At 48.6% G+C, this 249,836-nt stretch overlaps 7 protein-coding genes across 9 annotated transcripts; 1 reads left to right on the forward strand and 6 right to left on the reverse strand.

Annotated features, from left to right (window-relative positions):
- Positions 1–9,434: 9,434 nt before the first annotated feature.
- Positions 9,435–17,542, forward strand: RNPEP (arginyl aminopeptidase). Its single transcript, XM_053998438.1, has 11 exons — positions 9,435–9,857; positions 10,194–10,334; positions 11,979–12,127; positions 12,658–12,774; positions 12,891–13,126; positions 13,920–14,033; positions 14,273–14,385; positions 14,726–14,834; positions 15,404–15,628; positions 16,228–16,370; positions 17,285–17,542. The coding sequence occupies exons 1-11, from the start codon at positions 9,435–9,437 to the stop codon at positions 17,447–17,449; spliced, it is 1,935 nt and encodes a 644-aa protein (XP_053854413.1). The 3' UTR covers positions 17,450–17,542.
- A 1,877-nt stretch (positions 17,543–19,419) lies between these two features.
- On the reverse strand, positions 19,420–59,354 carry LZTR1 (leucine zipper like transcription regulator 1). Its single transcript, XM_053998437.1, has 20 exons — positions 59,172–59,354; positions 59,037–59,099; positions 58,838–58,894; positions 58,155–58,234; positions 57,694–57,802; positions 55,963–56,046; positions 54,463–54,520; positions 53,757–53,896; positions 53,378–53,579; positions 34,802–34,912; positions 33,529–33,621; positions 32,535–32,630; positions 31,294–31,477; positions 29,301–29,470; positions 27,347–27,503; positions 25,271–25,397; positions 24,027–24,176; positions 23,714–23,819; positions 22,952–23,032; positions 19,420–20,221 (listed from the first exon to the last, which is right to left on the reverse strand). The coding sequence occupies exons 1-20, from the start codon at positions 59,345–59,347 to the stop codon at positions 20,105–20,107; spliced, it is 2,361 nt and encodes a 786-aa protein (XP_053854412.1). The 5' UTR covers positions 59,348–59,354; the 3' UTR covers positions 19,420–20,104.
- Positions 59,355–61,789: 2,435 nt separating this feature from the next.
- Positions 61,790–101,263, reverse strand: IPO9 (importin 9). Its single transcript, XM_053998081.1, has 24 exons — positions 101,110–101,263; positions 90,878–90,939; positions 90,212–90,298; positions 89,059–89,260; positions 88,529–88,617; positions 88,166–88,252; positions 86,371–86,490; positions 81,817–81,917; positions 80,476–80,534; positions 79,833–79,984; positions 78,715–78,813; positions 78,472–78,578; positions 77,136–77,275; positions 75,344–75,503; positions 74,164–74,390; positions 73,820–73,968; positions 72,835–72,963; positions 71,293–71,568; positions 69,523–69,689; positions 67,428–67,561; positions 65,781–65,900; positions 64,817–64,918; positions 63,508–63,584; positions 61,790–62,893 (listed from the first exon to the last, which is right to left on the reverse strand). The coding sequence occupies exons 1-24, from the start codon at positions 101,258–101,260 to the stop codon at positions 62,783–62,785; spliced, it is 3,108 nt and encodes a 1,035-aa protein (XP_053854056.1). The 5' UTR covers positions 101,261–101,263; the 3' UTR covers positions 61,790–62,782.
- Positions 101,264–109,114: 7,851 nt separating this feature from the next.
- KDM5B (lysine demethylase 5B) lies at positions 109,115–165,125 on the reverse strand. 2 transcript variants are annotated; one of them, XM_053998136.1, is made up of 27 exons: positions 164,633–165,125; positions 152,043–152,120; positions 150,630–150,752; positions 149,575–149,745; positions 143,928–144,062; positions 140,709–140,799; positions 139,435–139,538; positions 137,856–138,014; positions 137,119–137,238; positions 136,545–136,703; positions 135,912–136,093; positions 132,885–133,047; positions 131,778–131,897; positions 129,886–130,080; positions 129,158–129,339; positions 128,297–128,421; positions 127,822–127,972; positions 123,768–123,882; positions 121,431–121,786; positions 120,214–120,352; positions 118,231–118,410; positions 117,206–117,364; positions 114,952–115,437; positions 112,948–113,059; positions 111,499–111,653; positions 110,513–110,839; positions 109,115–109,966 (listed from the first exon to the last, which is right to left on the reverse strand). In XM_053998136.1, the coding sequence occupies exons 1-27, from the start codon at positions 164,768–164,770 to the stop codon at positions 109,829–109,831; spliced, it is 4,563 nt and encodes a 1,520-aa protein (XP_053854111.1). In that variant the 5' UTR covers positions 164,771–165,125; the 3' UTR covers positions 109,115–109,828. The 2 variants fall into 2 exon arrangements, with proteins under 2 accessions (XP_053854111.1, XP_053854110.1); XM_053998135.1 differs by having other exon boundaries at positions 140,706–140,799; positions 164,633–165,066.
- Positions 165,126–179,555: 14,430 nt separating this feature from the next.
- On the reverse strand, positions 179,556–190,841 carry LOC128818607 (tubulin alpha-8 chain). Its single transcript, XM_053998085.1, has 5 exons — positions 190,745–190,841; positions 185,784–186,006; positions 182,671–182,819; positions 180,677–181,357; positions 179,556–179,944 (listed from the first exon to the last, which is right to left on the reverse strand). The coding sequence occupies exons 1-5, from the start codon at positions 190,745–190,747 to the stop codon at positions 179,651–179,653; spliced, it is 1,350 nt and encodes a 449-aa protein (XP_053854060.1). The 5' UTR covers positions 190,748–190,841; the 3' UTR covers positions 179,556–179,650.
- A 12,278-nt stretch (positions 190,842–203,119) lies between these two features.
- RABIF (RAB interacting factor) lies at positions 203,120–204,647 on the reverse strand. Its single transcript, XM_053998418.1, has 2 exons — positions 204,457–204,647; positions 203,120–204,389 (listed from the first exon to the last, which is right to left on the reverse strand). Exons 1-2 carry the CDS (start codon positions 204,640–204,642, stop codon positions 204,147–204,149), a joined length of 429 nt encoding a protein of 142 aa, XP_053854393.1. The 5' UTR covers positions 204,643–204,647; the 3' UTR covers positions 203,120–204,146.
- A 6,094-nt stretch (positions 204,648–210,741) lies between these two features.
- Positions 210,742–233,720, reverse strand: KLHL12 (kelch like family member 12). Of its 2 annotated transcripts, none has more exons than XM_053998274.1 (12): positions 233,622–233,720; positions 233,144–233,341; positions 226,357–226,510; positions 225,363–225,580; positions 222,192–222,341; positions 220,165–220,279; positions 219,086–219,192; positions 218,002–218,197; positions 217,153–217,311; positions 215,844–215,942; positions 212,599–212,785; positions 210,742–212,304 (listed from the first exon to the last, which is right to left on the reverse strand). In XM_053998274.1, the coding sequence occupies exons 1-12, from the start codon at positions 233,703–233,705 to the stop codon at positions 212,178–212,180; spliced, it is 1,794 nt and encodes a 597-aa protein (XP_053854249.1). In that variant the 5' UTR covers positions 233,706–233,720; the 3' UTR covers positions 210,742–212,177. The 2 variants fall into 2 exon arrangements, 1 of the variants encoding a protein (XP_053854249.1); XR_008440539.1 differs by lacking the exon at positions 210,742–212,304 and adding an exon at positions 213,036–213,243 and having other exon boundaries at positions 212,700–212,785.
- Positions 233,721–249,836: the final 16,116 nt, after the last annotated feature.

Below are 249,836 nucleotides of genomic sequence, written 5' to 3' on the forward strand. Positions count from 1 at the left end.
CTTTCCAAAGAGAAACACAGGGAGCCGGGGCAGAAAGGGGCCTTCAGAGGAGAACAAGCTGCCAATTCAGGCGCCAGGCTCAGCCCTCCAGCCCCCGTGCCCCGGCCAGGACCCGGCCTGCCCACCAGCCAGTGTCATCACCTGGAACATTGCCACCACCCACGTTGCCAGGGCACCGGGCTGGGTCCTTTCCCAGGGAGGTCTCACTGCTCCCCTCTCCCACCCCTCCGGAGGGCAATGTCGGGCTGGGTGCAGGCAGGTGCTTCTCCTGGGTGCAGGCAGTGGATGGGCAGGCAGGTAGAAGTGGAGGGCAGCCAGACCCAGCTCTGCCTGTCCTGGATGTCTGCTCCCCCCAGCACGATGCTGGGAGCTCTGGGAGCTGCTGGGAGATGGGCAGGGACAGGCACTGAAGAAGAGAAATCAGCTGTTGTCCAAGCAGAGATCATAGAGAAATGACAGAATTGTCAGGTTGGAAAGACCCTCCAAGATCATCAAGTCCAACTGCTAACCCAGCACTGCCATACCCATCTCTAAACCATGTCCCCAAGCGCCACACCCACACATTTTTGGAACACTTTCAGAGATGCTCAGCCCGTAGCTACAGCACTAATCCCTGCCTTAACCCCTCCGCAGCAATCCCATTAGCCACTTAACCCACTTCAATAAAACCGGCTCTGAGCAAAGCTGAGCTCTGGGCTGGACCTGCGGAAGCAGCCACTGTCAGCGACCCGCGGGTACAGCCAGGAGACCGAGCTCTGCTCGGACTGAGCTCGGACTGAGCTGTGCCCGGCACAAATTCTGCTGCAGGATGAGGCTGCATGGTCTGGGGCTGGGACAGAGCCTGGGCTCTGTGCAAGGGGCTGTGCGAGGATCTGGGGGTGGGCCGGCGTGAAGGGCTGGGCAAGGGTCGTCGATGCCCAAGGCTTCTCCCGGGGGTATCCCAGCCACACGGTGCCCGGCTCGCCACGGCCCCTGCGTGTTCCCCCAGCCCGTGCCCACCCTGGTTTCTCACAGCCCTGATTCCTGCCGGCGGATGCGACACGTCCTAGGCCGGGGCCTCGGGGGCCGGGGCAGGTGTGTCCCCTCCGCCAGGCAGCACCCTGGGCGGGCGGGTATGGGGAGAGCCCGGCAGAGGCGGGGGGCAGCGGGATCGTCCCCGGGCCCCGGCGCTGCGGACATTCAGGAGACGCCGGTGCTGGACAGCTCCGCCTGCGGCACCGCCCCCCCGGTACCGCCCCCGGGCCGGTGTCACCCCCCGCCCCGACCGCTGTCACCTCCACCCGGTATCGCATCCCGATCCGGTGTCACCCTCCCCTCCGCCGGGTACCACCCCCTGAGCAGATGTCACCCTTTCCCCCCGAACCGGCGTTACTCTCCTCGGCCCGGTACCGGCTCCCCCAGCCGGTGCAGCCCCCCAGGATGCGCATCAGGTCCTGGAGCCCGTGTCCGTCCCCTTCCCAACCCGGTGCCCACCGGGCCGGCAGTGCCCGCACCGCCTATGGCCGGTGGTGCCTGTCCCCCTCGGGCCACAGCCGCCAGCCGGGGGCCGGCAGAGGGAGTTCCCAGGGACCAGCCCAGCGCCTCGGCTGCCTGTCTGGGACGGAGCCATCTGTCCGGTGCCTGGTGCCATCTGTCCCCCAGCAGCGCTGCCTGTTATGTCCCGGTGTGCCCAACACCCATACGGAAAAGGGCTGGGCTGTCCCTCCATGGGGTGGCACCCCACCGAACCCTCTCCAGATGTCCCTCCAGGGAAGGGTCACCTGGGAAGGTTTGGGTTGTGCCTGAGGCTCTCCCACTCTCCTCGGCCCCCTGCTCTTCCTGTGCTGTGTGGCAAGAAGAGCCATAAGCCGTCAGTAGCCCTGTGAACACCTCCTCCAGCACACGAGCCACCACTGGACACCACAGAGCCTGGGGTCCCTCTGGCATCCAGCACCGTAGCCAAAATACAACATCTCCTATTGCACATCCTGAGGGCTTCAAAATCTTCCCAACACCACCCCACAACCTTCCCAGAACCTCAGTGCTGCCATGGGGCCAAGGACCTCCCCATGACGGATCAAGCCCTGGGCCAGAAGCTGTCCCACAGCTCTGGTAACATTCAGCTGAACACTTGTCTGGGCCAAAATTCCATGGAACCAGTTGCATAATTTATTTAGCCCTGTGTTCCTGCAGCATCACACACCTGGCCCTTTCCTCCGGAGAATTTTGAGCGAGTCCAGATGTCGCGGTGTCTGTGTCTGCCGCCGCTGTGCGGAAACGACCCCCCTGGTCCTCGACCCATGAAACCTGGAAGCCCCTGATGGATTTTGGCTTGACTGCTGGGGTGGCGGGGGAGAGGCAGCTGCACAGCAGGGCTGCAAAACACATTAACTCAGCAGATGCTGTTGCCTTTGCAGGCGTACGTGAGTTCTGGGTGGTCGGGATGGTCGAGGGGGCAGCTGGGCTTGTCCCCCCATCCTAGCAGTGGCAACGCATCCCCAGCACCCCCAGTACTCCCTGTCGAGACCCTCAATGCCTGTCTGCTCCTTTCAACACTCGGCTTTCTCAACACACAACAGGCAGAGCGGAGTCATGGGGGAACCCAAAAAGGCAATTTTTCTCCCCTAAAGCAGGTTAAGGATTTAAAAATGCCACTGGGAACATGGGACGGTTATCACTAGGGTCACAGCAACAGGGTGTGCCAGCCAAGTGGGAAATTAAGCTGCAAGAGCAGACACACAGAGCTGAGGACATGCCACCATCACAGCTGAGCTCCAGATTGGGGTGGTTTTAGATGCTGAACCTACTTTTGGTGAAGAACCGAGTGAATGAAAGTCAATCCATGGATCTGATTCCAAATGGAACCCCTCAATCCCTGCCCCAGTATGGGCCATTCCCATCACAGACCATTCCCACCATGAGCTGAACTGCCCTGTCTGGTCTTACCTGGCCAAGCGAGACAGGTCTCCCCTAATCCATCCTGTAATAAACGAAGCCGCTCTTGCAGCCTGGACTCTTCCGTGGGGTTTGCCCCGAGAGCCTCACACACCCACTGGCACCCAAAGGGGGTTTCCCTTGGGATAACCAGGTATTTGCAATGGAAAGCAAAAGCCACAGAGAGCTCTTAATGGGATGAGTGGATTTTCCAGTAAGCTGTAAATCAACAATGGCTGCTGGCAAACACCTCCCTGCTCACTCCGGAGGTGGGTGTGCATGTGTGGGGTGTGTGGGGGTGTGTGTGGGTGTGGGGTGTGTGTGTGGGGTGGGGGTGGGTGTGGGAGTGTGTGTGCATGTGTGTGTGTGTTGCATCAGTTGCCACTCCAGAGGGATCCACGTGCCCAGGGTTTATCAGAACAACTCCAAGCGTGTTCATGATGCCAACATCCCAAGGGAGTTGAGTACTGTCACTTACTTAATATATGAGGCTGGAAAGATTGTCAGGGGCTGGCAATGCTCTCTCTGGCCCCAATACCCCTCACCAGCCCAGCACAGGCGGCAGCTCTAGTTCCACGACCCTCTTACACCTAAAATTAAACCTCCTCCTTCCAAAGGAGGCGGCCAACAGAGCCATCATGAGGTCATCACATCTGAAGGTTGCCTGACTTTTCTACAGGGGAGCCCAAGAATCCCTCAAACATCCCTTCAGTATCGCTCAGTCATCCCTTTGGCATCCTGCCTGCCCGCAGCGAGGATGGCTGCACTCCCGCCTTCCCTCCCCAACCCCACACTGCACATCCCCTGCTACGGACGATCCGGCAGGGAGCGAGGAAGAGTTGCAGAGCCCAGAGGGGCGAGGAGAGAAGGCGGGGGAGAAGGGGTGGAGGAGAAGTCGTGACTTAACGCCCTGCCCGGCTCAGGGGGAGCTTCCGCTGCCGGAGGCGGCGCCGCCCGGCCGCATCCGCACGGGCCCCGAATGCGATCTGAGGATGAGAACGGAGACCGAGCGCAAACCCAGCTCCCCCAGCTTCCACCCCCGCTCCTCCATGGGAGCAGGGGATCCAGGGAATTCAGGCAAACAGGGGGAGGCGTTAACTCGAGCGCTGGCTCCCGCTCCAAACCCGCTTCCCGCAGCACAGCTGAGACCTTCGGAGCCCGATTCCCCACTCTGGCGGTAAGAGGATGCCAGGACACGAGTCCCGCTGCCCCAGGTGGGACGGGTGGCTTGTCCCCGACTGTTCCCTCCGCAGGCGATGCCTTGGGGCACTCCAATCCCCAGTGCCGCCAGGGTGGCAGCAGGGCAGGGGGCAGAGTGGCACCAACACCTGCTGATGAGCCCTCGTGGAAGGGAACTTGCAGGATGTGATACCACAATGAAACTCATGGCAGCCCGGCACCGAGATGGGGTGACCCGGAGCCCCCCATAAAAGTCCCGAGGGCAGCGATGGTGCCGCAGGTGATTTAGGGCCGGGATGGGGCAGTGACCAGACAAGCTCAGAGAAGTGCAAGGGGACCAAATCCCACAGCCAGAGGGAGCCTCACCCCAGCTCCTACCCCACCACGACCCCCTGTGACAGAGCAGAGCTTCAAACACTCCCTGAGCCGCTCATCCAGGACCTCCCCCCACCCTGGTTAATGAAAATCTTGCTGCCCCCAATTATTGTCACTTCCTGCGATGGTGGTTGTGGGTGCCACATGCCAGGGGACCCTTCCAGCCCTTCTCCCAACAAGCGTCTCCTGATCCAGGCACTCAATCCACAGCAGTGCCCAATGTCCACAGCACCACCCAGACCCTGCAGCAAGCTCAGCAAAGCTCATTACAAGTCACTTGCTAATGAGCAAAACTCAGGCTGTGCCAGCAAATGCACCAGGGAAGCCACCAGAGCCTGCTGGGACAGGTTGGTGGCTGATCTGTCACCTGGAACATTCAAAGAGTTCCCACAGGGGTTGGCAATGTGCCACCTGCCTGCCGCCTGTGCCTCAGTTTCCCCATGCACTGCCACCAGCCTCATCACCACCAGTGCCATTGACTGCTCCCTGCAGAGCACTCCTGGGACTGGCACTCCTCTGGGCTGGGTTAGGGCTTGGGGACCGATCCTGCCCAGCCAGGACAGGCCAGGAACAAGAGATGGTTCTCTCTGGGGACACACAGGGCAGTGGGCAGGGTGTGGTCCCAGCTGCTCCCTCCCTGTCACTGCTGTTTTTCCCACAGCACAGGGCACAAAGGGCTGTGGGAGGACAGAGGGTGCTGTCCCTGTCCTGACTGCCACTAAATGGATGCCCCAGACAGGTGAGGGGGGGACTGTCACTCATTTGCCAGCAGCAAGGCAAAGGGGGGGGGGTGTCACAGGGTGGTGGGAACAAATGCTGAAGACTTTCATCCAATACTGATGTCCCAGTCCCATACTGGTGTCCCCATTCCAGACTGATGTCCCCAGCTCAGGCTGGTGACCAGACACTTTGATGGTGGTGGAGCATTCCACACCTCCCCAGGGAGTGCATGCAGGTGAGGGGACACCCTGCTTGGTCAGAGAGCAGCACTGGTTCTGCAAGGGTCATGGGCAAGGAGAGACTCTCCTCCCACAGTGCCCACTCCAGCTCCACACGGATCCTGCTCCAGCCAGAAAGGAGGAACACGTCCCCAGGGTTCTCACCTGGTGGCTGCCCCAGCTGGTGGCACTGGGGACAGGACAGGGCACCCCAGGCTGGTGGCACTGTGTCCTGTCCCCACAGCAGTGCCAGCCTGCACCGAGGGCTCCTGCCACCAGCCCAGCCAGGGCCCAGGGGGCTGCAGTGGCCCCACTGAGGTCAGGGGTCCCACCAGCCATGGGATCAGTGGCTGCACCCCAAGATCCAGCCCGAGGGGGTCACCTGATCCCCCTGTCGGTGGCCCAGGCCCCACATCCCGCTCCAGGCCTGGGGCCCCGCTCCCATCCGCAGCCGGAAACACCTTTTTCCTGTCCGTGGGGCTGCATGGGGGGGGGGGGCAGCAGGAAAAAACCTCGTGTCCTGGCAGTTTATTTACATCCTGCTGCCAGTGGGGCCAGCCTGATTCCCTCCACGTCCCCACATGCACCCCAAGCTCTGCTCCAGCCCTGTCAGCCTCATCCCTGTCCCCATCCTATTCCCATCCTCACCCCCATCTCATCCCATCCTGTCCCTATCCCCACCCCATCCCTTTCCTCATCCCAGCCCCAACACATGTCATCTCACCTCACCTCATTCCCAGCCCTTCCCTATCCCTGTCCCTGTCCCCATTCTAATCTTATTTCCCATCTCAGTTCTCATCCCCATCCTTTCTTCACCCCCATTCCTCTCCTCAATGCCAACCCTCTCTCAACACACCAAGACTGGAGACCTTTACTAGAAGGAGGATCTCAAATCCTGCCTTGGGGATACCATTCTCCTCCCAGTGAGCCTCAGAGCTCACCCAGTCCCACAGTCCCCGTCCCAGCCTGTCTCCCCTTTCCCCGGCCTCTCAGAGCCAGCTCCCGTGCCGGGATGTGTGACATGTCCACGTCCCAGGAGCTTTCTGTCTCATCCAGTCCTAGGAAAATGTCGGGGGGAAACTGAGGCACGGGGCTGGCAGGGACCCGAGGCCAGGGCCAGGGGCATGTGCGGGCAGCCCCTGCCCCCCCGAGGCGCGGGAGCCCCGCACCCCCGGCGCAGGCACTTACTCAGCGCCGCGAAATGACTCAGCCAGGATCCGGCCGGGCCAGCCGGGATTTCCTGACTCAGCTCCCCCGGCTGTGAAACTGGGGGGGTTCAGCCCCTCCTTCCAACAACACAGACACCAACACACGCTGCTGCGGGGTGCAGGGAGCTCCCCCATCCCTGTCACCCCCTTGGGAGCACATGGACCCTCTCTGGCACCAGGGATAATGGCACGGCAGCTATGGCAAAGCCTCGGGGAACACAGACAGCTCCCCAAAAACCCATGGGCAAGCCCTGCCTGCACGGGGTCTCGCCCGCTCTGGGCAGTCACGGGTATCCAGCAGGGCTGGCTGTGGGCCTGGCATCCCGGCACACCCAGACTCCCTGGCTCCCCTCCCAGTTGTTTTTTTCCTAGGTGAAATCCAGGAAAAGAGTTGTCCTGGCACTCGGCGGGTCTTCACTGCTTCCCTCGATCAGGGTGAACAGGCACCTCCGTGTCTCAAGGGACACAGCCTGAGATGAAGTCATCTCAAAGTTTTCCCTCTGTCCTGTACCATCCCGGTTTGGCTGCAACATTCCCAGCTCCAAGGAGTGTGGGGATGGCTCCTTCACCCCAGCTGGTGGAGGATCCCTATGGGCAGCACCCATGGATGCCTACAGCCCAGAAGCACCTTCCTATGTCAAGAATGAGGGCAGACACCATGATCTGCCAGCACGTACCTGCTCTGCCTGTGGAAAGATGCGGGGCAGCAGGACACACATTTGCGACAGTCCCCCTGCTTCAGTTTCCCCCGTCACCCTTTGCTGGCCATTTTCTGCTCCCCAGGACTGAAGTGGGGAGGCACCACAGCGTCTCCTGCAGTTCCCCTCTGCCAGGGACAGGAATTGGGGGTGTCCAGGGGACACCGAAGGCACTGGGACACAGGAATTTGCCAGCCCGTTCACGCTGCAGCTCCCACTGCTGAAACAGGGTCTCTGCGGAGAAGTGGGGACATTGTGGGGCACAGGAGAGGGGACACGGGGGCTGCCCCGAGTGTCAGGCTGTGCCAGCCCCTACAGCTGCTGCCTGTGCTCCCCGATCCCTGCCAGCACCTCTCGTGTCACCGCTGTTCCCCGCAGCATGACCCCATCACCTCGGTCCTCAACAGGGTGTTCCCCATCATCTGCCGCCCTCACCGTGGCCAGCCACACTCCGATGGGGTGTCCCCCATCACCACCCGTTGTCCCCTCTGTCAACGCCGATCCCCGCAGGATGACCCAACTGTTCTGTCCCCGAGCGTCACCGCCAGTGCCTGTCGGGGTGTTCCGTATCAGAGCCGCTCTCCACCGGGGTGTCCCTGCCTTCCAGGGCCACGCAGGACGTGCCCATCACCCCCGCTCCCACCGGCGTGTCTCCCGAGTCTCGCCGCTCCCTCGGGGAAGTGCCCCACGTCCCGCCCCCGGTGCCCCGCTCACCGCTCGCTGCGCCCCGTCCCGCGCGGTCCCGCCGGCAGCGCCCGGAGCCGCCGCCGGTCGCGGAGTGACAGCGCGGCCGGGGACCCGCGCGGGCCGGGCCGGCGGCCGGGGGAGGAGTCGCGCAGGCCCGCGCCCGGCCCCGCCGCTCCGGCCGCCCGGGGTGCCCGCCCCGGCCTCCGGCCCCCCCGTCCCCAGTCCCCCGACCCCCGGCCCGGAGAGGCAGGTGCGGGACTGCCCCTGCCCCGCTCGGTCCCTGGGGGCGGTCACGCCCCGTCCCCGCTGTCCCCGGTGCCGCTCGGCTGCCGAGACGCGGCGCCTGGAACCGGCAACAGAGACTGAGTCGGGAAAACTCCATGGACACCCCCCCCCCCCCCCCCCACTCCCCCCGGAACATCCCTTCCGCGGATTTCTCATGGATCCCACATGGCTGCCCTGACCCCGTGGATCCCCCATGGATCCCTCTCGATATCCCCCCTCGACTCTACGCGGATGTCCCCAGGAGCCCCCTCGTGAGTCATCCCCTCGATCCCCTCCCCGTGGATCCTGACATTGTCCCCCCCAAGCACCCTCCGGACACCCCCCCATGGACTCCCCCCCAGCGAATTTCTTATGGATCCCGGCTCCATTCACCCCCACCCTCCTCTTCCCCAGATCCCTCACCATGGATTTTCCCTCTGTCCCTCCCTGATTCCCTTGCTGGATCTTGTCCCCTCCTATCCTCTCTCCGTGGAGCCCTGCAATGGATCCCATTTTGGATGTTTATAGACCCTCCTGTCCAAGGGTGCCCCACCATGAATTCCCTTGATCCATGGATTCCCAACCTCTGGATTCTGCTGCACACCCCCCCACCCCACATGGATCCCCACCTATAGATCCTCCTAGATTCCTTGCCCCAATGAATTCCTCCCATCCCGATTTCCCCCAGCCATCTCTTGATTCTGCCCAACCCATGGATTCCCCCTTCTCCTAAATTCTCTCTGGAACCCCCATAGGTCCCTCATAGATCCCCCTACATCCCCGTAACATGGCTCCCACCCCATGTCCCGTCCCTCCCCCCCCCCATGGATCCCCCACCCATGGGTCCACCCTATAGATGCCCCTCCATTCCCCACCCATGGATCCCCGATGGATCTCACCCATAGATTTCTCTCCATCCCCCACCAGTGGAACCCCGAGGGATCTCCCCATGAGTCCCCTCCATTTCCCACCCATGGGTCCCCTATGGATCGCCCCATGGGTCGGCTCCATCCCGCACCCGTGGATCCCCCCGTGGGTCCCCTCCATCCCCCATCCGTGGATTCCCCGCCTCTCCATTCCCCGCTGCCGGCACCGCCCCGTGCCCGCCCCTGCTCGGGACCCGCCCCCGCGCCCGCCGGGCGGCCCCGCCCCGGCCCGGCCCCGGCGTGGCGATGGCGGCCCCGGTGGAGGACGTGTCCGCGGTGCGGGCCCGGGCCCCGGTGCGGGACGCGGCCTCGGCCAGCAGCGCGGGCCCGTGGTCGCTGCGGCACCTGCACCTGGAGCTGCGCGTGTCCTTCGCGGCCGCGGGCGCGGGGCGGCTGCGCGGGCGGGCGCGGCTGGAGCTGCGCTGCGAGCGGGACGGCGCGGACGGCGCGGAGCTGCGGCTGGACGCGCACCCCGCGCTGGCCGTGAGCCGCGCCGCGCTCCTGCCGCCGCCGGGCGGGCCCGGGGACGCGGCCGGGCAGGCGCTGCCCGTGGAGAGCCGGCCCTTCGCCAGCTATGGCAGCGCCCTGCACATCACCCTGCCCCAGGCCCCCCGTGCCGGGCAGCTGCTCACCCTCCTCATCGACTACGAGGCGGGCGAGGGGCCCGGGGTGAGCGCTGGGACACCGGGGGACCCCGGGCCCGGGGGGGTGGGAAAACACCAGGGACACCACACCCGGCATGAGCAGGGTGGGGCGAGGAAATACCGAGCCCGACGGGTGACCGGGTGGATGGAAAAGACGCCGAGCCCGGTGGGACACCCAGGCCCACAAGGACCCTGTGTGAACTGGGGGCCGCCAGACCTGGGAGGAGCAGGGGGGTGGTCCAGGGAACAAGAGGCCTGGGGTGCACAGAGCACCCCTGGGTGAGGAGCCCCTTCCCAGCTCCTTCCACAAAGAGCAGCTGTGGTCAAGCTGCCCCTCACTGGGGTCTTGGTTTCTCCCCAGGTGTGCTGGCTGTCCCCCGAGCAGACAGCAGGGAAGCAGAAGCCCTACATGTACACACAGGGCCAGGCTGTCCTCAACAGGTCCTTCTTCCCCTGCTTCGACACCCCCTCAGTCAAGTTCACCTATTCAGCCACTGTGAAGGTAAGCGGAGCCCCAGGAGCTGCCCTGGCCATTCCCTGACACCCAGCAGCAGCAAAACCCTCCATGAGTGCAAAGTTTGCTGGGGAAGAAAGTCCAAAGGAGGCCATGGAGATGATCCAAGGGCTGGAGCCAGGCTGGGAGAGCTGGGATTTCAGCCTCCTGCCAGCCAGGCTGTTCACCTGGAGAAGAGAAGGCTCCAGGGAAACCTTAGAGCCCCTTTCAGTGCCTAAAGGGACTCCAAGAAAGCTGGAGAGGGACTTGGGACAAGGGTCTAAGTGCCAGGACAAGGGGGGATGGCTTCCCACTGGTAGAGGGCAGGGTTAGATGGGATATTGGGAAGGAATTCTTGGCTATGAGGGTGGTGAGGCCCTGGCACAGGTTGCCCAGGGCAGCTGTGGCTGCTCCTGGATCCCTGGAAGTGTCCAAGGCCAGGTTGGACGGGGCTTGGAGCAACCTGGGCTAGTGGAAGGTGTCCCTGCCCATGGCAGGGGGTGGGACTGGGTGATCTTTAATGTCCCTTCCAGCTTAAACTGCTCTGAGCTGTTGGATCCCTTGCAAGGAATATACCAAAGCACTGGGGCATCACAGCAGGGACACTGCTTCAAACCCTTCTCCTCGGGCCCCAGCTGAGAAATCACTCATCTGTACTTGAGCTATTTTTCTCTTATATGCCCTTTTGGATGAAGACAACAGCCCCAGGGTGCTCCTGCCTCTCCCCAGTTGCAGTGCTGCTGCCCAGGAGCGGGCGCATGCGCCAGCCTGGCTGTCCTGCCCGGAGCTCCTGGCATTTGTAGCAGGAGGAGCTGAGTTTGGGGGAAAACAGCTGGAGGAAGGTGGTGGTGCTGGGCAATGCTGGGTCCTGGTGGCAGTTCTGGAGCTGCCAGACTTCCAGGAAGGAGCAGCTGCTGTTCCCCAAAGATGGCACTAAATCCAGATTCCCCCCTTGTCTGTATGTGGGCATGTGGTGACACTGGCACGGGGCTGCCACGGCGTGGCAGGGGACTGCTTAATGGTGTGACACCAAGCCGGTGCCAATGGCACGTGGTGGCATCAGCTGGTGATGCCAGGATTGATTTATTTTGCTCTCCCAGGGCAGAGCCACTCTAATGCCACAGGATGAGCGTGGGATGGGGCTGTTGCTGAGCTCTGGTGTGATGCTCTGTACCAAGGAAACCCTATTCCCTGTACACCATGGGGCTCACCCCTGTTTGGGATAGGGGACACTGGATCAGTCTCCCTGGGCTCAGCCCAGGCTGGTGGATTTGCCATGAGTTCTACGCTGGCTTGGGAACAGGAAAATTGAGTTGTTGTGCAAGAAGTGGGAGGGGAGTCAGCGGCTGAGGGATCTGCATCCTCTGCCCTTTCACACCTGCAGCTCCAGCATTTCCTTACCTCCTGGTAGCTCCAGGAGCACCTGGGGCAGCTCCAGGTACCCTAGTATTGCAGGGATGCAGCTGGCATCCCGAGTGGGAGCTCGGGGTGTTCCTGCTCTGCTCTGCTCCCCAAAGCCTGCAGTGCCCCTGGCCCTGGCACCTTCAGGCTGGGACACATTTGCCATCAGACATTGTGGCATCCCAGCTGGCTTAGCTGGCCTGCCATTGTGTGTGCTGTGACTGTAATGGATGGTTTTATCCACATGTTCAGGTCCCCGAGGGCTTCACGGCTGTGATGAGTGCCACGAGCTGGGAGAAGCAGAAGGATAACACCTTTGTATTCAAGATGTCCCAGCCAATCCCCTCCTACCTGATCGCTCTGGTTGTTGGGGACATTGTGTCTGCTGATGTTGGCCCAAGGTAAGGGGCTCAGGAGGGCTCCAGAGCTGTGGGAGCTGCAGTGAAGCTCCTGTGGAGCCACCTTCTGCCTCTCCCTGCTCCATGGGGCTCTGGAGAGCAGAGACACTGGCCATGAACATCAGTCCCTGTCTGTGTCACCACATTGTGGGGTCATGGGATGAGGGTCCTTCTCAAACTGGAGAGTGAAAAGGAGCCTTGATGCTGTGTCCTCTCACCTTCAGGAGGGTCCCTGGCTCTGCTTATGTCACCCTGCACGTGAATAAGGGCAGTGGGTCCCCATGCATGGGGGATCCCACATTTCCTCACAGGCTGGTGCTTTCTTGAGTTCTTGGCTGCCACTGCAGCCATATAAAAGCCCTTTGATATTCAGACAAGGAAAGAAATCACAGCAATTTGCACTATTGGCCTCTTTAGATGCCTTTATCAGCAGGATTTTATTTTTCTTTGGAATAAACCTGTGCAATTTCTGTCTGATGAAGCAACAAGGTGGAAGTTAATGGTTAAACTTCCTCTTCTCTGCACTTGGCCAGGAGCCGTGTCTGGGCTGAGCCCTGCCTGATCGAGGCTGCCAAGAAGGAGTACGACGGAGTGATTGAGGAGTTCCTGGTGGTTGGAGAGAAACTCTTTGGACCTTATGTTTGGGGCAGGTATGGCTGGAAGGTTCCTGAAGGACCTGGTTCCTCAGGAACAGGGAGAGAGTTTCCTTCTGTCCCCAGCCCTGTCTTCAGGAGGAGTGTGGTCTGAGCCCAGCCTTCCCTGACAGGTACGACATCCTGTTCATGCCGCCCTCCTTCCCCTTTGGTGGCATGGAGAACCCCTGCCTCACCTTCGTCACGCCGTGCCTGCTGGCCGGGGACCGCTCCTTGGTGGACGTCATCATCCACGAGATCTCCCACAGCTGGTTTGGCAACTTGGTCACCAACGCCACGTGGGGCGAGTTCTGGCTGAACGAGGGCTTCACCATGTACGCCCAGAGGCGCATCTCCACCGAGGTCTACGGTGCGTGGCCGTGCCTGGCTGTGGGGTGCTGGGCCCTGTGTGGGTCTGGGGTCTGTTCCACGGCTCAGCGCATCCCTCCGGGTGCCAGTGGGGATGGAGCCTGCGCTGCATCTCGGAAGAGGTGATGGGCAGCAGCTGCAAGGCCCTGTGGGGTTCTGTAAACTGGAAAAGAGTAGGTTTAGATTAGATATTGTGAGTTTGGTGAGGCATTGGCACAGGTGGCTCAGAGAAGCTTTGGCTGCCCCATCCCTGGAAGTGTCCAAGGCCAGGTTGGAAGGGGCTTGGAGCCACCTGGTCTAGTGGAAGGTGTCCCTGCCCATGGCAGAGGATGGAACAAGATGATCTTTAATGTCCCTTCCAGCCCAAACCAGTCTGTGATTTCTGGTAGCCTTTGCTCTGAGATGGACAGTTCCCTGCAACTCCTGCCAGGAATGTGGGCACTGTGTCCTTGCCTCACCTTCCTCATCCTCCTGCAGCTCCCATGTGGAACTGATACCAGCTGTCCTGAGCTCCCCACTGGACACACAGTCCTGTCCAGAAGCTCGTGTTCTCCCAGCACAATTTGCTCTATCCACATGAATTTAAAGTGGCTCGAAAAATCTCTCACTGCCTGGGGCTGGGTTGCCCCACATGGCTCCCTGCAGCTCTGCCATCCCAGCTCCACACGGATGGGTTTCCTGCTCTCCCAGCTCGTGCACTGATGCTGTTCCTCTCCCGTCGCAGCGCCCGCTGTGCCCGCAGTGCGCAGGGGTCTGGCCGGGCTCCCCGAATGCCTCCGCTTGTCTCTGCCCAGGTTTGCCCTACACCTGCCTGGAGGCTGCCACGGGAAGGGCCCTCCTGCGCCAGCACATGGATGCCACGGGGGAGGAGCATCCCCTCAACAAGCTGCGGGTGGTGATCGAGCCAGGTCTGTGGGGTGTCCCTGGGCTCTGGGGCAGTGGGACAGTGACAGCTGGGCTGGGGGGGCCGGGCTGTTCCGTGGCTGCCAGTAACACCAGCACGGGTGATGGGACCTGGGAGAGACGATGGCTGCAGGAGGGGTGGGATAGGCTGCACCCAGCACAGATGGGGGAATTTTGGTGCATGTGAGGGCTGTGTTGCTTTGCAGGTGGGCAGAAGATACCTGATGGTTTTGCCTTTTTCTAGGTGTCAATCCAGATGACACATACAATGAAACACCCTATGAGAAGGGGTACTGCTTCGTTAGCTACTTGGCGCATCTTGTGGGCAACCAGAGCAAGTTTGATGCCTTCCTCCAGGTGGGTGTGAGCTGCAAAGTCAAAATGCCATGGCAGGAGGCCAGGGTACAGCAGGACCCTGGGAAGGACAGGCTGACAAGGCAGCTGGGGAGAGGAAGAAGAGATGGGAAACAGGAATGTGAATAGGGGAGTAAGATGAAGGCAGAGCCTAGCCTTGTGCTTGCAGCAGGTGCTGGGAATGTTGAGGAGTATCCCTGGGGATGCAGGGGGTTGGGCAGCCCCTGGAGGGAACAGGGGCTGGAATGGGTTCCCCCATGAGGTGGAGCACACAGAGGACTGGGCAGCAGTCTGGGGCAGCAGTCACTGCTGGGGTGAGAGTGTCTGGCACCTGTCCCCACAGGCCTACGTGAACCGGTTCAAGTTCCAGAGCATCACTGCAGACGACACCCTCGAGTTCTTCCTGGAGTACTTCCCAGAGCTGAAGGAGAAAGGCGTGGACTCCATCCCAGGTCAGCACAGAGCCATCCTGGCCAGGGAACAGGGGCTGCCACTTTCCAGCCCCGCTCCTGCAGGTGCCAGAGCAGCCCCTGTCCCCTGGAGCCTTTGGTTTGTGTTTTACTGGAGATGCTGCTGCCAGCCCAGCTCTGTCGGAGCAGGCACGGACAGCACTGGCCAGCTGGGATCAGGCCCAGGCTTGGGCATGTGCCAGCTCAGCCCAATCAGTCCCTGCTCTACACTTGGGTGCTGTTTCATGGAGTGTCCGTGACTCAGCCTGGTGAGTCTGGTGAGCACTGGGATCAGGCCCAGCCAGCACTCTGGGCTTGGCCCAGCCTTGCTGGAGATCCAGGCTTGGCAGGAGCTTTCCATGCTGGAGCTCATCCCGCTGGTGGCGCTGGGGCTGATACCCACAAGCACAGCCTGAGCCCATGTGTCTGATGGCCCCACCCCATTAGTTTGTGGTGATCACCATCCTCGGGCAGGTTTGGTGGCACTGGGAGGAGGTGGGGAGCTTTGGGCAGCAGCAGCTGCTGTGGGGCTCAGGACTCTGTTCCCAGCTCTCCCTCCTGCCTCGCTGCAGGGTTTGAATTTGACCGCTGGCTGAACACGCCAGGCTGGCCGCCCTACCTGCCTGACCTGTCACCGGGGCAGCAGCTGATGAGGCCGGCGGAGGAGCTGGCAGAGCTCTGGGCAGCTGACAGCTTGAACATGGAAGCGATTGAAGCCGTGGACATCATGGGCTGGAGGACGTACCAGCTGGTCTATTTCCTGGATCAGGTCCTGCAGAAATCCCCCCTGCCTGAAGGTGAGTGCCAGGGCACTCCCAGGGCTCTGGTGGCCAGAGGAGACACAGGGTGATGTGCCCAAGTCCAGCCAGTTGGCCGGGGATGTGAGGGCACATCGGGGGGACACTCGGGTGTGTGGCCATCAGCCCCTCTCCAACTGCTCTGTGGGTCCTGGTTCCAGGGAAGCCTCAGTTGGTGTGGTGGAGGATGGAGAGCCAGGAGAAGCATGTCCCCAGATTTATGGAGACATGTGCAGTGCTGTTGTCCCCAGGCTGGCTCTGCTGGGCTGTTGTGTCCCCATGTCACTGCAACTCTCCTTGCCCTCTTTGCTGAGGAAACTCCCCCCACTTTGTGCTGGCACCCTGAGCCACCAGCACACGGCCCTGCAGGGCTGCCCAGCCTGGGCAAGGGACTGTCCTGCCCAGAGCCAGCAAGTGCCTGGGGTGCTCCAGAGCTGGGGGTGGGGGGCACTTGGGCAGGGGCCAGGGCTGAGCCGAGGCCAGGAGGATCCCAGAGAATTTGCAGCACAGCTGGGATGGACTCACAGGGTTCCCTGGGAGCAGGGGCTGGGAGCTGGGTCAGAGCCCTGTGGGGGATGGTGACTGCTCCCCTCTCACAGGAAATGTGAAAAGGCTGAGCAAGATGTACCCCAAGATCTCCAAGGCCCAGAACGCTGAGCTGCGACTGCGCTGGTGCCAGATTGTCCTCAAGAACAACCTGGAGGCTGAGTACAGCAAAGTCAAGGACTTCCTGCACAGCCAGGTTTGTCCCTGGGCACTGGTGGCAGGGGTTGGCTCTTGCTTTTGATAATCCCACAGGATGGTTTGGTTTGGAAAGGGACATTAAAGCTTATTTTATTCCACCGCATGCCATGGGCAGGGACACCTTCCACTAGACCAGGTGGCTCCAAGCCCCATCCAATCTGGCCTTGGACACTTCCAGGGCTGTGCCAGGGCCTCACCACCCTCACAGGGAAGAATTTCTTGTCAATATCCCATCTAACCCTGCCCTCTGGCAGTGGGAAGCCATTCCCCCTTGTCCTGTCACTCCAAAGTCCCTCTCCAGCTCTCTTGGCACTGGAAGGGGTTCTGAGGTCTCCCTGGAGCCTTCTCTTCTCCAGGTGAACACCCTAACTCTCCCAGCCTGGCCCCAGAGCAGAGGTGCTCCAGCCCTCAGAGCAGCTCCATGGACTCCCCTGGACCTGCTCTGTCCATGTGTCTTGTGCTGGAGACTCCAGAGCTGGATACAGTGCTCCAGTGTTGGGGTCTTATGAGAGGGCAGAATTTCCCCCTCACCTGCTGCCTACACTGCTGGGGATGAGCCTAGGCCACAGCTGGCTTTCCAGGCTGGGAGAGCCCATGGCCAGGTCACACCTAATTTGTCACCCAAGTCCTTCTCTGAAGGGCTGCTCTGACCCAGGTGCAGGATCCTGCATTTGGCCTTGCTGAACTTCATGAGCTTCTCAGGGTCTGCTCCTTCTCCAGGGTTCAGGTGCTCTCCCCTCCCCAGGTGCTGCGGTGCCAACGGCTGCCCACGGCAACATTCCCCAGCCTGTCCCATTTGCCATGTGCTCAGTGCCTCGCTAAGGGCAGGGCGATGCCGGGGACAGGGGGAATGGGGCCGTCACCGCTGGGGCCGGGGCGGGGTCGGGCCCTCACTGCGCCGTGTCTCCGCAGGGCAAGCAGAAGTACACGCTGCCCCTGTACCGCGCCATGTGGGGCGGCTCCGAGGCCACGCGGGCCCTGGCCATGGAGACCTTCTCTGCCACGGCCCCCCAGCTCCACGTCAACGTGCAGAACTACGTCAAGAAGATCCTGGGCTTGGGGGGGGCTGAGGCCTGAGGCAGCCTGGGCTCTGCCCCCTCCGCCAGTGTTCCTGCTGGCAGGACCTCAGTGCCTCCCTCTCACATTTCCTTATTAAAATGTGTAATTTTTTCTCTGTGTTCTTCCTGTTCCCAGTGAGCCATTGGCCACCTTAGAGTGACTCCCTGCCCCACTGCCAGCCCTGCTCTGGGGACTTGGGATGCTGCTGGCTTCTCCTGATGCTGGCACTGGAGGGATGGGCTTGGCCTTAGTGCCTGCAGGGCTGCAGCAGGTCCTGGCCCTGATCCGTACTGCTCCTTGCTAGGCTCCTGCCCAGCTGCCACAGGTGTGACAGTGGGGACATGGGGAGCTGGTGCAGTGTGGCAAAGCTGGGACCTCCTGGCTCCAGTGCCCTGACATGCTGCTCCAGAGCTAGGGATTGCTTCTCCACCTTGCTTTTTGCCACCATGCTGGGGCTCACACTGGGTTGGAGGAAAGGGGTGCTCATGCTCTCCCACCAGCAAGTCCCAAGAACTTTAATGAGCCAGTGGGGCCTGCATGTGGCAGAGACTGTAGGAATAAGACAAAGTTGGACAGCCACAATGTTCTTTATTCTTTACCAAATGCAGGGATATGACTGCACAAATTCCAGTACAGTACTGCCCAAGGCTGCAGGAGCATCAGTAACCTGAGAGCCTGCTGGCCATATTGATAACAAGGTGGTGATAACAAGAGCATCTAACTGCCCTGGGAAGCTCATGTGTACCCCACAGTCTCCCATCCTGCAATCTCCTAGGAAACTGGGGGGTGTGCTGTCAGAGAGGTGCACGGTCCCGGCACTTGCACAACAGCAGCCCAGAGGCAAATCTCAATGGGCTACAAGTGTTCACAGTAAATCTCTGACCCAGCACTGTGGTCCCTACAGCCATGACTGAGCCCAACCCCCCGCAAAGCCAAGACCCTGCAGTGCCCGCTGCTCAGGGGGTGCAGAGGTTGTGCATTTCCTCACAAGTGGGTTCAAGATTTAAAGAGGGCTGGTTATGGCATGTTCAGCCTGAGAGAATGAGGCTTCCCTGGGCAATGGGTGTCCTCTAGTGGATCAGCATTACTGGAAATAGACTGTAGTGTTGTTACAAGCTGCAGGGCAGAACCTTTCTCCAACTGCCAACCTGGTTTTCCAGGGAACACAGAGCAGCTGTCAGTACAATTATCATGACCTCTGGTAAGAGACTCCACTGTCTATGAGGAGACTCATCTGGAAACAATCCCTCTGGTTTAAAAGGTGCCCGTGGCTCTCAGAAGCACCTGTCACATCTGGTCTGACTCACCTGAGCAGGCCAAGGGAGACAGACAGGGTGGTCCCTGGAGCACTTCCCTTGGATTGAATCTGTGATGCATTCTCCATTGCCCAGACTGAAGTCCTCGTGGCACATGCAGGTGTGTCAGGCTGTGGGATGCTGACGAGGAGCTCACAACTGCTAATCCAGGAACACTTCACTGAATGAAAATCATGGCTGCACAGGTGGGAGTGTGAGGGCTGGGAGCTGCATGTCTCGACAGAGATCCTGCACCAGTCAGCTTCAGACAAGCAGAGAGCAGCCCCTGCAGCTGGAGAGGACAAGGTTTTGATTCCCACCTTGTCACTCCCTCCCAGGGCAACCCCAAGGACTCTGGGCAGGGCTGGGACAGTTCCACCACCAGACACTCTACCAACACCACAGTTTTGGTGCTCTCCAACCAACACCATCCAGCTGTGAGGAGAGGTGGGAAGCATCCAGCACAGAGCTGGGGGCTGCAAGGGAAGGGAACAGCAGCTGCCTCTGCACGGGCTGGGAATGGCATTCTGCCTTCATTCACCTTCCTGCAAAGGCAAGGGCTCACAGAGACACTTCAGTATAAAATTAGTAACAAGATGTAACACACTTATTTTTAACAATGTGACCTTCATCAAGCGCAGAACGTTTTTTGCTTAATTTTCTTCCAGAATGAAATCCAAGTCAATCATAAAATGCCAGGAGAATATGTTAATTCTTTATTAATAAATAGATTTAGAAAGGCTTAGCAAGACAGGATTAATGGATTTGATGGTCAGAGAGGACTGCTATAATCTTCCAGTCTGACCTGCTGCAGAGCATAGGTCTGGATTCCTGCAGCCCACCAATCCAGGCAGCTGCACAGGGGCTTATCTGTTAATCCACACCATGGAGTCTCTGAAAAGTCACTACATTCTGGTCCAAGGGCCAGTTCCCTGTGATCACCACGCGCTCTTGTTCCCAGTTTCATTCTGACTTCCCCTTACAGCCCTCGGGCTGGGTCAGCTGAAGCTCTTTAAATAGTATTCTTTAAATATTGTGTTTCAAAGGATTAGTGACTCTTACTCATGACTGCTTGATTTTACAGTATGAAAGTAATAATGGGCTTGATTATGAACTTAGTAACTCCCCAAACCATGTGGAATTCACCCCTGCAATGATTTCAAGTCTACATTTGGGTAACAAATGTAACGAAGTCCAACTGTTGCACAAAGGTACAAACCCAGCAAATCCAGAGAGAGCACCTCAGCTGTCCCTGCTCCTCCAGGGCTGCTGTAGTGTGCAGACACTGAGCTACTCCATATGCAACAGTAAACCAGAGCCAGCCCTAAAGTGCCAGTGTTTTTCAGGAACAAATGAGAAGGTGGTTTTCCAAGGCATGTCATATGTCTGCGCTCAGCTCTGCACACTGCTTGTCTGAGATGTGGGTAGCTAAGGAATCTATGATGTCAAGGAGGAGGAGCTGACTGAGCGAGCGGAGATTTGGCAACTTGGAGACCTTCAAGGAAAACAAAACAGAAAAAACAGGAAGAAATTAAAACCCTCCCCAAATCACAGCTCATGTATTACCCTTTTACCCTTGGCACCCCATAGCAAGTCTGTCTGGGCACAGATGGTGTGAGATCCTAGCTGTGGGGCTGGGCTGCAGGGAACAGACCACGGGCTCCAGTCAGGGCTTAGAACCAAATTCAGACTGCTGGGAGTGGAGAGCAGCAGGAACCTGCCCCCAGAGCTGCTCCTCTGTTGGCACTGACAGCCCCACTGCTACAAGACACTGACTGAGCACTCTCTTAAGAGCCGTGCTGATCAGCCTGAGCTCAGATCTGTGGTTTTGCACTGAAAATGTGACTCAGGGCCTGATCCCTTTGCTGCTGTGCTCCTGAGAAAAAGCTCTTCTCAGTATCCATGCTGGTTCTGCTGGCATTCTTCCTGCAGTCAAAGCAGGTCACTGGAGCACTTGCCAACAAAAACCTCCACCACATCAGATAGACGAGAATCTACAACAAACTTTATGCTTTTGGACTGTTCAGAAGCTCAACTGTTAGCAAAAAGGAGCTCTACACATTCCTTCCTTCTCCTCAACCTCATGGTAAAGAGCCAGTAATCCCTCTGTCTAGAGGCACTAACACGCACCCAGCCTCCAGGCAGACTGTGCCCAAGCCCTCACTCACCCTCCTTACCTGAACTGACACTATCCCCTTGCTCTAGGGAGCTGCACTGGGATAAAGAATAAAGATGTCCTGAGCAACCTTTGAAGGCCAGGAGGGAAATGGCTGAGGAGGCTTTCAGGAAGAGCTCAGGATGTGCTTGTAGCAATATCCCCAGTCTAAGGATCTGCCAGGACTGGGAGAGAGACCCCTTTGCACTGGTGGGATCCTGCCCCCACCCAAGGCACACACTGCAGAACAGATGAAGGTGTCATTGCAAACATGTCACAACAGCAGGTTTATTAGGGCTTTTGCACAACACTGACACACAAGAGCCTGAAAACACATTGCCCAAAGCAGTGAACCTCTGGGAAACAGCTCTTCAGTAATGCTCCTGCTGTGGGGAAAACTCCTTAACAGTCCAAATCCAGAACAGCATTAAGTAACTGGAAAAACAGGAGATCCCACAGCCAGGGACCCAGCCTGCCTGAGCTCTGGTGACCCACCAGGCTTGTGCCCAAGAACAAATCCTCCTCAGAGCCCGTGGCTGGCCCAGAGCAGAGCAGAGAGTGTCTGTGCCCAGCCACACTGAGTCACCCAGCCCAGGCCAAGAATCACACACTGAGGCCTCTCAGGCCAAGGGAAAACATTGCATAATTGAGATTTCTCCGTGCACATCTGCTTGACAGTCTTCCAGCCACGTTTTGATGAACACTGTTCTACCAGTCAACAGTTTAAATATAAAACATTTCCCCACATCCTGGTGAGGAAGTACAGCTGAGGAACGCCCTCCAGCTCCCATCGCTGCCTCCCAGTGTTGTAATGTCCATTTCCCCCTGCACGTTCTGGGGAGAATCACACCTCTTTGTCTTCCTGTGGCCTCCACAGGGAAGCGATACTGCGATATTTCAGCCCCCAGCGGCTGCAAGGCACTGACCCCAACCCCAGGGATGTGCTGTACATGTCCTGTCCAGTGGGACCAGTCCCCATCCCTGCTGAACTGGGCTGCTCCACAGGACTCATGGGGCCAGAAGAAAACAGACAGGATGAATGAAGGCAGGGGCTGCAAACTCCTGCTGTGGACTCTCCTCTGGGAGTGATTTCTGGATGCTGGCTCCACTCTCAATGCTTTTCATGCAATTTCAGTTATTTCTGAATGCAAAATGCGTCATGCTCCAGCAACTTTGGCATTTAACGAAGAGCCTGAACACCATCCTGTCTCCTCTCCAGACACTAATGGGACATAGCAGTGCTCTTCTTCCCCAGGAGGATTATGAGCTTAAATATACAAAGGAGAGAGAGCTACTTGAATATTAACTAGGGAATTATTATCAGTATGTGTGTAGCATCCAGAAATCCCAATTCCTATGATTTAGCTACCTATTTCAGCAATGCTAATAAGAAGAGCAATGAACTGATGACATGCTGGGGAACTCTCATGGAGGGATCACATCTCATAGGAACAATTAAATGACAATATCCTTATTCTCTCAAGTGAGGACAGGAGTATCAGCACATTGGGCTCTTGACCTTTCCTGCCATGAATGCATAATCCCATCAAAACAGAACCATACAATTTTTAAGATTGGAAAGGACCTCTAAGACCATAGAGTCCAACTGTTGAGTATGGAAATCACAGAGAGCCCAGCCAGGACATGGTAATTTGTTTTAGAGCACATGATAATAAAACATGTATGACAGAGAATACTTCAAGTGGAGTATGAGGAGCACACTGATAACTGCTAGTGAGGGAGAGATTTGTGCCCTCAATACACAACAAACTTACCCTGCTTTGCATGGCACAAAATTAACAGTTGGAAAAACAGGAAATGAAAGCAATTTTGGGTAACTTCTGCTTGGAAGGGCTTCACATTTCTAGACTAGCTTGTTCTAGTCTTTAATGTACTTTGGTGTGAGAAATGTGCCTAGCAGTCCCGTCAGTGAGTGTCAGTAACATGCAGCCAGCTCTCAGCTGTCTCACATGAGGAAGAATTAAACTGATTTCTATATGAACATGTCTTTAACCAAGGCAGTGACAGAGGACAGCAGCTCTCAAAAGCCACAGAAAAGATGCAACCAACCTTGGTGAACTGGTGAACGATGATGTGCAGGCAGTGCCTCTTCATGTCCAGGGCCTGGGTCTTGTCAGCTGCCTCTAAAATCTAGAGGAGCAAAAAAGTGATTTCCTTTCTGCACGGCTCAGATGCACCTGACCCAGAGCAGGTAACTCCTCTTAGCTAGGGAACATCTCCACTTTGCCTTACAAACTGAATATTTTCTGAACTATTGAAAAATAAGCCTTGGATTTAAAATGCATGGAGTCTTCAAGAGCTAATCAGCAGGACTTGCTTCTGCTTGTGCTGCAGAGGTGCAGGCTGCCTACCTGGGAGCCAGCACTGGCTTTCTTACCACAAAATATCTTTTGTTAGCTCAAACTCCACTGCAAGATCCTGGCAGCATCACTGATAAAACAAGACTAAAGTCTGTCACCTGCACACCACCATTTGCCCTGGAACAAATGTCTGCCAAAAAGGGTTTACAGTTAAGTGCTGAGCACATGGTCATCTTAAAAAGACCTTTAGAAACACAGTTCTGCAATGGGGATGAGAGCTCAGGAGGAGCCAGGTGAGCAGTACCTTCCTACAGCACAGGAACAGAAGTGACACAGTATCAGGTAAGGAACAATGCTGCTGAAGGCTGGGCTCCCACACATGTCATCACATAGGGCCACTGCCACTGGAAGGGTCTGGGCAGTCTTAGTGAGCTGGCACTGGGGGTACCCACTTAACCAGACCCCTTGGCTTTCCTCTAAGTGACTACCTGAAGTGCTTGGGGACAATTACCTGGAGCACATTCTCCACTGTGACATTCATTTCCAGGTTCTGCTTACAGTAGGCCTGGAGCCTGTTGTTGGAGAAGCCGTAATAGTAAGGTGCTGCAAAGAGGTATCTGTTCATTCCATTGAGGAAAAAACCAGAAAGCGAAGGTGAGAGCGCTGAGAGCAAACAAATCCCTGTGAGGAGTGGGAGTGCAGAGCCTGCTGGTGCCCCCGACAGACCACCCCCCAGGCTGTGCCAGCAACCCAAAGCAAAAGGAAGGTGACCTGCTGGACATGCACTCAGACAGATCCTCCAATTCCTTGGAATCTAAGGATACAGGGAGTCCTCAGGAGGCATGTTCACTTCTCCATAATAGATGTATCTGAGCATGGACTCGAACGCTTGCTTGCTGGGAACCATTTCACCTATAGAAATGTTCACTTGCCCATCCTCTGGCATGAAGGAACGGAACATGGCTTCAAAGTAACTGGAAAGGGAAATAAAACTGATATAACACATTGTGCAGACAAATGGTTTAACCCAGTATTGTTCAGAGGCTGCTATTCAGAATTGCAGCTTCCAAAGCAACAAATTCAGGTGACAACCTGGGCAAAAACACTGCTCATTTATTTTTTCATGTATGTCTGCCAGTGAAAACTCCAAATATAATCCCCCCAATTACCATCAGAACTACCTGAAATTTGTCTGTTTCTTGAAAATTAGGACACATGGTGCTTTGATTTTTTCTCTAATTTGCATAAGACCCAGCAGAAAGCTTAAAGCATTATGAATTTCCTTGGTATCTACAGGCTGCCAATCATCAGGGCTGTTTTAAGAGCTGTGAAATGCTTCTGGTAAAATACCACAGTAACTAATACTGAATACTGTTAGGGTTTTTTCTGGGAAAAAATTGTGACCGTATTTGAAATAGAGATTTTATGTGAACACTTAATGCTTGGTGGAACATAAGGTGCAGGTCCACAGAACACACAAGTGCAGGACAAATCCACTTCACCCACGCCCTGAGGAGGGAGAACAGTCCCACCATTAGCAGGGTGGGCTCCTTTCTCTGCATAAAGCATGAGAATACTCTAGTCTCTGTCATGCACCATTTTTGTTATGTTTATTCATAACCAGTCTTAAATACCAGAAAGTGAGAAAGAAATTCAAGTTCCACATGATAAAATACGAATTGTTCACTGTCAGAAGGCTCCTTCTGACCTCAGTGGACATCTGTTGCTTTCCACTTCACTGAAACCACCTTATGTTTTCCACCCTTTTTCCCTTCCCATGATTTTACAGATGCTTTGTCTTGCAGTGCAGCTTCTCACACACCCTCTGCAGAATCCCTGCAGTTCTAATTTCTTCCTATCTTTCCCTGCTGGGTATCAAATGGAAAAAAAAATGTAATCACTGCTGCTTAAAGGCTTATTACACTCATTGAGCAAAGCTCTGTCTTAACACTTCATGCAGATTTAAGTTCCTCCCTGTCTTCTAAACCAAGCCAGCTGAGCACAGACTGCCCAGCCCTGCACTGTCCTTCATACACACTCTTGGCAGAGTGTTAGGAGCAGGGCTCACCTGGAGCGAGCTGCCAGGATGGCTTTGTGGGCTGGCCGTGGGTGCCCATCTAGGAGCAGGATGATATCACAGAATTCAGTCCCAGCTCCTTCCAGGTAAGCCTTCATGTCCTGAATTAAAGATGTTCCTGAAATTAAACATAATGAAATAAAGACATGATAGTTCCAGGTGATCAGGTACTATCAAACTAATACATGGCCAAGCTGGAGCTCCAGCCCCTCTTTCCTTTGGGACTCTCACTGTGAATTTGAGTCAAATCCTTCCTCATAATCTTGGAGCAAAATGAGCTTCATCCTTCCCCACTACAGCTGATTCCCTACTGCCCCTCCCAGAACCAAACCTGTCAGCTCTGCTTTCTGCCACTGACAGCAAACTCCAGCTGTGGCCAACTGACATGTGCTCTCTACAGATAAGAAAGCTGTTTTTTCCCCTCCCTTTGCACTATTTCCAAGTAATTTTGTGTCCCAGATTGAAAGGCAAGATGTATTCTATTTGCCATCTGTATGGCAGTTGTCTTCTGTTAAGTGGGCAGTTTCCCTAACTTCCACAACCAATCCTCTCTCAGGGGAGACATCTGCTGATAATGGGCTACTGAATGTCACTGCGTGACTCATAAGAACTGTAATATCCCACTGGGAGATGCTCCGTCCAGAGGGAGGAGCCAAGCATTCCTACCGGGATATAATCTTGAGTTTCTGGAACACCAGCACGGCTTTTCCTGCATTGGATTTTCCTAGAGGAACAGCTGCCTCTTCCACTGCCTCTTCAGAGGAAGACTACACCTTTTTCTATAGGATCACTGCCCCAGCAGAACAACACCTGACACTCCAAGAAGACTGCAGTCATAATTCCCAGTTGGACTGCAGCCAACACCCTGACTAACAGGGTGTCAGGTCGTATTCTGACTCTGTCAGTGTTGTTTTGGTTTACTGCATTGTTTATTTAATCTTTTTATTTTCTTCCCTAATAAAGAACTGTTATTCCTGCTCCCATATTTTTGCCTGAGAGCCCCTTAATTTCAAATTTATAACAATTTGGAGGGAAGGGGTCTACATTTTTCCCTTTCAGGGGAGGCTCCTGCCTTCCTTAGCAGACACCTGTCTTTCCAAACCAAGACATTTTGCATCTTAATGAAAAATCTTTCCCAAATCAGCAACAAAGGCTTTTTTTTATCCAATATTGTAATCAACCTTTGTAAATACACAACTAAGAAATAGAGCACATCCAAGTCTGCTCCAAACTCACTCATATTTTCAAAGTTCATCTTTCAGTTTTTAATGTTTGGGTCTCTCACACCATTCTAGCTCTAGATACAGAACTGGCTGTGCCACCTTCCAGCCAGTGCACCTCACCTCCCTGGGACAAATGCCAGCCAAAGCCTTTCTACTTGACTTTCCAGGACTAGCTTCCTTCTCTTTCTCTTCAGTTCCCAATTATTTTTGTGCAGCATTCCACACCAACACTGCCAATGCCTCTGAACTTTGTGGCCTTAGAAAATTTCATTATTACATTCCTTGTGTTGCGTGTCAGGACGTTAAAATGTTGAGGAAGACTAGTCCCAGATCAGCCTCTGATGAATTTCACAATAAAACTGTAAATCACATCTTTCTCTTCTCCTCCCTATCTCCTGTTCCTTTCACACAGGCACCCAGAGCAGTGCCTCATTCACAAGATCCTCTTCCTTCCTCCTGCTCCTCCTTGGTGAACACCTTCAAGCAGACTGTTTCCCTGCTCAGCTCTGTCACCCTTCAGCCACTTATAGTGACTGTCCACTGCCTTTTTTTGGATAATTCTTTATACCCTTCTGCTCCTTCTCTCATGTCTCTGAACAGGATCAGGATGGTTTATTGCAAGAACACAATCCCATGTACTTTGATAGGACACTGTTCTGATTGAACCTCACTGGGAAAAGAACTGTTGTGCTTCGTCTCAGTCCAGGAGAGAGCATGAGCAGTTATCCCAACTGGGAACTGGTGGGCTGCAGAGGGCTGATTCCCACACATCTCCCCAGGCTAAACAAACCATTAGCAAAGCCAATCCAGCAGATGGAATGACTCCATAAGGCAGGAAGGTTACCGATGTCGAGCGGCTGGTCAGAGTGTGTTCGGACAGGAGGCTGCTGCTTTCTCCGCACAATCTCCACAATGAGGGATGAAGAAAGATGCTCAAACTCCTTCATCATTATGACTTGATTAAAATGGGATTCCTTCACCACAAAGTTCAGGCAATGTTCCTTAAAAATGTACCAATATTAATTACGAAATGTATGGTTTATTGTTTGAAGTCATCTTAACAGCATCCCATAAATCTTCCATGTTACATATGCTATCAACCATCCTTTCCTTTGAACCTCCACATGGATCCTGCAGCTGGAACTATCCAACAGTGATATCCTTATCCATTCTAAATGACCATTTAGGCTCCTCCTTGAACAGGAAATTCAGGACAATTCTAAGCATCTAGAAAAATTTGACTAGAAATATTAACAAGGAAGAGATTAACTGCCCATTGAGCTGCTCCAAAGCTTTCTAAAACAGGAATCTCAGGAGATACTGAAAATTTAACGGAGATAATGAAGATTGCTGCTACCTCATAATAACTTTTAACATAATTAGAAAACAAAAGTTAATTTAAAGGGTCAAGAGATCTTAACTCTTGACACTCTCCATCAAGGGTCCAAAGAGCTTACAGGATTCCTTGTCTGGGTTTTGCCCGAATCTTTTCCATAAACGCAGCAAACAGTTCAAGAGCTCTGGAAGGCTCTTGTGTAATAAACTTACAAAAATCAGTGTGGTGAAATGGTAACAAATGAACCAGACCTAATGCTAAAGAGTTAGAGACAAAAAAAGGGCATTTTATTTCCCAGTATGAACTAAGGCTTCCCCTCATTCCACTTTTATAAGCCAAAAATCAGCTCACCATAAGGTGGGTACAAGTTCACCCAAAGAATCATTACTACTGTCTGTTTCTGCCAGTTTATTCCACCTGGGATCCAAAGGTATCTGTCAGGAATCACCCCTGAAACATTTTAAATCATGACTGGGATGGCAGAAAGAACAGCTTTCTACAGAGGACCCACCCATGAGGACTGATGAGTACCTGAGCAGACAGGATGCCAGCTCAGGGTGATCCTGCCTGACTGGAGCCATGTGCAAGAGCCCCTGTCACTCCAGAGGTAGCCAGAGCAGGTGGGGACACCAGATCCACCAATGCTTGAGCTCCTGGGCAGATGATGGCACCATGATGCCATGCACCAAAGGCTGTGCTGGCATTTACACACTTGCTGCTGGCCCTGCTGCTTCCTCCTGGAGGTATTTCCTCTCCCAAATCCAGAGCACACAGTGCCTGAGGAAGTGCTGGTGCATACTGGTTTCTCCAGCCTCACTGTGCTTGCAGCCACCAGCAATATGGTCACTGGTGTGCACGGGCTGAACATCATGAGCAGGTATTGCACGGTCCTGCTCTGGCTCTGGGACTGGGGACAGGAGTTGCTTCCCTGCAGGTTCAGCAGAACTGGCTCTGGGCACTGCTCTGGGATCAGCACAGCCAGCACCTCTTGGGCTGCAGCCAGAGGTCAACTCTACCCTGACTGTCACACCCAAAAGCCTCTCACCCACCACAGAGACAGAGAATCACTGGCACATTTTGTTTTTCAGTGCAAAGGCCTGACAACAGTTTCGTTTTTCCATCTAGAAAATGAAAGAACCTATCTGCAGTGCCAGTATATATAACACAGCAAGACCAGGAAATGCACTGCTTCCATCTTGCTGCAGCAAGAGTGAACTGATGAAGAGCCAAAGTCACTCTGCCCTTGACATTCTACAAAGCAGATATGCAAAAATATTGAGCATGTATTGAAAAAGCCTACATAATATCACAAGCCACTGTAGGACAACCCATGCTAAATATACTAAAGCAACTGTAATTAAAGGAATGATGAATCTGCAAAAGCAGATACCTTTGTCCAAATGTTAATTACATCATTAAAAAAAAAATCTTATTAGTTACTTTGTATGCAGAATGTGATTACCTTTAGCTGATCCAGCTGAAGCTTGTTAGCATTCTCACACACAATAAGCACATTCTGCAGATCTACAGATGCTTCGATATACTGAAGGCAGAGCTGTTCCAGCCGAGAGAGCTTGAAGTTTAAGGCCAGCTTGTACACATCCATAATGAGTAACACATCCTGCACATGACCTGAAATTGCAAGAGGGGAAACTGCTGGAGAGCTCAGAGAACAAAGAGAGGAACCCTTCTGAAAGTATTTTTTATATCAGCTGGAGAAATCAGAATAATAGAACAGGCAGTGGCTGCAGTATTTTTATAGAGAAAATAATTCTATTCCTGGTTAGATAAAATATTAATCAATACTAGAAGAGGAGGTTCAGAATTGAAGCATACAAAAGACAAAGATTTTGTGACAATCTGGATCACAGTTTTTTGAAACCCTCCAAAGAAAGTGAAGTGATTCTCTAAAATCCCTGATAAGGCCCAGAGCTTGCAGTCCAATTTCTCACAGTGCCCAGCTGCCAACAGCCCTGCCAGAGTCCTTGGGTTTTACACAGTATTAACAATCAGCTCCCTGATTCTGACAGACCCTGATGAAGGTACTCTGTGCTTTCACTCTGTGCTTCAGCCTGCACAGACCCACAGCTGGTCTGCAAGGGCCAAAGTGAGAGGGCAGAGGAGACCCTTGTAGGCCACTGCAATGGCACTACTGGGACACCAACTCAAGGAATAATCCCCCATGGCCTTTGCTTTCCTCACAGAAGATCTCTGCCCATCTGCTCTAACTACTTTTTGATAGAGAAAAGCCCTCTCACATGTCATGTGCCTTCCCTGTGTCTAATTGGAAAATCCTATTTGATGAGCATGCCCAATTCCATTAGCTCAGCCTCTGGATGGCTCCCCAGGGTGCTGCTCTCTGAGCTGAGAGGAGCAACTAGGAATACAAATGAGCAGGGTAGGGCCCATGGAGGATCCCAGCAGAAGGGGGAGCACCAGGGAGAACCCTCATGGGTTGGGGAACAAGGGCAGGCTGCCTGGGAAGCCTGTAACAATGGGAAGAGCTCAGGGGTCCAAGCCTTCCCTTGGCCTCAAGCTGTCCCAAGGTTAGGGTACCGAGGATCACTGAATGGCTGGGAGCAGGATCTGGCAATGTCAGCAGAATCCAGGGAGCACATCCCTCACCCCAGTCAGTGGGATCTTTCTCAGACAGGGAAAGCCTTGGCATAAATGGATACGTGTCACTTTTTTCCTGAGAATTATCTTTGCAGAAAGCGAAGCTCTTGGAGTGAAGCTGAAGCAAAGTTCAGTGCTAGGACAGCTGTACCTCACTGTGCTTCACATGCCATGGCTGCAGCTTCCCCAGCCCCAGCAGCTGGAGCTCCTCGCTGTATTCAGCTGTATCCAGCCTCCCTCCCTCCCACTGCCCCACAGCCCTCACCACTCACACAGCCAGGAGCTGGAGTCCCTGTGTGGAAGCTGCAAGAACTCTGGCTGTTACTTCCCCACCCACAAGAGTTTTTAACTCGGAGAACTCCAATAAACGCACCAAACGGATTTTTCCTTCCTTGAGGTATTCCTTCAGATTGGATTTTTAACACGTGATAAATATTAGCTTACACACCTTTCTGTGTGGGCTCAGTTTAAAATGGATCAGAACAATATCAGAAAAAGGAAATAAGCCAAGCCAGGATAAGATACACGATCCTTCCAAGCAGGATGCTGTGATGTTCAAAATACTACAACATTTTTGTTTGTTTGGGACTTTTTACACCTTTTGGAATGATCAAGAACTTATTCTTCCTTGATATTTGAAAATAATTAGGGAATTAGGGGAAAAAAAAAAGCATAGTTAGTACGCTCTGATAAAAATCTGCTTTTTGGTTAATCTCAGGTTAGTAATTAAGTGCTCAGAACAGGACTGATCACCTGCAAATGCTGGATCCTGCTGCTTCTGAACACGTTTGCCCCCCTCCCCTCCCTAGTGCCAGTGTTACTTCACCCTGCTGCCCTACCTTTGCGGGGATACTTTATCTTATCTGTGTACAGGAACTGCATGAGCACCTCAAAGGGCTGGGCCTCGGCCTCTCGAATGGGCACTTCCAGCAGTGGCTGCAGTCGGCAAAGCTTGACATTCCCACCAATCCCATCCTTCTGGCATGTGGTGTGTCCCTCCTCTTCAATGTCTTGCTTTGATTTCTAATGAAACAGAAAAACCACCCAAACATGGCACAAGCCTGTGCCAGTTCACACAAGTTACCACCAAACCAGAGGATCCTTCTCCTTACTCCACATTCTTCAAGACCCAGGATCTCTTTAGCTTCATGATTTTCTTGAAGATAACAAGGAATTCATGTCTTAGACTTACTGTTCCATATCCTGGGATACACATGGATGAGAACACAACTAAGCTCCTGGATGCAGGTCAGAAGCAGGACATCAGAGCAAGGAATGAACAAACTGCGCTGAACTCACATTTCTGCCTACAGCAGGAACAGCCTCACTCTGTGAAGGAGGGACAAGTGGGAGTAGATTCCACAAACCCTGCCTTGCAAAGGCAGAGCAAAAAGTGCTGCACAGAAGTATTTTAAAGCACTCTGTTACTTCAAATTTCACTTTGACAGCATTTTTCCACAGCCTTTCCAGTGGCAAAACAATTAACTGGGGGGCAGTGAGACATCCACATCTTATTGCAGATTGTGTGTTACTACCTCCCCAAAGGTCATTAAATGTTTGCTGCTGAAAAGCTAGAAGTAGTCAAAATTAATAGACAGTGATTAGAGGCACCAGACTTTCACATCTGGAAAAAGTAAAAAAAATACAAAGGTTAAGGGAACAGAGGCAGCTGAAACCCTTAGCATTGTCTTTCTTCCCTCTAATCTGTCTGATCTTGTGAGCCATCCCCATGACACAGCTCTTACCTCCCCCACAGGGAAGGGTACACAAACCTCTCTGGGGCATTCCACAAGATTAGACCTCAGACAGCTACGAGAGCTTCCAAGAACCACACTGTCAAATCCAGATAACTGGATTAACTCTGGCTCCTCCATGTTACACTCCTGATACACATCCAGTAGTCTTACTTAATACTAATGATCTTTTTTATTTTACTTGCTCAAGAGCACCTTAGCATCAGACACTGCTCCTGTCCTCCAGCTGTCTCAACAGGTATTACTTTTCTCCTGACAACTTTATTCCCAAACCTGGGTACAATAAGCCTTACCTTGCTACAAGGCTACTTTTCCAAAATACTCACCTGTTTCACCCTCTCCCTGGCCTGCATGATTTTCTTTTTCAGCCACTTGCAGCGAGCGGTGACGATCGCAGTGTGCCCTCGGACTCGCTCCTCCTTCTGCCAAAGGCAAAGGTAGAAGTGACATTCAACTTTTATCCCCAAATCACATGGTCATGGCAGATGGCAGAAGCCATAGAAACCTGGGCTGAACCCCAGGTTACAATACATTTCAAGTTAAAGGCAACATTACATCTGCTCTGCACACACAGATGAAATTCAACACCAATTTCCCCAAAGGCTAATGGCAAACGCCATTTGGGAAAGAGCCTGTGTCACATTCGCTGAGTGGAAGCTGCTGTGTCACATATAGTGCTTTTTATTCTTGCATCTGATTTTCTGTTTAATTTTGCCTTTTCAAAATAACAGTATGGTTTTTGCTATTGTTTGCCATAATTTATTTCACCTAATTTATTGTTGAGGATCTGTTCTCTGAGCTTTGCAAAGCTTTTTCTGACTTTTTCTTTTGGCAAAAGGAATGCAGGTAAGTTCAAATTTCTCATGTTTATCTTCAGAAAACCTGTTCTCTGTTAAATTTTTAAACTGTTTGCATTACTAGAGAACCATTCCGCTGTACTGCTTTTTCTCATTCTCTTTTATTTCAGTAATTAAAAATGGCTCTTGAAATGATAATGGGTTTGAAAAACATTGACCTGCCTTCCTAGGAGGCAACTGGGACCTGGGAGTACAGAGTCATTGGTAAATTTTCATATTGCAACTCTATATAATATGCTTTGATAAATTCAGGTTAAGTCTTCTCAGTTTAAAAGTTTCTTCTCCATTGCAGCTTTAAAAAATTATCTGGATCAGTGAAACTTACTAAACCAGGCAGACAGTTCACCAGTGATTCATTCCCAGGGTTTTTGGCACAACCACTGCACAATTTGCTTTTTCCCAGCAAACACACCACACACACAGTAACACCCCCATTGGCACCTCTCCAATAAATTCTACTCACCTCTCCCAAAACAAACTCCAAGTCACTGAACTGTCTGTTTTCCCACAGCCTTCCATAGTCTTCATGGAGAGTGCATTTAGGGTAACAAGAAAACTAAAAAAATAAAACCCCACAGAAGACAGAATTAATTTCAGTGGCTATATAAACTTCAAATCTCACATCACTCTGAAGCAGAGGAGCCTGAGGTCAGATCTCCTCAGGGTCTGCAGCTTCCTCCTGAGGGGCAGTGGAGGGACAGCTCTGATCTCTGCTCTCTGACCAGGGACAAGACCCAAGGGAATGGCTGGGGCTGTGTCAGGGGAGGGTTAGGCTGGACATCAGGGAAAGGTTCTTCCCCCAGAGGGTGCTGGCACTGCCCAGGCTCCCCAGGGAATGGGCACGGCCCCGAGGCTGCCAGAGCTGCAGGAGTGTTTAGACAGCGCTGGCAGGGGTGCACAGGGTGGGATTGTTGGGGTGTCTGTGCAGGGGCAGGGGCTGACTGGATGGTCCTTGTGGGTTCCTTCCAGCTCAGGATATTCCTGATCCTATGATTCTATAACCAAAAGTGCCAAGGTTACACCTACTATCACTGGATTTTGTTATTAACTCAGCCTCAGTGCAGCACATGAAGTAGAATGTCACAAGCAAACCAAACACATGCAAGGGCTTCCCCCATGGTGAGGTTAAGGACAGATAATACAGTGTAACACGGAAGAACTGTGCTTCATCACAACTTCTAGATATGAGGACTCGGAGGCTGGGAGTCTCACCTGCTCTCAGGACTTGTCTGAGGGTGCCATGCAATAAAAATAGACTTGACTGTACGTGGGCTTTAATCTAGTGTGAGTATCCTGAATTAAAAAATTTCAAATCCCACAGCTCTGTCAGATGGGAGTGGGAGAGCTGCATGGAGATAAAACTGCAATACAAAACACTCTGCCCCAGAGCCCTGAACAGGACAGCACATGAAGAGGAACAGCTGATTTTAATGAAATAATATAGCAAATCTCATCTGCTACACTTTCCAATGATTTGTCAAAGTTGTCCTGATCTCTGTAGGACTTCAGAAGGCACTAGAGGGCTTGACCTTACCAAAATGTCTGTCCAAACAACATTTCTCAAAAGATTTTAACGACACACATTGACCTTTGAAAGCTGAATCTGAAATACAGAGGCTGCCTGTAAGAAGGCCATGGACTAAACACCATGGAGCTCACGGTGAGCTAAAACAGACACACCACAGGCAGGAGTCATGGAATTGGTGTGGAAGTGAGTATGTTTATCAGCAAATTACCTGGAACCTGTACATCTCTCCACTTCTGATGTTATTGTCCACTGTACCACCAAAGATGTACATAGCATCTGAGATAACCGCTGCCGCATGGAAGAGTCTCCCACTGGGTAACTGGGGAAAGAAAATAGGGAATAAACAGAGAGAAAAGGACAAAAAAGGCAAGGTAATAAATAAAAGCCTGTTCTTCTGCCAAGAAAAAGGATCTGCTATGAACAGATCAACAGTGAAAAGGGAAAATCACAGAATATCTGAATTGGAAGGAACACACAGGGATCGTTGAGTCCAATGTTAAGTGACTGGGGATCGAACCCGCAACCTTGGCATTACGAGGATGGAGCTCTGACCAAACCAACACAGCCCGGGGTCACTCACACACACACTCACATAGACACTCACAGACACTCATGCACTTGCACAGACACTCACACACACACTTGTGCACACACACACTCACACTCTCTCACACACACACACTCACACCCTCACACAAACACACACTCAGGCACATTCACACATTCAGACACACACACTCACACACACACACATGCAGACACACACACACTGACACAAACACTCACACACACTTGCATCCTGTGACTGACATTTGCTGCACCTCAGGACTCTTTCCTAGCGTGTCCAGAACGTATTGTCCAGTCACATTCACTGCACCTTCTAATCACAGTGGTACCTACACAGGTCTACATATCAAGGCAGTTACAAAATGTATCATTTACAAAATTAAAGCCAATGTCATTTTCCACATAAACTCCACACATACTTCTAGAAATAAGCAGATCCTGCAAAAGTGATCACTGTGCTAATTCCAAATGCTGTCAGCTTATTCCATATGCTGTCAGGAACTTGAAAGGTGAATGATCATCTACCTCAGCAGGACTGAGCCCCGGGCCTGTGAGCGCCCACCTCCCCCACAGCTTGAAGGGCTGAACCATCTGGCGAAGTCCCCAGGAAGGTCCAGTGCTGAAAAGGAGCCCAAGGCGGGAGCTGTTGGCAGAGCTGGCACCTCAGAGCCACAGCTCTGGTCTCCATCCTGCCAGCTCCTCAGAAAGAAAAGCCCCCCACACTGCAGCTATTTATAGGGCTGAGGGATCACCTCACCTCGGAGCTGCAGCGTCGGGTGATTTTTGAAGAGTTACTACAAGCCAAAGCCACCATGACCCTCCTGCAGAGGACAGACTACAGCATTTTTACTCATTTCTTCTGAGGCTAAATGATGTGTGAACACATCAGCATATCTCACTGAGAGCTCACAGAAAGCCTTCAAGTGGTGAGAGAAACTTCTTTTTTTTTCCTCTAGTTTCATCAGACTTTTCATCTTCCAGGCAGTAAATCTCATTAAATCTTTGCCTACAAAATAAAAAGCCCTCTGGTATAAGAAATCTTGGCTTCTTGTACATATTTATAGACACCACTCAAGTAAAGTCAAACATGAAACAAGATTATGTTTATCTGGAGAGGCAGATTTTCCAGGAAAGCATGCTGACTGGCAGTTCTCATTCCCACCAACTCACCCCTCTCACCACAGTATCACACAACAGCCTCATTTAGCCTGTTACTCACCACACTTTCCATGACTTGTTCTTCTCCTCAAACTACGGCTTTTAAGGAGACAATCTCCCAGTCAGTAACTAGGACATGGGTATTTTTCTTAGATGTACAAACCACAGACTTGCTCACCTGAAAAGGCACATTTGCCTGTGCCAGTTTAACAAACCCTCTGGATAAACAAGATGCCTTCTGTATCCAGCATGTTTCATGGATACTTTATCAAGGAAACTTCAGAGTTAGCTCTAATAAATACTGTGATGGGTTATGGAATAACACTGATCTGTTAGTACATTCCTGCCTGGACCCAGTTCCATACCTCTCTGAAAGAGGATGAGATTACTGTCAAATATAATCTATTTCTATGGCCTCTGCTTGTTCTTAGCAGTAATCTCATTAACTAAATTAGATGTACTGATTGAAATAATCAACCATAATATAATGGGTTAAAAATACATCTGTCACCTTCATCAACTGGAGCTCCAACCTCATCCCAAAGTAAGAAGTTTGCTTGCCAAGACCCATTCCCACACAGCCAGGCAGGCTGGTGTTAGCTGTACTGTAACATCTTTCTCACAACTAATTGCAACCAAAACCAAACAAAAAGAACTGTTCTAGCAGAGCTCAAATGCAGCACACCTGCTTTAGACTTATTCAGGTAATTTTCCACTTTTTTTAAATAAATAATATTTTAGTTTTGCTTTTAATTAAAACAATTCTAAAAATTCTCTAGTATTTAGTTTTTAAAAGCTGCCATTGAATTTAACAACCAATTTTTTTTTTCAATCAGAAAGCCTTACAGCTTTGAAACAACTGGTGCTGGAAAGCAAACATGAACCACCTGAATATTTAACCAAGTAAGATGTACTTGCCAGTCACATCATATTCAACTCCAACAATCTCTATGGAATGCTGTAATGATGGTTTTTCTTTTGTAATGGTTGGTACTAGCCAAGGAACCAGAGCTCTGTAGTTACTAATAACTTAAGTAATCAAACAACTTTACTTTCTAAATACACAGACTACATTTTTAAAGAGAGAAATGTAAAACATGGAATGACAGCCTGGAACAGAAAAGGCCATGTCCAGTTCTCAAAACATTGTGCAGCTGAGAGTTTCAGGGTGTTTGTTTTACTGAATCAGAACAGCAGAATTCAGGGCAGCACAAAGCCCCACATGGAGATGACAATGCTGCAAGTGGTGACATTTTGGTGCCACCCGCATGGGGAACAATGCTCGGCCCTCCCAGGACCAAGGAATTGGCCACAGGAGCTTTGTTCCAGTGCAAGGAAGGGAAGCTGGGTCCTCAAGAAAATATTCAGGAGGAAAGAAAGGTTAATAGAGCTCAGGAGCACAAACAGCTGTTGACACATTCTGGCCCCCACGTTCCTCACCCACCAATACCAGATACCCAGAACCTGCCCCATCTTAAATTTTTCACTGGGAGATCTCCCAGGCTGCCAAATCCAGCTGCTGAATACACTCACCCCAGGTAGAGTTTAAAAGAAACAGCTACAAAATACCACCGACTTTGCTAGCCAGGATGGTCAGAAAGGATGAGAGGAAATGGCTCAAATTGCAGCAGGGGAGGTTTAGATTGGATATTAAGAAACATTTTCTCATTAAAGGGGTCGTAAGCATTGGCACAGGCTGCTCAGGGCAGTGATAGAGTTACCATCCCTGAAGTGTTCAAAAGGTGCATGGCACTTGGGGATATGGATTAGAGGTGAATGTGGCAGTGCTGGAAGGATGACTGGACTTGATGATCTTGAAGGTCTTTTCCAGCCCTAATGGCTCTGTAATTCTATGACTCTAATTTCATCTGTTGGCACAACTCCAGATGGTCCTGTGTGAATCCGAAGGGATTTGTCTTTCTCATTCCTGTTACATACAGGAATGCTAAAAAGACAGAGGCACTGTGAATCTGAATGTATTTGTCAGCTCTAGATCCCGTACTCACCTCTCCATCAATGTGATCTCCTTACTTTATTAACAGTGCCTGACAGAAGAAATTCTGGAGTCAATCCTAACACCTCCAGTGATGGGGGCTGGCACCCCTCTCTGAGCTACATCACCCTGTTTCATTTGTTTGAATGGTTTCTCTATTTAAGGTTAATGAGATTTGCATCTGAGGATCTTTACAAGATTCCCCCTGGAATCTTTGCTTTCAAAAGCAGAGCTCATTGGTCACCTTTGCTTCCCTTTCAGTACAACCTTCCACACTGCTGGTATGACTCAAGCCATCATTTTCAAAATAAAAGTATTTCACAAGTCTTTTTTTTCTCTCATTTCTTGTGCTCAGACTCATACTGTAGCCTGTCCAGACAGCACAAATGGAGTTTGTTCTGTGCTGCTCATCAGGCTTCCAATTTGACTCCCAAAGCTTTACATTAAAGTTGCCTCTCCCTGTACCAGAGGACCCAGCAATCATTCAAATAGGTGAGATTACAGCCCTGAGCATCACCTATGGGCCTGAGCACATACACTTTAAAATAAACTCAGTAATACCTGTGCAAACCCCTTCATAAACTCATTGATTTAAATTTTGATCTCACCAGGAATATATTCAGCTTAGCTTGAAGTCCTTAATAAATTAAGTTGAAGCAATGTAAAGTAAAATTAAATAGTGAAAGAAGTAAAATGAATCATTTCCACTCAGGGGTCAATAGTAGCCTGCTCTGTGCAATTTAGGACTTGCACATGCAGAGCCAATGCTTAAATGGTTCTTGGATTACAGCTTAAGTTAAATAGCTCATGATAAATTGCAAGGGGGAATAAAAAGGAGCAGAGAAGAAAAGGCATATATGAAAGTGGAATTTCTCTCTCTCTCCTATAATGAGTTTAATTTCCATTTTTAAAGTCCTTTTCACTTTCAAATGTTTTTTTACCTCTGAGTCTGCTGTAGGTCCTTGTTTAACTGTTGCTATGCTGAAATCTAAACCAAATACTGTTGCATCCCGGAGTTTGGGTTTAGATTAGGGTTTTTAATTTATGTTAAAATAAGTCAAGTTCTGTAATCCCGCGTTTCCCCCGCGTTGTTCCCCCCCGCGGTTTCTGCCCCCATGTTGCCCGCTGCCGGCTCTTACCCCTGTGCCGCTCCTGTAACCACCCTGCCGTCCGGCCCCGGGAAACCCCGTGCTGGCCACACGGTCCCGCTCAGCCCGCTCTGGCTCGGTGCCCGCCCCTGCGGGGTTCTCTGGTTGGTCGCGGTTGCTGGCGTCACCGCCACGGCAGCCGCCCCTATTGGGCGGCAGGCCGTGGATCCTCTCGCCCCGCCCCTCTATAAAGCCCTATCCCGCCGGCAGTCAGACGCCATTTTCTCCCATGCGAGTGCCGGGAGCGGTCGCGTCTTTCCATCGAACCGCGCCACGTGACCAATAAACCGTTCCTGCCAAGCACGGAGTAAATGGACAAATTCCTTCCTCTTTGCCGAGTCCCTAGCGCACGGTAACAGCGGTTGGCCAGCCCACGCACCCGAGACACGGAGCCGTGTCCGGGAACCCGCGGCAGCAAACCCCGGTAGCACGTGGAAGCTACGCCACAGCCGGGCTCCCAAGAGCCGCGTGCAGCCGGGGAGAGCAAAAACCCACGCCGCAATTGGCGCCCGAACGTGGTGCCGAGGCCAGCGCTGAGCTGATTGCGTGGACGGAGGTTCACCGCGGAGCTCCAGGAACAGCGCCGGGAGCCGCCGCCGCCGGCCAGGGGCCGCGCTGCCGCCAAGGGGGGAGCGCCGCCGCCAAGCCAGAGCGGGCAGCGGTCCGCGCCGGATCACAGCTCCGTGCCAGACGGAAACCGAGAGCAGGGGCTCTCCAAAGTACGTCAGTGAAGTCTCCGTCGCCCACGAGGGACCAGACAGTGTGTCCCGCGTGGGACAGGAAGTGCAAACTTTCGCAGCCAGGAGGGCAGAAGAAAGAACACTTCCCGGGACTCCCGGACCCTGGTAGCAGCTTTTCTTTGCAGAGACTTCAGTCTGGTAAGTATTAGTCGTGGAAACGTGTCCAGCTAATACGGGGAGGGCTGGCCGTGTTCCCGAGGTTGGGACGTGCAGCGCGCAGCACGAACGGCAGCCGCTGGAGTCGCCTGCGTTTTCTTGCTTTTCTTTTTCTCTTTTTTACTGCCCCAGGGGTGAGGTGGTTTGGGTGGAAGAAGCATGGGGACCGTGCTATCTGCCCAACAAAAGGAATTTTATTCCCAAGTTAAAGAAATCCTTTTGGTGAAGGGCCCCTACCCAAAAAAATTTAGTTAAGAAATTTGTCCGGTGGTTGTTCTTTGCTTTCCCCCGTCTGTCTACCGAGGACGCGCGCAAAACAGAATTTTGGGAGCAAGTGGGAAAAAGGCTAGCAGAGGGGATCGGTAGGGATCCCTCTATAGGTGACTGCTTCCCTAAATTCCATTTGTTGATCACAGATGTAGTAAAATCAGACCCCGCGCGAAACTCGGTTGGGGAAAGGAAAGAACCATCCGGAAAATCTGTTACTCCCTCTGAATCTGTTTCCCCATCCCCTTCTCCTACCCCTTCTTCCCCTAACCCGGGTGGGCGAGGGGGAGCACCCCGTCGATCTGAGACGCAGGGCAGCTCCACAAATGTGGACCGTGCGCCTGGCTCCCCCAAGCCACCCCGGCGTCCCCGCCTTAGCGAGATCGGTCGATTCGCTGAGGCCACGACCCTAAACCCCTTTTCCAATCCCTTGTTCCCAGTTGAAAATCCCAGTTTCGGCGCTACCCCGCGCAGTTCTGTTTCTTTAAACCCTTTTCTTTGTTCCTCTGAGGAGGCCAAGGCCACGTGGTCGATCCCTTTGTCTTCCCAAGATGGAGGGCGGCCACGTGGCAGGGTCTCTTCTTCCCACAACCCCTTTCTGTTCTTTGTTCCCGGTGTCCCCGCCTTTGACCCAACCCCCACCTGCCTCCCTGTGGGCGTGGGCGCCGCCCCCTCGGGAGGTCAGGTTGCTCCCTCACCCGTTGTTCTCCCTCGAATGGGTGTTCCCTCCAGTCCTTTGCATGTCGTCCCTGCTGAGTCATCGACTCCGCCCTCCTCCACCGGGGAAAGCTCTGCCATCTCCACCCCGCTGCCTGAGGGAGGCAGCCCCCGTCCTATTGCCCGTACCCTGTCCCCATCTTCCCATGGGTCCCGGAGATCCGGGCGGGAGGGAAGAGGGGGGAGGGAGGAGCGGGAACCCCTACCCCCATCTTCCCATGGGCCCCGGAGAGCCGGGCGGGAGGGAAGAGGAGAGGGGCGGGGACGGGAACCCCTACCTCCAAGTTCCCATGGGCCCCAGACGTCTGGGTGGGAGGGAAAAGGAGAGGGGGGGGGAATCGGAGCCCCTGCTTCTGCAGTCCCAGGGTTCCCGGAGACCCGGGAGGGAGGGAAGCAGGGGGATGTGGGTTTCTGAGCATTTTCCAGATTCCGTGGAACGGGTCGAGCCGACAGATGAGAGGCATGTAGAGGGATCAGAGGTTCAGGACAAGTTTGTCCTGGAAGCGGCATCCATGAACACTGCTGCCTTGGATGCCGTGCCTCCAAAGAACGCTGGTCCGAAGCAGCCTCCAGCAAGACGCCAGTGCTTCCACTGCAATCAAAGAGGACATTTTGTGGTTCAATGTCCGTTTCTGGGCAGGGCACCCCCAGGGACAGTGGGAGGGGGGAGAGGGGGGGAGGGAGATCCCATTCCCCCAAAAAACTGAAGAAACAACGCGCACCTGCCTCGCGTGAAGATAAAAGTAAGGCAGGCCACAGCACCTTAAGGAGAGCTGTGAGTTACCAAGTAACTGTGCAGGTGGTAGTTCAGAACATCAGGGTGCCTTTGAGCGTGGCAGATGACCCCACCAATCGGGGGGTTGCATCAAGCCGCAGGCGACGCAAAAGAAAAAGGACCCTACAATCTCCTTAAAAAAAAAATATGTTTTTCCCCAAAGCCCCAGTCTGTGTATGTCCCAAATCCCCATGTTTGTAATAAAGTTGTCCCAGTTTCCCTATCCCTAAACACCCTGAGAAGAACCAGCCCCAGCACCATCTCCAGGCCCTCTCCACCTGCATAGCAGTCACCGCAGTTGCAGCAGCAGAAGAAGCTGGGAGAAGAGGCCACCGCTTGAGAGACTGAATCAACACCACTGCTTTTTATATTTTATTAAGCGGGGAGATGTTGCATCCCGGAGTTTGGGTTTAGATTAGGGTTTTTAATTTATGTTAAAATAAGTCAAGTTCTGTAATCCCGTGTTTCCCCCGCGTTGTTCCCCCCCGCGGTTTCCGCCCCCATGTTGCCCGCTGCCGGCTCTTACCCCTGTGCCGCTCCTGTAACCACCCTGCCGTCCGGCCCCGGGAAACCCCGTGCTGGCCACACGATCCCGCTCAGCCCGCTCTGGCTCGGCGCCCGCCCCTGCGGGGTTCTCTGGTTGGTCGCGGTTGCTGGCGTCACTGCCACGGCAGCCGCCCCTATTGGGCGGCCGGCCGTGGATCCTCTCGCCCCGCCCCTCTATAAAGCCCTATCCCGCCGGCAGTCAGACGCCATTTTCTCCCATGCGAGTGCCGGGAGCGGTCGCGTCTTTCCATCGAACCGCGCCACGTGACCAATAAACCGTTCCTGCCAAGCACGGAGTAAATGGACAAATTCCTTCCTCTTTGCCGGGTCCCTAGCGCACGGTAACAGCGGTTGGCCAGCCCACGCACCCGAGACACGGAGCCGTGTCCGGGAACCCGCGGCAGCAAACCCCGGTAGCACGTGGAAGCTACGCCACAGCCAGGCTCCCAAGAGCCGCGTGCAGCCGGGGAGAGCAAAAACCCACGCTGCAAAATACATCCCAAGATTTTTTTAAACCCCATTCTCTCGAGGGCACAGTGTGAGCTTCCTCTGGGGCAGATACCCTCTCAAGCCACTGCTGGGTAGGACACCTGGTTACAAGGTTTAAAAAACAATATGTGTAAAAGTATAGATGGGAAGCATGAGAGACTGGACACTGAGCAGCAGTCCCCTGCAGCTGAAGCTCCAGAAGATTGTCCCTGTGTATCCAGAACATTCAGGGTCAGTCCAGAGAAAGGTCTGTGGTCTTGTATGGAGCCCATCACTGTGATTGAACCATTAACATGTGGTGGTTTTCTCCAGGTTTGTGCAATGACAGAGACACACAGCAATGAAATCTTTTCACTAGCTGCTTTTTGTCTGTCCTCTTCCTCCCAATGGCTCTTCACAAATCACAGAATCTGAGACTGGTTCAGGTTGGGAGGGACCTTAAAGCTCACCTTGTTCCACCCTCTGCCATGGACAGAGACACTTTCCACTAGCCCAGGCTGCTCCAAGCCCTGTCCAGCATGGCCACGAACGCTTCCAGGGATGAGGATGAGAAGCTGAGGAATTTACTCACTGCAAGCAGGCAAAATGCAGATCACAAGCTAAGATGGTGGAGAGGGAATATCCACCAGCTATTCCCAAGTCTGAGATGGCCTTCTCACATTTTGTCTTAATGAAAAAACAGGGCAGATGGATCACCCCAAAGTGACAACCTGTGTATTATGTCAAAGCTGACTGACACACTGGAAGATGATGAAGTAAAGCCCTTTCTCAGCTGGCAGGTCAGCAGCACACATAGAGCCATGGCTTGCCCAGCTCTTCTGGATGGCCGGCAGAACTGGGTCAGGGACAAAAATTCAACCTCCTTGTAGTGAGATTCACTCTCTTGGCTGTGAAGAATGCATTAACTATGCTCTTATTGCAGCCTGTGACTACTCGTGCTGTTGCAGTGCTTATCTTCCCTCTTTGACTCCTTTCTCAGAACGTTTTAATATGTTTCAGTGCTTTTGGCGATAGAAATTTCAACATTATGAGCAATACTAGGACATTGCTAAAATAAAATCCTCTGCAGTTGTTTCAAGGTTCTCCTTTCTTACTCTCAGCTCCTCAGAAGCTTTCCTACATTTACAGAATAGATTTTTAATGGTGTAAATGTTAATTTTCCTCACACTCAGCTATGAATGAGCGGGTATTATGGAAGGAAATTTCTGCACTGAACTCAAAAGCCAGTAATGATGTGCTCAGATTTCTTTCACAACCCAGGAACATCAATGAGCCTCTCTATCCTTCAGTATCATTAAAAGCTCAAAGCTAAAATGAAATTAGACCTAAAGCCATCAACAAACCAACCTGGTGAACCAACATAAACTAAGAGGTAAAAAAAGTATCTATTTTTCTCTGAAACTGGAAGAAAACAATAAACTACAAAAGGTCCAAATGAGTTGTCACTTCTGGGAGGTTGGGAGCTGTTGATACCTGAGGTGTTTTCACGCTGTTACACCAGGCAACAGCATCAAACTCAAACAGATGGACAGACAGAGCTTTGGGTAGTCTTTAGGTTCAAGGAGGTTTAAGGATTTAGAATGCTTTCCCATGCTGGGTGCAGACAATCTCTGCTTTCAGACAAAATTGGAACAGACACATGTTAGAGTGAACTTCAAGACATGCAGCTCTACAAATGAAGAGAAGCAGGCAAATGCTGGAAGATTTTACTGAGCCTTTCCATAGGCTGTTGTTCCTTTATTGGGCCTTTCCTTAGGCTGTCATTCCTTTCAGATTCTGGCAATGGAGTCATCCAGTTTATCACTGCAGGTATCCAAGAGTAATCAAATAACCCAAAATGTACCTATTAATTTTAAAAATCTGGCCTGGTATGAACTTTGGGAATACAGTTAACCATGAGCCAGGCAACTGCACTGCTGTCCCAAGAAAGTTATAGAGAAAATCTTCCTGGAAGCGACTTCTACCACATGAAAGAGGTGACTGGCACCAGTCAGCAAGGATTTACCAAGGGCAAATTTTTCCTGACTAACCTGATCATCCCCTTCAAAATGCTTCATGGGTTATAAGAAGGCACTGCATTCTCAGCAAGTCTATGCTTGATAGCAAATTGTCTGGAGCAGCTGAAATGCTGATATTCCAAAGGACTTAGCCAGGCTGGAAAATGGGCTGATGGGCGCCTCAGGAAGTTCTGCCAAATCCTGTCCCCAGGACAGCCATTCCTTGCAATGATACAGGCTGGGGACTGGCTGTCCAGAACACAGCTCTGCAGAACACAGATGTGGTGGACAGGGAGCTGCAGAGGGTTCAGCAGCATCCTCTGGCAGCATGGCCAGCAGCCCCTCAGCTGCTGCAGTGGGCTCAGGGATGGGACTTGTCCTCCTCACTATTTTTAAATCCCCAGCTGAAGCACTCTGGGATCCCCAGTACAGAAAGGCATTGACCTACGTAAGTCCAGTGGAGGGACACAAACGTCAAGGCTGTGATCAAGGGCTGGAGCACAGGATGCATGAGAGGAGAGAAGGTAAAGGAGGCACCTTCCTGCAGGGAAGTCAGAGCTGCTCTTCAGAGAGTTGCCCGGTGGGAAAAGAAGAGCCAGTAAAGTCAGCACAGAAAGTTCTTTCTTAATGTGAGATGAAAATGTCTTTGATCGTGATAGTGGACAAACACTAGATGGAAGCCAGGAGAAGCTGCTGGATGTCTAACCCTGGAGATACACTGGAATGCAATGGAATGGAATGGACAATGACCTGAGCAGCCTGCCTCAACCAGACCTGCTCTTAAGCATGTGCTTGGATTCAAAACCTTGGAAGTCCTTCCAATGAACCTGCTTTTGTGATTCTAAGACTGCCTCCTGTTCTTTAATATATTTGCAGGGCTGGGAGCTCAGCTGTGCTCTTGTTACAACAGGTATTTTACATCCAAGATGGAAATTTAGCTTTTACTTTTTCCCTCTGATGGTACAGACAAGAAAACAGGGAATAAAAGCTCTATCACAGACACACAGAATGAACCTCTTCAAAGGCCATTTCCATTCCTTTGCCCCACACAGGGTCAACAATACTTATTTTGCTCCTGAGAGAAAAACCCAGCCTGTTCTTAGAGATTTCTACTAGAAGGTAGACTTCTCAAGACATCTCATGAAACCTTCAACACCACACTAATGTCAGAAAGCCAAAATATTTTGTCTGCAGTTTATTTATGGAGATTTCCATAACTACACTGTCAACATAAATGTATCTATTGCAGCTTAACAACGATGAAAGGCAGAGGATCACCTCTGTAAGCACCACTTCCTCTACGGAGCCATTAATACAGAAAGGAACTGTCATGGATTGAAGCAGAAGATAGAAAGTTGAAAACCATGACGTAGAAACCTACAACATAGGATAAAGCACAGGATCACAGGATGATTTGGGTGGGAAGGGACCTTAAAGCTCATCTTGTTCCAATCCCTGCATGGCAGGGACACCATTCACTAGACCAGCTTGCTCCAAGCCCCATCCAACCTGGCCTTGGACACTTCCAAGGATCCAGGAGCAGCCACAGATGCTCTGGGCAACCTGTGCCAGTGTTTTACCACCTCACAGCCAAGAATTCCTTCCCAATATCCCATCTAACCCTGCCCTCTGGCAATGGGAAGCCATTCCCTCCTTTGTCCAAAGGCCTTTGTTTAAAGTCCTTCTCCAGCTCTCTTGGAGCCCCTTTAGGCTCTGGAAGGGGTTCTAAGTTCTCCCCAGAGCCTTCTCTTCTTCAGGTGAACACCCCCAGTTCTCCCAGCCTGGCTCCAGAGCAGAGGGGCTCCAGCCCTTGGAGCAGCTCCATGGCCTCCTCTGGGCTCACTCCAGCAGCTCCACATCCTTGCTGTGCTGGAACCCCGGGGCTGGAGGCAGCTCTGCAGGTGGGGTCTCACCTGAGCACAGGGGCAGAATCCCCCCTGCCCTGCTGCCCACGCTGGGGGATCAGCCCAGCACAGGGGGGAGCTCTGGGTTAAATCACCACACACAGAAGAAAAGTCATAATAGCAGAAGCTTGTTGCAATACCAACTCTGGTTGTGGTAAGTGACAGGGGATGCAAGAGACATCCTTTGCAATTGTGCTCTACACTGAGGATGGGATTTTTCTATTTGGCATTTACTGGGGAACACAGAAAGGAAACAGGAAAGCAAATCTATTAACAACGACATCCAAACACGTGGCAGCATAACCACAAAGGTCAGAGTATGAGGCTGTCTGCAATTTATTTACAGCTGTAATAATAGTAAATGTTATTTCCTTTAAAATTGCTTTAGTATATATCAATTGCAAATTTAAAGAGTAATGTTAATGCATAATTCATCAGAGAGGATGAGGCAGTTTGAAGAACAAGCCAAACTCCAATGAACATGTCACAAAAGATCATATATTGAAGTCTGACAACAGCTGACAGAAATCCAGTGACCAAGCATTTGCTTCTCTTTGGCATGTGGCGTGCATTCAAAAATCCAATAACCGTAATAGTACTTTTGGGATCTTAATCTGACTTCCTGAACACACCAACCCACTAAACTTCTGTGAAGAGGTACTGAAATTTAGCCTTGCTTTGAGGAAAACTTTCTTTTTAGAAAATATCAAATCCTGGTTTAAGTGTAATGAAGACTTTACAAAAAAAAAAAAAAAAAACAAAAACAAAAAGAAAAAAAAACAAACAAACAAAAAAACCACAAAACAAAACAAAAAAAAAAACCAAAAAAACCCCAAAAAACCAAAAAAAAAACAAAACAAAACAAACCAAACCAAAACCACAAAAAAAAACCCAGATAAAATGTTCCAGTAAATAATTACTCTCATTCTTCATAATTTGTAAACATTTGTTTTCCTTTCTTTTTCAGTCTGGATATTTCTAGTTTCAACTTGAAGTGGCTGGCTCTTGTTTCATCTTTCACTGATGGATTAAAAACCTTCTATTCCCCAGTAAGCTAGGGAAGATTTCATTTCCTACACCTAAAAGAGACTTCACTTCATAGTTGGTCACTGGGCTTCCCATCTTCAATCATTCTTCTCTGAACAATCTCGCTGGTTTGCAAACACGACATGGGGAGATATTATACTGGAAGATCTATCTAATAAACACAAAGACCATGTATTTATGTTACTTACCACCAGGAGCTCTCTCAGCTCCCCACAAGAACTGGGAATTTAAGTCATTGTTTCCAGGGATGCTGTAAGGGAAACCATGAAGCCCAGACCACACACTCTGTTCATAAATGTATCCTACAGCCAAAGTGAAACATGGACTGCTTGCACCCACCTTAAGATGAAATCAAAATCCCTGAGTGGACTGCTATTGTAATCAGTAATTGGCAAAACTCTGAACAATTGGTAAATATTGGAGGAAAGGTGTGATTTTCTGTTGTCTTTCAAGGTTGGTGGTATAAGTTTATCCAGAGTAACTGCTCCTCAACCAAAAAGCATATTTCAAGATCTTTTGTTACTCAATTTTATATCGCCTTAATGTGGGTCATGTTAAATCTGTGTCGTTCCAATTCCTTACCAGTGAGTAGTTACAGAAATATTCCTTCTGTCTGTCATCCACATCATTTGCATTTTGCTTTCTCTGGGAGAATACTGTAAAAGGATGTAATAATGAACATCCCTCAGAAAGGATACGAACACAGAATTGACAAACAGAAGTGGAGCTGTACAATAGTGTTAGCTACAGGTACTCTGATGTGCAGATACAAACATTTTCAAGATGTCTCTCTCCAGTTCACTGAGCACAGACCTGCAAAGGGCACTGGTATGAAGCTCCTACATTTTTAAAAAAGGATGCAAGCCTGAACACTGTACATAATTTATAAACATCAAAAGTATCAGTCTTCCCTCTGGATTGTGAAATGCTCAGTTTTATCTCTCCCAGAACACGATACCTATCCTGCCCATGTGTGAGGCAGATCTTGCTAGGGGGCTCACTGCAGGAATCTGGGGCATTGTGCACACAGTAACGTGTTTCTTGTGCCTGAAGATACCTCAAGGGGTGTAACTAATCTCTGCACAAGGAGACTGGGGCAGACTCATCCCCAGGAGGATGACTAAGTCCTTTTAATCTTCCTCAGCTGCCCACAAACCATGTCACTGTAATCTGTCTGAAAAAAACTCCAAAACTGAGCCTCCAAGTAAGCCCAAGAAGGTTACCAGTACATTAACCTCCCTTTTGGCTTATTAAAAGAAAAAATAAGAGCTTTGAAAATTGGAGATTTTTATTGCTCTTGGCTTTGAAAGCTCTAACTGTGAGACCGAAATGTCTCCCAGAACAAGTTTTAGAGTTTTCCCTCATAACTTCAGGAGGGATGGATAACTCACCAGTCCCTGCAGCCACAGGGAGATGATGGGAACTGTGAGGAGGGAGAATTTTCTTCTTCCTGACATAACACCCTGCTTCTATGAGGCAGTGGCTGCTCCAAACATCACCTTGGATTCTGTGGCTCTGTGTCCACAACTGGCTGTGCTCCCTGCCAGACCCAGAGCTCCTGTCATTCCCTGCAGAACACTCCTCTCTGCAGCACAAGCCACGACTGCCACGTGCACACGTGTCTGTGCAACACAGGCCATTTCCCCTCTTACTGCCTGCTGATTTCTTATGCTGCTCCAGCCTTCTTCAGAAAGTAAAGGGTAATTTGAGTTCAATAGAAAAACTCGAGGCAAACAAAAAAGTCTATTTTTTGTTTTTGAAATTCTTCAGTAGCCCTTGTATAAAGAAAATCCAGCAAGCCAGGAAGCTTTGGCAGTGTTATGCAGGCAGGCAAGGACTCAGACAAGATATTCCTGTGGCTGACTTAGAAAAGGAGAACCCACAGCTGTGAAGATCATCTCACAACAAAGATGGGGAATAGCTCTGTGTGCTCTGTACAATATATATGTACATGTATTCTATATAGGTTTGAGGAGTTGCAATTGACTGCAATTGTGTAGCTCAGCAAGCATGTCATGTTATTCATTCTGGAGACATCCTAAAGCATAAAATGGCAGATCCTGGTTTATTTTTGAAGTACTGACCTGTTCTATCTCAGTTTGCCCTCTTCTACTCAATAAGTCATTTCCCATCTTCCATCCCACAGCAAGGCACTACCAAGAATTCTGAGTGCCCTGGGCAGAGAACTACAACAATAGCATTGCCAGATTTATTCCCAGGTTTGTTCTACCTGAGTAGAACAAGTAGAACAGTACAGTCTGGCATTTTGTTTACTCAAAACGCAGAAAACGCCAGACTGTCTCAGGGCACCTGCAGCACCTGACACACGATTGCTGTCTGTGCTCAAGAAGTGCCTCTAGGATCTTGCTAGATCCTACTCACTCCACTTTGCTGTAATTAATGCCCAAACTGTGCCACCTTTTCCAGGTAACAACCTCGAGATTCTTAGCCTTGTGTGACTTGTCACCTTCTGTGCTGGCCGTAACAGGGTAGCAGAGGACATACAATTTCCACCTGACACCTATCCCTGCTACTGGCACGAATGGGTATGAAAAGTCCAAATCACCCCCTGATCACCCTGAGAAGCTCCTCAGGGCAGCCTAAGTTCAGAGAACAAGACTGGAATGGCAGTAATGACTCTCCTTCAGCATAAGCTATCTCTTCTGTAATCTCTTTTGCAAAGCACTTTAAAAATCACCACTGAATTAATAGCTTAATCAGCACCAAACCTTATTGTGGACTCCAGAGGCTTTACCCATTCCATGCTAAGCATCCAAAAGAAGAAAGAATTAAGGATATGCATCACATGACCATAAGTAAGAAAGTAACCTTGCCATAGTGCAGTCAAGCAAAGTTGTAATGCAGCATTTCTAAGATCATAATACAGAGCAAGCAGAAGGCAAACTCTACTATCCACCCATTGGAAAGGAAAAAACCCAACTCTAAAAGTCAAGGTAGGTCATTCTGCTGCAGAATAACAAAGGTCACTATCACTTCACACACAGCAGAAACCCTGAAGTGCTGAGACAGCATTGCACTTATCAACTTCTATTTTGTTTCAAATTAACATGAGTAATTTTGTTCACAGAGATGGATAAAAAAGGAAAATCCAAGTTCAGAATGTCCAGATTCATTGCTACCTTTAGAAGTCTTTGCCAAAAGCTCATGGAAACTTTAGGAAAAAGATTCTGAGAAATTACCTAGTTATGACTCCAGAAGACACAAAATAATTTAAAAGTTACTTGAAACGCCAAAAGTCTGCAGTTAATCAGTCTTTTAGGAAAATTTATTATCACGTGCTTCAACAGCACCAGTTTCACTTCCCATTTCTACCAAATCAGTTTCTAGATGCTGTACCAGAGGAAAAAACTGCCAAATACAACACGAGCAACTAACCTGGGATTACAGACAGATGAAGAAGAGAGCTTTGAAATCTGAAATTAAAATTAGCAGGGGATAACTCAGGGAATATGCTGGTTTACAACACTGCCAGGAGCAGTTCTGCTCCTGGAAGCAATAAGCAACTGTGTCCCAAAGAACCAAAGCCTGCTGAAGCCTCACACGTCAAACGGTAACAATGGCAGGAACAGAACAGGATCTACAGTCCTGAAGGCAACTGTGGCTTTAAAAAGTTGAAGAAGCAGCTTTATTAATTTCACGTGACAATAAATCAGCTTTGTAAAGCATTAAATAGGCTGCTGAGAGATACTTTGGTCAAATAACAGCTCCCAGCGAGGCCCATGTGCATGATTAATTTTGAGCAGTGTGTGTGTGGGATTCTCCAGCTTATCCAGTGCTGTCTGCAAACACATAAACACACCAAACACCCCCCACACAGCTCTGGGGGCATGAGCCCTGTCACACCTGTGCAGGCTAAATCAGTACCTCTGCACCTGATCCCAATTCTTGCAACGCTCAGCTGTCTGAGGTGTAACCTCAGGCTGTGCAGTTGTGTGCACAGCACACACACGCAGAGCATCTCCTCCTGCAGAGCAGCTCACACCCTAGACCCACTGTGACATCAGCTGCAGTACCTTAACATGGTTTAGGGCAAAATCCATTCACGTTAATAAACACAATGAATGCTGCTGTTCCAAAGCCAGGAATTACACACACTGCTATGGGTTTAAGGGAACAACTGCTTGTGCATTCTGGGTTGAAATGATCCTTCCTTCCATGGCCTGAAATATACACTGAAACCAGGTGAGCCCTTGGCACTTCCACCTGGAACAGAAGCTGATCCCAGACAGGATCTGTGAGTGTGCTATGAGAAAAAAACCCAGACATTTTATCACACAATTGTTGCCTTGCATGAGTAGCAAGTAGCAAAAGAAACAGATTGATATGTTCATCTTTCTTTTCTTTTTAAATATTGTCTCATTTGTGTGGAGACTCTGGGGGGCCATCCCCTGGGTTGGGAAAACACAAGAAGCTTCCCTCAAAAAGCCGATAAAACCCCATTGGCTCCTTCCCCTGTTCCTGTGTCGGTTCCTGTGTCCCTGAGCCACTCCCTCCCTATTCCCTGATTGGCCCTTAACATTGCACTGCCCCGAGAGCAGGGTCCTCTGACCCCTTGGAGGCAGAGAAAGCTGGACCCTCCATCTATGTGTGCCTGGGGACTCTGAACATCTCACATCACAGTGGAATTAAACATCTGTGGATACCATGCAAAGGCCCTTTCTGCTTCTTACCCTGGACTTTACTAGCAGCAATTGCTACACATTTGGAGTGTTTCCTTGGCACCTGGTAGTCCACAGCCTTTTGATGTCCATGTAAAAACAGACATTTTTAAATTTGTATATCTTATTAATGAAAGTATATTAAAACAGCCCTTTCTGAGCCTCCATGTTACTATTTGCCAGCCAAACCTCTATGTATAATCAGAATTTATAAGATTTTATGCACATGAGCATTACAGTGACAAATCAAACCTTGTCTAATTTTGAATTCTGCTTCAAAAGGATCAATCACACAGCCAACCAAAGAACTAGTGGTACACACTGAATTAATTGTTCAGCTTTTGACTGAACAAATTATTGAAATGCATATCAAAGTGTTTCATGGTATTTCTTTAAAATGTGTTAAGCAAAGTTTCAGATGTGTCAACACTGACTAATTTTTAAGGACTGCTACCCACAATATTTGAGCTGATTAAGGTCAGTGGGAAGGAGTTGCTACTATTTAGCTAAAAGCCAATGCTCTTGTCAAAAAGTGTCAACGGCAAAAATGAGTCAAAGAAGAAGGAGCATAAAGGAATAAAACACAAGCTGAAGGTTTTACCTCACTGTCTGGGCTGGGCTGGATGACCTCCCAGGTCTGGGAGTCCACGTCGTAGCAGTGGAGCTCGTTGGGCAGCGTGTTGTCCGCAGCCCCGCCGAACACGTAGAGGTGCCGGTCGAAGGCCACCATCGTGTGCCCGTATCGCCGCTGGGGAGGGGGCGGCGAGCCCCGCAGCAGGTGCTCCGTGGGGATCCGTGTCCAGCTGGGACAGGAAACAGGAAACACGGTCCTTTTTTACGAGTCTTTTACATTTTCTGACTCTATCCTTTGTCACCAGGAGACACGGCGTTCTCCCCCAGTGCCCTTAAGTATTACATTTCGCAACTCAGGCAGTCAAGGATTTATGTGGATTTTGCACGACTTAACTGTCTACACTTACATCTTTTCCTTGAATTCAAACTGGAAGAGATTATTGGTAATCTTTGCTCCACTCTGGCCAGAGAAAACAAACATCTTGTCTTTGCAAACTGCCACGGGAAAATTACAGCAGGAAGGAGGAATTTCACCACTTTGTTCAATCTGAAAGGTAATTAAGTTCAGAATCAGAAATGTATTGTTATAGTGCTGAGGATGCTGCAGGGCCACGGGACACAGGTGCAGCCAGGGAGAGCACATGACATAGGCCCTGTAAAGCTGGTGACAGGAAATCAACTCCTGCTGTGCTTACATGTCTGATTTTCCCTGGATAAAAAGGCTGGGAGGCCACATTTTTAAAGCTCCCAGTACTGCAAGGATCAGGACTTTGGTCAGCTGGCCAGCCAAGTTCCCAGTCTGTGTCAGTGGTCTGAGTGGGAATGCAGCAGTCGGAATGGGAATGCAGTCCCTTCCACAGCGGGCACAGCAAATCCCCCATGGGAAGTCCAAGTCCACTTCACAGATTCACAAGCAAAAAAATCACCCTTTCATACACACTTCGTTTTCCAAACACCCAAACTAAATCAAATTTGAACTTTTTCTTTTCACTGTGGATCAAAAACACATTCTGCAGAAAGAGCAGTGAAGTCTAGCATGGGAAATTTTAAATAATTCTGCATTAAAACAAAAAAAGAGAATTCTATGTGTTAGTTGAAATTAAAGCTTCTTACCTCTTCCCAGCAGGTCAGCTCTCTGTCCTGCAGGCCTATTGTCCACATGTCATTTAATCTGTGCCATAACACAAAAAATGCTTGATTTGAAACAATTCATTTTTTGTAGCAGTTTTGAAAGGGCAGAAATCCTATTTCATTAACACTCCTTCTGCATAGGAAGAATCTCCTACTTCCACTGACAGAAGAACAATTATTAGAATCCCTTTGTCCTATACCTAAATTTTACAGCCCCATTCTAGCTTGCTTCAGCATCTTTCTAGTTATAAGTACACTGCAGTTAACAGCTACATACAGCAACTCAGTCTGGAGCTTAAGGATTTGAGCTATTTAATCTTCAGGATTTTTACAAAATACCCCTTTTTACCCTGCTCCTTCTGCTCATCCCTGTTAACTACTGAGACTGACCACAACAATTATTTACATGGCTGAATCCTTCCTTAAAAACAGAAAGGAGGACGAAGCAGGTAAACTGAAACATCTCTGACTGTGCTGTTCCCAGAACAAGTTATTCACAGTAACTACAGATGTTTCCTTTGTTCAAATCTGCTCAAGTTCCATAAAAAGACATTTTTTTAAAGTGATTTGACATACTTAACATAAATTAGACAGCTGCTCTCACCCACTCCTTCCTTACAGCTACCCAAGACCCTGGGGGACTCCCTAAGCTGGCACTGAGCAATCCCACAGAGTCATGCATCTTATACTAATTTCTCCTCCAGAATTAACAAAGACATCCCATCTGTATTCCCGATTGTCAGCAGTTCTCCTGGAGACTTTGTGGAGCTGGACACATTTCTGAAGATTCTTCTCAAAGAGTAGGCAACCCGACTCCTCGTGTGTGACAATCTCTGTGTGCTCTCATGATGCAAATACTGTACATCATAAATTACTCCTTAAGTTCATCACGACAGAAAAAAAATGACATGTCCAGAATTGACTGTTCCCTGACAGACCAAGAGCAAATGCAAGGAGCTACTGTGAGACAAAGCACTCTTTCTAACATCTTAGCACCACTCCTTTACAGTCTTTCCCCATACAAAATCCCACCTCCCTTCAACCTAAATATTACATATTTCCAGAGATTTCTGAGAAAAAACTGACACGTTGCTCTTAGTTCTCTCAGACGATTTCAAAGCAAATCCAGGCTTTGCTCTCTAAGTGTTCAGCAACACCAAGCCAGCTTGTGCTGGGGATCGTTTAAGAAATGTACATTTGCCAAATTCCAAATATCATTTTGCAGCCTTACAACCAAGCACACTGTCAAATTATACATCCACAGCCACTCTGAGCAACCAGATCTTTAGGCTTTAAGCACACGCTTGTTTGAACATGAACCAGTGAACTGCAAAAGTGCAATGCTCAACAACAGACTGGGTTTGCAAAGCTCTAGTTGAGTGTTTACATCTCTTAGAACATGGAAATGTCTCTACAGTGGTGGAAACTGAGGGGCTGGGATTTCACAAAAGCAGCCAAGGAGAGGGTGACAGTGCCCCATACCGTGCGTTGCCATCGTATCCAGCAAAGATCCACAGCTTGTCACTGTACACTGTTGCACCATGAGCCGACCTGGCCACTGGCAACCTGCAAGGAAGAACATGCAGACAACAATCTTTCCTCTGCAGCTGCAGAGGGGCTGCAGAAGAATCTAAGAGCTAAAATGCACAGGTGAGAAAAAGAAGAAAGTCCCCTACACAAAATTGTTTCTGCCATGTGCCCTCCAAACACTGAGTGAGCCTCTGAAGGCATGTATTAGTTTTGTACTCTGCTGCTTTCAATGGAGAGAAACTACCTTAATGCAGATAGGAAAAAAAAAAAGAAAGAAATCCCAAGTAATTCCTTGCCATGACTCAAATACTCTTAGAGTATTTTGCATAAAGTAGTTAAATAATGGGAAAATTCATAGCACCACTGCTAGAGCAAGGTGGCAATCAACTCTGCCTATGAACATCCCACACATGTTCCCACAGACTAAGCAGAAGAAACACAGAAACGAGACCAGGACAGAGCTCAGGATACTCATTTGGGATCATTCAGGGTCGTTCCCAGGATGTAGTGCCCACAATGAAAGATCAAACCTATGATTTTTCTTCCACAATCTTTGCTGTTTCAACTAAATCAGCCAGGTTGAACAAACCTGTGATGCCGCAAGGCATCTGTTGGCTTATCTGAGGTCATTGTGAAGCATGAACACTAACTCTGGGGAACAACAAGCAGAATGTGAGTAAACTAAGTAAGAATTACTCTCCAAAATGTCCCAAGTTACCAGAAATAACCAGAAAGAGAAATTACTAATACATCTCCATTCTTATAGCGTGCTCATCAGAGGTGAGCAACAGTAACACAAGAATGGATGGAACATTCCACATCCCTCTCCACAAATCACAATAACAAATGTTCCCTTCCCTCTCCCCACTGAAACCAGCATTCTAGAAGCTTCAGCTGTGTATAGGACTGCAGGTAAAGACACCACATGACTCTTACTGGGGAGTGATAAACACAGAAATGTTTGGGGTAGAAAGAGACCTTAAAGCCCATACAGTTCCACCCCTTGCCATGGGCAGGGACACCTTCCACTATCCCAGGTTGCTCCAAGTCCCATCTAACCTGGCCTTGGACACTTCCAGGGATCCAGGGGCAGCCACAACTGCTCCAGGCAACCTATGCCAGGGCCTCACCAACCTCACAGCCAAGATTTCCCTCCCAGTATTCCATCTAACCCTGCTTTGCCAGTGTAAGGCCATTCCCCCTTATCCTGTTCAGGCCCTTGTGAAAAACACTAAGAGTTGGATCACAATCACTGTAAGAAATGGCATTCTGAAATGTGCACAGAGTCAACTTTAGGAAGCAATGTGTCAGTGATTTTGATTTTCCTTGGAACACTGAATCTCAGGACCCCTTTTCTTCATGAGGAATCAACAATTTCCAAACTATCCTTGAAACTGAAACAATTCAGAAAAAAAACCCAACTCCCTTTGCTCCCATTCCTTCTGTCATGGACCTGAAACAAGAAGAGTAGATTTTGGACAAATTTCCATTATGGTGCATTCTGGAATGGAGACCTTCCAAAAAAACTGCTGTAGAACCAAAAAATGCTAATTGAGAAAGCAGAGCAGCAATCATGCTGCAGCCCTAACATGAGCTCTGTAACTAGGTCTGACTGTGCCATGTGAAATGATGCCAAGCTACCCTCAGTCCCCTAAAGCAGGAGGCAATGATACCAGCTCTTACCTTCCCTCAGTCTTCCACTCTGTCCACTGCCCGGTTGCAAACTTATACTCAAAGAGGTCGTTTTTATTCTTCAGGTTAGAATTGGAATAGATATCTCCAGTATAACCACCTGGACAACAAGAATTCTATTAGCCTCCCAAGCAATGGAGCACACACACGCTGGTATTGCATTAGGAGAAATTTCAGATTGCATGAAACGTTTGTCTAACAGACCACTACAGAAGGAGACTTCTCTTCCACTCCTTCTCCTAAAGAATCATTATGGTAATGAGCTTCAAGTCGTCTTTACTTTAAACAAAACAGCGCCATCTTTCCAAACTAAAGTTGAAATCACAGCCATGAAAAGTACTGGATTTGCTACTGAATGAGATCTTTGACACCTCCTAAAGATCTCTCATTCTTTTTCCAAACCAGTACAGCAGCACATCTACCACTTCTAGTACAACCTGCTGCCGCCTTACCAAAAACGAACATGCTGCTCCCGTAGACCACGGCGGAGTGGTGGTACCGCGGTGCCGGCGGCGTCCCGGTCGTGAAAGCCCTGCACGGGTTACAACAGCAGCAGTCAAACACTCTGCTTGTGCTTTCCGCACTCAGAGCTACTGTGTAGACTCAGAAAAGAAACAACTGTTAGAAGTTATTATTTTGTTCCTGAGTGTTTCACGGGTTTTGGATAGTTGATTGCACTAAGATTTTATGGAACAGAAATAAATGGTTACAAACATGCTGCTTCTGAAATCTATTTGGTACAGCTGGAAAGAGACACAGGTGAGATAAGACAGGCTGCCTACCGCAGAGCAAAGGAGCCAAGAAAGGTGTGAGGACCCCTGGCACCTTCCCTGGCCCCAGAGGTGCAGCACACCCAGTCCCTCTGCCCTCCCACAAGCTGCAGGAACAGAAGAGACCCTGGTCCTCCCTCGCTGTGCTGCCCGGCCTCCCCTGGGGCAGGATCGATAAACCCGATGGCCCAGCACACAGCAGGCTGGCAGGGAGCAGCTGTGACAGCGCTGGGCGGAGGTGACACTTCCTTCGGGTACTCGGGTAGTGCCACAAACTTGTACACCCAGCCCGAGGTGCTGAGGGAAGCCGCGGCGTGTCCCGGCCCTGCCAGCGACCAGGGATGGCGAGGGGCCGCGCTACCCACCTGCACCACGAGCAGTCCTTCACGTCGAAGCGCAGCAGATCGTTCAGCATCGTCTTCCTGCGGGGAGGGACGGGAGAAGCGGCTGAGCCAGGCCGGGGGTCGGACAGGGGCGGCCACGGACCCTCAGCCCTGCTCCCCTCACACCCCGTTCCCCTCACACCCATCTCCCCTCAACCCCGGCGCTGCCGGCTCCCCTTACCCGTTGTCCCCGCCGAACACGTAGATCGCATCCCGATAAGCCACCACAGTGTGTTTGCTGCGCCTGCGGGCGGCACGGACAGGTCAGAGGCGCCGGGAGCCCCCCTCCAACCATCCCGTCCGCTCCCTAGCTCACCGGGCCCCCACGAACTCGTCGCAGGGTGGGAGGCGGCGCCAGCGGTGCACGGTCTCGAAGGGCCCGAAGTTGAGGGTGAGGTACTCGACGCTGTCCGAGCAGCTGTGGTCGAAGTCCACGCTCGGGGCCACCTTCGAGCGCCCCGCGCCGCCCGCCGGGGCCGCGGCCGCCGCCATGGCCCACTCCTGCCCCCCTGGACTACAGCTCCCGGCGTGCCCCGCCCCGCGCGTCCGCCTTCCGGCGCGCCTGCGGTCCAGCAGTCAGACCACAACTCCCGGCGTGCATCGCGCCCGGCGCGCTGGCCTGGCAGCTGCCAACCCCTGGACTACAGCCCCCAGCATGCACCGCGAGAGGGGAGGGGGGCCCGACCGCCCCTGAGGAGCTCCAAGTGGCGCCTTCGAGGCCGGGGCGGGGCCGAGCCCGCCGGGCCCAGCCGGTACCGGCGCTGCCCGGTAAAGACGGGGGAGCCAGGCGGGATGCTGCATTACTAGAGTTTATTTGTTAATTCAAAAAACTCCACTCCCAGAAAAGAACAATACTATGAATATGCATGAAGTCTCATTCCAGGGTCCGAGCTGGCGGTTCGCTGGTTTAACACGGTCCGTGGGGTCGGAGCTTCGTGCTACTCTCCGGAGTAAACAGGGAGCAAACGTGGCCAGTTCATACCCGCAGAGGAGTCCTGAGCGGGATATGCGTGCCAGGCACCAAGGCAGCAGTGGCATGTGCTCCCGGCTGTGCAGTTGCCCACAGCCCATCCTTTGCTTTTCCTTAGTTTATGTTTCTTAAATGGTGGCAGTCACCTCTTTGACTATTAGTTTAGTTTCTTTGCAACAGCAGACAACACAAGTGGTGCCGCACCTCAAAACCAGAGCTCAGACACTGCTTCGCAAAGTCCAGCAGTTTCCACCCTGAGCAATCACGTGTTACTGGTCAGAGTTTTTTTGGCACAATTCCTGCAGCAAACATAATCCTTGTATAAAGACACATCACAGAGCGAGCCTTCAGAATTTTATTAGGAAAGATGACAGTGATTAAGCAGAAAAGCAACGAAGTCATGAGCACCAGCAAGACTTTGCTGAGGTCCCTCACACCATCTCCCTCGTGCACTCTCTCAGATCCTATCCAGCCTCGTCCTAGGGATTGCTTGAGTCACAGTATTTCTTGCCAAGGCCACCCTGCACACGGTGAGGGTGCTGGCAATAGTTGCTGCACAACCACACCATCCCTGTGCCAGTCCTGCCCCTCGGGCTGGTCCCAGGCTTCAGCTGCCATGCAGCAGCACCATGCCCGCCAGCTCAGGCTGCATCCGAGCAGAGGATGGAGGAGGGAGAGCGCAGAGCCAAGAGGAACAACCTTCCCACTTCTCAAGCAATCTGTAAGGGACACAGTGCCTTTTTTTCTGTCCATCTGTGCTGTGGGAAACTCAGGTAAGTGAATCTTTACACATAGAGACAATACCACTTATCCCCCCCATCCTTCCCTTCTCACACTCCTTGAAAAAACACTGATAACTGCAAATCAAAGCTGTTTTTACCCAAAACGCAGATGAGCTCCAGCAGGAACATGGCACTGACCCATCCATCTTTTGGAACTTACAATGACACAGACACCTTTAGATTTATTTCAGTGTCAGTACTAATGTCAGCCTCATTTTTCATGGACTTGTTTAAATCCACCCTCTGACCTGGCTAAAGCCCCCCCTTGAGGCACAAGATTGCAGCTCCAGCTCCCACTGGAGTGCACATGAACCCCCAGCAGCAGCTCTGTGAGCCCAGCCTAACCAGCCTTCAGTGTGCTGTTCACTCCTGACACCCTGAACACACCTTGATGCTTCCAGACGTCTGACATCCACTTTTGTCCAAGTATGGATGGCTGGGTTTGTGCCTTTGCTGCTGATGCACACGCAAAAAAAGCTGGTCCTGCCTCTTCCCAGAACTGGGACAAACTCCTCTGAGGACACTCCTGATCCTTCTGGAACAGCCATGTGGACACAGCCATCAGCTTCTTGGTAGGTTTTCAAAACTGCACTGTTTGGTTTAACTTGTTGGGCCTTTCAGTGGAAGCTGAGAGGCAAAGGCCTCAGAACAAAACTCCTACTGGACTGTATGACAGGAGGGTCAGGGCACCCTGTTTGTTACATATTCTTACAGACCAGAGAATCCTCAGGGAAGAAAGACACTGAGACTCAAAGGCATGGGAAGAGCTTGTACCTTATCAGACACATAAAAATCAGGCTTCAAACTCTGCTTCTCATATAGTTAGGCACTCAAAAAAATTGAGATTGGCTCAGAGGAGTCTGCAGGGGATGGGGGTTCCCCCCTGGCTCTGCTCACTGTCAGGCACAAGGTGAGACCAGTGAGAGACAGAAGGACTCCAGGTTATGGAGGTTTTGATACAATGTCGAAGCAAATGATTCCACAAAGGAACAGCAAGTGCCTTTCTTAAAAGGAAACTGTAATGGCTCAGCCCATTTTAAGCAGCAGATACATACAGCACAGGACTCCCTTTCTGTCCAGGTGACTCCCATGAAACACCCCAATATCCTCTGGCAGCACATACAGAACGTGTCCTAAGGAGAAATATGTCTTTAAAAAGTGACTTCAGGAAACAAGCACAAGTTCCTTTTAAATCTGTTTTATAAGAAAGATACCAATGTACATTTTAATAGTTTTATTTCATTTTCCCCGAAAGGGAACCAAAGGCAGAGAGGTGTTGTGAGATACATCACACTGTTCTCATGGGGAAATCAATTTGCAAATGTTATTTTACCACTCTATAAAAATACACACAGGAGTGTGAAAAAAGCAAAGTAGTTCAGAGTGGCTGTCATGGAATAAATCTGTTAAATACAATCAGTTTGTTTTTTTCCCCTAAAAACTGTGGCTCTTTGTGTTCCAGAAAACCAGTCTTTCATAGCCACATGCCACAGGAACAGAAATTTAAGTGATGGCTTCCTCTGAGCATGTGCACACACAAGTGTTAGTGAAGAACTGCTCCCATGGGAGACGTGAGCGACAGAGCCCCATCCACACCAGGAAAGAAGATACACACTCAGGCTCCTTGTCTCAGCTTCCCCTCCAAACTCCTGTGAACAGGCTCCATCCCATCCAGGCAGCTCTGAAAAGAGTCTGTGGTTCTATAAAAGAAGTCACGTTGTAGGATCAAGATATTTACCCTGTGTTACGTGAGGAGGAACAGCAGCCAAGAGGAACAACCTTCCCACTTCTCAAGCAATCCATAAGTGAGCCAGTTCCTTTTCCTGTTGAACTGTGCTGTGGGAAACTGAAAGTGCCTCTTCACAGGTAGAGACAGTTTCCTTTTAAAAATATTAAGGACACATTATTTTTATCTTTAAGAACTTCTTGGAAAGTTACTGTGGAAAATGAAAGTGCTCCTGTGGTGAGACCAATGTGCAATGATCCTTTCTCAGGATTCCTTTCCTTAGCAACCTTAGATGTGCGTTAAGATGAGGCTCAAAACAATGAGGCCATTGTCGACCTGGAACAAGGCAGGCAGACACTGGAAAATGTTTTATGTCCTATCATAAAACGTGGAATTAGCCGAAAAGAACCTATTGTTCAGATCTGGCAGGTGTGGTCTCTGGAGTGGGTCTATATCCCGATGGCCTGCAGCACTCGCTTCTCGTTGTCGTTGAGGTGGTCAGAGAACATGGCATAGCAGGGCTGCTGTGCAAACTGGCACAGGAAGTCGGTGAGATAGGCCTGGGAGGGACAGAAACACCCTGTCAGCACCACCCTCCTGGGAAATCCTGCTGCTCCCACGTGTCAGGAGACACATCCCAACATGCACCAAGTAACACCCCGGGACTGAAGGGAACGGAAAGGAGCGGTGCAGGAGGAGGAGTGGAACCAGAGGGAAGGGTTGGAGCAGAGGAAAAAGGATGGGAGCAGAGGGAAGGGCCCATCAACAGCTGCAGATGGTGGGAAAAGCAGGAGCAAAGGGTAACACAGGGGCTGACTGGGTGGAAGCATCTCCAAGTGGAATACGAAATTCTGTCATGTTCACTCTCCAACCTACTCCTGACTTCTACCAGTAGCAGTGAAGCTCACAGGTAGAAAAGTCTCATCTCCCTCTGTTCAAAGAGTTTGTTCATTCACATTTCCATGTTATAGATATTAATGATAAGGAAAAATAGCTCCAGAAATTCTTGGGACATTGGCCCTTTCCAAAGTAAATTCAATTAACAGAGTGCCTTCTGGATGACAATAACTGGTGTTTCCAGTGCTTACGTATTTGTTAAAGTACAACACTTAAAAAATTAAAGTTTATAGAGAATGATTGGAATCTGATAAAACCCTTCATTCTAGAGCATCACCTGGAGATCTATTTGGTAAAGAGGATCCTTTAATGCATCTGGATCATCCTCTTCATCATCTTCATAGTAATCTTCATCTGTCAGAGGCAAATCAGCAGGTTTTAACATCAAAAAGAGCAGACTATCTCAGGAAATTTTCTATTAAGCTACTGAAACCCAAGGATCCAAAAGTAAATAGTTTCAGCACTGCTGGGAAAAAAGAAAATTGTATCCAGAATATTCACTCCTTTAGGTCGTGTGATAGACACCACTGAAGCCCAGAACCAGGGTCAGTGGAGGCTTGAGGAACACGCAGGTGAGCCAAGCACACATGGGACACTCACAGGCAGGTTTGGGACTTCCATGCACCAGGATCTTCTGCCTTAATCCCGTGTGAGGGTGACACTGCCAGTTCTGAGCTAATGTGAGCAGTGTCCTTCGCTGTTTCCCTGTAAAGTTCTCCCTTCTGAGGCTACATGAACCTGAGAGATGATGCACCCGCTCATCTCTTTAGGCAGCACTTGTTCCTCAAGGTCTCTCCACGAACGCGCTCACCCATCCCTAGGACACCGTCACGCTGAGGTCACACCTACACCTTGAGCAGCTAATGCTTTTTCTCTTCAAGCCAAGTCTTATAAGCTCTCAGAAATAAGCATTATACCTTTGCTAGCTCAGCTACCTCAAGTGGCATAAAAGAAGTAGGATGGCTCTTGTGACAGTGTTGGAAACAAAAAGTTTTTATAAAAGGCAAAATAAAAAAGCTCTTTACAGAGAAAAACCGAGCCAAGGCAAGAGGTTCTTTCTCCTGCTAAAACACTTCACAAAAGCCATTTACTTTTTTGTTCTCTTCTTTTTCTAGTGAACTGCTTAAGCGAGACTTTTTAGCTTCTGTCCAATTAGCTATCCTTAAGTTTGAGGTGAAGTCTCCATGGTCCTATGAGGTGTCTTTTAACCAAACTGAAGAGAGAAACTTCTGAGCTTTTTTCCTTTTTAAGGAGACAAAGAGTAACTTCTTTACTCCGTCAACAAGGGGCACATTCCCACAAGCAGCAATTTTCTCTTTAGAAGAAATACCTGCAGGAACCTCCCAAGTGTGAAGCCTGTGCAAGTATGTGGACTCCCAGGTGATGTTATTTATAATGCAGCAATTTAATCACATGTTGCTCAAAGCCATGGCTTCTCCAGAAAGTCCTTATTGACAATCCCAGAGCAGAATCCCTTCCCCATGCCTGCAGCCTTTGTTTTGCTGCTGGCAAGGGAAGGAAACTTTGACTAGGATGTCACCTACTTGATTATTGCTTTGAAGAAGGACTTTCAAGCTGTTACTCACCATACTTGTTTGTGGAAAGAATATCTGACAAGAACTGTCCTGCTAAGCCTTCATCTTCATCCTCATCTTCTTCCTGATCCTCCCACATATCATTTGAATCATCTGTTTAGAAAAAAAAAAAAAAATCTAGAAATTATCCAAATCCAAGAGGTCCCAGAGGTCTGTGATCACTCTATGGGGGACTGGAGTTTGTAGGCATGTGTGGGTGGATGAAGAGAAACACCTACAATCCTCCTTATCCTTTTGGAATGATTCCAGAACTGGAGCCAAGCAAAAGGCAACAGCAAGAATGGATACTTGAAGTAGGAAGAAAGGCAAACCAGATAGACCATGAAAGGGTAATTTTATTTGTACATGGCCAGATCCCATCTTCCAAACTAGCCCAAAAGAATTTTTAGGTCTAAGGATACACAACACTGACTGATCTTATTCTCCCATTTTATTTATTTTTACCTGGAAGAGATTGGTAGCACTTAATACAGCACAGGGAAGGCAGAGATCTTGTCCTAATGATGAACTGTACAACAAAACAAGAGATCTGGAGAGGGACTTTGACAAAGAGGAATGGTTTCCCACTGCCAGAGGGAAGGGTTAGGTGGGACATTGGGAAAGAATTCTTCCCTGTGAGGGTGGGGAGGCCCTGGCACAGGGTGCCCAGAGCAGCTGTGGCTGCCCCTGGATCCCTGGAAGTGTCCAAGGCCAGGCTGGACAGAGCTTGGAGCAACCTGGGCTAGTGGAAGATGTCCCTCTCCATAGCAGGGGGTGGAACAGAATGAGCTTTAAGGTCCTTTCAAACCCAAACCAGCCTGGGATTCTGTGATTCTATGATCCTCTGGATCACCAGTCAAGACTTTGTAGGATACATGATTTATTGTCACAAAGTTCCTATACCAGAAATTCTTCTCAAGAGAAGATCAAGTAGATTTAAGCCATGCAAAGGGAAAAAGCAAACCCAGTATTTTACCTTGGCTCCAATCTGCAGTTGACTGTCTAGATGCATTTGCTTCCATGGCATTAGAGAGTTCATTTATTATTAATTTTAAGATTTTTACTAACAAAGGAATGTTTGTCCAGCGCTCAGGATCTGTAAGAGAAAAAAATACACATATTCATGTTGCTTCTAATTAAAAGTTATAAAACAGGCCCTTTTTTGTAGAGATGGGATTTTTCTCTCCCAACCTCCCTAACAAAAAACCAACTGACATAAAACCCCCAAAGCTTCTTTCCATATACCCTCAGAGCTACTTTCCCAAAGATCTCAATGCAGTATCAATGTTGCATATGCTGAGTAAAGAGGAGGCAGGGGGAAAATCTTCAGCTGAATGGATGTGTGACTCTACTCCTGCAGGCTGCTTAATAGAGTCATCTGGAGTCAACCTTTCTTTCCTGAAGTCCATTTACACATCCTCCAATGCTTTCAGGTAAATAAGCAGTGCATGCTCCCAGGCATGGCTCTTGGCCCTTCTGAGGCACTGTAAGCTCCAACTCTTCCTTACTGGTGTTCCTGCAGGGCTTAACTATTCCATAGGGACAGCTAGACAGTGTATTTGCCCTTAATTACAAAAGTAAAGATCCTATCAAATAAAAAATCTGGGGGCATTAGTTTTAATTCTTACTAATGCTAGTATTAATCTTTGTTTAACTCAAATGCTGGCAGTTGCCATTTTTCTGCCTGACCTTCATTGATATGGGTTTTTTTAAGCCAAGAATAATCAGGTAGCAAGTGACTTGTGACCACCACTCACCTCTTAAAATCCCTAGTGCTTGCCCCTATTCATCTCCTTAGCTGTCGCCTTAGTCCTTCACTGCATCACTGCAGATCCCAAGCCCATGGCAGCTGAAGGCTCAAGGAGCACCGACGGTCTGGAGAGGCTCCCAGTTTGGATCTGTACAGCCTCCACATCCCATCCCACCACTGGTCACACGAGCTCTAGCACAGCAAGTGGCACAACCAAGGTCTGACTGATGGCTGAGGACAGCAGTCCCCGAGTGTCCTGCCCCTGGAGCTCAGTCCTCAGGAAAAACTGCCAGGGCTCTGCTCTCTCTAATTTAAAAGATTAATCTCTCTAATTTAAAAGATTAATCTCAACAGCAACCTCCAGTCAAAGACCTTGGGTTCAACTTATTAAAAGTAAGACAAGTCTTATGCAGGATATTGGCCAAGCTTTCCTTAAAAGAAAACTCTAGCTGGTCGAATCACTGCTTTTTGTGAAGGTGTCTCATTGAAAAAGACACCCCTTTTTTTAAATCTCTGCATGCACTAAAGACATTTTCCTCTCAGAGAAGCTACCAGGCATCCAGAAATATCAATTCAGTCTCATGATGCAAAACAGCAGTGAAGAACTCCCCATCCCATAATAACTTCATCCAGTTATATTAAATCAGACATCAGGAGTCCTCCAAATCAGTCTTTGGCAGAATTAAGGTAAATAGATACAGGTAAAGAGATCTATTAAGTACATGATATATGAATTAGCTCTATAAACCAACACGTGCCTTCTGCAGGAACTATCTCCCACAGCTCTGTGTGATCTGCCAGACCTATTTAAGGCCTTTCAAGGCATCTACTTACAGAAAAAACCCTGCTAAACACAGCAAAATGATTACTTACTTTTGGCTGACTTGGATCGTGTCCGAATTCCCTCATCCATATTAAATATTTCTTCTCCCTTCACCCTAATGTCCTGAAGTCTCTTGTCATCTGTGTTGATGCCATACTGCAGGAGTTTGCACAGTGCTACAGAGCTGGGAACAGAGAATAGGAAAATTAGAGATCAGAATTTCCCTGAACTGCCTGGTTTTCACAGCCCCTTTCTAACAGGGAACACACCCCAGAGCAGACACCCAGATGCCCTTTCTTCTACATCTTTGCCAAGAACAAGCATGACAGAATTTTCCCATGTCTCCTGCTTTATGTCAGCATCCAAAACTGGACTCAGCTCCTGACCTGCACAGCAAGCTGGGCACTTGTCAAGCTTTGGATTTAGCACCACCAACAGTACAGATATCCACCCATACATATATTAAAGATTTCTCCAGGTCAGAAGGGCCACCAGGTTAAATGTGCCCCTGCAGCACCATGCGCACACGAAGATGGAATTAAGAGAAAAGCAGTGGCAACAAAGCAGTAATTTGGCTGATCTGTAGCAATTATCTGCCCCCTTTCTCCAGTCTCAATGCTCATTTTCACTTCTGGTCCTTCATGGCCACACTCAGACCTTCCAGCTTGCTCCTCTCCTTTACATGTTCTTTCCATCTCTGATGCTCACATTTCAAACTTTCTCCAGCTCCATGCTGTTTTCAAGCACATTGAGGATGATGCTGACTACAGGTCAAGGCTGACAATCTATGCTTGGCACCCCCAAATCTCTCTCTTTCTTGGCTCCACAAATCTCAAACTGAAGTTTTGGAGTCCTGTGAAACTGAACTCTTTTGTGCTTTCACTTCTCACCCTCTCTCCCACACTACGGCTCTGACTTCTGCTGGTTTGGACCCAGGTCTTACCTGCTGCCCCAAGCTGCCCAAAGTTTTGCCATCATTTCACCAAGACCCCACGGCTAGTATTCAACATGCCCCCAGTGGATGGGGACTGTGTACACAGGAGGTGTCAGCTGCCTTCAGGGTCCTTCTACTAACCCTGAACAAGAGGCTCCTTAGAGCAGGCCCTGCTTTTCCTCAGGACACAGAAATACCAAGCATTTACTAATGCATGCTAAATGTTACCACAACCAAGCAAATCCAAGTGTTTAATACAGTGTGGAGCCCTGTTACATCACCTGTACCCAAACAGCTCTAAGCAATCACCTTTAACTTTGTTCTCCTGGTCAGCCTTGGCTATTACCTGTGCCATAAGCCTCAAGAGATCCTGCTGGCAGGCCTGCATTGTCAAAATGGGGATAAACCATCAGGCTTAGGGATGAAACCAACAAAATATGACCAAAAAGAGCACTGGATCCCCAAATCTGCTGCTTGCCCTTCAGGATTATTCACTAACTTCCATTTTGAACCTGCTTTTTCTCATTATTTATTTCACAGGCTATTTGACAGCCTGTAACAATGACATAACACCACACACTAATAAGTGAGTTAACAGCTGGTGAGAACCCTAAGAGTGGTCTATGAGGCTTCCCAATTCCAGAAAAATCTAATACAGTGGCTGTGAGAAAATTTAAATGAATACAGAGCATCCCATGCTTTGGAATACAGCATTCAGCCTCCAACAGAAAAAAACCATGCTCCTACAGCAAATGGGAGGGAACACTGTTGCAATTGATTTCTTGACCGACTTTTAATAGATCAACAAATCCACAAGAAATCACCAGATTCTCTTAGGAAATCCTCTACAACACCCCAGAACTCTACAGAAGTCTACAAAGGCAATTCCATGTGTGGAAACTCTTCTCATCTGATCTCATTCACAGAAATTCAATCCCAAAAGCAGCCCCGTATTTGCAGGAAACACCCCCTTCCCCCTCGTGTCTCTGTTCCAGCACAGGAGCACAAGGCAGCAGGAGCACTGATGAGGAAGATCAGAGCTTGCTCCAGTTACCACAGCTTTCCTGAGCAGAACTGACAGTGCAGGGAGCAGCAATTCTGCCCAGCACTGGCACACACTGCTCCCATCTGAGCCAGCTCCCCTTCCCTCCGCCCAGCACCCAAAGGCAGTGGGATGGGGGCAGCTGACAGGGAGTGTCTGTGGGTCCCACCTGACTTTGCCTTCATACTGCCCATAGAAGAGGTGCTGCCTGCTCATCCACTCGGCCATCACGAACTCCAAGGCAGGCTTGCCAGTGGGGCCAGGCAGGCTGCACAGGAATTCCAGAAGTGGCTCCAGTTGTGAGTGAACCAAGTGAGCAAACACCATGATCAGGGACTGCAGGAGGAGAAAGGCAATGTTAGCTGTACATAATTTAATAGCTGGAAATGTTTTATCAAATATTTAAGGAGCTGAAGTGAAGCTGTGCTTACTGAAGGAAGCTGAAGCTCCCTGCAGGAGTGAAGGCTGTGCTTACCAATCCCGGGAGGAAGGGAAAGTACAACCAGCTGCAAAACACTGTGCTACAAATGCAGGAAATAAACACCACATCATCACTCAGCCGCATCTTCCCAATTCTGAATGCATTTTGAACATGATTTTAGGGAAAGAACTACAACTTTTGAAAAGGTTTTGTTATAGCATGCAGTTTTACAGTCTGACTCCTAAAGACCAGGGGCAGAACTCATTTGGTGTGTATGTCTAAATGTCAGTCTCCCAGTCTGAGGGCATCTCTGTAGCCCTCCTCAGGAAAAAGCTGCCCATCTCCAGAGGACCATCTTCCAGGCTAACACAGGGAAGAAATCCAGCACTGCAAAATGCTTGGCTACAAGGGCTGCGTGGGACTGCTTCAGATTTAAACTTCCATATCTTTTAAATCCAAAACCAAGCAAAGTGAGAGCCATTCCAAACAATTATCATCAGTATATCCAGGGGTAAAAAATCCTAAAGCTGCTGAGATTTGCTGGCATTGAAATGGCCATTGTGGTACCACATGCCGGCTTGAAAAATGCACATCCAAAAATCAGAGAAATAAGATAAAATGGTTAGAGCAGAGTGAAGCTCAGCTGAGTGCTGCACTGGGGGCAGAGATGGGATCTTGCTCAGCAGTGCCAGAAAAATGTCTTCCCCCAGCTGCTACTGAGGAACCAGGGCAGTCAGCATGAGCTGTTTTACATTGAGGGCACAGACAAAAAAAAAAAGACAGGAGAGAGAATGAAGACCACTGGGAAAAAAACTCCAGAAAACTGTGTCACTACAAGTAGGTCAAGGCTAGAAGAGATGGTGATGCTCTTAGTCTGGTCTCTCACCTCACTCAGGCCAACTATGCCTCCCATCCACCAAAAGCTCATCTTGTCTCAAGTCCCAGGCATTTATCATTGGAATATAGAACAAATCCACTCAAAAACACATGCTGCCTTTGCAATAACATTCCTACTGAGGCAACTGCTATCCCTCCAAAGAAGGCTTGAAAGTACAAGGGCATGAGGGACTACTGAAGGTACATTACAGCTTATCCAGGAGAATCTTGCTTACCCTGTAACCTGACAAAAAATCTTGGACCTGAGGAACAGCATGGAGCTATGTCACTGGAGGGTTAGGTTGGGTATCTCCCAGAGGGTGGTCAGGCACTGAACAGGCTCCCCAGGGAATGATCACGCCCCCAAGGCTGCCAGAGCTCAAGGAGCGTTAGGACAGAGTGAAATTGTTGGAGTGTCCTGTGCAGGGCCAAGGAGTTGGACTTAATGACTCTTTTGGGTCCCTTCTAACTCAGGAGATTCCATGATTCCCTGATCAGAGGAGGCATTTTCCTGACTACTTCAACAGGACACACAGACCCTCCAATTGCACGAGCCATAAACAGGCACAAAATGAAAGAAAATTATGACAGTTTCTTCTCCTTGTGCTTCTCCTCACTCTCCTGGGTGCTAAGCCTGCTCACCTGCATCACACTAAGTGTCTCTGCTTGCTGCATTTTACTCAGGATGGCTCTCAGGATCTGGTCCAGATTCTCTCCCAGCTCACTCCCGGCTTTTGAAATTAAAGTGGAGACCAATCTGCCCACAAAGGCAGCGGTGAACTCCGAGGTCCGTGGGTCCAGGAGCTGGCTCACCACCTGCATCACGTACCAGAGCCCGTTGTGGCCCTGCTCATCGTGCCACTGCGCGATCTGCTCCAGCGCCACCGACACGTACGCGCGCAGGCACTCGCCGCCGTTCTACAGAGACAAGCAGTGGGTAAGGGAACGGGCAGGCACGGGGAGACATCCCCTACACCATCCCAGAACCTCCCTGAACCACGATGAAAACAGGGGGAAAACTGGTGGCACCTGTGAAAGATTTACAAATAAGTTCTACAGACTCCAGCTCTTTAACACATACACTACTTCTCACTGCCCAATGAGCAGCAATCAAGATAACTAATAAATACAACAATAATTACAACAATAATCTCAAGTAGCTGCAGTTTTGTGCCAATCTTGGTACCTAAAGAAATTCAAAGAGTTTTTAACAAGTGAGAGATAAAGACAGAGAAATGTGACATGAACAAAATACAGCTCAGCAGCTAAGCTGCAGTCCTTTTGAATTCTTCTTAGCACAAAGATCCAGCAAAGCAACGGATGTGCAGTTCTACAATTTCTCCCTGCTGGTCTCTCGCCTATTCTTACTGGTCTGTTGTTTAGGCAAAGACCATATTCCCATGGTCTGTATTCACATGGCAAAGAGTAGCTGCCACTATGGAACTCCTTACATAAGGAATGAAACCACCCTTGTTATTCACATATGCCAGTTAGGAGCTGGAATGAAAAGGCTCCCTGAACTTCTAGCCTCTGATGCTTTTTCCTTCTTGCTAGATACTCCAAAGACATCAGGCCATGGCCAAGCCTGCCTGCAAGCACAGCTCAGGCAGTGCTCATGCTGGAGATGATTCCCTGCTTTCCCTCCATCCCACACCTGGCTCAGTCAAAAAGAAGTTTGCCTTCCCCTTCCCTAATAAATGAGTACAGCAGAAAGCTCCTAGAGCAGGAGGGCTAGGAGGGTTTTTGCTGTCCTGTGCTTGTGAAAGTTCCTGAAGATAGCCCCTGCCATTACCTAGTGTGATAAATGTTATGGGGGCAGAAAAGCATTACAGGTTTGCTTAATTGCTTGGGTTTTTTTTTTTTTTTTTTTTTGTGTTCTTGGGCTTTGGTTGGTAGGTTCTTTTAACATGCTCCAGTGCACTAAAATAGAAAAAACATCCAGGCTGTTGCCTTTCTCACTGTAGTTCTCCACATTCAGGAATGATCAGGAAAAGTCACTGCAGGCCCTGAACAACAGTACTTTCATGGTAAACTGGAGGTGGCAGAAGCTGTGGGGGGCTGCTGGTACAGCAGCTGGCAAGAACAGCCTGGGCTTCCTCAAAGGCTGTGTCACCTCTCTCGGACTGGTACAGCCCTGCCATCCTCCCCACAGTGTCACCTGCCTCCCCCTCCCCACAGGGGTACCTGCATAGTAGCATTGTCATCTGTGTTCAGGCTGCACTGTGCCACTGCAGGGAATGCCTGGCAGATGAGGAGCTGAGACAGAGGGGGTTTTGTATTCCTCACAACTGTAGTCAGTATATCAATAGAAGTCTGAAAGGAAAGCACAAACTGTCACAGCAGCAGCCACATTACTTGAAGTCACCACTACCCACCCCTGCTGCAAACATCAAAGGTGTGAACTGCAAGGATGTGGCCACTGCTGCAACCACACCCTGAACTCACAGTCTAGAATAATTTTTAAATGTGAGGACCCTGGAGTCACACACCCCAAGCATCACTGGTGTGAGCTGTAGAAGTTCCCATGATAGTTCCCACATTAAGAGCAGTGTCACCACTCAAACATGGCAAACAGATGCATGCTAATCAGAACAGCCAGAGAACTGTTCAAGCTGACTTGTTCCATTTTGGTTATATTGATTTAAATTTATTTTAATTACCCATAAGCAATTGCTACAGTCATGCCAATTAACAGATTATATGCATATTGATCTGGATGTTTATGAATTTAATTCCATACAACCATTCTACCCAGTCAGTGCTCCATCTTTTATTAGGGCGCCTGCATAATTTATCTCCAATTCATACATATGTGATGCATAAATCAGAAAAAGCCTTAGGAAGAAATGCAAGGAAAAGCTGTGTAGTCTGCTGGGAGAAGAGACTATTCCTGCTGAAAGATGGCAATGTCACAGCAAAATGACTGGGGATGACTGATACTGTGGAGACTGGAAGAAGGCCAGAGAAGCAGTTTAAAGCAAACTTTTGGAAACATCTTCCTGCACCTGCAGTTTGCCTCTTCTCCACAGAGAAATCTCCCTCAGTGACTGAAGCCATTGCTCCAAAGCATGTCCACTGCAGCCCTTCTGCCCTTTGCAGAGCAGCCACCCCAGGTGTTACTGAACAGGGAACATCTCCAGCCCAGGCCATGTCCCACTGAAGCACTTACTGCACACAGCCCCGCCGGGATCTTGTCAGCTGGGGCCTGCATGATGCTGACAAGGGTTGGGATCAGCCTCATCTGCATTGGACCCTGGCAGGCTTCTATTTGAGCTAGCTCCTTAAAAATATCCTGGGCAAGAGAAGCAACAACAGGATCTGGAGAGAGAAAGCACTGTTTACTAAAACACACACATCTCAATCTTTGCCACCACTATTTTGGCTGGGCAAGGCAGCAAGTTTCCCCTCTACCACAGGAATCAATGTTCATTCAATGACCATTGATTAAGCTTTCAGCAGCAGGATTCAACAGCAAAACCAACTGTGCTTTGGGAATGGAAGTGGAATGCATACCGTTACTGTACTTGAGGAATATTGCAATGGTGAAGGGGCAGATCTTGTTCTCCATGCTGGCTGTAAACGCCGCGTCCACCGTGCACACAATGCACAGTGTCTCCATCACCAGGTTCAGCACCTCGGAGCTGAACTGAGTTGCCAAGTGGATCAGGCCATCCAGAATGCTGGGAAGGAAAGGCTGCAACACGTGGGTGCTCTCAGAGATCTTCAGCTGGTCACAGTAGCTAGATGAGAAATTTGTGATACAAAAATACATTCCTAATATATTGAAGTAACTTAAATATATTCCATTCTGGATAATACATGAGGGGCTGATCCATCCTGTCCATTCTTATTCCTTAAGTTCACGCCTCTAGGACTTCTCCTTCAGTCCACTACTGCTTGACCTCCCAGCAGCTCAGCAGGAAGGAGGAGGAAAGCTCTCACCAGAAATCTTCCCTCTGCATTCCACACAAAGCAGAGTTGAGCCGAGTGATGTTAGAAGCTTCTACTGCCCCTCAGTGACAGATCTCTCCTAAGAGCTGCCCATCGATGGAGAAAAGGAAAAAGTCCAGGACAGACACTGCTTACAAAGTGTTTCGTTACCATGTTCTACAAGTGACCTGGGGTGTGATAAAGCAATTTCAGGAATAACTAAGTCATAAATCTCCAACTTCATTTATTCATTAACATTTCAGTGCAAATAAGACAAAGTGCTCTGTTTGGAAGTGGTGAACAGTTAGGTTTTAGCAGATTTTTTGTGACTTTTTTTTTGATTTTACACTAATGTTCATCAAGTACAGCAGAGCTTCCTTCTGACAAAAATGGGATAAGGAAATCAAACCCCAAACACTCTTTATTGCTGTGATTGGCTCCACAGGCCTGTATGATGTCAGTCACCTTTATGACCAAACAGGAATAATCTGGGTTTCATCCAACACTACCTAGTGTTGCTCCTCCCTGTGACCATATCCATCACAACACTTTACTGTAGCCAACCTTGAATCTCAATTCCATATTCCTCATTAGAGTTATTCTATTTTGAACTTGTTTGCCTATGCTTTTTAAGCTGATGTCTATTTCATTCAAAGCAAAACCTCCCACAGCCCAAACAGAAATGCTATTTTTACAAACCAGTTTATCAGTGCGATCTATAGCCCCGTCCCTGGGGCTGTGGAATAGCCCAGGGTTTGCTTACCCCCAGATGGCTCTGACTGCAGAGATCCGGACAGAGGGGGGCTGGGTTTCGTGCAATCCACTGACAGTGGCTTGCAGGAATTGCTGGATGAGCTCTGGAGACATGGCCACAGTGAAACGGCTGGCAGCCCACAGGGCCCGGCCCAGGAGGAAAGGAGACACTGCAGCAAAACAAAAAACCTCAGTTGTTTCAGAGTAAGCTTTATGAGTTTAAAATCACAGCTGCTTCCATCCATTATTTAAAATCTTGTCATCTCAATAGGAAAACACTGAATGTGACACACAAGACAAGTGTGCCAGCATACAAAGAATTTTTGTTCATGGGCAGAATCTGGTTTATTTTCTTAGTTATTTCAAAGAGTAATTTCTCATTTATTAAAAAACCTCCTCAAGTATTCACACTTGAACTTTTTAATCACTGAACAAAAGCAAAGGAAGAGAACAGAGGCGTTTCCACTAATTCCCATTTATCCAGCTCAATATTCTGTCCCCAGCTGAAGAAAAGAGCAGCATCTTAGGGAGAAGCATTAGAACAACAGAGCCATACCCAGGGACCTTTCACAGATTACATTACTAGTTTGCAGCCATCACCCTGCAGTTACAGAATGGAATTCTGTGGTTCACCAGCACCACAGAAACAGTGGACATTCATTATCCACTCACTTGCTTCCACTCACCAAGGTATGATATATCTTTATCACACTTAATCCTGCTGCCTTTTCAGACTATGAATCTCCTTACCTATCTAGGCTCGCCTCAAAGTGATGATGCTCTCTGTTCCTCAGCATCTTTACTGCCATTATTTATGCTCCTGCAAGTACTAATTTTAAGATGAGGACATAAAACACTCTGTGCAAGATGTACAGCAAGAGAAGAGCTTTGTTCTTTAAGTCAGTATCATAAAACACTACATTTCTTTGTAGGTACCATTACTGACCATTAAATGGATATCCTTGGAGAGCCATCAACACACTGACTCCAGAGCCCTTCCAGAGCACAGCAGCTCATTTACAACCCAATGCCACACATGTAAATGAATGTAAATATATGGAAATTGCTGTGGTTGGTTTCTTACATGCATTGCACACTAGTTCTTCACTCAACATTAACACAAAGAAAAGAAAAACCCCTTCTTTGTAATGGGATAAATAAGTGTTTCTTTGATGAAAAAGGATCCCAGGAACCAGTTTCTTCTACACTGACAACTCAATGTGGACTCATCAATGATACTCACATTAATGCCTTAAATGTCTAAAATTTTAATTTGCAAGGACTTTTGAGGTCTGACTTTCAACAATTCCTCTGATTTTCTTGCACACTGATGTAAGATAACACAGAGAGCAAAATCCTGCTGAGTTCCCAATAACAGAATCCCATTTAGCCGAGAGCATTATTTGAATTCATGTGCTACAACTCATGTCAGCCTCAGCATAAAACAAATGGGATGACATGGTGCAGCAGGAATTCTGAAGGCGGTTAAACACTGCTGGTGACTTTCCCAGGAACAGACACAAGACATCAGAACAGCTATTTTCCACCCAGCTCCTCAAACCCTACAAGCTCATGCATCCAGCCAACAATGAGATCCAGCTGAAAGCACAGTCCCACATATAAAGGACTTACACTAGAACTGGGAGCACGTGGGAACTCACAAGATTTATTTTTTTCACATGAGCAAGGTGCACAAGTGCATTTCCCAATACCTCATGCACACATCAACCTGACTGATTCATCAGAGACTCCCAGTGTCTGGCACCCAGCAGTTATTCCCAGGGATGCAGGGTCCCACATACCTGAAAGGTTGAGGTCTGCTAGGACCACGTTTGTCAGGAAGCCATGCATATCAAAGTGTATTCTCCCATTCTTCACACTGTCTGTGATTATAGACTTGACTGAGCCCAGGGCCAGCATACAGGCTTCATGTATTTTCCACCTGCAAAATAGTTCAGATGCCTTAAGACTTTTCCTCTGTGATCACTCAAGAAATAAATACATATTGTGAAGTGAAGTCACAAGTAATTTTCTGGTCTAAGCTACGACAACTATTTCCTTGATCCCAAAAGAGAATATAGAAAAGCCCTTAAAGGGATTAACATTCACAAACTGCAAGACGCGGGCTTGGAAACTCCCTCAGGATGGGCAGCATTCTCAGTCACTTCCTAAAATACTGGTGGAATAGTTGCTACTTGTACCAATTTTGTTCCCATAATAAAAAAGCATCTCTTCCATGAAAGCTTGTGTTTTAGCCATGCCTTCATAATTTATATGCAGAAGCACTGGGATACCCAGTACATTAAAGGTTTAAGAACATCTAATTTTGCATTAACATTTTGTTAATTATGATGATATAGAGCTATGTGCAAATACACTTCTCCTTGGTTTTATTTGTGAAGCCAAGAACCTACTTTACAACTTCTCACAACTGAGGCAGATGGGGACCTAATGTCTGATTTTGCAGCCATTCCACTGCTGCTCATTATCAGAGGGGCTCCTCTGACACTAATATTCAAAATAAACACAAACACTGAACCAATGCACTGTAAAAACCAGGAGAGAATCTGTGGACCAACAACCAGGTACTCCTGCAGTGGAGTTTTCTTCTATCCCCAAACAGCATTAAAAACTGCATCTCTGAAGTTCTAAAATTGAACACATACATCTGCATACAGCACCACTCTTCTTGACATCAAGTAAAAAAAAATTTTTTTTTTTACACACACACACACACACACACATATATATATATTCCTGAAAACTTTATCCCAATTAACTGAACATGAAGTATTGCAAATTTCTCTTCTGATTTTCTATAAGTAATTGTCATTTCCCATGAGATGTTTTAAGGAACATCAAGCTCTGAAGGGAGGGAGCCTTGGCACAGATAACTTGTGCTAGGAACTGCCCAAAGTACTCCACATGGAGATTTCACCATCTGGCTCAAGAATTGCTGTACTTTCTTTTGCTTCTTCTAATGAGAGCTCTCCAGCTCAATCCTCGCTCTTCAGTAGCATTGTCACAAATGAAATGTGATTAAATCATGGTGCACCCAGTGCTGCAGATGAGCTCGACACCCATCCCAGCGCCGTCCCCTCCGCCCCAGCGCCGTCCCCCCCTGCCCCAGCCCCTCACCAGTGCTCAGCACCGCTGTTTTTAGCCTGCTCAGCTTCCTGCAAATGCCTCGTAGCTGCTGCAGCCAGAGCAGTTGCACTCTCATTCTGGAAATCAGCAGCCACAGCCTGTGCACAAGGAAATGGTAACACTCATTTGTATGGACTGTTAAAAGTTGGCCTTTTGTCTAAATGCCCTTCCTGAGGGCAGGTTTGATACTTGTTATTACTACTTCAGTATCTAAATGTGGAATATATTTCATACCAGCAGGAGATCCTGAGCAGCAATTCTCACTGTGTAGGAAAATGTATCATCATCTTCATCCTCCACAAACTGCTGCGGATTTGCAGTCCAAACTTTAATCTAGAGGAGACAAAAAGGACAGGGCAGCTGAGAATTCAGGACACCATCGGTAAAAGGCAGCTTTTCTGTTCCCTGCAACCTGTGTTGGAAAACTACTTTCAGAATTTTTCTCTTCCACAGGAAGTCTTCATCCTCAACTGATTTTTCTTCTATTCCATTGGAGAAACCTTTGAAAAGAAGAAACTCTCTTTGTTCCAAGCTCATCTTGCTCTTCTGCCCCTCATTTGAGATCAGAGTTTGACAGAACTAATGACTGACGTGGAATCAATGCTACACAGCTTTATTTTTAGATGAGGAATGGGAGAAGCAGACAAATCTTCTAACAGAGTGCTTGTTTTTATGCATGTCTACCTAAAGTAAAAGATGATGGTTGTCACACTTGAGAGGCCAGGAGCTATGCAGAATTTCAGTACAAATTATTTCACCTTACTAGCACAACATTTTTGCTCTCACAGAAAGCTGTTTATTCCCTTCAGCATGAAAATCCTCATTTTCACAGCACATGGAAGAATGAATGAAGAAAGCCTGAAGGAGCTGAGGTTGTTCAGCCTGGAGAAGATCCCAGGAGGACCTTATAATTGCCTTAAAATTAAAGCCCTTTGACCAGGGCCCCAGGACAAGGGGCAAGATGGGAGGTTTAGATTACAGAATAAATTCCTTACTAAGGGGGTGCTGAGACACTGGATATGTTGCCCAGAGAAGTTGTGAATGTCCCATCACTGAAAGTGTTCAAGGCCAGGCTGGATGGGGCTTGGAGGAACCTGGGATAGTGGAAGGTTGCACCCAGGGCAGGGGGTGGAACAGGATGGGCTTTAAAGTCCCTTCTGACCCAAACCCTTCTGTGATCTCTGATTTACTGTTCACCTTGTACCATTCTGGAACCTCTAAGTGCTGCCACGGCAAAGTGATGGGACAGACTGTAAGATTACAGCAGCTTCCACGCACTGAAACTCTTCCCAGGACACTTGCGGTTTAAATCTCGCATTTCCTTTTTTCATACACAACACAAACATGCTCACCTGCTCTTCTGTGATCTGCATGTAAAGCAGGATGTAATAGATCAGGTCTGGCAGAGCCTTCTTCACTGTGCTCTTAAATTTGTTGTTTTCCAACAAGGCATGAACAAATTCAAATATGCTGAACACCAGATTTTCAAAGCCCAGAACTTCACCTGAACAAAGTGGAAAAAACAAAAAAGAACATGACTGAATATGCCAACATACAAAAAGGTACAAATGGATGTGAAAATAATTACAAACTGTTAGCTTCTCTGAGCAGATATTTATTCATTCTCCTGGACTAGCAAGTGCAGCAGCAGCCCCAGGAGGATTTCAGACCTCACCACTTTCTGCTCTCTTCCCACCACACATCCCTAATTAAAATTTATCAAGCTCAACCTAAAACCTATTTGATTTTCTTTTGTCCCACTACTTTTACCTCAATATTGTTGCCAAATTCACTCCTTGGGCCATTAGAAAACTTAAATTGTGTGCCTTCATTGATCACAATCACAAGTAATTTGCAAAGAAGTGATGGACACCATTCTAATATGGTAAATGCACCTTCAGCACCATCTCCCACGGTGTTTCAGTCAGTTTTGGCAGCAATATTGAGGTAACTCCATTCCTCTTCAAACTGCAGAAGTGAAGTGCAAGTTCTTACCATCAGAATCCACAGGATCCTCCACCTCTTCCGTGTAATTTACTTCTGTTCTCACATAAGTGGATGGAGTTAAGGAAATGCTTTTTTTTAAACAACATCTATTTTGGAATTAATCTGTTCCTGTCTTAAAATTCCTGATAACTTGGGAAGGTTTCGTTCTTTAAAAGGCCTTTGATTTTGTGTAGAGTCCTGTGCTTCAGGACACAGAGACAACAACCCCAGGAGCTCCTGGCTTTGTGCATTGCCCAAGTTCAAAGACCACTTTCTACAGAACACTCACACATCACTTCAGCACATCTTTGATTATTTGATTAACTTAGATCAAACTCATCAAGGTAACCCAAAAATTCATTTATGTTTGCAAGAACAGAACCCCCCAGACTCGTTCTTTCCAGGGGATGTGAGCCAATTCAACATCTCATTGCTGCTCAAGGGTGAGGAACCACCCCATGCTCCCACATCCTACCTTAGGTTGGCTCTGCTCCTTACCAAACTTCTCCATAAGCACCAGCCCTGGGAAATGACAAAAAACTAACCTGGGGGTAAGAAGGAAGGAGTTTTCTTTGCGGATGGTGAACTGAAGATCCAACAAGCACCAGAGCAAACACAAAGAAAGGAAGAACAAGCCTCTCCCCTTTTGCAAACAAAAGCCCATTTTGTTTGTCCATACCAACAGGACTGTAGTAGGAGTAAGGACAGGAGAGGGAGAAATACACCATCAAAAATCCAACAAACAGCTCCTTGTATTTTCATAGATTCACAATACATTTTGGGTTGGAAGGGATCTTAAAGACCATGTAGTTCCAATCTCCCTGCCATGGGCAGGGACACCTTCCACTGTATTTTAACAGAGGTCTGAAAAAACAATATGGAGAGATTTGAGTTGTCAGTTTTCAAGTACAGGGCAATGCAAACACAGACCACTCTGACACAGCTGGGTGTGCAGTGGAGCACTGACTGAAAATTCAAATGGCAAATCAGCTTCTGCAGCAAGTGCAATCAGCCATTAGTTCTGCTGCAGCAAAAGGTACTGCTGGTTCTCCTTCTCCTAAAGTCCTTACACTGTGAACAGCATCTTTTTAAGAAGACAATTTTTACCAAAAAGGACCAGAAACAATGCAGAGCTTGTGGCAATTCTACAGGGCACAGGCATCAATCAGCATACATTTTAAGCTAAAAGAAACTTAATGGAGCCTCCAGAAGTAACAGAAAGATCCTGTTTTGTCTGGCAGGGCAGAACACTCTGTGCATTGTGCTTCTCCAGCAGTCAGGTCATTACTGGGTACGAGACTGAGTTTGTCTTGTTCGATTCCAGTTAAACACGTTCACTACCAAGGATATAAAGCAGCACTTTCCGTAAGGGTGTTCCAGACAATGGGCAGGATCTGCTGCATTGATGAAATCATGTGCTTTGGGTAGTTTTTCACAAGTGCTGTCACAGCCTGGAACCAAAAAGAGTATCAGTCAAAAGTGAAACTGGGAAAGCCATCAACACACTCAAATCACAGGCTGCTGTTTCATTAACAACTGAGATCATCCAAAGGCTTCCTGTCACCAAGGTCACCTCTCACTCCTGACCGCACAGTCCCCTCTCTCAAACACTCACCAACACACTTCTCTTGGTGTTTCTTCCTTTGCAGGGAAGCAAAGGAATAACACAAGATGTGGCACTCTGGATGAAGACAATGCGGTGCTAAGACAATGACTCAAATCCAGAGCACATCACTGTGCAGCGCTGTCTGGATACAATTATCCTGGAAGTGTCTTGTCCCAGAAAAAGAATTCTAATGTAATGTAAAACCAGACTACTGCCCATTTTCCACACTTCTACTCATGCAAGCAACACATCCATTGCACATCCAAGGAGTAGCTGGAGAAGCAAACACCCACCCAGATCAATTCCCTTCCTGTTCTGCTGCGGGCACTGGTGGCTGTGCCAGCACAGCACAGGGGCTTCTCTGGGAGCAGCTTAGCAGCTCCACAGGGGATTGTGCCTAGACTTTCATGAAGCTGATCATCCTGACTTAGGGGAGCTCTTCCACCGACACTTGCCTTTTGGGACCCTCCAGGAGTGAGAGAGCTCTCACTCCTTCCTCTCCTCCCCAGGGGCACAGCTCCAGCTGTGTTACACTTGTTACAGGCTAACAGCCTCTCACAAACTGCCTGAGAGGTGCTGCTCCCAGACACACGGGTGTCAGTTTGTTTGTGCTTACCCAGTACAAACCACTCTGCACAGTTTGTTTGCAGCATTAGGTACATTAATAGAAACAAAAAAATAGTAATTCACCTTCCAGAAAAACAACAGCAATCTAATATCAGTATTGGAGATGAGCAGGAGATGAGTCAGGAATAACCCAGTTATGTGGGTTTGGGAATGAGTCTGGCAGGTGCTAGAAAGAAACATTACAGAAAAGACCCGCTGAAGTCTCTGGAAAAAAAAAATTATGCAGATTCTGGCAAAGGAAGTGAATCTGATCTTCAGGACTGCTGCAAACTCAACACCCTGCTAGGGCCACAGGAGCATCCCAACAGACTTGTTCCATATGCCACTCCATATGAACCCTATGTAAATGTTTCTAAGATCTACGCCCAACCAACTCTGCAGGAAGCGCTGCTGGAGTGCTAAGGGAGCTCTTCAATTGTAGGCTCTGCAGTTGTAACAATAGAAAGCTGCATTTGCAAGGTCACCACAGTCCTGCAGAGCAAGTCATTAAAAAACAGAGCACTCTCCTGTCAGATGTTGTATTTCAACCCCTGGCCCCTCATTCTGCCAATTCCCACTGCTTGTCTGAACTCAAAGAACTGCTTCACAGATCCTCTGCCAATCTCCACGTATTATTCCACCACCTATTAATCCTTCAAGAAAGCCCTTATCCTTCTCTCTTCAGAGCACTGCTCCTTCAAGTCACTCTATCAAAGCCTTTTATTGCTTCTTTTCCTGTCTTCATCTTTAAATGGAGAAGAAATCCCTAAATTTTTGGATAAAAAGCTTAAAATACACACTAGAGAGCACGCTAAAGCTGACTGTCAGTCAAAGTCCAGCAGTGGCAGGTTGAAGTACCTTGTTCATAAAATTGGGAAGTTTGTCCCAAGACACAGATCCCACCTCATCTTCCATCCAAGAACAAAGAGGTTAGTATTAATTATTTTTTTTTCTAGCTAATTATTTGTTCCAGCATCAGGAAAAATGCAAGCATTTGACCCACAGGTGTTGAACAGCTTCTAAGCACAAATGAAAAAGCACAACAGCAAGGCTGCAAGATGCTTTAGATTGTTGGTTAATTGGTGTTCCTGATATATTACTGCACACTAGTACACCATTGTATTCCAATTTGCATTCCATTATTGTGAAATTTGCCTTAAATCTGACACCTGTTTTGTTTAATCACTCTGTTTCTCTCAAAACGATCAATAGTAGCATGTTCAACACTGGAATTAGGATTCAAGAATTGCAAAGTTGCAGCTCATTCATCCTTAGAGACACCAATTTAATTCATGCTGAACTATCAAACACAACGATAAATTACCCCATGGGTATTTCCTTCTAGTCCTCACATTTGGTATTTTTGTTGTGGCCAAACCTCCCATCTCCTCCAAGGATAAAAGGCTCTGATTTTCTGCTGATAACTGCTTAAAAACTTGTAACTATTCTGGGAACAACTTGGGACACATTATCCATCAGTGGTTCCCCATGATGTGATCCAAACTATTCACTCCCCTAAGCAGGATAACTGTCCCAGCGAATCAGGCAGAGGTGCACACTGCAATAGCATTCCTTAAAGCTTCTGCCACTGTCCTGCAGAACATTCTGACATGGACAGCACAACAGTTTAGGTCACGACTGCCTCTGACTTCCATCAAGAACTCCAGGAACCTTGGAGTACAAAGCTCTCAAGTGACAGGGAAGGGGAAAAAAAAGTCTTCCTGTCATTTTCCACATAGCACTTCATTAAGGACAAGGAGATGGAATTGAGCTTGCATCTGGTTGAAAATGTGCTATAAAAAAAATCTCAATTCCCTCTTCCATTGCATCAGCTTTTCAAGGGGTTCCTGTAATGACCTCATCTGTAGAGCTGGTTTAAATAATCCCCTAAGGTTTCTTACTTCTGCATTACAATGACTATAAAATCCACCCCTCTGAAAGTGAACTTCACCTGAATCCCTTTTTCCCCAGAAAATTGCTATATCATCAGCTTAGAAACCCTAAGTTACAAAACCATGAATTGCCTTAAGTCAACAGCCAGAACACTCATCTCTTCAAAAAGAGCCTCCTACAAACCACTTGTCAGCAGATCTCCTGAATTTCCTGTTTAAATCCACACTGCTTCTCTGCTGCCATCGATGCCACCCGACACACAGCAGTGTATTCAGATCCAAATCCTCTTGTGCTGCACCTCCCTGGCAGAGGCCCTCACACAGCTAAGGAGCAGAGCAAGAATAAGGTGACATTTCCTCAGAGACTTTCCCAGCCTGTCACATTGTTCAAGAACCTCCTGGAGAGACCAGTGCTGACATACCCATACAAACAGCCCAATGCCAGCAAGCAGTTATTATTTAAATAACAGAAAAGGCTGCAGAATGCATGGATGTAATGACAACAGAACTGGCCTGGCCTGGTTTAGAGCAAAGCCATCAGTTACAACTGCTTTCTGTGGAGACTGAAAAATACCACTACTCATTAACAATCTAAATGTGAGTATCTGGAGTAAGAGATCCAAATATTCTTGAGCTGCAGCCTGTTCATATTGAGATGATACCCTGCAGTGTTCCTTTCATGTTGCTGTTCCTATAAATCACTGCCCCAGGAATCCCAGTGCACAGGCAACAAAAAGGGAAAAAAAAAAAACCACAAGAGACACCCTCTCAACAAAAACTGTGAAGCCAAGCCTTCCCCAAACTGCTTTTCAGTAGTGCTGCACAGCAAGAAGAGCTCCAGCTGTTCTTAGAGGATGAGACATGCAGCCCCTCACTGAGAAGCCACAGGATGCCCAGACCAGATACTGCTGCCTTGAACAGGGCTGAGACAAGTTCTACCACACAGAGCTCAGGAGCTGCTGGTTTGTGTAACACAATAGCACCCTCCCAGCATGTATTTTCATTACTTCAGCACAAAGCTGGTCATCCTGAAAAACTTTTGACACTTGTCTTCAATAACTTCCTTATTGCTTTCTTCATGGAACTGAATGGGCCTCAGTGCCCATCCTCAGAAACCTGTACACTGACCTGAGTGTTGCTCACCCCAGCACACAGGCAGGGAAATGAAAGATCTGGATTTGATCCTGCAACTGATGCTTTTGGCTTTTTGCTCTCCCATGCTGCAGGCAGCATACCCTACAGCTCCAGAGGTTTCCAAGCTGTTACAGGGGTCTGCACTGGCCCTCGTCCCCCTGCACACAGAGCTCTCCAATCCAATCTCCTCTCTACATCAGGGGAAACCAGGACAGTAGAAAGACCTTCCATCTCTCTTTCTCAGAAATCACTTAGCATTAAAGAACAGGCAAGTTCCAGAAAAGCACCTGCACTTAATAAGCTTTTACAGCTTCACTGCAGCAGAATTCTGCAGCACCTTTAGAAAAGATTGGTATATAACTACAGATTATGATGTCCAAGACATATCCAAGATACATTAGATCAGCAAATGGCAGAGACAGATGGTCCTATGGATCAGATTCCTGTGGATCATTTTACAGACAGATCCTCATGGATCTCATCATAGGTATCTTCAGTACAGGCGAACAACTTATTTCACTGTTGATGGTGCTGGAAGCCAAAAGCTTCACTGTTCACACCATGAGCAATACTGGGAGATGTGCCACTTGAGTTTGTCTTCCAGCACATGTGAGTGTGTGTTGGTATTAAATTCTTTCTCCACTTAACCAGCCCTAAGTGACTCACCTTTAAAACTTCCATCTTAAACCCGCTGTCCGATGTTGGTCCATCAGGCATCTGCAGGGCCTGGACAAAGGCCTCTGTAAACTGCTGCACCACAGGAAAAATCAGGACCTTGGCAGCACCCTGGTTACAGACAATGAAAGCACAGCTGAATACCAGATACAGAACCCCCACATCTGACAGGTAAAGCACTAGAAGCAACAGCAAATGCACTTTTCTGGTACAAAATAGAAGAGAAACTCATGGCAACTGCAGAATACTGCAAAGTCACACGAAATCTGTTTCAGACATCACTTGGGCTCTCTCTTTAGGCAAGGAACTAAGCTCAGCTGAATCCCACTCTTCAGAACCCCACAGCACAGGCTCCCACAAAACACTCACATCCAACTTATCAATTTGGAGTCTCAAGAGAGATCCAGACAATCCAGTCTGGAGAGCCCCAGGAACAGTGCTCACCCCATCCTAGAGAGGCATTTCATTAGATGAGCTGAATCCTGCCCTGCACCCCAGCACCCCCAGGCTTCAAAACCAACCTGGGGTGGCTCCATCACACACACAATCACCCCAAACCCTGCCATTTATCTCCCTGCAGGGCCTCCATCTCCCAAACCAAACAAGCTGAGTATCAACAGCTGGCCTGAAGATCAACAGGATGATTCTTCCTAGGAAAATGCAGCAAGTATTTTTCCAGAGCACTCCATAAGCAGTAATTGGCAGAGCAAGTAATACAGGACCAAAATAATTTTATTGAGATTATTCCTCATAAATCCATAGCCAGGACAGCGAAGTCCTATGTTTAAATCAATTAGGAAATGCCATTTATAAAAAGATTCCCTTTTTCTTTTTTTTAAGTAAAATTTCAATAGAGAAGATTTAGTATTCAATGCAAAGGACACTTCCAGCCCTTCTCCAGAATAAGAGTGGGGAGCTACTGCTATCTCTTAGATACTGGTATCAGCTGCATGATACAATGCATGAATAACCTTGTCATGGCAGTACAGATACAATGTAATTACCAGAACTTTCCAAAAGTCTGTACTGGATTGCTCCCTGTGCAAACAGGGAGGGAACAGCACATCGAGCCACTCAGCAGTGACCAGCCACTAGACTGAGAGTCACCCTTCCCTATCTTCACACCCCAAAAGTTAAAAATAACCATTTATTGTCTGGGAGTGCTGGAAAAGCCACTTGTCAGAGGCCATTTAAAATGCAGATGTGCTCAATTAGAGCCAGACAGCAGACTCATGTCTAAAGCTGCTTGACTGCTGTGTTTGTTTCTTAACAGCTATTTTTCCAAAACTGGGCTGGGTTTGGCTTCCCCCACCCCTTCAGGAACACAAGGCCAAGGTGCCTCCTGAAGCACGAGGTGAAGCTCCAGGAGGAGCCTGGAACCAAAGCCTCACCCAAGGGTCCCTCGTTATCCAGGTGCCCAAGGCCTGGCAGGTGATCGGGACACACGGCTCAGCTGAAGGCTGGAAGCTAAGCCACAGATTTCCAAACGAAGGGATGATACTCTATCTCCTCCCCATGCTGACTCCCCCCTTTCTTGAGCTCTTACAAGCATGTCTGTTGATAAACCATAAATTAACCTTAATTATGGAAACTAAGTCCCACTATCAAGGCATGCATGTAAAGCAGGGAGTCAGCTACTTTACATGTATTAAATTACAGCCTCTTCCCCCGAATTGCAGCTGACACAGTATGTAATTTTCAAGTGTTACATTTCCATATTAACTATTATTTAGAACCTCACTCAGTTTGAATTCAAAGTATCATGTATGTCAAGTTAAATTCTTGCCTTTTCCAACTCCTCCATGTTACAGATCATGTGGGCACACGTGGTAAATATCTCCACTGCACGTGACCTCGTGCGAATCCCATACACCTAGACAAAAGTTAAACATCAGGAACACAACATTCTTTTTACACAAGATACTTCCTTTTAATTGTATTTCATTTTTGCTTTAGCTTTATTTTCTTATTATTGGCTTCAACTTTTCTGTTGAAACATTAGCTGCCATCAACTATTATATCATCAAGAAAATACTTTAAGTCTAACTCATACTACAGTATGACTTAACCATTAAATCTGGAGTTTCTATGTTTAAAGAAACATTCCCACTAATTTCATCCAATACCAACCTCACTGTGAAGATCATACCTCTGCCATTGTGAAAATTTTGTACATCTCTGGAAGAATAACTGGAGCTACAAGTGGCATCTGTATGTCCGTCACTTCTCGGGTAAATTCTAAAAAAAGGAAAAAGAAGAGTTCTTATAAGAAATCCAACTTGTAGGGAACAGCAGCAATAGAACCATTGGGAAACACTGAGTGTATTGAAACATGTTGATTTGCACTTCACTAGACAAGGGTCATCTGATCTAGCTGAGGCAATCCTCAAAGGCAAGCAGAAAAATGCCACACTAAAAGCTTCAGGTATCTGGAAAACAGCGTGTTACAGTCAAAGTCCCTGCTGAACTCTAACCTGCAGCACAGCACCTCCTTCCCCAGCTCTCATGACACCTGCTGAGCACACAATTCCACAGCCAGCAACAGGCACCAGGCCCAGGGGAAGAGAGGAAGAAAATTCCGATTTCTTCAATTTGGATGAAACGTGACAGAATACTGGCACAAGGAAAAGCCTGAACTGCTGCCTACAGCAGCCTTGCCCAGCCATGGCAGCCACAGACCTGTGAGCACTCTCATGGCTCCGTGCACTGCGTTGACATCGCCGCTGACCAGCATCTCCATGAGCAGGTTGAAGAGCTCGGGCCAGGCCTCGGGCCAGTCCCAGTGGGCGATGGCTGACACAGCGTAGGCGACGCTCGAGCGCACCTTGCTGATGGACTCCCTCAGCCCGTTGGGCAGCAGCTCCCTGATAGCGACTTTTGCCTGTAGAAAACAACAGCATTCAGAATAGATCCACGCCCATAGCACAATCTAATTTAAAAAAAATCTAAATTATGACTGCATCCTGATATTGATTAGATGCTGGTTTTACAAAATGAACATCCAGGAGACAAAAACACTCTTGCACACTACCTCCTATAATTTTTTAGAGAAAAGTGCATGGTGTATTTTAACACAGCATCATCTCACACACAGCATCAGACAAGCACAGAGTAAATAGCACACAGCTGCAACTACACAGGATGTACAGATCTACATGGAAAACATCCAGAGTTAGCCGAGATAAATCCCAGCTCCAGTGTCAGGGACTATGTTTGCTTACTTTGGAAGATTTCAGTAAACAAGAACAGTCACCCAGCCCAGAAGGGACAGGAAAAAATAAAAACCACTTCTGGGACATAATTCAAGCAATTATCTCTGGATGGGATGAATCATATTCTAGATATGAAAGATGCTCCAGTCAACAGTCTGAGTGGAAAGGGCTGGAATATCTGGCCATCTTAGCTGTTAAATACTCCTGCTGAACAGATTCTCAATGAAACCCAGCAGCTTTAAACTAAAATTTGTCATGGGAAAATAACCTTTAAGTCCCAAGATGTATAACAAAAGATTTAGCAAATCTCAAAAAAATAGACTGCCAGAATCAGTATTTGTGAAACTTAGGAAGCAGCTTTTCTTCTAGTCTTGTTCTGAGAATAACAGGAGCATTGTGGCTGAACTTTCCCTACAGGAAGCAGACCAAGCTTCTCAAGCCCAGTGCTGTTTTAAGCAACTGAAAACAGATTTTTGAAATGCAAAATGTCAAAAAACCTTAACTGAAGCCATTAATCCTCAAAATACACATGGGCACTGGTACTTCTTTAACTGTCTAAAGAATTAATATTCTTGATGGATAAAGTGTTTCAAACCAGATCATGTGAAACCAAGTCTTACCCTTTCTGTGGTCTCTGGAGGTCTAAACTTTTCAGACTGAGAGCACCAGTGAGTTTCCACATACTGTTTGAGAATAACGGACGCCAGCTGTATCAGGAGAGAGGTCAGGAATCAGGGACATATCCTGGAACCATTGCAAGGATCACCCCTGACCCATTTGCTCAGCCTCCCGTCCCATCATGCTTCTTTTAGAGTGGCATCAGGGCTTGCCAAAAATGAAAAAAAAAAAAACCATGAAATGGACCACAAAGTTACTGCAGTAAAAAGAACTGCTGGGTATCCACTAAGCAGCAATGGCCTGCATAGCAGTGACCCAAGGCAGCAGCTCTAGAAAGGCACAAGACTCAGGTCACAAAGTAACTAAAGAAATACAGAACCAAAACTTCCTTTCCAAGGAGGAAAACACCTACAGAAAAAGCTTCTGCAAAGAGAAGCCATACTTCTGCTTGCTGATGTCTACCACCCACCTGCTAAGCTGTGTCCATTTCCAGTAGAGTATTGTCTCAGCACCAGGTTTATTAAGTTCAAAAAATTTTACACCAGAATAATGTTGAAAGAAAGACTCAGAAAGCTACTTCAAATTTTTCACCTGGAAACATGGAAGAATATTTTAAAAACCGAGGAAATTTCCATCTAAATTCTTTCTGCAGTTCCAGGAAAACTCACCTGCCGGATGGCCAGAGCTCCCTGAGGATCCACAGTCAGTTCTGCTAAATGAACACCAAATTCTGCAGGGAAGAAACCCAAATATTTTATTGCCACACAGCAAAAGTCATCAAGATTTTTGGAGAAGGACATCATACCAATTGAGTGACTCATATGCAGGAAGGAGAAGGCAATTCCAAAGCACAGCTACTCAAATAAATCATAAGCATTAATTCTCCCCTGTGCTCCCCACAAAAAATTCATTTATTGTCTTGGCATCTTATTTTCTTCTCTCATGGGCAAAAAATTTTGCAATGCAGGCTAATAACAAGCAAATTATTGAAATACATATATAGAAGTCTTATCTACAATGTAAAATCATTACTCAAGTTTCTACAGGAGAGATGCATGGAAAGATCCAGGATGGAGCAAGACAGCAGCAGACTGGCAGCCAGCAGTGCCTTTTTGGACACCCTGGGTTCATCCCCAGGAATGTGCAGGCATCGCTTCAGCTGTCCCAGCCCTCACCCTGCCACTGCCCAGGACACACCAAACACCTTCCTGAGCAAACCCTGCCCAGCACAGTGACACCAGCACTGCTGGACAACCCTTGGGGCTGCAGGACCTTCTCCTGCAAATAATCTGTCCAGAAAAAGCAAGAGCTTCTTGTGGCTTCTTGCCAAGCAAGAAGCCAAGCCAAAGGCAAAATTCAAATACTTCTGTTGATGTAACAATTCTGTTGATGCTGAGCACAGGAAATAAAAGCCTGGAAGAGCAGCTGTTCTGGTATGGTAAATCCATACAACTCAATACATTTGCTTAAAATTGCAATTTTAAGTTCCAGGCAGCTGATAACTGCCCTAAATACTTCATTTAATTTCACTAGTCTGCTTAAGAAATACATTTGTGACGTTTTAGTTCTTAGAAGCTGTGGAGCAGAAGTTATGCCCTGGGGTCCTGTCAGCAAACTCTACCTCCTGCAGACAGGCTAAACGTGTTGACAGCATCCCTGACAAACACAGACTGAAAATTCTTCTCAAAAGGAGTTCCCTCAGCAGCACATCTGAGTGCTTCACAAAGGGCTGAGTGTCTCCTAATACCCACCTCACTGCTAAGAGGCTTTTCAGGGCTGGGAGATAATTGCCTCTCGCTTTCCCCAGCACACACTGAACATACCCAGTTCCTTCACCCTTTCTTCATAGATCATGCACTTAAGAAAGAGGAAAATAACCCTCTTATCCCAGCTATGAAAGGAGGGAGCCTCCTTCCAAGATGTATTTAACATAATACTTCTCTTAACTGAAGCAGTCATTATTCTATATGCTATTTGTGATTTCCATGATCAAGTGTGGCATTGCATTTCAGCCCCATCTTTAAAGGGTAAGTTAGAAGGGTATAAGGAGTATAAATGGAAAGCTAAAAAGGGCAGAAATAGGAATAAAGGAAGCCAGAGTAACTGCAACTGCTTCACACAGTTACAACTCAGTATTCTAGTTCACAATCCTTAATTTGTTTACATATATCCATTTCATGTATTCTCTCTGTATACAGTGGAGAGTTGGAATGGACCCACAAGGATCATCCAGCCCAACTCTGTTGGATGGCTTACACCCTACAGAGAGGAGCAGTGTCTGCCACACAGTCCTCTAAATTATGTGGATAAGGAGGTTTAATGGCAGGAGGAGGAGGTTTAATCATGGCCTGTGATTTACAATATTTAGTTTCTCCGTTTTCCATCATCTTAGTTCTGCTCCCCAGGCAGACTGCAGTGCCATCGTTGGGACACCAGACCTACTCACTGCTGCAGTGACCAAGAGTTCTGCCCTACAAACCCCTTGGGTCTGACAATAAGCCACTGAAAACTCCCCCTCCCCTCCAGGTTTTCAGCCTGATGTCCTGCTTAAAAATATTATAAAACTGCATCTTTTTAACTGATAAGTTACCATTGGGGTAAATTTCTATCAGGAATCCTGGTGAATTCAGATCATTCACACCCAGGACTTGTTAAAGCCATAAGCTAGATCTCCTGTCAAACCAAAATTAGATGGATTTATCAAGAACAGAGCACATAAAACAGTACTAGCTGTGCAGCAACTATCCTATTGTTATAGAGACTGACAAGCTGTTTAATGAACTGCTCCAAGAATATTTCCAGGGACTGATATTACACTGATCCTTGTACAGCTCACTGGCTCCTCTTTTCTCAAAGGATGGTTTATTATTGGGTTCTTTTCCAGTTGGCTGGAAATATCATGGGCAAATGCAGTTCAAATAGACCTTGATAGGCGATTCCTTCACTTGTATTTTGTAAATTTGAGATATCAGAAATACCAAGCCTTCTCCCCAAGATAAAGTCTGTAAACCTCAAAGATTAGAAGCTCTTAATTAAGTTTTTTTTTTAATGCTCTGGCATAGACAGCACTCAGCAAACAAATTTTCTCCCAGCTCTGCTTCTCCTCTTCATTAACCTCAATATTACTAAAATCAAAGTCCCCTCCTTCACAACAAGCTCTATCTACCATGTAACCAGTTTATGTAACCTCTTCACCCCCAACATTTTTGCCAAACTAAGCCACATGAAACCAAAAATTACTAGTAAGCAAGCAGGAAGGAATAAATGAGCAGAAGTTTCTACTGAATCTTTGCACCTACCTGCCTAGTTGAAAGGGGTCAGCACTGACCAAGTCCAGCTCAGCACATCCACACAGAGCTGGTTCAGGAGCTGCTAAAGGTCTCTTTCATTGTCTCTGCTGAGGGCAGAGAGAGGGTGAGGGGGAGAAAGGACTGTGGCAGCTGCTGCAGCTAGTCTGGTGAATCCAGGTGGCCCATGGCTACTGACACTCCAAACTAAAGCAACACTTGGTCTGCAGAGGCTGGATCTCACCACCACCACCACAGCAGCACCAGAAAATTAGTTCCCTTTACCAATACTTGCCCACCTTTGTGCATTGTGGTCCTCAGCCACACAGGCACAGATGTTTTCCACAGGACTGGAATAACATCATCATAAAGCAACTTGGTTTGAAAGGGACCTCAGGAGGTCATCCAGTCCAATCTCCTGCTCAAAGCAGGGCCAGCCATGAGATCAGACCAGCACAGAAGGAAATGAGGATCTGCAGACAGACTAGGAGGAAACACCAAGCAAGAATCTAATGCTTAGCCAGAGTTCTGAAACTCTACAGATGTGCTGCTTTGAGGAACTTCTTTATCCTCCATCATGATGCTCAAGAACTGCTCCAAAAGCACTCCTTTTGTTAGCACACCTCTAAAACTGTATTCATATTTTCCTCATTTGTCAGCAAAAGACAGAAAGATTGAGCTCACTCTTCTCCAGAAGCTGTGCTGGTTTTAAGTATCTCCTTTGAAACCCTTCTTCACAACTTCTCTCCATGCTCAACATATCTGTGGCATTTCACAGAGCAAACACCAGCGCTTGCTGCTGTGAATAACCTTTCTGACCGACAGGCAGTATCCTATGTTGCAATGAGGCCATTTCTTGTTTCAACTTTCCTGTTACAGATCAGTTGAGTGTCAAAGTTTACCCAGTTAAGAATTCAGCTCTAGCCACCCACAGGACTGCCACTCATTTCTGCCCATCACTCTACTACAATTCAAGTTAAAGCCAAAAGAGCACCACAAAACCACAGGTTGTGGTCATGTCTTTATATTCTCCAGAATCTCTCCTTCCAAACAATGCTTGGGTTTATGGCATAAAATCATGTACTCACAGACTACCTGATGCAACACTGAAATCCCTCTTGAAGCCGTATTAAAGCAGTTCTGCTGGGAAGGAGCTGACCACAAGTAAAAACACGCTGAACCAGGGAAGCACAAGTGATGCAATATGTTTTGTGCCATTATGGTACCTGCAGGTGCTCTGGTACAAATGGAGAGCAAACTATTATGAAAATACCATCAGAGAATCAACAAGTTTTAAAGCATCAAACTGAACGTTCTGAGCCACCCGCTCTGAAGAGGAGATAGTGAACATTTACAAGACCCATAAAGCCAATCTTCCATTCTGAAATCACATTCAAATCAAAGCACTGGTTGTCTCCTAGACAGGACTAGACTCAAACAAGATGGACAAGAGGGTCAGCATGCCCAGACTGACACAGGAGTCAATCTGCCTGGGTCAGCACCATCTTCACAGCCACCTGCACATCTCCACTTCTGGCAACAAACAACCTTGTGAAGGACTGAGCTGAAGGCGCCTTTTCACACACGGGGTGTCACAACATAAGCCATGCTGAAGATGGCCTTTTAATGCTTTTCTACCTGCAAAAAGGACACACAGAAACACATAAAACAGGCAAAAGAAAGGCAATTCTCCAGCCTGGAGCCATTCATCTCTCACCACCACACTTCCAGAGCACAAGAGCCAACAGCTCAGAAATGAAATACTGTCACCATAAAACATCAAACCTGGAATCTAACCTGGCAAGCAGGGAGCAGTGTTTTCCAGCTGTCTGAAAAGGTGCCATTAAACCTCCTTATCCACATAATTTAGAGGACTGTGTGGCAAACACTGCTCCTCTCTATAGGGTGTAAGCCATCCAACAGAGTTGGACTGGATGGTCCTTGTGGGTCCATTCCAACTCAGAAGTCTGTGATTCCCAGCAGTCTGAGCCCTCCTGCTGAACATGAACTCCTCAGATTGCCACTGCCCTGCTCTGGCATTCCTGGAGATGACTTGGGCTCCACACATGTTCTCCAATACAGTAAGACCTAAAGGAAGAGACCATTTTTCCACATTCCACCATCGGGGTGGTGCATGGTGCTACCTGGATGGACCAGATAAAGGGAACAGAAGCCCCACTTCACCAGCAACACACTGATACCACAGTGGAGCCAAGTTAGACACACTCACAGCAGCACCACTCCACAGCTGCAGCTCTTATTTCTCTGCCTTCCCCCTGCAGTCTTAGGCATTGCTTTTATTTATGTTCCACTAAAATCTAGAGACAACAAAGGTCACCAGGTGAACTCTCCTCTTCCCAGAGACCAACAGCAAAGCATCTCCCATCCCCAAGCTGCCAAGTGGTGCCTGTTTCCTCAGCAGACAGAAGACGCAGAAGCAGGTGAGAGACTGAGTTGCTGAGGATATCTGGCAGTTGTCAAAGGCTGACATGGTGGGAAGAAACTGTTACCATGTCCTTAATCCAGAGGAGACATCCCACATTCTTCCAGAGCATGTGTAAGGAGTCAGACAGGAGACTCCCCTTGAACAGAACAGTTCAGCCTGTTCCAGAGGCTTTGACTGTGCACTGCTACTCATCTCCTTGTACAAGCACTGGCCAGATCCCCTGTCAACCTGCTTCAGGGAGCTCAACTGCATCCTCTAAACACCTGAACCATCCTGACCTGGCTAAAACCTACCTGGAAGAAAGAGCAGCACACATCACACAGGAGAGCCAGCAGCTGCATTGGCCTAACCACATTATACAACCCAACCCACGAGCAGCTTAGGAAAAGAGGTGGGGGCAGAGCAATGCTGCCCCAACACCCTCAAGGAAATTCTGGTGTTAGGAACCTCCTGAAGTGGGTGTTATATCCAACCACTGGATTCAATGGTTCTTGATGAGATTTTTCTTCCAGGAACGTTAAATAATTTAAAAACCATTTCTACTTCTAACATCCAGCAGCAATGAATTCCACAGTTTGCACACTGGGGCAACAGCCTAATTCTGCCTGTTTCAGATTCATTTCCCCTGACAGCCAAGGATATTTCATGATTCTGTGATCTCAGCTTTATGAAAAGTCACAAACAATCCCTCCTTACCCACCTTCTCTGTAGCTTATTATTTCAGGGCCTCCATCTCTGCTAACCCTCTCCCAGGCAGAAAAGCCAATGGATTAGGTCCTTTGAAAACAGAAGCTTTTCCACACCTCTGTGAGTGTCTGTGCTGCCTTTTTGCTGCCCTGCTTGATCCCTGCAGCAGCAGCAGGCCAGTAATACATGCAGCACTGGCTGTGGAAGCATGAGGAATTTATGCTGGCTTTGTTCTCTGTTCCCTCCTTAACGGTCCATTTAGCTTACTGGAGCATGACAGAGCAGTGATTGGGTATTTTCAGTGAACTCTTCACACAGACAATGGGATTTCTTTTCCCAAGGACAATAGTTAGGACTGCCCATAACTTTTTAGGGCATTATCTGGACTGCTCCCCTCTCCCCCAACACTACTCTGCTGACCAACACTGACTAGCTACACCTGCTGTGTCTGCACTCAACTCACCTAGTGAAATCATCCTGTAATTTGTGCCACAGAATCTCACTCTGGCCAGACTGAGCAGCACTATCAGCAACTTTGTTCCACCCCTGTTCACTCTGTTCCACGTCATTTACAGATGTGCTGAGCAGCTCAGCTTCACCTGGGATTCCTGACCCTGCCAGTCAAGAGCTGTGGTCAGGAGCTCAGTTTCTGCAAAAAAAGTTTCAGCAAGTGAACTTTCTAAGTGCTTTCTGGGAGTCCCAGGACTCCTTCAAACAATTCTTCTGCCACAACAATTTATAGTGCCTGTCTCTTCTCATCCCAACTGCTGAATTTTAACCATAACAGGCAGTGCAAAACCCACACCACTCCCCTGTACCAGCCCCTGCTGCTCTTCACCTTGGAGCTCTCACTAAAGGCTGTCCCACGTTTACCAGCTTAATACTTAGCTGCTCCCTAAGAGGCAAGTTTTACAGCCCAACTTTTGCACAGTAATTTAATGTCTGAGTCCCTCTAAACTCTCCCAGAGTCCATTCTTTAGCACTTGCTGCTTATAGCAAACTGGTAAGTGAACTGCTGCTACTCAGTTCCCTGATGTGCCTCCTGTAGAGGCTCCTCAATGTTGCAAGTCAAGTCAACATCAGCACAAGGAATTTGGCTCTTCTGCAGTCCTTCTGTACTGAATGTACCTTCTCAAGTGAGTCCCTGGCTTTGAACACCTCTTAAATTTTTTCTGCTTCAGGAACATTTGAAAGCACTTTAAATTTTTATGCCTTTAACTAGTTCTTCCTCAATTTCTTTTTGCCCTACTTTATTTTGCATTAAAAGTGTCAACACTTGCACTCTTTCCTACTCCACTCTCCTTCAGCATCTTCTTCATCCTGCTTAATGATACATTTTTGCTCTTTTAAAGTACTTGTGACACACATGATCTATATGGTGCTGGCACACACCAGATTCCTGTAGCTCCTCCTCTTGGTTTTTGCAAGCTTCTCTATACTAAAGACAGCACAGAAAGGGAAATATAGCTTATTCTTCCCATGCTGCTTGCCTAGTACAAGAGAGGAGGAATCAAAGGTTTTCAAAGTAATTCACTGAAACAGACCTCGGGAGGTTTCCAGTCAAACCCCCATGATCAAAGCAGAATCTGCAGAATTAGATCCGGGTGTTCAGATTTTCTAGGCAGGTCTTGGAGATACTCAAGGATGGAAACAACACAGCTTTTACACACAATCGGCTTAAAAACTCCTCATATCCAGTTGGAACCTCTTGTTTCGAGTTTATGCCCATTTATCCCTCATCCTCTCCCACCTCTCAGGGCCTGACAATCTCCTCATAGTTATCAGAAGCTGCTGTCAGACCCACCCCTAAAACCCTCTTGCTTTCCCGGTGGAAAACGCCTCAACCCCAGCATCACCTCATGTGGTGAGTGCTGCAATTCCCTGGCCCAACCCATGACCCTTTGCTGAACTCACTCCCCTTTGCTGCTGTGTCTCATCCCAGGGGGGTGGGAGCAAAACTGCCCAGGTATTCCAGGTGTGGTCTAATGAGCACTGACTAGAGAGGGCTGATCACTGCCTCTGATCCTGCTCACACAGCCTGGCGTGCAGGCGGCCTCCAGGGCACGCTGCTGGCCCTGTCCAGCTCACCAGGCACTGGTATTTCCTGGCCCTTTGTCCCAAGGCTGCTCCCCAGCCAGGCAGTACCTGACCCACATCCCAGCGGTCCTGTCCTAGGAGCAGAACATGCTGTCTGTCCTTGCTGAATTCCTCTGGCTCTGTTCCTGCAGGGCTCTCTGGAGAGCAGCCCTGCCCTCAGGACATCACCTCCAGTTTGGTGTCACCTGCAAGCTGCTTGTGTAGGTTCTGCAGCCTCCTCCAGGTTACAGGGACAGATCCTGGACAGGACCAGACCTCAGAGTCCTGGCCCTACAACCACAGAGAATTACTGGGGATTTCAGCAGATCTGTAAAAGCATGACAAAGTAGAAGGGTAGATGACTCCATTCCTCTTACCATAACATCCACTAAATGCAATTCCGCAATCCTGGGCTCTCAAAGGCACCTCAAGGACATCCATTGCCTAGAACCCTCAGAAAACATTCTTCTCTGGAAATCTGTCACCCAGTCTGTGAAAAGGTTCAGACTCTTTGGGGAGAAGCTGCCACTGAAGTATGCAGTAAAGGCCAAGGCTCCACAGTCAATGAACCTCCCAGCACTTCCAGACTTGTGCTGCTGCAATGTCATCAAACCACTCCACGAAACTCCAAGAGCTGTGGGGGTGACACAGAATTCCTGGTAATGCCAGGAAGAGCTAAGCTGAGTATGGTACAAGCACTTTAAGGGAATGCACAACAACAAACATTTTATCAAAAAACTGCCTGCCTTCGCTCCCAGAGCAGCAAAATCACAACACCACTCTTGACCCTGTCTCACCCTTACACCTTCCCTCTCTGTACCACAAACTGCCTCTGGTAACGCTTCTGAGCTGAAGTTCAGGAGCAGAAAGAGTTCACAAAACACATTCAGAATAGTGCAATCAGACTAAAGGTAAGGCAAAATTTCCAGGAGGGTCTACAAACAACCAGCCCACCAAGCTGCCAGGCCACAGGCAAAACTTCAGGCCCGGGGTTGCAGTGCTGCACTCTCCAGCTCCTGTCATAGCAGATCATCTGCAAATCTTCCAGTGGTTTCTACAAACTCCAGTGATTTGGGCTGAAGCAAAATAAAATGTTAGCATTATCAGGTTTTTAAATGTATCTTCCACACAGAAAAAGCAGCCAGTGCATGAACTAACCTAGTGTCACCATGAAAAGGCCAAAGGACTAATGGAATGATTAGCAACACTGCTTGAACTTGGGGTGTTTGCTCATTTAGGATCTCTCTTTCCAAAGCCATAGGCTAGTTGCCATCCAGCTCCACTGTCCTGCTTGTCCTCAGCTTTCTATAACAGACAGTGGAGCTCTGTCACTGGAGTTTCACACTGGATGAGGGCACAGCTACATCCTGGCCACCCTCAACCTCAAACACACCACGCACAGATGACAACCCGCAGAACATGGGCACACACCAGGACACACATCCGGAGGTGCAGAAGATTCCTGCGGGAGCAGGACAGGGTCTACAGATGGAAGGGCTCTCCATGACCCTCATGTAACCAACCCTCGGACTGCAGCTGAGGTGTACCAAGGTACCCAGAGCAACAGCCCTGCTGCTTCACCACCCCGGCCCCTCCACGTCCTACCCTGGTGAGCTCAGAGCGTTCCTTGGAGCCCAGTTCTCACACACCACCCCAGAGGCACCCACGGGTGCCCCCTGCCCAGAGCAGTGCCCCGAACACGCCCCGCTGCAGGCGGGGGCCAGCCCGTCCCTCCGGCACCGAGCCCTGCGCGGGGCAGGGGCTGCTCCGGAGAGAGACGAGGAGCTACTGGAGCGGGTCTGTGTGGATGATGATGAGGGGTCTGGAGCATCTCTCTGGTGAGCAGAGACTGTGGGAGCTGGGCTTGCTTAGCCTAGAGAAGACTGAGAGGGAAATCTCAGCAAGCCATGCAAGCACGTCCACGGCGGGTGCCAAGAGGTTGGTGCCAGACTCTTCTCAGCAGTGCCCAGCGACAGGACAAGGAGCAATGGCCATAAACTAAACCTCAAGAAGTTCCACCTCAACATGAGGAAGAACTTTACATTCAGGGAGGCAGAGCGCTGGAACATCTCCCCAGGGAGGTCGCTCTCTGCAGACATTCCAAACCCACCGGGACGTGTCCCTGTGTCACCTGCTCCAGGTGACCCTGCCTGGGCAGGGGCTGGGCCTGAACGATCTCCAAAGGTCCCTTTCAGCCCCAACTATGCTGTGATTCCGTGAGAGACGTCGGGCACACACCGACAGCCGGCAGGAAACCAGCCACAGCCGCCCGCTCCCTGCGGCTCGAGAGACGAGGCTGGAAGTTTCGGCCGAGGCCAAGGCGCAGCCATGAGGCGCCGGTACCGGGAATCACTGTGGCGGCGGCCTGGGGTCCCCCCATCCCCTCAGCGCGGCCCTCACTCACCCTCCGTCACCTCCAGCACCTTCACCTGCTCCTCAGCAGCGGCTCGCACCGCCTGCACCGGGCACAGGATCCCCGTCAGCGTCTCCACCAGCGCTTCCTTCAGCCCCTGCGCCACCGGCCCGGCTCCGGGCCCGCCGCCGCCTCCCGCCATCGCCGCCCCCTCCGCGGGCCGCGCGCGCCAAACGCACCGCGCGCCGGGGGGAGGGGCCGGGCCGGTGCCCGCACACAGCGCCCCCTGGCGGCGCGGCGGACCGGGCCATGGCGGGGCGCGGAGCGGCGCGGCCCGGGAAGGGCTGGGGGCGGCGGAGCCCGGCGGAGCCCGGCGGAGCCCGGCGGAGCCCGGCGGAGCCCGGCGGAGCCCGGCGGGACGGGGACCCTGCGGGGCAGGACAGCGCTCCTCTCGCACAAACCTCCTGCTTGGGGTCCCGGGGGTCAGCGGAGCCCAGTGCGGCCCCGGCGCGGGGGCGAGGCCGAGCAGGGCTGTGCGCGATGAGCCCTCACAGGCTCCCACCCAGATCCAGGAGGGCCCGAAGGAAGGAAGGGGCTGTGCAGGAGAACTCATTGCACGGAAAGCGACAGACCTGGGTCAGGCTGGGGAAACCTGCCCAGAACATGTAACCCCGGGCAGGACCTGGACATCCCATGGGCCGGGCCGGACAGCAGGGTCAACGTGCTGGAGCCAGGAGTGCTGATTGATTGATTGATTGATTGATTGATTGATTTCTCTCTCTCTCTCCCTCTCTTTAATTAATCTCCTCCTTTCTCTCTTCCCTTTCCTCCTACCCCCCTATCCAAACCCCACTGCCATGGGCTTATAGAGTAGATCAGGGATTAACAGAACAATTTCTATGACAAGTGTGTGACTTGCTAATAAATCTTTGATTTTTTTGTGGACCCTCTGACTTTTGTCCTTTTCCACCAGGAGCGTCTAGGGATCTTGGGTGCTCCTTCCCCCGTAAGGGTGGGATGCCACAGGGGGAGCAGGGACTGAGGCAGTGCCCGGGATCCTGTGGAGCACCTGGAGCCCCCAGAGCAGGGACTGCCCCGGGGTGCAGGGACCAGTCATAGGGAGGAAAAGCCTCACAACCTCTTTTCCAACACATAGGTGTGGTGAGCACCCAGAGTGAGCCTTGAGGAGCCCACCTCTGTTTTCTGCAGCTGTTTATTTAGGAAGTGTAAGCAATTTTACAAAGCATTACAAAGATTAAAAAGCAGTACTGACCCATACAAAGTGGGCTTCTTACCTGGGGGTGGTGATGGAGTTGTGTTTTGGGATGGGGATAGCAGTTCCCATACACTGTGGGAAAAACACTGTGACATTTTCTGTACCCAGTAAGGATTTGGTCACTAAGTGCTCAGGAGTATGACAGCAATTTGTCTACAGACACAGTCCAGTGCCAGGGATGGGCCTGGCAGCCACATTCAGAGAATCACAGAGTCACTCAGATTGGAAAAGCCCTCCAGGATCATCCTTGTCAGCAGCCCAGAGCACTGAGTGCCGTGTCCAGGCATCCCCTGGACACCTCCAGGCTTCCATCACAAGCTCCCTGCAATGTTTAATCACCCTCTCTGTTCAGCTGCTGCACTTTTGCCCTTAGGCCACCTCCATCCCGGGGGAGCACCTCTTTTCACCTCCAGCCCAGGGGAGCACCTCTTTTCACCTCCATCCCGGGGGATGCACCTCTTTTCACCGAGAGCCCATCAGCATTCCAGTCCATGGTGGGGGATGGCTCTCCTTGCCCACAGCACCTCCTGTTTGAAAGCTCTGGAGCTCATCGAGTGAGCACCTGGTCACTGATGTGCTACCACCAGCAGTATTTGGGGTTTACTCTTGTTCCTGTACTCTCTAATAACAAAGGTCCAAGGGCTGGACAGGGCTTGGGGCCACCTGGGATAGTGGAAGGTGTCCCTTCCAAAGAAAGGCCTGGGGTGGAACAAGATGGGCTTTGAGGTCCCTTCCAACCCCTGCCAGTCTGGGATTCTGCAATTCCACACATGTAACTTTTGCAACCTGAATTGAAGATTTTCTGTAAAAGCAGAAGGAGCAACTTGAGATGCTACACAAACCCAAGCTTGGGTTCACTCCCTGCAGGCTCAGTGAGTGTCCTGCTGCCCCCCCATCCTGCAGCCCCACAGCTCCAGCCTTCCCCTGTGCCAGCACACAGGCTGGATCAGCAGCAGAACCCACAGGGCAGAACCCACCTGCCCAGCACCAGCCCTAGCCCCTCTGGAGTCCCCTCCTCACCCTCCCTGCCTGGTCTGCAGGCCTGGGCAGCTGCTGCAAGGGCAGCTTCACATCAGCAAAGACAGCAGAGGGGACACAGTGCCTCTGGAAGCTCCTCTGTGCTCACCTGAGACACGGCCTGGGCAGCTGTGGTGAAAGCAATCAATTCCACTTACACAAGGCTTCCCAAGAATGAAGTTAGATTTCCTTCTGCAGAAGTTGGGCTGGTGGGCCCCATCTTTCCCCCCACATAAACAGGAGCAGGGGCTCAGGCCATGCCCAGCACTGCCCCTACCCCAAACAAGCCCTGCTCTCCCTGGCAGAGCACAGACTGCACAGAGAGGCCACTCCCAACCAGAGGAACTGGGACTTCTGTAGCAAGAGAAGGGCACATTTCAGCCACGCTGCTTGACCCAGACTGGGCCCTGCCCTGAGTGGCACAACCAGGGAGTTCCTGCCACTCCTCTGTCATTGCTGGCCCCAGAGAGGTCTCTGCAAGAGGAATATGTGATTTTTCTCTCTTGTTCTTCCCAATCCAAAATGCTGTTTCTGCTGGAGGAATAAATACCTATTTTTATGTGTGACTTCTGCAAGCTCAGGGTCATCACTCATTTCTGCACTGTCCCAGGATTTCAGCTTAATGGGAAACATAAGTGAGCTGCTGCTGCACCAAAATCAGTGAGGCAGGAGGTCCAGATCTCTTCTCCCAGGAAACAAGGGATAGGACAAGAAGCAGCAGCCTCGAGTTGCTCCAGAGGAGGTTCAGGTTGGATATGAGGGAAAATTTCTTCCCAAAAGGGTGGTCAGGCCCTGGCACAGCTGCCCAGGGCAGCAGTGGAGTCACCATCCCAGGGAGCATCCAAAAGATGTGTGGATGTGGCACATGGGGACACGGTTTAGTGGTGAACACGGCAGTGCTGGGGGAATTGTTCGACTCCATGGTCTTGGAGGGCTTTTCCAACCCTGCTGAGTCTCTGATTCTCTGATTCCATCACACGAGGCTATCACTGGCTCTCACTGCCAGCAGCAGATCTGACACATCTCTGCAAGTATCTGTTAGGAAGGGACAAAAATGATCACAATGGCAAGTTTCCTCTGCCTACAAACACACTGCAAAAAAAGAGGATGAAGGTTAGGGAGAGGAGGGGTAGCCCAGAGCAATGCCAGTCTAGCCTGAGCTCCTTTTAGCTGAAGTGATGCAACTACTCTGAATGCGCCGACTCATCCTTCTCTATTTGTAGAAACCCCATTTATTTGAATCTTCCAGGCTCTTCCAGGTTTGAATTCCCACCTGTTTGGGCATTGCACAGGCTCTTCACAGGTTTCTGCAGGGATCCCTCATGCAAAGTCAGCACTCAGAGCTTGCTGGTCAAATACTTCTGCCTCCAAGCCCAATCCCTGTTCTGTCACCCCTTCTTCTGACTTTTAGGAGGACAGGTTCCTCACCACAAAAAGACATTCTTGGTATGCAAAGGTATTTTATGATGAACTCCCTGTTTCTGCCTTTGCTGTTTCAGCTCAAAGCACAGCTCTGAGCTCCCCCCACAGACCCACGCCAAGGAAGACCCCACGGGAAGGTGGTATGGGGCTACTGGAACCAGCAAAAAACCCCCAAGAAACGGCAGGGCAGCACATGGAGCAGGGAAGGGATCAGCCTGGGTTAGAAGGTGCTAGCCCAGCCTGTCCCCTCCTTAATTTTAACTCCAGACAGTAACAAAAACATGAAAACCCAAAATCCCAACAGACACCAAAGCAGCCCAAACACTTGACCCACACTTTCCAATATTGGTTTTATCTTCAATAAAGCCTGGATGATGGAGAGACTTTTCAAGTGAATTCCATGTGCTTTAGACAGGGGCTGCTGGTTTTACTTTTGCATGTTTAAAAGCCCAGCTCTTATAGATTTCAAGGAACAAGCACACATGCACACATAAATATATATATATATAAAATCTGGCCCAGTATTATGATTAAATAAAGAGGTAAATTCCTTTAAAACACTACTATAAGCAGCTTTTCAGAACTTTAAAAACTGAGATGCATAAGGAGCCTTTGTGAAGCTGCACCTCTGAATTTAGGGTATGTCACTATTTTTTTTCAACCACCTTGCAGCAATCCTTCCTCTAAGCAAGTGGAATTTTGGACTTGGCAGTCTATCACATGATCACATGGGCTTTTCTTTTTGCCATAAAAGACAAAAATTTGTTCCTTTTACCCAAGGCCTTTGGGTAGAAAATATTTGTTCCTTCTACCCAATGCCTTTTTGCAGGAATTCCCTGATCCCAGTCTTGTCTGTTTCTAAGAGCAGCTGAGTGTTGAACCTGCAGTTCCATTCTTCTCCTGTGGCTGCTTTATCTCCTCTTCCAGACAGGCTTTTATCTCCATTGATGCTCTCGGTGAGGAGCTGTTTCTTCACAGACTGAGGTGCTCACATCCTCAAGGAGAGCTCTCAGTTTGAGACTTGTTCCCTTCTAAATGAAGGGTATTGCCATTTGTCAGGGCTGTACTTCAGCCACTCCCTCAGAACAGCACACTCATTTCTGGATTCACAGAAGAGCTGCCTCAGCTCCTTATGTTGCTGTGTGTGCATTCTAGAGACAGTTCCTTCCTGAATCCTGTGTGACACGTGTAGTTGTGTCCTGCAGACGGATCTCCTGCAGCCAAAACATTCATCATTCCCATTTATTGGTGTTTTGTGTGCCCTGGCAGGGTCCTGGCAGATAAACCCCTGCTGGAAGTCCCAGTTCCCTGAGCTGCTCTGACCCTGGAGCCCAAGCACCCAGCAAATGCTCCCCAACGTTGGTTTTATCTTCCATAAAGCCTGGATGATGGAGAGCCTTCAAGTGAATTCCGTGTTCTGTATTCAAAGGATAAGCTCAGAGAATCACAGAATCCCAGGCTGGTTTGGGTTTGAAGGGACCTTAAAGCCCATCCAGTCCCACCCCCTGCCATGGCAGGGACACCTTCCACTATCCCAAGTTGCTCCAAGCTCTATCCACCCAGGCCTTGGACACTTCCAGGGATCCAGGGGCAGCCACAGCTGCCCTGGGCACCCTGTGCCAGGGCCTCCCCACCCTCACAGCCAAGAATCTCTTCCCAATATCCCATCTAACCCTGCCCTCTGGCAATGGGAAGCCATTCCTCCTTCTCCTGTCCCTCCATCCCTTGTCCCAAGTCCTTCTCCAGCTCTCCTAGAGCCCCTTTGGGCACTGGAAGGGAGTCTAAGATCTCCCCAGAGCCTTCTCTTCTCCAGGCTGAACACCCCCAGCTCTCCCAGCCTGCCTCCAGAGCAGAGGGCCCCTTGGAGCATCTTTGTAGCACCTCAATAGGTGGAATCAAAGCGCTGAGTCTTCCTTGGGCGCTGGGTCTTCACTGGTGCTGTGTGAGCACACTGGGCTCTTCTCATGCTCCTGGGGTATGACACAACACAGGAACATCCCATGGACTAAAGGTGCCACAACAGGTACAATCTCAGGGTCTTGGCACACAGTACAGGCAGGATTTAAACCAGAGTTTTCAGCCTGAAATCCACAAGTAGAGTTACTTAATTTCATTTTTGTCCTGTTTTATGATTAAACGAATGTAGAAGCCATAAACTATTCTTATTAAATAAAGAATTAGGATCTGAGCAATCCAGGGAGGTTTGATGTACTTGGTTGCTACATTATAAAAGTAAATAAAATAAAGAAAAGCAGCAGAATGAGGTGAGAGAGACCTTTTCCTGTTCTGGCTTAGCCTTTGGAAATCTGGGGTGCACAAAAGGAGGGGTGAAAGGGGCAGCTCATCCTCCCAGACTCTGAGCATGTTCTGCCCTTGTCACCCTCCCTGAGGATGAGGAATGTGCAAAGGGCACAGAGCAGAGCCCACCCCTAAGTGAACAAATCTCTCTCTCGTTTTGTTTAACAGAAGTCAACCCCCAATTTCATCAAGTCTGAGCATCCACATGGGGATGAGACCCAAGGGCAGGATCTGTGGCATGGCAGACACTGTCACCTCTTCCAGCCTCCAGCCACTGTGCAGGGGCCAGAGCTCCAGCAGGAAATAAGACACCAATCCTTCAGCAGTCCTGGGCTGCAGGCACAGCTCACCCATGGACCGGGGGCTCCATTTCTTGAAAAATTTCGAGCAACAATGTGGTAATTTCCAAAAAGTTGCACTCCAATTCTACTCAGTCAATAATCCTGATAATAAATGCTGCTGTTGGGATGCCAGAAGTCTCCTCTGACCCCCCCCCCCCCCCGAGTCCCCAAACTGACAATGGCTGGTCCTGTATGGGATCACCATGCTGAGCTTAACTGCATCCCATTTCCACTGGCACTTTTTGATGAACAACCATTTCTTCAACAGAAAAAAATAAAGGGGACACAGAGAAACATCTGTAATGATTCAGCTGCATCAGACACTTGCCAGCTCCATTTCCAGCTACAGCACCAGTTTGTCTGTCTGTCCTCTCTGAAAGGAAGTTACTACAGAGCAGTGTTTTTCCCCAGCATTGCAGAAAAATTCTTCCAAGCAAAAAGAGGAAAAAAATCCCATTTCTCAAAGCATCCTTTTGGTACTTAAATAAAAAAGACCAGTTGTACCATGGAAGCACAGACACAGGCTCAAGGCTCTCCCTCACCCCAGCACTTTCAGACAGATCACTTGAGCCAGGCTGAAGATTCTTTTAACAGGCAAAAATTAATGTTAAAAAAAAAACAAAACAAAACAAAAAAAAAACCCTAACCAAACCCCTGTGGGACCAAATTCTTGTACAGTTCTGATCCTACCCACAGACCCTCCATCAGCCACATGCTCCAAGGCTCTGCCCTCCCCAGTGACTCTGTGCACTTCTGCCCATGGCAAAAGAGGTAAAACCAGCAGGGGAAAAAACTTACCAGCAAAATCCTCCTGGTGATGAGTGGAGGGAACCCCAAGCCCACCACAGTTCTGCTGAGGACAAGCTGTCATGGAGAATGCTCTCCCTGGGACAAAGATCTCCAGCCCTCCTGTCTCCCTGGGCTCCAGCAGTTCCACCACTGGCAGGCCTTGGAGCCACATCCCTCCACCAGGCCCCTTCCAGCTGTGTTCTGCAGCAGTGATTGCTCTCCAAGGGATTTTGGGTGCAGCCCCGTGTGGGAAGTGCCTTGTGGGCCTGAACACCCAAGCTGTGCTGCTCAGAGCTCCAGTCTCCTCTGGCAGCACCGTGGTGCCACACCTGCAGTGCCCCAGCTACAGGCCCAGAACAGCCTTTGGGAGAACCATAAATCTCCTTATTCCTCAGGCTTTGGGGCTAAATGCAGGTGGAAGCAGCTGAAGGGAGTCCACCCAGAGGCAGAGCAGAGCTTGCTGTGGCCACCAGCCCGGGCTGTGCGGAGCCAGCTCCCTGTGGGCCACAGAGAAGGTCACTGTGGCCACCAGCCTGGGCGGTGAGGGAAGGTCTCTGCTTTGCTGCAGCTGGGCAGGGCTGGCAGGAGAAGCTGCCCCACACCTTTGCTTCCTGTGTGAACTCTCCGGTCCTGCCCCTGACAAGTCCCAAATTGTACCTTCCATTCTTCATGCATTCAACCTGCAAATAATTTCAGCTTTGGAAAAGCTTTGCAAAAATCTTGGAAAAGTTGTTGGTTTTTTTTTTTTTTTTTTGGTGTAACATTTTGACCTCCCTTCTCCTTCCAAATCTAAGCAGACAAGAACCACCACAGCTTCTGCGTTGCTTCTTTGGAAGGTGATTATTTCTTGGCTAAGAGAACCCAGAGATGCAGTGTGTATTCAGAGGGAAATAAAACTGCATTTCAAACTCTCTAAAAACACCAACATTTAATTTTATAACATAACCAGGGGTTTATTCCACAATATAAACTGCAACATTTGATACAAGCTACCCAAAAAAGGAGAAAGCCAAAATACAGCTGTGGCAATTACTTTACAGTTTTTTTTTTTTCCTGTCTTCTACATCACAGGGCCCTCAGTGACACTAGGATCTAACATTTGCTGTCTGTACATCAACCAATGCTAGAAGCAACACGCTGTTCAGTTGTCATTCCAGTCACTGAAACCAGACATAGAAGTTATTGCTCAGATAAATAAACCTAGTCTACGAAAAACGAAGTGGAAAAAAACTAAAGTCTCCAAAGAGTTAACAGAGTAAACAGGGATTTCCTCAAAAGAGGATTATTGGAAAATTCATGGTGCAGGGGTTTTTTTGTTTGTTTTTGCACCCAAACCAAGCTCAATTAAATACGTCGGTAAATCCCAGAGGTAACTGAATGCTGTACAATAAAGGTGCCTTCCCAATCGGTGGAAACCCCTGCAAACAGTCAGCATCTCAAACCTCAACAACCACAAACAGATCAAGGGAAAATACAAAAGTGTCAAAAATTGTTCTGAGTTCTGGAAAATGATCCCATAAGGATAGAAGTAGCACCATTTGCAATCTGGTTCTTAAACCAGCCCCTGTGGCTTAACTGGAAAACTGGGAACCTTCTTTACTTGAGTCCTGAAGGGTTTGTGGGGGTTTTACTTCCTGTACTGGGCGTCCTTCCCGGCACAGCTGGCGCAGATGTAATCCTCCTTCTCTGCCATCTCCGGGGAGATGCCCACACACACCTGGTGGAACCACTGGTTGCAGCTGCCATCACACTGGACCCAGTCGACCTGGTGAAGAGCAGACACAGGGGTCAGAGCAGGGCCAGGCAAAGTGCCCTGCACTCGTGGGCACTATTTACATGAGAAATGTCCTGTTCCACAGCTGGCTGCTGCTGGATATTCACTGTGCTCCCTGCACTCCCTGGCTGTGGGCAGGGCACACCCTCCCTTATCTTCCCATTGCTTTCCCACCTATCAGAGACTCAACATGCCTCTTCTCTATTTCCAGCATGGATGGGCCTGAACAGAGCCCCAGGCACTGCCACCAGGACAGAGCCCATCCACACCTGTATACCAAGAGCAGCCAGGACACAGTGTCTGCACGGCCCCACCTGCCCCCTGCCCTGGTGTGCAGATGTTCTGATGCCACACGGCTGCCCCAGGGCAGGTGGGGTCGATCCTGCCCATCCCAGCTGCACAGACACCGGCTCTGTGTTAGCCAGGGCCTCTCACCCCCACCATGAACAGCTTTTCTGCCGTTAAACAGTCCCAGGGCAGCTCCCTGTCCCAGATCCCAGCACTCAGAACACCATGGTGGGTTCTGCCCCTCCTGACCTCATCCCCCTCGGGCTGGAGGCAGTTCACAGCTGGGCAGATGGCATCCTCATCCTCGGAGTCCTCCTGCTCGGAGAACGACGCGTCTGAGGGCACCAAGTGGCTGTCGCTGGAACGCTGCAGCTCCAGGAGCCGCTCCCGCTCTCTCTCCAGTTTGTTACTGCACAGATCCTTTGAGTGACTCAGTTTCAGTTTCTTCTTTTTGGGTGTTCTCATCTTTTTTACTCTCGCTCTCTTCTCACCACAGAAGGTCTCTCTCTCGAAACGCCGCTTCAGTTTTCTCTCCATGTAACTAATCCCATCCTTTTTCCCTCGGCAACACTCATTCTATGGGAAAGACATTTTGGCAAGGTTGGAAGTATGCAGCTAACACCCATTATCCTGTTATTCCATACCCTGATTTTAGGAATAGGTTTAAGTACAAGTGCAGTGTCGGACAGTGCTGCATTTTCAGTAGCATGAGATGTGTAAGAGAAGCCAAGGGCAGGGTCAGGCACCAGGGACAGAACTCAGAGAGAAAACCATCCTCATTTCCTGCCTCTGAGCCCACAGCTTCCACAGCAGCTCCCTTGGAAAGCCTCAACATAGGACAAGAGTCAAGTGTTCAAGGCCAGGTGGGACTTGGAACAATCTGATCTAGTGTAAGGTGTCCCTGTCCATGGCAAGGGGTGGAACAAAATGAGCTTTAAGGTCCCTTCCAACCCAAGCCAGTCTGGGATTCTGCAATTCTATGGAATCAGGACAGATTTACGTAAAATACAGAGACTGACCATAAACACATATCTACATTTCAATAATGTGTTAGGGCACAAATTGTATTCAATATTTTGTAACTAATTTATTACCGACTTCTTGACTCCTTTTTCACAAGGAAAAAGTATTTTCATGGAAGTGCAGCCACACACACAAACCCCAGTGAAGCCCAAGGGCTGAGGCAGAGCCCTTCCTCAGGGTGCCCCAGCTCAGTGCTGCTGTTGGACACTTGCCTTGTCACTTGTGGCTGTGCTGGGTGACCTCTGCTCTGGCTGCAGGGCCGGGCTCTGCTTCGTGAACAGGGCCTGGTACAGCTCCTGGATCTCGGGCAAAGAAACCTGCAGCAGCTGGGCTTCCATCATCAGCTCGTCCAGCTCGGTGCTAACGACTAGTGTGAAAGACAAGGAGACACAGCAGGAATTCTTCAGTGACAAGAACTGCACAGATAATGAAAAATCTCTGGTATCACAACAAAAAATGGTGAAAGACTTTAAATCTGCAACTGTATGAGTTAGTTCTTATTTGCTCCCTCTTGACTGTTCATTTTTAACAGCAGGGTTGCAAGGAAAGATAAAGGCTTGCATAGAAGCTCCTGCACTGTGGCTCAGCACCCTGCCACGCTCCCATTCCCTGCTGGTTCAAGGATAAGGCATTGCCATCATTCCTGGCAAATTCTCCTGCTTCAGGAGCTGCAGGATGTGACAATCCCCTCACTACCTAACGAGTGGGTAACATGAACAAACTGAGAGGGGCCTGTACAGGGAGCCATGAGAGGAGAGGAAGGAAGGCTGAGGGTAAGCCTGGTGACAAGGTCCTGCTCTATGGTCACTAGCCACTGCTGCTACTGGCTCTGAAGCTCATGCAGGGCTCTGAAACAGTCCTGGCTGGGGAGGCCAAAATCTTTGTATAAATAACAGCTTATTAATACACTACAACTCAAATATGAAAAATAAACCTGATGACACAAAGAACTGCCTTGTTTGATGTGAACTGTAACATTCCACTGAAATGGCTTTTCTAGCACTGGGATGGACTGAGCTGCACAGACATGAAGGTAAGTCTAGACTTGTGTCCCTGGAGCATTATGCATGAGGAGGGAAGAAATGGTAAATAATTTCTGTCACAGTCATAAAATGATGCAATTCACAGCTTGTCTATCAGCCCAACCCACTGAGTCTGAGATGAGGACGGTCCAGAGCCTGTGCTGAGTGACCCCAGCAGAGCAGAGCAGTCCCATGGGGGCTGGGGCAGCTCCAGTCTCTGACAGCTGGACAATTGTGCTGCAGCAAAGCTCACATGGACTCGTGTCCTGTGCATTAAGTACCCCATGGCTTCCAGCACCACGTCCCTGCTGTTCCCATCCACCTCCTACACTTCCAGTGGCCCCTCCTTTTTCCTTCCCCCTTCTGCAGCTCGGCTGGGGCACAGCCTGGGGGAGCTGTTCTTGTGGGAAGGGGTCAGCTCTCCTGATTTCTCATCCCATTGTGCACACCCCTCTGCCAAAGCTGGACACTGAGCTCCAAAGTTGCTGAGGAGATGGAGAAACAACCACCAGGGCTATGCAGTCACAGGCCTGCTCAGCCATTTCCTGCTGACCAGGACACCCTCCCTGCCCCACCAAATATGGGAGAAAAAAGGAAGGGGCAGGGGGAAACCTCCCAAACCAAGTGAAGATTACAAACCATGAAGTGGGATGCAGTGCTGTCCTGTAGAGAATGGAGAATGCAAATACATGGTTCTGTTATCCCAGTCATGAGGCATGGAGAATGACATTGCCCCAATTGTCTGTGACACCTAGAAAACAAAACACAGATAGTTTCACTAAACATGGAGTTTGAAATGTAGAATAACTATGAGAGGATCAACACTTGTTTCTCTTACAGCTAATGGAATCTTGTATCTGGTCCAAAAGACTGCAGCAGGGACATGCCAACAGCAAACCCTGCACCTCCTGACACTGCCAGGGACATCTCACCAGGAACCTTCCACAACACCCTCTGCCTCTAATCCACTAATCCAAGTGCCTGGGTCCCTTGCAGAATAAGGCTCTCCTCAATTCCCACTGCTGCTCTCAAGGGAATTTTTCAAATTCACCCACATTCCTCACTTTGGCCAGTGTTAAAGCAACCCAGCTCCAGTGGTTACTGAAGAGCTTCTTGTGTGGAAGTGAGTGCTGAATTAGCCCAGAGGACAGGGAAAAGAGAACTGGGACAAAGAGAGGACAGCCGTGGTGAGACACTGGATTCACCAGAAAACCACCTCAAATCCATGGAGACTGAAGTTTCCTGAAGCTCTCACCTGCCCCGAGGTGCGCTGGGGGCCTGGCTCAGGAGGGTCCCTGGCTCAGGCACACTGAGGACCCAGGTAGAGGGACCTGGTCAGAGGCTCTTCCACTGAGCTTCCCAGGGACCTCCGACTTGGGAAATGTAGTCACAAGGACCTGGACAAGCTCAGCCAGAAACACCTTCATTTGGAAGGTTTACTGACTTAAGGTCCAGACCCCTCAAAAATGGTTACACTGCTTTGGGTGGGAGGAACCTCACAGCTCCACGCTGAACTAATACCATCACGCAAATAAAATGAAACTCACTGTTTCCATTTCTGGCCGAAACATCAACTTCTGTTTCCAAAATCTTGGCCAGTTATTTTCAGCTAACCTAGCTGACCTAGCAAAATTATACTTTCACACCTAAATGACCAGAAAAAAATCTCTTAAATACCTAAAGATATTTTAATTTCTCTATCTTGACTTGCGTTTTTGAAAAATTTGGTCCACTAGCCACTGGCACAGCTGGGTGAATGAGAAGCAGCTGCAACACCCTGTTAGGTGTGGCATGGTTTATGTTTTAACATAAGTGAACACAAAACCAGAAACACAGCCTAACTGTAGCTGGACTAGACTAGCTACACTAAGGTGCTTCAAAATGTAAAAGCAACAGAGTACATTCCATTTTGGGGTGTTTCATGTTCTTCATAGAGCACAGAACTTTGATTTCTGATATTTTCTGCATTTGTTATTCTCAGGAAAATTCTCTACCTCCTTTCTTTCTTTAGGTGTCCCTTTTGCTGAAAGAACTTCACTGAAAAAAGACAAACTCTCTCACTACCCCACCTGAAACAGCTGCTGTGGCTAAACCCAGCAATATGAACAGAATATTCGGTTTGGGAGGTCTAGCGGAAGCGAGGAGAGCCAGCAAAGGATGAAGACACTTTGTTGAAAACAACTTTGTCTGAGAGCCAAGCTGATAATGCACAGGACAGTTTGTGGCTCTGTCAGTAATTCTCAACACTTATTTGAATACTTGTAGGAGCAGAATATAAAGACCAACTGAATACTAAGCACTCCAGAAACAACAACTCAGCAGCTCTGTCATTAATGGTACCACAGCAGAACACAGGAGCTGGAAGAGGAGAGGGGAAAAACAGGTTCTTTGGGAGGAATTGTTGCTGGACTCCAGCAGAAGGGAACACGAAGCTGCTGCTGGGGCACACACACATCCTGGCTGAGAGGAACCAGCCAGGATGTCAGGACCCAGCTCCTGACAGCTGTAAAGCAGGAACAAACCCTCTGCCTTGTTGGAATTTGTAGGGAGCTACGGCAGACCCAAATCCAGAGCAGTGTCACCCCCTGTCCTCACCGACCCCGTGCTCCCAGTGCCAGAAGCCCGTCCCTGGCCCAGCCTCACCTTGTTTGTCTCTGGCAGCTGGCCCGCCGAGGCTTGCCACCTGCTGTACAGTAATCCTGAGCCAACTTTGTCCTGGATGCGTTTTAGATTCCCTGAATACAACATTTGTTGTGCTCTGTGCTGCCAGTTCACAGTTCTCTCGATCATGTAGCGCAGGGCGTCCCCCTCGGGCAGCCGGACGCGGATGCGCTGCAGGGACGCCAGCAGCGGCAGGATCTTCTCCAGAGGCGGCTTCTCGGAGCGGCGGCACTGCGGGCACAGCCACACGCGCGGCCCCGGCGCGGCGCCGGGCACCGGGACGCAGCCTGTGTGGAAGAAGCCCCTGCAGAGCTCACACTGGATCATGGGAGCAGCCGGCTCCTTCTGGCACAGACACACCTTGAGCTCGGCGTCCTCCTCGCTCGACAGCACCTTCACCTCGTTCGCTGCTCGCAGGGCGCGCAGCGCCTCCATCTCCCTCAGCCGCGCTTCTCCCAGCGTGGCCATCTGAAAGGGAGGCAAAGGATGGCATCTCCAAGGGAATGCTGCTTGTCACAAACAGGGTGCCCTCTGCTCCATCACGCTGCAGACACACCAGTCTGCAGGGCTTTAAATGCTGGAATGAAGCAAGGACGGGGGTGTGCAGTGGGACAGCAAACGGGACTGGAGGGGCAGCACTGGGGATATGCTGAGGTGTGACTTCAATTCCCTTCCATTTTCTCATAAGGCCCTGAGAGAAAAAGCTTAACCCTTTGTAAAAAAATAGCTCCTAACCCCTTCTCTGTTCCAAGCAAAATTTTGTGTTTTGTACTACAAAAACACGGTCTGCCTCAAGCAGCTCAAATCCTGAAGAAGTGCAAGTTTGGATTGCAGATACTGCTCTGGGAATGTGTCTCTCAACAGTCTGACTTTGGATACTCAGAGAAGCTTCCTGGGCAGTTTTAACAAAAGCAAATGTACCTCTGACCCTCACTCTGTACATGCTGTCCAGTGCTCAGGGCCATGCCCTGACCTATGAACTTGCTCTGGGGATTGTGAACAGCAGGCAAAGTTCAGGTGTACCCTGGATGTGCTGTTTACCCTCTCTGCAGATGCTTATGATCTTTTTTTCAGGAATCTTTAGCACTAGCTCCTATAAAGACAACAATATATTTCCGTTCCATAAAGGCTGTGCAAACCAGCTGTAACTAATTAATTCTATGCATTTTATAATGTATATAAACATACCAAGGAGGGTTTATAACTATATACAATGTGGTTATTTCTCACACGATAAACTTTCAAGCATAATTCCTGGACTAAAATCAGCTCTGGAAAAATTAGACAGCTGTGTCCAGCCTGGGTAGACATGGGACTGGGGCATAGCACATTCCAATGTGCACACAGGTGCTTAGCTGGGCTGGGAGTGTGGGAAGGTTCTGGTTCCCCTTGTATGCCAGAAGCAAACCCTGCCACACTGAAAGGCCTCTCTTTCCTGGGTGCAGCCCCTGGGAGTGCCCTGGGTCTCCTTGGCCAGGGCTGCTGGAGTCACAGAGGGCTGAGTGTGACCCAGGGCCCAGCCCGTCCCCACAGTGCCACAACAGGGACACCACTGCAGCTCTGGGGGTCAGACAAGAGAGGCCAACACCTCTGAAAGCACTGAAAGTACAAGTTTCAAGTAGTTGCCATAGGTTAAAACTTAAATGTCCCACATTAAATTACATTCAAGCCCCACCCAATGAGCCCCTACTGCATCTCATTAGCCACAGGACATAATTATCTGGCCCAGGCAGAGGCTCTGCACTAGGTCTGTTGGAATGAAGCCCTTCCCCACCAGCAACCAGTCTGGTCCACCCAGAACAGTGTTTCAGTGACTCCATAAAGCATGAGGTTTTCTTTAATTATTTAGAATGTTTGTTTTAATTATAAATGGTGCTGGATTATTGTGTTCTTTGAAAGGATCAGACTTGGGCAAACCCTATACCACTTTTAATAATGTTTAGGTATAGTAGGGGAAATCAGGCCTCCATTTTTTTGTTTTCCTGTGCTTTGCTCAGCTACAGGCACTGCCTAGCAAACCATGAGGCTGCTTAACGCACAAAGCAACACGTGTTGTTTCCACTGAAAGCAATTTCGGGAAGTCTGAAGCAAACACAGAAAAGTGCAGTTCCAGAAATCCTGCAGAGCAGCACAGTGAGAACAGGGTGGAAGCCACACTCCTGCACAGGAGGCAAACAGAAACGAGGATTCAAGGAACTCAGAAGAAATTCCAGTTAGGAAAGATCTGACCACATACCGCGGATGCAGTGTCCTTGCTTTCAGAGAGAGCCCGCTCCAGGTCGCTCAGCGTCTCCAGCTTAGTGCTTTTCTTCTTGCCACTTGGCACTGGCTCCTTCAGCTTCTTCTGCTTCCTCTTCAGACTGAACATGCCAATGTCACACCAGGGACACAACACCTGAGGGACAGAACAGCAGTGTCCCACATGCAGCAGTGTTACACCTGCACTGTTCCTAACGCACCTTCCTGCCTGGATGCAGCCACAGGCAACTGGTGAGAACTAGGGTTCCTGTAGTTATTCCATCAAAGATCTGAGGGATTAGGATGAGTTTATCTGGAAGGTAGGGAGAGCTGGAAAGTTGGAATTTCAGTTTTGTAAATTGCCCAGTCCCAAACAATCCTTGTGTTTCACCCAGACTGCTGGGAGAGGAGGAGGGGAGAGAGATAGAGAACGAGAGCCGAAATGCTGAACGGCCTCCACGGGACTGAAACTGCAAACCCTGGGAAAGAGCAGAGACTCCAGAGGCTGCCCTACATTCCTGTCTGTCCCGACAGGAGGGGGTTCAGAGGGCCTCAGTGCTGGGCAGAGTGTACATTGCTCAAGGACTGCAGGTGTGACACAGCCACAGCTCCAGAGGGGCAGCAAACACAGCCCCAGCCTCGCCCTGGCACACCTGAACCTGAGGAGGATGGAGCAGGTGGGAACCTGCTCACCTGCAGCTCGGCCTGATGCACTGGAGTTAATCCATTGCCACAGACTTGTCAGTATTCCCATATTCGTATGGAAAATGTTAGACATGGCCTGCTCTTGTTAGCTACTGATTAAGAAGAATAGAGAAAACATAGCTAAATCTTAAGCATTTTAGAAGTTTAAAACTATTATTAGAACTATAGGTCACTAACAAAAGTTCTTATTAAAATAGTTACTGTAATCCTAAAGCAATTCTGCAAATATATTTAATATTTACTGCTCCTTCCTGGGCGCACACTGAGTTCCTGCACCTGTGCATGACTAAGCAGGCTGATCCCCTCCAGGCCTCTCACCTCCAGAAGGGAATACGGAGAGTTCTCACACAGGAACGTGTTTGCTGCACACTCCTTCCACGCCTGCACTTCGGCCACCAGGGCCTCCAGCCTGGGCAGGTAATCCAGGTGCACTGGGATGGACCGACCTCTCGTGACGAGCTCCACCAGCGTGTCCAGCACGGGCACACGGCCCCCAGCCTGCCGGGTGGGAAATGAGGAGATGCTGGATGCACCCAAGACACAGCACTGCCCAAGTCACAGCAGTCACTCAAGGAATTCAGGGCAGGCTTTGTAAAAATGAATTTAATGCTCAGACAGCTCAGTGATCTGCACTATCAGTTCAACATTTGTGCTGCTCGTGCATTTAGTCCTTGACTACAAGATAAAACTAACCACCGATTTGGGGGCTGGGAAGCAAGAACACACTTGCCAAATGACCCTTTGAAAAGAAAATAGAACAAAAACAGATACTGCCAACAATATAAGCAGCTTCCCAATCTCACAGTGCATTCACAGCAGAAAATAAAAATAATTCTGAAATCATAAAATTATACAGTTATTAACATTAAGAAAAGATCTTCAAGATCAATTTCAGCAATTAACCCAGCATTGCCAAAGCCACCACTTGTCCCCGGGTGTCACACCCACATACCTTTTAAATCCCTCCAGGGATGGTGACTCTACCCTGGACAGGCTGTGCCAGGGCCTGACCACTCCTTTCAGTGAAGAAATTTTCCCCAACATCCAACCTGAACCTCCCCAGGTGCAACTTGAGGCAGTTTCCTCTCATCCTGTCCCTTGTTCCCTGGGAGGAAACTCTTGATTCCCCTGGCTCCAGCCTCCTTTCAGGTACTGCAGGGAGCTCCAGCACCAGAAGACAAGTTGAACCCAGGCTGTGCCACGCCAAGAGTGAGAACAACCCCAGTATCCTGTGTGCCACTCGGGAGCAAGCTCCGGCCATTCCCTTGGCACCCCACACCTCAGGCAATGGAGGTACCACACACCCAGGGGTTAAAGCAGCACAGAAGGTAATTCCAGAGGTAATTTCTAGAACAGGCAGGTGTGGGACTGGAGAACTATTCACCAAAACAACCCCAACACCTCTAGCAACTTCAAAGTCCTGATGCCAAGAACTTCCTGCGAGTCACAGTGATTGCAGGCATTTAACAAAACCTTCACAGAACTGAAGCAGAAATTCTTGGCACAGACAGAACTAGTTTTCCATATTCAGGAGGCAGAATTTCAGAGTCCAGACCAAGAGATTAGCAAATGCCAAGAAAAAAAAAAAAACACTCAAATTCTTTCAAGACAGCCCTCAAATGAAAGTTAGTATTACATGAATTTTATTCCTTCAAAATATTTAAATCCAGGAAAATGAGTTTTTTAAATAAGAGCCAAAACATTTTTTTATTAAAAGCCAAATTTAGGCCAGACGGGCCTGAAAATATCCCTAAGCTAGATTAGAGCTCACTTTATAGAAAAAAAAATGAGGACAAATGAAAAGATTTGGCAATTTATACCAAAATCTGAAATCAGGGCTATCCTAGTGCCACCCTGGACTGATCTGGGCAGTCCCATTGACCCCTGGCTTGAGCACTTGCAAGGCTGAGCCAGGAACTACTTCTGTATCAGCACTCTGTACCTCAATGTACTACACAAAAATGTGATTAACAGGGACTTGTTACTGAGCAACTCATAAAAAGTGACCTTGAGGTGAAGTTCCATAATGCAGTAACTTTTTAACTTTAGATTTTTGCTAATAGCTGCTTCATAGATTTTATTGCAGGCAGTTTGTTGCAGAGGCGGAGGAATACAGACCAGAAACAGAAGCAAGAATCAGGGCAGTGAGTGTAGCTGCTCCATGGCTGAGGTAACCAATGTCCCAGACTGGGTGCTCTGAGCCAGAGCGACACCAGAGCCCTGGAGCACACACGGGGTCTGGGGTGGCTCTGGTGACATGAGCAGGGTCACTGTCCCTGCCCAGCAGCCAGGCTCACGTACCTGCAGAGCCTCCACCTCCTGCAGCCAGTCCTTGGCCTTCTGCACCGCATCCTTCAGCGCTGCTCCATTCGGGAGGTAGGCTGGGATCTCCTCCAGTTCCTTCACTGCTGCTGCCAGGCTGCTCAGGGACTGCCGGGGCCTGGGGGAACACAACAGCCCAGATGTGAGATGCTGCTATCAGGGGAGACTCTTCCACTCAGCTGGGTTATTAAAATCAGAGGGCCACACCAACTGATGATGTTACTGATGATGTTCAGTACTGGCTGCACCCAGCAGAGCTGGGGTGTCAGGAGAAGGGGAGATTTAGAAATGTCTGTCTAGCCTCTTACTAGAAATATTCTCACATTTGGACTTAAAGAGGATGTACCTTTTATTAATTTTTGGATAACAAACACCCACCAAACCCCAGACCAGCACCAGCTGAGATATTATGCATTAGAAGGTTAAAACTCTGAAATGGGCTTTTCTGTATTTCTGAAGTTTTAGAGAGGTACAAACACAACAGAGATCCCTATCAAATGTTAAACTCAAGCTTAGTCAGTAATGTGCTATATGAAGTTGTCTTAAAATACTGTGGTTAGTAGTGGGTAAGAAATGTTCCAATACTTCAAGTATGACAAAATTTAAAAAATAAAGGAATCTTGAGGGAAGAAACCTGGCCCATAAGTTTGTGCCACGTTCCTAATTTTTAAGTACACTGTGCTCTCCCCTGTTTTACTTTATAAATCAGAAAGTAAAAACCACAAGAAAAATTTTCTTAGAAAGGATGCATTTGGCTTATTTCCTTCTTCTCTGCACCAATTAATCTGGAAAAATCTCCTTGTTAGTTAGAAATAGTCTTATATGGACCTCTATGGACTATGAAGTTTCACCTGCTGGTGGTACCTATCTGAGCTTGATCTGAACATGTGTCCTCCAGCCCAAAACTGGGGAGAGGAGCAGGTGGAAAAGAAGGAAGAGGCATCTTAAACCCCTTTCCTGTGGCACAAGAAGAATTTACACAAGATGGTTGAGCAACACAAACACTGCAAGGCAAGACACATGAAACTGCTCCATCTCTCATCCCCCTCCTCCAGCCCTGTCCCTTCTGGCTGGCACAAGCTTTGCCTTCATGCTGGGAACTGGATGAACAAAGGGGAGCCCCTCCAGGAGTCAGGGCACTTCCATCTGAAACCACTCATGGAACTACAAAATGCAACACTGAGATTTAGCTCTACCTGGCCTTTATCAGGTTCCTGGCTTTGTCATCCCAGTGCTCGGACACGGTGAGGAGCTCCTGCAGCTTGGCCATCGCCTTCTCAACTGCTGGGTAGGGCGCGAGCCCCACCCCGGAGTCTATGAGGCGCCTCATGTCATCCAGAGTGAGGGAGCTCTGCTCTGAGCAGGCCAGCTGCACGTCCTCCAGCCAGCGCGCCTGCTCCAGCCGCGTCCGCAGCTCCGGCAGCTGCGGCAGGTCCACGTCAAAGTCAAAGCTGACATCCAGCAGCTCCTGCAGCTCTGCAGCACTGGGCATCTCTTCAGAAAGGAGCTTTTGGCTTTGCTGTTGGAAGGCTTCCACACGGTCAAGGAGATCCTGAAATACACAAATGCAACAATAAATCAGATGGAAGTCCTCTGCCAAGTCACTTGACCATGGAAGCGCAGGGTTAACAATGGGAGCACAGGCTCCTGGCAAACCCCCTGCTGCATAGTGCACATGGCAAATTATCCCCAGGGCTGAAACACTAGAATAGTGTATTCAACACACAGCTTTGCCAGCTCCTCCTCATATGCAACGTGGCCACAAGCTTGGGTATCCCAGAACAAGGCAATCCCAGACACAGGGGTGTCAGAAAGAGGGCTCGGAAGAACAGAAAGGATGGAAAGGGAAATTGAGCCTTCCATGGGTGTTGCTGGCTGGCTTTGTTTTGGAATGGCTCAGGCAGCTGAGGAACAGCAAGGTAAGGATTTATGAAGGCTTTGCAATACACTGGGAAGGGACAGAAGTTCTGATGTTCATTTCTGCTGCACTGCTAAGGCTTTTGAGCTGCACCCCACAGTCCCAGTGAGCCACAGGCATTTTACTCTCTCATGCAGGGGAACACCTTCTCTCTCTCCACGCCCTCAGCAGCTCATTACCCCAAAAGGTATTTCTGGGGCTGTTTGTACTTTCCGGGACAAAGGACAGTCAACCAGAGTAATGCCACAGTGAAAGCTGGGATTATTCTGTATGAAGCAACCTGCCCAGTACTGCCAGTACTGCCTGAAATGCTGTTCCTGCAGGAAGTTCTTCCCTCAAAGCTGACACCTTGGCATTTTGCCAGTGAAGCTGTTTCCCAGGGGGCAACCTCTTCCAGCATGGAATAAAACATTTTTTAGAGATAGACTGAATTGTGAACCCATCTCCAGTAAAGTTGGTCATTTATATTAACAGACTAATTTGCACAATAACACATAATTGAGGCTTGTTGAGGATGATACAAAGGAACACTCTGACCATATGTGTTTGTTATTCCCCTGTTCAGGAATGCCAGATGGAGAGGAACTGCGTGCATGTCTGGCATTTCTAAATTTCTGCTTTTCAACCAGCAAGAAAACTTCACAGCTTCAGTGCTATAAACAAATAACTGTAAATAGGACTGCATCAAATCCACGCACTGCAGGGCAGATAAAGCTTCCAAAGCACCAGTCAAAGCTGACTAGAACTGGTTTATTCCCATTCCATGCCATTTCCATGGCACCATCTGGTGTCTCAGTGTTGGGTGGATACTTGAGGGACAGTTCAAGAGCTGGACACGGCATCTCCTGGTTTCAAGTGTCACAAATATGCAAAGCCCTTCTCCTTTAAGACAGGAATTGCAGCTGTACGGATTTTTTTTTTTTAATTGCTCCTCACAGTGCGATATGGAAAATTTTGTCAAATTCTGAAACAAGATCTTGAATTACTTTCAGTTTGCCTGAGGGCTCATCATCTGGGGAGCACAGAACCAGCACAGCTGGTGGTTGTGGGATTCAAAGTGATCTGACTCCAGCCAGCAGCAGGTTCTCTGCTAGAGAGAGGATCTGGCCAGCCTGGGCTGAGTTTGGCTGGAGTTATCTGTGGGGTTTCCCGGAATGTGGGTTGAGAGCACAAAGAGGGATCTAATTACAAGACTGAGAAAGCTGATTCTGGATTAACAAAGAAGGAAAGTGGTAAGGACAAGAGAGCTGTCTCTCAGAGCATTGGGGAGTTTGAATGTTCTCAGATTAACCTGGCTTTACTTGTAAGAGCAGACCCCAGGTAACTGACCCCAAACTTTTAACTTGTAGTTACCCAGGTCATCCTGCTCCTTCTCCTACAATCCTTCATACAACATGAATGGTTTGATTTGCCTGTGCAGTATAAAACTCTGCTGACCACGAACAGCAGCTGGTCAGAGCTCCTTTCTTCAGCATCCCATGTGCACAAGTCACCCCAGCCTGCCAGTGCCCAGGTATTAACTCTTGGAGCAAACAGTGAGATGGGAGATGAACGCAGTGCGAACCCATCACTCTGTAAATGCTCCTGGCTCCCTTCCCAAGGCTTCCCAGGTTACCTTCAGCAGTGGTGTCTGGCTGAGGACACAGGGCAGGGCGTAGAGCTGCCTCACGAACAGCCGCAGCTCGTTCACCGTCAGCTGGTTCTGACACTTCCCTCCCCCGGAGCGGTACCTGCAATGACACGTGCAGCTTGCCTGCTTATCACCAAAGTGAAAAATAAACATCAGAACTTCAAGGCCAGGTTGGATAGGGCTTGGAGCATCTGGTCTAGTGGAAGGTGTCCCTGCAGGGAGTGGAACAAGATGAGCTTTAAGGTCCCTTCCCACACAAACCATTCTGTGATTTATTGATTCCCTGACATCTGCTTATGATTTCACATCAGCCAGGCCTTCTTCAGGAATAGCAGAACATTCACAAGCATCCAAGCAGCCCAGGGCTCACACATGTGGGAAACCTCAGTCTGCCACTGCAGAACGAGCTATTTTTGAAACATTCATATTAAATAGGATTCTGGAACAACTACTCAGCCTTGGAAGGGCACTGATTATTATGGAATAAAATTAAGCTTTTTTTTCCAGAACACAAAGCAACTGTAGATAAACTATTCAGTTATGTTGCAGTAGCTATTGTAGTCAGCTCTGCCCATGCCCACACCAAAAGAGAACAAATCCCAATTCTGAATGGGTTTTATATTGACAGGTTGTGTAGGCACTTCTGAAAAATCCTCTCTACGCTGAAATCAGCGTTTTTATTTTTATCTAAAAGCTTTGTAGCAAATAAGTGGCTTATAAGTGTTAACAAATTGTCCAATATTAAAAGCCTCTCTAAACTCAAGCCAGTATTAATGAGGTCTGAGAACCCTGAACAGAAAAGGAAAGAGATCCCTTACAATACTGGCTCCAACTGAATCCACAGTGTGTTATTTATACAAAAGAGGAGAACAGCCCAGCAGGATATGCCAGCATGACTGGAATGTGAACACTATAAAATAAATTTTAATTTACCATTCTGTGTTAAAAATAGGTATTTTTAATGGATACACAGGATCACATTGAGAGTTCCAAACCCCACAGTCAGCTGTGGAACAATAAAATTAATTCAAAGCCTCAGGTACAACACAGGTTTCTTTACATGCTTCTTTGTTCTACTGGTTTTTAAGTAAGCTCCACAGTGTCTTCCAAGAAAAAGCACACGTTTTAAAATACATAAATATTTATATACATATATATACACATACCTAAATGGCAAAGCTGTCACAAGATGCTTTTGAAAACCAGAAATTACATGAGCCTAAAAAAACCACCGACAGAAGCCAAACCCATATCCATCCAGGGTTGTTAGTCACAAAGGTCTCCAAGCACAAATGCTCAGAGACTCTAAGAAACAGAACAGGCTTCAGGAGACCTAGAGAATGAAGGGGATATAGACAGGAAAAACATGGCAGCAGGGCAGGAACACTGTTGCCTTCCAATGCCAGGAGAACAAGGGCCACACTGTGCTCTGGCCCCATTCAGATGTTCACAGAACATCTCCAAGCCAGCATTTGTGAGTTTATAATCCCCCAGCACCAAGAGAACCAGAGGACAACAGGGATGTACAGCCCATTTGCATCTCTTCAGCTACTGCAGAGGAGCTGGAGAGCAGGAGCCACAGGATTTACTGGTTTATTACCTTCTGTCCTGGTCTCCCCATGAACTGCTGTGTTTACTGCACTGGAGAAGATCCCTCTGTGTCACTGACTGCTGTGACTGACAGGGACAACCTTCCTACAGGAGACAAGTCTCCTGCATGACTCTTCCAAACTCAGGATCAGACCAAAATGCCCAGTCCACGATAGAAAGTTTGCCAAAAGCAAAAATCAAATTTTAGGCAGAATCCAGAATCCTTCCTAACCAACACCTGGCACTGGGTGTGATGGAGGTCATCAAGCATCCTGCAGATGTGAGCTCCAGGCATATGAGTTTGCATGTGATGTAACATGCATTAAGATTTTAAGCAGATAATTATCTTTATATTTTTCTTCAAAAGTTGTGAGCATTCCCCATTTCAACCTTGTAAGAAAAAAAATAATCAAGTAACACGGGTTTTAAAACTCATAAAATTATGAAGACATGAAACTGGACTTTTCCCAGAAACATGCCAAAAGAGATTCAGGAAGAAATTGTGAGAGAAGGACTAAAACCTCTTCTAGAGCAAATAAGAAGCTCAATGCAAGCACTGCCTTGACACTGTGCAGAGCAGCAGCACAGGGTCAATTACCCGTCACAGTCTGGGATGCTGCAGGAGCTGGCAGGCCCAGCTGTGAGGAAGGCTGAGAGCCTCTCATGGTGACAAAGGAACAGACCTAGTCAAGGAGATGAAGATAAAAATTGCTCCCAGCTCTTCCCAGGCCAAACAAAGTCAGGGACACATGCAGTGCAGGAAGGACCCATCTGGCACAGAGGAGCTGGGAAGGGCCTGGCTGCTGCTCCCAGTTCAGCACTGGGAGACCTGAACAAGCACCAGGGATGGGAGAACACAGACTGGGGACGCCACATGGCTCAATACCAAATGAAGGAGGAGATCAGAAATGGACAAGTCCTTTGATGATGGTGCCTAAAATCTCTAGGCTGGAAGTTCCCCATCTGGCAGAAGTCATGCCTGTGGGAGTGCTGAATTTCTCATTCCCTGTCGCAGTATTTTTATGCTGCTGTGACAGAGGCTTCATTCTCCTGTGTGTGCAGGACAGCAAAAGTGAATTTTTATCAAGTTCCTACTACAAAGGCTTACAGAGGGAACAGGAAGAAAGACAAGAATCATGTCAAAGTGTGACAGCAGAACATTCTACCCCCAAAGTCCTTCCAAGCCAGTCTTCAATGCACTGCAAGAACATAGCAGTGATGAGCTCCATGACCCCTGCTGAGGCAGGTGACATGCAGGAACCACACGTGCACTTCTATCAGCACAAAAGGCAACTTCTCCAGTAAACACCACATTGTTCAAAGCAGCAGAAATGGGTGAAAATTCTCCAAATGGGACAAATGACAATCAATTTTTTCTGAAGTACATCACACTTAAGATTGGTGGACATGAACCATACTGTTCTCCACATATATAAACCTAACATTTTCTTAGAAACCACCATCCTGCAAGGCTCAGTGTACCCATGGTGAGTCTGGGTGCCCTGATCAATGGCTTTAAGCTGAAGGAGGGCAGGGTTAGATGGGATATTGGGAAGGAATTGTTCCCTGGGAGGGTGGGGAGGCCCTGGCACAGGTTGCCCAGAGAAGCTGCAGCTGCCCTGTCCCTGGAAGTGGCCAAGGGCAGGTTAGACAGGGCTTGGAGCAACGTGGGACAGTGGAAGGTGCCCCTGCCCATAGCAGGGGTGGAATGAGATGGGCTTTAAGGTCCCTTCCAACCCACACCTGTCTGGGATCTATGGGTGAAGAATGACACAACAGAAGATGGTGATTTGTGAATCCTGAGAGAAAGACTCCTACATCAATACAGGCACAACTAGACTTGTGCAATGAGGAGAACTGGCCTTAGCCTTCTGTTCTGGCTCTTTTCAGCTAATTTTAGACATGCAGTACCAGCAGGACCAGGTAAGCAGTTCACAAAGAACACTGCCTTACTTCAAATCCCTTGAGCAAATAACCTGTCTAAAAGATTCAATGTAAAGAGCAGGTACTTTTTCAGAGCTCTCGTACAACATTTCTGCCACCAGCAGCTCAGGGAGTCAAGGCACTTTGTTTTTCCACAGCACAGAAGGTAATGAATACAACAACATCTGCACTATGGACAGATTTACAGTGCCCACAGCACAAAGATAAGGGAACTGTATCTTGCTAAGTGTTACTTTGACTAGACATATCACGCCATTTTTTCTTTTCAGGGAACGCTGGAATGAATTTACAGACTGTCAAACACAGAGGAAGAAGAGATTTGAAAACTCAGGATGTTTAACTTATTATATATAGTAAAGCTGAATCTCCCTGTCAAAGATGGCTCTGCTGAGAAGACAAAGATTCTTTTCATTTTTAAGTCTTGCACAACACTAGTACCTATCACTGACCACTGAGATCCATCTCTGGTGGCCCAGTTTTGCTGCAGACATGGAGTGGCACTTACCTGGTCTGTCTCTTGCCATTCAACAGCTGCTGGGCCACTGAGGCACATTTGTCTGCGTCCTGTGTCACCAGCCGGAGGTGTCGCAGCAGGTCATTGTCTGGGAACTTTTTCATTTCTGATTCTTCTATCAAAGCCTTGAAACTGATGAGACCTGTTGGGAAAGACATTAAGTTAAGGAGTCTCCCTTTGTGATGGATTTTTCACACTAAGGCTTAGAAACACAACACATTAAATGTATTTCTATTTCTACTTTAGTTACACTTTGTGTCAAAAAGATTTACAGTCTTGTCACACAGAGACAGCTTAGCATCATGTCTGGGACTGTAACAGCTAAAATATTTACTTAAAAACATGAAGTGATAAATGATTTCTTTTGATTATCACATAAGAAAAAAGTTACTACAGTTTGGAAACTAAACACTGAAAAAGTAGTCGTTTGAAATGATGTTCTACAGGCAGTAGGTAAAATCCTCACTTTTTTTGTTGTTGATCTTGGCCTCCAGGGCCTCGTTGACGTTGGAAGCCCACTCGTTGTAGGACTCGGCGCGCATCCTGAGCGCGTTCATCATCGGGTACAGCTCCTCCAGGGTGTAGCGGTACCTGCGGGCAGCACACGACTCAAACCTCCAGCAAACCTGCAGGCAGCAGGAGGGTGGAAGGAGGAGCACCAAGATGAGGACACAGGTTGGATGGGGCTTGGAGCAACCTGGACTGCTGGAAGGTGCTCCTGCCCATGGCATGGATGGAATGAGATGAGCTTTAAGGTCCCTTCCAGACCAAACCATTTGGTAATTCTAAGATGTGTTGGTCCGTACAACAGAGAAATAAGCTTCAGTGCACTGAGTTACACAATTAAGACCTTACAACCAGACCATGTTCCTTTTGAGATAATTTCAATGTTGTAATTGCTTCAAAAAACAATTTCTATGGGGCAATTAAGGAATTTGGACACTGTCTTAAAGCAAGCTACATTCATGTAGGACAAAAGATGTTCTAAAAAGCACAGCAAAGTTAACAACGGGAAGGAAAGCTCCAAAAAGCAAAACAATATTCCTTGGCAAGGACTGGATCTAAGGGACAATGACCTGGTTGCTATAAAAAATGCAAACTAACTTAGCCAGCAATTTTTGCCATTATTGAGCAAGAAGAGCTGAATGCTGAAGAGGCTTTGTGTGTGAGCACAAAACAGTCCCATTGTTGTGGAGGCACTGGATTTGCAAAGGACTGAAACAGAAACAGAGAGCAGCCCCATTGGCAGCGGAGATTACCAAATCACAGTACCTACACAGACAATACTATCTCCAGATCACGGTATTAGTTACTACCTCAAGCTTACCCCAGTTTGTATTTGTAGGTGGGACAGGAGCAGAGGTCCTCAACGTGGTACAAGCACACCAACAACCCAGGTTTGCAGGGACAATAAACTGCTGACATGAAGCAGGTGGTTTTACACTTCAGGCACTGTCGCTCATCATCAGGGAACAGCTCAAATGTCACCCTTTCTGAGTCAGTCACTCCCTGCAAGAGTGTCACATCAAAGCCTAATGAAGAAGTGACTGTTCCAAAGAGGAGGCTATTCCAAGCTAAAACATCAAAAGGTAAATTTATCAAAAGAATAATGAAGTTTAGATATAAGATACTCAACTCAGGTAGACAGGAACCTTGGTTAATAAAAAAATCAGCTTTTCTGACCAAAGGACTGGAAGTACAAATATTACCTTTAAAGTGACGTTCTGAACAATATTAAAGGGCAGATACTAAAATAAGGTGTATGATCAATGATTCTTTACGCAGGTGCTCCTCTGAAATCCATAACTTAGGAAGGGCCTAAGTACCTCTAAGCCTCTGACACCTCAGTACAAGAACCAGCATGTTCTCATGTCACTGTTTCACTGTTACTTCACTCATTATAATGAATTCCATCCCTCCAAGTGCTCAAGCCCAGGTTGGATAGGGCTGGCAACAACCTGGTCTAGTGGAAAGTGTCCCTGCCCATGGCAGGGGATGGAACGAGATGACCTTTAAAATCCCTTCCCACCCAAACCATTATTTCCTACAACTCACCAGTTTATCGACCTTCTCACGCAACCTCTTCTCCTCTTCAATCATAATAGCCATGTCTTTCTGGACTGTAGAGGCCACCACAACGTCCAGGACATCTGCTTTGGAAGCCATTTTGCAGATCATCTCGTCGTGGGAGAAGACGCAGTAGCGGTTGAGCAGCCGGTAATGCTCCACGCACTGCCGGCCCAGGGGCAGCTGCGGGGCAGACACGGCATCACAGGGTGCACTTGGGAAATGACATCAAGGGAATCCCTCTGGATGCTACTACCCAAAAACTGCCCCAAGGAAAGGCCGAGACAAATCTTTCCAGCAACAATATTCATACTTCAGAGTGTAAAACTAGAGAAATCAAGATCCCCAGTTGTGCACACCAGGAATGCTTATTCCCAGTACACTGGGAATGCTTATATACATTCCCAGTGTACTCTATGGGTGACAGCTGAGGGAAGTGCCTTCTCTTGCAGAGGTTGTAATTGAGGGCTACTAAATCACTAAACCACAGTGGGCTCAGGAAGATCCAAGATCAAAATACACTGAGGCCAAGGAAGCATCAAAAGGGCAAGTACATAAACCTGGCCTGTACCCACCACTCGAGGAATGCCCCATCCCACAGAGGTGCAGGGTACCCTGGGCCTTTTTCCTGCTGACATGAACTGTGCTGCAGCATGAGAAACTGCTGGCTCAGGGAGCACTGATGTCCCTAACTGGCTGTAGGCACAGCACACAGCTCATCCTGAGCTAGGCAGGTCACTCAGGTCTATTTAAAGAGCAGGCAGACAGGGATGTTCAGAGTACAACACGGTTGTGTGTTTGGTCCAGTGTGAAACTCATGGAAGGACAAGAGGAAAAACCAAACCAAACCAACTGACATGTGAGCACAGTCAAGTGCAGAAAGCTTTTTTGCAATATTAGTCATCTCCTTCTTCTAAATAATGTTTTTTACATCTAGCAATGTTTCAGTTGGGCTACACTTACAAATAGCCAAGACCTTTTTTGGGGGAAAAAAATCACAAGAGAAGTAATTTGAAATATCAGAAGCTTAGAAGAGCCTTTGTGAGATCAGACAGCACTGTGTGTCTGAGTCATTTGCTGTGAAGGTAAAATTACTTGTACTTAGGAGCAACTGTCCTCCATTTGTGTTTATTTTTCAAAAGATAAAGATCTTATTCAATAACTCTAACCTAATATCTGTAATGTGTGCCCATCCCTGTCGTTCAGTGAGCTGAGTGAAGCTTACTGGGAATGATGCACTGCTCTGTAAACCTTCCATCTGAATTTGAGAACTTTCTGCTCTCTTCTCATTAAGGTGTTCTTCCCTAAAAACCCAGAGAATCTCTGCTACCTAAAAGGATGCTCTCACATGAGATGCAATTTCTATTTTTTTCCCCCCACAAGAGGACTATCAATGTCTTTAACTGTTATCAATGTGCTACATGTATTATCAAACTTTATCACAGAAGCTAAAGCAGAAAAGATATCCAAGTTGGATTTGGTTTCCAGCTGCAGAAAGCACCTCCTAGAGAATTCCCACTGCAATAAGCTAAGACATTTCATTCCAGCTTTTGACTTGAGATGGAATTTGGGGACACAAAAATGAGCAAACTCTAGCAGCACTGGTGCGTCTCATACTCCAGGCATGCACAGGACTGTGCCTCCCTCCTGCTGCAAAAGCTGCATCAGCCCTGATACATAATTCCAAACCAAATCTTCAGAACCAGAGGCAGCCCACAGTTCAGTGCATGACAAACCTTCAGCAAACACCATGCTGCCAGTAACAGGCTCGTTCTGATCTGTGGCCTAGATTTGTGCATCAGCAATAAATCAGAGCTATACACCAGCTAGGAACAGCTTTGGAACTGCTCACTTAAGGAAAAAACTGGTTTGGAACGTACCCAGTCCACGGTGCAGAAGTTCACAGCTTCAGCAAAGTTGAAGCCCTGGTTGAAGCCGCTGTGGTAAGCTCTGGGAAAGGTGATGACAAACTCCCCAGCACACTGGTTGGTTCTGTACACCTGGGGGGACAGACAGGCCAGTGTCAGCTCACACCCAAACATAGCTGGTGAGGAGAACATGGATTTCCAACTTGCAGTAACTTCTGTGAGGACTTCTGAGAGTTTTAAACCATAAGCCCAAGAATTACAACTGGCAGCTGATAAAGTGTCACATAAAACCCTATTGGAACCCTTGGAAAGCCAAGGGTTCTGCTCAGCCACACCCCACTCTGAACCGTTCTAGGTTGGCTGCCTGCACATTATGCTCCTCACACCTCAGGGTTAGGGTCAACACAGATCCAGCTCTCTCCAATGTGCAGCTGAAGGGGAAGAGAAATTTGGAACCTTAATATTCATATTATTGTTCATCTAAGACTCTTGGGGCTATACAGTCAGCATGAAAGCAGGCAGGTCTTTCTACATCCTTCCATTTTGGAGGCTACCATAGGAGAGACCACAAATTTTGCTACTTTTTCCAGATTTTCCTTTAAGTCCCAAGGTCAGCTCATCAAAAGCCAATTAAGTTGTAAAGGGACATAATTCCCATGAATAACTTAGAATGGAATAAGATGAAATCTGATGAAAAAATGTTTTTTAAATACCTAAGGACTTATCCAGGAAAAATAAGAGAATGTGGATGACAAATAAAGAAAGAATGTAGTTTGGGGCCTTGACATAAACTCCATGCCAAAAAAACAGTGTCTGATTGAACAGACACACAAGAGCTCCTGCCATTGTTCCAAAGGTAAAGCCTAAACCTTCCAGCTGAGACACAGAAATAGAAATATCCAAGATGGATCTCCAGAGAAGAGTCTGCCAATTGATTCCAAAGGCAACAATTCCATTGCCCATCTGTTCACACTGGCACATTTTAGTGGATAAGGAAGATGCAACACACATGGAAACCACCACACCACCTCTGTACTAAAAGTGGCTTCAATTATCAGCTTTAAGTAGCGTTCCAAAGAGGGTTGGGTTGGGGGAGTAGCACAGGAGTCCGACACATACAGGCACCCCGTGGGCCATCAAAGTGTTCGGGTTCATTATGGTGACAAGTTGGTGCAAGAGATCTGGCTGGGACTCAAATAGCTCTGGAGCAAGTTTCTTCATTACATCCTCCAGCTGCTCAGCTGCGTACCCTGGGGCTCCATACCACGTTTTAGGCTCCCCCCTGCAAGATTATTAAAAAAAGTTAAATATAAGCAAACTTTAAGTTACATTTTTAGTCTTCTGCTTTAAAATACACCATGTCAAAGGAAGGGCATATCACCAGGAAGGAATGCAAAGGTTCTGTACATTCTTGAATCTTCACATTTTACACAGGTCCCTCTTCTCCAGACTTGTTTTTAACTGCCTACACTTCTGAGCAGGTACTTCAAATATTGTGGGGGAGGGAAAAAAAGTCTGAAGAAGTCCTCAGTGGAGTTCTGCTGATTCCAGCACAACTTCAAAACATAAGCTGCCTATCTTTTCCCATGAACACAAACACCCTCTTGGGTCCAACAACCAAAGCCAGTTCTTTCTGTCTTATGCATAACTGCCATAAAAGCAACACATAGGCAGTAGAAATCAAACTTCCAAATTATGCAAGACTTCAAGGGAAAAAAAATCTGTATCCAGGGGAGGAACAAAGAATTTTCAGCACCTGATGCAAGCCAGCTGAGAGAATTAAGGGGATGCAGATGTGTTCCAGCAGATACTGTTACAAGCTTAAACTGACACTGGCTCACTGCAGCACTGAGACAACAAAAATGCCTCCAGGGCCTTAGAAAGAATGAACTTAGAAAAGGTATTGAGAAAGGAAAGCAGACAAATCACCTTATTTCAAGACTTCTGAAGAGTTGGTAGTCTAAAACTGACCCAACAGTGTTCTTTTCTTCCATCAATCATGAAGCAATTGGGAGGATTCCAAAGGATAAGAGTGAAGTGTGAATCCAGAAGTCTCTCATCCCTAGGAGCTCATTCCTGTACTTACAGAGCCCCTGTGTCAGGGGACAGCCAGCAGGATGGACTGTGGAAGGGGCAGTTATACACAAGGAGTTACACACAAGGGGTTGTTACAGAGTATTAAATGACTTTGCAGCCTTGGACCTGGCCATCATCCTGGGACAACTCTGCAGCCTTCGACCTGGCCCATCATTCTGGGACAACTCTGCAGCCTTCGACCTGGCCCATCATTCTGGGACAACTATAGGAATCCAGGAAGACCAGCCACAGATGCAACTAAAAACCATTCTGTGTCTGGACTGGGCTAGTCAAGAGTTCTGCCCCCTGATAGATGCCAGCACTGAGGCATGGGTAACAGAGATGAACTGTGCTAAACTTGGAGCAGGATATTGGAACTGGGGGTCTCTGGACCTCAGGGGAACAAGTAACAGACAGTTCTAATGCACGTGTTGAGGTGCCAGCAGCCCGAGGGAGCAGCAGTGGTGGTCACAGGTCTTTTTGCTCTGCTTCCTGACTGCTCCACATCTCTGCCTGTAAAAATACTAGCAACAATGATGGCAATTCTTCCTGAAATAAATAAAACTGACGTCTTATTTATTTCCAAGCATCTTTAGAGCAAAGGCTTGGGGTTTTTTTTCCCCTTTTACAATTTTTAGAACTAACATAGGATTCAGAGTTCTGTAGGAGGATTATTGTCTTCAACCCTAGGAAAGCTTTGCTGCTGCAGCCTGGGTCACTTGGGATTAGCTGCTCACAACACTGCACCAGGCAGGACACAGGCTCCTCCAAGGCACATGGGAACATTGAAGACAGACATGCCATCCCTAGGACTCTCCCAAGAACCAGTCCTGCTTTTGGAGCCTTTGATTCAGAGTTTGGAGTACTGTCTCTGCAGAAACAGGTTGTTCAGAATGCCCTGGCCAAGAACAGCTTTAACCTCAACTGCACATTGCTCTCCAATGCAGATTTAACCTCTGCATTGAAGAGAAATGAAGAATATCTGCAAATAAAAGGACATCAAGGACCTTCCAGATGGAGGATAAATAAACTGAAAGCATGTCAAGCAACTTTTTATGTCTGGATGTATCTTGTGTATGCACAAGTACTCGTATGCACTGACACACCTTTCTGGCCTTCTGCAGACAACAATGCAATTGGGGGCACACTATGGGGGACAGAGAGCCATTCTAAGAACAGTGAAGGAAACTCTCCTAAAAGAAATTAAATCTGTGCTGCAATATCTTCTCCCACCCACAGTTTTCAGTCTGACTGAAGACTCAGACAAAGAGAAAAAAAAAAAGCAGTAACACATGACAAGAAATATAGTTTTTATCATGTAATACTGTCACTCCTTTGCTCACCCTCACTCAAATATTTGTTTTTTTAAAGTAAGCACCATGAAAGCACATGAATTAAGTCACTGGCTCTTGGGCTGCACTGCAGAAGCTGTTATTTCAAGGAGCAGCAACTGAATAACCAACCAAAAAGGACCCACTGATGAGCAGCTAGGATGTGGTTTTACCATTCTGCTTGAATACTTGTATGAACTAAGAAAAGAAAGAGCTTGACAGGTTTCAGGAAGAGTGACAACCATAATCCAGATTCTAGAAAAGCTGTAAGGTGAGAAGTTCAAGGAGTTCAGTCTATTTAGAATATCAAAGAGATGGCAAAGATCTGTCCTGATTACAGCTGACAAGTGTTGGCTTGATGAGAGGATTTATGACAGCATGATCCATCCAACAGACAAAACATGCCGGAACTGAGTTGCTAGCTGAAGTTGGATGATTTTTAAAAGAAAACTCGCATGGATTTTAGTTTACACTGAGTATAATAAAACATTTGATGGACTATCTGCTGCATCTTTCATGGATTTTTTAAAACTGGGAATGGATGTCTCTTTCCAAAACATGACCTCTTGTCCAAAAGTAAATCAATGTAGGAATTACACTGTCAGATTTGACCCTGCTGCAACAGGACAGCAGGTTACTCTGGCTGAGCTCTGTGAATCTGCTTTTAGTCCACTAATTAAGGAGAATAGGGAAGGAAAGGGAGATTGTTTCCTAGACAGGGTTTATTCCTCAAACTCACCAATGCAGATAATTAATGGAATAGCTCCAATGGTCTTCTATATGCCAACAAAATGAGGAAAAGCACATTCCTACGTACAGCCAGGGCAATTTCATCCCACAGATGTCTGCAGTGATGTGAGCAAGCACAGACTGCTCCATCACAGGCATGTTGTTTAAATTCCAGCCACTATCAAGGTACTCCTGAAAATTGAACAGAACAGTCCCAGGTTTATACAACAGGAAGGGAAAAACCCAAGAAGACAAAACTGCTCAAGAGCAATAGAAGAGAAGCACTTTTCCCAACTAAGGAATATAAGAAACAGGTCAATGACTCAAAGACTAAACCCTCCATTATCTTTGCCTCTTTCACAACCCTGACCTGACCTGCTTTGTTAAAATGAGACCTTTTTTATTTGGTTTTATTTGGTTTGGAAGTTATTTATACTACTAGAATAAACCTATGGCTTTGAATGGCTGATCACAACAGATTTTATTTATTCAAAATCCCAATGTAGCTCTCCTCTTCAAATACTATGCCAGATATACAAAACAAACTCCTTGCAACCCAGTTCAATTATTGTATTTTCAACTAAGGAGAGTTATTCAATGAAAAACTGCAATAAAAACATCCACAGTGAACTCAAAGACCTACCTCTTCTTCTGGTCTAACTTTAAACTTCCCACCTCTAACAGGGAAGCCACTGCCAAACTCCTTTGAGGCAATGTCAGCTCCGTATTCCACTGTCACATCCTCTTCAATAGTACTGACAAGTCTCCAAAATTCTTTTTCAACCAGCTCAGTGGGGACCATCTAGGTATGAGGAGAAAAGGGAATATGTACTGAGGAATCAGTAGATGAGAAGCATGTGCAAAGCTGTCTCAGGGAAGAACCTCCATTAGTTTGAAATTATTTCAACAAGAGAAAACCAACTGCAGCAGAGATGTTGCAGTCCTGTTCTCTCAGGAGTGCCTGACAGTCACCGTTATCTTCCCTACAGACACTTCTTCTAAACTGGGAAAAAAACCAAAAGCACAAGTAGCTGGTGGAACCAGAAATCACAACACCAGCAAGAACCAGGATTTGCTGATTAAATGAGAACCTCTGATTTGGGATTTCATCCCATTCAAAACCAGAATCCCTCCCTTCCTCCCTCCTTAGAGTTACCTATTTTAGCTAACCACACAAAATGAACTCTACACAACATGAAGATGAAGCAGGAACATACATGTACTGGCATGTTAAAATAGTCTGACTTGAAGGCATCAGCCATTTCCCCAAACGTGCGGAGGGTGTAGTCTCGTGCTGCTTGTTCAAACCCAAAGGCTTCTTGAGGCTTGTTACACTCCTGCAAGTGAAAAGGTAATTGTTTCTATATCCCATTAACACAACACTGTGCTCAGATTTACACAAATGGGCTCCTGTGACAGCTTCTGAGCAGTAAGAAGGAAGGACACCACTGAAATGAAAACACTTTCAAAGGGCAGAGTCAGAAGAAAAAACTCTGCTTGATTCACCAAATTAAAAAAAATATTTATAATAAATTAAACATTAATGAATTAATAAACATTATGAATCAATATGAATAATTATTAATAATTATGAATAAACATTAATGAATTAATATGCCTAATTTCTCCTTACTCTAGTAGAGCTAGGCAGGATAAGATCCATAAATCACCACACTGAAGCACCCAGTGAGATTCCAATTTTAAGTACAGAGAAAAGGTATCAGCTAAAATCCAAACTGTTCTTCAAAGGCACACCAATTTTTGGCTCAAAAGAATAAGTGCCAGCTTTGCAATATGAAGCATTCCCAGTCTTCATTTTAGCTTTACCTCTATCACCTTATTTGCACAACCTGAAATAACAACAAATTGTATTTTCTATTCCTATGATCAGTTTAAAAAAACCCACAAAATACATATTAGCCTTTGGCCTTACTGCAGTGATTTGTCAGATTACCTGAGCCAGACACTGGGGACACCTCCAGTCCCCTTTGGGAACATCATGGAGGGGTGGAATTAAACAGAAGGTGTGGTAACTGTCATCACAGCCATCACACAGCAGGAGTCGGTCCTCATCATTCCCACTGCCACACAGGAGACACACATACAGATCCACCTGCAACACAAAATTCCACAGTAGGAATGGGAGAGCTGAAGGTAACTCAGGGTGAAAGCAGTTTGTTAACTCCCATCGGTGACACTTCCCAAAACTTATTCTTTCTTTATCTCTGCAATGAAAATGAGACAAACACACCCTGAATATTCTTTTAGAAGTTTAAATACCTCCCTCTGTAATTTAAGAAAAGACCACAAGAGCTGCAACCTTTCCATGCAATTTTTTTCCCCAAAAGCCAGAAGACTTGACTGAGTGCCAGGACAGTTCACATCAGCAGCACCGTGGCCTTGGCAGGTATAACCAAACACCTGGGGCTGGGCAGGAATAACCCAACACCTGCTGGGGGCTCACAAACCCTTTTCCCATGTACAGCCTCAGGTGTTTCATTCCCCTCTGAGACCAATTGCATTGGAAGACAGAAATCTGGAGAGAAAGGAGTTCCTGTTGCTGGGGATGTTCCTTTTTGCCCCAGAGAAGGCTCCAACCTCCCAGTGGAGCTTTGGGTAGGGGGTAGCTCTTAAATCTGACAGAGCAGCTCCCAAGCCCCAAGGAACAAGCTCAGGCATTCCAACCTGGGATGGGCTCTCTGCTGCCTGTCCTACACCCAACTCTCACCAGCAGTAGCCTGGAAGGCTCTTCCCAAACACAGAGTCATGAGGACAGGCAGAACCTCTTGCCTTACGTTGTTAAAAAGCAGTATCTCCTGCTCCTCCCACAAGCTTTTTTCATTTATGGGGTGAGGATGCCAGGCTTCTGGTATTTGCACTCTTCATTCTCAGGTACCAGCTACAGGTGTGGATTGAATGGGAACACATTTGGTTTTAGGAGGGACCCAACTCGTGGCATGGGCAGAAAGAATCTCAGCATTATCTTCTCAAAAGTGAGACAATCACCACTGCCTTCAGTGGGGTTTTGGGGGATAGTTGGTGGTGTGTGGAGAGCTGGAGCAGGAACAGGGTTGTTTTTTTAAGATGCATTTGAACAACAAAGCTTCCAATTTAGTGCTGAAATAGTGGAATTAGGGGCAGGTCTGTGAAGTGCCATGTGCCACAGCCTGCATGGAGCTCCCCTGAGGTTACAGAGCAGTGGGGAGGGATCAGGTCACACAAGAATCACTTCCACTGGACTATGCTTTCAAAATGCTTATTTTGAGATTGTACTTTGGAGACAGAAAACAAGTTACTTTAGTTATAGATAATGAAACTTAACCATCCTGTAATTTCCAGCTTTTTGAAGCAGGAAGCTTTGGCAGTGATGATATTCCAGCAGGCACAACCACTGCTGTGCTTCAGCCTGGGGCTCCAGGAAGAAGACAGGAGTCCTCCATGTGACAAAGTGACAGCAGGTTTTACTACACACCCTAGAGAAATCCAGAAACGCCTGCAAAACACACAGCTGCAGGAAGGCAGGGGGTACTCACAGCATTGGTGGGTTTTTTAGATCTGACTTTGGATTTGTCCTTCTCTGACTCCCCAGAAAGCTCTTTCTTCTCAGGGAGTTTCACCACACTGCGTATTTCCTTGTCTGGGCAAAGGAAAAAAAAAAAGAGAGTACTGCAAAATGTTTCAATGCTTAGCATTCTTTGCTATTATTTGTTTTATTAATTGCTTGTTAGACTGTATCATACCAAGGTATTTGATGAATTGTTATCCCCCCTACACTTGTTTCAGGCAGTGTAGGGCAAGTCCTGAACTCCTGCAATGCCTCTAGAAGCCAGTGTTATCCAAAAATCCCAGCACACAACACGAGCAAGCACTGGCTATAACAGCCCACAGTTTTTCAGTACTTTATATGCCATTTCAATTAATTTAATTGAATTATGAGCAGGTTTATCAGCTAAGGTTTTCTTTCCATCTGGTGTTAAAGAATGTTGTCAAGAGCTTTTTCCTTCTGCTCTTGGGGGAGGGAGGCTAGTGCTTAGAGACTCCTTGAAGAAAAAAAATTCAAATTACAAAACACCATAATCTAAACAAATTATTGAAAAAAAGGATTCTGAAGGAACAAATGAGACTGACAGATTGCTCAGGTAATTTCAATTATTGAGTAGTTGTAAATGGTTCCTGTACTTATTTGGCTAAATTATTTCTCAACAAGCTTATTCTTCTGATTGATGGCATTAATATTGTTTCTCAGTCTCAAATAATTATTTCTTAAGGAGAGAATAGACTCAGGACTGCTGACAGCAATTTAATCATATTATGGGAACTTTATCATTAAGCTCAAAACAGACTACCTTTTGCTTTCATGAGTTAAATTTCTTGATTTCAAGTCCAAATTCCTTCCTAAAAGTGTCTGATATCTGATACATTCTTAAAAGAGTTTCTTCTGTTTAAAGATTATGGACTGATGTTATTTAAAATACAAAACAAAAACATTGCTCCAATCTCATTTCCAATTGTTCCAGAAGAGATAACCACATTTGAAAAAGTGTTAAGTCTTTTTCAAATGAAAATACCATCTTCAAGAAAACTCAACCACTTACAAAAAAAAAAAAAAAAAAAAAAAAGCCAGAAATACTTAAAACCCATAAAAGAACTTTTTATCAAAAAAGATCCCATTTTAAAATTAACTGAACATTGGGGTTTCTTTATAAAATACTTTGAATAGTTCCAAATGCTGATTTTAGCTCTGGTCTTAAAACACATTTGTGCAAAGTTAACAGAAACTGCATTTATGCTGCGTTTCACTCACCACCTTCACTCTTTGGAGGGGCACAGCCCATTCTGCGTCTCAGATTGTGAGTCCTGGCTTCTGGAGGATCAGTCTCAGTTTTCATATTGGTTGCCTTTAAAAAGGGAAAAACAAAAACAAGGGAAAATGGCTCAGTAACGTCCTTAGCTGGAAGACTCTGGTTTGCCACTTGTGTTTGGGAAGATGCTCACTGCCAGCTGATCTAGCTGCTTGCCCAAGCACAGGGAGATGAGTTTGGAATCTCCAGCTGGCTGTGGGAAAGGCTGGCTCTGTGAGTCCCAACTAAATGTTTCCTAAAGTCCCTTCCAATGCAAACCATTTAATGATTCCTTGGTCTAAGACAGAAACCTCACTGAGGTTCCACGAGGGCCTGAGACTTGTAACCTGTCTCATTCCAGGAAAAAGGCAGACAGGTGAGAGTCAGAGAGACACTCCAAGGACTTCAATTAAACTCAGAACCATTTGATACTTACAAACCACTAAATCTAAACAGACACCTGGAGTTCTGAAATACTTGTCTTCAATTATCTACAAGTAGTTCAGAGAAATGCAGGGAACAACATGGAAGATTTGAAAGCAAATCCTCCAAAATGTCCGTACCAATAAGGATACCAGGATTCAGGTTTGCTTTCAGTGAGACCCATTAAGAACCAAAGAACAAGGAACTCAGTGCTTTCACAGATTTTCTTGTACTCCTGAGGAGGATAATATGCTCCAGTCTCCAAAGCAGGGACCTTTGTTGGTACATCTTGGAACTTTCAACACAGAATAATGCTCTTCCATTTAATTCTTACATTTCTTCCCTGAAATTTTGAGATGGTGAGAGAACAATTCTCAAATCCCTCAGTCTTACAAGAGGTTTCTCCAATACTCTATGTTTTAAGGAAATGAGGTCATGCAACAAGTCAGTCACTCTCAGCCACGCTCTGAAGCTCAGAAAATGGGATGTGTGGATCAGGTCTAAGGCAGGACTGGACACAGCCCCATGTACTCCAAGGGGTGGGAACTGTTGTTCAGTCGAGGGTTTTTTGGTTGTTTGATTTTGATTTTTACAGAGCTGGTTTTAACATTATTTCCTAATCACTTATCATGTTCTCTTTGCCCAAATGTCTCCATCACACCACGCAGAGGTCCCACTGCTTAGGATAGGCACCAACAGAAGTTGTTATTTGTGTGCAGCAGTTCTGCCTCAGGGCCAGCCTGCCCTGAACCTCAAGTGCAGGGACAAACACCCAGTTTCTGCATCTTCAGCTCCTCTGAGCTGTGCCTTTTGTGCTTCGGCTGATACTGATCTTCACAAGAGCAGCTCTTGGTCTGGTCTGAGCTTTTATCACATCAGGTCATCTCACTTTCACCTCCCCTGCATTGTTGTGGTCTTTCACACTAAACTGTTCTACATCAAGCACCTGAAGCCTTTGCATTTCAAAACCAGCCTAGACAGTCATTGCCCTTTTCCTTTCTCATTATGAACATTTTCTCCTGACTGTTTATTCACCAGGTAGGAAAGGGCAAAGTAAAACTGTGTGTGCCTCACAACTGCAAACTAACGCTTATCCTACAGACCACAATAACTTACAGTACTTTCCTGAGGTTCACTTCCTCTAAATGTTTATGGTCAGCCTTTGAAAAGCAAGAAACATCAAACTGGCAAACATGAGAATGAATTTAAAACTCACAATTTAAGACATTGACAAATGTGCATCTCATCAGAGCATCTCATCAGAGCAAAAAACCGAGATGTGAACTAACCAGGTCAGTGTGAATGCGAATTGCTCGGAGCTTCAATGTTGACTAAAATGGATTTAATCACGTTCTCTGACTGCATTGACATGAACAGCAAAATTCACATTAACAAATCTTAACTTTGGGAAATTGCTGTCTTAAAACACTACAGCTCCTGGCTAAGCCAGCCAGTCTGTGTTGCTCAATTCAGCCTTAGTGCTCTGTGTTCCAGTTATGTTCTTAATTACAGAGTTTCTTTCCACAAAAATGAGGCACACAACATCAGTGGTGCTTGGGGCAAGAGCTGAGAGGGCAGCCTTGTCTTTTGGCTTAGGATGTGCTGTTGGTTTCTTCCAAAATGACAAAAAAGTGCTCTCTCTGTCATTGCCATCTGACACCACTGCCAGAGAAACAGCTGGAATTTTAGTGTATATTTGTCCTGCTGTCAATTCTTAAGGGATCCATGAGAACAATTATCCTTCAACCACAGGCAGACACTTCAAATGGAAAGTTTCAGCCCAAACTATTGAAGTTTGCTCAGAATTATAAATCCACTTGTAACCAGGTATTTGAGTGGAAAAGCTTTAGAAACCCTTAATTGTAACTCATTAACCAAGCATAATTACAGGCAGAATTTGCAACAGCTAAGCTGTATTATTATTACTAATAAAGACCAAGACCAGAACAATGGGAGTTAATAAGAGTCTGAAACAAGCTGTGACCTTCCTAACTCATGATGTCACCACTAATCAGACCCTCTCCTGGGAATATCCTCCCCTACTCTTCATCTGCTCAAACAAAAGAAATAGGAACTCTCTGGAGATAGGATCATCAGGCTGGAAAGGCTGGAGCCAAAGCATTGCTGTTTTCCAGCAACAAAGGAGACACATGATCTCCTAAAATATGTCTTCACAGAAGATACTGAGATATAACCAATACATTTCATGCTTATCCAAATAAACATTGCTTCTTAGAGACATGTAAGATCACACAAAACCACACTGACTTGATGGTATACATTTTTTCCTTATATTGCAAGGGTAAATTAACACAAATTGATAGAACTCAAGAGTGAAAAATGAATTACAACAATGCTAACTAATGTTATAACCAAAATCCTCTCCGCTCTAATAGCTGGCTTAAACTCATGAGAGATGTACAGAAACCTTCTGGTACATTTAGAGAAAAAGGAGAAGGAACAAGAGATCAAAGCTGCTTCATTTCCAGGATTTGTCACCTGTATTTTAATCTAAGAGCCCCACAGTATCTACATCATGCTGAAAGCATAACGTACACCCTCACCAACAGTCTCCACAGCAGAGCCTCCCAGAACCCCAAACCTCAGTAACACACTTGGTAAAGTATCAGACTATTCTTACCCTTTATTTACGATTCTGCATTTATAAATGTCTGGGTAGCCCTGACACAGTGAAGCAGCTGTTCCTAGGCACACACACACAGAGTGAGCTGCTCAGGGTGCCCTGCTGCCCCCCAGCTCACCTCGGGCGTCAGGCGCTTGGCGCGCCGGGCGGGCGGGCAGCTCTCCGACGGCGGCACCGACTGCCGCTGCGGGATGTCGTGGGGCTTGTACTCCTTGTCCTTCGTGTCACTGCTCAGATCTGGCTTCTGCAGGCACTAAAGAGACAATTTGATTACTTCGTTTCTGCCTCTCCTTGCAATACAAACCATGTAGAACAATTTCCTGGCTCATGGAAAAAACATAGACAGGGCCCTAATAATTCCTGTGCTGAGTTAATAAACCAGCATGTATGACAATGGTAACATTACTTATCTGAACAAGGCACAATATCACTTTTTCTCATCAGTTTAACGGCTGCAATAAGGTCCATAATAATGGACCTTAAATAAAGCTGAAGTCATCCTTTAAGTGTTAATGAGCACCAAACATTTTTCTCTGTGGAATACCAAACCCAACTCTTCTGGCAGATGGGGCCTTTGCAGACTGGGTCACCAGCACTCTGGAACTGCTGAAGTGTCCTAAAGTTGAGTGGCTATGATGCCAACATAGAGAGCAATATAAAAGTAAATTACAACCTATCAAACATCCCTGTCCTAACTGAAATACAGCTCTGTACTACGCACATTGCAGGAGCTCCCTTCTTTCCATGTTTTGGAGAGGACAACTGCTGCTTGAATTAAGGGCAGAAGGGAAAAGATGCAAGAACAGTTTTAGTTCTTTCAAGCCGCTGAAAGAACATACTTAATTGCTGAAAACTGTGCATACCTCTGGCAAGAAACAGAATAATTAATGACAATTCCCCATTTGTCAAGCCACACAACACTCAGTAACTGCAGACAAAATGTAACAGTTTTTAATGAGCAAACAACAAATCCTACAGACAGAAAAGAAATCTCATGTTGCCAGGAAGTAATTCATTAAATTGCTGGATCCACATTTCCCCAGTTCAGTTAGTCTGTTCCCATCACAAGCATTTTCTCAGCAAGAGAGAGCAGTAAAGGACAGAGAACCGCTGCAGTGGTGTGAGGATGATGATGCTCTATAGACAGCACAGAAAACAGACTTTCAGAAACAACTGACAGCCAGAAGCGGGGAGGGAAAAGGAGGAAAAAGTGTTATTTTAGAAGTGAAGTCTATACTAAAAATTATGTATTTAACAAAAAAGCAGTATCAGTCAAGGGCAGCAGGATTAACCATCACCCACAGACAGCCCATTATACTGACCAAAGAAACCTTCAGAACTGCTATTTGTTTCAGACTGCCTCCAGTCTTAGACTATGTAAACTCTAGATTTATATTCTGAAAGAAAAGGGTTGACTTAATTTCAGCATTAAATGCACAGTATCACTCAACTTTGCAGCTCATGCACACAACCAGTGAGTCCTGGCTGATGCTCAAAGGTTGTTCTGGAGCCCCAGAGCACTGCAGCTGCCTCTTCACTAGAGTCTGGTCCCTTAAAGCTCCCACTGGACCCAGAATCACAGGATCACAGAAGGGTTTGGGTTGGAAGGGACCTTAAAAATCACCTTGTCCCATGGGCAGGGACACGTTCCACTAGCCGAGGTTGACACTCATCCAGCTTGGCCTTAAAAGTTTCCATGGATGAGGCATCTACCAAAGACGAAAGAAGATGATGTGACATCAACATTAGTGGAAGATAACAAAAAATAACAATTTCTCAGAACAGAAAATGGACAAACAGAAAGAGCAAATGAGTGGGAAAAAGTTGAAAATGAGAGAACGGAAAAGAACTTCTATAAAATCTGGATCCTTGAATAATTTCCTGTGAAAACCAAAATTACCAGAAAAAAAAAAAAAAGAGTTTCTACTGCTTCAATAGAGTACATATGGTCCTTGAAAACAAAGATCGAGAAGGCAAATAGCTTTTCCTATACAAAAGTGTAAGAAAACCTTGAAAACCAACAGATTGTGCCTCACTTCAATGCAGTGCCCAAACAAGCCCAAAACAAAAAAAGCCCCAAAACAATCCCCAAAAAATCAAATGAAAAAAACCCCCAAACTCCAGAAAACAAAAACAAAAACAAAAAAAACCCCAAAAAACCCCAAACAATCAAAAAAAAGCCAACAAAAAACTCACCCCCAAAACCCCCAATCAAAAAAAAAAAAAAAAAAAACCCAAATAGAAAAAAACCAAACCCCACAAAAAAAAGAGCGCTCACTGTTCCTTGAAAAACACCAGAAGACATTTCCTAAATAATGATCTTTCACCACCTATTTAAGCACAAACATTTCCCAGTGTCTCTCGGACCTGAGGCAAAGGCAGTGGTATGGAATGGCTGTCAATTCCCAATATCAGCTGTACCAAGACAACACCTAGAATTGTTAAGTTCTAAGGATGAGAACTCCTCTGTACCTCCTTTACTCCCACACTGATGATCAACTGTCTCCAACCAAGGACACAGCTGCCATCTCTCCAGTCCTTCCCTCTTCCCAGCCAGGCTTTGGTGACGTTGTGCTTCTATCAACCACTCCCCAGAAGCTCATCCCACACACTCTGACCATGATCTCCTTATATTCCAACAAGATGGTTGCACACCTGATCCTTGAACCCTCAGCAGTGACAGAGAGCAAGTTAAAACCCCTCAGCTGAAGCCACAAAGGAGCAGCTCCTTTAGCAGACAAAGGACAATGCAGGAATGGTCACAAGGCCTTCAGGAAGTCAAAAGACTGGGAGGGGAAGGGATACAAATAATCTCCTCCAGGTTTGGACATTTATTAGTAGTAAATAAATTGGTAGTAATTTACACAAAAGCCAATCAGTCAGGCTCCCTGTACCTGCAGAACACAACTGGTTTACCCCTGCTACACATCCATGGAGGGTAAACCCCACCAAGCTCCAGAGATGCTAATTGTTCTCCAGGAACAACAAAGGTGCCAGAGAAACGTCTTACAGTGAAACTTCTTTATCAGAGGTACACACATATAAATCTTTGGAAATATGAATCTCACTAAAGCCACTAAAGCCTTAGTTTGGAAAAATGATCAGATGCACAATTACTGAGTCAGCTGGATTCACTGAAAAACAGAAGACCACCTTGAGGCCCCCAAAATGTAGCTACACTTTAAATCATGAAACAACTGGGCAATGCACCACAGAAGATGCACTGACAGAAGATTCTGGACACCTCAGTTCATGTGGACACCTTTCCCTCTAGGTATCCAGTGTGACTCTCTGGGATGACACACAGTTACTACAGCTGGGAATGAGAGGTACAGGTGGCAGGAAGCAGTACCAACAGGTTCACTGCAACTACTCTGGAGACACCCAAGGCTTGTGTAGTCCAATTTCAAAATAAGAGGAAAATAAATACTCCCCGTGGAGAGCTGCTTTGGGTATTAGAAACTGGCTGGTTTAAGGAATTTTTGCTGTTGGACTGAACATGAGCTTTAATGAAAACATGTTATTCCGGTCTATTCCCCTCTGAACAGCTCCAGAGAGTTTCATTATTTCAGCATGTAGATAGAAATATCTCCAGCTGGAATATCAGTCAAAATAACTCCTGAAGCCAGTTTAACATATATTGAAGCCACACAAACAGATAATGCTATACACAGATCTAGATGAGATAAAAGTTATGGCACAGTCATTAGTGGAAACTACATAATTTCATGGTTTTGGCTTTTGCAGGAAAGAAGGCAATGACTATTTCAAGTATTACAAAATAAAGAAAAAAAAAAAAAAAAAAAAGAAAAAGACTCAGTGAATACAAGCAGTAATCTTGTCTGGATGATCACCAGAGTGTGTGAAGAGCTTCTCTCAACAGGCTGTTGAAGGAGGAAGCACATCTCCAACTGACAGCTGTCACATTGAACAGCCACAGCTCCAAAAACACAGTTCAGGTGCTTAGATTACCAGGAAAACACTGAACAGACACACAGTAACAGACACCTACACAAGAAGCATCTGGGTAAGCACCACTTAATAAGAACATGTGAAAAGAAGCCAAAAAGAATGTCATTTGAGATGATACTCAAAAAACGTATTGTAAAACAAACTCACTTGAAAGACAACACTGTCAGGAAAAAAAAAATCAAATTAGAGTGAAAAGTGAGCTAAACCCAACTTATTTCTGTGAATTCTCTCAGGTCATTAAAAAATCAGTGTCTGCCACATATAGGAGGGGAATACTTTAACTGCCTGGGGAGGGGAGGAGCTAAAAAAGAAGTCAACCTTACATGCTTCACTTGTCTAGAACTGCCTCCACATTGGTTTGGACAGATGTCAAGTGCTCATTGCAAGACAGAGCTTGAAAAGTCATCTAAAATGAAGCATTTTTGGATGACTTAAAAAGTCATCTAAAATGAACCTCATCTAAGGAGGTTTTTCCTCTTCTAAAAGAGTTTAATACCGAGCAAACCATGAAGTGAGTATTAACTGTGTGACAGACTCTGTCAGGAAATTTCCATTCCCAGGACACTATGGTAGCATATTCACAGTTTTACAATTTAAATTAGATCTTTCCCTGTGTAATGGCACCTCAAAAATATGGCAGCAAAGACAGGTGTAACAAACACACAAGCTCAATAAAAACCCAAAAAGAAATCAAGGTTTTCAGACCTAATACAAATGCCAAGTTTTCAATTCAAAGCCTTTAGAAAATGGTGCTGCTTTCCATTACTTAACATGAATGTTTGAGGGAAGCCAAAATATTTTTGATCCAGCAGTTTCCTTAGCATGAAGATTTTTATCTTCAACTCTATTTTGTTCTTATCCTGTTTGCAAAAGACCCCTTCAGCAGAATTTAGCTGTTCTTCACTGAGAAGCGATTGTCACTACCTAAATAAAAAGTCTAATTCTAACCTCTCTGGACTTACATCAAATGCCTTCCTCATTTTGGTAGCTTTGTGTAAAGGCCTGTGCTGATTTCTGTATAAAGAGATATTGCTTGTAACAGGATTAGGGCATTTATTGCTTAAAAAAGGTCAGCACTCCTGTCTTTGAAAGATCATCACGGAAAGAGCATTTCAAAGAAATAAAAACGGATGTTGGCAACTGCAACCAATTTTGGTTTTCCAAATAAATGACTGCTGCTCTAAAAGATCAGACCTATTCCTCATTAGAGATTATGTGGCCTCCACTCTCAATCAACCCTGAATTTTGGTTTAATGGCCAAATCAAAGATTGATGACTAGGAAGGATGAAGATTTAAGCTTGAAAAATATCCCACATCACACTGTTAACATCACTACAGCAGCCAGGAAGTCTTCTGCAACTTGTCCCCCTTAGTGAACGTGCCACAACACTGCCATGGCTTGGCACAGTCCCTCAGTCACTCTAGGCATGTGCCCACTCGTCTGCACTTGTAGCAGAGAGATGGACCTGGAATGTTCCATGAATGTAGCAGTACTTGGCCTTACAGAAATTACAGGAACATCCCTAATCATGAGGCTTCGGTGAACTGCAGAGAGAAAATACCAACAGATACTGTTGGAAGCAGGAGTCAGAGGTTACCTGGGAGGACTAATGCTAAAAACTTCACTTCTAATGAAAAGTTTGCCCATGGCTTTCTGAACTGCTGAGCACGGCATCTGGTCACCTACATGACACCAGGCACAAATGCAGCTTCACAAACATTCCAGAAACCAAAAGAACCCTCCCAGACTGGCTGCTACGTTAACTGAGCAGCTGGTTTCAGCACAGCTTACCAAGAGACTCGCCCCCGACTGGAACAAGTTGTAGGGGTAGAGAATTCGCTCGTAGTGCGCGCGGATGTGCGAGCCCACGGCTTTGCCAGGAGCAAAGCCCATCCTCGTGGCTATTTTGGTCCATTTTCTCTCCTTGCAAACAACATCAAATCCTCCTTGTTCTGCAACTAGCTAAAAAGTGAAAATAAAATGTTCACATATTTAATGGTAAAACTACCAGTGTTCAAGGAAAAATGCAAGACAATATCCCAATTGACATTTTAAACCACAAAAATATAGATTTAAAAAACCACACATGACATCCAAGTTGTTTTAAGGCAGCAACTGGAATACGTTACATATAACCTATTCAGGAATTACAAATCTGCTGAATTACTTTACAAAGAAGTCAGCACCTGTGTTCCGTGTGCAGTCACTCAGCCTACTCTGAGAACTTATTTGGCTGCAATTTGTCACTTTGTATCTCAACACAACTTTCTAGCGCAGGACACTCAGTTCTTTTCACTGGAACAAGTGCTATAAAATAAGCTCAAAAATTCCTAATAAAAACTGCCCTAAACATAAAAAAAAAAAAAAAAAAAAAAAAAAAAAAAAAAAAAAAGAGAACATATCCTATTGGAGAATCCCATCTCTTACTATCAGTATACATGAACTTCTTTACAAGTTGAACAAGTTTCATCCTAAAAGTAATTTGATTTTTTTTCTTCCATATTTCTAATGGAAATTTTTTTTCTCTTACTTTTGTCATTGTTCAGGAACTTTCTCCAATTAAGCCTAAGTTTATTCTTGATCAGTATACCCAAGCTCAGGTTTAGAGAAGAGTGTAAATTTCTGTGAGCTCCTAGCTCACAGAAAAACTTCCATGATAATGCATTACTTACCATCTTTTCCCTGATAATGTATTCTTACTCTTACTGTCCCATTAGCTATGTTATCTTAAACAAAGGAATATTTTTTCAGCTTAGATATATCCCAAAACCTCCCCTGACCCGCTGTGATACCATCCCAGGAATTGAAGTAATACAGAAGCTCTTGTTTTTCCACAATGGTCTTACTCTGTTAAGCTGAAATAAATCCAGGATCTTCCTCTCCACATGTGGAATTTTCAGTGTGCATCCTTGAAGCTCCCAAAACTTTGCAATCTGGTCCAGAAAATTCAGCTTTACACGAGTTTGGGCCTGAAACCAACCAACCAAACAAGTGAACTGCATGCTAAAAGAAGATGTAGGTTTTGTATAAGGTTTACAGCACTGCAGCTGGAGCTGCTTGCCCAGCTTTGCCCTCTGCAAGAGTCATTTTGCATTTTTCCCCTCTCATCATTTGAAGAAAAGTAAATGCCATGCAGATACCATTGATGGTAACTGTATCTTTCCTCCAGTCACTTTTTGTTACCTTTTACTGCACTCAGAAAAGTACTTTGGGAGAGAACAGCCAAACAGCAAGTTATTACTGCTAAAAGCCCCCTAAACCAGCTGCATTGTCAGGATTTATTGCATTTACTAAGTTAATCATTGCAATAGTTTATTACTATTTGGTTTATTTGCAATAAGCCCAAAAAATAAATCAGTATTTTTTTAGAAAAATTTTTGAAGTTTTTTTCTGTTATCCCTTCTCACTCACAATTGTATTTTTTTCACTTTCAAGGATACAAATGTGTCAGGGGAGGGAAATTCTGGCTGGTTGCACAGCAATTACCACAGTTAGATCACTGCACTGCTGCTATGTAAGAGCAGTAACTTAAATTTTGACATATTTTCTTTTCAGCACATTTTCTAATCTTAAGGTAAAAACTGGCCACACCTGTACAGATTAGCTTGTCTGCAAACTCCAGGGAGCTCTGAACAGCTTGTGGTCACACAAATCATCCCCTGAGCATTCCAAGCCAGCATCTGAGCCCTTCCCCAGCACTTCACACAACCACGTCAGGGCTTTAAAAACCAAGAATCTGGAGAATAATCAGGCATAGAGTCACCATCATCCCAAATGGTACCAGCACTGAGCCAACTAGGCCTCCTCACACTCCCCTTTAGTGTCAATTCATTGAAGCAGTGAATGAAAGTGCTTGCGAATAGCAAATTTCCACAAACTGAATCCAGATTTTGCAATTGTTTCTTCCAAAAGGCTGGCTATTTTTAAAGCACTCCAAGTGTTTCATCTCTTTTCCTTTTGAAAGATGCTGTATGAGTACAAAATACAGATGCAGATCTGTAGTCCTGGACAGCTTAACTACTTAGAAGCACCTGTGTGGAAAAGGTCTAAATTATGTTCCTTTAATGAGCATTAACATTACTTTTATGCCTGGAATGTTTCTAATCAGGTTCTGAAACAGATGAATTTCCATGCTAATTAAAAATTGCTGTTTGTGGTCCAAAGTGCTGTCAGCTCATGGCCAACTCTGGCAAACATCACCTCCCAAAAACACATAGACACATTTGGGAGCAGAAGTACTGCTCAGCTTTCCGGTTTACCTCCAATTCATTGAGCCTCTGGATCCTCGGTGTGAAGTGAAGCTTGTCAACATCGCACGCGAATGGAGGCTGCCAGTCCTGGAAAACAGAAAGGTTCCATCAAAAGATCAGGAAAAGGAAAGAAGTTTCTGCGACAGTCAAAGACAGCCAGGGGAGCCTGAAGCAGGAAGAGGCCCCTGTGGCCTCCAGAGCCTCCTCAGCCCCACCAGAAGATGGAAGTTGGTGTGGAGGGGGCTCGGTGGTCACAGCCCGACCTGTCAGGGAGGCAGGGCTGCGCTGACACCCAAATCCCCTCACCGGGAACAAGTCTGGAGAGCAGCAATGGTGAGATACGCTCAGTGAGTGCCATTGTCTACCCCTTAGAACACTTCACTGTGCCTTAAAACCAGAAAAGGGAACCACAAAATCAATTGCATTTTGGAACTGAAGACCTGTCCTGCATTCTAAGCCTCCACACAATCATGGAATCATTAAGGCTGGAAAAGCCCTTTAAGATCATTGAGTCCAACTTTTAACCCACCACCACGATCACCACTAACCCATGTCCCCAGGTGCCATATCCACACATTTTTTGAACACTTCCACCGCTGCCCTGGGCAATCTGTGCCAATGCTTGACAATTTCCTTGGCTGCAAACATTCAGGAAGAGCTGGAATATGACCAATTTAAGAAAAGATTATTATTACTTTGATAAAGTACCTGCAACTAAAGTGTTATTTATAAACACAACTATAAAGCTGTTTTATCTTTTAGATCTCTCACATCTACTGCACATGCTTGGTTTGGCAATACACAACTCCACAAAACCAAATCAGATTTGATTTAAACTTGACAGGAATTTATTACATATAAAGTTATCTTATTATCACTAATTACAGAATGAAGATAATGCACAAGTGAGCTACTGACAGTGGAGTAAGACAGAGCTTTGCTTCAGGAAAACTAAAACCTTTCTTCAGCATTCTTCAGCATCAGGTGACTGAGGCAACTGAAGTAAGACCAGCATCATAAACACAGTATTTTTTATTGTAGATTCACAGAGAACATGAAAACTGGAGTTAAAACTAATCATGATTTCCAAAGCAATTATCTGACAAACAAACAAGGAGCAAGATTCACCAAGAGTGTGGAGAAGCTGAAGAGCAAAGGGGGCCACCAATCCATACATTTTACCAAGCTTGCATTGATTCATACAGACCTCAAAATAGAAGTTTTCTGATCCTGCAAGGCACTTGCAGCACATCACAACTTGAAAACGCCAATTGAAATTAACATTTGAATTGGAAATTAGACAATGGTAGGGGGTCAGGATGATAAACTATCCAGAAAATACTCAATCCTTGATCAGTGGGACACATTTCTCCTGCTTTTAACAACATTTTCACATTTTCCTGCTTTTAAGCACAAGACTGCCTGGTGCCCAAAGACATGTTCTTGAGAAACTCGATAACACTAATACTAACTCTTCTTTGACTGCCTATTCTCTATGCCAGAAAACCAAATCCAATGAAACCACCAAGTCTGAGGAAGAGAACTGACATTCTTTTCTAATATCCTGTTGTCTGATGAGTCCTTTAGGGCCCTCAAGCTGTAAGATGAGAAGTACAACTGGGAAAGATTTGAAGTATTGTACTTCAATAGGACAGATCTGACTCTCAAGCTGAACCAACTGGTTACATCATGAGTCACAACTCTGGAGTCTGCTCGGTACCAAAGACAGGGAGACAGGAGACAGGCATTGAGACCAGGAGGAGACACAGTGGCAATAACACACAGGACCCTTGAGGCACTGGGGACTGAATTAAACTGCCCAGGGGAGAACTGTAGGGAGCTTTGCTTAGGCTGAGAATAAATGAAACCAAGAGGGCTGTGCTGCCTCTGGCTTTGCTAAGCAGTATGCCAAGGCTGTCCCCAGGTGGACTGTGCATTACCCCAAACCAGACCCTCTAACAAGGCTCTGCAGGGGACAAGAACCAGGAATAAGATGAACAGGGGCAAGAATTCAGCTCACGTAGGCAATGATACCACCTCTGAAACTGTCACCAGTCTAGGCTGCACTTCAGGGCCATCACCTGCAGTTACTGCACTGGCAACATGTCAGGGAAGCCAAGGAAGGGAGGGCACAGCACAGGAGACTTCTGGTCGGGCCACATGTCTGCTAGCACAGGCTGCTGCTCTGGGCAGAGCCCAGAGGAAAGCCTGCATGCCACTAGGCACAACAGGAGAACAGGATCTACCTGCTCCTACAGGCTCTGGCTCATGCTCAGACTAAAGAAATCCAGTTCCAAGGGTGCCTAGGGCACACACAGACCCAATCCATGTCAGACAGCACAGAGCAGGCTAGTCCCCTCTGCTTATGGAAGCAAATGAGGAAGTTTATGTGTATGATCTTACAGAAACATCTCATTCACAGCCTGGCACCCGAAACATCCTGCTCCAGAATTAGTTTATTATTTCCATGATCTCCATGTGTCAATTTATTACTGACTGATGCATGTTTGGGGACAGTCTTTCCTGTTTGGCCAAAGACACTGGCTCTGGCAAAGCACCAGTCACCTACTGTGTTGGAAGAGCAACATGACTCCAGACAACACAAGCTGCCACAACAGGCATTTCCTGCACCCGCAGTTTTGAAGTTTACCAATGACTGAATGACCAACGCACACACCAAGACGCCCTGATGGCACGTCAGCTGTTTCTCAAAGACAAGCTTTGGGAACTCCATTTATTCAACAGCACTTTTAGAAGGTGACTTTTCAGCCTATCAGGCAGATGGGTTCATCAGCCAGAATTGGACATTTAACAGACTTAAAAGTGTTTCATTTTTAGCAAGGAGAAAGTAATTGCAAGAGCTTCTGCTGGGTGATGGTAAATTGGCTTAATGAGAGGCAACACTGGATTGACTCTAGCTTATGAGGTTTTTAAGCAGGTACCATAGAATATGCTGAGTTGCAAGGGACCACCAAGGCCATCAGCATCATCACATCCAATTCCTGACCCTGCACAGACACCCCAACAATCCCACCCAGTGTCTGGGAGCATTGTCCAAACACTCAGACAGGCTCGGAACTGTGCCCGTTTCCTGGGGAGCCTGCTCAGTGCCCCAGCACCCTCTGGGGGAAGAACCTTTTCCTAACATCCAACCTAAATGTCTCCCAGCTCAGCTCCAGCCACTCCCTTGAGTCCTGTCACTCGTCATGAGAGGGAACAGATCAGTACCTGTCCCTCTGCTGCCCCTCACGAGGACGTTGAAGACCCCAGTGAGGTCTCCCCTCAGTCTCCTCTAGGCTGAACAAACCAAGTGACCTCAGCTGCCCCTCATGAGGCTTCCCCTGCAGACCCTTCACCATTCTCATGGCCCTCCTTAGGATGCTCACCAGTGGCTTAATGTCTTTTTTATATTGTGGTGCTCAAAACTGCCCCGAGGACTTGAGGTAAGGCCAAGTAGTGCAGGTAGAGCTGAGGGAAAGAATGCCATACATAAAACATCACATCAGATTATTATAAAACCACTCCCGGCTTTACAAACGCACTACAGCACATCCCACTGAACACAAAGTGTAGCAGATGACACTGCTGCAGACCCACAGCCATTCACCATCTGGAGAAATAACAGCAGGTATAGCAGACAGTCCATCCTGACTGTCACCGAGTCATTTAAAGTCACAACAAGTTTATTTTGGAGCATCCAAACTACTCAAAGTTGATATAACCAATAAGGCTAATATTTATCTTTCTCTATTCCACAGTATGGTAAGTTCCTCAAGTCCTAAACAAGATACTTTCAACCCTTCTTTAGTAAGTGTATTATTTACTCAACAAAAATCTTGGACACATTTTGAAGCACAAGATAGCAAGCCAAATGTGATGCTCACTTGCAGGCCCATGAAAAGACATTTCTGTGAGACAGAAATGCCTTTGTGCACTTGGAAAGGCAGCAGCACCACGAGAGGGAGCTTTATTGTGCAGGATTCACTTGCCAAGCTGCTGAGCCACATGAGCAGCTTTGCTGGGGAAGAGACCAATCCCCACCCCCAACTCTCCAGGCCCTCTTCCCTAAAGCTCATGCCTGGCAATCAGTAAGACTTGCCCCCTCCATCCACCTCCTCAAAGGAACTAGTCTGAATTTTCCTGTTTAACAAAATGAATAAAAAAAGTGTAACAAGTTCAGTTTGAAGTGTCTTCCAACAGCCATGCTGAGCATTAAGGTTAAGTATATAGAGAGAGCAAGAAAACATCCATTTCCTAAAAAAAATCAGGAGTTCTTACTCCACCAGGACTCTACATCTGAAATTACTCAATTGTATTCTCTTGTCAATCCCTGACTTTTATAAGCCTACAAGTGACAAACAAAATCCTGTGCCCATCTTAGCCTGCAATTGTTATAAACCTGTCATCAAATCCAGGCAAAAATGAGATTGACTTCAAAATTCCAAACTCTTCTATAAACTTGAGGGACAAATCCAGCCATCAGAAGGCACGCTCTAAGGATCACATTAATATTTCAAGCAGTAATGTGAACTACAAATGGTCAGCAGAATTATTTCTGTGATTTCCATATTCCAGCTCCCAACTGAGCTGTTCCAGGGATGTCAGGCTTCAGAGCACAGCATTTCAGCTGGCAAACCTGCACCTCACCCAAACTCACTAATTAAAATTTAACCACCCCTATGAATTCAAGTGAACAAGAAATTAGCACCGTCCCTGCTAAGCTGTTCTACAAGTTAGTTGGCTTCAGCTTTTCTCCTTTCCTTATCCTCACGTCCTTTATAACCAAATCCCTTGTCTGCTAGCTGCCAAAGCAGCTATTCCCGAATCCTTCCCAGAAGAAATGTTTCAAGACATTTTTCAATAAACAAATATCTTTTTCCTTCTCTTTACAGAACCAGCTTTCCAGTCCTGCAAATAAAAGGGTTTTTTTCCTTGGGCTTTTTTTCTGAAGTCTCTTATATTTTTTCAACATCTTTTGAAAACTGCAAGTAGCATTTTACTTGCAGTCTCTCCCATGTCAGACACAAAAAAAAAAGACAGCTCTTTCATTATTTTGCTAGACAGCAGCTCATAGTAAGATCCAAAGGAATATCTTAGCAATTCTTGCCAGAGAAACACATTCATTCAGTAAACTGCAGCAATTCCCCCCTTCCTGGAATGCCCACCCTGTGAGCCTGACCTACATTCTTTGTTCCCACATCTATGATCTTGCCTTGGCAAAGGTGTTCCATGATTGCTGCCTCTGAGCGGAAGGGAGCACACTCAGTGACTCAGGAGGTCCCTTTCAGTCTCCTGGTTTTATGACTACATTAAAAACACACTTGGAGCTCAGATGGCAGAATCCACACAAACCCATTATCACCCGGCAGTGGGTCAGCCACAAAGCTCCTGTCTAACGGGAACTAATCCCTCTGTGACCCTGTTAAAGGCTAACATTAGTTGGAAACTCCAATCATCAGCTAACCCAGTTTGTGATGAACAGTCCTTTCTTGGTCATTTTGAATGGTGCAGACTTTTTCATCAAACCCTCTGAATTCCTCCTTGCCAGTAAGGGACCCTGGGTGCACTAACCCACCTTATCTGCAGAACTCTCCAAAAAGGAGTCTGGTGGAGTATTTCTTATTTGAAACAAAAATGGGCTCTCTTATGTATTGCAGACTAGCAAGGGAGAACAGACCCAACCACAGATCCTTCCCATCTGAGAACTACAGCCCATGAAAATGAGTGTACAGTGGGAATCACCCCTCTAGATCTCAGTGTTTCTGTGCCAGCTCCACACCTGGAGAGAAATAAAAGGCTCAGGTAAGCTGGAGATGATTCTCAAGCATCAGGGCGAGCTGCTCCTTGGGACTCAAAGGCAGAAAGGACAGAAAATACATACAGGGTTTGAACCTCTAAACACAACAGGCAGCCAGGCTGATGCACAGGAGATGCCAGGCTCCTCTCCAGGGAGGCACCTGCATGCAAGGAATAGATACACCACCAGTGTACCAGCAGCTACAGCTGGGGATGGATGGGGTGTTGGGATCAGCAAATCCCAGACCTCGATTCACTTCAGAGCACTGACCAAGACCCTGAAACAGAGGATTCATCAGGGCTGGGGCCAGACCCAGCTGTGGGTGTGTGAGGGCACCAGACCCCAAGAGCTGCTGCCACCCCCCCTCAAGGCACAGGACCCATGTGTACCCATGGACACACCTTTGCTCTGATCCCCAGGACGTTCCTGGAGTGTGTGCGACGGGCACGGATGGCACACTCTGTTCCTTGGGCTGTCCCATCACAGCCCTTGCAATGAGTCCATACCCTCTTCAGAGCTGTAACTGGCAGCTTTCAAACCTCGATTTCACTCCCACTGTAACTCAAACTAGGAAAAGACCTGAATTTCACATCCATGCAGAACAGCTACGGACAACTCCATCAGCCTCAACCACGAGCAGCTGCCCAGGGATTCCCTGCGGCTCCCATCACCCACTGCCCTGGCTCTCCACAACATCCTCCCTTTCCAGCTGCTCACATTCACCATCCCAGGTAAAGCACCTGCTCCCAGGAAGAACTTTCACTCAGACACTCTGAAGGGCAGCAGGCTGGAAGACTCCATAAGTTCTTCCTGACTTCTAAAATCACTCAGCCTGGTCTCCTGGACATGGACACAGCACTCTCCCCCAGTGCATCTCAGACAGAAGCCAGTCATTTGGGATTGAGAGGAAGCACGTCCTAATGGATACATGGCATGGATTGCTTCCATCCACTGGCAGCTTTTGTTTCATTGCTGGGCAAGGGAGCCATGTTTAGTTTTAAACTCCATTTTCAGCTATAAGCCATCTTAAGTTAAACAAAAAACGACAGAAATTCTATCTATGTTACTCCTGCCCCATATGGAAAGCTCTGGACTAAATTGTTTCATCTTAAATTTTCAATGACCTGAAGAGTGTGTGTTGAAAATCCCTCACTGAAAGAAACTGAGGCAAGGAGAGGAAATTCTCATTGTCTTTTAAGCCCACCCCAATGTTTCAGTGTTTCTGAAGAACAGAAACCACCCATGGTGACCCTGTGCATGGCCACTGCCATTAGTAAAATAAATAATAAACTAAAAATAATTATTCTTTTGCATATTTTCTTGCTAATTAGAGATCAGTAAAACCTACTCTGAATTCACCTGATTCCACAACATGACCCCAGTGATGAATATGACAAGTTCTTCATTTAAAGCCAACATTTCCTAACGACCTTTGGTAGCGGATCTGTTTTTCTTCACATGAATTGACAGCAGGGGAACAGGAACTTCACTAAAATATCTCTTCCCCTCCCAAAACCTCATTCATTCTTGATCCCAAAATTCCCGAAAGCAGCAGATCCACCACTTTTCATCCTCCACTTTCCCCTTCCAGCTGATCCTCTCTCAGTCAGAAATGCCTTGGTTCTTGACTCACCTGAGCCTGGCCCCTGCTCAGCCAGACCAGGGGCTCAGGCTCGGCTCGCCAGGACTGACAGACGTGGCAGCACCTCTGGTTTCTCCCACTGAAGCTCATTTAGGTGTTGTAATTGAGTTATCTCTGTGTTTTCTTTTTGATAAAATCAACTGACTGAGCCTCTGTGTATTATCAAATCTGAAGGATCATCACCATCAACTTCCTGTTTCAGACAAAGTATCACAATTCTCTGCATTAATTCCTGTTTTAATGGTGGCTTGTTTTACGGCTCCAGGACTAGATTGCCACAACCCTCAGATGAGCTGCTCCAAAACTGAACTGGTATTTGTTTTGTGTTTTCTTTTTCACATAAAAATGAAAATAAATCAAGCAACCAGCTGAATGAGAAGCCTAAACAGAGTTTAAGAGGTCTAAACAGCATTTAAATCAATGTTGCTCCTCAAAATATGTCCCTGGAGGAGCAGGTCTATTTCTCCCAAGCCCTGCGCCTTTAGGTTTCACCACTCAGGCTCTGCTAAGGTTGAATATTTCAAAATTCATTATTTCATGTGCCAAACTTTTCTGATGCTTCTCTGTGTCCTCTCCAGTTGTCAAAACTTTTTTAAATCCTCCAATGAGTGCAAGATCCTGAATGCAAAATTTTCTACTCTCGTGCTGCCACAGAGGTAAAATCCCCCCATTTCTCACTGAGAAACTCCAGAGCTGCATGCACTGGCTTATCCAGAGCTCCCATTCCAACATTACACTGCTTTCCACAGGGATCCACGGTTATTTTTCTACACTCCTTCCTCCTCTAAGATGCTCTATGCTCCTTTGTTCCAAAGGTAAACCTTCTCATTGAGTCCTACTTAAGTGATTACTGTTTCATAATATCCATTGTTTATTGGGCAACTGCCCTTTAGAGGGATCCCTCTAAAGCAACAAGCCACCACCATAACTCCATTCAAAATCACAGCTTTTGCTCTTCTAGACTTGTAAGGAAAATTACATACCCTTGGCTTCAGGTTACGAGACATCATTAGAAAGGGATCCTTCATTACAAACAATCATTAATAGTTGAAATAATTTGTGATTTGGTGTATTAATATTGCACAGCAGTAATTTCTGTAATTAGAATACCGAATACAATTAATCTCTAGATCTCAGTCAACGACAACACAACTGACTTAACCAAATACATGGAACCATGGAAAAAAATAAAAGTAATTTGACCACATCAGTGTCCATACAATTGTATTCCACACTATCACCTTCCAAGTTCCTACCCGGGACTATTCCAGACATTCTTCCACTCTGGAGCTAGAGGGGGGTCAACTCTTGCACCCACAAAGAACTTAAACCATTAAGGAAATTAATATTCCCTGTTCTCAAGTTCACCAGTATTCCAGGATTTGCTGAAAATGGACAGTCAATAATTTTGATAACTCCAGTGTCAATTCCTTCAAAATTCCAGCTCTCCTAGTACAGCTTTTCTAATCTTTAAGTGCTTCATTTAAGTTACTTGGAAGCCTTAACAGTACTTCTCCATACTCATGGTATTTAAAGTAATGAAATTTAGCCTGGATGTTCTCAATTTTCATGCTTGGCCTTGGGAAAGTTCTGTTTCTAGTACATTGTACAATACTGTGTATTTTGAAATGCATTTATATGGTAAGTAAGGCTTAAGTAATCATTATTTATTATTTCTTCACAGCAGCAAAGCAACGATGCAATAAAGTGAAGGAAGAGTCCATCTTCAAGAAAGGCCTGGAGCATTTGATTTCACTCCTGCTCCACATGTTACCGTTAACTCTTGAAGCTAAGTCTCACATTTGGTAGACTGTTTGCTTCCAATAATTACTATTAACTACTCAGCTTGAAGAACAACTTCATTCTCAAGCAATTCTTCATTCCACCCTATATGCTCCCACTGATTTGCAGAGCTATCACAAGCTTCTAGAATATAAGTTCACCACTTGACATGCCAGGTTTTGGAGTAAACTTAGTTTATTCCAAACTACCAGATACTGTGTAAAGGAAGAAATGCTAATAAAAGATGTTTTTGGTTCATAGAAGAAAATTCTAACTACAAAATGGCACATGATGGACTGCAAGCAAGTTGTACCCCACCCACTTCCCTGCATCCAGCTGCCCCTTCCCCCCCAGATCCGCAACAGATTCAAATTTAAATCTCTACTTTATGCAGCTCAATAATTACCAGGAACAACCACCATCCGAGCACTCTGCTGCCAACGGGACTCTCTACTCATGCTCCACACTGCTGACAAAAAGCCACAGAGAACAGTGCCAGTCAGCTGGTTATTGCTGCACTCTCCACCAGTCACTGCAGCACCTTAGAATCCCCAAATAAGAGCAAAACTCAGTCATTGGTGATGGCTGGAACAAACTGAACTGGAATGAAGGGGAAGAAAACTCCTTTTGAGTGCTCAACTGGAAACTGCCATGCAGAAATTGCACCTCCTGTTACATTCCTGGATGTTCTTTCATCTTGTGACCATGCAGTGATCACCCAGAATCCTCTGTCTTCCACCCAGACGTCTTCTGCACATCAGCTACCTTGGTATCTCCTCACAGGGCACTGTCCTCCAAAGCTGCTACACAAGAAGCCACTTCAGGTGTGGTTTTGTCTGGGCCCACCTGGTTCCCAGCCAATGCCAGCAGAAAGGGACCAGAGAAAGCCCTGCTGCTGGTCCTTCAAAGCCCAGGCAGCTCTCCTGTGCATGCTCCAGTGCTGGAGCATCAAAGCCAGCTCTGGAGCAAGGACTTGTTCATAAGCAAGTGGGGAAGCTACAGCTGGGCACCAGCAGTCTCACACAACATTATTCCATACTGCTGTTCATATACAGAAACACAAATTCATCTGCTGATAACTATACAGCAGAGTTTAAGCTAAAATAACGCCAGCCCAGCCATCAAATTTTCAATTCCTCTCTCGGCACAGATCCTGACAGTTCATGGTGCTGCCTACCTGCTTCCCGGCACGTAACCAGACTGCACATGCCGGCAAGAGATTCCCTTGGATGCAGGAAGATTCCAAACCTCAGCCATCGCCAAAGAAGGCATCCAGCTGGAACACACACACTGCTGTGCAAAGGGTAGTACAGTCTTTAGCTCACGGTATTACAGACCCCTCGATTACACCAAAAAGAACAATAACTGAATATTCACTGCGGCTCCTGATCGCAGGGGGAAGGCCAGGAACTACGTCAACTTAAAGGGTTTTCTGGTCGCTTTGGAAGAGCTCCCTCTATGCTCCAGGCTGCTGAACCAACCACGCACTTCACAAGTCATCCCAGGCATTATCCAGGGAAGATAAAGCCATGGGAGCTCAGCTCTCCCGAAGCCAGGCACCACAGAACTACCCGTGCTCAGCCCCCAGCAGCTCCAACTATTTTCATCCTGCTTCTAAATACGCTCAAAGAGCTGATCACACGGCCAGGCAGGCACAACACCTGGTGTAATACCTGCCCCTTCAGGAAGAGGAGAGCAGCTGAAAATGCAGTTGCAGTAAGTAATTCAGTCCTTTGGAGGGCTGTTGATTTATGATCTCCAGCAGATAACATCCTATAAGCAGCTTTCTGATAAGGTTTTGGCTAGACAAGCAGCCAAGAATGATGGGATTTTTTTTTTTAGAGGAGATGTTTCTAAAACAATAAGATATCCCCCTCAAAAACACCTGAAAAAACAAATAAACAACCCCCCCAAGAAATCCGACCAAACAAAAAAAGCAATCCTGGTCACAGTTGCTGAAACACTGTTGGCAACTTAAAACCTCAAAACATCTACTAAAAAGCACTACAGAACTTCAATGGTGATCCTGTAACAAAAACCATCTTGCCCCCTTAACTCTGAGCATCTGGCTGCCCTGCATGAAAAGAAGCCCTGGCACATTCTACCAGGACACAAATTCAAAAGTGGTCTTCACACAGCAGTTGGGGATTATTCCTCCAGAGAGCTGGAACACCTTCCTTCCTCTCCAGCAAGATTCACATTATTCACTCTGCTACAAACATTTGTGCCACCTCAGACATCAACTCAGCAAGTTACTACTATTTTAATTCAGAAGGAAAAGGATGGACACAACAGGAATCCCAACAACAACCAAAACACGAAAGTGAGGAGTGTGTTTCTGAACATTATTTCTTTGAAGTCAAAGTCTGCCTCGCAAAACTTCAGTCTACAAACTGTTCAGTCAGCTTCTGCCCTTGCTGGAGGAGATGTAAGCTCGGTGCCTGTTTAACATTCTAGTTGTTGCCGTCATGTTAACTGCCTTACCTGGCTGCACCACCCCAAGACTCGCACCATGCTCCACTTAGGGGAAGAGCAATTCGCCCAAAATAAAGATGATCCACACATTGTTTAATTAGATTTTTACTTCCAGGAGCCCCTCTCCTCACCAGTGTGGGTGTTCATACCTTTAAACAAACTAACAATTCTGACTACACAAAACTGTGGCTCTATGATCGTCACAGCATTTCTTAGTAAATTGAGTCGACCAACAAGGGGAAATCAGAATTCATACCCTAATTTTGAGCTTACTACACCATCGGTCGAGATGATGATGATGATGAAGATGAAGGTTTGCTACTTCTTCCCACTGTGGATTGCATTCTAAAATGGTGGCCATGTCTGTCTGGGCTTCAGCTCGCACAGCCACCAGCCAAACTCACGGCTGCGGAGTTTAGTCTTGACTAACTTGAGAAACAGTTCCCTGCGCTAAAAGTGCGCCGAGGTCGGGGAGGCCGCGGCGGGGCCGGGGGCGGCGGGAAGCGGGCTCCCCCCGGCCCCACACCGCCACAATGCCAACATGGAGGGCAGCACCCCGGGACCTCCTCCGGGGCTCGGCGGGGCCGCTCCGGGCGCGAGGCCCCGGCCAACCCCGGGAGCCGGGGAGAGGCCGGGCCCGGCCGGGGCAGCTGCCCCCCCCCGCCCCCGCTCCCTTCACGGCCGCTCTGGCGACTCCCCCACCGGGAGCTCCGACACTCAGGAGCCACTTCGCGGGGGAAGCGGTCGCTTCCGTCGGTCCCCTCAGCCCCAGCCCAGTGAAACTTCTGAGGGGCGGCGGGGCGGCCCCGCCTGCCCGGGGTCACCTGCGCGGCCGCGGGCCGGGGGGAGCCGGGCCGGGCCCCACACAAAGGCCGCTCCCGGCGGCGCCATGCGGGCACTCACCGGCGGCGGCCGCACCTTGCAGATGCCGGTCTGCTCGGCGATGGGCCGGATCTTGTGGATGAAAGCGAAGGGGTCGGCGAACTCCTCCCAGCTGGGCTCGAAGACGGGGCACTCGGGCGGGGGCAGGAACTCGGCCATGGCCCGGCCGGGGCGGCCGCTCCGCTCCGCGCTCCGAACAATCTCCGGAGCCGCCGCGCTCCGTGCGCGTCCGCGGGGGGGCCGGGGCTGGGAAAAGAGTCCGCCCGGCCCGGGCAGGGGAGGGGGCGCGGCTGCCCCGCCCCGCCCGCGCCTTTGTGCGGGGGCGCCGGGGCCGCACCGGGGAGGGCCCGTTGGGGGCGGGGGGAAGAGGCAGCGGCGGCTCCTCTGGAGCACGGCCTGGCCCGCGCGGCGCCGACCCCACGCCCGCTCCCCGGGCCCCGGCGGAGAGCGAGACTCAGAGAGCGCCGCGCACCGCGGCCGCTGGGGGTCCCTCCCGGTGGCCCCCCCCCCCCCCGCCCCGCAGCCTCGCGCCCCCCGCTCCCGCCGCCTTTGTGCGCGGCCCCTCGCCCCGGGCGCGCTGCGGCCGCTCCCCCCAGCACCGCTGGTTCGGGGAGGGCCCCGGGCCGCGCTCCCCGCCCGCCGCGGCCCCCGCGGCCCGGCCGCCCCGTCCCGCCCCCCCCCCCGCGCGGGGCCGCCGGCGCTGTGTTTACATGCGCGGAGGGATCCGCACAGCTGACAGCGGGCCGCTGCCGGCGCTTCTTTTTTTAAAGAGCCTCTCCGCGTGCCGCCATTGGCTGAGCGCGGGTCCCGTCACGCGCGGGGCGGGGCCGTCCGCCTCCGCGCGGCCGCATTGTCTGCCCCGGCCGCGGAGCCCCCGCGGCCCCGGCCCGGCCCCTTTGTTCGGGGGGAGCCGGGCCATTGTCCTGCCCGCCGGCCCCGGGCAGCGCGGGGCAAGCAGCGTTCCTGTTCCCGAGGGAGCGCGGCGAGCTGCCTCCCCCCGCGCCCCGGCGGTTACCGGGGCTCTCCCCGCCGGGGGTCCCACGCTGGGCGGTCCCGGCCCCGGGAGCGGGGCTGGGGGGCGGTGCCGGGCGGGGGAGGGGCGGCCCCGCCGCAGCAGGCGCCGCACGTAGCGCACGTGCGCGGGGGGGCGGCCCCGCTCCCGCCCCCGGCCCGGCCCCCCGCCCCGGCACCGCCCCCGGGCCCGAGGGACCCCCGGCAGGGACCCCCACACCGCCGGAGCCGGGGCTTCCGCGGGCCCTGAAGGCACAGAGTCACCCTCGGTACTTCGAGCCACCGGTCCAGAGCGGAGCCAACGCGGGTGCTGTCACATCCGACAATGAAACAAACAATTGCAACTTTTGCGACGTGCACACAATGCTCAGGGTGTCATTTCTTGTAAAACTTCACTTACCGGCTTCAAATTTCCACTAAAACTCAGAAAAGCGTCCCCTGTTAGCTGCCGCGGCTGGAGAAGTAACACCGAGTTCCAGAGCCGGCAGCCAGGGATTCGGGCAGCAAGGCCCTCAGTTTACCCCACTGCACGCTGCCACCGCAGGAATGCTCATGGAATCAGCTCCATGTCACCGCAGAGGAACACCTTCCCCAGGAGATGGGATGAGGAGGAAGCTGTCAGCTCTCCACGCTGCTGCTCACGGTTACAGTGGATCAAAAATTTGTACAAAGTGCTCAGGGCCAGTTTAAGACAAACCAAATTCTTCTCCTCACTTAAAAATGGATGAAAAAAAGCAAGTGGACAGAGCTTTTGTAAAGCATTTGTGCAGGCGCTGTCAAAGGGAAAGATCCTCCCTTCTGAGCTGTCCCTGCTGGAGCCCCCCTGGGGGGATGCAGAGGGGCAGGACCCACACCCCGGGGGCTGTCCCTGCCAAGGGCACAGGACAAAGCACCACCTCCGAGCCTGGCAGCACAGGCTGCTCTCCATCCCACCCTGGGCTCAGGGGCTGTGCTGGGCCAGCGCCGGCACCAAGCCGAGCTCTGAGTCAGCACCAGCGCTGAGCTGAGCTCTGATAGTCCCACCCTTGCAGGGACAGGGTGGGCCCGGAGTCACACAGATGCGGCTCCAGATCAGGCAGGCTCAGCTTCTGGGAGCCCCGGCGGGTCCCCAGCCAGCAGGAGCATCTCCAGTTTCCAGGAGGTTCCTGTCCTTTCCTTCCCCGGGTTTGACCTACATGTGATAGAAGTCACTGTATCCCTTTCCTTGTACAAAAGGAAGATCAGGTTTAGACAGGGAGCTTTAACCATAGATGTAAAATGCACCATATCTGTTTGTACTTCCATTTACACCAAGAGACCCCACAGTACAAATCACCAAATATCACCATCTGGAGAGGAAACTAAGCTAGCTCATCACCTTCCAACAGCTGGTCTGCAGCACATCCCAAACTTGAGGGGCTCTGGCAGGGAGAACACTACCTTTGGAACTTTGCCCCTGAGGGGCAGGGATGTTTGAACAACAGTGTATTATGGTGTTCCACAAATAAATCCATTTCTGCAACAATTCCCTGAGGACTCCTTTCAACAGAGCTGAAGGACCACATTCAGCAGGACTGTTTCTGCTGCTTCTGTCACATCTAAAGGCCTCCCATGGGGCTGTGATGAAAAACACTCAGACACAGGTGTTTTACTTAGGTAGTTCTGATGGAGGAAAAAAAAAGCACTTGCTAGAAAGATCTGAAGATGGGCAGAGAAGGGAGATCAAGGGATGACCTAGGGATAAAAAACAGGTGCCTTGAAGGGAGGGCAAAGTGGCTCAGGGGTGGATAAGATGGAGATTTAAGGTAAGCAGGAAGCCCTGGAGGGTCTGTGCATCCCATCAAGCATCTTACTTGTCTTTCCTGCTAACCTTGCTACCTGCTAATGAAAACACTTCATCACCACAAATGTGTACTTTTGCACGTTGCCTTCTCTGTATCTTCTCTCTGCTGTGACATCTGCAGTATTTGTTCTGTTCAGGGGATTAGTGTGGCACAGCACTGTCTGGCTTAGAAACCCAATTCCCCAAGTGTTAGAGGCACAAGCTGCAGGAAGGAAAGCTGATTTCCCTTAGCTGGAATGAGAGTGCAGACATTCCTTCTTCATGGTTCAGTTGACTGCCATTAATTAACCTTTTATTAGATGGGCTTTCTCCAAGCCTGTTCCATTTGTGCCCTGTGAGCAGAATGCCCCCATTTGCTGCAGCTCAGTGTTAACCCAGGAGCAGCTGCAGGGCTGGCAGGGACCGAGCAGGGACAACGAGAAATAAGGGAGCAGGACTCCAACACATAGTGCAAAGGCCTTCCAAAGGGGTTGGCCCAAGGTGAGGAGTGCTGAGGCTTCCAACTGAAGCCAAGCATTCTTCACCACATCAGGGATTTATTCTTGGCAACTCCTTCATCCTTGCCCAGCTGTGAGCTCCAAACAGAGTATCTGTCCAGAACCATTCACATCTGAGAGTCCCTTTATATGCTGCTGCAGCACAGCTCTCCTCACACACCATTTGACTACAGGAGTCCCATTAGCCTGGAGGATTATTTAGCAAATCTTTTGTGTTTTCTTGGATGGGCACCATATTGTGAATTTTCCTACTACTGCAAACCTCACCTTCATTTTCCTGCACCAGCCATCACCTGCCTGGATCCCCCTGTTCACACAGCCTATATTGCCTTGTTTGCATTTATGTATCTGACTCAGACACTGCAAGGAAGATCACAGAATCCCAGACTGATTTGGGTTGGGAAGGACTTCAAAGCTTATTTTGTTCCACACTCTGCCGTGGGCAGGACACCTTCCACTATTCTCAGGTTGCTCCAAGCCCTGTCCTACCTGGCCTTGGACACTTCAGGGATGGGGCAGCTGCTCTGGGCCAGGGCCTCAGTACTCTCACAGGGAGGAATTCCTTCCCAATGTTCCATCTAGCCCTGCCCTTTGGCAGTGTGAAGCCATTCCCTTGTAAATAGCCTCTCTTCCTCCTTCCTGCATGATCTCTTCATTGGAAGGCTACAATTAGGTCACTCCAAAGCTTCTCTTCCCCATGCTGAACAATCCAAATTTTCTCAGCCTTTCCTCACAGGAGAGGGGCTCCATCCCTCTGATCAGCTTTATGGCCTCCTCTGGACTGACTCCAGCAGCATCACATCCTTTGTGTGCAGGGGACCCCAGACCTAGATGCAACTCTGCAGTTGGTGTCTCATGAGAGCAGAGTAAGGATAATCAGGTTAAACTTTCCCCCTTCTGTGTACCTTCCCTTGCCATTCTAGACCAGCTCTCCTCTTCAGACAAAGGTTGGCTACCAGTCCCTTGACCCAACACCTTCCATCCCAGTCTGGGTCTCTTTGTTTAATTCTGTGTCACAGCAAGAGCTTCCACTGCAGCCACTTGCTCCAGCACCCACTGAGCGCAGGTGCCACCGGCCTGGCACAGCAGGAACACTGAGGAGAGCAGCTTTAGGAAACACCATACCCTGAACTTCTGAGCAGACAGAAGATATCTGCTCTTGGGATGCTGGAAAAGCCAAACAAACAGCTGCCAGAGGCTCTGCAAGGAACAATACTCCGGGAAATATGGTAACATTCCACAAGCTCCACTCCAGAAAAACCCAGAAGTGAGCTGGAGATCCTGCCCAGGAGGTGCATTACCATGTCCAGGGACCATCATCACCACTTGGGAGTTGAAATTCCACTGAAGCCAAAGCCCTCATTTCATCAGCACAGTCTGGCCTAATTAAAGCTCTACATGTTTAGAGGAGTACAGGGCAGGGAGAGATGTGCTGAGCTTCTCTGCTCTTTAAGAAAATAGGTTCCTGGGAACAAACAGATTTAGTAAGCAGAATCTCTGACAGATCAAACCAAACCAGTTTTCCTGGGCAAACCAAAAGCCTGCACAAACCTGCAACGCAGTCCAAGTGTCATCATCAAGGCTAGAGAAGGGGTTTACATTTTCCGGCTGCTCCCAGAGATGGTGATGCACATCAGTCCTTGAGAAACAGGGCTGTTAGTGACAAGGCACTGTGATCTTGGGATCCTGGTAAAAATTATGGAGTATTCTGGATACACCAGACTCTGGACAGCAGAGCTGCTATTTACAGCATAGCTCCCAGCCCAGACACTGCACTGGATATTGCTCTGATGCCAGGCCAGATCGCCTGTCTCACGCTGTGCCCTGGGTGAGGCTCAGCAGCAGCACTCAGATGGGGAATTAGGTATTTTGCTGGCAACTTTTGCTACAACAGATCCAACTGGTTCTAATTTAGAGAAGCCCTGGCATGTCTCTGCCTTTCCTCCAGCAGCTGCCCCTCCATGCATGCCCCTGTCCTGCTCCACACTGCTCCCTGTGATCCCTTCTGCACTGCGGGGAGCCAAAGAGCCCCAGCAGCTCTTCACTCCTCAGGCTGGAGTTGTCAGTACAGGAAACCCTGCTGAGGGGCCTGCGGAGGGGGCGGGCAGGAAACCTGAGCCTCGGCTGTGGGCTGGAACTCAGTGGCCGAGGACAGAAACCCCCCAGCTGCAGAGGTCCAGTGGGGACTGTCAGCAGCCAGGTAAGAACAGCTGGTGAGCATGTGGAGCCAATATGGAAGCTTCCCTGCAGTTGTGCAACTGCCTTCAGCATTACTTTTATTAATAAAATTCTCTAAGTCCCTTACCCTATCATTACCTACTATTAAAGCTGAGTAAAGCCTTACTCCAAATCCTTGCCCAGACTACCCTAAGAACAAGGATAAGCAAACCACAGCTGCTGGAAGTGCTGGGAAGGCAGAGCTGAGGTGCTGTTTCACACGCCTCACCTTGCTCTCAGGCAGTTGCTGATTCACAGTCAAGAAATTTGGGCTGTACCTTCCTGTGCTTCAGCATGCAAGTGACAGCAGTGTGGGACACAGCCTGCTTCCAGGCAGGACATGCAGCAGGTGGGATTCTCATGGTCTGGAGGCTGACAAGGGACCAGTGTAGCACTGACAGGCAGTGAGGGTGAGGCTTTGAAGTTCATTATCTTAAGGCAGGTGCCTAAAATAGGTCAGAGTAACCTCACCCAACCCCCCCCCCCCCCCCACTGCTCTGCACCGACTGTACAGGGAACCTGGGGTGACTTGCTCAGCCTCAGGCCTCAATGCTTGAGAAAGTGAAGCCCTGGCAACAACAGAGCAACTTGGGAAACACAATTTGCCACAATGTATAAAACCACAAAAACCTATCTTTTTCTTAGAAAAAACACTAACTGAGACATGAAAATGCAGCTTCTCTGCTCCAGCCCCTTGATTGCAGTGAAACAGAGTACCATCACTACTGGTCTCCCAGGAGGATCTGAACTCAGCTGTGATTTCTGCCAGGGCAAGCAGAAGCAGCACAACACCCCCCCGCAACTCAGCAGACTGTGCCCTGTGCCAACCCTGCACAGCCCTCTGCCACTGTGTGTGCCACCTCAAATAAACCCCTGTCCCTCCCACGGTGCTGTGACATCCCCAGGCCGAGGCAAGGAGAGAAGCTGGTTCTGCAGAACGTGTTTAATTAGCAAATCTTGTTCCCAGTCAGGCTTCCTGCCTCTGCTACAGCCAAAATCCCCCTCGGTTACCCAGACATGCTCCAGGACTCGCTTTCAGACACACCAGGGGTGACATTACCAAGGCAGTGAGGACACTTCATTAGCTTGGGCAATGGCACAGGATTCAGGGATCCTTGTACCCGGTACCTGCACCTGCATTCCAGAGGGATTTACACTCTCAAACTCTCCCACCACACTACTAGCCAGGTTTCAATCAGCAAATACACACAAAGCCATCTAAGCACCTGTGGATCACTTAAAATACACTAAAAATGTACAGTCCAAGGCTGAACAGTCTGTTAAAACCCAAATTAAAACCTGGGTATTAAACCATTCATTCACTGATAAAGAGCCATGGAAAAACTGCTCCTAAAAGGGATTGAAAGGTGCAGAAATAGTTGCAGATCACTTGAGTACAATGGAGAATGTACATCTGAGTACAAGAGCCACATGAATTAAGGCAGAGAAGACATTTCAGTCAATGCTGATGGCAAAGGTGAGAATGTCAGCAAAGCAAAGGTGGCAAGAACCCACATGAATCATACCAAGGAAGACTGATAATGAGTATGGAAGATGGCACACAGGTTAAAAGCAGCTGGGGAGACAGCAGGCATTCAAAGGGGAAAGAGTGGCATTAAACAACCTGGCAATGGAAAGAATTTAGGAGCTTTACAGTGAAAAAATTAGGCCTCCAAATGCAGAGTTCCAAGGGAGCTTCACAAAGGAATCTTAACTTACTGTCTTCATACCTGGAACCACACACATCTGAGGAAGATGACATAAAAAATTCAAAGTCTCCAACAGACATTAGAGCACCTTCCAAAAGGAAGTACAAGACTAAACAAGAAAAGCCTTTAGTGACCACAAGTACAACAGTAAGGGTTACTCTTGATCTGCCAGCACCTACAATTAGCAAGAAAAAAAGAGGTGTATCAGCACACAGAGAAGTGCCTGCACTGATCACGTATGAGTGTTTAATACAACCAGTCCAAAGTAAACACAGTCTAAACCAGTATGGGGTCAAGCTGCCCCCCTCAGCCTCATCAGGCAGATCCAATACATGCAGACACTCAGCAGACATTAAGTACTTGCAGACAGCGACAGTAACGAAGCCAGTGCACATATGCTCTAATAGACAAAGCTGGAGCCAAAACACTCTGCCAGGATCTGCAACAGCAGTGAACAAGCAAAGAAACAGGCACAGAATTTGAAAACACAGAGAAGAAGATAAACACTAAACACAGCAACAAGTAAAACAAGAAACAGGAGTACTCTGCAAGGAAGTGCCAGTAACTTGCTGGAATGATGAGGGAAGTTAGGAATAGGAACCCCCATCTCTGGGTGCCATATGTTCATATGTTCACAGCAAGGCATTAACACCAGATTCAAAAGCATTTGTGGACAACGGCAAAAACGGTTCTGTAGCATACTGAGACGTGACTGGGACACTTCCATGCATGCATGGGCTCTGCCTTTCACATAAACACATCACAGGAGTTGTGAAGAAAAAAGGCAGAAACCATTCTGTCCCACTCAGCAGGGATCAGTGGAGTCTGGGGTTCCACAACAGCTGTAGCTGAGCCCTGGCACCCCAGTTCCCTGCTCCAGGACCCAGCTGGTCCTACCCTGAGTTTGGGGAAACAAAAGAAAACTGGGACCTTCTTGCAGGAAGGGATTTTTTTTTTCCAATTTAACACAAAGCTCAGTGCCAAGGGCTGTGTAAGAATGAAAACATGATTGCATGAATGAGACAACAGGGACAGTGATAGCCAGCAGGTAAGATATAAAATATACATATATATGTGTGTATATATAAATATAAAATATACACACATTTTAAAAAAAGTAACTCAGCACAGGGCATTGCTGCAGCAAGTTGTGCAGAATTGCACAGAATCAAGTCCCAAAGTGCTGGAAGACAGCACCAGGCTCAGTGTGGGACATCACAATATCTTGATTGTGATGTCACTGCAATCTCACTGCACACCAGCAGCAGCCACCCAAGGCAGGTTCCACAAGAGGGTTTGGAAATAACTGAAAAGCCACAAAGATCCCCACTCAGCAGAACAAGTGAAGTGCAGCTTTTGCAAGTGGTGGTGAGGTAAGAGCATGAAATGCATTTGACAGTTGCAGCCACAGAGCTCTAACAAAAGGAAAAGCAACACAAAAATGCTGAAGGTTTCTGCAGCCTTCTTCAAGAACATTGCTTGGAATTCCTCCCTAATTTGAAGTTCTGCAACAAGTCCCTCACAGCAGCCACCTCTGAAACAGGAACTGGAACACTGACAGCCAGTAACCTCAGCGGTTCTTGTCTTGAGGAAAGGGCAGATGAAAACTGCAGGGCAAAAATCACAGAAACACTGAGACAAGAAAAAAACCAGAGTCCAACAATTCCCCCAGCTCTGCCATGTTCACCACTCAACCATGTCCCCGAGTGCCATATCCACACGTATTTTGAACACTCCCAGGGATGGTGATTCCACCACTGCCCTGGGCAACCTGGGCCAGTGCTTGACCTCCCTTTTGGGAAGACATTTTCCCTAATATTTAGATTAAATCTCCCCAGTACAACTCAATGCCCTTTCCTCTTGTCCTGTACCTTGTCCCCTGAGAGCAGAGCCTGACCCCACCCTGGCTGTCCCCTCCTGTAAGGGACTTGTGTAGAGCCAGAAGGTCCTCCCTGAGCCTCCTTTTCTCCAGGCTGAGCCACCCCAGCACCTTCTGAGCCAAGTCTCAGGATGTTTGAGCCATTTTAGACAGATGAATTTGTCCCAGTTTAAGCCTTCTGAAGTCAAACACAAGTTCTGGACTTGACAACAACAGGCACTTGCTGCCTGGTGTGTAAGGAGCAGAGACAGGTCTGCAGATAGAGCCCAGCGATAGCCTCTCACCACTTCAATCCAGAACTATTTAGAGATGAAAGAACTGCAGCTTAGGAGGAAGCCACAAACAGGCTCTCAGCACAGTGTGATGGCAGTTCAACATCACCCATCACCTCCCGAGGGGAGCAGAGCTGAAGGGGCAGAAATGCTTAATGCAACATCTTTGGGGCAGCCTTTCTGGAGCCCTGATCACACCCACACGGGCACAAACCTAAGCCATCTGGAACATTTTTTTTCAACTTCTCCCAACATCTGATCTCCAGTCCCAATCTTATAAAATGAATTTCAATATTCCTGCCTGTGCTCACAAAGGCTTAAACCCTTGTTCCTCCCTCAGCTTTGCAGCTGACTTATCAAAATCACAGCTGCACATATTGAGCCAAAATTGAGAGACCACTCACACACTTACTTGTGTCACAGAAGCCTGGAATAGTTCTTAAAGGCAAGATGAACACATCTAGTGGACTGCAATGCTTCATTTTAAAGGGACTCAGATCCACCTCCTTTTTTTCTCATAAAGAGTAATTCACTTAAGATTTCCCAAGTCTCTCTGAATTTCTAATTAACTATTCAGCATTAGAAAAAAGTAGTTACTGAATATTTCCAGAATGTTTCCTGGATCTTCAAACTTAGTATTCACAGCTATTGTTTTCTAGCAAATGTTTGAAAAGAAGAATTTAAGTTTTTGTGCCCAAGTACTCCAAGCTCCTGACAGAGACCAGCAAAAACAAAATAATACTGCAGAAAAAGTGGGAAACCTGCTCCTGAAAGTTGGTTGGAAGGTTGAGAAAACATGGTAGTATCTAAAGATCTAAGAATATCTTTAGACAACTCAACATGTTTTATATCACATGAAGCTGGCCATGCAAAGGAGGGTCTGCAGAAAGCCAAGGAACAAGGACATGGCAGCAGAAAGATGGAGACCAGGGTTTAACTGACTCAATTCACTGAAAAACTCCACAGATAGCACCACTCCTCATGTGACTCTTGCCCTTTTTTTTTTAAATTTAGTATCCTGGTATTCTCAGCATCTTGTCAGCCAACACCTACAAAAACTTCAGAGCAATGTAATTTTTCCCATTTCATCATGCTCTCATTCCTTTCCCCATTAACAGCCAGTTGAGACTCCACATCTTTAATCTACTTGCCCAACTTTTAGGAGAAATCTGTAGATCAAAGTCTCTGCACAGCCTGAAGTTACACTGTTAGTCCTCTTAGTTCAAACCCAGAGAGCCAAGGGATTAATCATTATCACCTCCCCAACACAGAGAGAAACCCCTCCAGCCCTTCCAGGAAGTCCTGCAATATGATGGAAAATTGTTCTGCAGCTCTTTACTGCTGAATTTACTTATAAACCCAGTCCTTGTATTTGGAGTTCAAAAGAAAACACTTTTTTATTTGAAGTATTTCCTTATAAACATGAGAAAACAGGCAAGATCAGGAGTCACCTAATTCAGTATCTTTTTCCTGACAGAAGACTCTGTGTTTTCCCAGCCATAGCAGCTCACAGCCCATAGCCAGGATATGACATCTCCACATTTAGTACCAGACCCATTTTTCCTCCTAAACTTTTTGGAGTTATAAAAGAAATGTGACTTCAAAGATACTTCTGTGAGTGTGGTAAGGCCCTGGCACAGGGTGCCCAGAGCAGCTGTTGGCTGCCCCCATCCCTGAAGTGTCTAAGGCCAGGTTGGATGGGGCTTGGAGCAACCTGGGACAGTGAAAGGTGTCCCTGCCCATAGCAGAGGGTGGAGTGAGATAAGCTTTAAGGTCCCTTCCTTTTTGTTGCCACAAAACTTCAGCAAGGCCAGTGAAAAGCCCACCCCCTGCACTGAAATAGCTGTGCACTATAAATAGTGACCACGGCAGCTTTGTTTCTGTGCAGCATCTCCTACACACAGGAAACCATGGCTTGCTGCAAAGGCAGGCAGGTTTATCTGGCAGAACACAGGCACTGGAGCCCAGAGGCAGTGGGCACAGGGCAGCACAGCAGCAGCACTGCTGCAGCTCTCAAGCTCTCTGCTGTTACAGTGTTTGCAGGGACTGGACTGCAGAGCAGAGTCAGTACAGAACCATGCCAGCCTGGTTTGTCTTGTTGGGGAATTTGCCAGAGTGGAGCAGGATGCCAATAGGAATGCCAGCAGGCCTAGCAAGGCTGAAGGCCTGGGACAAAACAACCAAAAATTGTGCAAACATGCTCCTCCTGTAAGTGGGCATAAAGTAATGGAATGAGTGAATGGGTGAATGTTGCCTATTTGACAGAACTTCAAGTATCTGAGGCACAAAAGTTCTTTCTGATATTACTTGAGATCAGTTTACCTGTAGTAAGGAGGTAGAGGCATGTGTAGCTATGGGCTTATGTTACCTCTGCTGCCCAAACGAGATTTTTATCATACAATTATACTGTGGCATGCTTACTGTAGAAATTAGAAATGTACATAGTTATATATATAATACAGATATTAGCACATTAAAGGGGATTCAGATTGCTTTTTCAGAGGGCAGAGTGGGTGGAAATCAAACTCTGCTGCATTGCATTCTCCTGGAACAGCACCAGAACCATCCTAGAACAGATCTTACAGATAACACCAGAATTTACAACAAAGTTCACAGTGACCGCCACAGCTCCAACTCATTTCCTCCTCCTCCTCCACCTCATGACTCACACAAGTTATTCTGTCAGGTGAGAGCTACTAATTGCCAATCTCAATACTGGAGAAAGCTGTGTCACCACACAGGTAAAGATATATTTAGTTACCACTAGATAATGCCTGCACTTCTGCCAGTGCAAACAGCCACATGACTGTGCAAAGCACAAGTATGGGCATTTCTTATCAAACAAAACAACACCTTAAGTATAGAATTAGAGAAAGGCTTTCAGAGTGCAAAGCAAGCAATTTCCTTAAAGTGACAGCTAACATCAACCTCTGCAAGTTTCAGAAGTTCACACTCTTACACTCAAATTTTAGTTCAGTGCAAGATGTCCTCTACATTTCGGGAAGCAGATGAACCACACATTTGCTAATCCAACCACAGAGTCAGTAATTAGAACATGTTTAAGGATTTCTCCAGCTCACTGAAGCAAGAGAAGTTTTAGCAGGATTTTCCTGCTGTAATTGGCTTCATATCTGAGAAAAACCCTATCTTATCTTAGCTCAGCATGCACATGCCTACACAGAGAGCAGCTGCCCACTAGCTAAAGCAACAGGGTTTCTTAATACTAATATGATGAAGTTTCAAGTATGATGTAGGCTGAAAATGTATAATGTGTTTTCAGCATCAGTCCCATGGCTACCAGGTGACAGAGTATCTCTTGTGAAACGTCCCACCCATCATGTTGCAGATTACATCTTCTCTAAGTAACATTAGGTGTTACTTTTAAAAATTAAAAGCATAATGCTTCTCATCCCATGCCTACACAGAATGAGATTCCCAGGTTTTCAGAGCTCAGCATTCCACATGCACAAGGATTTTACACGGCTGCTGAGTGCCCTGCACAGCCTCAGCACTGTACACGCCTGGATCAAACAGATGCACCATGAGCCAATTCCCACCGCAGAGGACGTGGCCCCCATACAAGTAATCCACCACTGCAGTAAAAACCAGACACTATTTGCAGGAGAGAGTAGCCAGGCTTCAATGAAACCAAATTCCTCACGGAAAAGCCAAATCTCTGCTAAAAGATCCCACTAACTGCCAGTTCAGAAACCCACAACTCCAACACAATTAACTTCCAAAGGAAATCACGATGCTGCACTTGTGGCACAGAGCACTCTCCATGATCTGCTGGCAATACAGGATATTCAGGGTGAAAACCTGACACCTGCATGGCACCAAGCAGCCCTGTGCACGTTTCTCTCTGGTAACTGCCATCCCATTAAAACCTGCATGATTGCCAACATGGAGTCGTTCTGAATGGAATGAATGTGTCTGTCCCTGGGCCCCACCAAACACATTTGCTTAATCAACCAGTAAGCAGGAAAATATGTTAATCAACAGGACTTCAAATTCATGACTGTTATGTCTACCCTGGAACATAAAACCACAAGGAAAAACAAATGAGAAACTCACTGAAACACTGGCCACACTTTGCTCTGCTGAATGGCAGGAGGTGTGATTGCCACACATCCTGCACAACAGCAGGGCTGTCTGAGACAACCATCGAGGTGATAAAGCACTAAGACTGTTCTCCCCATCTTTGAAAAACTGGTAACTTCCAGCTCCAAATCAGATTGACTCAACACAATGGCTAAAAAACCACGGAGTGATTCAGGACAAGAGGAGCCAAAGCAATTCCTAGTCAGCTCTCACAGACCAGGTTGTTCTGGGACCTTCCATCAACAGCAGCAGCCTGTTACTCTAAATTACAGGTGACATCCCCACCTAGAACAAGTTCAGCCAACTGGGAGCAGGAAAAGGGCCCCACTTTGTGAGGGGATGTCAGATACTGCAGCATTACCTGAGCAATGAAGCTTCCATGAAGAAGGGAGTTCAGGAATCTCACATACTCCAGCTGAAACTCCTGTCAAGCAGGTGTGCACATCTGCAACTAAGTTTTCAAGGCTTGGCCTGAATCATGGTCTGCTATTAAATCAGAAGGAATATGAATAAGTTTGAAATTGGATGGGGAAAATTCTCCAGCCCAAATCTCATCTTTGAGTCAGACTTCGGTATCCTGTAATCACATTCAGTATTCAATCTTAAGATTTAACTATTCTACCTTTGGCATTGCTGTGGGGGAGATTCCTCAGTTATCCAGCTCTACAACAACAAAGTTATTTGTTTTGTGGTTCACTGTGTGCCCAGGCCCCCACTCAGACGATGCAGAAGGTTTCAGACAGAGGCTGTTCCCATCTGAAGATAAACCTGATTAGCCAAATCCTCTCTTGTTCCATCAGCTTACACAAATATCTGAACCCATGGAATAATTACTTCTGCAAAAGACTTAGTTTTAGGGAAAACTAAGATGTTTAATTGTGGCCAGTTAACCCAGAGATTTTTCTCCAGACAGCTTCAGGAGAAATCTGTCTCTAGAGAGCTGCAGACAGGGACTCCAGTTCCTTCTGTGGGAGGGCACAGCAACACAAGGGCAATCACTGCTCAGGCTCTGGCTACAGTGGCAGGTCCCTCATGCTACGGCACACCCTTCCTGGCCATCTCCTCCCCATCCAGGTTACTGTATCTCTAAGTTACTGGCCCTCTCTAAGAATAGGAGATAACTAACCCAAACAGCCTTCAGTTTTGAAGGTCTTGCATCTTTTATGGGTAACACAGCTCCTTTTGCCTCTTGTGACACTGGCTCTAGAGTCTTGGAAAAAATATACTTAACACCTTCCAGAAAAAGCTCCAGCTCATTCTAGTCTCATGTTCTGGGCACTAATAGCTCTTCCAATAGCAATGCCTTAAGGAAAGGACTGACTGAACTATAGCATGGTTATTTTATTCAGCTACCTTCTTCAGAAAGGAATTCCATCTCTTGGACTGCTGACTGAATGTAGTTAATGAGTGTACATAGTGTTTGGACACTACCAAAGTTCTTGATTAAAGAAGTTTATTCCAATCAGTTGACATGATTTACATTGCTACTAGAGGCAGTAAAATGGCAAAGACTTGCAATTCACTGTTGGATTTAATATTCTTCTCCTTCATCTTCTCCATCCATCGAGTCTGTGCCCACTTCTTCATAATCTTTCTCAAGTGCAGCCAAATCTTCCCGAGCCTCTGAGAACTCCCCCTCCTCCATCCCTTCTCCAACATACCAGTGAACAAAGGCACGTTTGGCATACATCAGGTCAAACTTGTGGTCCAGGCGAGCCCAAGCCTCGGCAATGGCTGTGGTATTGCTCAGCATGCAGACTGCCCGCTGGACTTTGGCCAGGTCGCCCCCAGGAACCACTGTGGGGGGCTGGTAATTGATGCCAACCTACAGGAGATGTGGAAGAGACCATGAGTTTCTTTGTGGTGTTTGACAATGACAATTATCAAAGTCAGACAACAGGAGTTGATTAAAATCTGTCACTCACAAAACAGCTCTGCATGAGAACATAGATCTCCACATCTCAGAATACAAACCAGGTACCTACAGAACAGCTCAGAGCAAACACACTCCATTGTGGGAACATACCGTATAGTTTTCCTCACCTAGGCTGAAAGAGAAAACTGCCCCCATGGTGCTCTGCAGCACTATTGCCAATCTACATTAGACTGCTTCCCCCATTGGCCAGTTGACCTTGCCCACCCCAAATGTTCATCCCTCATCCCCCCTACAGGCTGCTGTCCTTTGCCCTGCCCCTATGCCCTCAGGTCACTGGCCACTGACCCCACACTTGCCTGTGCACAGCACACGGTCGTGTCTTTGTCCCTGATGCCTTTGGCGTGGTGGATGCAATAAACCTTCACTGGAATACATCATACAAAGACCCTTCCTGTCTTTCCTCTGCAGAGCTATTTGTGGTGTGTGTGTGTGCATGGGCTTGAAATGGCTGTTCTTGTGGCCTTACTCCAAGTGCCTTCTGAAGGAGACGCTTCAAAGAAGGTCGCAGCATTTCTACCACCCTGCCACCTTACAACAAAGGGCACCCAACACCCAGTGGGCGCCCAATGCCCAGGACAGTGAATGAGAAGTCTAAAAAATCATGGTGGAACTAAGACTTGCCTTAAATCCAGTAGGACACCAGTCCACAAACTGGATGGTGCGCTTGGTCTTGATGGCGGCGATGGCGGCGTTGACGTCCTTGGGCACCACGTCCCCGCGGTACAGCATGCAGCACGCCATGTACTTGCCGTGCCGCGGGTCGCACTTCACCATCTGGTTGGAGGGCTCGAAGCAGGCGTTGGTGATCTCGGACACGGACAGCTGCTCGTGGTAGGCCTTCTCCGCCGAAATAATCGGGGAGTACGTCACCAGCGGGAAGTGGATACGAGGGTAAGGCACCAGGTTAGTCTGGAATTCAGTAAGATCCACGTTTAAGGCACCATCGAACCTAAGGGAAGCAGTAATGGAAGATACTATCTGACCAATGAGGCGATTAAGGTTAGTGTAGGTTGGGCGTTCAATGTCCAGGTTCCTACGGCAAATGTCATAAATGGCCTCATTGTCAACCATAAAGGCACAGTCAGAGTGCTCCAGCGTGGTGTGGGTGGTCAGGATGGAGTTGTAGGGCTCCACGACAGCTGTCGAGACCTGAGGCGCAGGGTAGATGGCGAATTCCAGCTTGGATTTTTTCCCATAGTCAACTGAGAGGCGCTCCATCAGCAGAGAGGTGAAACCAGATCCAGTCCCTCCCCCAAAGCTGTGGAAAATCAGGAAGCCCTGCAAGCCAGTGCACTGATCTGACTGAAAGAGAAAATACAGGTGTTCAAGACATTGTGTCCATTAAGAATCCCCAGTCAAGCTCAAGAAAGACAGCTCTGAATTCTGACACACACCAATAGTTCAAGCTTCTGAAATACAGAATTTATCTGCCAAGAGTCAAGGAGAAGTCCCAGGAAAAGCAGCATTCTTGGCTGGTTTAAACACCCTACATATTGGATGGTGACCACTTCAAATCGCTAGCTTAAAATTCCTTCTATGCCCAATTCTCAGCTGGGGCCATTAACAGTGAGCAAGAAAAGCAGGAATATTCAGAGACCTACACACCATCTATCCCTTACAGTTACTTGGTATTCTCTATCTGCACAAAAATGGAGCAATCCCCCATCCCAGAGCTACTGTTCTACTGCTGTACAAGTGCCAAGTGTGTATCTCCGCTCAGGGAAGTGAGCTGTCACAGCCTATTAGAGTGCCAGTCCCATTCATTCCACTCAGAAGACAAAATGAGACAGCTCTGTCCTCACAAAGAGGTGCCACATGATGCTCAGCTCCCAGGACTAACAGGGACTGCCAACAGCTTGTACAAAGAAATCATGACTGTTTTCAGGTCAAAGTAAAGCCTGCTGCAAATTTATCATTGCTTTAATTAGAGACTGTGGCAGTCAAACGTTGAGAATAATTCCAGTTGTAATCTGCAAAACGTGAACTTTACAGGAAGACTCAGTCAGCATTCCATATCAAAGCATCTGGGTTTTGTGCAATGAGAATTCCTATCTTTGTGACACAGATTGGGCAATGGACATGCTTAACAGCCCTAAACAGGGAACCTGAACCTCTTAAACTGCCCCCTCCATAAGCTTGCCAGATGACTGAAGTACTAGGGAAGCTGAAACATCCCAGCTTACTGAGATTCATTCCTTTTCTACTGTTTTTACCATAAAATTTATCCAGAAATCATAATAGCAGGAAATGCAAACAGTAGTCCAAACCACAGAAGCAAGCAGTCTTATTTAAAATTTCTTGAAAGAGCCACAGCCAGAGACCAATCCTTCTCCAGCAGGAACTATGCAAATCAAGTTTTGGTTCTGACTTTCTAAACATGAAACTATTTAGTTATAGTTTTAGGTGCCTCATCAGCATTTTAGGCCACTTGAAAGCCATATCTGACAGGAAAAATCCAGCCATTCATAGCTGGCTAAGAATAAAACCAGATGAAGACTAAGTCCATAGATTCTCATACCACAAAGAAATTAAAGCACAGTTTATGTATTTGATAACCTCATTTCCAAATCCTGTAAAACAGATGTTTCAGAGCCTTCAGTGAAGAGGACTCTTACCAGCTTCCTGATACGCTCTAGAACGAGATCAATTATCTCTTTCCCAACTGTGTAGTGACCTCGAGCATAGTTATTTGCAGCATCTTCTTTACCAGATATCAGTTGCTCAGGATGAAAGAGCTGCCGGTATGTCCCATTCCTAACTTCATCTGGGGAGAGACAAGATACATATTATTATATAATATATAAATATTTTAAGTAAATTTTCTATATAGACCAGCTTTTTCAAACTTCTAGGGGTGTCCAGAATAATGTACTTAAACCTTTAGACATAAAAGCAACTACCAATCAGTAGGTGACTTCCTACAGCCTAAAATGCTAAATAGCTAAGAAAAATTAAAGTTATTGCTTAGGAAATTGCTCTATTTTACACCAAAGTTTAGAATTTTGACCTGTCAGAGCAATTAAAAACTGGACTATAGCACAACCATTTTTCTACTTTAAGACAACTTAAGGCCCATTTTTCAGCCCAGCAGCTGAAATGCCATTTTTCCCCCTTCACTTCCCTCCCTCCCCACCCCCCTTCCCCAGTCCTTCCAGGATGCTTCTGTGGGCAAGCAGAGCCAACTCGGCTTACATGTCCCTTTCTCTTCACTGTACTTTCTGCCAAAGGTAGAGAAGGGTTCAAAAGGAACAGGAGATGATCTTAGAGCAATTATCTAAACTCTGAGCTGCAAGCTGTAGCAAACACATCCCCCAGCAGTTACACATTTGGAGACTGATTTAGAGCCACTAGTTCCCAGAAATATGCACTTACATGCAGCAGGCTAAAGCTCTGTCCTACCAGAAAGGTACAAAGACACTCAAGCAGAGCTTTGTCTCTGGTTTAGCTCAAACCACTCTTGAGTTGTGTGCTACTGCAGTATTGCATTCTTTAATTTAAATCAGTAGTGGACAGCAGAGAGCTTTATTAACTACAGCTGAAGTTGCCTGCTTGCATGTATTAATTAATCTGAAATTGAACAAGCAAGACAAAGATAAGTAAATCTTAAGATGTAAATATATAGTTAGCATTTAAACCAGTTTAGGCTGAGCAGCTCCCACTCCAGTCTGCAATCCGATAATCTAAAGCATTTCTAGGACTGCATCAATATAAAAACAATTTGGAAAAATTTACCATCTCAAATACCCATGTCTAAGACTTCCTACAATACCACTCCACATTACAAGGGACAAATATGGGTAATAAGGGAAAAACACAGAACCAAAGTAAAATGGTTCTTTATCCTATGCACACAGGGGTAGCATGAGCCAGGATGGTCCTCAGGAAGTAACAAAACTTGTAGAGTTCAGAGGATCAGTCACTGGACTACAAAAGTGTGCCTGGAACAAAGGACTTAGGTGAGGGGACAGCTAAACCAACTTGCCCCAGACATACTATCCTTCATGTTTTCAAGTCTACCTGGGGTGGACTGTTAAAGACACTTGTGTCACTGCCCTATTTTGTGGTGGAAAGTTTGATGGTATTTTACCTCCACATTCACAGAGGTGGTGCATATCCACCATCCTGCTGCTTTCTCCAAGAGCAGCACTGATCCAGAAAGACAGAAATCCCTGTGCACACACATGACAGCTGCACAGCTGCTGCATGCACAAAGATGGGTTTTTTCATAAATTCAATGCATAGGGACTTGCTGCATGACTGGAGAGATTCATGAGCCCTGCCCAGGAAACTGGAGCAGTAATTTTCACATTAGCCAGGGAGGAATAACACTATTTCCCAGAAAGGCACATGCTGTAACCTTTAACAAAAAGCCCTAACTTTGACTATTACCAATCTTGCCCATCTCCCCACACTCCACCTGCATCACCAAGAAGCACTGGAACACTCACTACTTTTTGGCATTTGTTCCGAGACTCACCAGCTCCTCTGCCCTGATTTGCCACCTGTTCTCCCTCATCTCATTTCTGAGCCTTTCCTGGTTGCTCAGAGCCACCACCTGGCCAGTGCAGAGGAGGCAACAGCCACAGGGCTCAAAAAAGCACAAAGCCAGACCTGCAACAGCTCCTGGGAATATTAGTGTATGGACAAGGGTGCCTGGGCTCTTTTCAAAGTTATAGCCCAGCACTTCCACCCTTAAACAGCCACACGGCCTTCTGCTCCCCTGAGAGGTTCATTTGCTGTGTTAGCCACAAGAAGGGGTCTGGTGTGTTACACTGAACAGAAGTTACAGAAGAGCCATGGTTTGGGTACAGAGGAGTAGCCTGTGCACAGTCACACATTTCCCCAACTCTGTATTGCAGAAAGATAAAACACAGCAACTGCATAAGCACAGGCAACACAGACCTCTGCTGTAACAGCCCCAAATTACTACTTGAGGCACGATAGCCAAAAACCAGCTCCAGAAGAATTACTTCTGGCACACACTGGTGAGAGGAAAACCAGGATTCCTGACACCAAGGGATGAAGGTCTTGTGAAACTCAGAGCTCACATTGAGCTGACAGTGCATCTACTGCCCCAAGATGGAGGACTGGTCAGTAGCTGTTGCATGGGATCACATCTGAACACCAAGAACCAGTGTTGCCAGAGCTTGGAACAGAACACATTTTCAGGAGTAGACTGTTTCTCAAAGATAAGGCAACAGGAAGCTGAAGTTCATATTCAGAAGTCCCTGAATTTAGGCCAGCTATGGGCACTCATTTCTGCAAGCACTGTTCAGCTTCCACAGGTTGCTTTGGGAAACTACAGCAATCATTCCCGTGTACAATAAGGAATCTTCCTAATGATATACATTGTATCTCTTAAGGAGGTTCTACTGACTGCAGCACACATTATGCCATACTGTTCCAAGGGGCTATAACTGCTCCTTGCATAGCAAAAGCATGAAGCATGTTTATGAGACCCATTTAACTCCACAGCCTGGCAGAAGGTAATGCTGAAATCCTTGAAAGCTCCACACAGCACATTTGCCAGTCTCAATGAAAATAAAGCCAAGTATTTTCCATCACTAGGAAGGTGTAGGCAAGCTTCATGCACTAAAAACTTAAAGCCCCAAAGCATTTTTCAGGACTAGAGGGATATATCCCTTAGCCAAAACCCGATAGTCTAAAGTATTTATGTGGCAATAACAGGTGGCAATGCCCTCCAGTGCCTTGCACAGGTCTCTGTTACCGATGACTGCAGGTTCAAGGTCCACAAAGACAGCGCGCGGGACGTGCTTCCCCGCGCCCGTCTCGCTGAAGAAGGTGTTGAAGGAGTCGTCCCCGCCGCCGATGCTCTTGTCGCTGGGCATGTTACCGTCGGGCTGGATGCCGTGCTCCAGGCAGTACAGCTCCCAGCAGGCATTGCCGATCTGCACGCCCGCCTGCCCCACGTGGATGGAGATGCACTCGCGCTGCGGGACAGAAACGCATCACTCAGCACAAACAGAACTGCCCTTGTTTAGCAATGGTTCAGCACGCCCAGGGGGACTGCCAGCCCACAAAGCCATTAAAACATTGCCCTTATTGTCTTGGAGTTGGGGGCATTTGGCACAAAACACAACAGGACACAAAAGCCCCTTTGAGACATCATCAGCTCCACCCAGAAAAACCCTTTTGGAGATTATAATTTTTACAAGCTCATCCCTCTCTTGCTCGTCTTCAATCAGACAGGAAGAGTCTGATCAACTCTTTCAAGTTCTTCAGCCAATTCCTCTCTTCATACAAAACCGAATATTTAGAAAAGCTGATGATCACACCTCTCACTGGCCTAAGTGTCCAGAACAGCAACACCCAGACCCCAGCTCCAGGAGCACAGCAACCAGAGGCAGCAAAATCCTCCCAAGATCCAGAAGCACTTCATTTAATGTACACAAAACAAAACAAAAAAAATTCTCCGGATCCCTTGAGGATACTTTGTCACTCTGAAGGAAAGGCTTTGCCTAACAAACCCCTTCATAACCCTCCATAAATACAGACCCATCAGGCCTCAAACCACCCTGCTGTACACAAGGTACTGAACTCCTCAACACCAGATAAAACTACCTCATGAGAGCCATGTAGAAAATAGTTCATGGCAGCAAAATTATCTATTCCTACCCATTTATGAATTCCCAAGTTCCCTTTCATGTCCAGAGCATAAACCCAGTTTCTTTTAATATTGCAGCACAGGACTTCAAATGGTAAAAGCCAAACCATAACAGAAACACCTCCAAACTCCTAGTCCATCTGTAGCATTTGATATTCAATATCTAGTTTTGAATGTCAGTAAAGAACGTTCCAGAAGAGCCTACACATATTTCAGTTTCATGTGACTGTTACCCAAAACTATGTTCAGACCCTATGACTGGATGGTACAATTTGGTCCCCTGCAATTCCAGGATAAGTAGGAGTACTTTCAGGCACAAGTACAGGCTGGGCAGAGAATGGACAGAGAGCAGCACTGGGGAGAGGGACATGGGGGTGTTGGTGGATGAGAAGCTCAACGTGCCCTGGCCCCGTGCCCTGGCAGCCCAGAACCCCCCCTGTGCTGGGCTGATCCCCCAGCGTGGGCAGCAGGGCAGGGGGGATTCTGCCCCTGTGCTCAGGTGAGACCCCACCTGCACAGCTGCCTCCAGCCCTGGGGTTCCAGCACAGCAAGGATGTGGAGCTGCTGGAGTGAGCCCAGAGGAGGCCACGGAGCTGCTCCAAGGGCTGGAGCCCCTCTGCTCTGGAGCCAGGCTGGGAGAGCTGGAAGTGTTCACATGGAGAAGGCTCCTGGGAGACTTTAAAGCCCCTTCCAGTGCCTAAAGGGACTCCAGGAGGGCAATTTTGGACAAATGCAAACAGCCTTAAAATGCAGGATGACAGGGTTAGATTAGACATTATGCTGAAATTCTTCCCTGTGAAGGTGCTGAGGCCCTGGCACAGGCTGTCCAGGGAAGCTGTGGCTGCCCCTTCCCTGGAAGTGTCCAAGACCCAGTTGGATGGGGCTTGAAGCAACCTGGTCTAGTGGAAGAGATGAAGCTGGATGGTCTCCTAAGGTCCCTTCCAACACAAACCATTCTGTGATTCTATGACCTGGAACTACCTAGTCCACATCCATAGTCAATGCAGAAAAGCAGGAGCACAGTCCTTTCAAACTCATTGGGAGCCCCATGAAATTAAAATTTGTATTTGTCAAAAAAAAAAAAAAAAATCACCTGTTCTCAAGCACAGCACTGTACAGCTGAACTGTTTTTAAGCTCACATCCATCCAAGCTGTATATTCAGATGTCGCCCACATCCTCTCTGCAAGCAGCATTACTCAGAGCTGCTGCCACACTTCTCTCCAAAGCCATTGCACCATCACTCTCCAGGCTGAAGCACAGAGCTTGTCCAGTGCTGCCATGGCAGAGAACACACAGCCAGCCTGCACAGTGTGAAAGAGGTGACAGGAAAGCCAGCTGCAGTGCCACAGAGACCAGACCATGGCAGCAACTCGGGGAACATCCCTTTAGGAGAGCAGGACAGCATGAAACTTTTCTGCAGGGACAGGAGAATAACACAGACCACCACATCAGCCTCGATCCTCACCTGACTGAGGTCCTACCAGTGACTAAGCCTTGCTAGAGAAACTCATAAGCAGATGGGAAAGGTCACTGAAAGGGTGTGTAAGGACTACACCACACCACAGAGATGGAGGGTGCAAAGAAGAAGGATATGTGGAGCAGCTGAGGCCATTGGCTTGTTTAGCCAGGAGAAAAGGGGAGATTTGATCATGGTCTAGAGCTCCCTAGGAAGCAGAGAGCTCTTTGGTGACCAGTGACAGGACCCAAGGGAAGCTGTGTCAGGGGAGGTTTGCCTGGATAGGAGGAAAACATCCTTCCCCCAGGGGGTGATCAGACAATGGAACAGGCTCCCCAGGGCAGTGGTCACAACCCCAGGGCTGACAGAATTCAACACTCTCGGGCAGAGTGGGATTCCTGGGGGTGTCCTGTGCAGGGCCAGGAGCTGGACTCAATGGCCCTGGTGGGTCCCTTCCAGCACTGAATGTACAGCCTGGCAACACAGCCACAGACCAGGTGCTCCAGGTGCCACATTAAGCCATGGCATGTTTACTAGGACAAAATACAAAGTTCAACACATTGGGCAGTGACTCCCTGCATCAGTACAAACAGCAGTAACTGAGAGGGAGCCCTGCTGCAAAGATCCTGGAGGTTCCCACAGAAATCAGCCTGAATGTCCCACAGTAGCACAAACCATGTGCCAGGGAACAAAAGGAGACATGTGGCCAGTACAGGAGAAGACTTTCCTCTGCTCTGCAGGTAGCTCCAGGTCAGAGTCTCAGAGGTTGCTGCAAGGCTCAGGTCTGTGTCAGGAAAAGCCTCCCCTGTGGAATGGTGCGGCCCTGGAACAGGTCACTAGAGAAGTGGGAGGGGATCACCATCCTTGGAGGTTTTCAAAACTTGGCTAGACGAGGTCAGTAACAAAACCTGGCCTGGTGCTACTGTGAGTCCTACTTTGAGAGTTCTTTCAACTGCTTTCCTACAACTCTACTAAGGACTTCTAAGCAGTATGTAGCTATTCAATGAAACACAGATCTTTGTCAGACACTAACAGATTCTTTGTGCATTTTGTGCTACATGGCCTCTTCATAGTGCCAAATATACTAAAGAACAAGGCTCAGATTTTATTCCAAAAGCACCAGCTCCAAGTTGGAATGACAGGCAAGAGAACTGTCACACTCTTCATAGCTTGAGGCCTTCACACATCACTGATGAGAGCTTCAGAATAAATATTAAATGTATACAGACAGCACTGGTAAATGCTGTATTCAAGCCAGTACAGAATCCTCTTATTTACTTAACTAACACTTAAATGTTTTCCCCACACTTGTATACATTATTTGCAAGCACACAAAGTTTCAGGCAGAATTTCTCCAGCCCAGTCTCTATTTCCTTTCCCTACAGGATGTGCTCCAGCTGAAGGGCACTGGCCTGTCCTGTCACTGCCCTTCCAGCAGCTGTAGACTCAGTCCCTTGCTGCACTCACTGCTGGGCTGCAGCCCCCCAGCTCCCCCATGGCACTGCTGGATCAGGCTCTAGGTCCTCTGCACTCCCAGCACGGTGCTCAAGGTCCGGCTGCACCTGTGTGAGGCTGATGGAAAGCCAAGTTTCCTGAGAATGGCTGTGCCAGCTCAGACCAAGCTTATCAGCACACCATATGGAGGAACACTGTTTCCCTGGGATGGGACTCCAGGGAATCTGCATCCTTTCCAGAGACCAGGGGCTGCATTCATACCCTTAACTTTATTTGAAAACCGTACAACAAAGAGCCTCCAAGGAAAAGGTAAGAGCAAGGACCTCAACACATCCCACCAATACTCTAACTTACAATCATTTTCAGCTCAACAAGTATTTCCCACACATTCACAAGCCTACAGTAGCAGTCTTGCTACATTTGTCAATCCATGTAACCTTCTGACAATCTCTTTTCAGAGATGTAGGAAGACAACACCCCCGCGGGGAAGAGCCGCATGCCCATCCCAGCCTCCAGCTCAGCACCTGAACCCTGTCCTGTGGGACATCCCAGCCCCGTCACACCTTTCAGACTACCCTTCAAGGTGACTCAATTTCCCAGCTCATTCTCGCCAGCCAGTCTCACAAAGTCCTTCAGGAACTCTCCCCATCAGCCCAACCCCGGCGCTCCCACCCCGGAGAGCCCCGGGGCGGGGAGCGGGGGAGCGGCACCTCGGCGACACCCAGGGCGGTGGGCCGGGCTCCTCCCTCCGGCCCTGCGGGTCGCGCACACCGCGCGGAGGTGTCCCGGGTTTACAGGCAGCGGGAGCCCGGCGGCTCTCCCGCGCTGTGCGGGCAGGGCGGCCCGGGGCCCGCAGGGACAGACGGCTCCGGGGGCTGACGGTGCCCGGGACGGAGCTGCAGCCCCTGCACCGGCCGGGGCTGAGGGTCCCGTGGGCCGCCATGTTCTCGACGAGCCCGCCACCATTTTGGGACGAGACGGCGGGAGCTACAGGGCGCGGGACGAGACATGGCTCGGGGCAGCGAGACCCACTGCCCACCGCGGTCCGGCGGGGCCGTCCTGCCGCCCCTTCCGTTCCCCCCCCCCCCCCCCCCCTTACTGCTGCAGCTCGCGGAGCGGTGCCGGGCTACCCCTGCCCCTCGCCCCACTCACCATGGCTCGGGAGCGCTGGAACAGACGCGCAACGTGTCTGGGCAGCACCGCAACAGCGGCGGCTCACCCCGGGCTCACCTTATATAAAGTGGGGGCGGGGCGTTTGGCTCCCTGCACTATGCTCATTGGCGTGGCGTGCGCTCAGCTGCGGGCCATTGGGTAACATAAATGTCTGTCACCACCCTGCGCGAACTATTGGCTGATTCGTAACAAAGGGCGGGGAGGGGGCGGGGTTTAGTCTTCCCGCCAACGAAGGCTGGCACCTTCCTCCTCAGGCTTCTCTTCAGGCCGGGATCGCTGTGCCCCGGCCCGGATCGCTGTGCCCGGCCCGGGATCACTGTGCCCCGGCCCGGATCGCTGTGCCCCTGACCAGGATCGCTGGCCCCGGCAGGAGATCGCTGTGGCCGGGCCGGGCTGAGATTGCTCTGTCCCGGGCTGGGATCGCTCTGTCCCGGGCTGGGATCGCTCTGTCCGGAGCCAGCGGCAGAAGGGGAGGGGGTTCAGGACTGTCCATCCCCGGCTGTTGGCCAAGGGCTCCGAGCTCAGCCTGGGGAGCCCAGGGTCAACGGCTGCGCTCCTGGGAAGGAGCCCTGAGGGACAGGGGGCCGCTCGTGGCCTCCCACCCAAAAGTGTCCTGGGTGAGAGCTCTCCCTGTCCCGGCTACGCGCACTGAGGCCGGGGAAAGCCACCAGTGAAACACCCTGGCAAAGCTGGCACCAAGGCATGGGCACCCGGGATCTGCTGGGAGACAGCCTGAGAGCCCCACATCTGCCCGGTGGGCACCCGGAGGCTCCGGTCCTCCAGGCGGGTTCCGGGTGCTGTCTCTGGGCTGAAAGAGTGGGGTGTGGACAAATCCCTGTCTCAGGAGGCTGGAGGCAGCTCCACTGCAGTCACCAGGGACAGCAGTGCCTGTGCCAACTGCCATTACTGGGATGAAGAGTCACAAACTGGAAAGGACTCAAAGCTAAAGGGTCATATCTGGAGAGCCACATAGATTCTACTGGAATCAGTAGATCTGGTGTTTAAACTCCAGTTGAAGTTGGATATTAAGTGGGAAGCATAAAAACCTTGTGGTATGTCCTAAGGATTGTATTAACAGAAGTATTCCTGCGATTGCCAAACTCACTCCCTAGGTAAAAGCTGCTGCTGTGTGTGCAGGTCTGATATTTGATACCTGGAGTTCCATCTATCCTTCAGGGCCTCAGCACCAGCTTCGGTTTCAGGAAATTCCTTCTTCCTGCACTGAGCTGAGTTTTTGCAGCAGGAGAGGGACGTGAAACAATTTTGAACAATAACAAAATGGGTGATTTTTCCTTTTCCTGTATAGATCTCCAGCCCTGCAAGCAGCCTGGATAAGAGTGGTACTTTTAACGGGAGTGTGGTGGAATTGTGCCAGGCTGGATCTGTACATGGAGGGAAGGGATCAACCCCCTCACTCTGACTGATCCCTAGGGCAGGGAACTGACACCTGCTGAGGATGCTGCTCCTGCTGTTATCAACCCCATTGTGATCCTTTGAGCCCAAGGCATGGAATGAAACATATGTGGGTGTACCCTGAAAGGAAAGAAGGGCAAAAGCACTCTGGAAAGCAAGGATCAGAGGATTGAGAGAGGATCAGAGGTGGAAAAAGGGGAAAAACCCACAAATAACATTGATATAATTGTTTTTCCAAAGAATGATGCCAAGTGTAATGTGTGACTGAAAACCAGGTGGGCTATAAGAAAGCACTAAACCGTGTTTAGGGAATTTGGCTGATGCCTTAAGTTTTAGCTTTCATATTTTCCAGATTCTGTACGGCATTAGTATATAGCTCTAAACTTCATATAAAGTGTCAGCAAGTTCTCTTCACAGTTTAGTTAGATAAAACAATCCTTTTCCAGCCCCAGAACCAAGGACACCATTGCAGCTTCAGACCCTAAAAGTGTAAACAACAACGAATTGAGGAGAGCAAACTGGGAGGATGGAACTTCATAACCTGGAGCTGTAATTGGACAATTAACTCCAATATGGAAATGGAACAAAACTTATAAAAGTGTGAGAACTCGTGACTCTGAGTCAATCTTGGGTGTGGCCTCGTCCAGGCTCTTGTACTGCCCAAGATGTGTCCTTTGACAGCCTTTTTAATAAATCCCTACTTTATTCCTGTAACACCGTCTAGCTCTGTTCTGCTGCATTATGAAGTAGTCCCCAGTCCTATAGAAGCTGGTGCTGCTGCACACCCAAAAACCATTCCTTGGGACCTGAAATGCTTTTGATTTAGTTTGACTAAAGGGTCATGTCAAATCCAAGGAGCTATCAGGGGTTTCTTTAACACATCCTTTTTTCCTGCTGGAGACCAGTTCTGTGAGCAGCAGCAGTTTTTTTGTTTCCCCAAGATTTCCCTGTGCCTGGTAACGCTATCACAGCCCCATGCACGGACTTTGGCTGCAACCCTTGTGTTCAGTGAATATGACACCTTCCAAAAATTCTGGACTAGCTGTGTATCTGTGATACAGTCACAGCAGCTGCACTGCGGGCCTGGGGCTTCTCCAGCAGCTTGGATGAAACTTCTTTGAATGTACAACTCTGCAGCTCTTGCTTTCTGTTCTTTCTTGGAAGAATTGGATAAATAAGGTGTGCACATTCACTTCTGTCATTGAATTCTCAAAAATGCAACAGCCTTAACCCTATGCCTGCCTGCTCTAAGTACCTGGGGTGACCTGGGAGTTCCATGCACATTTCCCAGCACTCAGATGGACAAGGGCAGCTTGCTGCCTGCGTTTTGGCCAGGTACTGACTGAGGTACCAGCTCCTCCTCATCCCCAGCTCTCCTCATCCCCAGCTCACAGAACACAGGGTGTGAGGATTGCTGAGGGCATGTGTATGGTGAGTGAAGCCATCAAATTGCGCCACTCAGGGGACAGTGCTTCACCACAGCCCCATTGTTTCAGAGCTCAGGTTCATCTCCTCCTCTCCAAGTGCAAATCCATGCTGTTTCACACATCCATCATCAGTCCTGTGCACTTACCCTCCTTTTAGAACTGACTCCTTCCAGAACTGTAGGGGCCCTCTGACTGTATCAGCAGGGAAAGACACTCCCTTCCAAGTGCCTCCTTTGTGGAGGCCAAAGAACCCAGCCCAGATGCCTGTCTGGACAATTCCTACACAGGAGCATGGAAAAAGGGGAAGGGGGGACAGGCAGTGAGTTTGGGAGTTTTCCTGCTCTGGTTTAAGCTGTATCCCACAGCCACCAGCCTTACACCAGCCCATTGCAGGATCAGGGGGTACCTCAGCAGTGTGGGGGCTCTGCTCCTCAGTGATGGGTTTTACTCTCTGGCTCTGAAAGACCCTTTCTATATCTAATATATTTGATTTTATTAATTATTTCAAATTTTAGATGGCAGGACCTGGAGCTGGTCCTGGACATCAGCTGGGAGCTGGTGAAGGGATGTGTCATGCCCCAGCAGCAGGAAGGAGCACACTCCAGCAGCCAGTTCCTTAACATGGATTTCTTTCTCATAAGGAGAACTGCGTAACCCAGGGGATGGGGACGGATCCTCTGGTGTGCCTCAGGGTGGTGTGGGCAGGGCCCTGGGAAGGAGAGGGATGTGCAGGTGGAGGTGCTCCTGGGACTCACCAGAGAGTAGCAACAGCCCAGTGCACATTGCTGGGCTTTGGCTGCAGAGTGGGATGTTCATCTCCTCACAGACCTGCATATTTACCCTGGTTTCAGCCAGGACTGGGTGAAATTTTGTCACAGCAGCCATGAGGGGCAGGACCTGGAGCCCTGTGGGTGGGTTCAGGTTGTTATTCCATACCATGCACTTCACTGCCCAGGTGGGAAGGTGGAAGTGAGGGACTCTCCCTTCCTGAGGGAGAATGACATTCCCTTTTGGTGGGGGAAAGCATGTGGGCAGGAAGAGCTGTTGGATATTGTGGTTTTCCATGTAAATAAATAATGCTTGATACTTGTGTTATTAATATTGTTGTTATTACTGGTCATTTTCTTATCTCATTGCTGTTTCCAGTAAATTGTTCTTATCTCAACACATGCTTTGCACCTTTTGTGCCTCCAATTCTCAATGCCATCCCCTCCTGAGAGCAGGAAGGTGGAGGGGAAGGGGGGCATGAGAGGCATCTGGTTTGGGGGAGTCTTGGTGAAGACACTGAATTGGGGAATAGAATTTCTAAACCACAACAACCTTCTATCTCATCACACAGACCTGCACATTTTATCTCAACTGCTGCATTGCAACAAACAGAGCAACAATTTGGGGAGAATGCTTAATCCTCTGACCTCAGACCAAACCTTGATGGGAGGACATAGATACTCCATAAGGGTTTTGGGAATGTTTGCTGGGTGCCAAGATAAATCTTCCATTTAGAGCTGAAAACTATTCATAACTAGCACTGAATTCATTCCTGTTCTAAACAGTCCTGATCCAGATGGGCTGGGAATCCTTAAATACAGGAACTACAAGGCAGAAGGCATAGCCAGAGTGGTTTGTACAAGGGAAGGCCTCCAGAACCCTGAACGTGTGCAGTAGGCGCATCTCTAATTATATGATTAAACCCTGTTTATACCCGATCCTGCCCCCGCAGGGAGTGTCCAATTAAGTGGCAGGATGTGTCTGAGTTTCCAGAGTGGAACCCCAAAGGGCTGGGCTCTGTTTTTGTTTGTGAGGTTCCTTCCATGACAGTTGGAGTACTTGCAGCACTCTCTGCCCACAGATTAACATTCCATGAGCAAGATTAATATCAGCATTTTCTCCCTTGATCACTTTGTAACCTCACCATGCTATTAGCCTGGCTTCTTGGAGGTAATCCTTAAATAAGAGCCTGGTTTAATGACCTTAAGTACATTCTCTGCTTTTAAATCTTAGATTATTTGTTCATCCAACTGTTTTAATCCTGCTCCTGCAAGCCTGGACTTCACTACCTGCCCAATTTTTTTTTGTTCTCTGTAAGCCCACATTGGAGGGGCTGCTCCCATCCCTGCTCACTTTAAATACTGCTTCAGCCCAGACTCTTTCAGTGCTGCTTTCCTGCCTTTCCCTGCTGCTCTGCGGCACCAAACCTCCACCTGCCATTTGTCAAAGCTGAAACAGCTTCTCTAGCAAGTACAGTTGCTTTTAATTTAGAATTCAAAGCCCTCCTGAGGAACTCACCGACTGGGCCGTGGCCTCTCTGCTTTGGAGTGTCTGTCTCAAATGATGCCAGGGACAGTGTCCCTGTCTCAAATGATGCCAGACTTTGGTACCTGAACCTGTACCAGGTTGAGTTTGTTACTTGTAGGGAGTAAACTGTCCCTAGCCTATAAATTTTGTCTTCTCCACACCAACTTTTGGTTTAGATATTGAAAACATATCTTCTCTTGCCCTGCTAGAGGAATTGGTCTCTCTTTTAGGGCAATTAATTGGCTTTTTTTGGGAGGTGTTCACCTGGAGAAGAAAAGGCTCCAGGGAGACCTTAGAGTTCCTTCCAGTGCCTAAAGGGGCTCCAGGAGAGCTGGAGAAGGACTTTGGACAAGGGCCTGGAGTGCCAGGATGAGGGGGAATGGCTTCCCACTGCCAGAGGGCAGGGATGGGTGGGACACTGGGGAGAAATTCCTTTCTGTGAAGGTGGCCCAGGTTGCCCAGAGAAGCTGTGGCTGCCCCATCCCTGGAAGTGTCCAAGGCCAGGTGGGACAGGACTTGGAGCAGCCTGGGATAGTGGAAGGTGTCCCTGACCACAGCAGGGGTGGAAACAAGATGAGCTTTAAGGTCCTTTCCAACCCAAACCATTTTGTGATTCTTTTAGTGTGGGTAACCAAAATCACTCATAAAGCCAGATCTGTCTTGCTGTGCAGCTTCCCCTCCCTGCTGGTCAGGCAGCAGCACCAGGGACCAGCTCATTCCTATTCCCAGAGCTGGGACATTCCCATCTGTACCGACCGTGTCATGAGGTCCTTCTGACCATGGAACCTGGCAGAGGTGCAGTGAGTGAGTGTGGCAAGCAGTTCACATCCTGCAGGGGTTTGGGCTGGGGCAGAGTAACAGCTCTCCACAGCATCTTGTGGTGCTGTTTGGGATCTGTACTGAGAATAGCACTGATCCCACAGGGATGATTTTGCTCCTGCTGAGTCAGGAGCTGAGTCAGGAGCTGTTCTGCCCCTCACCCTGACCCACCAGCACTGTGCCAGGGATGCACAAGGAGCTTGGGGGACACAGCCAGGACAGCTGTCCCCCACTGACCATGGAGATATCCCAGACCATGTGATGCCATGCTCAGCCCTGAAACAGAAGGTGAGGGGATGGTGGGGTCTGGCCAGGCTTAAGGCAGTTGGTGATGAGCAGCTGCTTTCTTATATAATTTGTTTTTCTTGGTTTCTATTTTCCTCTATTTGTTGGTTTTCTCCCCTTACATTTTAAAAAAATTATTTTTCATTATTTAACTGTCTTTATGTCAACCCCCTAATTTTCTCATTTTCACCTTCCACTTCTCTTGCCATTACAGTATCGGGGAGAAACGAGGGGCTGTGTTGCTGCTTAGCTGCCAGCTGGAGTTAAACCATGACACATTCACAGTCCAGACTCCTCCATCTGTGATGGCCAGGCAGCAGAGGCTGGGGGAAGTGTCACAGACCTGAGTTGGTTCTTGCTACCCAAGCACACATGGGGTGGCTGTACTGAGAATCCTGTGGATTGCTGACCAGTAAAGCAGGTAGGAACAGAAACTCCTCAGTCCACTGTCTCAGACTTGAGACCCTCTGGGAATTCATGGTTACGCCGATGGATTAGAGCAGGGCACCAGGACAGAGCTGAGCACTCATGACCCCATTAGCCCTGAGGAGCTGAAGCAGTGTAGGCACTGACGTGGCTGGAGAGCTCCAGGTGGTCCTGCAGAGGGATGCATGGACAAGGCAGAGGTGCTGTGCAGGTGCACTGCGCTACAACCAGTGCACCCAGTTCTGCACTGGCCTTGTGGTGCAGCTGCACATGGAAACAGCCTCTTTTCACTGACCTCTGTGCCAAGACCAATTTTACATCAGTTTAGCTGGATCAGCAGCACAAACTAGTTTGTCTGTGAAAGCGGGGAGGGGGTGCCAAGGAATGAGCCAGAGGGTCCCAGTAAGCTGCACTTTATGTTGTGCTGCCCTGAGTATGTGCAGCACTGGGCACTGTGGCATCACCTCTCCCAAAATCAGGAACTGTGTCCCAGGTACCATCCAGCTACCCACAAAACATTCCCTTTTGGTGCCAGCATACTGGGTTTCCAAGAGAAATCCCCATATAGTAGCAGAGGCCTTGAGGAAAGGGAAGGAACCAGATCCCCCCAAGCAGTGCTGGCATCATGAGGGCCTGTGGAGCGCTGGCACCAGAGCCAGGCTGGGACACCTGTGGCTGCAGCAGGGATTGAGCTGACGAGGGCACAGAGCCCCCAAGTCGCTGCTGATGCATAGCTACAGCCCTCACACTTGGGTGTTCCTCATCAAGGGAGATCCCTCCCTCTGGAGCCTGAAGCTGCTCCTTTCTCCAAGCGCCCTTTCTCTTTGGCAGTTGGGTTCTATTTGCCGAGTCCTGGCCTTTTTTGGTGCCAGCCCCTTGGACCTGCCATGGCCTGGCAGAGAAAACCAAGTCCTCCAAGAGAACAGGAAAGCACGAGGCAACAAGTTCTTGAAGCCATGTCCTCATGTTCCACTGCCAGATATTCCAAATTACCCAGCGATTCTGCAACGAGCTGCGGTCTGGATGTTTGCCATGGAAAGAACCGGCTGTTCACAGCATTCCAGGCAGCGTGCAGAGCCAGCTGCTTCAGGAGGGGAAGGATACCTGTGCTGACACGGCTTTGCTCATTTTCCTCTGCTCTCAGGGCATCTCTTCCAGCTGGGTTGGAACAATGGCACAGGGTACTCCAGGCAGCAAGCAGACAGAGCGCTCTGCCTCTGCACGCACAGCGATTACAGCAACTGTCTGCCTTCCCGCAGGGAATTCAGAGCCTCCTGGAAGATAAGGAACATGAAAATGGGAGCAGAAGCCCAGCTGAGCATACACACACTCCCTGCTGCTTCACCAGCGAGGAGAGGCGGGGACAAGCACATCCACGAGGGAATCCTCCCTGCGCAGCTCTCGCCCTAGGGACACTCGGATCCCATCAACACACAAATAACCCTGAAAGGCTTGTGAGGGACAGACCCCGCCGGCAGCTCTACCCTGTCTTGCCGCACACAGGCGGGGCTGCTGGAAACACACGGCTCTGGCTCTCTGCTTCGGCCTCCTGTGCGGCTGCACGGCTGCTGTGGCAGCACAGCCCCTCTGCCAGGTCCAGCTGCATCTCTGGGCTCCAAACCTGCCCCGGGCTGTCCCGCCCAGCTCAGCCCACACGGCTGATAGGCAGGTGCCCTTCCCTCCTTGGCACGGTTTTCTCCAGGCAGAAGCTGTATCTGAGTAGTTCATGTCTTAAGTTCCCAGGAAATGGCCCTGGGATGCTCAAGGGACAGATCTTCCCCCCACGTGCTCCCACCCCTGCAGCTCTCCCAGAGTTTGATGCGCAGCACTTGAAAAGCCAAACTGCAGCAACCACTGGGATGGACTGTGCCACACTCCCTTCAGTTTTAGCAAAGATGCAAGACACACTTTTTCCAGAGCTGCTTCCCCCTCTCAGAGCATGGAAGGGTTATCTCAGCAACCCTGGAACCTGCTCACTCTTCCTCAGGGATTGCACAAAGGGTGCCAAGCACTTGATTTTCACTTTATGTAAGATTGGGTCATTTTCAGGTGCTGGGGCACTCACCCCAAAGCATATTCCTGTGAAAACTGGCTTCTCTCCTCCATCCAGCCCCACAGGTCAGTAACTCTCACCTGGATTGCTGGGCTGCCATCTCCCTCTTCTCTGTCACCGAGGGGCCCAGCTGTGCTCATACCAAAGCTGCACCGGAGGGACCTGGCTGCCTCACAACTCAGCACTCAAGTATTTATGCTGAAATGTATAAAACTGTTGGTTGAAAGAGAACAAACCTGGCTTTGATAAAAGCCCTCATGTTCTCTCTGCATTTTTATGGCCAGTTCCACTCATCTACTGTGGTTTGTGTCCCCAACCAGCTTCAAAATACTTGGTGGGTTTTTGGAAAAATACTTGGTGTTTTAGTGTTTCTTTGATTCTGGAGTTTGGCCTGTATTAACCTGACTCTGTGGGAGACAGGGATGCTTTTCCTGTACCAGTTGTCCAAGAACCCTGAAGCTATTTAATCTCAATTGTTTCCTTTCCTCCTATTTCTTGCCAGGGAGTGTAATGTCAGATATGTAAAAAGACCTTCAGAGAAATTCATAACACATTTCAGAAATCCCTGTTCCCCCGAACAGCTCCCTGCAGAACTGCCTGTGCTGATGGGGCAATCCCTGCTCACACAGAGGTTTAGGGAATGCAGCAAGGTGAGCTGTGCAGGACAGGGAACACCACAACCACCTCCCTGGCCAAGCTGGCCCTGCTTTCATCAGCCACAGCTCTTCTCTGAATACTGCTGAGCCATTCCCCCCCACACCTGCAGGCAGCAGGTCCCACAGAGACGCTGTGCAGGTGCTGCAGTGATCTCACTTTCACCCCTGCTGGGTTCCTCCGTGAGGACACAGCTGGATGGGAGAGCCCTAGGACACAGCAGGGAGCAAACAGCAAAGTTCTCCAAGCTACTGCTTCAAAGCTCACATTGTCACCAGTGCCCTGCTGAAGATTCCCTCAGTAACAGGTGAGGAACCAAGGAGAGGCCTCAGGCCTTGGCAGGCCCAGGTACCCAGGCCTTTTGCTGATTGCAGAGACTGGGAAAGAGGGAGCCTTGAATCCCAGCCCCTGCTCCATGCATCACTTACCTGATTCAGTGAAATATAACTCATTTAGGGAAGAAAGAGTGTGACTGTGACCTCTGTGCAAGGCATGACTTGTGGCAGTTCCCCAGGTCAGCTCAGCTGATCTCACAGCCTGCAGCTGCCAAAAAGGAGGGATGGCCTCCATCCTGCCACTGCCCCTGGAGCGTCTCACAGGCTGCATGTGTCGACCCAGCAGCCAAGAAAGGAAGCTTTAGCCTAAGTTATCAAATGGAACACACAAAGGGTTCAGCAGCTGCTTGAGTGGGAGGTTTGGGTGGGAATGGGAGCAGAGGTGAAGCTACAGGAGCTGCCAATCTCAGCCAGACCCAGACCATGGCTCTGGGCTGTGAACCCATCCCAATATCAGAACAAGTGTGGAGCAAGGTCTGCTTTTAACCATCCTAAGCACATGTATGGCATATAAACCCCTGACCCATACAAACCAGGCATGCCTTAAATCCACACTGGGAAGCAATTAGACAAAATTGTTATCATTTGCCCCCTTGAACCTTGCTGGAGGGATTGTCTGGAGCAGAGGAGCAGGTTTGTTACTGTTCCCTCTCAAGGCACTGCTACATCTTAACACAGGATGGTCTCAGGAGTCAAATCTGTGCAGACATTAAATACAATAATCCATTTTCAAATTAATTTAAAGTGGCCTACATGTGGAAATAAGAGTTTCTGCACTGTCTTGGTGTTGACAGAGAAAGACAGGATGCAAGATGAGCTTTCCCAGGTCCTATGTAAATGTTCCCCATGCCTGAGGGCTGTCTACCCTTATTTTCTAGGAGTTACCACAAGCAACTGGAAAACAGTTTTTCAACATGCTGGATAAAAAGCAGGGAAAATATCTGTGAGTCTATGTGAATTTTTATTAGCTCTCATTGACACAGGAACGGTGCAGCTTCAGCAGATGCCAAACCTGGTGATGTGTCCAGTGAGCAGCAGCTGCTCTTCCCCCAGGCCATGTCTGCTGACTGGGACACTCCTCCCCCAAAGCTCCGTGGAGCTGCCTGAGCTCAAATTCCACACAGTGTGCTGCCTTTTCCCCACCTCCTGCACACCCCCCTGAAATTCTCAGTCACCTCTGGGAACATGAATTAGCCCAGGTACTGAGAGCTGGGCTGCACTCAGTAGTGTAGTGTCCCATCACCTGCCCCAGGTCTCTGCCCGTGCCACCAGCACTGCAGGGGTGTTTCTCATGGCCTCTCCAAGCTGCAGGAACCCAAGACCCTACCTGAGGCTGAATGATGCCCAAGATCTCATGGTACAAAAGCTTCTTCCCAAGAATTCCCATCACACTGTTCATTTCTTCTTAGCATTTCAAGTCTATGTGATCCTATTTAATATTTAAGAGTCAGCAGAAAGCAGACCTGGATCCGTGGAGGATTCAGCTCCCCTCTCCCAGCAAAGAGGAGCAGGAGCTCCCAGCACTCTGAGGGCTGTGCTGAGGTGGATTTCAGCTGCCTGAAAATTCCAACGTGAAGGCTTTGACCTGACTCTCCCATCCCTCCAGGGGTGTTCTACTGACAGGGAAAGCTGCCACCACCCCCCAGCTCCTCCCAGTGCCACCCACTACTCAGGAATCCACAAGTACCATTTCTTGGAGGTCATTTACTCAGTGTTACTCAAGCTGATTTCCAGTCTGTTCTGCACAGTGGCTCCTTCAAAATGAGACTTGTGCAGTGCAGCATATTTAAGTAACATGGACTGTAAGTGGGGTATTACAGGTCAGAACACATATCCTAAGAGACAAGAATCCAAATGAAAGTGTGAAACTAGTGATGTGATCCCACCATTTTGCCGTGCCTGTGCAGAACCCAAGTGAAGCTCTCTTGTCCTTTGAGGTACATCTCCTTGGTGAACCTGTGCAGTCCTTGGGCTTAGGGCTGAGAGACAGGAAGGGCAGGAGGGAAGAAGCAGTTTCTATGACAAATGTCCATCTGACACATTTAGCAAGGACACAGCACAGGATTTGCCTCCTGCTCCAGCGAGGCCCTCAGCCCCCAGAGCAGAGTTCTGCCTCTCTCCCTGCCCTGATAAATCCTGACTGCCCACAGCAGAGGTTCCTGACAGAGCAGCCCCAGAACAGGCCACACATTAAGGCAGTGTCTCCAAATTGTTGAAGTGCAGGTGCTCAAGCACTGCAGGAAGAAGGGACTTGTTTCTGCCCCTCCTGCTGTCATGATGCCTCTTCTGGGAGACTCATCTGAGGCTGTGCCTGCCCTACAGAGCCCTGCCAGCAAAATGGTTTCATTAGAGGGGCAAGGGAAAGGCTCTTCCCACAGCCTTGGGGCAGCACACCGACACCCCACCTTGAGTTTGGTGGCACAAGCAAGTCCATCACCCAGCAGGGTGACAGCTAAGCCTTCACAGCTGGGTTAGCACCCAATGCTCACGAGCAGAGGACAGTGATATGTCCCACAGTGAGGCACAGCACCAGGGACCCCAAAGCATCCCTGGAGAGCTGCTCTGTCACTCACACAGGGCTCAGCAATGGAGAATGAGCTGGGCCACGATTACCAGCAGTGATAAATGCAGGGAGAACCATGGCTGCTGCAGCCTCCTTCCATTTTTAATTAGCTCTTAGTGCCCAGCTTTCAAAAGGCAGAAACCAAAACTGGTCACAATACCCCAGATTACTCTTACCACCAGCTTTTACAGAAGAGAAATTCCTTCCTGATATCACTGTTTAACACACACACATATGTTCTGACATGCTTCAGCACTGCCTGTCGAATGATTCAGATGCTTTTCAGGCTGGAATCTCTTCACTCTTGCTGCCTGAAAGCTCTATGGTTTGGCACATTTTCTTTTTTTGCTGCTCTGTCAGCTTATGCTGTCTGCACATTCTACCTGTGTTTTGTTCCCAAGTACTCAGTTAATAGAAATGCACATGTTAGTTGGAATGCCTTACACTCACTTCAGGTGCCACAGCTGTCAGGTGGGATGAGGTTTTGGAGAACATAAATGTTAGAGTTTGGGGCAGCAAACATTCCTTCTGAAAATCAACAGAAGATGCAGCCTCAAGCCCTGGAACTGCTCTGGCTGCAGGTCAGACAGTTTCAGCTGCCAGGATGACTCACTGTAGCACTCCTGTCCTCCTGTTTGCCCTGTCCCAGTGCTCCCATTTACATGGTGTCACAGGGCCACCAGCAGGAGAGACACCTCAGCCCCCTGGAGCAACCAGGGAAGTGGTAGAGCAGCCACCAGGGAAGTGGTAGAGCAGCCAGACTCGGGCAGATTGGGCTACGAGGCAAAAATGTCAGGGTGAGCTGTCCCTGCAGGGCACAGGGACCTTCCCACCACCAACACTCTTCCCGTGTGGGTGCAGGCGAGGAGCTGGCTGTGCCAGGGCTGCAATTCCTGACGCTGCTCAGCCTGCGGATCTGGGAAATGGGGCGACCAGCTGAGCTGTGGGTCAGTCACACCGGGGAGCAGGCAAGCTGTGGCCAGCCGGGCCGCGGGGCAGGCGGGCCGTGCTCAGTGGGGCTCTGGGGCGAGCAGCCGCGGTCAGTCCGCAGGGCTGCCCGCCCATGGGGCCGTCGGGGCTCCCGGGCCCGGCTCCCAGCCCGGGGCCGGCGTCACTCGTGGGCCACGCGCTCCAGCGCCACGTAGAAGCTGTCCTTGTCGTCGAGGCAGTGCCAGCCGATGGGCCCCGCCTCGCAGTCGGCGCACACCAGGAACTTGACGTTGCCCACGTCGCGGGTGAATCCCACGTTCTCGAAGGAGAACATGTCGCGCACCAGCCAGTGCTCCCGCAGCACGTCCCCGCCGCCTCCCGCCGCCGCCGCCGCCGCCTTCTTCCTCATGGCGGGCAGGAGGAGCTGCGGAAACACGGGGCCGTCACCGCCGGGCCGGCACCGCCCGCCCCTCCCCCGAACCCCCCGGTACCTCACGGCGGGCGAAGGTGGCGGCGCCGGGCAGCAGCACCCGGGAGCCGCAGCGCTGGCACAGCACGGCCCGCAGGTTGCGGCCCTGCGCGCACACGAGCCCGGCCGAGCCCGGCGCGGCCGCAGGAGGAGCGGGGGGAGAGGCCGGAGGCGCCGCCGGCTCCATCTCCGCGCAGGGCGCCGCCATGGCGAGGGGCGTGACCGGCGGCGTGACGTCAGCAGAGCGGCGAGTGACGTCACTGTTGTAACCCCGCCCGGCGGTGGTGGCCCCGCCCCGCTCCCCATCCCCGGGAGGGTCCGGGAGCTCCGGGCTGGGAATCCTGGCCTAGGGATCCTGCACAGGAATCCTGCACCGGGATCCTGCACCGGGATCCTGCACCGGGATCCTGCACCGGAATCCTGCACCGGGATCCTGCACCGGGATCCTGCACCGGGATCCTGCACTGGGATCCTGCACCGGGATCCTGCACTGGGATCCTGCACTGGGATCCTGCACTGGAATCCCGCACAGGAATCCCGCACTGGGATCCTGCACCAGGATCCCGCACAGGAATCCCGCACTGGGATCCTGCACCGGGATCCCGCACAGGAATCCTGGCCTAGGGATCCTGCACTGGGATCCTGCACTGGGATCCTGCACCGGGATCTTGTACCGGGATCCTGCACTGGGATCCTGCACTGGGATCCTGCACCGGGATCTTGTACCGGGATCCTGCACTGGGATCCTGGCCTAGGGATCCTGCACTGGGATCCTGCACCAGGATCCTGCACTGGGATCCTGCACTGGGATCCTGCACAGGAATCCCACACTGGGATCCTGCACCGGGATCCTGCACTGGGATCCTGCACAGGAATCCTGGCCTAGGGATCCTGCACAGGAATCCTGGCCTAGGGATCCTGCACTGGGATCCTGCACAGGAATCCTGGCCTAGGGATCCTGCACTGGGATCCTGCACAGGAACCCTGCACTGGGGATTCTGCCCTGGGGATCCCATCCTGGGGATCCCGTCCTGGGAATCCTCTCCCAGGAGTCCTGCCCTGGGATCCTGCCCTGGGAGTGGGCTGAGACCCCAGCGCGGGCTGAGGCCCTGGCACGGGCTGCCCCTGGATCCCTGGCAGTGCCCAAGGCCAGGCTTGGAGCAGCCTGGGATGGTGGAAGGTGTCCCTGCCCATGGCAGGGGGAATGGGAAGAGTTTTAAGGTCCTTCCCACCCAAACCAGTCTGGGATTTTCTGGTTCCCCGGGGATCCTGGACTGGCGGGAGTTGGCAGTGCTGTGTCTGTCACGGCCTGCCCGCAGGGACCATGAGGGACAGTCACTTCCTAGGTGTGGGAGTCTGGAGATGACTGAATCCGTGACTGGAGAAGGAGCTCAGTTGATGCTGGACAAAGGGAAATTGTCTCCCTTTAAAAGTCTCCACCAATGGAGATATTCCAGAACCATCTGGAAGCAATCCTGTGCCAGGCAGGGAGGTGGGACCAGACGAGCCACTGTGGTCCCTTCCCAGCTGTCCCACCCTGGGATTCTGTGAAGCTGCAGCTCATCTTTGCATGTGGTGGCTGCATCGGCATTTGGGAGAGCCCGGGCTGCTCTCGTGGCTGCTTGGCACACAGAGAACCCCCTTGAAGGGGAGGACAGAGGGCCCTGAAAGGGCCAAGGGGCTGACACTGGCAGCAGCGTGTGTTCCTGGAGAGGAAAGCAGAGATCAGCCTGACCCCACAGAGCCTGGCCAGAGCAGGAGGCAGTGCCAGGGCTCACAGGCAGCGCTGCTGGGGGCAAGGTCCTGGGGCCCAGGAGACTCTGCTGCTCCTCACTGAGCACCTTTGAGCCACTCTGGCTCTGTGCTGCCCTGGGATGCTGCTAATGCTCCTCTGTTAGTGTTGAAAAGATTGAAAGAGGCCTTTTGACTGAGCCACTGCTTCTTTAGAAGGTAGGCCAGATCCCAGAAAAGTCCTGATTTGGTGTAAATATGCCCCATCCTCCTGCTGTCTCACTCCTGACTGCCTGCTGCCAAGAGCCCTCAGGAGAAGCCAGAAATGGGAACTGATATTTGAGGTAAATAGTCACTAAATATTAAGTGATATTCACTAAACAAAGGTGAGGGTTTCAGCAGCAATGAAATGTCCCCCTGTTCTTTTAAAAGTTTTAAAGTTCTTCTAAAAGTTTTCTATGCCTTCTGATGTTTACATGTTTCTACTAGAGTTTTTCAGCATGTTCACGTAAATAATGATTGTTTTACATTATCCTTTGTAAAAAGAGAAAATTAATAAACTGTTAGTTTAACCAGTGTAGTTAGAAAAGTAACAATTTCATCCTCCAACCCACTACCACTTTTAAAATCCTATATATTACAAAGTCAGAAATAAAGTTCCCTCCTTTTACTCTCTTTTCCCTCTTTTACATCTAATGTGAATGTGTTGGTTATTTGGTGTTGTAGTACGACAATGGAATCTGCTGAATGCAGCTGCTCCCCTCAGGCTCCAGCCCTGGGCGATGCTGACACGAGCTGGGGTGTGAGTGTAGCTGGGAGACATCAGCCCACTCCCCTGGTCCTGTGCAGGTGTTCCTAAGGCAGGGGCAGAGTTTGGGGCATTTGAGCTCCTGAGCCCTGTCTGGGCGTGTGTGGGGAGCCAGAGCAGGGCTCGAGAGGGGAGCAGAGCACGAGGAGGTGAGGAGCTCAGCAGTGCCCACTGAGCAGCCCTGGGGCTGCCCTGAGCCAGGCACAAACCAGCCACGGGAAGGGGACAGGGTCCAGTCCTGTCCCACAGCCACAGCCACCTGTCTGGGGGCTCAGGGAAGTCACAGAACTCCCATGCCTGGAGATGCTCTGGACTCAAAAGACCCTGATCCAAACTGGATCCGGGTTACAGACCACCAGATTGCCCTTCCCAAGTACAATTATCTTTGGATTCTGTGAGCTCTTTCCTGCTCAGGTAGGTGTCAACACCACTTTGAGAAAAACACCCCAGAACATTCCTGGGAGTTGAAAGCCATCCCTGCCCTGGGAGCTGACTTGGGCTGACCCAGAGGCACCTGAGCAGGGACAGTCCACTCCAGTGTCACTTCTCTCTCTCCAGAGCTTCAGAGCCTCCCCATGGGTCACTCCTGCTCCAGACTGTGACATTCACATTCTCTAGACAGAGAGACATAATTCTGTCTCTCAGGAGAAGCACAGAGAGAAGAAGAGAAAACAATCTTTGTCTCTGCTCCTTTGTTTCCCCCATGTGGAATGTGGTGTGGAGATTGTTTACCTGAAATGATTGCTGGGTTGGATTCTGGTGAAGGTTGTTTGGGGTCCGTGACCAGTTGGATCCAGCTGTGCCTCGGGCTCTCAGCAGAGTCACGAGTTTGAGTTAGGTAAGTAAGAAGTAAGTGTGTAGAATACTACAGTATCTCTTTAAATAGTATATTAATGTAATATTGTATAGTTTTAATAAAGCTATCCTTCAGCCTTCTGATCTGGAGCCAGACCTCATCATTTCTTCCCTGAGCCGGGGTTCGCCACATTTTTTACAATAGCAGACCAGCCAGGAAAGCTCTGCTCCTGCCCACGCATCTGCTTTGCAGGAGGGTCAGTGGGGGAGGCCTTTCCCTCCCAGCCTGTAGCAGAATGTGCAGTGACACATTTGTAAGGTTCTGCCTGGTTGTACCACGTGTGCAAATCCTCATTTTGGGGGTAACACAGGCTGTGAGGGGCGATCTGGTGTTATATTTTAGCCAAATGGTATGCTCTGTCTCACCCCTCAAAAATGTACAGTTTATTCCAAGCCTGTGATCCCCCCTTGAAGTATCATGTGTCTGTAATCCCATTGGCCCAATCTTATTCCGTGCCCACTTTGAATCTCCCTGTTAAGTGTGCCGGGGGGACGGGGCTCTCTCTCTGAGCCGGCTCTCGTGGCCGGTGCTCTCTTGGCCCCTCTCTCCCCCTCCCCTTTCCCCCTCACTCCCTCTTTCCCCCTGTCCCTCAGAAACCATGCTTCTCCCGGGGGTAGGACCCCAATTAACCCTCATCTAATGAGCACCCTCAGAAGCCGTGTGGAGTCCCCTTGCCTGCCTGCTGCTACCAGCCAACTCACAGCTTGGGGGGCCTCCTGGGGACACCCTGGAGGGTTCCCCCAAACGCGCCGCAACAGGGCGAGATCCCAGCCAGATGGAGGGGGAAGGTGAATCCTCTGCCTGCCCTGGGGAGGCTGGTGCAGGATGCAAATCCTCTGCTCTCACCTCATCACATTAACGTGAGATGGGCACTTCTGACGAGGGCCCCAGCCCATAACCCCTGAGTGGCACAACATTAGCTGATGTCTCCAGCTTGTGGCCCGAGCTGCTGCTGGGCTGGGCTGGTTGGTCAGGGCTGGTGGCTGGAGTGGTGTCTCATTGTTACAGTCCTTGTGAACAGTTCAAGAGGTAAATAAAAACCCACTAATAGGGTCTTTGGTCAATTCTTAAGTCTTGGATGGGAACATTCTCTGTTGAAAACTCACCCTTAATTCTGCCTTATAGCATTTTCTGCTGGATTATTAATGAAGCAAAGCTTCACTCTTGCTGGCCAGGGAGAATCCATACCTGCTTCCTCCCAGGCAGAACATTTTGTCCCTTTGTTTTGCCTTCAGCAGGAGCCTAGACATTTTCTCATCTCCAGCACCAACACGGAGCATTTTGAAGATTTATATAATGCATTACCTCCCTGAAAAAAACCAGTTCCTCTTCAAACCCTTCAGTACATCCTGCCGTGGAAAGGCAGGGATGGGTCTGCTGGCCACTCTCGCAGGGTCACATCCTGCTGTGACCCAGTTCTGCTGCTGCTGCTTCAATCTGCCCAACTGCTGAGTTTCTGCCCAACCACACACTGGACACTTTTGGAGCTGAATCCTCCTGAGCCCTCTGCAGGAGAGCAGGGCTCGTCAGGGAAGGGAGAGGAGCTACTGACAGCTCCAGGGTCAGTATCAGAGCCTGGGAACTCCCCCCGCACTGCCTGCACCCTGCAGGTGTCAGAGGGGCACAGGTAGGACAGATCCATGGATGGGACCAGTGAGTGCTTCCTGGTGAGTGCTGCACTCCCCAGACAGGGCCTGTTCCCTTCTTTGCTTCCCCACTTCTTGCTGGCTAAAGAATGATGGAGCAGCTTGGGGACAGGTGTCAGGAGAGGCTCCTGAACATCTGGAGTGAGTGGCGAGCTGTTTATGGGGGGACTGGGTAGTAGGTGGAGGATCTGGAGCCATCAGAGGCTCCTGGGGCAGAATGCTGCAGTTTGCCCTGAAACCAACACAATCTGTCTTTTGCATATGGACAGATGAATTAATCCTGGGCTCCATTCATCCCACCTGCCCATGGTAGACAAAGGAGCCGTAATTTTTTGCAACTGCAGCTCTACTGCAACAGTATTAGAATTATGGAATTAATTTAGAAAATGCCTCTAAGATCGTTGAGTCCAACCATTTCCCCAGCACTGCCATGTTCACCACTAAACCATGTCCCCAGGGGCCACATCCACAGGTCTTTTGAACACTTCCAGGGATGGTGACTCCACCACTGCCCTGGGCAGTCTGTGCCAGGGCCTGATCAGCCCTTCAGGGAAGAAATTTCCCCCAATATCCAATCTGAAACTCCCCTGGCACAACTTGAGGCCATTCCCTCTCCTCCTGTCCCTGTTCCCTGGAGCATAGCCCGACACCCCCGGCTGTCCCCTCCTGTCAGGGAGTTGTGCAGAGCCAGAAGGTCCCCCCTGAGCCTCCTTTCCTCCAGACTGAGCCCCTTTCCCAGTTCCCTCAGACACTCCTCGTGCTCCAGCCCCTTCCCCAGCTCTGTTCCCTTCCCTGGACACACTCCAGTCCCTCAATGTCCTTGTGAGGGTCCCAAGACTGCTCCCAGGATTGGAGGTGTGACCTCAGCAGTGCCCACAGCAGAGGGATGGTCACTGGCTCTGCTGGTCACACCATGGCTGGTACAAACCAGGTGTCATTGGCCTTCCTGGCCACCTGGGCTCATGTTCAGCCCCTGATTATTCATTATTTCTGTTGACTATAACCATAGTCTTTTCCTCCTCTCTGCTGCCACGCTCTTCTCCAACAGACCTTGCAAGAAATTCCCTCCCTAGGGAGTCCTCCAGGCCTGGCTGGACTCTGTGCCACAGATCTCACAGCTGGAGCAGCTGCTTTTCATTACTGGACTGAAGCTGCAGGGCAGAGACACACCTGAGGGTAGCTGCCTGTCTAACACAGGATTTGCACAAACCCTCCACATAGCAGTCAGACATATGTCTGGAAGGTAGAGAACAGAAGCTAAACTCCTACTGGCTCAGGAAATATTTTATTCTTTATACTTTCATTAAAAAATAAACATAGGAAACAAAACCACAGAACACTTGTGTGATAGAAACAAACGCAGAAGGTCAGAGCATTGGCTGAAAGTGCATAATTAGGTCATGCTACCACGTCCCTGATCCCACCCTGTCCCCAAGCAAGGAGTCAGCAGGAAGCTCAACGAGCAGCACTACATGGAGCCCAGGCACTGTGGGGCAAGCTGATGGCAGAGGGGAGCCCGTGCTGCCAGGAACGCAGTGAGGCAGGACATGCTGAGCAGGGAGTGCTCCATGAGCTGCTGTGAGCCACTGATGGAGCCTCACCTGGGCTCACGGGGCAGGCCAGGGATAGCAAGTGTCACAGCATGTGGAGTTATGAGACAGGGGAATAAACAGCTGAGAACAAAGGGCGAAACAGAATCCCGGATGTCACTCCAGAACAGCCCTGGAAGCAGAAAAATCCTAGATAAAAGGAAAACCCACACAATGAACTTGAGTGAAAAACTGCCTTGGGTGTGCTGGACTCAGCATTTTGTGTGGGACAAACCCCAGTGACTCACCCAGCAGGACCTTGGTGGGCAGCAGCCACCGTGTCCCTGCTCTCCTGGCCTCAGCTCACACGGTGGGGCACGGGCACGGCCAAGCTCCCAGTGCTAAATGTCATTGGCAGCTGGAGCTGTCAAGCTTTTTGAGGAAACACGATGTGATGAACCTTGCTGAGCACCTGATCAAGAGTACAAACACTGCAGATGCTTCTGTGGCAGGCAACGAGCTCCTCCCCTGCCTCTGCCCCTGTGGCCTCAGGCTCTGGTCACAGTAGCTGACAGCTTTAACCTTCGACTCCTTTGTGTGCAGCCCTGCGAGGACCCTGCAGACACAGTGCCAGTGCAGGCCCCCTCACACACACCAGCCAGCCTGGCTCTGCAGCCACGTGTGCTCGGGAGCACCTTGGAACATTCAGTACGGACACGATGATTTGAAGCTGGAACATAAGAGCAGCTGGACTCACCCTCACACATCCACACGGCTGAGAGCGACCCGAGGACCCGCAGGGTCCTGCGGTGGCTGAAGAGGTGACCCAGGGGTATGTACATGTCCTTGGGAGGGGTCACCAGGCTGGCTGAGACCAGGCTGGGGCAACTCTGCTCTGCCCACAGACTGAGCCACAGGAACAGCAGAGAGTGCAGCTTCTCCTGACCCATTCATCCCCTTCCTCCAGCTTCCCAGAGAGCCCCCGATTTCAAATGACTGCTGAGATCACACAGTTATGCACATGCTCTAGTCACAAGCAGCACAGAAAGCTGCTGTTCTGGTGCTCATTCCCACAGCATCCACAACGCTCAAGAACAGTCACTGCAAATCATTTGGGACTCTTCCTCCAGCCGAGACTTTTTAGAATGTTTTTCTTTGTGAGTTCCCTCCTGATCACTTCTCCCGAAGGACGCAGACCCCCGCGTCGCAGCGCTGCATCCCCAGGGAGGTGACCACTTCCCAGCTGTCAATGATGGGGTCGTAGCACTCGATGCTGCTCAGCAGTGAGTTGCCATCGTATCTGCCAGGACAGAAAGTTACAGATGAAGGATGGTGCTGGAGAAGAGGCTGAGGCATTCACAGCTGGGAGGCTGTGAATAGCCTAAATTACAACCCTTGCATCGGCTGCCATTGCTGTGTGCTGCCGCTCTCCCGCCTGCCTGGGCCCTGGACCTTTGTGCTGCCTGTTTTGGTTGGGCACGGTGACCCCGTGGGTGTCTCCTCTCGTGGAGGAGAGGCCCCGTGGAAGGGGCAGCAGCTGTGTCCCCTGGGGTCACTTGCTGAGCAGCCAGAGCTGCAGGGCCCCTGGGCTTACCCGGCGATGGCGTAGAGCCGGCCCCGCAGCACGGTGGCCCCCACGTAGCAGCGGGGCGTGGTCATGCTGGTCACCGTGGTCCAGGAGTCGGTGCGGATGTTGTAGGCTTCCACCGAGGAGAGGTGTGCCGTGCCATCGAAGCCACCCACCACGTAGATGTGGTCATTGAGCAGAGCCACGCCAGCCCCTGCGGAGAGAAGGTGGCACAGTCACACCCACGAGTGACACCGGCAGCACCGGGCCCGCTGCCACAAGGTGAGCAGGTCAATTCCTCCCTCTCCACAGGACATTTGTTATGCTTGTACCTCCCCCAGAAGAGCTGATAACCGTGTCTTCTGTTGTCTCCAATAGGAAACATGAAAACATCTCGCTCCACTAAACACTGCTGACTCTGTGGCATGGGGGGCCTAGGCAGCACAGCAGCACGAGAGCTTTACCTGGGCTGACACCTGACCACAGGTGTGTGAGCAGAGCAGCACCAGGCCCGCTCTGCTGGCAGGTAGCTGGCTGGGACTGTCAGCCAGAGACAGGTTCCTCTGGTGTTTCTGAGTCCCTGCTGTCACCCAGCTCCTGGCTGTGGCCTGGAGAGTAGCTGCACACTGCTCCATGCAAAGCTGGAGGAGGGATTTCCCTGACATTACTCCTCTGGAAGACAAAATGAAAACTGGTTTCTACACTGTTGCAGAGGCAGAGGTGGCTGGAGCAGCTGCCTGAACAGGTGTTCTCACAGTGAAAGCAGACAATAATATGCTGCTCCAACTGGGAATTTATGAAACCAGCAGCAAATAACCCCCACCAGCCTTAGTTCCTCCTTGGCAGCCCCCTCAGGTACAGCACAGGAGGACACTGTGACATTAGCATGCACTCGGTGGCCTCAGGGGCTCCTGCACAGTCAGCCCTGTCAGGCTGTCACCACCCACATGGAACTCCTGCACTAATGAATATCCTGAAGGGAATGAGCCAGCTACCCTGGCATGGATCTGTTTCTTTACAAACAGGTTATAAGAGACTTTCTGTTCCACTAAACACATCCTGGCTTTCCCTGTCTGTCCTTGCTGAGAGCCTCAGAACAGCTGGGAATGGCCAGGCTGGCCCAGTGGGCTCCCCAGGAGCTTTGGCTGAAGAGACCAAACCAAGGCCTAATCAGGGAAATTTGGTCCAGCAATGCACTATGGCCAAGGTCTCTGAAAGGCAGCCTCCCTCCAGAATCTGCCCTAAGAGGTGAAAAGAAACAAGGAGGAAATTATCTCTGTGAATAAAGCCAAGATTACTCTTAGATCTGGTCTTGGAATTCAAACACCTGCACGTGGGTAACTCTTAGATTGTTTTCTGGGGGAAAAGAAATCCTGCAGGGTCCAAGGTCACCAGCACTCACACCTAGGGTGTGAGTAGTTAGCAGCACAAAAACTTGAGCAAAAAAAGGCCTTTGGGCACACCCATGTTTCAGATCTTGGTACTCCAGGTCACAGTGCCAAGGAAGGAACCAGGTGAGCCAGTGCTGGGTCAAGAGCCTCACCAGATTCCTGCTGGCTTGTGGCACCAAGGAGCTCATGCTGCAGCCAAGGCACAGCTACTAAAACCTCCAGCTCCTGTGGGGAGCACAGACCTGGGAAATGCCTCTTGTAGAAAGCTTGAATTCTGCTTCTGGTCTTAAACTCAGCCTTCTCTGGTGCTCAAAGCAGGCCCCATCTGATCCTCAAGCTTCCTAGAGATTCATGGATTGACCTCACATGGTGCCTCTGACCTAGAAAAACCTGCACATTTTATCCTGTGTTTTATATGTATGGCCTTCCTGGATCTGGAAAGTACCCAACTCCTAAATCAAATCCATTCTTGGCAGATAAACCAACACTTAACAGGAATATCCCAGTCACAGGAATAAATATTTAAAGGTTGGGGTTTTGGTGAATGCCACTGCAGGCACAAGAAAACTGAAATGTTTTTGGAACAGAGCCCAGTTTTATTGTGTAGCCAGTACTTGTCCCTAACCAGGACCACTGCACAGGGATCACATGGACGAGTGCTGCCCAGGCTGGCTGTGAGGGCCAGTTATTGAAAGAAGTAGAGAAAAAGCAACCTCAAAAGGGATTTGGAAGAGGGTCTAAGCACATAACTGTAAGCACTGGGAGCCACACAGGTGTGGAGCACACAGCAACCTCCCTGTGCACACACAGGCAGGGCCAGGGCAGCCCGTCAGCGTGGCCTGGAGGGCAGGGCAGGAGCCTGAGGCACACAGTAAGAGCAGGAGGCCAACACACCTGGGCACACAGGAGCTACAGGAGCCCCACGACAACCCCTCTGAGAAATGAAGGAGAGTTTAAACAGAAAGATACCCCAAAAGTAGGATTTAAACTGTATTTTTGTCTTAGATATGAGTGCCAACTTAAAGCTCGGATAGAACACCAGGCAGAGAGACAAGTGAAGAGTTGTTGGGGAATAATTATTGTGTGACTGCACCATTTGTGTAGCCCACTGCTGGGCGACACTGCTGGGGCAGTGCTGCCCTGGAGCAGGGCTCAGGTGAAGGAGCCTGGCAGGGCACACCTGCCTTCACCATGTCCCATGCAGCTGACGAGCACTGACCCAGTACTGTGGTCAGTTTGTGTCTTGGGAGCTCTTTTCCATGGCAGGCATTGTTCCTCCTTGTGGAAGTCACACAGCATTTCATCTGCCTCCCTGTAACCTGTAACCCTGCCACTACATTCCTCTATACACACCTTGGCTTGGGATGGAGGCATGTGAAAATTAATATTTCCCTTAGGAATTCAAGCCAGTAAAAATCATCCTTTCTCAAAGCCAACCCACCCACTGGGCCAGAGCACCCTCCAGGGCAGCAGAACACACCAGCAGTGACTGCTCCCTCAGTGCAGCAGGAAACACACTGATCTCAAGGCACTGTGGGTGTGGATGTGACAGTCTGGTCAGAGAGAGAGAAAGCTAGATAAGCTTTCCCATGAATTGGTCTGAGGGAGCTGGAGAGAAAGAATGATTACCAAATACGAAACAATCCACAGGTGGTGTTTGTAAAAAGTTGTTTTCCCATAAGTTTACAGATGGGTGTCTTAATTAGCCAATGGTGATGGTGTTTTGATTAAAGGACCAATCAGGTCCACCTGTAGGGAGCTAGAGTATAAAAAGGAATGGGTTCCTAATAAAACTGTTATTAGCCTTCTGAAAACACATGGAGTGTGTCACTCATTTATCCGTGTCATTTCTGACTCAATGGTGACACTGTGGGCTCTTACCTGAGCGCTTAGTGGCCATTGGAGTGACATTTGTCCAGTGTCCAGTGTGAGGGTCATACCTCTCGACAGAATTCAGGATGTTCAGCCCATCGTAGCCTCCTGAAACAAAACACAGGAGCAAACCATGGGGCTCACCTGGGGAGAATGTTTTCTGTGCAGAGCAGTACCATTCCAGATGGGCCCCAAGCACAGCGTGGCACTGCCATCAGCACAGCCCATCCTGGTGGGACAGAGGATCCTGCAGCCAGCCCAGAGCCAGCTCTGCCCCCACACTGCACTGGGCCATGTGGGAGAGCATCACCTCCCCAAACCAGCAAACCAGGCCAGCCCCATGGAGCTGCCTCTGAGCACACTGAGGCCACTGCTGATGCAGCCCTGCACATGTGCAGCTCCCAGGTCTGTGCTGCAGCTGCACAAGGCTGAATGGTGTAGGCTGGGATCTCTCAAGAGCTGTTTCACAAGCAGATACTTGTGAAAATCTCTGTGCAGCCCCAGCAAAGGAGCAGTGTGCTGCCATCCACCCTGGGGAATAGCATGAGGAAGGGGAATAAACGTGGTTGGTTTATGGCCAGATTCAAGGCCAGGTTGGGCAGGGCTTGGAGCAACCTGGTCTAATGGAAGGTGTCCCTGCCCATGGCAGGGGGTGGAATGAGATGAAGTCCCTTCCAACCCAAACCATTCAGTGGTTCTATGAAAGCAGTGCCTAAGATCTGTGACTCCCCAGGAACACGACTGCAACAGATGTGGGTACAACACTGGGCCTGCCTTCTCTGGGGCCTAGAAGGTGACCCACAGAACAAGCTTCAGAGTGCTTTGTCCTCTGGCAATCTCACTATATTCACAGCTGGTGTAGTGCTCTGAAACTGAAATGAGTGCTACAGGAAGAAGCTGGAGAACAGAGAGCTTAGGATACATTTCTGGAGCACTACAGCCACCACTGCAGGTGCACCCTCTGTCCCACAGCTACCTGCTTCATCTCTAGGCATTTAGACACTGCCAGGCCACACAAAGCCTCAGCAGGCATTGCTTGTCCTCCACACTTCTGCCATTCCTCAAAGGCAGTGTGTGTAAACTGTGTTTAATTTGCAGTGTGCAGCATTCCCTGCAGTGATGTGGCAGCTGCAGTCCAAGCCATTGTGATGGGAACAGTGAGGTCAGGCAGCACTCACTGACACAGCTGTGAGTGCTGTGAGGTTAAACCTCTTCTAACATGGACGTGACAGGTTGGGGCTGCTCAGGCAGCACTTGAATGGTCACTTGGGTAAAAAGGCAGGCTCTGCACAGCTCCAGAGGTGCTGAGGGTACCTACCCAGGCAGTAGATGACTCCATTGGCCACCACGAGCCCCGCTCCCTCCCGTGCTGTCTGCATGTCTCCCAGCATGCTCCACTGGTCGATGTTGGGGTCGTAGCGCTCCATACTGGTGTGACGGCGGCTCCCATCGAACCCACCCGAAACGTAGATCATGTCTGCAGGGACAGAGGTGGGACCCAGCCAGTCAGCATGGAGCACCAGGGCCCTCCCACACGGAGCAAAGCTGCAACATGGACTGCAAACCACAGAAAACAGACCACGGCACACTGGGAGCCAAGATGAACCCAGGCTCCTCAGTCTGGCTCACAGGCCTAACAAACAAACACAAGTTCCCATCTGGCACTTAAATCTGCTTCTTCCTGATGGATGAAAGAGAACACACACAATCCAGCTATTTTTTTTCATGCTGCAGAACCACTGAAACACTGCCATGCCCAAACCCAAATCCTGTCCATGGCGAGCCTCATGTCAGTACCTGCCCAAAGTCCTCACTCCTTCCCTGCAGATGTTCCAGTCACTCCAGTGCTGGATGGTCACAGCTGTACTTGGTGTCCTGTGCTCAGCGTTGCCCAACACTGTCACCACCCTCAGAGCTTCCCACTCCATAATCTCTCACAGAGCCCCTTTCCCCCAGTTCACAGATACATGCTGCAGGAATGCAGCGGAGGCAGAGCTCCTCTCAGGATATGTGGGCAAGTTTTCCATTTCTGCATCCCAGTGATGAGAAGGCAGAATCTCAGGCTTCCCTCTTCCCCCAGAGCCAGCCCACTCTTCACACAGCAGCTCAGAGCATCTCAGGCCAGAGCTGAGCAGGCTGTTCTGCCTTGGCAGTGACCAGGACGTACCTCCAAGGGTTGTGGCTCCCGCCAGCCCTCGGCGCACGTTCATGGGAGCCACGGAGTACCAGATGCCATCCTCATCCGACGTGTAATCCAGGCACTCCACGGAGCTGAGGCGGGAGCGCCCGTCGTAGCCCCCGATGACGTAGATGCGGTCGTGCAGGGACACCGTGGCCACGTATCGCCGCTTGCGGGTGATGCTCTGGGACAGCAAAGCAACACCAAGGTCACGGACAGAAACAACACTGGGCACGGAGACCAACCACTGCTCTTCCACCCTCTTCTGCTGCTCCTTTGGGAAATGGCTCACTGCCCCAGGGCAGGCAGCACTATGGATTTAAAGGGCACAGCCTGAGTGACTGTGCCTGCCTCCCACTGCCATGCTCTCTTCTCAGGACCGTGTCTCTCTGCACTCAAATATTTCACACTAAATGTCATTTATCCTGTGCTGCTGCATAACCTCTGATGCATTTGGGACGATTTTGTTAGCCTCCCACTGGCAATGGGAAAAAGTAGGGACTCTGAATATTTGATGAAGCTTTCAGCCTCCAAAAAAGATCAGAATTTTGGAACACCAGGTGATACTGAGTCTGCCCTAACAGGTGATACGGAAGAAAAGGCAGTTCTCCACCATTTCACACAGATAAAGGTGATTTTAATTTAGGTAAAAATACTCCTCAGTGCAGGAATTCTCTCTTCCCATTATGTTCTAAAAAGCAGTGGGATCACGCAGCAGCCTGAAGACTGCACTGATTACACTGTGCCTATTGACATTCCAATTATCATCACTAACCTTAAAGCTTCACACCCCTTCACTAAGAAACATGATCGTTCTCACTCCCACAACCAAGATGTGGGTCTCTGCAGGCTCAGCTGATCAGGTCTGTGACAACAACCCCCTCTCCCTCAGTCACTCTGCAAGCTGAAGTGGTTTCAGCATTCACCATGTAAATCTCTAAAGAATTTCTGTCAGAAATCCTCAGCAGATTGCACAGGACAGCCCAAGGAGATTGTTATCCAGCTGGTGCTGCAGGATCAGAGTTTGCTCACAGCCTGGGCAGCCCAGTGGTGGTCGGAACCAGTCCCTTACCGGCAGGAAACTCCACTCCTGGGTCTTGGGGTCGTATTTCTCCACCACATCAATGGGGGACTGCTGGCTGCCAAAGCCGCCGATCACGAGCAGCACTTCGTTAGCTCCTGAGGCACAGAGGGACAGCAAAGCCAAGTCAATCCCTTCACAACCAAAGGGTCACTTCAGGGGAACAACCTGAAGAAACTCTGAGTCTTCCCTGGCACAAAGCTGCCTCTAAATCCCTGGTTTTGTCTCGGCTCTGGAGAAGGGACCTAACCTGGCTCGGGCACTCACACTCCCTCTGCGCTCAGCAAGAAAGAGAAGGGAGAAACTCTTCAGAACATGTGGCAGACAACTGACTGAGGTGTTAGGAGCTGGCTGCTGGAGGGCTGTTTCTCCTAACATCAGAGGCACTTTGAAAAGGCAAGCTGCCTCAGACAGGTGCTGAAGTTCACTCCTTTATATCTCCTTTTGTACCCTTTCCACTGTTCTTCCCTAAGACAAGCATTTTCTGAACAACTCAGTGACTGTGCTTGGTAGATGTTACTGAAATAAAGGAAGATATCACCATTTATTTGCCTTAACAAGGCTAGGGAGAAAAAAAAAAAAAAAAGCACCTCTAAAGGGGAAGAGGGACATCTCCATCTCCCTCCTTGCATCTTCCCCTGTTCAATTCTCTGTGGAAACTTGCTGTCACTCACCTCACAGCTCTATTTTGGACTCCGATACCTGCCTCTTCAGACAGGAAGAAACTCTTCCCACAGTTCTCGGGACAGCTGCATGCTGGGACAAATGTATCTGCAGGCACCAGGAACTCAGGAAACTGTTTTTAAGGCCACAGCAGGGGCCTGGGATTAAAGGCAATCAGCTAGTCCCCACACTGGCACTAAGCAATCTATAAACCTCTTTTACAGGTGCCTCTGTAAAAGAGGCACCTCTGTCCTTTGCTCCAGTCCGCTCTCTGTCCTGCTGGGGACCATGGGATAAGTTACTGCTGTGAAGAACATCAACACAGTTACAAGGCATTAGTCAAGGTGTCTGACACAACACCTGCCAGTGCCCTGGCCCCTCTCAGGGTCCTTTCCTCTGCTGCTCACCCAGACGTGCTCGTGTCCTGGGTCCTTGCATCTGGCTCCGGAGCTCGGGCCGAAGGTGGAATTTCTTGGCTTCGTCCACGAGGTCTCTGCACTGCAGGCTGCAGCGTATAAAAGGCTGGGGAGAAACATGAGTCACTGGTACATGCAATGTATTTTAAGAAACCTCAGAGGAACTGTCCTAAAGCCAACTCTCATCAGCTCAGACAGCATGAAAAGGACTTGTGTGCGGGTCCTGGTGCAGATACTGCATGCAGGGAAATGCCAAGGCAACTGAAGACCAGACTGCAGCTGAGAAGATATGGCTCCATCCTCACAGTCTGGCACTGAAGGCTTCTTAAAGAAAATGGCTGCATTAGAACACTAAGGAAAAGCCACTTCTGCTCCATGTAAGCCAGCAGAAATATGACTAGGAAGGGGAGCTAGCAGTAAAAGCACACTTGATAAGCCCCACATAACTTGTCCTGTACCTGCTATTGGAGGAGAGAGAGACAGCACAGCACAATGAAACTCTTTAGCTGATTTACTGCCCTGATCACTTTGCACATGGGACATGGACTTGTGAAGAGGCAACAGGAACACTGAGGTCTTGTTGAAGAGTGAGGGGCATCCAAAGACAGCCTCATCTCCTTGCACAATGCTGTGTAATTCCCTTCCCTAGCTGAGGGCCTGGACCAGCCTTCCTTCAGCTCAGCACTCATTTTCCCATGGGTGTTGGGTGTACATGCTGCTTCAGTAAGTTCAGATTTACCTCTACAGGTTCCTGGTGTCTCTGTGAGGCAGCCACATGGGGCCAGTGCTCCACTCTCTATACTGGCCCAAGCTGGAGGATGTGCCACTGGTGTGTGGCACTGCCAGACTGGACAGGTCACCCTTCACGTTCACTCTGAGAGCTGAGGGCTGTACACACTCTGTCTTGGGCTGGATTTGGAACAGATCTATTTGTTTTGGTACCAGTCCCTTTTCCATTAGGTTAAATTTCAGTTTGAAGTGGACCATGACAATCTGACTGAACACCCTTTAGCTCTGGCACAACCTACCACAACAGCTCATTAGGTTGTCCTGATTTAATAATATCCATGATCCATCACAAGATGACTTGCTAAATCAGCCTTTTCCTTACATAGAGAAATGTCTCTCATTCACCATTCAGCACCTGTCAGGTGACAAGGGCTAGTAACCCTTGAGTACATCCTATCACCACCTAACCTGAAGGCTGGTTTGACCTTCTCTGGGCCTTCCTTTGAAATCTTGCCTGGGGTCAGCACCACTTCCTGTCTGGAATGAAACTTGCACTTAAAAGCTTAATTGTTGCTTTGCATTGTCCCCGTTTTGGGCTGCCTCTGCAGCATCCCAGAACACAAAGCAGCAGCGTTGGCCATGGCTCTTGGCTGTGTGTAGGTCCTGGACCCACACAGCTGCTTTTTTTCTCACTCAAGAGGTGTAGGCAAAACATATATCTAGGACTTTTCACATCTTGAGTTATCAATAAGTTCTTGTTCTTTCTCATTCTTTATGATAAATATAAATGTATTCACTTGGTTCTTAATTTCTTAGCTTCCCATGAGAAGGTTTAGAAATTTTCCAGCCTTTCTCAGCTTTAGAAAGTGTCTTTTACCTTTTTATATTCCTACACAGAGGTACTTGCTGGCCCTCTGCACCTCAGACACCGTCTGAGGAGTCATGACCTCCCTGAGATCAATGGCAGCAATCTTCAGCCTGGGGGAAGGGAACCTGCCAGTACTTAGGAATGAAGGCAGAAAGCACTTAAAGACTGCAAGAGATGACAACAGAAAGGTGCTGTGGATATCTGCAGAGACAGCTGGCTAATGGCTCTGGAGAGGGCACCCTGCGGCTGCAGAGCGGGATGCTGTGACTGCTGGCACAGCAAACACAGCTCAGTGTGACAGCAGCGCTGCGGCTGAGCAGGCACAGCTGCACAGCGTCACCAAAGAGTGGCAGCAGAGGAAGAGCTTTGCATGCGTCCTGGGGGCCAGCAGAGCCCAGGCAGGAGCTGCCCGGGCCGGTACCTCGGTGTCGATGACGTCGGTGATGTAGCGCGGGGTGAGCAGCGGCATCCGCACGTACTGCAGCAGCTCCGGCAGCGAGGCCTCGCGCTCCTTCTTCGAGTGCTTCACCCAGTTTATCACCGCCTCGAACACCGGCTCCTCCGAGTCCACCTGCAGACAGGAGGCACATCCCGATCAGGTGGCAGCAAAATGTTGGAGCTACTGCCATGGAGCACACAACGTCCAGCTGCTGCACTGCTTCACAGCGAGCAAGGGAGGAGGACACTTCAGCTAGGAGTCCCTTAGGGAAATCCCCATAAGCACAGGGAATTCTCTCACTTTCTTTTCCTTAAACCTGTGTTTGCTTTTTCCCCTGCAGCTGAGATCAACAATGGGCAGTCCAAGTCCCAGAGCAGTGAGTGCTACGGTGCGGAGCAGAGCCTGGAGCTGAGAGCTCCATCCACTCACCGGTGGGAACTCACAGGACAGCTCCCCCAGTTCTCTGGAGCAGGAGCTGTGATCCAACAAAATTCAAAGTGCTATCAAAGAGATGATTAGAATCATGTTTCCTTTGCACAGCAAAGTGTCTGCCTTAGGCCCCAGCAGCCCTGTGCCTACGCACTGCCCCTCGGACACTCCAGCCAGAGCGGGTACATTTAAGGCTTCAATTCACCTTTTAAAAACTACAAAGGATTTCAGAGTGGAGAATCCCAGGGCATGATTGCTTTTGCTTATTTCTAGTGTTTATTTTATTTTATCACTAGTTTATTTCTGTCTCCATTTAGGACCAGCAGATGCTGGTGCTTACACCACTTTTGGAGATTACATTAACTAAATCATCCAGATTTGATCCCGTTAGAGAACCACAGGTGCTTTGGACACCTATGATTACCAAAAGCAAAAGAATTGTAAAAATCTCATATATATATATATATATATATATATATATATATATATATATATATATAAAAGAATTATATATTACTTATTACGTATACATATATATAAACTATATATTACTTAGACTTTGTTTTCTTTTTGCACATATCCAACGTAAAAGGAAATCAGACATGAATTTATTATCACACAGTCTGTTAACTGAGACTAAATATGAAGATAAAAGAAGAGCCTGTGATGAAAGGACTAAGCCTTCCCACCAGCCTATGACTGGTCCCCTTTGAAATCCAGTTTGAAGCTGTCAGGCAGAATGTTTTGAAGCAGGGAGCCACAGAGGTTAATTATGTAAGGCATTCTTCTACACCATTGTTTTATATTTGTTACAGTGTAATTTGGAATGGCCTCTTTCTCTTGGAATTACAGGGGAAGGACAATTAGAGCTCACAAAAGGAGAGCAGACTACTTTATTGTTTCCAATTTCCCCACCTCCTCTTTAAATGCAATAATCCTGTGCTGGTTTATTCTCTCCTGAACTGCATGTCCTCAGATATATTTAACAGTTTTACCGTTCATTGAATCATTTATATTTTCTGATAAACGATGAGTAACACTAAATGCAGGATCACAGTGAGGACCTGTCATTGCACTTCTTGAGCAGCCCAGAGATTTTCTGAGGGTGTTCCCTTACCACACTCTTGATTCCACACAGCACCTCTGTGCTGGCACAGCAGGAGAGAGATCTGCTCCTTATCCCAGACTGGTCTGGGCTGGAAGGGACTTTAAACCCATCCCATTCCACCCCCTACCATGGGCCTTGGACACTTCCAGGAATGGGGCAGCCACATATTCTCTGGGTACTCTGTGCCAGGGTCTCACCTCCCTCACAGGGAAGAATTTCTTCCCAGTATCAAATCTAAATCTCTCCTCTTTAAAACTGTTACCCCTTGTCCTATCACTCTCTGCCCACGTAAAAAGTCACTCTTCCTCTTTTTTTATAAACCCCTTTATAATGTTTCCCTGGAGCTGTCTCTTCTCCAGGTGAACACCCCCAGCTCTCCCAGCCTGGCTCCAGAGCAGAGGGGCTCCAGGCTTCCTCTGGACCCTCTCTAACAGGTTTATGTGTTTCTTGTGCTGAGAACCCCAGACCTGGACACAGCACTCCAGGTGAGGTCTCACAAGGACAGAGAAGAGGGGGAGAAGCCCCTCCTTTGCCCTACTTGTCATATATTCTTAAGGCACAACAGTGCATGCCCAACACATTGCCTACTGTACAGTCTGAACCAGCCCTTCCAATCCACAAGGAATGTCACTTTTCCTGAACAGATGATCCAAGAAGCTTGGCTGGGTCATTATTTTCTGCTCCCAGCCCAGAAGCTGCTCTCAGCAGCATCACAACCCACAGGAGCTCAGCCCCTCACAGCACAAAACTGCAGCTTGTCAAACACCAAGCACACTCAGCCTGCTCCACTGTGGATCCCAGCTGGAGCCGGCTCCTTCACCACTGCCTCACATGCTTTTTCTCAAGCAGCCTCATTAAAAAGGGGATGTTGGCATGGCTGAAGACCACTTTCAAGGAATACATCAACAATTCTCCCCAGCTACCCCTGTACTGGCTTTTCAGGAATGCCATCAAAGATATCCCATACACTGGTTTGCTTCCAAGCATTCCTGCTCCCCTGAACTCTGAACAGTGATTGCTTCAAGCCTTTCAACTGCAGTGAACATCAGCTCTCGACAAAATCCACCTCAATAAATAATCAAGCTCTCTCCTCATTACCAGGGAATAGTCAACTTATTAATAGAATAGTTGGAAAAACATTTGTCATGTTCCAGTCACATAGCACACCCTCCAGAAGCTCACCTTCAGGGAACTAAATCTCCCTGTAAGCCCCTGCAGATTTAGACCACCCTGCACCATCCCAGGATTCCTTGTGCTGCTATCAGCAGGCAAACAGAAGTTAAGGTTTGAGGCTATTTCTGAAATGTAGGCATTGAGACAACTTATCTTCTCTAGGGAAAGGAGGGAATGAAGAGCCAATAACTCTGCAAAGGGAACTAACTCGCTGTGATTGACTTGCAAGAAACACTTGTTTGACAGCAAATTCTTACACAGAAGCTACATGGTACTGATAAAATTACAAACTAGCAAAAATAAAAATAGACGCCTCTTGAAAATTAAATTTCAAATTCAGGAACTGTGTGAGGAGTCCCTCCCAGGAGTATGGACTAATTACTGACTGGTTTAAATGTTTTATTTTAATGCTTTGCACAGTAATGATACTTTTCAGGTTTTACCTGAATTTCATCACACTTGATGAGCTTTTCAACCTCTTCTTGATTTAAGAGGATAAACTCTTCATGCTGAACCACCTCTGGAAAATGTTTCTGGCTGAAGACCTCTGCAGCTTGCATTAGATCCACACAATTGTGTGTCTCAGCAAAATCCCGAATGCCCAAACAATTTGATGGATCCAGCTGGCTTTCTAGAAACTCACAGCAAGCTTGTTTCACACCTACGGAAAATTGGAGGGGTGAATGAGCACTGCACGCTTACTATCAATCCACTGCTTTGGCAAGGGCTTCAAAAAAGAAAGTTCTAAGCAATAATGAAAATCCAATCCAAATAACAAGTAAAAGTACTACAGAAACATACACATGCATGTATTGCTTTGGAGACTGTGAAGACACTTGGAGCAGCCAGACCATGTGTTTGGGCTGGTTTGAGCTCTGGCTGTTCTATTCCAATGAAAAAATTAAGTCAATCTGATACTAGGAACACTGCAATGTGAGTTGTACCCAGCTTCATGGATTATAAACCACTACTGTGTCTGCTAGTGGATATGGCACCAGATTTCCAGGTCTATGATAACCTTTAGGTAAGTTGTCTGGGATTTGGGATAATTGTCTGGGATAGCTCCATAGGTGCATGTGCAATGACAACAACCAGTCTGTTACTGACCCAGACATACTGTGATGGCAGCTCAAATGACTTCTAGGATTGCTTATTACAGTAATCTAACTGAGCTGTAACATTTATGTGCTATGCAGCTCACAATTCCTCTTGGGAATACTCTTGCAGAAGTACAGTAGCCCAAAGAATGGAACCTGTTTTACCATTTCGTTTTGCAACCAAATCTGTTCCTCTACCAGTGAGACCACAGCACACAAGAAAAGAGAAGTTTGACATAACTACTTATAAATATCAGTTTCTTTTCCATGCACAGAGGGTCAAACAAACCAAATCTCTAAACAGCAGCAATGATGCAATTTGTGCTAATCTTTGAATTACCTTTCAGCTGAAGCAGACATGCTGCTGGAAGCAATTCTTGGACGTTTTCTACTGTCACATGCACAGTTTCTGTATATACAAAGTCCAGCAGGATTTCCATGGTGGAGGCTGTTAGGCCCTGGATATCCACACAGGGTTTATCTTTCTCTGAGAGCTGTAAATTAAAAGGGAGACACAGCTTTATTTTTCATTAATGTGATCAGAAAGCCCACAACCCTCAGCAGGTTTGAAAATAAGATCTGTCAGAGATTTCAACAGAGATTTGTCCTTTCTGTTCTGGTGCTCACTGAAAGGATATAGGGAAGGAGGGAATTCCCCTACAGAATTCACTTACAGAAATGAGTAAGAGACAAAGTTCTTTATGGATCAAAAGGACAGTCACACTGCACAGTAAAACCTGTGAGCTGAGATCTGAGTCAGCAGAGATTACATGTGTCACCTGTGCAAGACAACTAAACTGTCTCCTCCATGCAATACTCCAAGATTTACTCCAAGGGAATTCCTCCTGCAGTTCACATGGAGTCCCCACCTAGGGGTTGGCCCAAAGCAGGTTCTTTCACGAGGTGTGAAAGAGGCCAATCCACACTCAGAGTCTGGGTATTTGATTCATTTCAGTTCAGCACAGAAAGGGGGGCTGGGGGCCAATCCCCAAAGCCAGCCAGACTGACAAAACAGTTCACTATTTATACATTTTAGCAACCGAAGGCATTAATGTTCATTGGCTACAAACTATCTAGTTCTCTTATTGATTAGCCTTCTATCTTCTATTGGTTAATGACTTCCTTGCTTCTTATGCTAATTAGTCCCATGCTCAGTCTTCCTCTGGGTCAGGGGACTTCTGGAGTCGGTGGCTGTGACTCAGCGGTCTCAGCGTGCCAGAATTACCTTCTACCCATTCGAAGCTGAATTCAGCACAGCTGCTGAGCTGGCTTTATCAATTTCTTCCTTATTTTGGGAGTTTTGCCAAGTTCCCTGTGGCCCAGAAATTTGGCTTTTCTGTGCCCCCATCAGTAGGACATTCTTCTGCCTGAGGTTTGTTAACTTCCCCCTGGGCATGTCCAGCCCTAAACCTGAACAAGTCAATTCTACTGACAAGTAATTTTCCTTTCCAACACCTGGACATCTTCACCACTCTCCTCTAAAACCAAGCCAAAGAAAAAGCTTTCTCAACTCATCAGCTTCCTGATTCATTCTTCAAGCTTATGGTGAACTTCATTCCTAAAATGAAATGAAATAAAATGACAGTTTGTGCAGTGATGGCACTTACACAACCCAGACTTTGTCTCCCGACTATTTAATCACCTCTATGATTAATTTTGGAATAATTATTTTTTCCAAGGAACATGATCCTCTCAATGGTCAATCTTTGGGAACAGCAAATTCTGTGAATCCATCAAATTTGCACAAAACAGATTATATTTCACAAAGTATCAGTTTCATGGTTCAGTGCCTCCAGCACAGAGCTGCTGGCAGAGCACCCTATGATTCCAATGGACTGGCTGGTGGGCTCACTGATCACACCCTGCACATTGCTGCCAGCTCAGCAGCATGGCTGCACCTCAAGAGATAAAGATCTTCCTGTGGCATGCTGCAAAACCAGCCCCTTTACTTCTGGAGCAGTCAGCACCAGTGCAAGCACAATGCAGATGACAGCCTGTGGTTTCTGTGGCCAAGAATGAGCCCGAAGTTGGTACAGCCAGTTGGGCAGAGGCTCAGGGAGCAGAAAGCATGACCAAAGCACCATCACTGAGCTTCAAACCTGCCACAGCTGGGGAAAAAGGAGGTGATACAGAATACAGAAAATAAGAGCAGTGGAAGCTACTCCTGCAGAGGCACTCCAGGACACAGCAGAGATGTCTGCTGGGACTGAGCCTTGTCTATCATGCAGAGATACACTTGCAAGGAAGTACAGGAGGTAATGGCGACCCTTGAAGGAATTTGAGGGAAGAGGCCTTTCAAATCTATTGACTCAGTGAACAACCTTTATGGCTTCCAAATTTGGGAAGGAACAGCAAATTACCTTGTCTGACCTGCTGTGTGACAGGCCAGGCATTGCATTCAGAAGCTAAAACCAGTTCCTGCCTTGACAAAACATCTTCAAAACAAGACTAAACTGTTTGTACCACAAAGGACACAAATGCCACCAAAGTTCAGAACTGTTCAGATGATTCTAATAAGCAAATGAAGACATAGACCATACATATTTAGGATCAAAAATGTCACAAACTTCTATTGACCTCCTGATAGCTGTAAGCATCAGTTCTTCACACATCAGCCTGGAGCTGATAAGGAAGCTCCTGACCCACAATCAGTCAGCCATGCACATACTCTCTTTATATTGGTGACCACAACACAAACCACAAGGACAACACTAATACCAAACAGATGATTACTTCCTGCTTCCCTTATACTTCTGCTACACCCCACTACTTGGTTATTTTGCTCAGTTTAGTCACATGCTAAGAATGTCTAGAAGGAAGGAAGTATTTCATGTAACTTCACCTAATGTGTGTGATGCAGAATTGGGATCCTAACATCATACCTTAAAGAAGGATCTCAGTGTGGAGACAACGTGATTCTGAGCACAGAATCATGGATTGGTCTTGGTTGGAAGGGACCTTCTGAGGACCCTCTCTGTCAGTTTGAAGCCATTTCCCTTTCTCCTGCAACCCCAGTGAAAACAGTCTCTCTCCATTTTCATGTTGGTTCCCTTCAGGTAGTGGAAGGCCACCCCAGAGCCTTCTCCAGACTCAACAATCCCCATTCTCTCAGCCTTTCACTCATGAGGACTCTGAGCTGAGCTCCAGCCTGTGTGTGCAGCATTACAGAACTGCCTGCAGTGCTCAGTGCTGGGCTGCTGGGACACAGACAGTCCCTCGTCCATCCATGCAGCCACATCCTTGGACTCAGAATGCAAAATGATGGTCATCCAATGCTAACCAACACACAGGCCAGGCAGCCTTCCTCTTCAAGGTGTTCACTGTTTACTTTTGAGGTTGTTCAGTGGCATCAGACACATCTCTGCAGTCAGAATTTCAGACTGGTTTCTCACTTTGTTGTTTACTATCAGAGCTCTGCTCACAGTCCCTGAAGGGAGTAAAGTAGCCCATGCATAGGAAGTGTGCAGCAGTACAGATCCCAAAATCAACTGCAGCATCCAGGAAAACAACTAAGGAGAGTCACTTTGAGGCCTCAGGAGTTTTACCTCAAGATGCCCAAGCTGCAGAAAGCCTTAAGGCAGGGGCTGCAGGTTACAGCTCTTTTGTGAAACTATGTTGCTTTTTCAATTCCATCCATAAATCATTGCACTGGGTTTGGCTGGGGTAGAATTTATTTCCTTCCCAGTGGCCGGCATGGGGCTGTATTTTGGATTTGTGCTGAACATAGGGATGATAATGGAGATGTTTTTGTTATTGCTGAGCAGTGGTCATACAGAGCCAAGGCCTTCTCTGCTTTTCATACTGCCAGGCTGGCAAGGGGGCTAGGAAGGAGACACATAGAAAGTTGGGAAGGAGACAGAGCTGGGAGAGATGACCCAAAGTGATCAAAGGCATGTTCCAGACCACATAACATCATGCTCAGTATTTAAAGTGGGGGGCAGAAGGAAGGAGGGGAGGGATGTTTGGAGTGATGGTGTTTGTCTTCCCAAGTCACTGTTACGTGTCCTGGAACCCTGCTCTCTCTGGGATTGCTGAACACCTGCCTGCCCTGGGAAACAGGGAGTGAATTCCTGGGTTTGCTGTGTTTGCACACGTGGCTTTTGCTTTCCATATTAAACTGTCTTTATCCCAACCCACAAATTTTCCAGCTTTTAACCTTCTGACTCCCTCCCTGATCTTGCTGGTGGGGGAGCAAGCACAGGGCTCTGAGGGGCTTGGCTGCTGCCTGGGGCTAAACCACAACAATCATGCAGGAGAATGCGTCTAAAATTTTGCAACTCCTTTCTTACCGAAGGCTGTTTCTTGGTTTTGCCTTTACTAATGCAGATACACAAAAGTACTCTGGAATAAACCCCAATTTCTTTTCACAGGGGAAGAGAAATGCTGGCATGACAGTGCGAATGTGTGGCTCACTGTACCCTGGAGAGCAATCACAGTGCAGAGAAGATGGCCATGTAAGAACCTGGAAACACCAGCTGTTTACTTCCAGAATAATACTTCTCTGTTCTAGAGGGAAAGAACCCTTCAATTTCTAGAACATAGCCTCCAAGAGAAGACAGAAGTTTCCTTCTGAGGTGAAGCCAGTAATGAGCTCTTAAAAGAACCCAAGTTACGTTAACTTGGACAAACAAAGACAAATACCAGTGCACAGCCAAGATCCAGGGGAGATAAAACTGCTCTGCAATTTTCACGTCAAGGAACAACCCTGCAGGTAAAACTGATGGTGTTTCAGTTCTCCCACACTGCTCAGCACAGGGGCAAAGGAAAGTGTTGTAAAAAACCTGGGGTTCATCAGGTGATCAGTGGCTTCTCCTCATGCCGTAGAACGGGAACAGAAAATGGGAAGAAAATTAATACTAAGCTAGACTGAGAACTTTTTAAAATGTTAAAAGTCAGAAGTGAGAGAAGGAAGGAAACTTGAGACACAGAGGGGCAAACGCAGTTGCTTATGACAACAGTATCTGCTGACTGTCTCAGTGTTGTACTGGCTATGCACAGATGTGACACCAGGAATACTGTGGCATAACCCAGGATAAAAGGCCAGGAATGCCATGACATAACCCAAGATCAATTCTGAACAAAGCCTCGTGCAGCCCAGCCTGGCACATCGGAGCAGCCAAGCAGTCCCCGGACCTGCAGGAGGCAAGCAATAGACTGCTGAGGAAGCCTGGCAGGGCCTGTCAGTCCATGACACCACACACACTCTGGGCTCCCTGGAGTCCCAGCCTGGCCAAACCCTGCACCCACAAGTGCCTGGAGAGTGTCCAAGCACTGTCCCATCACAGGCTCTGACACACACAGGAAACATGTCCACTCTGAGGCTTACCAAGCTGCCCCTTCCTGGAAGGAAGCTCTCCCACAAACACTCCATAACTGTGTGCCCTTTGGCAGGTTGGTCACTTTAGGGTTTCCATAACAAAGAAGCAAGTTTGGAAGAAACACAAACCAAGCAAAAGAAAAGAAACCCCTAAAGGAGAGGCATTATGGGAGCATGAGAGAGCAAGCATTTTTGCCCACTGAGCACAGCTGCTTTCTCAGGAAGAATTTAATTTCCTAGGACGATTCACATGTCTGAATGAAGGTCACTATGATGTTACAGTTAACATGAGTGTAACAAAACAAGGAGAGACATCTCGGCTCAGACCCAAAGCACACCAACCCCCAGCCTTTGTTAGCAGCCACAAAGAATGTTCTGGAGCACACGGGGTGACGGGATCTCTGCACACGAAGTCCAGAAGTCAAAAGCACTGCCAGGAACGTGGAGGCAAACCTAGAGAAGCAGCGATACTCTGCTGTACTGCTGAGCACCTAGAGCTACTGGAGAACAGAGAACTCCAGCCACCAGGGATTGAATTTGCTTTGTGTGTTTTCTTCATCTAATTACATTTCCTTTATGCAGAGAAAGAGCACAAACCTGATGGATTTACAAATTTCATGAAGATATGGACAAAAAAAGATATTGGTCTGAGGTCAGGCCACACATGCATCATTTTGGTTTCTTTGCACAGGACTGTAAACACCTGCTGCCCTGACAGCACTGAGATAAGTGGGCACACAGAGAGCTCTGCCACAGCCTTCGTGCCTGGGTAAAACAAAGAGAAAAATAATTCCCTGCTGCAATGATTCTTGGGCTAGCAGGGAGGGCTTTAGCACCTGTGAGCTACTTAACAATGTTTCTCCCTGCTCATGGGGAAGGTAGTAGGATAAGGAAAGCATCTTCCATAAGAAAAGCTGCAAAGATTGACTCCAACTTATAAAGACAAAGCCAGGCAAAGCATCTGACATTTAACAGAGTGCCAGCTCCAGCTGAAGCAGTGCCTGTCAGTGACTCAGGGAAACTGCACACAGGTAGTGCAAGTCTCACAGGAAGGGCTGAGAGCCAGGGCGCTCACAGGTGAGATGTGCTGGGTGCAGCACCTGGGGCTCAGAGCCAGCCCAGCCCCAGTGACACCCCCATGGCAGGAGAGCAGCACAGCCCAGCTCTCAGCCAGTGCCAAGGGCAGCCCAGAGCACGCGTCAAGCACCCTGCCTTGCACTGAAAGGGCTGCCCAGAATCCCCAGCACAGCTCCCACAGCTCTGCGCCAGGGCAGCAAAGATGCCCGCAACCACGGAAACCACAAATCACCACTGGAAAAATAAGTAAATGTATCAGAACTCTCCGGCTTGGCAGCTCACCCTGGCAGCTCGCTGGGCACAGGGCGGTCGCTGCAGACCATGAATCAAGGCCACAGTCCCTGCCACAACCTCTTAACTCCCCACCAGGTCACAATAAACGGCTCTGGGGCCACCAGAAGACACAGAATCACCTCGAAAGGCTCCATGGCCACCAGGACAGAACCCAGAGGGCTCCAGGGCCAGCATGGAGAGATTCACAGTGACCAAGGGCCACCATGGGGATTCCTGAGGCACCCACAGCCACCACGAAGGGATCAAGAACCACAACGGGGGCATTCTGAGCAACCACGGGGAGTATCCAGTGGACTCCAGGATCACCACAAGGGGATCCCGGGCCCCCACGGGGGGATGCTGGCCCAGCTGCTGAGCAGCTCAACAGAGAACAGCCCAAGCACTGGGCGGCCCTGCCTCCTCCACCCACGGAGCACCCAGGGCCGGCGGCAGCACCGACCTCGCTGGTGAACATGGCGCAGAAGTAGTCGCTGCAGGCGGCCAGGACGATGCGGTGGGCCGGGAAGTCCTTGTGCTCCACGCGGAGGGTGACGTCGCAGAGCGTGTTGCTCTTACGCAGGGCGTTCATGGCGTTGAGGATGGACTTGGCGTGGGAGTTGGTCATGATGTCCTTGGGGGGGGCCATGGCGCGCGGCACCTGCGGGCACAGCCAGCACGGCCACATGGCACGGCGCCCGCCGCCGACAGGGGGCGCTGCCGCCGCGCCGCCCCGCCCGCCCTCAGCGCCCGCCCCGCCCGGCGCCCCCGCCCACCGCGACCCCGCGCCGCGGCCGCCCCGGCGACACCCGCCCGGGGCCGCCAGCCCAGCCCGGCCCGGCCCGGCCCGGCCCCGCCCCGCCCGGCCCGGCTCGGCCCGGCCCGGCCCGGCCCGGCCCCGCCCCGCCCGGCCCGGCTCGGCCCGGCCCGGCCGCACTCACCGCCGCGGGGAGAGGTCCCGGCCCGCACACCTCGCCTCCCCCCGCCCTTCCCTCTCCCCGCGCCGCGCGCTCTGATTGCGTCATCGCGCCGCGCGCAGAGCACCCGCCCCTGGGTGCCGGGCGGTTGCCGAGCAACGAGCGCGGGGCGGGCCCCAGAGCGCCCCCCAGCGGCCGCCGCGGGGCCCGCAGGACAGAGACCCCGAGGGGCCGGGAAAGGGAAGGGAGAGCCGGGAGCGGCCGAGGGAGCTGGGAAAGGGCTCAGCCTGGAGAAAAGGAGCTCAGGAGGGACCTCCTGGCTCTGCACAACTCCTGACAGGAGGGGACAGCCCGGAGGAGTCGGGCTCTGCTGCCTGAGAACAGGGACAGGAGGAGAGGGAACGGCCTCAGGCTGGGCCAGGGGAGGCTCAGGTGGGATATTGGGGAAAATTTCTTCCCTGAAGGGCTGGTCAGGCCCTTGCACAGGCTGCCCAGGGCAGCGGGCATGGAATGGTGGAATCACCGTGCCGGAAAGTGTTCAAAATATGTGTGGATGTGGCCCTTGGGGACATGGTTTTACGGTGAATATGGCAATGCTGTGGGAGTGGTTGGACTCCATGATCTCACGAGGGCTTTTTCGACCTTAATGACCCTGTGATTCCATGATTCGCGGTTCCCTGCTGCAGTGCCCTGGAAGCAGAGCCCTCACAGAGCGCTGGGCATGGTGTGAGCTGCTCCTTCCCCTGGTGTGGCTCCTGCCGGGTGAACCCCTGAACTGGCTCTGCCAGGGCTGCGGGAGCCAAGCTGTGAGCCAGGCACCAGGAGCCTGCTTAGAATCCCAGGGTTTTAAAATTAATACTATTTTTGAGCTCTTCCCACACACACAACTCAACATCTCCGGCAGATCGCCTCCAGCTGACAGCCCTGAGCCGCCTCCGCTCCCCTCCTGCCCTCGAGCTTGCTTCCAAGCCTGCCTGGGGATGAATTTTAAAACCTGAATCCATACATACAGTCAGGTGCGGCAGAGTCATTGTCAACAGCCCGAGATAAATCCCCAGCTAAATGTAGAACAGAGTGTGACTTAAGGAATCTGTACATCAAGGTTGAGATATTATCCTGGCCTGCAGGCTGATCATTAATTCATAAGCTACCTCCTCCAAGAACCAGGGTCAGTCTGTTTGGAGGCTGTACATGGAATGAGAGTTGGGAGGATTTGTTTGACCTCAGCCATGCTAAAGAAGCAAATGACTGGCAAGACCCAGCAGGTGGAGATGAGAATCCAGTGTTTGGCAAGGAGGGCAGCTTACCAGTGCCTTCAGAGCTGGCAGATGCTCTGCCACGGGGGATTTTTGAGTCAGCAGCACCTCGTTCTCTAGATCCAACTCAAGCAGAAATTGTTGTGCTGGAGGCAGGTACCAGTTTGTGTGTGAGACTGCATCATCATCTGCTCCTCTGCGAGCTCAAAGTCAGGAGGGATGTATGACCAGAGTGTGAGAGCAGACTCAGTGCATGGGAGATACAGCCTGGACGAAGGGAGGAAAGAGGCAGCACTCACCTGCTTAGTGCTCTCTGTGCACCTCATTTCCCAACAGTCAGCCTCTGTGTCCACCTGGTGCTGATTGTGCAAGGCTACAGATGAAATCCCTGGGAGTATCAAACGGGAACAATCAGTGGCTCCCCCACCACCTGCAGGGGTGCAGCCTCACCTCAAGTCTGGGGGGCAGTTTTGGGCACAGCAACATAAGAAGGATCTGAAGTTATTGGAGAGTGTGCAAAAGAGTGAGACAGAAATAGGGAAGGGTCTGGAGGGGCCACACGAGGAGCGGCTGAGGGCACTTGGTCTGTTCACCCTGGAGCCTGAGGTCAGACCCCGCTGGGGGCTGCAGCTCCTCCCAAGGGGCAGCTCTGATCTCTGCTCTCTGTGACAGAGACAGCACCTGAGGGAACAGCTGGGCCAGGGGAGGGTTAGATTGGAGAATGGGAAAGGTTCTTCCCCCAGAGGGTGCTGGGCACTGCCCAGGCTCCCCAGGGAATGGGCATGGCCCCGAGGCTGCCAGAGCTCCGGGAGCGTTGGCACAGCGCTGCCAGGGGTGCACAGGGTGGGATTGTTGGGGTGTCCGTGCAGGGCAGGGGTTGGACTCCACGATCCTTGTGGGTCCTTTCCAGCTAAGGTGTTCTATCTATAATTCTATTATTTTTTTCAAGAAAAAAATCTGGTGAAAATTAAGGCAGCCACAGTAAAAATTGTGTATTGAAATTAAACTTTATATCTCAAAGGATGAAAAGCACATCAGAATTTACTGTATGTTTGTTAATTAGGTACAAGTTCTTATTTGAATGGTGACATATATTGCGTTGCTCTCTATATTAATGTTCTGCATATATTTTTTATCCTTTTAAATACATATTTTTAATATAGGAAAAAGGAATTAAAATAGAGAAATTATCAAATTTGTGCAAACAAGAGCAAGGTGCATCATAGGGCTCAGAAATAGTGTACAAATAAATTCACTGCAGCAATGTTCTTTCAGAATAAGCAAATATTCAGAATAAGCAAATATTTCAGAATAAAAAAATAAGTAGAGCAGGGGCTTTGAAAAGGAACATGTAATTCCATGTGTGGGAATACATTTCAACCCCACAGTGGTGATGCTGTCTAGAACACTCTATACAAACACACCATGCTCCAAAGAAACTTCCATGTACCTGGACAAGGCCCAGAGCAACCTGATGGGATGTTGGTGTTGGCTCTGCTCTGAGTGGGGTGGGACCAGCTCTTTAGGCCTCTGATTTGAGTTGTGCTTTGGGTCTGGGTTAATGTCCATAGCCAAGTTCCTTGGTTTGATTGATAGGACTTGTCTGGTTCTAGGATAGCATAAAAAAGTCACAGCTGGTGTGGTGCAAGGGAGAAACTTGGGAGAACTTTATCTGTAGCTTCCTTTTGGGTTTTTCCTTCAGACTGGCTTGGACTTAGACACCTCCTGCCACTGGAACAGGGCCAGCCCAGTGAGTGGAGGAGCCACCTGTGCTGTGCTTATTTGAGGCAGTTGGGATGTGGTGGAATGGCTTTTGAGGTCTGTGTTCCATGACATTTGGGGCAGATGGTACTGAATGTCACCTGAAGCAGAGCTGGTCAGGCCAGCTCTTGTGCCCCCAGGACTTCCTGCAGAGTGCTCTGACCCAAACATGGCACTCCCTGCTGACTCAGGTGTTCTGCCAGCCCCGTGCTGGGACATCAGGGACACAGTTCCCAACAGCTGTGGGAACAGTCTTGGCTCTCCAAGGCTGCAGTGTGTCCTGGCTTAGTGTCTCCTGCACAAGCCAGGCTGGGAAAGCTGCTGTCACACTGCCAAGCAAACCTGGTTTTCTGCAAATCTGAGTGAATACACAGAGTCTGTGTCTGCAGGTCCTGTAGGTTAAGAACACTTAGATGAGATCCCCAGGAAGCACAGCTGCTCTGGCTGTGCTCCAGCCCTCCTTCTCCCAGATGTACTCACTCTTTCTCTTAGAAGGACAAGTCAGACCCTTTTACTTGGGAACAGCAGTGCAGAGCGCAGATGCCCAATTTGAGATGTTTTGCATTTGCTGTTTTTGTGGGTCATGGTTGGAATCCCTCTCACTCCTCCCCTGCTCCCTTGTCTGTAGCTCACAGGGATAACAGTCCTTGGAGCTGTCATTGCCCAGCACAGTAACCTGGGGAGGGTTGTTCTCCCACAGCTGTGCACTTGGGAAAGTGGTTGGTATGGCTTGGACGAGCTTAAGTCTGTCACAGGGAGGAACAAGGATTTCAGGGAACAAATAGATGGATTTTGGAAGAACTGAGGGTGCATGCAAGCCACCTTCAGGACCTCACAGAGCCCGTGTGACTCAGGCACTGCACTGTGGTGTTCAAGGAGTGGAGGTGTGCAAGAACTCTGGAGGCACAAACTGACGCTGTTGAGCCAGGGACGGGCAAAATGACTCACACGATTTCTGAAGGCAAAATGAGCGTTGATTCAAAAGCACTTCTCTCTCTTATAGAGAACATCGTGAACATTAATTCCATTGGTCTTAAAGTAAAAACATTTCACCTGGTTGGTACACTGGACTTAGGTCAGTGTGGTAGAACAGATCTATAAACAATATGAATGGAAAGCAAGATAATAGATTGTTTACATTCCTCTCTGACTTTTTCCCAGGCTTAGCCTGGCAGAAATCTTTCTCTTTTTCTCTCTGACTGAACTGAGAATATCCACAACAAACCAGGTGTGCCCATGAAATGGCAAGGAGAGCTTTAGCCTGAGTACAATCAGGACCATTACAAACAATTCTGATTGATAAAAAAAAAAAAAAAATTGAAATACTTTAGTTATAAAAAGTTTTTTGGAGGCTCATGTAGTTCTAGACACAAGACTGATGTGTTTTACTGTTCATTCAGAGAGAAAATGTTTTCTGTTGAAGTTTCTATTATTAAAAGTTTCCTTTTTCTCCAAGAGTTTTATCCCTTTGGTCCCACACTAGTCCCATTCTCAGTTCTTGCAGGGCACACAGAATTGCTGTGCTGTGGGAGAAGGATGGTCTGGGGAGGGCAGAGGAAGAAATGCTGGAACTGGGTTGACTGTAAGTCTCTTATGTCAAAACTAACAAAAGCCACCACCAGATTTGGGAATATCCTCTCGAGAACATTCATCCTCTGGAAGATAATCCTCCACCAGCTAGAGGCACTCAAAGGCTACTGCCAAGTGGCTCCTGGTTTCAGCTCCTGCATGGAGCTGCTTGTCTGAGGAGCCTGAGTCTGTTCTCAATTCCTGTGCTGCAGTTTCCAGGAGAAAAATTCAGTTACTGCATTTCAGCTCCTGTTGCAAGCCCTGGGTTACAAAATGTTTTTATTCTCTTCCAGTCCAGCTACCCAATGGATGTTCTTCAGCTGCAAAGAAGGAAGAGGTGATTTCTTATATCCTCTAAAAACAGGCCAGTGTGCACCCAGGCTTTCCTTCAAGTCTGAGCAGCAGCAGGGAGCTCCAGATTCTTCTTCTGCAGTGGTTTACCAGTTTGGGATGGGCAAGACTGTTGTGGCTGTGATCATGGAAGAAGCCAGACTCTTTGATCCCTCCCTTCTTACACAGTGGTTTTCAATTTGGCTGCACTGTGGAGCAAGTCAGCTGCATCCCTGTGTGAGAAACTCATGCTCACTGTCAGGGGAGCGGCAGAAGAGGGAACCAGACTGGGCTGGTGATCTCAGGTGATCTGCTGGGAATTGTTGCAGTCATGAATGGAAATATTCGTGGCAGATTCAGTTTGCTCCTCCCATGAACTGCAGGGTAGTGTCATCTTCAGCTGTCCACAGTATGGCTGTTCTACCTTTCCGTGAGGTCACAGTGACTGTGGTTGTCTCCACTTTGCTCTTCACAGCATGCAGTGGGTCCAGTGAATGTGACTTAACAGGGAAAACAGTCACAAATACATCACTCAGACCTTTAAATCACATCTCTGATCCTTCCCAAAGACACCGTTACATAACCATTATGTAAACTGTCTCCAAAAAATCTAAGAAATGCCTCTTGTAAAAATACCCCACCTCCATCATGGAACTATTGTGAAAACACACAGAGGAGACCAAAAACACTGCCAAGGAGCTATCAAGAGTAAGCCCAAATTCCCACAGAGGAACCATTGTAAACCTAACCATAAAAAATGGAGGGATCATTGTACAAATCCCTTCAAAAGGCCCCCAAGAGAATACTTCCAAATATCACACAAAAGATTTTTAATACTGGATGCTTTGTGGGATTTTTTAGTTGGTTTTTTTTTTATGGTCCTTTTAATGAGGTGTTTATTGCTATGCTTTGACATAACAGATCACTTCCAAAATGGCTTCTATGTGGTGTTATTGGGGCAATTTTAGAATCACCAAGATGTTCCTAGTAAATCCATATGGTTTTGACTCTAGGGCAGCTTTACAATTGCCTTGATGATTTTCACAATTGTTTCATCAGTGATGCCCTGAGGACATTTTCAAAATGTCCCTTCAATGCGATCTCTGAGACTTTTGATATATTTCTTTGCTGGGACCTTAGATTTATGTATTTTCATAACTGCCTTTGGCTGTGGTTTCTGGTGTGCTGTGTCTGTAGTTCAGAATTTTTTCCAGCTTTCAGAGAAGTCACAGAATGGTTCATTCCTGGGCTGGGACTTTGGATAATTTTTCAAATTGTTCTGTCCTTTAAGTGAGAGCTTTTAGTAAATTTAAAATGACTTTGGGATATCAAGGTTCTGGATTGGGGGATGTATTCAGGAATACTGTAAGAGAAGTCTCACAAGGGTGGTCTGAGAAGCACTTTGAAAACCGCCTGTGATGACCTCAGCTTCAAATGGCACGTGTCTGTTGGGGGCTGCATCTGTCATATGGGTGGGATCTGTCAGGCACGGTCCCTGAGCCCGAGTGCCAAGAGCACAGCCCCTTGCCCTGGGTGTGGGGACCCGTGGGGACCCACAGGGCTGTGTCTGTGTGTCTGTGTCTGTGTGTCTGTGTCTGTGTCTGTGTCTGTGTCTGTGTCTGTGTGTCTGTGTCTGTGTGTCTGTGTCTGTGTGTCTGTGTCTGTGTCTGTGTCTGTGTCTGTGTCTGTGTGTCTGTGTCTGTGTGTCTGTGTCTGTGTGTCTGTGTCTGTGTCTGTGTCTGTGTGTCTGTGTCTGTGTCTGTGTCTGTGTGTCTGTGTCTGTGTCTGTGTCTGTGTCTGTGTCTGTGTCTGTGTGTCTGTGTCTGTGTGTCTGTGTCTGTGTCTGTGTGTCTGTCTCTGTGTCTGTGTCTGTGTCTGTGTCTGTGTGTCTGTGTCTGTGTCTGTGTCTGTGTGTCTGTGTGTGTCTGTGTCTGTGTGTCTGTGTCTGTGTGTCTGTGTCTGTGTCTGTGTCTGTGTCTGTGTGTCTGTGTCTGTGTCTGTGTGTCTGTGTCTGTGTCTGTGTCTGTGTCTGTGTCTGTGTCTGTGTGTCTGTGTCTGTGTGTCTGTGTCTGTGTCTGTGTGTCTGTCTCTGTGTCTGTGTCTGTGTCTGTGTCTGTGTGTCTGTGTCTGTGTCTGTGTGTCTGTGTGTGTCTGTGTCTGTGTGTCTGTGTCTGTGTGTCTGTGTCTGTGTCAGTGTCTGTGTCTGTGTGTCTGTGTCTGTGTCTGTGTCTGTGTCTGTGTGTCTGTGTGTGTCTGTGTCTGTGTGTCTGTGTCTGTGTGTCTGTGTCTGTGTCAGTGTCTGTGTCTGTGTGTCTGTGTCTGTGTCTGTGTGTCTGTGTCTGTGTCTGTGTCTGTGTGTCTGTGTGTGTCTGTGTCTGTGTGTCTGTGTCTGTGTGTCTGTGTCTGTGTCTGTGTGTCTGTGTGTGTCTGTGTCTGTGTGTCTGTGTCTGTGTCTGTGTCTGTGTCTGTGTGTCTGTGTCTGTGTCTGTGTGTCTGTGTGTGTCTGTGTCTGTGTGTCTGTGTCTGTGTGTCTGTGTCTGTGTCAGTGTCTGTGTCTGTGTGTCTGTGTCTGTGTCTGTGTCTGTGTCTGTGTGTCTGTGTCTGTGTCTGTGTCTGTGTGTCTGTGTCTGTGTCTGTGTGTCTGTGTCTGTGTCTGTGTCTGTGTGTCTGTGTGTGTCTGTGTCTGTGTGTCTGTGTCTGTGTCTGTGTCTGTGTCTGTGTCTGTGTGTCTGTGTCTGTGTCTGTGTGTCTGTGTGTCTGTGTGTCTGTGTCTGTGTGTCTGTGTCTGTGTCTGTGTGTCTGTGTCTGTGTGTCTGTGTCTGTGTGTCTGTGTCTGTGTCTGTGTCTGTGTGTCTGTGTCTGTGTCTGTGTGTCTGTGTCTGTGTCTGTGTCTGTGTGTCTGTGTCTGTGTCTGTGTCTGTGTGTCTGTGTCTGTGTGTCTGTGTCTGTGTCTGTGTCTGTGTCTGTGTGTCTGTGTCTGTGTGTCTGTGTCTGTGTCTGTGTCTGTGTGTCTGTGTCTGTGTGTCTGTGTCTGTGTCTGTGTCTGTGTCTGTGTGTCTGTGTCTGTGTGTCTGTGTCTGTGTCTGTGTCTGTGTGTCTGTGTGTCTGTGTCTGTGTCTGTGTCTGTGTGTCTGTGTCTGTGTGTCTGTGTCTGTGTCTGTGTCTGTGTGTCTGTGTCTGTGTGTCTGTGTCTGTGTCTGTGTCTGTGTGTCTGTGTCTGTGTGTCTGTGTCTGTGTCTGTGTCTGTGTGTCTGTGTGTCTGTGTCTGTGTGTCTGTGTCTGTGACTGTCTGTGTGTGTGTCTGTGTGTGTCAGTGTGTCTGTGTCTGTCTGTGTGTGTGTCTGTGTCTCTGTGTGTGTCTCTGTGTGTCAGTGTGTCTGTGTGTGTGTGTGTCTGTCTGTCTGTGTCGGTGTGTCTCTGTGTGTGTGTGTGTCTTTGAGTGTGTGTCTGTGTGTGTTTGTTTGTGTCTGTCTGTGTGTGTCTCTGTGCGTCTGTGTCTGTCTGTCTGTGTTGGTGTGTCTCTGTGTGTGTGTGTGTGTGTGTGTCTGTGTGTCTGTCTGTGTCTGTGTGTGTCTCTCTGTCTCTGTGTGTCTGTGTGTGCCTGTCTGTCTGTGTCGGTGTGTCTGTGTCTGTCTGTCTGTGTTTCTCTGTCTGTGTCGGTGTGTCTGTCTGTGTCGGAGCTGCAGCAGTGCCCGCGCACCGCGCGAGGGCAGGGGAGCTCCGAGCCCGCCTGGGAACGGCTCCTGCCGGCGCCAGCGCTGGGAGAGCTCCAGAAACTCTGCGTGTGTGCGGCTGTGTGTGACAGTGGCTGGAAAGAACCCTGGGATTTCATCTGAAACCCCCAAACAGGAGATAAGGGTCCCTCTAACCTTACCAGGGCAATATTTGAGCGTTATAGAACCACAGAATGCTTTGAGTTGGGATGGACCTTAAAGCTCATCTTGTTCCAGCTCCTGCCATGCAATGGACCCTGCCTTCCAGGGATCCAGGGACAGCCACAGCTTCTCTGGACAATCTGTGCCAGGGCCTCCCCACCCTCACAGCCAAGAATTCCTTCCCAATATCCCATCTAACCCTGCCCTCTGGCAGTGGGAAGCCATTTCCCCTTGCCCAGATCCTTGTCCAAAGTCCTTCTCCAGCTCTCTTAGATCTCCTTTAGGTACTGGAAGGGGCTCTAAGAAGAGCCTCCTCCTCTCCAGGCTGAACACGCCTGGCTCTCCCAGCCTGCCTTCAGAGCAGAGGAGCTCCAGTCCTTGGAGCATCTCCATGGCCTCCTCTGGACTCTCTCCAGGAGTTCCATGTCCTTCCTGTACTGAGGCCCTCAGAGCTGGAAGCAGCAGTGCAGGTGGGTCTCACCTGAGTGGAGCTGAGGGGCAGAATCCCCTCATTTGCTGCCCACACCTCTTTCGATGCAGCCCAGGACTCGGAGGGGTTTCTGGGCTGAAACATGAGTATTGCCGTGTTGTGTCCAGGTTGCTGAGCACTTTATCCATCTGGAGTGCAGTGTCCAAGGCAGTGTCCTTGTTTTGATGTGGGAGCACCTAGGATCCTTATTGAATATGGTGGGATGGCTGTGGAAGCATGTCCTTCCTGCTGTAGGGCAGGTGTGCTGTAAGGCTCCTGTGTCCTTGATCTGTTTCCTGAGACTGAATTCCCAGACATCAGCACTGGAAGGGCTGCACAGCACAAGGGAGGGGTGATCTCCCAGCAGCTCAAAGCAGTACTGGCAGCTGTGGGATCTAGGAATTCTTTGTGTTCGTGTCCCTAGGGCTTGGTGTGGGCCCTGCAGAGCCCACCTGCTGGCTGCCACAGCAGGCACTGGAGCTGCTGCCACTGGGACCAGTCTCTTTTCACCTTCTGCCACACACTGAACCCCTGTTTTCTGTTTCATAAACTGTTTTACCTGACTTTGCTCCCAATTGCCATGTGTTGTACCTTAGGGACACCTACTCACCTCTTGTGATTGGGCACCCAGAGGGGAGCATGTCCCTGATGGCTTCTGAGGAAGTGCCTGTGGGACCCAACATGTCTCTGCCTCTTGCCTTCACCTTTCTGGAATGGGCTTTCATCCAAATCAAGACCTTCTGTTTCACAAACACCCCTCAGTCTGTGTCTCTTTCCTTCTATACTGTGACGTGTGTGACCAGTACTCTTTCCCTTCCATGCCCCTTGATGGTAAGGAGGGTTGGAGGGCCAGACTTAGGAGTCCAAGTGATCATATGGGACAAGTAATAAAGACAGACGGATGACACTGTACTTAAAAGGCTAAAACAAGAGGACCAGACTGGGGGTAATGCACAGGAATGTCCCCAGCTTTCCCCACACTCCTAGGACAGCTCTGGTGCATCCTGCTCAGATGGGAGGACACACAGAAAATAATTATGTAATTATTTAAAAATGAAGGGAAATCAGATCCTGTAGCTCAGAGGAGCTTTTTTGTTCTCCTTCTGCAACTCTTCATTGTTCTGCACCCAAATGCAATTGATGCTGAAAACTCATAATTTTGTAAGCTTCAGACAAAAATGTTTGTGAAGACCAAAGGCTCGGTTACTAAAATCATCCCTTGACCTCAGAAAGGTTGCAATAAGTAATACATCCTAAGGTTAGGGTGAGAAAAGCCTCTTTCCCACAGGCCTTTGTGTTCATATGTTAATTTCCTCCAAGTTTCATTGTCCTATTGGCCCATTGGCTCTGACCTGTTCAGCCTCCATTTCTATTTACCTATATCCTCTAGAATGTTCTCCCTTCCCTGAATCCCCATTGGTCCTGTTTTACCACATTGCTCCTCCCTGCCGATCCCCAATGGCTCTCCCTGTCCCTTTCCCCTCCTTTACAGCACTTTGCCCTACTCCCATTGGGCCTTAACCCTCTGGACTGCCCCCTCTGACCCCGTATATAATCCTGGATCCTCAACCCATCCTGGTTCTTGTCCCTGGACTATATTCAGAGCTGTGTTTTAGTGTTCAATAAACCAGCATTTGGATTTTCAAACAGGAACCCATCCCAACACCACCCTTTGTCAGCCTTTTAGTGGTTTTGTGCTCCAGGCCCGAACACACAGTCTTCTTGGGGACCTGGTTGTAGCATGTTGCTACAAATTTCATAGGTTGGAAGATGCAGATGAAAAAGCTGAAAGAGCCTCACCATCAGGTGTAATGGTGCTTTCATTTCTGATGGATGTGCTGGGCAGCCCAGCTAGGGGAGGTGATGGGTCTGTGACAGGAGTAAGAAAGAGCTGGTTGAGGATGTGATGGTTGATGGCAGCTTTGGCTGCTAGACTCACAGCTTGTAGATTTGAGAGAAGTTAGGAAGGCAAACAGCAGAGTAACAATTCTGACACCAGGAAATCAGACTTTGGTGTATTTAGGGGTTAATTTACTGTCAGAAGGCCTCTCAGAAAAGCTGCTCAGTCTTCAAGAATAACCTCCCAAACAACAAAAAGGCTCAGACTGGTCTGCAGGCAGCCAAGCCAGCATGGTAGGAGGCCAGTGTGATTGGTCAGGGAGTTCATGGCTAAACTAAACTAAAAAAAATTCCACATTAAGTGCACAGAAAGTGAAAGCCAGGATGGGCTGCCCAGGAGGAACACAAAGACATAGCTTGAGTGTGCAGGGGTGGAGTTAGGAAATGTCCTCCTGCAGAATGGGCATGACAAGGCTTCCAAGCTTCCCTAGTGTGGCCTCCCTGGTACCCATGCCTAGAGACAGAGCTCAGGAGAGAGAGGTAAATTAGAGGAAGAGAGAATTACAGGTCATGTAAGGAAACTGTTTGTAGACAATCCTGTAAGACCATACAGGCTGTACCAAGGGTCCTGAGGGAGCTGGCTGAAGTCATTGCAGGGTCATCCCACAGCACCTTTGAAAACTCTTGGCATCTGTGGAAGGATTCTGATGATTGCCATGAAGAAGGCCAGCGTCATACCTTTCTACAAAAAGCACAAAAAGAAGGTTCAGAACTGCCTCACCTCAGTCCTGGGAAAGTTTTGTAGTAAATAGATCCTCCTTGAAACCATGTCCAAGGATGTGAGGGCACTCAAAGGACAGGCAGGGAACTGGAACAGTCTGTGTGGCTTTACTAAAGGTGGACTTTTCCAGTTGCCTGTGCGGATGGAGGGTCAGGAGGTGCTGCTTCTCCTGGCCCTGGCAGGGTTCCTGACAGTTTCCTGTGTGATGTTGCTGCAGTGAAGGTCAGCCCCATACTGGGCTGTGTTGGTGCAGCTGGCGTGTGGAGGGAAGTGTGTGTTTGTCCCTGTGTGGTACCTAGGAGGTCACACCTGATGTGCTATGTCCATTTTGGGCTTCCCCATGGATAGGGACATATTGTAGGGTCAACTCAGGTGGCTAGGGCTGAATCACAGGAAAAATGAGAGGCTGACAGAGCTGGTTTCAGCTGGAGGAGGGAAGACAAAGGGGACATCTTGCTGTCTGCCACTGCCTAATGAGTGGTCATGTCAGAGGGGCACATTGGAAAGGCAAGAGGGAATTTCAGCAAAGGAAGTTCTGCTGCAGAAGTTTTCCCATTTGAGTGGTGTAGTTCTGGGACAGGTCCTGGGAAGCTGGGAGAATCCATCCTTGATGGGCTCAGAACTTACCAGGAGAAGGTGCTGAGCAGCCTGTTCTGGCCTTGGGGTTATCCTAGCTATGGGGAAGGAATTAGACTGGAGCCTTCCAGAGGTCTAGTCTGAACAAAAGTGTTTTAGATTTCTTTTATCTCTCTGCATAAAGGGCTGTATTTGAGTTTAATCTAAACATCCTATTGAGGATCATAAATGTTCCAGTATTTATTTTGTATAAAGGTTTTGTATATTCTATTCTATTCTATTCTATTCTATTCTATTCTATTCTATTCTATTCTGTTTTTTAATATTTTGATTTGCCCTGTGTAGAAGCTCTCCAAGATCCTTAGGACAGGCTGGTTGCTGTTATAGCATCTGGGATATCTGGGATAGTCTAAATTATTTCAAAATCATAAATTGCCACTAAGAGATGTTCTGTCTGGTACTGCTGTTTTTACTGACATGTTTTGCTTATAGGCTTTCTTTACATAGGGATAGTGCTCCAAAATCCCTCTGTAGTTCACCAGAGCCAGGTGAAACTTCCTTTAGTTGTGTTTTGCAACCCTGAATGCTTTACAATGTATTTTCTAAACCAGTCTGTGTTTTAGCGTCAGATAATAAGGTCCAGGGAATGTGGAGCTAGGTCAGTTCACATTTTATTTGTTCATTAACAAAAAGGTCTGCATGGAAGTGAAATAAAACTGAAATGGCAAATGTTTCTCTGCCTATACACCATTGAAAAAGCTGATGCTTTGAGAACTTTGATATCTGCAAAATTTTTCTGTAAAGACTTCTCTGTTGCTATTGGATTCTGGACACCTGCTTCCTCTAGACTAAAGTAGTAAAGCCCACCTTGTATAGGTTTCATTAAGAAAGCCATAAGGGTTTTTCTTTTGCCTGTAGCATTGCAATGGACCTGTTACTGTGCACTGAGTGATGGGGTTGTTGGGGTGGGAAATGGATAGGAGGCCTTTTATGCAGGAAAGATTGCTGCCATCATGTGCTTTAAAGTTTTATGGGGCTATAGGCAGTAAAAGTCATAATTCTCCTATAAGCAATACCTCCTGTCCCTGAAATTCTGGTGAATAGGAGATCACACTGAATAGGAAAAATGAACTCACCAGAAAATGAAGTTCCCCAATACTATAGATTGTTGGAAAATGAAGATTTTTTTTCCCCCTCTTTATTTTAACTTCTCAAGGTCCATCCCATGGAGGTGTGCACCCAGAGCCCCCACAGGCTTCGCCAGAAGGTTGAGCATGCCTGTCCTTGATGGCTGTCTTGCTTGTGAGGTTGGTCTGCAGGTCTGAGCCTCTCCTGTCTGATCCAAGGGAGTGAGAAAAGCTGCAGGAGGCTGTTATCTCCTGGCAGGTTCCCTGCACTCATGGGTATCACTGTGGCCCTGCAGTTCCCCGTGGTCCATATGAGATGGCAGTGTAATCGGGGAAGGGCCACGCAGTAGGTTCTGCAGTCACAGCCACTGTGCTGGATTCAGGAGGCATTTCTGCTGGGATGACAGTCTGGGGACAGGACTGAACAGCCGTGGGCCTGAGGGCAGTTTGAGCGTTTTCTGGCTGGGGAGAGGCAGAACCACATTGGAGAGGACAGAGTCATTGCCCCCAGCTTGCTGGGAGCAGTGTGTGTGCCCAGCCTGCTACCTGGTACCCTGAGTTAGCCAAGATCCAATTTATTTTCTTCTTTCCCTTTCAAATCTGGAAACTCTTCATCCTGCACTGGAATGGCCTGGACTCAGTAAGGCTGGTAAGATGAATCTCATCCAGCTCAGCAGTGTCTTTAGCTAACACTCTTTGTTCCTTGTGTCTGACTGACCTCTAACTTCTGGTAAGGTGTTTTTTTTTTTTTTTTTTTTTTTTTTTTTTTTTTTTTTTTTGTCATATGAAAAAAGAAAAAGCACTTTCAGCTTGGAAGGACCTGTTTCTGGAAGGTGAACTGCATCTCACCCCATGGCGTGCACATGGTGAGGCAGCTGCAATTTCTGCTGTCATTTTGAGCATGTGGAAGGCATTTAGAGGTGAGGGTTGGATCCTTGGGCACAGTGTTTGGAACACAGACCCTCAGTTAAGGATGAAGCACTTTATATGCTGATTTCTTCCTCTTGTTCACTTGGTTGATAAATTCTCTTCACTGTAAGCTCCCCAAGGCTTTGTTAACAGCAGTCATTAAACGCTGCTAGGAAGGAGGAAGAAGGGCTTTGAGAATGGCCTGTCCTCCTGATCACTGATGAGGCAATGACAGAGCACGTATTCAGGTGGAGGAAGCTGCTGCTAAGAGCTGGCAAAGAGATCCCTGAGCATGTGAAATGTCAGAAGCCAGGAGCAGGCACTTGAGGGAGGTAAGGCAGAAGCTTCAGTTAAATTAGGGAAGGAAATACCTCCTGCCAGAGCTGCTGTGTAAAGTGGGGTAAGGTTCTGTGAGTGACCTAGGCCAGGGGATTTAGCATCTGTTCCTTGTGATCTGTTCCACAGACCTCAAGGGCATTCCTTCTCCAACACTTATGATGTGCCTCTCCAGACTTCTCTGCAGATGATCTTTAAGGCCTCTTCCAACCCAAACCATTCTATGATTTTCTCTGTGCCCTCTCCCGTTATACTGACTGCTGAAGATATCTGTAGCTGCCTGTGGATAAGGGAGATGAGGAGATATGGAATGGCCTGTGCAGTACAGCTTCTCTGATGCAAAGTCTTTTTGCAGTTTCTTGCTCACGTGGGAGGATGAGGAAGGTTGGGGTTGTAGCATGTGTGGTGTCTGGCTGTGGCTTCCCAACTTTGTGTTCTGCTGTTGTTTGAAGACTGCAATTTTCAGATAAACCTGCTTTCCAAAAATCCTAACCTTGGTGCACTCATTCCATGGAGATCTGGTGGACAGGTGAGGGCTTCTGTGGGATGGGAGTAGAATCCAAAGCACCAGGCTCCAGTTCAGCCTCAGGAGCAGCCACCACTGATAGGATTGGCCTGGTAGAGAATCCACTCAGTGCCTGTGGCACTGGAGCTGCAGTGGAGCTGCAGGTTGAGCCCAAGGCAAGAAGCTGTGAACTGCTGACCCTTTGCACACCAAAGGGCCCAGGGTCCTGTGGCCAGGCCAAGGACTTGGACACTCAGAGACATGGCAGGAGCAAAGGATCCCCAGACTTTCCTGTCCTTAGACTGTGATGGGATAAAAGCCCAGGGTTTTCTCTGTTTGGGGTGCCTCCTCAGAGACCCCAGCTCAATCTGTTAGTTTGTTATTTAGCTATTGCACCATGATTAAATTATTTTAAGGATCTGGACATTTGAGACTCTCATGGAGTCCTCTGATGGGAAACCTTGGATGGAGCTGGTGAGAAAATCTGGAGTGACTTGGTGAGTGTGGGGTGCAGCTGCAGAGGGGCCTCGGTCCCAGCTCAGGTGGTGGGACAGTGATAGCCAGAGTGGCTCCTGGATGTTTGGACAGGGCAGTTCCCTGGCCAGGCCCAGCCTCTGTGTGATGGGCATGTGCTCTCCTGGGAATTGCCATTCCCTTCCCATTGGCCTTGTCAGTGCCTCCCCATCCCTGCCTGTGCTCCCTGCAGAGCACACAGGGCCCCAGCCTGGCTGTCCTCATGGGCATAGATCTCCTCAGCCTGCTCCAGTAATGCTCTGTGTCTTGAAAAGGCTCTGGAGCAGCCTCACAGTCAGCTCAAACCCCTCATTCCCTGCAGGCCTCCGGGGATCTGGGATGTTTCTTATTCACAGAATCACAGAATCATTAATGTTGGAAAGGACCTTGAGG

The sequence above is a fragment of the Vidua macroura genome, chromosome 24 (assembly GCF_024509145.1).
Source record: "Vidua macroura isolate BioBank_ID:100142 chromosome 24, ASM2450914v1, whole genome shotgun sequence".
In the NCBI taxonomy this organism is placed as follows: Eukaryota; Metazoa; Chordata; class Aves; order Passeriformes; family Viduidae; genus Vidua; species Vidua macroura.

Excerpts from the sequence above, each read along its gene's own strand:
- RNPEP (XM_053998438.1), top strand. The coding sequence starts at position 9,435 with ATGGCGGCCCCGGTGGAGGACGTGTCCGCGGTGCGGGCCCGGGCCCCG. Across the intron at positions 14,386-14,725 it reads AGTTTGATGCCTTCCTCCAG|GCCTACGTGAACCGGTTCAA; the intron begins GTGGGTGTGAGC and ends CTGTCCCCACAG. Across the intron at positions 14,835-15,403 it reads AGGCGTGGACTCCATCCCAG|GGTTTGAATTTGACCGCTGG; the intron begins GTCAGCACAGAG and ends GCCTCGCTGCAG.
- LZTR1 (XM_053998437.1), bottom strand. The coding sequence starts at position 59,347 with ATGGCGGCGGCCGCGGCCCCGGCGGGCGGCGCGGGGCGCTCGAAGGTG. Across the intron at positions 34,913-53,377 it reads AGCCCAGCCCAGACAGTGAG|TTACCCAGTGGGAGACTCTT; the intron begins GTAAAACCTTCA and ends TTCTTTCCCCAG. Across the intron at positions 25,398-27,346 it reads TGACCAGCCGCTCGACATCG|GAACATCTTTAATTCAGGAC; the intron begins GTAACCTTCCTG and ends GTTTAATTTCAG.
- IPO9 (XM_053998081.1), bottom strand. The coding sequence starts at position 101,260 with ATGGCGGGAGGCGGCGGCGGGCCCGGAGCCGGGCCGGTGGCGCAGGGG. Across the intron at positions 71,569-72,834 it reads ATGACAATGCTACTATGCAG|AACGGCGGCGAGTGCCTGCG; the intron begins GTACCCCTGTGG and ends TTGTCTCTGTAG. Across the intron at positions 64,919-65,780 it reads AACTGCAGATTGGAGCCAAG|ATGATTCAAATGATATGTGG; the intron begins GTAAAATACTGG and ends TTTTCTAAACAG.
- KDM5B (XM_053998135.1), bottom strand. The coding sequence starts at position 164,770 with ATGGCCGAGTTCCTGCCCCCGCCCGAGTGCCCCGTCTTCGAGCCCAGC. Across the intron at positions 139,539-140,705 it reads CCCTCCAAAGAGTGAAGGTG|ACAAGGAAATACGCAGTGTG; the intron begins GTGAGTGAAACG and ends TCCTTTGCCCAG. Across the intron at positions 120,353-121,430 it reads AGGAACCTGATAAAGGCCAG|GCCCCGGCAGTCCCTGAGCA; the intron begins GTAGAGCTAAAT and ends GTGTTCCCCCAG.
- LOC128818607 (XM_053998085.1), bottom strand. Across the intron at positions 182,820-185,783 it reads CCTTGAACCTGCAGTCATCG|ATGAAGTTAGGAATGGGACA; the intron begins GTAACAGAGACC and ends GTCTCTCCCCAG. Across the intron at positions 179,945-180,676 it reads GGTGTCCTACTGGATTTAAG|GTTGGCATCAATTACCAGCC; the intron begins GCAAGTCTTAGT and ends CATCTCCTGTAG.
- RABIF (XM_053998418.1), bottom strand. The coding sequence starts at position 204,642 with ATGGCGGCGCCCTGCGCGGAGATGGAGCCGGCGGCGCCTCCGGCCTCT. Across the intron at positions 204,390-204,456 it reads CCACCTTCGCCCGCCGTGAG|CTCCTCCTGCCCGCCATGAG; the intron begins GTACCGGGGGGT and ends GTGTTTCCGCAG.
- KLHL12 (XM_053998274.1), bottom strand. The coding sequence starts at position 233,705 with ATGACGCAATCAGAGCGCGCGGCGCGGGGAGAGGGAAGGGCGGGGGGA. Across the intron at positions 226,511-233,143 it reads GCGCCATGTTCACCAGCGAG|CTCTCAGAGAAAGATAAACC; the intron begins GTCGGTGCTGCC and ends TTTAATTTACAG. Across the intron at positions 212,305-212,598 it reads CGGCTCTACGCCATCGCCGG|ATACGATGGCAACTCACTGC; the intron begins GTAAGCCCAGGG and ends CTGTCCTGGCAG.